Source organism: Rosa chinensis, chromosome 3 (genome assembly GCF_002994745.2).
Source record: "Rosa chinensis cultivar Old Blush chromosome 3, RchiOBHm-V2, whole genome shotgun sequence".
NCBI lineage: Eukaryota > Viridiplantae > Streptophyta > Magnoliopsida > Rosales > Rosaceae > Rosa > Rosa chinensis.
In genome coordinates this window covers 4475542-4681123 of record NC_037090.1, presented here as the reverse complement: position 1 = coordinate 4681123, position 205582 = coordinate 4475542, and the positions used below count along the sequence as shown (strand labels likewise).

Sequence of the window (205582 nt, the reverse complement as noted above, 5' to 3'; positions counted from 1 at the left end):
TTAAAACATATAGAGTGAATTGTCATACACAAACTAATACTGTAAATTGTAATTATTTTTTTTGGGTACAAATTACTGGAATTTTTAAGCTCAAGTAGATTTTAATTTTTTCGGACCAGAGAAAGAATAGAAAAGTTTCTCTGATAAAACAAAAAAATAAAAAGGTTCAATTATCGCTTCCACGTCGTTTTATAATTTGTCACGTGAGAAATAAAAGAGAATAGTAGAAGAAATAAAAGCAAAAACCACGCGCGACTCCAAGACTCTTATCACAGAGAGATCTGAAGGGAGCTCATAGCCAAAGAGGAAGACGAAGAAGAAAGAGAGAAAGCAAGATGATGTCCGGCAATTATACCAGCATTGATAACCAAAGCGTCTCGGGATCTGTTCCTGCTGTAAGTTTTCAATTTCACCTATATATATATATATATATATATATATATATAAATATAATCTTTACATGATCTGGTTCATCAATCTTGGCTGATTTTGCAGGCGGTTCCAGATCCAGGCCACCTCACCGTCAAATTCCAAGGTCAATTTCCTCTTTCCGGTTTATCACTTTGTGTAGTTGCTTAGCTTTTGTTTGTGTTGCCGTGAAATTGAAGCAAAAGAAAACGAACTTGAAATTAGATATAGAACGAATCCGCTGGTTTTTGTTGCTGGATTGTGTTCGGGAGTCGTTCTTTTTTCTTAAATCTTCGGTTTGCAATTTGAATAATTGATTAGTGAAGCAAGTGGATAAGCATAATTGTGGATGTTGTATTGTTTGGCTATAGAAGTATGATGAGATGAGTTGAATGTATCTAGAGTCTAGCTTAGTTGCGAGGTTTTAAGTTTTCGGGTGTGAGATTCGATCATTTTCTGTTGGTATTAATGGTTTGGTGTAAATTTTGCAGATTCACACCTTCAGACATTTCCTCCATCTGAGGCACAAGGGAAGATCTCTAGTGGCGCTCGCCCTCCTCGCGATGCTGATGGTACACACAGTTTCTAATATTGTTTGTTGAATATGCAGTTGCTTTCGTATGCGACTTTCCTACATTGTTTCAGATTTTTATAGTTGTGTGAATGCAATTCAGTACCTAAAGGCTTTGAAAGTTAACTTTGTAGTACACAAAGGATAATAGGAATGGTTGAATTTCTTTGTCTGTTTTAGGAGTATGAATCTGAGTATGGATGATTATTTTGGTGAATTCAATCTATAGGTAGAATGAACTTTTGTTTATTTCATTATGCTCTATAAATGCTAGTAATTAGATGGATGCTAATAAGGGATGCCGAGGAATGGGAGGTTGGCGATGTTTGGTTTGGAACACTTTATCGAAGAAGATATCTATAGTAGCAGTTGTAACAGGGTGTGCTGTTGAGAGTCATCAAAACCATAGAATAGCCTAAAGATGTGATTTTAGTAATTTAAAACTGCTAATAAGTGGACTGATGAACTTAAACATTGTGGATGTTTGGAATAGAAAACTTAGAAGGTCTAATGTTGGTTTTGGAATAATGACTCAGCTCTCTCCGTGTTGGCATTCCCATTTTATATGGGTATTGCCATTCCTAGAGTTGTTCGACCATATGAGAAAGTTAACAATGCTATTTTTCAGGGGTTTTGAAACTTCCATCCCGACTTCTTTCCATAATTTTTTCCAGCATATTATAGGATGATTACTATAAATACAATACTGTGAATTTCATCTGCAGTGATGTTAAAGGCATGTAACTCTTGATGCAGACACATTTTCAAAACCTGTATCTGGTTCTGATGAACCCCAGCAGAGTGGTTGGCTACGTACTTTCAGTGTATCATCTTACAAGGCATATTTTGACGTTGACACTTCAGATGTTCTAGAGAGGATTAAAGACTCGCTCCTTCCATATAGTGGAGCTTTCAATGAAAAAACAACTAACAATCCAGATTTGTAAGTCTTCTTCGGTAACTTTACTGTAATGACCTGTCTATAATGTAGATCTTCGACATGCAGTATCAAGTTGTATGGAAATTCATACATCTCTTTGATATTTTCCCAGCCCTTGACAATTGATAATCCTAGATGAACATCACTTTTAATTTGAAAAGTTGTTGGAAAATGCGTAGCATTCTGCAGATGGCACTTGTTTATTCTAAAATTTTTCTACTGTTAATTTGGTAATATGCTTTTGCTTTCATACTATATCTCAATGGATATTTTATATGTTATTTTAGCTTTATATCAAAAGTTTTATATTCACCAAAAATTGTCTGCATGTGTCATCTGATCTCAACATCAAATGCTTTGTAGGTATGGACCTTTCTGGATATGTACCACCCTAATATTTGTTGCAGCTGCCATTGGCACCTTCGTGACATATGTAGCACACAAGGTCAAGAGTGAAGAGTGGGCATATGACATCAATGTAGTGCAATGGTCTGCTGGATTGTTCTATGGTTACGTCACTGTTGTTCCTCTTGTGCTGTATGTAATCCTTAAATACTTCTCGGCACCAGCAGGTCTCGTTCAGCTGTTTTGTCTGTATGGCTACTCCTTGTTTGTCTTTATACCAGCTTTGGTAAGTCCCTGGATGTATTTTTTCATTAAGCTTATTACCAGAAAGATGTGTCATAGAAAGGTCTGCATGTCCCAAAAGCTCATGCCAAGACCGAAGCTTTACACCATTAAATATGTAGATTTTGAAAACATGGGCCAAAATGCTCTTCATATTGAAATTTGTGTCAAAAAGTCATTAGTTTCTTAAGAATGTTGGAGAAGCTTACTAATGCCATTACTTCTAATAATTTTGGACATTAATGTCTCAGTTTAGACTAAATCATGGTATTGCCAATCTTTTGAGTTATTAAGAAGAGCCATTACTTTGTTAAGGGGTTGTACGATGAAAAATCTCAGATTTTGATGGTTGATAATAGCTAGCTGACATTGCTACTGTGTGTAATTGCAGTGTCTCTCTGTTGTGCCCTTGGAAATTTTCCGATGGGTAATTGCGGGCGTGGCTGGGATCATGTCTGCTACTTTTGTGGCCATAAACCTTCGCGCCCACATTGTTTCAGCAGGTGAAAGCTGGTTCTTCATTGTGGCTGGGATCTTTCTGTTGCAGTTGGCTCTGGCTGTCGTGCTAAAACTCTATTTGTTCACCGTCACAGTCTAGAGTACTATACAGTAAACTGTGCTTTCAGAAAAAGGCGTGAAAGAAATTGTAGATTAAAAAGTTACGATAATTTTTGGAACATTGGCTTGTTGTTACCGTTAGCAGAAATATTATTCATCAATTAAGCACATCTTGTATTCATTCTTTTCGGAAATACAAAATCATGTATTAGAGTATGTACTCTGCTTTATCGCCTTTTATGATTTGATCCAATTCAGTGGTCAATGTGACTTAGTTGAGAATTTTTGTTCCGCCATCAAAAACAACATCAATCATTCAATCCTACAAATAAAATTTACACACACTAGCACACCGGGATAAAATTAGGCGGCTACTACTTGAGCTACAGTTAAACTACAATTAAACTGTTCTTCATGAATCTCATTCATATGAAAGACCTCCTTGCTAATCAGTTGAAGTTGTTGTCCTCATAAAATTGATCTAGAAATTCATTACATTCAACGTGCAGTGGATCATCTGGAGTTGATGCAAAGAAGTCATATGAAGTAAACACAATATCATCAGCAGTGGCGAGATCCGGAACCAACTCAGGCCGATAAGCCTCATCACATGGCGTCCGACTACTGCTGCCTTGATGATGATCAATAGTAATGCTCCCACCTTGTTCCTCACAAGAAGTCTCTTCCTTTCTCGGCCTGTTTGCTCGAAGCTTTCTCCTTTGATCTAGATCTCTAATAAGCTTTCTCCTTTCATCTAGATCTTGTTCAAGATCATCAACAACTTCGTCCAACTTCCTCTTTCTCTGATTTTCATCCACACTCTCCTTCTTAGTTTCGCTACCGCGTGGTGGCCGTTTTGTAGGTTTTTTTCTCAAGGTGCAGAGTACAGTTACATCTTTCTTGTTCAACTCATACTCATGCATCAACCAAGCATTGTTTTGATCTGAAGAGCTTCCACCCTCGTATCGAAAGTCCCTCTTGAGTCCAATAACCTTACCCTCCTCAACAACCTTAACAAAATACTGGTTGCTCCAGGTACCCGTTCCCATCTTCCGATCAAAGCGCGTGCCATTAGGGCTCAACTTTTTGCGTTTGGTGAAGAAGAAGAGAGGCTCTCCGTCCTCCACGTGGGAATTGCCACCGTACTTGTCCCAAACAGTCCAAGGCTCCCATTTGCCATAGAAATCAGGACAATCGGAGACGTAAGGGGACTGAAACCCGTCGCCCATTGTAGCCTTGTTGCGGAGGTAGTAGCTGACGAGTTCGTTATCTGTAGGATGAAACCTAACTCCCACCGGAAAACCTTCCATGGCTGAAGTGAGATTGTCAGAAATCTTGGCCTAGCAATTTCGAGAATTAATTCTTGCCCTAGGAAATTTGTTTTGGTCGCGATTGAGCGTCTGATGTTTTACAAGAGTCTTTAGGAAAAGTACGAAATATGGGGAGAATGTGAACATGAGAGGGGAAATATATAGCTGTCATTCCTTATGTTGCAAGGAACTAGGATTTCCTATCTAGCTGTCATTCCTTATGTTGCAAGGAACTAGGATTTCCTATCCGGTGCGACGATTTACACTTCTATTATTACAATCAGATTATCAAACCCACATCTATACCTAAACCCTAAACCCTCAACATATCTGATACTCCCGCCGCAGATCTCACCTTCGCCGTTTCTCTCTCTCTTTCTCTCCCGTCTCTCCCCGCCACCAACAGAATTGTTGAAGGCGTCATCTAGGAAGCTTATCACTGCAACTAATTAAGTTGCGCTAGGTATCTACGACGGCAGCTGGAGGAGAGAATGTCGCGAGTTTGAAGCGGCAGTTAGTGCAACTGTTTGAAGTGTCCATTGGAACAATGGTGCCTGATGAGCTGAATGTGGAGCCGGTGGTTGTTCCTTCGGCTGTGAAATTCAGAGACTATCAATGTAACAATGCCATGGACATATGGTCTAAGATTGAGGGAAAGGGAACTGCATTCGAGAATCCTAATTCTGTTGGACAGGCCGTCATGGGAAATCTTCCTAAATCAGAAATAATAGAGTCGTGCACGGTAGCAGGGCCTGGGCACTTTGTTAATGTTGTGTTGTCGAAGAGTTGGATGGCTGAGAGCTTACAAAAGATGCTTATTGATGGGATCGAAACATGGCCACCACAGCTCCAGATCAAACGGGCTGTTGTAGACTTTTCGTCACCTAATATTGCCAAGGAAATGCACGTTGGCCATCTGCGATCTACAATTATTGGGGACACGCTAGCCCGGATCCTTGAGTTTTCCAAAGTTGAAGTTCTTCGGCTTAATCATGTTGGTGATCGAGTGGGGAACACAATTTGGCATGTTGATTCAATACCTTTTCGAAAAGTTTCCAAACGTGGATGATGTTAATGAAATGGAAATCGGTGATCTTCAGGAATTCTATAAGCAATCAAACAAGAGATTTGATGAGGATCCGGCCTTCAAGGAGAGAGCACAAGCTGCAGTGGTATCCCTTCAGGGTGGGACTCCCAAGTACAGTGAGGCATGGCTTCAAATCTGTGAAGTCAACCGTAGAGAGTTTCAAATGGTCTATGAACGCCTTGGAATTCAATTAGAGTAAAAGGGAGAAAGCTTTTATAACCCATATATTCCTGGGGTTTTAGAGAAGTTGACTGACCAAGGACTGATTGTGGAAAGCGAGGGTTCTTCAATGAGTGTTCTTCAATGTATTTTTTCTCAGGTCTTTGAGCCTCCGTGGTCGTTACGGACTCGTTGGCTTAATTGCTTGAGTCAAATGCGTAGTATGGACATTAGATGCTCCCATATTTATCGGGAGGGGAACACGGTTGCAGACTCTATGGCAAATCTGGGTTTGAGCTCTTCATCTTTAAAGTGGTTTGCTTCCCCGCCTCCAGTGATCTGGTTACCTTTGCATTTTGACACGGTCGGTCTTCCTTACCAGCGTGGTTAAGATGAGGCTCTGTTTGCGAACTTCTACTTGTTGTACATGGACTTTATTATCACAATGGTTGCTTGCTAGGTGTTGCAAGTCTCCCTTCATTGAACCTGGAAGGTGTTGCTCTGTTTTACGCAGTGGGTGGGGCTGCTTGCAAATCTCTCATTGATGGGTGCGATGATGTTTTCCTCAGCAGCTTTATTAATATTTTCATCTGTCCTTCCACTGTTGTCTCTTTTCCTTTTCCTTTTTCTTTTTGTTTGTTTAATCCTTAAATTGGTGGACTAGACAATAGTGGTGCTAGCTAGCTTGATCACGCGCGCAGAAGAACTTTTCCTTTGCCCGATGGTGGCCATGTGAATTTATGAAGCACAATAAAGCTAATGGTGACTTTGTCGGCTGCTGCTCTCGGTGTGGAGCATTGCTTTCCAATTTTATGGTGGTGTTCTGCTTTCCGCGTCCCCACAACATTGCTAGAAAACTCCTGCAGTTTTGTTTTTGTATGGCTTTCATTGCTGTACCTTTTCTCTTCTTTGTTTCATGGGCAGGAACCTTCTAGATAGTTCTGCTTACTTGTATCACTTTGCATGGTTCCATGTTTCCTTGCTGGCTTTTGGTCTAGCCCTCCAGCTGGGTTGTAATTTTTGTTCTTCTTCCAATTAAATGTTCGTGGGGGACAAAGTTCGTCCCCTTTTTAAAAAAAAAAAAAAAAAAAAAAAAAAAGAAAAAAAAAAAGTGGAAAGCGAGGGTGCTCGTGTAATCCATCTTGAGGGTTTTAACATCCCCCTTATTGTTGTGAAGAGCAATGGCAGTTATAATTATGCTTCCACTGATTTGGCAGCTCTTTGGTATCGACTTAAGAGGAGAAAGCTGAATGGATCATATATGTTACTGATGTTGGCCAGCAGCAACACTTTGATATGTTTTTCAAGGCAGCTACGCTTGCAGGTTGGCTTCCAATTGATGGCTCGTACCCGAAAGTTAGCCATGTTGGTTTTGGTGTTGTTCTTGGAGAAGATGGTAAACGATTACGGACTCGCTCTTCTGATGATGTGGTTCGATTGATTGATTTAATTGATGAAGCCAAGAGCCGAAGCAAAACAAGTCTTGTCGAGCGTGGTAAGAGTGAAGACTGGCTGAAGAGGAGCTTGAGCAAACTGCAGTGGCCGTTGGTTATGGCGCTGTGAAGTATATATGCTGATCTGAAGAACAACAGATTGTCCGATTACACCTTTGATTTCAATCAGTTACTAAATGTTAAGGGAAACACTGCTGTGAGTGCTGTCTACTTGCTATACATGCTTGCTCGGATCTGTTCAATCATAAGGAAATCTGGTAAAGACATTGACGAATTGAAAAAAAAGGGGGAAATTGTGTTGGGTCATGCCGGTGAGCGTAAATTGGCGCTTCACTTATTAAGGTTTCCTGAGACCGTGGAGGAGGCTTGCACGAATCTGTTGCCAAGTGTTTTATGTGAATACTTCTATAATCTATCAGAAAGTTCTATTCCAATTGCCAGGTTATTGGGTCGGCAGAGGAAACGAGCAGACTCTTGCTTTGTGAAGCAACAGGCGTACGTAGTCATGAGGAAATGCTTTCATCTTCTCGGAATTGAAGCAGTGTGCAAGATGTGATGTGTTCACCCAGTCGCAGTTGAGTTAATCACCAAAGATATAATGGTGTACGATAGTACGATACAATTCTACAATCTGCTTAAACATAGGAATTTTGAAGGATCCAATATTAGGATTCAATGTGAACTAGCAATCTCGCAAGTAAAGCAAATGTTATATCTCGAAGTTTGAAGTTTGGTTTGATTCTGAAAATTAACTATGACATTTTGAAGGTACCATGCTCTAGCTAATCATGGAACATCTTTATTAATTGAAGCAAGTATGGTGGGATATGTCTCCACCATTTCTCTTGTCGTTATATGAGAGTGATATTTTGGGTCTTCCACAATTTAGATTTCGTTGATTTATTTGTTTTACTTGTTTATTCTAGAGGTTTTGGTTAGGTCCCCCTCTATTGTCATTCGTATTTTTTTGGCTTAATAAATTAGAGTGTTAGAGAGGTTGTTCCTCTACTATCACTCATTACAAAAAAAAAAAAAAAAAAAAAAAAAAAAAAAAAAAGAAGACATAGGAATTTTGAACTCTTGTTATCCATTTTGCACTGTAAACAATGTGCAGATATCAATGAATGACTATTTGATTGGAAAAAAAAAAAACAACAACAACAACAACATCAACATGACAACATAGGATGCTCAAGGGGTTAATCCCAAAATGTTAATTGTTATTCATGGCATATAATTAAAGAAGTCTTTGCCTAAAATGGTAACCAAGAAATTATTCATCAATCAGTATGGTAATTCGTTTATATTTTGGTTATATTAAATTCAACACATGGATAGGCATATGTAACTTTTACATATCTATAACTTTAACACCACAAGGACTATGAATAATTTGTACCCTTAAAACTATTGCCCCTAGCCTCCTCCCTATATAGGAACCAAGGCCGAGACCGATGTGGGTCTGGCTCCTCGATCAGCAAGCTTTTCTCTCGTTACAATCACCATATATGATTCTCAAGCTATTCAAATACACCGCACTTAATCCTGATAAGTGGAGTTTTCTGTACTTTTAATTTTCTTTACACTCATGCATAAGATCTCTGATTTAGAAATCCGGTTTCTCCCAGTATTGCCAGTATTGATATTGGCTAAAAAAAAGTTCATCATGAATGTATAGTTCTATCAAATTAGTCTTTCATTTATCTTCTTTTCCTCCAAAAGTGCGTATTGTGAGGAAAATTACTTCAATAATTTGCGAGGGAGAGGGAGAGTGAGAGTAATATGAAGTGAAAGGAGCTTATATTTAATTAAACTCTTTAAATATACTTTTCTCTGGCTCATAACCTATTCGTGAAACATGCCTGTTTGTATGGGAATCAATACCTTAAACAGTAGTCGACGATACATTAACTAAGAGCTATTTGATAATTTGATAGTTCGATCCCTGGTCCGTACAAATAATAATATTGATCATGATGAATTCAGAGAAAGTTTTTCCTTGCTTTCCTCTACATATAATATAAGAGTATGAATAAGACAAATCTTATTATTGAGATTAGGAAAGAAGATACCATTAATGTGTGAGCCTCCATAGACTTTAGTCCAAAAGATGATACAATTTTTGCCTTGTTTTCCTCTACATAAGAATGAATTAAGACGATTCTTATTATTGAGATTAGGAAAGAAGATACCATTAATGTGTGAACTTCCATAGGCTTTAGTCCAAAAGATCATACAATTTTTGCCTTGTTTTCCTCTACATAAGAATGAATTAAGACAATTCTTGATTAGGAAAGAAGATACCATTAATATGGGAACTTCCATAGGCTTCAGTCCAAAAGATGATACAAAAGGCATACTGCAAGAAGCTTTAACCAAGCAAGACAAGATGAAGTTCAAACATAATTAACAAAAGAAATAGAAGAAACCTGCTTAATTATGCCCTAGCAACTATTCTTTTTTAAAGCTATTCTGGAGTTGGATGAACTTTTTAGATATTAAAAGTAATTAAGACAACCATCAAATTATAAACTTCACTCAGAGGATCGATATGACTATGACTAGGTGCAACAAGTACAAACACAATTAACAAAGTAAAGTTTCATGAAATCAACGTACAACAACAGTACAGCACACAGTTGAACACTTAAGAAAGTAAGAAACCATTCTGACATAATTAGATATTCCCCAGGTAATCAACAGTGTGTTGATCGTTAGGCAGCTGTGACACCCCTCCATCCGAGTAATCTACGAAGTTGAAGCTGTCATCGTCGCCGTGATATAACTGATCCTGAAATGGGATGGACTTGTAGTATACAGAATCATCTGAAATTGGTCCAATGAGTTCGTCTATAGTGACACCATCATCGTAATTATTGCCAAAGAGCTCTGGAAAATAATAATCCAAATAAAAATTATGATTATCAGGATAATCAATATTATTATCTTGATCATGATGATAGGGCAGCTGCGTACAACTGCTACGGCCTTGTTCGTCGTAACTCTCTTCCTTTCTTTCTTCCTCTTCGATCTTTATCAGTTCACGATCATCCTTTTGTTGCTTTTCCAGCTTTCTCTGTTGATGATCTTGATGATCAACAACGTCGTCCGACTTCATCCTCTTTCTCTTTTTGTCATTGACACTACTCTTCTTTGTACTTTCAATATCTCTCTGATCAGGTTGTAGTAGTGCTGGAGCTTTTCTTGGATTTTTTCTCAAAACGCAAATTACATAATCATCTTCCCCGTTCTTATCGAACTCACTCTCGTACTCGTGCATGAGCCATGCACCGTTTTGACCAGAATCACATCCCTTCTCGTAGCGAAAGTTCCTCATTGTCCCAATTTTGGTTTTACCGTCATCGGCAGCAAGAACCTCTTTCGAGTACTCTCCACTCCATGTACCGGAGCCTACCTTCCGAGCAAAGCGTTTGCCATTACTATTCTGTTTGATGCGCTTGGTGTAGAAGTAGAGGGGTTCTCCTTCCTCATATGTAGAACCCCCATACATGTCCCAAATAACCCACGGCTCTTTTTCACCATAAAAATCGTTACATTCATAGATTAAGCTGGAGTAACAACCCTTCTCATCGGCATCGGCCTTGTTGTGAAGGAAATAATCAACGAGTTCCAAGTCTGTAGGATGAAACCTCATGCCCTTCGGATACCTTTGCATTGTTGGCGCCATATTCATCACGTCAAAAAAGTACGTTGAAGCTTTATGTGTTGATCAATGGAGTTAGGAAAATCTTTGGACTTAATATTCAGGGAGAAGGGGTAATATATAGATTTTTTTTATGCTTGCAGTCCAAGCTTCTACTTTGCATAAAAGAGTTTGCTATTTTCCTAGTTCGTTACAAATTAGATTTTCTTTGACCGGATAGATTTTGGTTTTATTTTCTTTCCCTTTCTCTACCAGGAATAATTGGTTTGCGCGGGAATTTTGTTTTGATTTCTTTCCTTTCCTTTCAGGATTTTGATTGTATTCCACATAAATCATGGAAACAGGAAGACTTTGCCTTATTTAGAATCAATTAATTACCTTATAATTACCAGCTAATTAATAATTAACATCTGATTAATCTGAGGGTAAATCATGTTCAAAGTTATTGGCCTTACTTTGTCGCTAATCTGAGCATCTGTCAATTCTGATGAGTGCCTGCCCACTTCAGATAAACTGCTTTGAAGAACTATTTTTCATCTGTCATTATATATGATCGTTAACTTCTCGGATATAATCGTTACTTTCTTAGCAGTAGTATATGTATGCATAGATCGAATAATTCGAACTCTTATACAAAACAATTAGTCATATATTGGCGAGTGAATTAGAAACAGATTGAGATTAGAAAGGAAATTAGGGTTTAAGAGTTTGAGATATAGAAGAAGGCCGGTTAAGTGTAGGGAACAAGAGACTGGGATTAAGGAGGCAATTAATTAATAATAATAGGGTTTTTGTCTATTTACTCCATTTTGAGAGATTTTTTTCCCACTTACCCCATTAAGTTTTTTTAATTTTCTCTTACCCAAAACACTCTAAGGAGGTCTTCCCTAATACCCCATTAAGATTTTTTTTTGTTTTTAATTTTTTTTTTAATACCATTTTACCCTCACCCCTTTGAAACTGAGAGAGAGAGAGAGAGAGGGAGAAACCATAGGAGACTTTGCCAGAGCCCGGCCGCCGGAATCCTATCACCGGTGGCAGTAATCCGGTCAACTTTAGCCGGATTCCGGCCAACTTTTGCTGGATTCCGGTCACCTGCAGCCGAAATTCTGTCATCAGCCGCCGCCCACCAGATTTTGCTGAAAATCTCACCGGAAAGGTTTTTTTTGCCCCCAATAAACATCTATTGCCCCCCAATAGACTTTTATTGCCCCCCAATAGACGTCTATTGCCTCGATAGTATATTGCCCCCAATAGACGCCTATTGCCCCCAATAGACGACTATTGGGGGCAATAGAGGTTTATGAAACCTCACCGGAAATCTCTAAAGAGGTTATTGCAGATCTCATATGGGGTCGGAGAGGTTTATTGCCCTCTGAATAAACCTGTATTGCCCATTAATAGATGTCTATTGCCCCCTAATACCCATTTATTTCTTAAAATTAGACAAATAAAAATTTGATTAAAGAAAAAAATGAGCAGATTACATCAATTCAAAATGTATACTGCCCCTTAATAGACGTCTATTGCCTCTCAATAGACATTCAAAACTTTTTTTTCCCTCTTTTTCTGTCCCATTACTTAAAAAAAAAAAATTTGATCGGCCACCCAAAAAATGATCTGGGCACCCACCTATCTCTCTCACCTTCAACTGTAGCAACAGTCTGCAGGTTTGCTACCAAATTGATCGCAGCACCTTCAACTGCTCGAACCACTGGCCTGAACACCCGTTCCGACGAGATTGCAAGCGTAGTCGCCGACTTCAACGCCGGAGCCCAACACCGAAATAGTCGTTGATCTCTGGCCTGAGGTGGTGGTGATGCTGCTCGTCGATCAAAATGCCTCAGTCGGCTTTGCAGCGACTGGGATCAGACTACACCGGCTACGAAAAGGTTGAAACCAGCTCCAATGTGGCCAGGTCGGACTTCACCGATTGCGAAACCCACTCTAATGTCGCCGGCCTAATCCTTCACCGGAGAGAGAGTAACGATATCAGGAAGACCGAGGTCAGAGATGCAGTTGTTGACGACGAGTGCAGTAGAGGTCGACGGCGGTGAGAGAGAGTTGGTGACGACGCCATGGTGGCCGGCCCGACTTTGGTAGTAGGTAGAGTTGGCGTCGGGGCTTTGCAGGCCGGGGAGGGAGGGGGAAGAGAGAGAGAGAGAGAGAGAGCAGATCGGAGACTGAGAGAGAGAGAGTATTGGCGTCTCTCTGTGGGAGACATAATGGCAGTGGGTAATTTTTTAATTAGTTTGAGGGCAAAATGGTCATTTGAGCTTAAATTGTGTATCTGGAAACAAAAATCTGTTACTGGGGTAAGTGAGATAACTTTTGCTTATTTTGGTGTTTTGGGTCAAGCACCCAATAATAATATTAGGGAAGATAACCAAAGTTCAAGCAATAGTTTAGTTCATCAAATTATGACTGGCAATCTCTATATAACTATAGAACAACTAGGATAAAAGAATTCCTAATATATAGCTCTAATGAAAAACTCATTAATTGATAAAAAACATTAAGTCCAAAAAAAAAAATTTGATTGGTATCTCTTCAGCTGTGGCAGCTAGGTTTCGACCTATCTTCCATCATTGAATTACCTATCTAGGGTTTCATTAAGCCCTTCCTTCAGGTTCCTCTCCCCCAGCCCCTCTCTGAACTACTAATTGGTTTTTTTCCACTTTCAGCTTCTGCATCCCTATTACATAAGTAGGGATGTAAGAAAAATGGTAATGAAACTGTAGTTTTTAGGCCTTTAAACAATTGTCAACATTGATCAAAGTATTATAGTATTTTTTTTTTCCTATGATACTAGAAGTTGAAGTTCTTGATGATAGTAATTTTTCATTTTATATTGTTTGATGTAAAATATATACACACATGCTTGATAGAAAGATAGCGAGACAGACCTAAACACGAGTAATAAAGAAGCGAAGGACAAAGATGATTGCACTTAAGTTGAGGATGAGAGTGAGATTAAATTAACACTTAGTGTTTTTAAATAAACATGTTTTCTCTGGTTCATAACCTATTCATCAAACAGGCCTGTTTGTATGAGCACCAACACCTTATTAAAGCCTTTGTTAAGTTGATAGTTCTCTAAGGCCAAATTTGTACAAATCCTTTGTTAGATATCCCTAATATTTTCACGGGTTATGCAAGATTTAGAGAATACCCTATTGAATTCAGAGCAATTTTTGTCTTGTTTCCCTTCTACCGAAGACAAATCTTACATTGAGATTTAGGAAATTATGATACGTACATTGATATAGGAACTTCCATGAGCTAGTCCAAGAGAAGAAACAAAAGGCAAGAGATGTGTACTCCCAACAAGACAAATGCAATGTGTTATTACTTCAAACATAATTAACAGAATAAAGAATGATTAAGAAATAGAAAGCAGTGGTACTGTATCCTAGAGAATTGAATAGGATCACATGGACAGTAGCAAGTTAGATAGTTTAAAAAGCTTAATGAAGAAAGGGAAAACAGCCTAAAAATGAAGAGTCATAGCCAAGATCCTGAAATTGAGGCCTCTTTAGAAGACTATGTTAATTTGGTTTTGATCACTTTAAGTTTTATGGCACATTGTATATTTTTGGCTGGAACCACCTGAGACTAGCTAAGAGGGGACTGGTTGGTTTGAATGACCTGAAATTTTTTGAACCACCTTTCTTTCCCTAAGTGAATTAATTACTCTTTTCTAGTAACTTTGTGTTGCAATTACAAGATTTGAGATGTGACTGATTTTCGATTTGCACTGCTCGCTTGAATATGAGATAAATAAGCCATGGCCATGAAATATGATCGATTAGAAGTTTGGTCTTGTACAAAGGAATTTTCTCACAACACTCAAATCTAGGACCGGAAAAGTCTACTTCTCTTCTCTTCTCTCTCTCTCTCTCTCTCTCTCTCTCTGTTTTTTTTTTTTTTTTTTTTAGAGAAATGGCAAATAAGGCTGCCTCAAGCCTTGACCATTAATACTGAGAACAATGCACCCCAAAGTGGAAAAAAAAAAAGCAGTAGAATTGGTTAAAAGTATTATTAGCTCAGTTTTGATTTTGAAGAAGATGTCATGTTTAACGTCATTGCTTGGTAATTAAGAGAATTTAAGCAAATTCTTAAACAATGGGTTCAATGCTTGAGATGGTGTGAGACAGAAGCAGTCAACACAGCACCAAAGTCATTAGTTAAAGTCTCACTCCTATCATGGTTTATGGTGAGGAATCTGACCAATTATTTCCACCTTCACATATGCACACATATTCACACATAAACAAATAACTAATTCGCATCTGAAGTACTTCCTCCTCCCCTCCCTTTAAAAACCTGCCAACTTTCTCAACATGCTTAATCTCTCTCTCCTTCTCTCTCTTTCTCTCTCAACAAAAGAAACCCAAAAGTTTGATTTTTATATTCTCCATGCTTGCTTAAAGAGAAGTTAAGCAGAGACAAAAAGCAATACCTTTGGATTTGAAGAAGCCATGCTCATCATGTTCTGCCCAAAGAACCAGGCTATAGGCCTTCTGTTGATTATCTTGGCCATCTCAGGCTTTCACTATGAAGTTTCAGGAGCTAGATGGTTAAGCGAAAACTACGAAAAGGTGGAAGATAATTCAGTGAATGCTCAAGTTCTGATGAACAGCTTCAACTCAACTGGGGATGGAGGATTTTTCGCCACCAGTAACAGACAAGTGCCTTCTGCTCCTGACCCATTGCACAATAGGTAGGTTCAAAATCAACACAGAAGTTGTACATAAACTACCTATATAGCAAGAAAGATTGGATTATAGAAAAGAGTATGTCTTTGTTCTAGTTTTTTGAAGTTCTATTGTCACAAAATCAAGAAAGTTCAGACACTTCTTTGTATTAGGTTTATAGCTTATTTTGTAAGAAATATGCTTTTGGTGTAATGTGAGTTATATATCATCAAATTCAGCATATAGTCATTACATTCATTTTTTCTCCAATATGGGTTAACTGCAAAACTTCCCTCTTGTAATGTTTTCAGTATATCTTCATTAATGCTAAAGAAACCTTTTGATGCAGATTCTAGTGATAATGATGGTAAATTTGGGTGTTTAGTTCACAAATCAGTTCACAAATCTTTCAATATACTACGTTGAATACCCACAATGCCTTATATAATAAGCTTGCTTCTCTTTACTTTATTACTTGGTAGATCATTGAACACCCTTCTGCCATTGGAATAAACAACTCTAAATGAACGATGCATCCTCTTGCTGTACTATTGCTTCGGCTAAGGGTCGGTGGTTTTGATATTCAGTAGAGCAAAAATGTGGAAGCAACCATACAAATTAGCAGGTATAGAAGATTATAACAGCTGGGAGATGGAGATCCACACGTAATTATGGACAAAAAAGATTAATCATTGAATACTCTGAAGTCTGAATGATGCAACACTTTGAAATAGATGTGCTGTTCTTCAAAGTCGGTTATTCTTTTGACTTCGACAGGAGAAGGAAAATTTTCTGTAGATACAATACTTTCCAAGATTTAGTCATAAGATGCAAAATTTCCAAGTTGGGGGCTCAAAGGGTTGGAACCCCTTTGCTAAGTAAAAGATAGCTTGGAATCAGGTCATTCTTGCGCATTTGAAAAGTGACTCGAAAAAGAATTGACTTCTCATTTCAATAACAAGCTTAGTTTTTGTAACCCGAGTCCCCGGACCAAGTTGAAGAACGGCTTTTGAAACAGTTTCATGGTTGATGTGAATTGGGAACCAGCTTGATTGAGTTGAACGGGTTTTCTAGGCCTGCAGAAGCAAAAACAGACTACTTCAAAAGGGCACAATGCGATTGATGAATGAATAACAATTACCGTAGAATTTCACTCTGAAATCAATCTATTTCGAGGGACACAGAGCAGACATATAGATTCCAAAGTACTTGCCTTTAAACGACTTGAAAGTTTGAAAGTTGTGAAAATCAGCAGTAAAAGTGTGAAAATGACATGCACCAAGACTAAACAAAAAGTAAAATTCTAGGTTCATTACAACATCAACACGTTGAATGTGGTTTCACAATTTCTCAAACAATTCATTAGAATACTTGGCGTATGAGATATCATGAACTAATCTCACTGTTAATCTAGAAAATGATGAATTTAGGCCTTTGATTTCTTCCCTTTGACTTCAGGGGCTGGTTTGTTCTTGAAAGGTAGGAAGGACACTCCACCCATGAAGTTTCGCAAGACTTCTGGTACCTCAACACCATCTTCCTTTTGATAGTTCTCAAGAATGCAGCATATGGTTCTCTCAGTAGCTGTAAGAGTGGAGTTCAACAAGTGGACGTATTGCTTTGTCTGCTCATTGCTCTGCAATTACAAAAAATCACAACAAGTACCCAATCAGCACATAACACGGGCCTTCTCTAACATAGACTACAAATGACTCTTCCTAACAGAAGTACTCATCACACCTCTATTTTATCCAACTATTAAGAAGTGAACAGCTTAAGATGCAGTTTCACATTTTAACATGATCTACATTTTGGATACCTTCAGATGCCCAAAGAGGCCTATACCTTTGTTTGGTAGACAGACTTACCATTTGAGGAGATAGAAAAAAGCAGGTTAGTGCAATTTTCAGTACAGTTTACGTATAAACTACAAATTGATCTTTTACCCAATCAAAGTTCAGATTGCACATATAATCCTTGTCATGGCTATGTATATTGATTAATACGTAATTGAATGTCAATTCTCTCAGGACCTACCTTTTTCTGCCCAAATCGAATTTCTAATTTTCTTGATTGGTAGTCTGTACAGTTTGAACATGAGACGAGCTCCCTGTATGTCTGAGATGCAGGAAACCATCCTTCGAGATCATACTTCTTTGCTGCTGCATCATTCAAAGCACCAGAAACGATGGACACAACATGATAAGGGAGGTTGAGCTGAAAATGACAAAATTTCAAATGATTAGGTTTACAAATGACTGTATTAAACTGGAAATGTTCATCAACATCAATTGGATCACAAATAGCATCCAACTCTTTTTACAAGAAGTGAGGGTAGATGGTAATCAGCCCCTAAATTTTTAGTTATACATGTAACTGAACAGATGCATTTTTAACATTGCGCCCCCTAAATGTAGAATGAACCTAAGCTTGAAACAAGTCAATGCACCAACCATACCTCTCTGGGCTCAAACAAAATCTTCAAAAGAATGCAACAGTTAATAGAAAACTTTTCAGGAGAAAATATGATACCTGCTGATAAAAGTCTTCAGAGTTTTTGATCATTTCCTCGTGCATTTCCCAAGAGTCCTGGCCATTTGGGCTTGTCATACAGAACTGTTCAACTTTTTCAAACTGATGAACTCTGAAAATTCCCAAGGTATCTCGACCATGTGAACCAGCTTCCTTGCGGAAACACGATGAATATCCAGCATATCTGAGCAAAACAAAACCTTAAAATTAAATGAGAACCATTCTTTTATGACTAGAAATTCCAATGAGATGTTAAAACCTTATGGGCAGCTGTGTAGGATGAATCCAATCATCCACATGATATGCACAAAGTGGCTGTTCAGCTGTAGCAATCAGATATTTGTCATCACCCTCTCCGGTTACCTGTTAAACACCAATTAAATCAGTCATGCTCACCTTGGTATCAGGCAGAAAATCCAGAAAAAAAAAAGTGATTTGAGTGCTGGATTCAATTAAAATTAAAATAAATAAAAAAATCCACAGCACCAATCAATTCCAGCCCTTGACCAGTTAAACTTAAAAACAAAAGCTGCCTTATTAGGAATTGAGAAACTGAACTTCACAGATTCAGCAAGAGCCCAGTTCTTAAAGAAAATACGAAATACAAATCATAATTCTAGAAAACCTACATGGTCCCATGAAACAAGAAATATAGGCAACAGTAACCACCATTACCTTATACAGCTCCTCATCGAATTGTGCTAATTGAGCACACTTTGCCATAATATCTTTTCTCATAAAAAATGGAGTCTGCAATGCTGTGTATCCCCTTTTCTCAAGGAAATCAAGACCAAAATTTATCAGAGCTTGATTGAGGCGGACGCCAGCACCTTTCAAGTAGAAACCTCTACCTCCTGCTACTTCAGCACCTATATTTTGACATCAGGCAGGTTTAGAAAAGTTCAATCATCTATTTTTCAAAGATTGTTTGAATTGCAGATAACTGGATAAGAAAACAATACCTTTCTTCAAGTCAGCAATACCCAGAAGCTCAACAAGCTCAACGTGATTTTTGAGTTTTGGCTCCATCCGTTTCTCACCCCACGATCTAACCACAGCATTATTGGCCTACAACAGAAGAAAACATCCTATTTTAAAATAAGAATTATAAAGAGGCATAGTTTGAGCACAAGAAATGTACCAAGTCATTACCTCATCATCATGGATGGGAACGCTATCATGCACAAGGTTTCCAATGATTTCCAATTTTGAATTCAAAAGGTTTAAAGCCTCTCGAACTTCAACTTCTTTTTCTGCAGTCAACTTCTTGTTTTCGTCTGTGTCCTTAATCACCTCGGTTGCATCCTGACCTGACTATTATACCAAATTTTTTTGACACTCAGTTCCAAAAGTAACAAAATCAAACTTTGAACATTTGAACTTGCAAACTTAAAAAAAGTCGAGCATACTTCACTGGCACTAAAGAACCTATTTTGATAATCTGTACAAGCTCAAGGGAATGGACTAGCATAGGGGTTAAGTTTCCACACAAATCACACATACAAGTTCACACATTAACAAACACAATCATCTACGAATCCAAACCGCCACTGCAATTCCACTCAACCACACAGACCCTCACGAAGCAACTTCTCATCCATTTCCAAAACCAAATTTCTCATCTTCTAAAACAGTAACAGTACTATCTCAAAGTTTTCAAATTCTCATCATCAACAGGCCGAAAAAAGTTTCAACTAAACACACACAGGTCAAAGTATGACTGCTATTCTCTACACAGACACAGTCACAGTCCCAGACTTCATGATCTAAGTTCCTAAGGCCTCAAATTTTCCTAATCCAAGCTACTTGCTTTCAAATTGAAGAGAAAGAGATGAGAATACTCACGATCCTGAGCTGAGCAACTTTCTTGTTGATCTTGTTGAACTCTTTCCGGAGATTCTCGAGCTCGAATTGACCTGAAATTTTTCACCTTCAATTCTTAGTAGCTCAAAAAGTTCCAAACCAAATCGAAAAGCATAAAGATTTCACAGAGAAATAGAGAGAGAGAGGTTACGTTGACGCCATTCTTTATCGAGCAGGATGACCTCGTCGACGATCTCGACGCTTTTGAAACGACGCTTCTGAGATTCGCGGATGATTTGGGGGTTGTTGCCTTTCTCTTCTCTGAAAAGATTGATGTCCAACATTGCTTGATGCTTCTGATTCCTTGAAAAAGTTGAAGACTTTGCAGAGCAAAAACGCAGAGAATCAAAGTGAAGCAGAAGACTGGGTGCTGCCGATACTCCTAAACCCTATGTAGTGTTAAAGGGGAAGGAGAATCTGGGCCTCACTTTTGGGCCTAGGACCTACATTTGCTCGACCCGATTCGTGCTACTTGACCCGATTCACGCTTCTTTGCCATTACTGCAGCCTTCTCGTAATTTGGATTTACAGTATTACCCTAATCTAATTGAAGACTTGGGAATATTATGTTCCTCAATCGTATTAGGATAAGAATCTTTACATCAGAGTTGACAGTGGTGTTCACCTGGTCAATTGCTGACCAAAGAATTTATGCTCAACAACCCTTAGATTTACATCCAAGAGTGGAAAACAAAACACCTCAACTTAATAATAATTCTCTCTGCCCTTGGATTTACATCTAAGGGTGGTTTCGCAGAGTTGATTAAGTGGCCTTCTTTTATTAATTAGGAATATGTGTTTCCTAAGCCTATTAGGATAACAGGTTTATATATATAAGCAGTACGTGGTGGTGTAGGATTGAAGTCTTCGGTCTAGAAACAATGGGAGCCATTGAACATATTGTTAGAGCAAGGAATTTGAAAAGAAAACGAAGAAGAAGCTCGTTGGATGGAGATTTTTCAATTCTAAAGAATCCAATAAACACACACAGGCCGCTGAACTCTTCCATGAAGCTGCCCATCATTACAAACTCGCCAGAGCCTGGGATAAAGCTGGGTACACATTGGCAAAGTTGGCCTATTGTCATTTGAAGACTGATAGCAAAGAACAAGCCGCAAAAGCTTTTCTTGATGCTGCGGAGTGCCACAGTAAAACGTGCCTTGCTTACTTAGACAAGGGAGCAAATCTCCTTTGTGTAGCTGGATCACTAGATAAAGCTGGAGTATGTTATGAAGAAATTGCGGGGCTGAGCAGTCGTTCTATGGAGGTCTTTGATAATATTTGAATAATTTCATTTGTACTAGTTAATTGAGGCAATCTATTAGCCAAGCTGAAAAGTTTAGACATTATATTATTACAGAACAGATAATCGATCATAAGTTTAGCTCAGAAGTTCTCTTTTGAATGTTCTTCCACTTTTGTACCTCAATTTATGCAAAGGCAGATCACATAATCGATCAGGATCGAATGAAAATAAAATTGAACGATTATTTAAGCAGAAGTATCAAGACTTGGTGCTAGCTAGGTCAGGTAGTTGTTCATAGCTTACAACCCAAAGAGCAAGACCCTGTGCCCTTACAAAACCATGACTTGCATGTTCTGACTAACTTAACAAAACAAGCTGGAAATCATTGCCACAAGTCACACAACCATATGCATATATGACAAAAGTATAAACCTCGAAAGATGAGTGCTTCTGCTCAAACCTCAAAATATTGAAGTATGAATGCTCCTAAACCTACTTTGATAGCTCATGCTTTTATTTCTTCCTTTAAAAAATGTTATACCTAATTTTCAATTATTAAACAGCTTTACTTCATGCTTACCTTCTGCCATAGAAAAAAAGAATACTTCAATTCAGGATTAATTTGATGATTCTATTCATCCCACAATGAGGGTATATATACAAGTACAAATGAGTAGTCTAACTCTAATAGGAAACAAACTTTCCATAATTACAGGATATCCTAATTACATACAGATTTACAGCAATTCTACACTCCTCCTCAAGTTGGTGCATAGATGTCTATCATGCCCAACTTGTCAACCGAGCTGTCAAATACCTTCCTGGACACTCCTTTAGTAAGAACATCAGCTAATTGCTCATCAGAGTTTACAAATGGAAAACGAATAACCTTTCTGTCAATATTTTCTTTAATAAAATGACGTTCAACCTCCACATGCTTTGTTCTATCATGCTGAACTGGATTATGTGCAATCTCAATGGCAGCTGTATTATCACAATGCAAATCCATAGACTTTTTAAGCTTGTAACCTAGGTCTTTCAAGACATTACGAATCCACAACATTTCACAGACTCCATGTGCCATACCTCGGAACTCAGCTTCTACACTTGATCTGGCAACGACTTTCTGCTCTTTGCTACGCCAAGTGACAAGTTTCCCTCCAACAAAAGTGAAGTACCCAGATGTAGAACGTCTGTCAGTTTTACCACCAGCTCAATCTGCATCTGTGTACCCAACAACTTCCAATTCATCTTTTTTCTGAAACAATATCCCTTTACCTGGTGCCATCTTCAAGTACCTCAAAATATGAAAAACTGCATCCATATGCTCTTTACTAGGACAATGCATAAATTGACTAACAACACTCACAACATAAGCAATATCAGGTCTAGTATGAAGAGTGGAAGGCCTTCAAACAATCAGCCCAATTTTCTACAGAAGCAAAACCGGAAAACTGGACCTGTAAGAGGTCCAGCAGCATTTCCGGCCCAACCACATGGAAGAAAGCTCTGAAAATTTTTCAGGATGATCTACACTCATAGTGGAACATTTCATATGAAGAAGTCGAAGGCATATAATGAAGTCTTGTTGGAGAGATAATTGAAGGAATAAAGGGGCAGAAACTGACTTAAAACCAGCTCAATATTCACATGTTCATGTTTCCTACCCACATGAAGAAAGCTAGATGCTTTTCTCTTTTTCCTTGGATATATTTTTCTTCTACAATCTCTTTAATAGATCATCATCACTTCCATGTTGCTGCACCTTCATGCTTTGCTTTCATTTCATCATTTCTCTATCTTTTCCATATTTTACAAGTGAACTTAGATCCACTTTCATTATTTTTCTTCCACTCATCATTTCACTCTTCTTTTTCTTCCCTATATAAACACATTCTCCTCTCATTCTAAGACACACATTCACAACAAAAACATCTCTAAGATGATCTAAGTTCTCTCTAGAGCAAACCTCTCTAAGAGCAACTCCTCTCCTTTTCTTTCTCTTACCGGTGATCACACTCCTAGTCCTAGTCTTCTCAGAAGCCGACTTTCGGTGCCGCCAAACCCTCTGTCAACGTACTCCGGTCCTAGTCTCTTTGGGAGCCGATTGTAGTACCACGACCAAACACCAACACCAAGACACATTCACAACATCAAAACATCTCTAAGATGATCTAAGTTCTCTCTAGAGCAACCTCTCTAAGAGCAACTCCTCTCCTTCTCTTTCTCTTAGCGGTGATCACACTCCTAGTCCTAGTCTTCTCAGAAGTCGACTTTCAGTGCCACCAAACCCTCTGTCAACGTATTTCGGTCCTAGTCTCCTCGGGAGTCGACGGTAGTGCCGTGACCACAACGGTTACGGAACCAGCCAAGCGAGGGTAACGCCCTAGCAACCCAGCCAAGCTAAAGTCACGCTTTAGCAAGATCTCAATACTTCCCGGTGATTTCGCTCTGCTCAATCTGCAATATTGAGTATCGATTGTGTGAACAAGAAGAAGCTCAGCAAAAGTCCTCACCACGAGGCACAAAGAATCCCACGACGAGGTTGGTGCTCTCCTCGTCCACAATTGCTTGAAAGAAGTCAGGTCAAGGGACACCCCTGACGACCGTACCCAAACGGTACTGGCACACCCGCGCAAGAAAAGAGATTGTTGACCAGCTGCAACAAAACTGGAGCCAAACAAGGAGTGTGATCACAGCTAAGAGAAAGAGAAGGAGAGGAGTTGCTCTTAGAGAGGTTTGCTCTAGAGAGAACTTAGATAATCTTAGAGATGTTGTTGTTGTGAATGTGTGTTTGAGAATGAGAGGAGAAGATGTTTATATAGGGAAGAAAAAGAAGAGTGAAATGATGAGTGGAAGAAAAATAATGAAAGTGGAGTATGAAAGTGATTTGTAAAATATGGAAAAGATAGAGAAATGATGAAATGAAAGCAAATCATGAAGGTGCAGAAACATGGAAGTGATGATGATCTATTAAAGAGATTGTAGAAGAAAAATATATCCAAGGAAAAAGAGAAAAGCATCTAGCTTTCTTCATGTGGATAGGGAACATGAACATGTGAATATTGAGCTGGTTTTAGGTCAGTTTCTGCCCGTTTATTCCTTCAATTATTTCTCCAACAAGACTTCAGTATAAGCCTTCCACTTCTTCATATGAAATTATTCACCATGAGTGTAGATTACTGTGGTAAAATTTCAGAATTTATTTCCATGTGATTGGGCCAGAAATGCTGTTGGACCTCTTACAGGTCCAGTTTTCCAGTTTTGCTTCTGTAGAAAATTGGGCTGATTGTTTGAAAGCTTTCCACTTAAAACTAACTCTGGCACTCTTCATAAGAAATGATCCTTGGGATGTCTAGTATTAATCTGAAAAGTTTCAGCTCATTTCGATTTCATTTGGTTAGTCTGCCGCCCCTCCTTCCTTGTTTAGCTTGGTTTCTCCTAGCCGAAGTAGGAAAATGTGCTAAAGTTGACTTTTCATGCTTCCATAGTAGGCTTTATTTAGCCTCTAAATATATATTTCAAACTTGTCGACAATATATAGCTTGAGCCACTGACATTAGCTCAATTTCTCCAACACGTGCCTTGTCAGACCAAAATATTCATTTTGGGTCCAAACATTGCCCCCCCCAGACCTCGAAGTCAAAAGGTCTTCGTCTTGACTGAAGAGGTCTTGAATCAGCACTGCTCTTATAATGTCGTTGCTCCAAAGCCACTTGTATTGGCTTGACTAAAATTACTTGAACAGTGGTCTCCTCCCTCTTAATTATATATAATGAGCATACATATATTAATCGTCAGTCTTTCTTCGCGAACCATCATTTGCGAGGCCATGTAATTAAAACCACTTCGCTACCAACAATTCGTAACCTAGCTTTCTCCACTGCTAATACCATACTAGGCATATTAAATGCCTCTTGTATATGTGCCCAGACCAATACCAATGGCCTCTTAAGTATATTAGCAAGTTCCAGCCACTATTAGGCAAGAACACAATTTTTTGCATCCTCCGCGACGCACAAATTTGAAACTCTTTTTGTATTTTTATATATATATATTTTTTTAAAATAAGACATTGTGAATCAAGGTTTAGACATGCGGCCCAAGTATAGTCGTCTAGACACAAATTTTCTTTCAAATCCTTTGGGCAACCTCACTGAAATGGGCAGATGGGGGAGGGCGAACAAGAGAGGCATAATCCATTTTGGCATGAGCTACTCCCACATAGTGGTTTAGGCCCATTTGCACGCACTTCTGGATTCAAGAACCTGTCATGAACGTTGTCCCCTTTCTAGACACCATTTGACATAAGCTATACTTACTAAGATGAGAAAGGTCATAAGTGTGAAGACAGTTCAACAAGTGTTAATAAAAGCCTCCCTTAACCTTAAGGGACCTGAACTAGGCACCAATAAGGAGTTTAGGCCAATAGTAAAAAGAGACTTCACCTATTCCGTTATGATTCACAAATGACGAAAATAAAAATGAAAACTGAAAATTGACAGGAAATTTAAAAACAAAGAAAGAAGTTAGCAGCACTATATTTGGCTAACCTCCAGAAGGCCACGGGGGAGGCCATCTATGCTTCACTCCAAGATCCGATGTATCAAAATTTGTAGGGTAAAAATTCCTCCTATGAGAGCTTGTAGGAAAAGAATAAAGATACTTCTCGTTGAAGAATTTGGAGGAATTTGGCTCGTGAGAGGGGTATTCTTGCCCCCCAAGTATCTTTGTTGGTTGACAAGGCATGATCTTCAATTGCACTTTTGGAGATGAAGATGTTCCAAGATTGGCTTTGTCTCCAACTACCGCCAACTTCTCTTGATCAAAGGGATGATCATGGGTCATATCTTGCCCCCCATGCATCTGATCAGTAGCCACATATTTGGCTTGATCAGTGGAGAAATCAGATATTTGTTCAGAGACAATTGTATTGTCAGAAGAACAATCGTGTTGATGACCTTTTCCATGCACATCCTCTGTGTAAGGCTGTGACTCACCAGTGAGACCCTTAGTTTGATTGCCACCTATAGGCAAGTTAGTCTCAGAAATGACCTCTTCGCGAGCAGTTTTTTGACGTTCCAATTCGCCTTGCTGCGAATTAGCCAAGCTGGAACCTTCCTCGCGTAAGGTTGTGAACTCATATGTGATGCTCGCGGCATGTTGAGTGGTTTGTTTGTCGCTGCTCAAGAAAGGCTTATGGAATTGTTCTCTAGCTTCTCGAGCGTTCTGCTCAATTTGTTGGTCCCAATCGCGAAACCTCTGCTTTGTTTTTGCGATCAAACTAGCCATGTCCCTGACTTGCTTTTCTTTATGCCTCTCGATGTTGGCCATGATGATTGCGAGCTGTTCCTCCATGCTTGCCCCCTCTGGGATGGGAATAGGCATAAACTCATCATTAATGGCAGTATCGCCAGTGGTGGCAACATTGACCATCTATTCACTTTAGGAATAATTTCTTTTGGTAAAGATTTTCCCCTGGCATCTCAATGATGGCGAACAAATGCAAAAAGACTCTAGTATAGTCCCACTGGGCGTGCCAAAATATTTGTTTTGAAGCCCGGTGGTTGAATATGCTTCAAAAAAAAAAAATTCTAACCTTGTCCCACTGGGCGTGCCAAAATGTTTGGCTCTAATTTTGTTGCAGCTGGTCAACAGTCTCTTTTCTTACGTGGGCGTGCCAGCACCGTTCGGGTGCGGTCGTCGGGGGTGTCCCTTGACCTGACTTCTTTCAAGCAATTATGGACGAGGAGAGCACCAACCTCGTCTTGGGATTCTTTGTGCCTAGTGGTGAGGACTTTTGCTGAGCTTCTTCTTGTTCACACAATCGATACTCAATATTGCAGATTGAGCAGAGCGAAATCACCGGGAAGTATTGAGATCTTGCTAAAGCGTGACTTTTTCTTGGCTGGTTCTGTAACAGTTGTGGTCGCGGCACTACAGTCGGCTCCCGAGGAGACTAGGACCGAATTACGTTGACAGAGGGTTTGGTGGCACTGAAAGTGGGCTTCTAAGAAGACTAGGACTAGGAGTGTGATCACCGCTAAGAGAAAGAGAAGGATAGGAGTTGCTCTTAGAGAGGTTGCTCTAGAGAGAACTTAGATCATCTTAGAGATGTTTTGATGTTGTGAATGTCTCTTGGTGTTGGTGTTTGGTCGTGGTACTACAATCGGCTCCCGAGGAGACTAGGATCGAAGCACTTTGACAGAGGGTTTGGTGGCACTGAAAGTCGGCTTCTGAGAAGACTAGGACTAGGAGTGTGATCACCGCTAAGAGAAAGAGAAGGAGAGGAGTTGCTCTTAGAGAGGTTGCTCTAGAGAGAACTTAGATCATCTTAGAAATGTTGTTGTTGTGAATGTGTATGTGTCTTGGTGTTGGTGTTTGGTCGTGGTACTACAATCGCCTCCCAAGGAGACTAGGATCGAAGCACTTTGACAGAGGGTTTGGTGGCACTGAAAGTCGGCTTCTGAGAAGACTAGGACTAGGAGTGTGATCACCGCTAAGAGAAAGAGAAGGAGAGGAGTTGCTCTTAGAGAGGTTTGCTCTAGAGAGAACGATCATCTTAGAGATGTTGTTGTTGTGAATGTGTGTTTGAGAATGAGAGGAGAAGATGTTTATATAGGGAAGAAAAAGAAGAGTGAAATGATGAATGAAAGAAAAATTATGAAAGTGGAGTATGAAAGTGATTTGTAAAATATGGAAAAGATAGAGAAATGATGAAATGAAAGCAAAGCATGAAAGTGCAGAAACATGGAAGTGATGATGATCTATTAAAGAGATTGTAGAAGAAAAATATATCCAAGGAAAAAGAGAAAAGCATCTAGCTTTCTTCATGTGGGTAGGAAACATGAACATGTGAATATTGAGCTGGTTTTAGGTCAGTTTCTGTCCCTTTATTCCTTCAATTATTTCTCCAACAAGACTTCAGTATAAGCCTTCGACTTCTTCATATGAAATTATCCACCATGAGTGTAGATTACTATGGTAAAATTTTAGAATTTATTTCCATGTGGTTGGGCCGGAAATGCTGCTGGACCTCTTACAGGTCCAGTTTTCTAGTTTTGCTTCTGTAGAAAATTGGGCTGATTGTTTGAAAGCTTTCCACTTAAAACTAACTCTGGCACTCTTCATAAGAAATGATCCTTGGGATGTCTAGTATTAATCTGGAAAGTTTCAGCTCATTTTGATTTCATTTGGTTAGTCTGCCGCCCCTCCTTCCTTGTTTAGCTCGGTTTCTCCTAGCCGAAGTAGGAAAATGTGCTAAAGTTGACTTTTCATGCTTCCATAGTAGGCTTTATTTAGCCTCTAAATATATATTTCGAACTTGTCGACAATATATAGCTTGAGCCACTGACATTAGCTCAATTTCTCCAACACGTGCCTTGTCAGACCAAAATATTCATTTTGGGTCCAAACACTTGGTTGCAGCTTCTTGAGATAACTAAAGGATAGATGACTTAAACGGCGATGCCATAACCATACAACTTCCTTCACATTCTCTACCCCATTGATCTAATTAGCTTGTCCTAAAAGATACTTCTGTTTCTTTCCAGTCTCTGTCAGATCCAGATAGTATAATTTCCCTTTCTAACACCATAACCAATAATCCGTCGAGTCAGAATGTCCTGAAACACACAGAAAGATCGATAGAAGGTCACAATACATGCAAGAGCTAAAATAATTTGACCAACAGACAAGAGATTATAAGCTAGTGATGGAACAACTAAAGCAGATTCAAGGGTTAAGGTATCAGATAAAGCAATAGAACCTTCTCTGGTGACCGGAGTTGGAGTACCATCAGCAGTAGAGACAACGTCTTGATGGGAACGTCTAAGGTTTTTCACAAGACTTGGGTCATTGGTCATATGGTCAGATGCACCTGTATCAATTATTCATGTACTATTAAAAGTAACCTTACCCTTCATACCTGACTGCGCTACATTAGCGGAGCCATTGTCTAGGTAACTTCCTCTGTAGTAGCAATAGCGGCCTTGCCCAGATTCTTTTGCGGTTTCTTGGTGAAGTCCCACCAATCAGGGTAACCAATCAATTCATAGCACCGCTCCTTGCTATGACCTAATTCCTCACAGATAATGCACATTTTGTTTGCATTTGGATTTGGTTTACCTAGAGGACGGCGCGGAGAAGGTCCTGAGAAGCCTGGAGGAGGACCCTGTTTTGCGTTGAGCCATAACAAAAAATTCGGTAGTTACCGAATGCCCCATAGCCTGTTTGTTTGATTGCACCATTGAGGAATTCAGGATTTTCGCAGGATTGGATTTTCCAGGGTTTCAAGATGGATATGAATGTTTTGAAGAAAAAAAAAGACTTTTTTTTTTCTTTTTCGGAAAAAAGGTAGGTGATGGTGGTTTGAAATTCAGGATGGTTTGATTTCAACGGTGGTGGCGCGCAAAGGTTTGTGGTGTTCTTCGGGATTCAGGATTCAAAGGATGCAGCACAAGTTCAAAAGATTGAACCTGTTCTGATACCAAGTAGAAAAGAATACTTCAATTCAGGGTTAATTCGATGATTCTATTCATCCCACAATGAGGGTATATATACAAGTACAAAAGAGTAGTCTAACTCTAATAGGAAACAAACTTTCCATAATTACAGGATATCCTAATTAAATAAAATTCTAATTACATACAGATTTACAGCGATTCTATAGCTATCTCTTCTCAAGACAATAATGCTCTTCTTGCTCCTATTTCTGAGGCTCAAATTTTAAGGCTATTCAACAAATTGGCCCCTTAAAGTCCAAATGGCATTCGTGCTATCTTTTATCAAACTTATTAGCATGTTGTTAAGTAGCACGTTATTTATGTGGTTCATGATTTCTTTAATGACAAGATTTCTCTTGACCTTATAAATTACACTAATATTGCTCTTCTTTTTAACACTAAAATTACACTATATTTCTTTATAACAATACGATTTTGCCACTTTTCAATTCAAAAATCGTGTCAAATCGTTCTCAGTTCAATATGAATTACCATTCTGATTCTAGGCTATAATTAAAACACATAATAGTTATATAAAATAGATGATATGAAAAGCTGGCATTATCCTTGGGTAGAGGTCCTAATCCATAAGAGAAAAAAAAACACTCTCCTCTCTCTAGAAATCCTAGAGACTTTACGTCGCTCTAGTCGCCATACCTGTGTTAGTGCCTGTCAGGCTAAGCCTCGGCAATGGCAACGACTTCTAGCCTAGCCAACGCACATTGGGTGAGGCCAGACGGGTAAGTTGTTATTGAGGCTGTGTTCAGGCTTAGAGGAGGAGATTCAGAGATGTACCTATCCTCTCTCTCTTAGTTCAAAGGAGTAGCTGAGCCGTGGCTGCAGACTAGGATCGGAGTGGACTCAGGACTCTGCCGGTGCGTGGCGATGTCTGGGGACGGTCGGAATTCGGCGGGTCGTGTTCGATGGAATGGATCGCAGTGATCGGATTGCTGTTTTTGCTTTATCGCAGAGGTTCAGGATGTGGTTTGGTGTGGGATAGGGATGGTGTTCGGTGGTGATCCTCGTCAGGGGGGGGGGGCAGGTAGCAACGACGTCATTCTCTGTCCGACAACAGTGGTGGAGAAGGGGATGGAGGCGCGGCAAGGCTGGTCTAGGCCAGAAGGGCTGGGTACGGCCCACCTTCGGCTTCTTCCCTTCTGGGCTTGGGCACTGGCTGTGGGCCCATTATGGGCTGAAGTTTGGGTTGGGGTTCCTTTAGGCCCTAACTTATTAGTTAGTTTTCTCTTGTTTTTTCAATAATTCCGTATTGGGTTTTTTACACCAACAATGTTTGGACACTTTGAGGACTGACAATATGATACCCGATCTTACAAAGTTATCAATGTGATACTCGGACTCATTTTTTCTTATCAACATCGTACCTCGATCCATTTTCCATTTCGGTGTCGTTAATTCCAGCACGTCTAACGCACGTGAAGCACTAAATGAGGATAAAAAGACTGATTTGCCCTAATGGTAGGGTTATATATATGACATTTTAAATATATATATATATATATATATATATATATATATTTTACTCTCTTCACCTCTCGTCGATTTGGAGTTTCTGGTTTTCTTAGACAAATGTCAAAAACTGAAACTGTTAAAAATGAAGCGGAAGAGGAGGGCGAGGGCGATGTGGCCATGGTGTGTTTGAAGGTGACTTGAGATCTGGACACGTGTTGGCATCCAATTGGCGCTTAGACGACAGCACCGTCCTCTTCACGCTCAGCCTCCACACCATGGTGGTGCTTGTGCTCACGCTCGTGGGGCAGAATGTATTGGTCTCTCTGGTTGTTTCGGTTCACAGAACACTTGATTTCGATGAAGAGACTGTTGTTGAGATCACATACCAGAATTGCTCATCTTTTCTTTCCTTTCTTGTTAATTGAGTCTGGGTTCAAGAACATTAGAAAATTTGCTTCAAAATTTCTTTTTCTTTGCTGTCTGGTCTGGGTTCCAAAACATGAAAAATTGCTGGACTTTTTTTTTTTTTTTTTTTTTTTTTTTTTTTCTGGGTTCAAGAATATGAAAAACTATTGCTGGGATTTCTTCTTTTTTCTTTGTGATTTTTTGCTGGGTTCAAGAAGATGACCATGAACAATTGATCAGATTTTTTTTTTGCTGGGTTGAAGAACAATAAGGATTGTTGTAATTTTTTTTTTGGCCGTTTCAAGAATATGAACTTGAATGATTGTTGGGGGGGACAGAGAGCTGACAGCCGAAAGCAGAGAATAGAGGTATATGATTATAGAATAGAGAAATTCTTAGGTGGGGTTTCCCCACCCCACCACGTGTCTTTACGCACCCCCCCCACTTGTGCCCTACGCAAGATTCTCTATAGAATAATACAAACATATTGGGTCAATTCAATATCGCATACAAAAGTTTCAATCAGATCCGCTTTCATGAAAATATCTAAGAACGAAAAGGATTTGATTTACGTGAAAATTAACTGGATTGATTATGCAGATCTAGAATTCAGATGTGGTGAAAAAGAATTCAAAAGCCGGAAGAGGAAATACTGGAGAGAGCGAGAGAACCAGTTAGCATAGTGAATATCTAAATTCATTTAATTTGGCTTTGATATATATTCCTGAAGAATCCAAATCCAAATTCTAAAAGATGGAGAAGACCATAAACCCATTTATTATTTCATGGTCAGAGAAGTTTTGATGGGAATGATATAACGACGATTCGATCTAGTAATTTATGCGAGGGAGCCAGGGAATATGGGGAAGAACAAAGCTGAAGAACTTCTTCAGTTTTATTTTTATTTTTTATTTTATAGAGATTGGTGTAAGAAGATAAATTTGCCCTTAAAAATCAAGTCACATGTGTGACACATGATTATGGTTGACGGTACTGTGACGGAAAATGAACAGAGGTACAACGTTGATAAGAAAAAATGAGTCCTGGTATCACATTGATAACTTTGTAAGTTCAGGTATCATATTGTCAGTCCTCAAAGTGTCCAGACACTGTTGGTGCAAAAAACTCATTCCCTATTTTCAAGGACAGTCTAAGCACTTTTGTGTATCTAGTTCTAGCATTTAGTCTTGGTCTTATCGACTTAATTCTCAGTGTCTCTAGTTGTATATCAATTGAGGTCTCTAGGCGACTAGATTTACTAGGTAAAAGTTACGTTGGGAGGGCCGGATATTTCTAGCGCCTCCGGCGTAGTACCAAATGAGAACCCGCTATGTCTAGGTATTTGAATATTTGATTGTACAATGAGTAGGTCTATTTTTCTATGTACCCATGTGGGTACTACCACTATCTTCTTACCTGTTTAGATGGCAGCGGAAAGGTATGTAACGGCCTATTCTGGCTTATGATGAATACATTTTTTCCATTTCAAAAAAAAAAAAAAAATAGATGATATGAAAAGTGTACGAATTCGGTTTTGTATTCGCCCACCGACCTGGCCCCTTTGATGACCTCAAATTTGTCGTTTGCTACTCTGCCAAACAAAGTTCTGCATAAATACAACATACAACAACAGCTATGTGAAAACAACCAGATCAATTAGCTTATCTCGATTCTCGACCACATAACCCCAAATGTGCATGTTCACATCGAGTGCACTTCACAGTATATAATTATTGGAGCAGCTTCACAGTTCATTCGTACCTACTAGCCACACAAATCTAGTATAATCGATCGGCAGCAATGGCAGTTCCAAAGCTGAAGCTTATGATCAGCCTTGTATTCATTCAAGCCCTCATCACTTCAATCCAAGCTGCCCCATCAAAGTCAGTTATATTCAGAGAATACATAGGAGCTGAATTCAAGAGTGTCAAGTTTTCCGATGTCCCCATTAACCAAAATGTTGTGTTCCACTTCCTTCTCTCCTTTGCCATCGACTATGACACATCAGGTTCTTCACCCACCAATGGAAAATTCAACGTCTTTTGGGACACGGACAACCTCGGCGCCTCTCAAGTTTCAGACATCAAGAATGCACATTCAAATGTGAAAGTTGGCTTAAGCTTAGGAGGGGACAGTGTCAATAGTGCCTCTGCTTACTTTAACCCTTCCTCAGTTGATTCATGGGTTTCTAATGCTGTTTCTTCACTCACAAGTATCATCCAGCAGTACAATCTAGATGGGCTTGACATTGATTACGAGCACTTTAAATCTGATCCCAACACCTTTTCCGAGTGCATTGGAAGGCTTATAAAAACCCTCAAGGACAATGGTGTGATCAAGTTTGCTTCCATTGCTCCTTTTGATGACGATGACGTTCAGAGCCACTACTTGGCCTTGTGGAAGAACTACGGTCAGTTGATAGACTATGTGAACTTCCAGTTCTATGCATATGATCAGAGCACCACTGTGACTCAGTTCATCAATTATTTCAAGAAGCAAAGCTCAAATTACAATGGTGGGAAGGTCTTAGCGAGCTTTAGCACCGATGGGATGAGTGGTGGATTGTCCCCTGAAAATGGGTTCTTCACTGCCTGCCATATGCTCAAGAGTGAACAAAACCTTCATGGTATCTTTGTTTGGTCTGCTGATGATTCCAAGAAAAATGGTTTCCACTATGAAGAGCAATCCCAAGCTCTTTTGGCAACTCCACACTAGCATTGTGCACACACAATCACACTACCCCTGCTGCTATGTAGATGATTAAGATTCAGGACCTGGAATTGAGACCTTCCAGGGTATTGTATTAGTACCATGCATGTACTTTTATCCAGTAGTTATACATATTTCGGAATACTATGTTATGTTTAACTATAGGCATGCACTTTAAGCACTCAGTTCTGTTTTTAAGTGTTCAAGGCTTGAAATATTCTCTTCATATATGACACAACCATCAAAGGGACCAACTGTGAGCTATGAAGTTGTCCCAGTAAAATCAGAAAATGGTGATCACAGATTCTTTTTTGCAATAACTCGGTGAATTCTTTGCTTGTGCTATGGCTTTTTTACTATTCTTCTTAAATTACATTGAAAGGTAAGCAGCAGTTATTAGGATAAGAGGTTTATATAAGCAGGGGTGTAAGATTGAAGTCTTCATTCCGCAGAGCACCGAAACTTAATATGGTTGTCTGAGATGCATACTGTCATTTCAAGACTGATAGCCAAGAACAAGCCGCAGAAGCTTTTCTTGCTGCTGCACGGTGTCGCAACGAAAAGTGCCTTGCTTGCTTAGAGAAGGGAGCAAATCTCCTCTGTATAACTGGATCGCTTGAATCAACTGGAGTTTGTTACAAAGAAATTACGAGGCTGAACAGTTGTTCTGTGGAGGTCTTTGACAATATTTAAATAATTTCATTTGTAGTAGTCACTTGAGGCCATCTATTTGCCAAGCTCAAAAGTTTAAACATAATATTACTACGGAACAGATAATGGATCAAAAGTTTAGCTCAAAAGTTCCATTAAGGATTTTCATCTACCTTTGTTCGTCAATTCATGCAAACGTAGATCAGATAGTCGATCTAGATCAAAGGAAAATAAAAATTACTACAGAAGTATCAAGACTTGGTGCTAGCTGGATCAGTTAGTTGTTCATAGCTTACAGCACAAGAAGCAAGACCCTGTGCCCTTATAAAACCATGACTTGCATGTTCTGACTAACCGGAACAAACTGGAAATGGTTGCCACAAGTCACACAACCATGCATATATGACAAAAGTATAAACCTTGAAAGATGAATGCTTCTCCTCAAAATACAAGATTATATTCAAAATAAGCAAACAAACAATTAAACAGATCGAAAAGGGATTTGTTACACCGATGAGTACTTCATTCTAATATTTCTACTACTTGCTAACATTGAAGTCTGGCGTATCATCTGCAACTAATTCATGCTGCCTCTCTGTATAGCGTTGGTGGTTCAATCCAAACTCTGAGCATATGATCGCTGCGTGCCTCATAATGTATGCATGACTGGCGTATCAATGCATTGCTGCGGAGCTTACCAATACCGGACTTGATTGGATAGAAGTAAGATTTCCTGAAACCCTGATAATAGATACGATCAGCTAAATCCTTTATTTCACCATCAGCAGAATACAACAACGAGATGTCACCAAGAAATAACACTCTTTTACCCAAGCTAACCTGCTTCACCCATTTCATTTGCAACCAATCTAGCCTGTAAATGTGCCAAGGCTTATACCCCCGCTTCCAGTACACTAGAAACACCTCTCCATCAGACTCAACAACACTAGCTTCAAAAGCTGCTAGGTTTTGTAACTCCACTAAATCCATGTTTTCCGAAGTAATCAGCAAGCTCCAAATTTTGGTATTTGGGTTGAATGAACCTAGAATTCCACTTTTGAAGACACAGAAGAAGATACCCTTGACATGGAACACACCAATTACTATCTCCCTACTACGTCGATCTGTAAACTGTTTAGTCCACTTTCTATCACCATGGCGGCAAGTGCTAATCCTCATTCCCTCTTGATCCTCTCCAACATCATGCACCGCCAAAAACAAACAATCTTTGGATGTTAGATCAGAGGTACCACCAAACGTGGCTTTAATCCTAGAGCTAGTCAAATGGGGTAAATTGATAGCCGCCCAATCGTTGAAAGGATTGTAGAGGTAAATATTAGAGTCAAAACCAATGTTAGGTGAAATCTCTGCTACAAGCAACCAACCGTTCTTTCCTGCACCACAGACTTGTAGTTTGCCAAACCCAGGCAAACTTGACCGATCGATTTCATGACCAAGCTCATATGTAATGCAGCTAGATGGATCATGGAGGGTTATGGGATAATAATCATGCTTGCAATTGAAATTCAATGTCAGAACCCAAGGGAGTTTATCTATAGGCTTCACACCAGAAACTAGTCTCCAATTCTTGCAAACAACACGAAAATGAATCTGGTCCACATAACAAAGGCGTCCCATGATGCAAATCAATATGTCAAGGTTAAGATCAGACCATGGTGGTGGTTGTGGTGGTGGGATTTCTCTCTTGAGTTTCTTATTGGCAACTACAACTGACATTTTTTCTAGTTCAATTTCTACACAAAGAAGAGATATAGTGTCCCAATGTCCATTCCTGATTCCTGATTCCTGATTTTGGAGAGCTAAAACCCTAGTTCCTTCAAACGATAGAAGATGGAAAACATATAAATGTATATATGTATGTGCATAAACAACAAAGCTAGGGTTTGAATATACATTAAGGATCAAGAAATTGAAGAACATGTATAAGAAATCAAAGAACAGATAAAGAGGAGCATACCTTGGCAAAGTACAAAATGCCCTAGCAGTTAACAGTACCACCATCCATCATTTGCGCCGTCTGGTTTCAAGAGTTCATCCACCCATTTCTCTTTCCTACAAGTCATTTTATAGGGTGAAAAGTGGAAATGAGTCCTATTTGGTCTTTTTCATTTATTTTATTTGTTTTTCAATATTTTATAGAATCTCAAGACACTTTAGATAAACAAAAAAAAAAATCTCTTTTAAGGAAACTTCTAAACTATGTTAATATACCAATAAAAAAAAAAAAAAAAAAAAAAAAAAAAAAAAAAAAAAGTAAACTAGATTCGATTTGATATAGAGATAGTTTGACTCCATTTGTAGATCAGCTTGACGATATCAAATTAGTCTATCTCTATATCAAACTAATCTATCTCATAATCAAGTTGGTTTACTTGAGGTAACGCTACATTAATATATTATATTGTAGACGACTCCCACTTTTAAGGAGAAACAGTTTTAGACTTGCTTGTGCTCGTAGTATTCTTCAGATTACAAAAATGCTAAACAAAGCAGAACGAGCTGTCTATATAAGGCACAAGTTACATAACGCAATTAGTTCTTTTTGCAACAAGTATGCTTCCCAAAGTAACAGAAAACACTGCTTTTGACTGGCAATCACTTGACACCTCCTTTATGGTATGAACTTGTGATACAAAGTATAAATGGGAAAGTTGAGGAAATTCTTCCTCGTTTCAAAATTCTATTACTGGGTAGATGAATGCTCTCTTATTCACCCAGTATCAGACATACACAACTACACACAGGGATACAAACACTTCTACATCCAATGGCTATTATCCTACTGCTTCCAAAAAAATGAATGGCAACACTAAATACAAGAACTGGACCAGAACTAAACTGACCAGCTTGGCTGTTTTGTGGATCATCTAAAAGCCAAATTGAGATTTTTCTTCCTGATTGTGATCTTGAGAAGTCGCTACAACTTTTTCAGATTGATTGTCGTAATCATTTCAGTCCACAAAATATAACCCAAAATCCCTAATCCTGAGGTAACCAAAGGATTCAAGGCGAAACTTAGCCAAAGAGAATTTCCAAGTCCTTTTGATCATGACTTCCTTCAACATGTTTCTGTCCCATCAGCTTAAACTGAAGTGCGGCAACCGTGGGGGTTCACCACCAATTAAATTTATCCACAAGTTTGCGAGTGTCAATAAATAGTGTACCTCATTCCACGCCACCATTTTAATACCTGAAACACTCAACCAGACACATTAATTAGAAGAATAACCAATGGAAACTATCAAAAACTTAGGGGGACTATTAAGGATGGTGAAGATTTATTATGCAGCTAGCAAAACTTGTTTGTATGGCAAAGACTTGTTATGAAACATAAAATAATTTCTGTTACCTGGCACAGCTCCTGCAGTTAAAAGTGACAGCGAACATATAGCTTGTTGTCCACTCAAAAAATGGTTTTGGAGTGAAAATGTGTCGAGATGATTAATAGACGTTAAGGAATCCAATAATGCATTAACATTTCCGTCATATTTGAGATCATCAACATCTGAAATACTTCTGAGAGCTTCATCAAGTCCTGAACTTGACCATAGAGTAGAACACTCGTTTAGAAGACCAAACAAGCTAGAACAATCTGAGGACTGTAATAGAATCCAAGGGCTGTATAGTTTAATTGAGGCTCCAAGAACTAAAACTACCCGGTAAATTTCTCCCAGAGCAATGATATACTGCTTGCCTGTATTTCCACAATAATGGGATTAGACATTAAATTTGATAAGTAACATATACTAGGGATGACATCAAGAATTACATCAAGAATTATTTATGTAGTACCTCGAGGTTCAGATAGCATCTGCTTCTGAACATTCTTTTCTAATAATTGCATCCAAATTAAAGAGCCATGTTTCAGCTCTTCAGCACATATGGAGACCATTTGAGACCATGCAGCAATGTACCTAGATTGCTCCTCAGCTGATCTGAGTCTCAGAATCCTTAATATGGCTGCTGCATGTCTTAGAAGTTCAATTGCCGATATCAAATCCTTCTCTGCCTATTCAGAGCCAAAATACAAGTGGTGTCAAGCTAAGGCCACATAAATGTAAGAAAATTCAACCAGTTGAAAGTGGGAATTGCAAAATAAACTCTCATTTATTAATAAATAATAATCCTGTAATAGGTTTCCGATAGACAATGAAGAATTTTTGTGCATTTGTCTGTGCCTGTTTTTGTTTGTGAAGATTTTTTTAACCACGAAAGTCTTGATGGTTTTACATCTTCTCAATGCAAAGATACATACCAAGGACAATCTTTGTGACAATTGATATTCTGACTCAAGGACTTGGAACTTCAGTTCCTGCAGAGCTTTATGAAGTTCGTTAAGGCATTCATTTCTTGGCGAAGGATTCCCTGACTGGAACTGATCTAATCTCATGTTGTCTTGAGGCAGTTCATTATAAAGTTTCTACAACAAGACAAAACACAAATTTAATAAATAGTACCTTAGAAAGTCATAAACCCAACAAAACCATTCATTTAAAAACCAGGCACTGCATCATAAACTGACATCATCTAATGCCCATGTGAGTTCATATTTTCAAATGTTAAATAATTGCAACAAAGATGAACGAAGGAAATCATTCTTGACTCCCATATTTTATTAGTCCACAGATGTATGAAATCCACTGACATCAATTCCTGCTCATCACAGTTCATCCTATGGTGATTCTCAAGATGTTACAAAAGTAAGGTTACGTAACTCGAGAGACAAAAAGTAAAAGACTCCATATTATTCTCCCAGGAGCATCATTAATTCATTATATAAAATTACAAACCTACGAAAAACACTCATTCAGAAACTGAGTTAAGTTATCAGAGAGATCTATAGCAAATGCCCAGTAGTGTACGTTAATTGAGTTTATATGTAGTACAAAAGTAAGGTATAAACAGCCCAACCCATAATGAAAAACAGTAATAAAATCAAAAATGGCAATTTAAAGCTAACCTGGATTTCCTTATCCAGAGCCTCTGTTGCATCCTCACCAGAAAGAGAAGCACGACCTTGAGCTTTCTAACAAAATGCATATTTTAAATGTTAACACAGGTATAAACTTCACAGAAGAGAAGTCAAAGAAATTATACTGACCTTTTTCTGGTCAAGATGGTAGAGTGCAAGAAAATATGATTCATTCTTCAACTTGCAATACAATTCCACAAAGTCATCCAGCTGGATTTTAGTACAAGAATGTTTAAGTGAATCTTCAAGATTGGCAATAGAAGTTGGGTCTCGATCTTTTGAAACAGCATCCTTAAACTTCCAGGAGTCATCATCAGCATCATCACCAACAAAATCAGAGTCTAACACTGTCGTCACAGGATGCATAGTACTTTCAGTTTCTTTTGGCGTATGAAGTTTAGAAGTGTTCTGTTCCACTTGACTGTATAAGCTTGATATGAGATCAGTGATGGATACATTGGTAGCAGGGCTTTTGGCAGTATTTATCTGCTGGGAAGCAGCTGTCTGAGTAGAAATATCTTGATGGACTGAGGAATCATCAGTCTCTAGTTCTTCGCCTCCAAAAATGGACAAGGGTAAAGCTTGCCGATGATTATTCAATGTTACCTCACTGTGCTGTAGAATAAAACAGATAATCATTATTTTCTAGTCAAGTGAACATTACTCATAAACTTGGCTTCAACAACCAGATACACAATTCTCAATTTGCTAACAAGAACTGATGAGGGAAGAATGGATCTACAGCAAGGCAACAACATAGACCTAAGGATTCCTCATCCCTCCCCTCGGTGCAAAAAGAAACACATCATTCCAGTGTATAACATTACACTTGTTAGTAAACCACACTGGCCACATACCCTGATCTTGAAGTTAGCAAGAATTACCAACCACCAAGACAAAAGGCAGGCCGGTTAGTTCCACTGCACTATAAAAAAAGGACATGCTTTGGATTTATAGAGCATGAGACATTATGGTGGCTATACATCTGAGTTAAATCTTTCTCATGTTTCCAAATAAGTTAGCATCTACTATTCGAGATGATAAGAGAAACAAAAGTAAATATATGAAAATCAGAAAAACAGTTTCGTCAAAAAATTAAAAAAAACTGTAGTACCTGATTTTCTCCACCCATTGCTGATGGTTTTATATTGGTAGGAGAATTACTGGCAACCACCAACTCCCCCTAGAACAAGATGGAAAAGTATGAGTATTCACATCCTCTAATGTGACTTAAATATTTTGCATGTAAATCAAATCCAACCAAATCATCTACCTCAAGCTTAGATCCAGATTCTGAAAATGCATCCTTAAATTCCCAAAAGTTGTCTTCTGACTCAATATGGTTAGTATCTGGAGGAAAGCTCAATCCTGTTACTATGTCATCTTTCTTGCCACTGGAATAGGAATCTGAGATTACACCATCTTTATTGCCAGAATTTGGGATGAAAGGAAATGCAAAGCTACTTTCAGAAGACTGGTGAGAAATCCAATCCGACCCAGCAAAAAAATCATTACGAGGACCAGCACCAGCACCATCTAATGTATGCAATTCTACACCAGCAGGAGTAGCAGCCTTAGCATCTTCCTACAATCAAACCTTGAGCGCTATCAGATCTGCATGAACGTTTAAGTAGACCAGAGAACAAAACTACAAATTAAATCAAAGTAGCTCACCGACTTATGTTCTGATCCAGTTTCCGAAAATGCATCCTTGAATCCCCACACATTATCATCAACTCCGGAAGAATTGGATACAGTTGCAGCATTGCTCTGCTTGCTTTTCGAGTATGTTTCCGAGAAGAAATTATCTTGAATTACAGGGCGTGGCTTGAAGTCAAATGAAAAACCCCATTCACCATTTCCATGAGAAGTTCCATTAGATGCAACAGACACATTATTAAACTCATGAATACCAAACCCCCCAGAAAATCCAGTTCCTCCAGTATGTTCCTGCCATTTATAATTAACAGTCGAATTAGGTAATGTCAGACTCAGTGGAACAAATGACTAATGCACATTCCAACTCAAATGGACTTACAGAGTTGGCAAATACAAAATTGCACCATAACGAACAGAAAGCAATTACAATTGCTAACTGGTTCTAAATTTTGCAAGCAAATTGGACACTGGTGATGCACAAAAGCATTTATAAGAAAGTAATCTAACAACAAACAATACCCGCCTGTATTCCCCCGTTTACAAGTGTACTTGATTCTGCTACTTCCAAAATTCCTCGTTCCTGGGAACAATAGCAATGAAGCATAATAAATAAACAACAAAAAAAATGGCCAAGACCATAGCTTTTCCAATGCTCCACTTAGTGTCCAGAAAAACACATAAGCAAAACTCACAAATTGTTCCTAAAACCATTCTAACATTCACGTGATCATCAATCAAATGCAGATCATAACCAATCAAGATCAATCGAAAACGCGAAAAGGAACCACCTTTACCTTAGAATTCTCATTGCCAACCCGGTTCTCTGGTTCAGCAGCTTTGAATTCCCAACCATCATCATCGTCCTCGTCAAAATCCCCATTCCCTTCTTCCACATTCATCTTCAACACACTTGAATTCGAGCTCCCATTCAAATCTACACCTTCAAAAAATTTCAAACCATTCGAACTCAAATCACCACCATCCAGCTTCCCATTTTGGCTCGGAATCAAACCAGCAAGCTTCGAATCCACCCCATTCGACCTCAAATTCAACCCGCTCTTGCTAAAATCAATACCACCCGAACCAGAATCCCGATTCGAACCGTTCTGGACATACAAATTCGATATCAAATCATCAATCCCACCGCTACTCCCATTCAAATTCGATCCCTTTTTCCCAAATCCCTCATTCTCAGTCAAATCCTGATTCACCTGCTCGTCTCTCTCCTCTTCCCCAAACAACGACAACGGCAAAGCTCCCATCGGCTTCTTCCACTGCCTCGTCTTACTGACCCCTTCGGCCTTCGTCTCGGCCCGGATTGGATCCGACCCGGCTGACGTTAACGGCGCTGCTGCGGCGCCGTTAGTTACGTTGAAAAACCCGAACGGGTCGGGCGGTGTTTGGGCCGGGGCGGGCGCGAATCCGTTAACGACGGGGGTTTTGATCGGAGGCGCGGCGACGGTTACGAAATCGCCCCAATCGTCGTCGGAGGCGGCCGATTGTCGTTGGGTGGTGGTGGTGGGATTGGGATTGAAGGCGGCGGCGGCGGAGACGAAAGTGAAGTCTCCGAAGCCGTCGTCGTCGTCGTCCGCCATTGCTCTCTGCTTCTTCCCCTCGTGCTCGTAATGGCTTTTCTTCTTCTGTTCTGGGCGCGCAGGTAAAGGCCTTTTGGCGCACGTGCGAGTCTGACGTGGCTTTTGGGGGCCCAATTACAGCTAAGCATTAGCTAACCTTCAAATTTTGTTTCATATTTTTGTAGCACTATGGTATTGTAGCACCTTAAATGTGACACCTAATATGTGCTGGAGGTTAGTGGAGATCGTTTGGTAGAAATGTGATGTGATGTGGATCATAGTGGAGAAAGATAAGATGAGCCGATCTGGTGGATTGTGTCGTTGTGGATTTAGATGTAACGGTGAAAGATGATAAGACAGTTAAAAATTAAAATACTCGGTTCTATCCGTCGTTGGATTTAAATCCAATGACAGCCATGCATATCTGAGTACTGATTGATTGATTATTGAAGCATGATTTTGAGATGAAGAATGTGATAGAATGAAATTTCGCTAATAGTTGGTTTAGTAATATTGATTCACAAAACAGTTTTGATTTATCGATTTTCTGATTTGAATTTGATCGGATTAAGTTTTGCCGATTTGTGTTATTGTTTGGTTAACTTAATTGAAACTTGGAGATTTTGAACTTAATTAGTTTTGTCTTGTGCCTAGTCTCACGTGCCCATCATGTACTAATTTCTTATAACGCAATAACATTTAGTACGTTAACTATTTTTATTGAACGGCCAAATGATGAAGAGAATTTCGAATTCTAGCACTTTCTCACGAGAATACATGTTCTCTACCACTAAACCTATGAGTCATGCTAATTTTAAACTATCGTGTCAAAATGAGGAGGACTCGCATGCAAACTATCTGAATCATCTACAAGATTGTAATTAAGTTGTCAATTTATTATGATTAAGGATGCTTAAGAATCAAGCTTAACCCTTTTTGTTCTTCTCAAAGTCATTTTCACCCATTAAAGCCATCAAATATGGTCTAGTAAGGATGAAACATAAGTGACAATAGGGTGCACCGCATGATTCATCAATTACATCATAATCAATCCAAAAAAAAGTTCCACGCACATTCTTATTATGTATAAAATTTGAAGAGGAAAATTACATTATTCATATCAATACACAATATATTAGAGAGAGAAAACCAAGAACAATCCCAACAACAAAGCAACCATGTAGTGAACCATGCCAGTTGCAACCAAAGAAGCAGCAGCACCAGTAAAGCTCCCACTATGTGCGTCAGTGGTCAACACAACGATCATCCAATCATCCTTAGAACCAAGCCCAGCTCCTGTATACTTGGAATCATTCAGAAACTGAGCAAATTTGGTTTCAGTATAATTTTTACGCACCAGATCTGAGTCCAAATTGTGCACACAAACAGGCAAAATGATCCCATCAGTTGTGGTGCTGTTGTCTATGTCACACTTGGTTAAGGACTTGGTGAAGGAGGGGAACTGAGGACCATTTCCTGGTTTAATCTGGTATTCAGCTGCTCTAGAGCATAGCTCATCCTCTAGCTCATCCGAGATTTCGTCGGCTATACAATCGGCCTTTTCGTTCTCTGTGAAGGCTGTAAGGTTTAGGGATCCCCTGAAACTGTTGAGTTCCTCTAAAAGATCGTCTTCTTCTTCTGCAAAAAATTAAGAGTGAAAAGGAAGAACACACAAGGAGACTTTGGTGCTTGCTAGCATGTATAAAAATATCTCCACAGATTTCGAGTTTACATACTTATAAACATATAATGAATAACGATGATGGAAATAGTGAAGTACCATTACAATATACTGGAGAAGAATGGAGGAGGAAGGCGTGAACAAGCACAAAGGCAAACAATAAGCTCAGTTTTGAGAAGGCCATATGATTCAGTGTACTAGGCTTTGTGACAATGGAAGTTTATAAAAATACACAACGGTAAAAGGAATAAAGAGATGACTTGCAGTTTATTATTATCTTTTAGAGTTGGATAATTGTTCTTCATTCTTTGCTTTCTTTATTGGTTTCTTGGGTCTCAAGGTTGTCCAGGTTCCTATTCCTTTAATTTTGTTATATCTTCTAAAAGTAGAGAGAGAGAATGTCTAGCTGAAGTTCTACATTTTCTTTTTCTGTGTATAGTTTCTTTATTAATTCTGTAATTTAATTTTTGCTTAGCATCGTTAATCCTTGGTTATGATCGATGTACATTTGTGAATCCTTTTGGGCACAAGCATCAGAACCAAAAGCAAGAAACATGATGAGATATATAAAAGAAGTCATGGATTACATATATACAATCCAATCCAAATCCCATCTTCCAAATACACTAATTTACACAACTAGCTAGCAGAAATTAACAAAAGAGAAACCAAATGGGTACAACATAAGAAGTCGGAAAACAGTCACCAACAAGCCGATTTCAGCTAACCAAAATAAGCCACAACCCCAACATTAAGGAGACCAAGTAATGGACAGCGCCAACCGTCGAAACCAAAGAGTTTACTGCATTGGCAAAGCTTCCTGTTCGGGTACTTGTTGCCAAAACCACCACAGTCCAATCGTCCTCGGTACCAATTCCAACCCCAGTGAACCTCGAATCATTCAGAAATTTTGCGTAGCGCGGGGAGCTAGTGTAATTGGTAAGCACAAGAGTTGAGACTGCTTTGGGCACACAAACTGGCATTATGACCCCATCCACTGTGCTGTTCACATCTATTTTGCACTTGATCAAGTTACTGGGAAGACTGGGGAGTTCAGTTGATGATTTTGGTGAGATGTTGGCGCCATTGGTACGGCTGCTGCATGGTTGGTCCTGTATATCATCAGCAATTTCTTCTGCTAGGCAATCCGCTTTGTCGTGCTTGATGAGGTTCGGTAAGCTCAGTGATCGTCTGTAGCTGTTGATGCCTTGGAGAATATCATCTTCATTGGCTTCTGCCATATAAGTTAGGTAACTAAGATCAAGAACTAATGGAAACAATCATTTGAAATGCTACAAAATTAAACTTGGTTTAGAAATCACTACAACCATGCATATGGTTCAGTAACTGGACTGTAAATAGCCTAGGTTATCTATCAAACTGTGCAATGTTATCAACAGAATATTATACAAGCTTTATGTGAGGATAAAAAGTACGATCAATGAAGGTCCTTTATTGGAATATTAGGGGAATAGGAAACAATGACTCCCAATCCGAGCTTTCTAATATTTGCCATATTCACAAACCTGATCTTGTTTGCATTGCTGAGCCAAAGATTAAGTTCACCTCTATCTCAGCAGTTTTTTGGTCTTCTTTGAATTTGGATCTTGTTGCAACTAATGACTGTGGAGCGGCTCTTCCAAATCTTTGGCTGTTGAAGGGTTCTCATATTCCTAATCCGGCGATTATTTCCAACTCCGAACAGCAGGTTACAATACAGGTTCCTTTTGACAATGATCCCAGTCAACTTTCTTTTGTATATGCTTCTACCTCTTATATCAAACGCAGGGATTTATGGCAAGATCTTAATGCTCTTCGTCCTCAAACGTCTATCCCATGGATGGTAATCGGGGACTTCAACGCTGTGTTAGGCGCCCATGAAAAATCAGGAGGCCCATCTCCCTCTCGCCTCTCCTGTGCAGATTTTCAAAGTATGTCTGATACTTGTGATTTTGTTCATCTAGATACTTCCGGTTTGTTCTTTACTTGGTCAAATGGTTGGAGCACCCGTGGACATGTTGAGCTTCGTTTGGACAGATGTCTTTGTGATACCACTTGGTTTGAAGCTTGGCCTTTTACTAGTTGTGTTGCTCTTCCCCGCGTTGCTTCTGATCATTCTCCATTGATTTTCTCTGCTTCAAAACTCTCCCCAAGTGGTCCCAAGCCTTTCAAGTTTCAGTCTATGTGGTTGCAGCATCCAAATTTTCATGCAGTAGTGTCTAATTGTTGGAATTCCTTTCAACTTTGTGGCTGCCCAATGTTTGTTACTTTGCAGAAATTAAAGGCTTTGAAACATTGTTTGCGTGATTGGAACAAAGCGGTCTTCGGTAACGTCCATCAAAAGGTTGCTACTGCTCGTGAAAATTTAGTCAACATTCAACAAGATATCGCGACCCGTGGCATGACTGATCAAAGGTTTGAGGATGAGATTGCTGCAAAGTCTGCAGTCTTAGATGCTCTGAGGATGCAAGAAACTTATTGGAAAGATAGAGCTCGGGTTAAGTGGTTTACTGATGGGGATCGAAGTACATCTTTTTTCCATACTTATGCCAAGGTTCGTGCAGCCAAAAGTCAAATGTCTTCTATCCGTGTGGGGGAGAGGATACTTACTGACCCTTCAGACATTGCAGCACATACTGTGGCTTTTTATCAGAATCTCTATGATATTTCCTCCCCTTCTACAAATGTGGATGAGGTTTGTTCAGTTATTCCATCTCTTGTGACTGACGATGAAAATGTGGTGCTATCTGCAATTCCTACATCAGAGGAAATTAGAAGTGCAGTCTTTTCTATGGATGGTTCTAGTGCTCCTGGGCCTGATGGTTTTTCAGGGTCTTTTTATCAAGCTTGTTGGGATATTGTTGGTTCTGATGTGGTGGCATGTGTTCGTCAATTTTTTCTTCAAAACTGGATCCTCCCCAACATGAATTGCAATTTTTTAGTTCTCATTCCAAAAGTCCCAAATGCTCAGCTTATTACTCAGTTTCGCCCAATTGCCTTAGCCAATTTTCTCTTCAAGATTATTCCTAAGATTTTGGCTTCTCGCTTGGGGTCTATTGCTACACGTATAATTTCTCCTCAGCAATCAGCTTTTCTGCCTGGTAGGCGAATTAATCATTGTATTGGTATGGTTTCGGAATGCTTTAACTTATTGGACCGAAAGGCTTATGGTGGAAATGTGGGAATCAAAGTGGATATAGCAAAGGCGTTTGACACTCTAAACTGGGATTTTCTGCTCCGAGTTTTAAGTAATTTTGGGTTCTCTCCCACTTTCACTAGTTGGATCAGCTCTATTCTTCACTCAGCAAGACTATCTCTTTTAATCAATGGCTCTCCTCAAGGTTTCTTTACGTGTTCTCGTGGTGTTAGACAAGGAGATCCCCTTTCTCCACTTTTATTCTGTCTTGCTGAGGAGGCTCTTAGCCGGGGCCTTCACTTACTTCTACAAACCCGTCAATTGAGGCCAATATCTTTTCCCAGGAAATGCACTGCACCGTCTCATGTGTTATATGCAGATGACCTTATGGTGTTTTGTCGTGGGGACAAAAACTCTCTTAAACGGCTGCGTGGGTTTTTTGACCGTTATAGTGCAGCTTCAGGGCAATTCATTAATGCGGAAAAAAGCACTTTCTATCTTGGAGCTAGGTCTCGTCACAGGAAAGGTACAGTTCAACGTATATTGGGTTTTCATGCAGGGCGCCTACCTTTTATTTATCTGGGAGTTCCTATTTTTTGTGGAAAACCCCGCAGCTGCCATCTCCAAGTTATTGCCGATAGAGCTAAGTCAAGGTTAATGGGTTGGCAGGGGAGGCTTCTTTCTATGGCTGGACGCACTCAACTTGTGCAATCTGTTTTTCAAAGTATGCTTCTTCATAGCTTTTCAGTGTATCATTGGCCTGCATACCTTGTGAAGAAGTTATCTACATGGGCGCGTAATTTTATATGGTCTGGAAATATTGAGACTCGGAAAATTGTCACTGTTACTTGGACTCAAGTTTGTGCTCCGAAAAAAGAGGGCGGGGTGGGTATTCGTGACCTGGCAACTCTTAATTCGGCAGCTGTTTTAAGGTTTGCATGGAACTCTTTCACTTCTTTGAGCCAATGGGGTGATTATATGCGAACTCGTTATCCTATATTATCTAGTTCCAAAGTGAGCTACCGCAAATCCTCAATCTGGCCAGGTTTCCGCTCTATTGCTCTTCATATCACCCACAATTGTCGTTGGATTATTGGAGATGGTCGTTCAGTGTCATTTTGGAAAGATAAATGGCTTCAAGATCCAATTTTGGATATGTTGGGTTTTTTCGACTGGTCAGGATTCAGTGATCTACGTGTGGCTGATTTCATCTCTGATCATTCTTGGCAGTTTCCCTCCTTTTTCCTAGATACCTTTCCAGACTTGTACAGGAAAATTTCTGATATCTGTCTCCCTTTAGACACTGAACCTGATATGCTCATTTGGGAGTCTACAGCCTCTGGAGAGTTATCCTTCACTGATTCTTATAACTTGCTTAGACGACACTTTATTTTGAGAGACTGGGCTTCTACTATTTGGCATTCTTTCATTCCTCCACGATTTTCTTTCTTGGCTTGGAGGATTCTCTTAGATCGCTTGCCCACTGATGATCGGCTGAAAAGAGGTGGGATTCCGATTGTGTCCATCTGTCAATTATGCAACAGTTCGGCAGAGTCAGCTTTACACTTATTTTTACACTGCCCTTTCTCCCAACATCTTTGGGGATGGCTGGCAACTCAGTTTGGAACCTCATTTCCTGCTTATGACTCTCTGTTGGATTTTTGGGTTGGCTTTTGTCACAAGGGTTTTTCCCCTCAGCTTTATAATTTGTGGTTGGCAGCTGGTTTGCTTACTTTCATGGAAATTTGGAAGGCGCGAAATAGACTCAGGTTTGATAATCGTTCCCCTACTTTTTCTACACTGTGTTGTTCAATTATGGCATGGATTCGGCAATTCGGTTCTCTTGTTCCTGGTTACTATAAAGGCGTCCTGGATTCCCGCCTTCTCTCTTCCCTTGGGGTGTGCCCCAAGCCTCGTAAAGCGCCCAAGATTCAACGCGTCCTATGGCATCCCCCCCTCCCTCCTTGGGTTAAAGTTAACACTGATGGTCTGGCGAAAGGTAATCCTGGTCCTGCAGCTTGTGGAGGAGTTTTTCGCGATGCTTCTGGGGTTTATTTAGGGAGTTTTTGCCAACCTCTGGGTTGCAATTCTTCCTTTTATGCTGAACTTTATGCTGTTATTGTGTCTATTGAAGTTGCTTTCACTAGAGGTTGGACTACTCTGTGGTTGGAAAGTGATTCTACTAGTGTTTTAGCATCTCTCTCCTCCAACTCTTTCTCTCCTCCATGGGACTTGAGAGTTAGATGGCAAAACTGCTTGAAGAACATTCAGCAAATGCAATTTCGTAGAACTCATATTTTTAGGGAAGGGAATGCAGCTGCAGATAAGATGGCAAACTTAGGTGTTTCAAAACACTCTTTTACCTGGTATCCTAGCCCTCCTGCAGAGCTTCACAAGTACTTGCAGGCGGATTTTTTGGGACTCCCAAGTTATCGCTTCACAGGTTGCTGAGATGATTTGTTCGTCTGCCTTTCTTGCCCGCTCCTTCTCAGAGGCTTTTATTCCCAGGAGGTCGTGCGCAAAGTTAGCTTCATATGCATCTACATGCAGGCGCAACCACAATTCTGGCATATTTCGTGTGTCCAGTTTTCACTTTGTGGCTGGTTTTTTCTTTTTGTAGATTTGTTCATGAGGGGAAGTTTCCCTCTCTTTTATTTCGTTGTTAATTTTGCTTTATCTCTTGGACGATGTATTCTTCTTCTTTATTTTAATAAATTGAGTTGGGGGACGGGCGGTGGGTTCCCAGAGTGGGGCAGACCCTTCACCTTCGGGTTTGAGGGTGGGACTTGTGCCCTACATTGTCTGTCTCCGAGGAACTAATATCGCCTAATCCCTTTCTCCTTAAAAAAAAAAAAAAAAAAAAAAAAAAAAAAAAAAAAAAAAAAAAAAAAAAAAAAAATGTGAGTGCTGGTTTTCTTCCTTAATTAGGACATACATGGTACAATACAATCCATTTTTCCATGCATGTTATCTGCGAACCACAATCTAGTGAATCTCGAGTTCTGTTGACAGATTAAGTTCATCAACTGCACTATAATTTGGACAATAAACGAGCAATAATCCTTCGAGCATAGTTGCATGCTCATGCAATTAGATGTTCATGTACTAAATCCGAAAAGAGAAAAATGTGATTCAAATTCATGCAAGTAATACGTCTCCAATGAAGGATTATGCAAATTTACATGTACACTGATATGATACGAAATTTCTTTTACACATTCCTATTTCTGCATCTGAAATTATCACTATGTCTTCACAGAATATGTTGTGAACTTAAGATTAATCAACAAATTGGATTACAGACAAAGTAAGAGAGCACCAAGCTAGTAATCGATCGAGTACTACATACCATCATCACTGAGCACCAAAGGTGAAAGCAAGAGAGAGGCTTGAATAATCACAATGAAGAAGAAGCAAAGTTTGATAAGGGAGGCCATGGTTTCGATAAATAATGATACAAAGTGTTCACAGCAATCAAAGTTATGGAGACTAAAATGCTTTATCCTTCAGAGAAGGCACCAGAATGTCTGAAACAGAATGGAAGAGGTTTACAAGATAAGCACAAAGCTTATTTCATGAGGTTCTGGGGTTTGAGACTTTGGTTTGGATATGGATTGAAATTTTGCCTCTTTTCTGTAGCAAGTCAATGAAGCTTTCCAGGTGTTAGAGAGCTGGTTAATAATAAAATGCTTATATGGTGCCTAATTGACAAGTATCATTTTCTTGGCCACTTGGCATTGCACGTGTTCAACATGCAAAATGAAGTACATGCACCAAGATCCTCGAGCTTCTTTGAGCACAGCCAGCTCCTGTGTCTAGCACTCTAGCTAGCTATCTTTACTGTAAAGCCTAGGAAAGTTTTTTAATCATGTGGTTGTTCTGTTTGAGAGTGATGCTTAGGGTAAATAGAATATGTAAATCATAATTGAAGTGTATTATAGAAATAAGTAAGTGGAAGCCATCATTTTGATTAGTTCTCTCATCCAGAAGATGAATGAGTTAAAGGAATTGATATGGTTGCCAGAAATCTTAGCTTCATCTTCTATATTGCTTTCTTGGTTGGCAAGACACAAAACTATGTGCAGATTAGAGTTGCATATAAACAGAGAGGCATAGACTCGATACATAATTACAACACATGTACAACATTACATTATCAAAAAGATCTCACATTCATCCATTCTATGTAAGGTTTCTATTCAACCATGCATGCCAAATAGTTCAACTATAAGAACTAGAAAACTTTATGATCATGCTTTCGATCATTTTGTTCAAGTGAGTTTGTATAAGATCTTAAGTTGGAATTCATCTTGTTTACGCTTGTATTAGAACTGACTACCCAAAAAAAGAAAGCAGTATGACTTGATATGAAATAAAACTTTGAGAATGGTGTTTAACAGCATGATCAAGAATGTTTAAGACCATTCTAATCAAATACCGTGAATCATTTTCAGTGTTGGAAATTCTATCCTTATTAAGAACTCGAATCATTGATCACTACTCTAGACCAAACTCTGAGGCACAAGGCATGTCAACAAAACTGTCCAGTTCCACAGATGTGTACTCTGCATGCAAATTCAGGACACGAAGACCCTTCTTTATGCCACGTATTCCTCTACATGTCAAGCTACAAATCCCCTATATAATCCTTTCTGATTTGATCAAAACTTTGAACCACCTCAACATCCACATCTATATATGCTATCTGCTCGTTTTCTTTCCTCATCTAGAGCCTTAAACCCCAGGTCCTTATCAGCTTTCCTTTTGTGTACGTCCACCAAAAACCCACTTTGTCAAATCACACTCTCAAATACAGAAGAGTCCTCTAAGATTCTTTGCAACCATGGACTCTGATGGCAGGAAAATGCCTCCTCAAAAGCAAGAATCTCAGCCTGGAAAAGAACACGCCATGAACCCTAACCCTCAGTTCTCAAACCCAGATTACAAACCCTCTAACAAGCTTCAAGTATATGTCATACGTCATATGATTGATTATTCCTACTCAATCACTTAACTTATGTAAAATGCATGCTCTAGTGATTGTATGTACTAATATTTTATGAGTTTTGCAGGGAAAGGTGGCGATAGTGACCGGAGGAGACTCCGGTATAGGGCGGGCGGTAAGCCATTACTTTGCTCAGGAGGGTGCAACTGTGGCCTTCACTTATGTGAAGGGCCAGGAGGAAACGGATGCACGTGACACACTTGAAATGATCAAGAAGGTGAAAACTGCTGATGCCAAAGACCCTATTGCAATCGCAGCTGATCTCGGTTTCGATGAAAATTGCAGGAGGGTTGTGGAGGAGGTGGTGAAAGCGTACGGGCGCATTGATATTCTGGTTAACAATGCGGCTGAGCAGTACAAGACCAGCTCGGTGGAAGATATCGATGAGGCTCGTATTGGTGTTTAGGACCAACATCTTTGCTTACTTTTTCATGGCAAGGTAAAGTTTTAAGAGTTATAACATATTAAGGTGAAAATATGGAGGATGATCGATAATGGTTATGATGATGTGAAATTGTGAATTTCAGGCATGCTTTGAAGCACATGAAAGAAGGCAGCAATATAATTTGCACAACATGGGTTGTGGCCTACAAAGGAAATGAGAAGCTGCTTGATTATACAGCAACCAAGGGTGCGATTGTGGCATTCGTGAGAGGATTGGCACTTGAGCTAGTGAACAAAGGCATCCGGGTCAATGGTGTAGCTCCTGGACCAATATGGACCCCGTTGAGTCCGGCATCTTTTGATGAGGAGGAGACTGCAAAGTATGGCTCTGAAGTGCCAATGCAGCGACCTGGTCAGCCCTGTGAGGTTGCGCCTGCCTATGTCTTCCTTGCTTCCAATGCTTTCTCTTCTTACATAACCGGCCAAGTCATCCATCCTAATGGTAATGTTCTGGTACTGGTCTGTAGTGTACTCACATTTTCTTACTGTTATGTAATTTATTGGTAAACTTCTGGCAACTTTGATTTGGCAGGTGGGGTTATAGTAAGTTCTTGAGGGGCTTGTGAAGGAGTCTTCAGGCCGGTGGTCTCTGTAGTCGTAATATATTAGCTAGTCCTTTTTTGTTGCATGGCTCTTTTCTTGTAAGGCCCATAGCTATGTGGAAACTGAAGGTTCTTCTGTGTGCTCTTTTGTTGTAATGAAAAATGATTCTGCTGTACTAATCTATATAAAGTAAATATGTAATCCCGAGTTACCTTGCAATGTATATGCCAAAGGTAAAATTTGCAGTATATCTCTTGATTCAAACATATAGTCTACACTGATGACAACATCTCATCAATACGCTTAAGGGTGCCTTTTCCATGAAGCAGTAAATAACTAAATATGGATAAATGGGCAAGATGAATCGCCTCCAAATTTTTTATAGTATTTCATGGTATATGCGGACATGATCAACTGGCACGCCATTAGTTTTCCCTATTAATTTAAGCTAAGCAACGCCATTTCAAGGTTATTAATAATTTCTCAACAAGTTGGATCAGATGTCAGAGGCAAAATCAAGAAGCCTTTATCCAATTCAGACATTTTTCTGGCAATGCTAACAGTTGAGCAAGGTCTTCATGCATTACATAGTTTGTAGAAGAGATCAAGTCGATCTTGATCACGCGCGCATCAGGAAGTATAACTGCTTGGAAGTCACAGTGACTTTGAGTTATAGTTCGAGAGGAAAATAACTCGATCCTTATTAATAAAGGACAAGGAAAGGGACAATCCCTAATATTAGAGGATAAGGAAATTCAATCCTTCCTGACGAAGGAGTCAGTCAGTCTATACTATAAAAATATTCAGAGATCATACCTTGTTTTCCATTCCATCCTTAGTAATCACACAGCTCATAGCATTTCAGTACTCTCGATCTTTGCTCATCAAGACACTTTGTGATTTCATGGCTGTAACAACTGACCGGGATCTAAAAACAGACTCTGCTGACATTCTAGCAGCAGAGCAAAAGGAGGAGGAGGAGAAGCTGGCGCCAGTTAGTAATGTGGATCAACCTGCTGCTCTAACATCTGTCTCCAGTAGTATCGGCTCGGAAAAGATATCTCTGTTCATTGGACAGTTCCCTATCAGGATACCATCCTACTCAGAGGAAACCAAAACCAATGATCAAGAGAAGAACAATAATGTGGAGTTGGATTTGGAAAAGGATACTCAAGGAACTTTTATATGTAGTACTCTTCCTGTTGAGGAAATAAATAATATCATCAACACTGTCCTTGAGACCAATCAATTTGCAGATGTAATGAACATCAAGGGGATCCCACTAGTTTCCGAGGCAAATAGTACTGTTGACCAGGCAAAGAGCAATGATGATAAAAAATATGAAACAAGAGGAAATGAGGTTATTAGGGAGGAAGAGCAGGAAGAGTTAAATGCTGATGCAATTGTTCTTGGTACCACTACTACTACTGTGACTACTAGTGTTCCTCTTCAGGAAGGAAATAATATCAACTATGTCCCCGAGGCCAATCAATTTGCAGATTTGATGAACACAAAGGAAAGCCTAGTAGTTTCCGAGGCAAAGACTACTATGGACCAGGCAAAGAACAGTAATGATGCTGAAGATAAATTTGAAGTAAGGAAAAAGCTTACTAAGGCAAAGCAGTATGCGTCAAAAGCAGAAGCAACCAAGAAGACAGAAAACCAGGCACAGAAGCAGAAAGCCAAAGCCATAAGAATTGAAGGATATAATGAGTTTTCTCTTCTTGAAGAATTAGAAAATGAGCAGGAGCTGGACATAGAGGCCAAGAGAGTAGAGGAAGCTGCAACTACAACTGAAGAAAAACCTCATGAAAATGAGTTTGATGCGGGAAGTAGTTCTGAGAAGGAGCAAGACATAGAGGCCAAAAGAGTTAAAGAAGCTGCAACCATAGTGGCAGTTGCAACTGCAAGCACATCTGAAGAAAAAGCTCATAAAAGTGAGTCTGATGCCCATAGTGGGTCTGAGAAGGAGCAAGACGTAGAGGCCAAAAGAGTTGAGGAAGATGCAGCTGCCAAGAAGAAAAGAGAGAAGAGAAAAAGGAAGAAAAAAAGTAAGGCAGAGAAACTAAATGGAAGTTTCCCATCAGTTGGAGTTTTTTCTTTGGCATTGGTATGCCTTCTGATTTATAGTTTTCTATAGGTGAGTTGAAGCCACAGTGGCAATTGTTCATCATCATCTTAGGACAGCCATGTATTTTTTTTAATTTATTTTTTATTATTAATAAGAAGAGGGTAACATGATTACAGAAAATCATAGTTAGAAGAGCAGTTTAAAACTTTAAACAGTGGCTAGTTTTTCCTTGTTATATCTTTGTGGCTACGTGTTCATTGTAGAATTAACTGCTTGGCTTGTTCAAGTATGATTTGCATAACTAATCATTCCACTTCATAGTACTAATCTATATAAAGTAAATATGTCAACCCGAGTTGCTTTACATTTTATGCCAAAGGTAAAATTTGCAATATCTCTCTCTTGATTCGAACATATGGTCTGATGACAACAGAAATAGTCATCTCAATACGCTTAAGGGTGCCTTTTCCATTTAAGCAGTAAATATGGATAATGGGCAAGATGAATCACCTACAAAATATCTAATCTTTATTTCCATGGTTTTACATGGTAATACATGTGGACATGATCAACTGGCATGCCCCATCTTTTCCCTATTCAAGCTAAGCAATGCTAGTTGCTAGGTCTTAAGTTGGATCAAATATCATAGGCAAAATTTTGTACCACGTACATTCCGTCTTTTAGACCAGCATACTGGGGAAAAGACGCAGAACTTCCAGCACACCAATGGAAGCTCAATATGTACCAAGAGTTGATAATCAAGAAGCTTGATCTTCATCCTTCATACATTTTTCTAGCAAGGCCAAAACAGTTGAGCAAGGTCTTCACGCATTACATAGTTGAGTAGGAAAGACTTGGAGCTTTTAGTGGAACCTCTTAACTTATGTTGCAGAATCTGGACTGCACAAGCAGAATCTGGACTGCACAAACTCTTTTTGATATAATTTCCCAGAAATCTCAAGTTTGGATCCCAAATGTTCAACTTTGATATGGCAAGATAACAAAACCATTGCAGATAAGAGCTGGCACATAGCCTTATGTTATCATTTTGTTCTGCGAACTTCAAAATGTTATACAACACAACACTATCAAAAGGAACTCATCCATTCCATCAATTCGGTGTAAGCTTTTTTCTAATCAACTAAATCGAGTTGTCTTAACTAAAACACTTGATCAAGTTTTATTTCTGTTTAGTTCTGTCAGTAAAGGTTGGTCTAAGAGTTGCATTAGCTTAATTGGGTATATATTACTACTTCATTTCTGACAGTGTTGTAGAACACTTCATTAAAAAACCAAAATTTAGAAATAGCACCGAGCCATTTCTATTTTAAGAAACTGCAAATTTGGAATTTTCTAATTCAGGATCACTCTAGAAGTTCTCACTATGAGCCTCATGGCCATGTAAAGAAATATAGAAAATGTCAACTTCCACAGGTGTATTCTGCATGCAAATGTCAGGACACGAAGGCACTTCTCCCAGCCACGTTTTCCTCCACTCGTCTATTTCACAATCTCTATCTGTACGAGACACTTGGTTTCGATCAAATCTTTGAATCAACACAACCTATCCATTTCATATATATATATATATATATATATATATATGTGTGTGTGTGTGTGTGTGTGCTGTGATCTGCTTGTTCGGTTTCCTCGTCAAGGCCTTAACAACCACATCTTAATTATCAGCTTTTTCTTTGTAGCACCAAATCAACACAGAAGATCTGACAGTCCTTTACAACAATGGCTTCTGGTGGCAATCAGAAATTTCCTCCTCAAAAGCAAGAATCTCAACCTGGAAAAGAGCATGTCATGAACCCTAACCCTCAGTACTCAAACCCGGATTACAAACCCTCCAATAAGCTCCAAGTATATATCACATACACGATATTACTGATTATTCAATATTTCATTGCTAGAAGGCATGTTCTAGTGATCAGGTATGCTAAAGCTTGAGTTTTGCAGGGGAAGGTAGCACTAGTGACAGGTGGAGACTCCGGGATAGGGCGAGCGGTGTGCCATTGCTTTGCTCAGGAGGGTGCAACAGTGGCCTTCACCTTTGTGAAGGGTCAGGAGGACCAGGATGCACACGACACGCTTGAAATGATCAAGAAGGTGAAAACTCCTGATTCCAAGGATCCAATGGCAGTTGCAGCTGATCTTGGTTTTGATGAGAATTGCAAGAAGGTCGTAGAGGAGGTGACAAAAGCATATGGATGCATTGATATTCTGGTTAACAATGCAGCAGAGCAGTACAAGAACAGCTCGGTGGCAGAGATTGATGAGTCTCGTCTTGAAAGGGTGTTCAGAACCAATATCTTTTCTTACTTTTTTGTGACAAGGTAAGTTAATAGATAGCATACAAACCACAAACATGGACAATCTGTGATGATTATGATCTGAAATTGTGAATGTCAGGCATGCTTTGAAGCACATGAAAAAAGGCAGCAGCATAATTTGCTCAACATCAGTTAATGCATACAAGGGAAACCAGAAGCTGCTTGATTATACAGCAACAAAGGGAGCCATTGTGGCATTTGTAAGAGGATTGTCACTTGAGCTAGTGAACGAAGGCATCCGTGTCAATGGTGTAGCTCCTGGACCAATATGGACCCCACTGATTCCAGCATCTTTCGATGAGGAGGAAACTGCAAACTTTGGCTCTGAAGTGCCAATGCAGCGAGCCGGGCAGCCCTGTGAGGTTGCGCCATCCTATGTCTTCCTTGCTTCCAATGCTTTCTCTTCTTATATAAGCGGCCAAGTGATCCATCCTAATGGTAATGTTCTACTACTATAGTGCACTTACAGTTGCTTGCTGTTATGTTATTTTCTGATAACTTTTGGCAATTTTTGATTGCACAGGCGGGGTTGTAGTAAATTCGTGATGGGTTTGTGAAGGAGCCTTCTGGCTGGTGGTCTTTCATATCCTAATGTATTAGCTACTGCTGTTTTCTTTTAGGCTAAGAGATATGTATAGAGACTAATGGTTGGTTTCTGTGTGATATGATGTGTCTAGCTCTGTCTGAGCTCCTTTTATATGTCAAGAGCGTCTGTAGGTTAAGTAATATGCTGTGCTTACTGCTAATAAAATATGGGAAAGAACTGGGTTTATGCCAAAAGAAGCTTCTCTACTACAATGATTGTCCTATCTATGCATATAAGAGATATGATTGACAAGAATGAAGTGTGACATTTATTTCCACATATTTCATTTCAATCACTGATGAAACAAAAAGGCCGAGAGTGCATTTCAAAGAACTTGAAGATGAAATTAACTCGGATTCAAATGCAGAATACAACAAGCTAACTAATATACAGACAACACAGAGTGAATTGATTCTGTCAGTAAACAATTGAGCTTGGATCTTACTAATCACTTCAGGATGAACCACCAAAGCAAACTTGAACACCTTGTCCGCCAATGGCCGCTGTTACGCAATGGAATCCACACGACTCCAGTTCTGCAGTTACTTTATCAACAACTATTGCTGATAGCACTGATCATATGGTTAAGGGAAATACCACAGACTAACATCATAATTCAAGATAGTTAAAACGGTGCTGAATAATTTAAGCAAATTTTTTTTGTTAAGATGTTCAACCCCATTAAACAAAATTAGTATCATTCCTTCATGGTAAAAGCATATGAAAGAGAAAAGCTTGAGGAGCAAGGTAACTGAAATAAAAGGAATCATGAAAAGGATACAGGTTGGCAATAGTGTGAGAACACAACCTCCACCACCAGCTCCTGTCAACTTGGAAGCCAACTTGTATTTGAGTGTAGTTCGAAGAACGGTTTCAATTGAAGCATGGCTGACCCCCATGCATTGGAGCAAACCCTGGTTCATTTCCATCAGCTCTTCTATTTTCGCCTCCTTCTCTGTTACAGAGATTTCATCAGGGGCCTCTGATTGGATGATGGTAGCCAATTCCCCGCTGATAGAATCAACTGCGTTAAACACAGAAGCCATAGCATCTGGATGATTTAATGTCCTCTCTGAAACACCAGCAACTAAGGCCTTTGTGTTCCTCCCAACATTTGTGTTAGTAATGAGCATTTTGAGTGGCATATTCGATTTGAGGCGTGTCAAATTGCCTGATCTAAATTTGATCATATTACCTGTTTCAGGAACAAATTAAGTCCCACAGAAAAGGAAGCTATATATTTCAAAGAAATCTCAACAGATGATGACATCTTTTCGCCTATTCCTTTATTTCATCAATTGGTCCCTAGTCCTTAATTAATTAGATGGTGTTCCCTTGTGCAAAATTATATTGTGCATACTTCCAATACTTCTTAAATTACTCCAGTCCCACCTGGATCATCTTAACTTTAATAATTCAATATAATTCAAAAAATGAACTTAACTGATTACGTCAGACATAATCAGTTTAGCATGAGAAATTCCATGACTCTTATCCCACTATATACTTTACTCCACTCCACATCCTACATGAAGTTTCTCTAGAAAATGTCCAAAAATGTGCAGCTTTTTGCAACAAGGACCTTAATGTGATGCTTTACAGGGATTTTAAGAAGGGACCCTTTTAAGAAACAGCGCAGGGAATCAGTACTTACACCCAAAGTACCAACCCATAGCAACATTATAGAAGAAAAGGAGATCCATGCATCTCACTACAACAAGACGACTATGACTCGATCAAACCCTTATACTTTCATTAATATTAACGTCACAGGCTACATAATACATAATACTAAGGATACTGAAGGTAAAGAGTTTTAGGATACATAATACCAAGGATACACAAGTGTTTAAGATTAATTGCACCATATCCCTAAAGATTTGAACCAAATTTCAAGGCGACTCCTGACATGTAGCTATTAGCTAAGAACACATAAATTAAAGTTTATATTATTCTCTCTTTGTTCCTATAAAGCAACTCAAGATGCAAAGTGGATCTAGCGGGAAGTTTCTAGGGCTCTAGCAAGCACCAATGAAGTAGTTCCATATTATTCATACCGGTTATGAACCTCTTCTGAAATGAAGGAAATATGGCTTGAACTGCATTGATAAAGTTCCCTACCCCAGTAGCTTTCTCTCATCTTAACATACTATGGCAAACTATTACCTGATTCATTCCAAGAACTATATAACTCAAGAATCCTAGACAAGAAAATAGGAAGACAAGAAGAAATGGCATTGTGAAGGTAGATTTTTCTGGGACAGGTAACATGATAACTTACCATATGTACTGACCGTGTTGTCAATTCCAGATGGCCTTCCATGGATGATTTTCTCACCTTCAAATGCCCATTTATTCAGTAAGTCAAGTTCGCTTTCGCCAAAATTTAACCACCCTTGGTGGCTGAAATCCAGACTCGCACAATCTGAGTAAGCAAGAAGAGCACCAGAGAATGCAACACAAAGTGCCGCAGATGAACCAAGACCTGAACCCAAAGGAAGTTCCGAACTGATAATAACTGTTGCAGGCTTAAATCTGACACATAAAGAGAGGAGAATCAGGAAATTAAGAAACATGAACAAATGGCCGAGAATTCAAAGTAGTCAGCTGTAGAAGCAAACCACAGTCCCATACCCTTGGATAGATGAATATAGCCAAAGAAAAGCCATGACTCCAGCAGCAATTCCTATTTTTGCCTCCGGAATGTTTAGTTCTTCAACTAAAATAGCAAGTGATTTGATCGCCTCCGCTGGACAAGAGGTAGGTGTTGATGGGTTGGGAACATCTATTCCGGATAGTGCTTCCTTAATCCTAACAACTGGCCACGAAAACTCTAATCCAATATCCTTGAGCTCCAGTCTAAGTAAACCATCATTATCTATGGACAACAGCAGAAGACTTCAGTTCAAAAGTTCAATCAGCAGGATGTTAGTGTTATATATTTTAATCCTGAAAACCTATATCCCTGAAAATTGTCACCATGTCTAACATCACTTAAACCCTGCAAATTAAACTAGGGTTCAATCCACAGAATAGATTTTCACAGAATCTCAAAGGGGCTTTCTTCAATTCATGATTACCTACAATACCAACAGCCAATCTCACAAAAAGGGGCAAACTTTGTGTTTGACATGGCACAGACACAAAGCTGAACAAAACCAATGAACCCACCAACAACAAAAGTTTCTTCGGATCATTGTAAATAAAACTCAAAAGAGTATAATCCAAATAACATGACAACCACAAACAGAACTTCAGCAAGAATGTTACATGTCATCTCAATCTTGAAAACCTATCCCTGAAGAGGATCAGACTTCTAATATCACTTCAACCCTTCAAATTCAACTTAGCAATAACGAATGCATTCATTCACAAATCAAAAGTGCATCCTTTAACTCATGCTTTCAAACAACACAAACACATCATCCAACCCCAGCTCACACAAAAGACTGAAACTTTTTGAGTTGACATAACACAATTATCCAACCTCAGCTAACAAAAAAGATTGAAACTTGTTGAGTTAACACAACACAATCACAAAGCTTTAGCAAAACCCATGAACAGAAACCGAAAGGGTATCTTCCAAAATAACTTTTTAACCAAAACCCAAATTCAAACCAAACCCAAATGCACAAAATCTAGATCAAAACGATCATATAACAAAAGAGAGATATAGCGTACCAGAATGAGCGGGAAAGCGAAGAGTTGCATAGGTACTAAGGTCAATGGAGGCAGCGACGGCCGTAGATCCATGAACCACAGCGTGTTCACCAGACAGTATGATCTTCCCAGGTGCTCTGGCTTTCACTTCCATTTTTTTGGGGCTCAAACTCAACTGAAACTCAATCTGGTTTTCAATCAAATTGAGTTTCTATGTTGTGCCTGAGCTTGGTGGTTTGGTTTTCTTTGACTCCAATGTGTGTGAGTTGTGTTAAATGAGTTGAATACGAGAATATATATATATAAGATCCATTCTTGTTGGAAAGGTCCTACTTATACTGCTGTGGAGTACTGAAAACTTTACTCGGTCTGATTCTCTGTTCTGTTTTTAATGCTTTTGACAGGCGGGCGGTGGCGCGTGGATGAACGGCTTCGTGTGACCAGGGTTTGGTAAGGTGATTGTGACCCTTTTTCTGCATCAATCGTTAATCACGTTGCTAAATGCTAATTAAGATGAGTCGGCCGTGGTGGCTTAGTTGCATAAATATGACGACTTAATATTTTCGCAGCGGAGATTACATATTCTTAAAGTATAGCTGAATTAAATGCGATAAATTAAAGTCATTTATTGATTATAAACGAATTTCAATTTTAATTTAGGTCGATCCAACCTAATATTTGAGAGATTTTTTCACATTGCTTGTGGGGAGTTCTAAACTTCTAAGGTGAAATCCATCATGGAATATGTCAATTCCAAGCAAAACAATGTGTAATGAATTCCAAGCAAAAAAAAAATGCAAGTGAGACATGAGATGCCGGCCTTTCCATGCATTGTGACTCTCTGGCTTTTCCTTTCTCTTTTCTAAAGTTAAAGAGAAAACTTTTTTTTTAATTGTTCGTTGGATCATATAATGCATTTACAAAGAAAGAGACGAGCCAAAAACAATCTGAGACTTTTTTTTTTGAAATGAGCAATCTGTGATTTCTAGGTTTGTGGCGTTGCTATTAGGGTTCTCTAACTTGCGATAAAAACGCTGTTGGTAAAAATTGATTAGATAATATTCACAATTTTTTTTTTATCAAAGAATGAATTTATTAACTAAATAACGACAGTATGGGAAAAATTGTTCTCCAAACGAGAACCCCCATAGAGCAAACAAACTAAATAACATGATTAACATGGAGAGTGTTTTGCACGAGTGCAAGTGGCGCTTGAGCTTTGTGTGTGTATTGCACCACTCACATCACATGGTCATAGCGGCAATAAGGACATATATCAAGCTGGTCAATATTGAACAAATCATTTGTTTACACACTAGTACCACAGTTGACAGTAGCACAGACTGCTTAGTTTGATTGTGAAGAAGAGCGCCCACTGTTCTTTACCTCACCAACCTTCTCGTTGACCATGGCCTGGCTCAGCACTTTGACCTTTTAGCAGTGGCTGTATTGTAATTTATACACCACAAGCAACAAGCTAAGAAACTTGACAATCAGGCTATATGTTTCGCTAGGTTTTTTTAGAGAAATGAGTAGCTGTTTGCTAGTAGCTTCTTGTTGAATTATAAACAAGGATGTCATTTCAAGCTTCCAACTTGTTCTTTGAGGGTGGCATAGAGAGTCTCCACAAGACTGAGCAGGAATCCATCTGAGCCGTGCTTTGCCAGCAAGGAAACCGACACCGGTAAGCCTTCGTACATGCCTAGTGGTATGACCACCTGTAAATGTGAGCAGAGAAATTGTAAGGTTTTCGAATGTACTTAATGCAGTTTGAGGAAGGAGAAGATTGGAATGTCTTGTACTCTTGCCTCATGCACACACTGAGAGAGAGGGTGGGGAAGGTAACATACCTGGCAGAATCCAGATACTACGGCAATGGACAAAAAACTAAAAGCCCTGTGGCGATATGCTTCAAGTGAAGTAGGATCCGTATGTAGTTTTGGTGGAAGCCCTGGAACTGTAGGAATTGCAAGGACACCAGTATCCTGAAGGGAAATCAAGCAACTTGGTAATTTCTTCCCTAATAACAAAGTTGTAATGAATAACACTCTGCAGTCTCTCTCTACTCTTACCAATCTGGAAATTGTGAAAATAAATTATATACTTTGGTGCTTAAGATAACAAGACCATGAAAATGATTCAGGAGAAATTACATTTAAAGTTGTTCTTGCAGAGCAACAATGTAGGTAATTTAAAATTGAAATGAGTCACAGTTCTTCAAAATGATTGCAATTAAATGGCTCCCTATCTGATTCGGATAGCATTTTCAGGAACACAAATTCATTCAACTTAAAGTAATGAAAGTGTTTCAGCAATGGTAAGAGAGGCTTGTATCTCATCTTCTCGAAAAACATGGCACTTCCAAGTTGCAACATTATTTTTCACAAAAGAAAACCAAATCAGTTAGCAGAATAGGGTACCATTCTGAACATTCGAGAGAATCTGATAAAAAAAAATTTCACGGTGCATAGGCAGGACATGTAGAACATGAAACAATATTCTATACACCAGTACTCAACTAAATGCACAGGGAACGTCTTTGATTCATGCACAAAAATTCATCAAGAATAGTACGAATTTGAATGCATAGTTCAATCTTGTCCCAACAGTAAGTTGTTGTGTGCAAAAGAGAGAGAATACCCCAAGAAGTTCAGTGAGAGCAGCACATAGTTCAGTCTTCACAGAGTGACAAATATCGATATTTTCATCTGTTGCCCTGACGGCTTCCCATACACGTTCATTTATCCGGTCCGCAGGACCTATATCAGGTCTGACTGTAATGATCCATTCACCATGGTTGTTCTTGAATTCATGCCTATCCTCCCAATGATAACCACAGATACATTGAATATCATTAATCTAGATCCAGAAATATCACAATGAAATTCAAGTCCATTAAATTATCAATACCTTTCGAGTGTTCGCATGGCACTTGATAGGGCTGCCAAGGATGGTATGTTATCCTCTTGACTTGTATTTCCTTTCTCAAAGAAACAGTTCAAACTTGGAACTTTGTCCTTCACAACATCCCCAAGGTTTGCATGCTTTAAAACATGACCTGCATTAGTAGGTGCACTAAGCTAGCTAGTGAACTTCTTTGCATTGATACATGTGTCTTTATCATATCTCTGCAACTGCAAGACAACCTATTGAAGAACTAATGGTAATATGATTTTCAGGTGATAAAATATCCAATAGATTCAAGCTAGATGGGAGAGTTGGTCTTATAGTACTGGAAATGTATGAATCAAGATGCATATAGCTACACCTCAAATAAATTAACAATCCAATTCGCTTACCCCCAAATAACTTCTCAACTGAGTGAACAAGTCCTTGTTTTACTCGATCACTTGGAATGCTTGAAAGCTGGAAACAGTCTTCAGCAATGATCAATTGAGCTGGTCTGACAGGATGTGCATCAGCAATTTGCAGTAATGCCCGTCCTACTCTCCTCAAAACCACAGGATCCCTAGCGAACCATCCTAGATAAGAAGTTGGTGTCAACGGCAGCCTATAAATATATAAGCTGTAACTTGACCATATACAGGTAATTGGCTTGCTTAATATATTGCAAAGGTATCAGTGAGATGCACAGATGAAATATGAAACAGGGAAACAGAATCAAAGAATGACTTTATCAAGATACTAAATTCAGAGAAGAAAAAAGATACTTTGTGCAAGATAGTTTGCAAATCAAAAAACTGTTAATTCCTTACCCACAGTATCAAAACTTTGTGCCAAAGGAACAACTCCAGAAGTAGAAATGACACCATGAGAAGGTCGGAACCCAAAAATTCCACAATATGAAGCAGGAACTCTTACACTTCCTCCGCTGTCAGTTCCTGAAAGAGTGAGATTCTTAAGTTTCAACATTGAGAGGCACAAAATTTCTAAAGAAAAAAAAACAACTTAATTACCTAAGGAAAAATCTGCAAGGCCTGCACTCACTACAACAGCAGAGCCACTAGAAGATCCTCCAGGAACCCTATCTGGTGCACATGGATTTACCGGTGTACCATAATGATTGTTCTCTCCATTTATACTGCCAACAATCATATATAAAATTTTAAGTGTCTTTTTAGTGAAGCTTCAAAACTAAGTGCCGTCAACTATTTAACGAACTACTACAAAAATAGACTAATAGATAATTTTGCCATTCCTTGAAACCAAAAAAGTAATCAAATTTAAAGCATATACAGGATAAAAAAGAAAGTTGATCTTCAATGTGCACTGACCTGTATGCCATTTCATCCATGATAGTTCTACCAATACATGTGGCACCTCCTTCTAAGATTGTAGAAACAGAAGGAGCTGTTGATTCAGCAGCTGGGTGAGTCCTTGCCCAATCAGGATTTCCAAATCCAGTCACATATCCAGCCATATCAAATCTGATTCCAAGTTGAAATTCAAGTGAGAAAAAGGTATTAGCTTTGCCCAGTTAACAAATGAACAGATTACCATCAAACCCAATAACCTGAAGTTCATCAATATAGTTTCACAATACAAAATAACTTCACACAAAGAACTTAATACCTAATTGATTTATTAGGTTTGTACAAACATGAGCACAATCAAGCAAGCATATACAAAATGATTTCTTGAAGAATAGAGTTACTAGTGACTCATCCCTGAATCTGAAGTTGACATATCAAGTACATGAGAAAAATATGATATGATAATACAAATTTGAAGCACTCACCAACAAAAGAGTAATATAGTGAGGAGTATGTAAGATGCTAGCTAATTGAACTACATATCTAGAAAGGGTACAACCATACAAGTGTATATAGTAGAGAGCAAGTGTGTCTCACATGTCTTTGACAGCAAAGGTGAGGCCACTCAAGGGAAGATCATGAGATGAAGAGCTTGATTGCAGAAGGAATTTCTCTGTGAAAGCTCCATAATCTGAGTCTTTCTCCATATGTGAGTGAGTGAGTGAGTGAGTGAGTGCCACTTCTGGTTAGTGGTTACACAATTCTGATCAAGGATGATGATATATCCTAATGAGATAGTTGAAATGACGAAATTCACCTCAAAATATCTAGTTGGTTGTTTTGCACTAATATTATTGAATTTTTGTGTTCAATATGGTAAGAAGGATTAAAACCAAGAAGTCAAATGAAGTATTAAATAGTTCAGAAATATGTCATAATTAGATGGACAATCACCAAAAACAATACACACACACATTTTTGAGGGGAAAAAAAAAAGATACTAGGAAAAATTATTGCGTGATCCAACCTTTAAATATATTGTACGTAGTCTAAATTAATGTGATTAGTCCACCATGTGGCATTCCGGAATGAGGGTGAAAATGGGCCGTAGCCAGCCCCCCACCTCCGTGACTGAGCTCCTTTATTTTTTCTTTCTTTCGCAATTTCATTTTATTTCCCGATAATAAACCTAAAACAATTAAACAAAATTAATCAGTTTGTATATATGGCATCTTCATATAATACAAAACTCAATTCAAAACAATCTAATTTAGAATTATTTTTCAAACAAAATTAAAAGATTTTCTTAATCTAATTTCGTTGAATGTATTTGTATAGTAATTACTAATTAAGAGCTAGCCCAAAACTACCATAGTCTAGTATATTTCCTTCTCTTTTTGCTCAAACAAGTCAACACCTTTTAATTAGGTTTATTAAATATAGTGGGAACAAATTTTTTTTGTAAGAACTATCAAACATTCCATACCAAATTTTTTTTTTTCAGTCAAAAAAAAAAAAGTTTTGTTTAATTTTGAATTGGATACACTATGATGTAGTATTTGGAAAAAAATATATATATATATATATATATGATGTAGTAATTTTGTTTTTTATGCATTTTTTGTTTTTCTATGCTTAGCCTAGTCTCGACCACAGCAGAGATCACAATACTTAACCCAGTCTTCCAGCTGGTGATTTCTGGTTTTCATGTCCTTATGTATTAGCTACTGCTGTTTTGTGAAAGGCTAAGAGTTGCATAATGTCGAGACTAATGGTTGATTTCTGTGTGATATGCTGTATCTAGCTCGGGTAGAGCTCCTTTTATATGTCAAGTGTCCCTAACTCCCTATGTTAAGTAATATGCTGTACTTAGGGCTAATAAAATATGGGAAAGAACTGGGTTTATGCCAAATGAAGCTTCTCTACTACAATGATTTTCCTATCTATGCATCCGAGATATGATTGACAAGAATGAACAGTGACATTTATTTCCACATATTTCAATTACTGTTGAAACAAAAAGGCCGAGAGTGCATTTCAAAGAAGGGGTTCAAATGCAGAATACAACAAGCTAACTTATATACAGGCAACAGAGTGAATTGTATTCTATCAATTAACAATTGAGCTTGGATCTTACTAATCACCTCAGGATGAACCACCAAAGCAAACTTGAACACCTTGTCCACCAATGGTCGCTGTTAAGCAATGGAATCCACACGACTCCAGTTCTGCAGTTACTTTATCAACAACTGTTGCTGATAGCACTGATCATATGGTTAAGGGAAATACTATAGACAACATCATAATTCAAGATGGTTAAAATCAAGGCATGAGTAAATGTGCTGAAGAATTTAGGCAAAAATTTATGTTAAGATAAAAGCACATGGAAGAGAAAAGATTGAGGAGCATGGTAACTGAAATAAAAGGAATCATGAAAAGGATACAGGTTTGCAATAGTGTGAGAACAGAACCTCCACCACGAGCTCCTGTCAACTTGAAAGCCAACTTGTATTTGAGTGTAGTTCGAAGAATGGATTCGATTGAAGCATGGCTGACCCCCATGCATTGGAGCAAACTTTGGTCCATTACCATCAGCTCTTCTATTTTCGCATCCTTCTTGGTTACAGAGATTTCATCAGGGGCCTCTAATTGGATGATGGTAGCCAATTCTGCGCTGATAGAATCAACTGCATTAAACACAGAAGCCATAGCATCTGGATGCCTTAATGTCCTCTCTGTAACACCAGCACCTTTGTGTTCCTCCCAACTTTTGTGTTAGTAATGAGCATTTTGAGTGGCATGTTTGATTTGAGGCGTGTCAAACTGCCTGATCTAAACTTGATCATATTCCCTGTTTCAGGAACAAAGTCCAGACAGATAAGGAAGCTAAATATCTCAACAGATGATAACATCTTTTCGCGTATTCCTTTATTCATCAACTGGTCTCTATTCCATGATTAATTAGATGGTGTTCCCTCATACAAAATAATATTGTGCATATTCCAATACTTCTTAAATTACTCCAGTCCCAACCTGCATCATCTTAACTTTAATGATTCAATAGTTCTACATTAGACATGATCAATTTAGTATGAGAAATTCCATGACTCCTATAGTGATATACTTTACTCTACTCCTCTCAACCTACTTGTAGATTATCTAAACAATGTCCAAAAAAGTGCAGCCTTTTGCAACAACGACCTAATCATCACGAATTTTAACCAATAGTATACTTGTATTAGGAAAAGGATCAGACTTGGAATCAGTATTTACACCCAAAGTAACAACCCATAGCAAAATAATAGAAGAAGAAAAGGAGGGCCAGGCATCTCAGTAGAACAAGAAGACTATGACTCTTGATAACTCTTGAGGGATCCGACTAAGACAGTGGCGTCTTACCGCACGTGGTGCAATCAAATCTTTATACTTTCATGAACAAAAACGTCTCAGCTTAGCGGGCTTACATATATAATACTAACGGTACTGAAGGGTGAAGAGTTTTAGGAGCAATGTGGTTGAGGTTAATTGCACTATATCCCTAAAGAGTAAATATTTGAACCTAATTACAAGGAGACGGCTGACAATTAGCTAAACATTTATAAATACAAGTTTATATAACTCTCTATTTGTTCGTACAAGGCAACTCAAGATGCAAAGCAGATCTAGTGGTTTCTAGGGCTCTAGCAAGCATTAATGAAGTAGTTCCATAATATTTATACAGGTTTTGAACCTCTTCCTGAATGAAGGAAATATTGCTTGAACTGCATTAATAAAGTTCCCTTCCCCAGTAGATTTTCTCATCTTAACATACTATGGCAAACTATTACCTGAATCATTCCAAGAACTATATAACTCAAGAATCCTAGACAAGAAGATTAGGAAAACAAGAAGAAATGTGACATTGTGAAGGTAGATTTGTCAGGGACAGGTCACATAATAACTTACCATATGTGCTGACTGAGTTGTCAATTCCAGATGGCTTTCCATGGATGATTTTTTCACCTTCAAATGCTCATTTATTGAGCAAGTCAAGTTCGCTTTCGCCCAAAATCTAACCGCCCTTGGTGGCTGAAATCCAGACTCACACAATCTGAGTAAGCAAGAAGAGCACCAGAGAATGCAACACAAAGTGCAGCAGATGACCCAAGACCTGAACCCAAAGGAAGTTCAAAACTGATAATAACTGACGCAGGCTTAAATCTGACAGGAGAACCAGAAATTAAGAAATATGAATAAATGGCTGAGAATCCAAAATAGTCAGCTGTAGAAGCAAACCAGAGTCCCATGCCCTTGGATAGATGAATATAGCCAAAGAAAAGCCAAGACTCTAGCAGCAATTCCGATTTTTGCCTCTGGAATATTTAGTTCTTCAATAGCAAGTGATTTGATCGCTTCCGCGGGACAAGAGGTAGGTGTTGATGGGTTGGAAACATCTATTCCGGATAGTGCTTCCTTAATCCTACCAACTGGCCACCAAAACTCTAATCCAATATCGTTGAGCTCCAGTCTAAGTAAACCATTATTATCTATGAATAAAAGCAGAAAACTTCAGTACAAAAGTCTAATCAGCAGGATGTTAATGTTATATGTTTCAATCCTGAAAACCTATATCCCTGAATATTTGTCACCACTTCTAATATCACTTAAACCCTGAAAATTTAACTACAATTCCCAGAATTGGTTTTCACAGAATCTCAAAAGGGCTTTCTTCACTTCATGATTCCCAACAATACCAATAGCCTATCTCACAAAAAGCGGCAAACTTTGTGTTTGACATGGCACAGTCACAAAGCTTGACAAAAACAATGAACCCACCAAGAACAAAAGTTTCTTCAAATCATTGTAAATAAAACTCAAAAGGGTATAATCCAAATGACATCACAACCACAAACAGAACTCAAAAGCTTCAGCAAGAATGTTACATGTCATCTCAATCTTGAAAATCTATCCCTGAAAATGATCAGACTTTTAAACCCATCAAATTCAACTTAGCATAATGAATGCATTCATTCACAAATCAACAGTGCATTCTTTAACTCATGCTTTCAAACAACACAAACACATCATCCAACCTCAGCTCACAAAAAAGATTAAAACTTTTTGAGTTGACATAACACAATCACAAAGCTTTAGCAAAACCCATTAACAGAAACCAAAAGGGTATCTTCCAAATAACATTTCAACCAAATCCAAACCAAACCCAAATGCACAAAATCTAGATTCAAACGATCATATAACAAAAACAAAGAATGCCCCAAAAGAGAGATAGAGCGTACCAGAATGAGCGAGAAAGCCAAGAGCGGCAGGCGGGCGGTGGCGCGTGGATCAACCGCGCTGTGTAACCTGGGCTTTGGTAAGGTGATTGTGACCGCTTTTCTGCTAATGTGGTACACAATGCTACATAGACATGTATTCCAATTGAATCGATTATAAACGTTGCTAAATGCTAATTAGGATGAGTCGGCTGTGGTGGCTTACTCGTATATATCCAACACCTTAATATTTCGTGTCTGAGATTCCAAGAATCTGTAAAAATAATTGGATAAATGTGGTACTCATTATGTGACTCAATGAGTAACAGATAATGCTAGTGCGTTACGAATTACGATGCAACATGTGCATGAATCGTTATGTCGTGTTTTAGTGTTTTACGACTAGAATATGAATTTAACTAGTGAATTTAATTGTATAAATTCGACAACTTAATATTTTACATATTCGAAACCACAAGCAACAAGCTAAGAACCTTGACTATCAGGCTATCTGGTTTCAATAGGTTTTTTACAGAAACGAGTGTTGTTGAATTATAAACAAGGATGCGATTTCAAGCTTTCAACTTGTTCTTTGAGAGTGGAATAGAGAGTCTCCACAAGACTCAGCAGGAATCCATCTGAGCCGTGCTTTGCCAGCAAGGAAACCGACACAGGTAGATCTTCACACATGCCTAGTGGTATGTTCACCTGTAAATGTGCACAGAGAAATTGTAAGGTTTTTTAATGTACTTGCTGTAGTTGAGAAAGGAGAAGATTGAAATGTCTTGTACACTCTTGCCTCATGCACAGACAATGAGAGAGGGTGGGGAAGCTAACATACCTGGCAGAATCCAGATACTCCGGCAATGGACAACAAGCTAAAAGCCCTGGCGCGAAATGTTTCAAGTGTAGCAGGATCCATTTGTATTTTTGGCGGAGGCCCTGGAACTGTAGGAATTGCAAGGACACCAGCATCCTGAAGGGAAATCAAGCAACTTGGTAATTTCTTCCCTAATAACAAAGTTGTAATGAACAACACTCTGTGGTCTCTCTCTACTCTAACCAATCTGGAAATTGTGAAAATAAAGTTATACTTTGGTGCTTGAGATACAAGACCATGAAAGTGATTCAGGAGAAATCACATTTAAAGTTGTTCTTCCAGGGCAACAATCTAGGAATTAATCCTAAATTGAAATGAGTCATGGCTCTTCAAAATGATAGCAAATGGCTCCCTATATGTTTTAGATAGCATCTTCAGGAACACAAACTCATTACTCAACTAAATGCACAGGGAACGTCTTTGATTCATGCACAAAATTCATCAAGAATAGTACAAATTTGAATGCATAGTTCAATCTTGTCCCAACAGTAAGTTGTTGTGTGCAAAAGAGAGTAAATACCCCAAGAAGTTCAGTAAGAGCAGCACATAGTTCGGACTTCACGGAGTGACAAACACCAATATTTTCATCTGCTGCCCTGACGGCTTCCCATACACGTTCTGATATCCCAGGACCTAAATCAGGTCTGACTGTAATGACCCATTCACCATGGTTGTTCTTGAATTCATGCCTATCCTCTCAATGATAACCACAGATACATTGAATTTCAGTAAATCTAGATCCAGAAATATCACAATGACATTCAAGTCCATTAAATTATCATCACCTTTGGAGTGTTCGCATGGCACTTGATAGGGCTGCTAAGGATGGTATGTTATCCTCTTGACGTGCATTTCCTTTATCGAAGAAACAGTTCAAACTTGGAACCTTGTCCTTCACGACATCCCCAAGGTTTGCTTTCTTTAAAACATGACCTGCATTAGAAGGTACAATAAGCTAGTGAACTTCTTTGCATTAGTACAAATGTGTCTTTATCATATCTCTGCAAGACGACCTATTGAAGAACTAATGGTAATGATTATTTTCAGGTGATAAAATATCCAATAGACGCAAGCTAGATGGTATATTTGGTCTTCTAGTACTGGAAATGTATGAATAAAGATGCATGTAGCCACCCCTCAAATAAATTCACAATCCAATTCGCTTACCCCCAAATAACTTCTCAACTGAGTGAACAAGTACTTGTTTTACTCGATCACTTGGAATGCTTGAAAGCTGGAAACAGTCTTCAGCAATGATCAACTGAGCTGGTCTGACAGGATGTGCATCAGGAATTTGCAGTAATGCCCGTCCTACTTTACTCAAAACCACAGGATCCCTAGCAAACCATCCTAGATATATAAGAAGTTGGTGTCAACGGCATATTATAGATATATAAGCTGTAACTTGACCATATAATGGTAATTGGCTTGTATAATATATTGCAAAGTTTCATGAGATGCATGGATGAAACGTGAAACAGGGAAACAGAATTAAAGAAGGACTTTATCAAGATAGTAAATTGAGAGATAGTCTGCAAACTAAAAAAACTGTTAATTCCATACCCACAGTATCAAAACTTTGTGCCATAGGAACGACTCCAGAAGTAGAAATGACACCATGAGAAGGTCGGAACCCAAAAATTCCACAATATGAAGCAGGAACTCTTACACTCCCTCCAGTGTCAGTTCCTGAAAGAGCGAGATTCTTAAGCTTCAACATTGAGATGAGAGGCACAAAATTTCAAAAATCATACAAGAAAAAACAACTTAATTACCTAAGGAAAAATCTGCAAGGTCTGCACCCACCACAACAGCAGAACCACTAGAAGATCCTCCAGGCACCCTATCTGGTGCACATGGATTTACCGGCGTACCATAATGTTTGTTCTCTCCATTTATACTGCCATCAATCATATATGAAATTTTAAGGGTCTTTTTAGTGAAGCTCCAAAACTAAGTGCCTTCAACCTTTAACGACCTACTACAAAAATAGACTAATAGTTATTTTGCCATTCCTTGAAACCAAAAAAGTAATCAAATTTAAAGCATACACAGGATAAAAAAGAAAGTTGATCTTCATTGTGCACTGACCTGTATGCCATTTCATCCATGACAGTTTTACCAATACATGTGGCGCCTCCTTTTAAGATTGTCGAAACAGAAGGAGCTGTCGATTCGGCAGCTGGGTGAGTCCTTGCCCAATCAGGATTTCCAAATCCAGTCACATATCCAGCCACATCAAATCTGATTCCAAGTAGATATTCAAGTGAGGAAAATGCATTAGCTTTGCCCAGTTAAACACATGAACAGATTGCCATCAAACCCAATACCCTGAAGTTCATCAATACAGTTTCACAATACAAATAAGTTCACAAAAAGAACTTAATACCTAGTTGATATATTAGGTTTGTACAGACATAAGCACAATCAAGCAAGCATATACAAAATGATTTTCTTCAAGAATAGAGTTACTAGTGACTCAGCCCAGAATCTGAAGTTGGCATATCAAGTACATGAGAAAAATATGATATGATAATACAAATTTGAAGCACTCACCATGACAAGAGTGAGGAGTATGTAAGATGCTATAGCTAATTGAACTACATATCTAGTAAGAGTATAACCATACAAAGTGTATATAGTAGAGAGCAAGTGTGTCTCACATGTCTTTGACAGCGAAGGTGAGGCCACTCAAGGGAAGATCATGAGATGAAGAGCTTGGTCGCAGAAGGAATTTCTCTGTGAAAGCTCCATAATCTGAGTCTTTCTCCATATGTGTGTGTGTGAGTGAGTGAACTCTGATCAAAGATGATGATATATCCAATGAGATAGTTGAAATCACGAAATTGACCTCAAAGTATTTAATTGGTTGTTTTGCATTAATTTTATTGAATTTTTGTGTTCAATTTGGTAAAGAAGGATTCAAAACCTATTAGAAGTAAATAGTTCGGAAATATATCTTAATAACCAAAAAGAAATGACGAGACATATTAGAAAAAATTATTGTATGATCGAAGTCATCGAATCATCCAATGTACTATAAGTAGTCTGGATTAATGTGATTAGTCACCATGTGAAATTCTGGAGTTGGAGTGAAAATACCTCAATAGACATGTAAATTGATCAGATTTTGATCTGGACCCACTCCAGATTTGTGGTTATTAGACGGGTTTGGATAAAAAAAATGTATCCGTTAATTATCTGAATCCGTTAACCCGTTTATTTAACAGATCAAATACAGATTTAGGTCGATCCGATCAATTAATAATCCGACCGGTTTTTGTAATAATAAAATATTATTTTTTATAAATATATTATTATTTTTTTTAAATATAAAATATAAAATATAAAATATAAAATATAAAGAATTTTTAATACAATTTTTTTGCTGAAATCTAAGGGACAGTCCACCACCACCCATGATTCAAGAAGTATTAAGAATTTTGATAACATAATTCTACTTTTAGTGAAAGTTTTCATGTTGTTTTAATATTTTATTAATATCTTATAATGTATAATGATATAAATTTAATATTAGTATTTAAAATTTTATAATATTTGAAATTATAAACTGATCGGATTAGCGGATCGGGTATCCATTAATCCGGCCGATACAGATTTGAATCGAGCTATCAATAATCTACCGGGTTAACGGAGTGGGTTTGGATCGAATTTTTTTTAAGTAAACAGATTTGGATTTAAGTCAATCCGATCCAAATCCGATCCATTTGCAAGTTTACACCTCAATGACCTCACATTCCTTTGTTTAATTTATTTATTTAATTTTTTGTAATTTCCTTTTATTTCCCGATAGTAAAAATTTGCCTAAAATAACCAAACAAAATTAATTAGGAAAATTCCCATCATCTAGTAAAAAAAAAACTATGATGTAGTGAATTTTGTTTTTGTTTTTCTATGCTTACCCTAGTCTCGACCACAGCAGATCAGAATACTAAACCTATATATAATTGGACCAAGATCCTCTCGATATTCCCCCCATTTTATTTTTGTGAGAAAATTGCCTCGACATTCTCCGCACTCGAAAATCTTCGCTTAGCTGAGCCGAATATCGAGGTGAACTCCGAGGCTTGCGCGCCGTCTTCGACAACTGGTGGTGAGCTCCCTCGTACCTCCTACTAGTGTGTGACACTCAGGAACTAGTCGCTCTCTGTAATTGTGTGTCTGAATCGGATTGGTTAGGTTTTGTCGAACTCGAGGTTTCTAATTGTGTGATTTTGCAAACACGGATTGATTAAAGTTTGGCTAACTAGTTCGTGATTCAATTTTGTAATTGTGTGAGTCTACAAACTCAGATTGATTAAGGTTTGTCAAACCAGTTTTTGATTCAAGTTTGTAATTGTGTGGTTTTACTATGATTGATATGCGATTCATTTCGGAGCAGGATATCAAAATGTGGTTCAAAAGCCGTGCTTTAAAACACAACATCCTGTCTAAAAGACAGGTAATTAGAAATCTAGTTTATTATTTCAGTTTCTTGACTTTAAGAAGTGTTTTTTTTTTTCTAATTAAAATATGAAATTCAGTGTTTTACAGGGGTATCATTGACTCCCAAGGAATATGCAGATACTTCAAAGGGCCTTCAACGCGAGAAAACTGCCAATAACTACTGTCAGTTTATGCTTGATTGATTGAAACCATATGTTTGCTTTGATAGAAACATATATATAGGAAATTTACAATCTTTTTTATATTCCTTTAGGTCCTGAGTGTGGAATCAGTCTGTTGGAATGTGCAATACGAAACCAGCAGACTGATATGATTGAGTTGTTGCTTAAGAATGGAGGTTTTTGTCCTTGCTCTATGCTTTTATTGTTTTCATTTTCATAGCTAGAAAATAATTAGAGTTTTCCATGATTCTACTGTTTTTCTTTTCAGCTGAAATTTTTCGAGATGATGACATTGGAAGAGGCATTGAGACAATGGATGCCTTAGTTAAGCTTGGTTATAAAGAAGTTGAAGGCGAGTTTCTGTACACTTCAAGCTCTATGGGGAGCTTCAACGTTTGGGCTACCTTTTCAGTCGAAAATCGTGGGATTGCTATATTTTATGGTGGCAAGAGTCGAATGAATGTCCAGGGCAAGGAACCAGATGTGTATTTCGCATGGGGCAAGGCTACTTTCAAACGGGAAGGATCTGTGTTACAGATCGAAGATGGATTGGAGAGTGAGTTAGAATAAATTTTGATTGTTCTGTTCTTCTATTACATACAGTTTGGTTATTTATTTATTTACCTTTTATAGCTTTCTTGCTGGAACCAGCAGAACCTCCATATTTGGGTAGCAAAGAGATATTTAACTGGTTTTGCAACCAGTTAAATGAGGTAATTCAATTTAAAACTCAGTAGTCTCACACTCCCAGTACACTTTAATTAGTTCTTTCGAACAATCTGAAGCTGTTGAACACTTTTACATTCAAATTTTGGTAGCTGAAAGTTCTTAGAGTCATGACTGAATGAAATTAACTGGTCAGGATGAGCTGATAATATCCTTATTAAATCTGGAAAAACATTTTCCTCTTAAAATTAATGTCATGGGTAATTTTGTTCCTTTTGGTACTACTACTCATGGTATTGAGAAGGTCATTTCTCATCACATTGACAAAGCCCTTGATGAATCAATTTGTTTTGTTATTAGAATATTCAGATGGTCTTTATGTCTCTTTAGATTGAGTGTATAGGCTGCAGGGGGCACTTTACTCAATGATACGTTTTGTGTGGGATTCGACTTGTGATATTTTATGCAACAATCTGTCTATCTGTGGGAAATTATTAAGTCCACTTTTGACTTGCTGCATTTTCACAATTCACCACCTGATAGTGCATCAGCATTCAGTGATAGAATCCGGTTGGAAAACATGACCTTTTGAAATCTAGGCAATTCAATTTAAAACTCAGTAGTCTCACACTCTCACTGCATTAATCGAAGTTTTGATTATACATTTTGGAAGCTGAAAGTTCTTTGGGTCATTTCTTTTGTAATTCTGAAAAAGATATTGGCTTTTAAAATTTGATAGTTGGATAGGCTTTATACCAATTTGGTGGGATGATGTATATTTAAAGTAACAATCTCAATCTGTTACAAATCATTGAATCTACTTTTATCATGGCAAAGTCATCAACATCTAATTACTGGGTGGGAAAATCTAGGTCGATTCTAAATACTCATCAGATGTGTTTTCTATGACCAATATTCGTATTAAAAACTATTTCCTAAACTGAAATTATATGAGTTTACATAACTCAAATTAGCAGAGCAAGATCAGGTGCAAATATCAACTGGGGATCTCTATTAGAAACTGATCATGGTGATTAGTCATTAGTGATACTGTTACACTTACAGAAAGGAATGGTGATTAGTGAGTTTTCACTAATAGAGAGTGGAATGGTGATTATATGCTTCTTATATGTCGTCTTTTGTTTGTTTGAATATTTCAGGCTATTGGTTTGGGTTCTGTGGTGGATGATGGCTTTGATCTCTCGGATATAGAGATGGCACTCAAAGCTTCACTGGACCATTTTGGACAGCCATCTTCACAGCCTTCATTGGTGATTAGTGACTTCTCACTAATAGAGAGAGGAATGGTGATTATAATCTTCTTACACGTCATCTTTTGTTTGTTTGAATGTTTCAGGCTATTGGTTTGGGTTCTGTGGTGGATGATGGCTTTGATCCCTCTGATATAGAGATGGCACTCAAAGCTTCATTGGACCATTTTGGACAGACATCTTTACAGCCTTCTGCACCACCTTTGCCCGAAGATGACTGCACCATTTGTTTTGGTCATAGAGTTGACACTGCCTTTGTTCCCTGCGGTCATCTTATTTGCTCACCATGTGCAGAAAAGATTCAGCATCAGAACATGCGGTGTCCCTTCTGCCGTGAGGTGGTGAAGAACTTTGCAATTCCTAGGATTTGATTGCGAAAGGAAGATAGCTTTTGATGGGAAGGTACCTTGGCTTTTCATTAGACATATTTGTAGCTGTTTCTTAAGTAGTTAAACCTAAGACCATGATCAATGTAAATACATCAGTTAAAGCTTAATTTGATCACATGGTATTATTACACTAAATAGGTGATTTAAGATCTGAGCAGCTGTGCATCGAATTACAAGTTTGAGTATGAATACTCATATGCAGACATTAAAAATTTAAATGCTATCAATCCTAGCCCCTGAGCTTCAATTCTCTCCAGAACCCTAAATTAAAGATCGTGTTCACATAATTCTATTATATATTGATTGTGTATCATAATTCTGAAAACCCTTTCACAGTGCGTAGTGCTTACTAGACTCTAGCATAATTGCTTTTGTTTGCACATAATTTGGGATGGAGAGCTTGAAATGTAATAGAACATTGTCATACATTTTCACTGTTAAGTAGGGGTGGTTTTGGCATTTGTCCATCATTTAAGTTTATGCTCCATACCATCATAGTAAGATTAGCCTCTCATTCATGCTCTTTTGGTTGAGCACGAGATGGATGCAGAACCCATTACTGTGCCTGTGTATCAGTTTTTTCTCTTCTTTTTCTTTGGCTTCTTCCCAGTGAATTGTGTTTGGCTAGCTAGTCTGAAAAGGTTTGCTCATTATAGTTGCATTGCTACGCTATTTTTCATTTTCTCACTACAGGATAGTTATTTCTGTTAATGGTTACTAGTTTGAAACAAATGGTCACCACCAAGGTTTACTGTTTTACTGATCAAGCATTTGAACACTTTGAACCGTCTGATACCCACTTAAAATGCTAGTCATTCCTGTCCTGACTCATATGAAAAAGCTTGAGACATGAGAGCATTTCACACTTCAGAAACGAATTTGAGAACCTTCCCTTCATTCCCTTTTTCCTATGCTTGGGTTTTGAGAAAGAAAACCAGCAGTGCCAAAACTTCCTTCTACTTAAAAGTTGGGATTTTTAATAGGTGATGATGGAAAGTGTGCAATATTTGGAGCAGACTAATCTCAGAAAAGCATGCAAGAGTTTGCATTCTTAGGGGTCTCCCTCCTTGCAGTCTTAAGAATTGGACCATGAGGAGCAATTTGAACAAGGGGGTTTCAGGTTTAGGACAACCCTAAAGGGGAAATTGCAACAACCCATGTCTCAAATGCAAGTGATAAGAATACGCTGTTCATCATTGTCTTTCTGGGATGGGAGGGTTCAGTATGGAACTCTTAAGGTCTTCGTTATGCATCCAGTACGCCTAATAGATTAAGATTTCCTAGGTTATGCAAAAAGCTTTTCTATTTTTATTGAGACAAGCTATGGTACCTACCATTATGAGAACAAAAATTTGAACAAAAATTTACAAGTATTTGAACCAAAATTACAACATTGAGAACAAAAGTTATCATATTCATTTACACTATTTACAATATTGAGAACAAAAATTACAACATTGACAACGAATTTGTTCAAAACTTGTAAAAGTGTCGTAAGAGGTGTAATTAGCATTATTAGAACAAAAGATTACACAAAGTATGACTCAAATTACAATTTTGAGAACAAAATTGTTCTCACTTTGTAAGTGTGGGTATGGGATACATACCAGCACACTAGAATTTCCCATTTTGATTTTATTTTATGGAATTTGAGTTATAACTATGATATACATCTTTGTGTTGAAATTTCATTTTGAATGCTCTAAAATGCGTGATACTCGAAATTAACCAGGGAAAGTTCCTGTTTCAGGTTCGAAGAAAGAAAGGAAATATTTGGGATAGATGGAAAAGAGAGACGAGGTGCAGATGGATCAAGCAGCATTTTGGAGGAAGCTGTATTTTGCTATTGATGATGATGAATTTGTTTGGTGTTGACTGTGGAGATTTACTGCATTTGGATTTTATTGAAATAGGTACTCTTCCAGATTAAAATGAGAGTTGGGTTTGAATTCCAACCCTCTTGATTGATGAGAGAGCGAGCATACGCTTCTAACTGGTTGTAGTATTTTGGTAGATTAAAGTTAGAATGCTACTAAGAAGCATGATGATTAGCACGGAAAATATGAGATGTATAAGAACCACAGCTATAATGTGACATGTATAAGAGCCACAGCTATAATATGACGTATATAAGAACCACAGCTATAAGCATTTCTTTCTTTTTTTGGAAATAAAGGTTGCTTAGTAGATCATTAAGATATGAGCTGGTTATTAACAATAGAAAGAAAAAATGTGCAGAACTGGAATGTTTTATTCCATTTCTTCACACTTGAATGCATATTGATTTGTTAATGTCAACAAGAACCCTGTTTTCTCACTTCCTCGCTTTCTCATTCTCAGTGAAAAAGTGCTTGCCTTGTTGTGTGCCTAGTACTTTTGTTAATTCTATTTTCATTCCCTCCTGTTTCTCTGCAATCAATTAATACATTCGGATTGTTTATTGCTGAACTGATATTGTAAGCGCTTTTCATCTTCTTGTGCTCTTGACTCTCTTCAAATCCAATGGGGGGTTTTATCGGTTGCCAAGGGAGATATTGGTATGAGTAAGGGGGAAAGCTTTTCCAATCTGGTTGGCATGGATATTGAATTACCGATTATGATGAATCTGGGAGAATTTTTTTTTTTTGGAAGGACTTTTAGAAGGAGGCATCATTTTAATTCTTCAACAAGTATGGCCTCATTAGTCACCAAATAAACTCGTACAATGACCCGTCGAAGAAGGGGAATGCAGAATGGCGATATGCTTCCGTCAAGTTTGGAAAGGTTACCCTCATTGGACCATGTTTTTGGGGCTGTTCTTTGAATGGTAAGGAGTATAATATGCTACTTAGGCATGCTTGGCTTCAAAACATGACATACTCAGCCAAACATCTATTGTTGGGGTAAACAAATTTAATTGCTAATTTGAATAAAACTAGATCTGATTCAGTACAAAACTACAAACTAGATGGTCCACTTTCCTAGCCAGGGTTTGATTTACATATACATTACCTAATGCAAACTAGGGTTGGACCCCGTAGTTCATTCTCATCGGTAAGATATTCTCTTCTCCACCCCATTGACACGAAATACTCACAAAAAAAAAAAAAAGATTGATGAAGATATATAAGAATTAGTACAAAAATTCAGCAATAAAAAGAGAATTGTTATAAAATGAAAGCAAAAGTGTTTCAGAAAAAGAGAGAGTTTGGACGCATGGAGATATGGTCTATCTATTCATCTCACCATGAGGGGGTTTATATAGGAGTACATGATGTATGCAAATGGACAACGTTTAATAGCAACGTCAATTACTCCTATTCACAATTCTATCAATCACTAATCTATAGTGAAAGGCATATATGACTCTCCATCTATTTACATGATATTAGCCATAACTATTTACAACACTCCCCCTTGGATATTTCATGTCAATAGTGTTGCCTAGGCTGAGCGCTTCTAAGTTGCCTCGTCAAAAAACCTTGCCAAGTAATAAAAACCCTGTGGGAGAAAAACAACCTTGGTCGAAGGAGAAAAAGAGCACAACGCGCGTGAATGTGGAGTAGTCGTATCACAACAGAGATATGTGAAGTCTTCTTATCAGCATCATATGTAGATAGTATGTCTACGAGAGGTATGCATTAGAGTTGCTACACCAAAACCTTGCCCGGTAAACCCAGTGGGAGAAAACCCGTGGTCGAAGGGAAAAGATGAGCAAATGCATATATGTCAAATCAAAGCATCTTCAGGATGCAGTAAGTGGGGTGACCATGCCAGAGATGTGCCTCGTCAAAACCTTGCCAGGTAACAAAACCCAGTGGGAAAAAATAACCCTGGACGAAGGACGAAAAGAGTACACGATGGTCAAGTGGGTATGCTTCAGGATACTCCCCCTGATTTCGACTCCCCCTGAAAATTACATGTTAGGTAATTCAGATAGTTTACGTAGACCAATACCTTGAACATGCTTCTGGAATGTAGACTTTGGTAGTGACTTGGTAAAGAGGTCTGCACGATTGCCTTCAGATCGAATCTGTTTGACTTCAATCTTCTGATGCTCTTGTTGCTGCTGATTGAAGAAGAACTTCGGTGCAATATGTTTGGTGTTGTCTCCTTTGATGAAACCCGTCTTCATTTGCTCAATACAAGCAGCATTATCTTCGTGGATAGTGGTTGGTTCATCAGTAGTGGAATACAGTCCACATGTGCTTCGAACATGCTTTGTGATGGCTCTCAACCATATACATTCACGTACTGCTTCGTGAAGAGCTAGAATCTCAGCATGATTCGAAGAGGTAGCAACAAGAGTCTGTTTTGTAGACCTCCAAGAAATTGCAGTATTCCCAATAGTAAAGACATAACCAGTTTGGGAACGCGCCTTGTGTGGGTCTGATAGATAGCCTGCATCAGCATATCCAACAAGGCGAGCATCATTCTGAGGATCAAGGGGGTTTGGTCCATTTCTTGATGCATAGGGATAGAATAAGCCCATATCGGTCGTACCTCTAAGGTAGCGAAAAATGTCTTTTATGCCATTCCAGTGGCGGCGTGTTGGCGCAGAGCTATATCTAGCTAACAAGTTCACAGAGAATGAAATGTCTGGTCTAGTGCATTGAGCCAAGTACAATAATGCGCCTATTGCACTTAGATATGGGACTTCTGGTGCCAATATCTCTTCGTTATCATCTGCAGGACGAAACGGATCTCTCTTAGGATCTAGACTTCGAACAACCATGGGAGTGCTTGAGGGCTTTACTTTATCCTCATTAAATCGTCTTAACATCTTCTGGATGTAGTTTGATTGATGAAGCAGAATGCCATCAGCACGGTGCTCGAGCTCCAGGCCAAGGCAGTAATTCGTTCTCCCAAGATCTTTCATCTCAAATTCAGACTTCAGGTGCTTTGCGGTTTCTTTGATCTCTTCAGGAGTACCAATCAGATTCATGTCATCGACATAGACCGCCACAATTGCAAATCCAGAACTTGTTTTCTTAATAAACACGCATGGGCATAGTTCATTGTTTACATATCCCATCCCGATCAAATATTCACTTAGACGGTTATACCACATCCATCCGGATTGTTTTAATCCATAAAGTGAACGCCTCAAACGAATGGAGAGCGTGTTCCGTGGTCTAGAACTATTTGCACCGGGTATCTTAAGTCCTTCAGGAACTTTCATGTATATCTCTGTATCAAGATCCCCATAGAGATAAGCTGTGACCACATCCATTAGCTGCATACTCAGTTTTTCGGAAACTACCAAACTGATAAGGTAGCGGAACGTTATGACGTCCATTACGGGAGAATATGTCTCCTCGTAATCAATCCCAGGGCGTTGAGAAAATCCTTGCGCCACTAGACGAGCCTTGTATCTCACAATCTCGTTTTTCTCATTACGCTTCCTTACAAATACCCATTTAAATCCTACAGGTTTAACATGGGGAGGTGTGGGGACTACAGGCCCAAACACCTTTCTCTTTGTCAAGGAATCTAATTCGACCTGGATTGCTTCTTTCCATTTTGGCCAGTCATCTCTACGTTGACATTCATCAACGGAGCGAGGTTCGATGTCATCGCTATTTATAATTTCAGTAGCTACTGCGAATACAAATATATCATCGATGATAATCTCATTCCGATTCCAGATCTCACTTAAGCATGCATAATTTACCGAGATTTCTCTATTCTCGGGAGTGGGTTCAGACGTTGGAGCGTCCCCCAACGTCGTCTCTTCTAGGACGGACCCATAATCCGGAATTGTCTCGTGAGATGGATCAGTTGAGATCGCGATGTCTAGTGGATTGGTTTGTGCCAGTTTTACCCTCTTCCGGGGATAAGAATCCTTCGAACCTAGTGGTCTTCCTCGCTTCTGGGCAGGGACATATGACTGGTTAGCCACCATGGTCGTACCTCGTCCATCTGGGGCGACGTGTCCTACAGGGACATCTATCCTTGCAGGCATATTTGCAGCAGGTATATGTGATCTCGTCACTTTAGCTAGATCAGAGAAAGCGTCTGGCATATTTTGGGCTACCCTCTGTAGATCTAGAATTCTCCGCACTTCATTATCACATTGTACGGTTCGGGGATCAAGATGAGACACAGTGGGGACATTCCACGTCAATTCACGTCGTTCATCAGGAACGATAAAGTTCTTATCTCCCCCTAACGGCGGGAAGACTGTCTCATCAAAGTGACAATCCGCAAATCTAGCGGTAAAGAGATCGCCTGTCAAGGGCTCTAAAAAGCGTATAATGGATGGGGATTCATAACCGACATATATGCCCATCCTTCGTTGAGGACCCATTTTTGTACGTTGTGGTGGCGCAATTGGCACGAAAACTGCACACCCAAATACGCGTAAGTGCGAAACATCAGGTTCGTACCCAGTAACCAATTGTAACGCGGAATAAGGTTGGGTGGCAATGGGCCTCAGTCGGACCAACATAGCTGCATGCAAAATTGCATAGCCCCACGCAGATACTGGAAGCTTGGTGCGCATTACCAAGGTCCGTGCGATCATTTGTAATCTTTTAATGAACGCTTCTGCGAGACCATTCTGGGTATGAACATAGGGAACTGGATGCTCAACATTAATCCCAAGGGACATGCAATAATCATCAAATGATTTTGATGTAAACTCTCCAGCATTATCAAGTCTTATAGACTTTATTGGATAATCCGGGTGGTGAGCCCTTAATTTAATAATCTGGGCAAGGAGTTTAGCAAACGCAGCATTTCTTGTGGACAATAACGTAACATGTGACCACCTTGTCGATGCATCAACCAAAACCATGAAATATTTAAATGGTCCGCATGGTGGTTGGATAGGTCCACATATATCCCCTTGTATCCTTTGTAGGAAAAGGTTGGAGTCTTTTTCAGTCTTTGCATATGATGGTCTTACATTTAATTTTCCCAATGAGCATGCTTGGCATAATGTGTTACTATACACAAGATCCTTATTGGTAAGTGGATGCCCATGTGATGAATTTAGGATACGGCGCATCATACTTTGACCTGGGTGTCCCAAACGGTCATGCCAAAGTAAGTAGTTGCTCGAATTGGTTAGCTTCTGGCTAGTTATGTGATTTGCCTCAATTGATCTTATGGTAGTCATGTAGAGACCACTCGAAAGGCATTTTAGCTTCTCCAATGTACGCTTCCGGCCGTACAAATTGGAGGTTATGCAAAGATATTCCACTCCTTTTTCCTCAGTGGTTTCAACGTGATAACCGTTGGCTCGAATATCCTTAAAACTCAATAACGTTCTTCTGGAACGTGGAGAATATAAGGCCTCATTAATGGTAAATTCAGTACCATTGGACAACATGAAATGGGCTTTGCCATGGCCCTCTATTAGGTTGGATTGACCTGATATAGTTGTCACAGAGGTATGAGTAGGCAATAAGTTTGCAAAATACTTCCTATCTCGGAGTATGGTGTGCGTAGTAGCACTATCAGCCAGACAACAAACTTCCCCACAAGACATGCCTATTCATAAATTTAATTCAATGGATCACATGTATGAAAATAAATAACTTTATTGAATTAAACATCCAAGCATAACCAACTTATAAAACCAATATCCCAAAAATCACCAAAGATAATCCAAAGGAAATATAAACCATTATTCATAACAATAATATAGATATGGCACAAGTGCCTATTATGTCCATGTTCTCTAGTTTTCAATCCTCGATGTACTCATTGGCTGCTTGGAAATCAGTAATCTCCAAGGTGGTATCCATAGGAACTGACCCTTCTACAAGGTTGGCCTCTCGAGTTCCGCGTCTGGCGTGATACTCTCCTATCTCTTCATTTGTTGCACGGCAGGTGCGAGACCAATGGTCAGTGCCTCCACATCTATAACATAGATTATGCTGATTCTGAGGGTGACGGGCCGGGCCAACATTCTCTCTAATTTGAGCTTGTTGGACCTGGGCATTTCTGTTTCCACCACGTGGGCCTTGTCCACGTCCTCCTCGACCCCTTGGGCGATTACCTCGGTGGTCACGGTCATATGGGGCATTTCTGGGCCCATTTCTCCTTCCATGTCTCGGACGTTCAGGCCTCATTCCCCTTCCACGACCCCGGTTTCTCCTTGCGCGATTATTTTCGCGATGGGCAATAGCATTTGCTTCAGGCAAAGGAACTGCTCTGGTACCGGTGGGCCTTGCTTGATCATTCCTCAAAAGTAGGTCGTTGTTCTTTTCAGCGAGCAACAGGACGGTGACCAATTCTGAGAATCTAGCAAAGTTTCTCTCCCTGTATTGTTGCTGCAGGACCATACAGGAAGGAGGGAAGGTGGAGAAAGTTTTCTCCAATAGATCAGCTTCTGTGAGCTCTTCTCCACAGAATTTTAGGAGTGACCGAATCCTACAGATTTCAGAGTTATACTCATTGACAGTCTTGAAATCCTGGAAACGTATGTTCTGCCAGTCGTGCCTTGCTTCTGGCAAGTAGATAGTCCTCTGATGGTTGAATCGCTCTTCTAGAGCCACCCACAGGGACCGTGGGTCCTCTTCAGCTAAATATTCCACCTTGAGTGCTTCCTCCATATGTTTCCTGATGAAAATCATAGCCCTTGCCTTCATATCTTCAGGGGCGATGTTGTCAGCATTAATCGTTGATCTCATCTTATTTGCAGTTAAATGGAGCTTGACATCCTGGGTCCATTTGAGGTAGTTCCTTCCGGAAACTTCCAAAGCAACAAAGTCAAGCTTGTTGAGATTTGACATTCTCTACAAGGATTCAAAGGATAATTGTTAGTGCTATGGGTAATAATTTCCACAAGCAATCAATAAGAACTTCAGGTTCTATAACATGGTATGAAAATTAGGATTTAAACATGTACATGTTGAATTAATGAATGAAACTTCAAGTTCCTTATACGACATTATCGAAATTACAGATTCGATATTCATGAAACGTTATTTCTCAACCCTTTTGGTAACTCCAATTAAATACGACCAGGTAAGAGTATGAGGTTTGGGTGGAGCGAGGCTCTCTTAAGTACACAGCCTCATTGTATCTTGCCTAGACATCGCATCGAATTGGGTGCGCCTACTTGGAAAGATTCATAACCTTTCAATGTTATCGAAACTACGGGTTCGATACGTGTGAACTTCTGGTTCAATATTTATGTATGATTTTTGGTTCAATATTTATGTGTGAACTTCTGGTTCATTAATTACCTGCATTCTATTCATATATATTCTAGTGCAAGGAAAATTTTTTTAAGCCACTAAAATATTTATATAATTAATATGAGCAAATAGATAAGCAAGTAACACCACAAAATCATTATAGTAATAAACGCAATATACGTTATTAAAATGAATAATGAAATAAGAAAGAATAAATTATGAATTGATTGTGGTAATGAGCATAAATTACTATAGTAATTGCTTTGGATAGAAATCAATCAAAATCAACGCACGGATTAATCAATCACCAATTAATTGGCCTCAAATCTGCTTCTGGCAGAATTAATACTAAATAATGTTAATACATACTAACTTTCCATAGTGGTATAGCGGATAACATGTTGAGTTGGCACCTATTTTTAGCTGGGTTCGAATCCTAGCAACTGCACAATCTGTTTTTTTTTTTCTTGTTGAATTACTACAGATATATAGTTTTACTACAGATATATAGTTGCAGTCCATAAATTTTTCACTTTTCTTTTCCAATCAAATAATCCCAAACACATGAACACCATAAATTTTTCTCTTTTCTTTTCCAATCAAACAATCCCAAACACATGAATAAATATATACAAATACGTATACCAAGTAAATAAATCATGTAGGATTTGCTAGGGTTCATGCATTTTGGTGATTTTTCATATTCAATCAATAGGCACAATAAGCAAGAAGAATGAATATAAAATTAGGTTTTGGAAAACATTACTTGAAGACGGATGGATGAATCTTCAGCTTATGTGTGCAGAACTGAGAAGGTTGTCTTTTCAGCCAATCCAAGAACTATTCGCCTCTTCTGAACAGCTCCCACTTCGAATGATGTACAGGTCTCAAAACAACTCCGGTAGAGCTGAAATTTGGAGGGCAGATAGAAGAGGCAGAGACGAACAACTTTGATGAAGGAAAGATTTTGATCTGAGGTCTAGATCAAGAGGTTTCGGGGCGTGCAAACAGGCTGCAGCAGGGGGGTTGTTTTTTTTTTTCTTTGGCTAGAGCTTGGGTGAGCTTCGTGCTGATAACGTGTTATAAAATGAAAGCAAAAGTGTTTCAGAAAAAGAGAGAGTTTGGACGCATGGAGATATGGTCTATCTATTCATCTCACCATGAGGGGGTTTATATAGGAGTACATGATGTATGCAAATGGACAACGTTTAATAGCAACGTCAATTACTCCTATTCACAATTCTATCAATCACTAATCTATAGTGAAAGGCATATATGACTCTCCATCTATTTACATGATATTAGCCATAACTATTTACAACAAGAATAACTTACTGATGAGAATGAACCAAGGGGTCAACAAAAGGTTGATTTGGGAGAATCTGGAATTAATGGAACGGAAAGGAGGGGAAGACGAAGAATTGGGAGGGAGGAAAGAGACGGCGTTTGTTCTACCTAGAAATTTTAAGTCAGCTAGAACATGCACTTGGTGGGATATTGAAATTTTAGAGCCTTTCTTGGAGCAAGCTGGTGTGGGAAGAAAAAAATCACACATGTTAGTTCAAGAATGGATGGTCGTATAAGTGACGTGGTGGGGATGCCCTATATAAGAATTTCTCTAGGATTGCTTCTTCACACGGCCACGTCTGCATTTAAGTTTACTTTTCAATTAAATCTACAAATAATTCAGAAATTCAAAAAAAATTATTGAAAAATGTTGTGAACTCGTGACATCTCTATTTTCCACTTCTGACCTCGAAAATAAAATTCAAGCAACTTTAAAACTTCATTCTAACATTCCACACGTACTAAGTGAGTTGAGAAGTTTTGGAAATGTCATATTCCAGATAAATTGTGGTCTACAATAAGCATTTTTATATGGATTTGCCGTGACTTGGCTAAACCACCAAATTTGCTCACCCAAGGAACAATTTTAATTAAGAGACTATGAGGAACAAATGCATCTCAACCACATGTATTAAATATAAAAGTAGAAATTATAACAACTTAAAACTATGCACTTATTTTTAGCTGTCAGATTCACTTGTCCCGTTCCTTAAAAATTGCATCTCTTAGTTGAGCCGGCCTTGCTAAACCACATGCAAAACCTAAATGTCCTTGCCAACTTTTTTTTTCTTTGCTTGCATGATAGAGTGCAAGAGCTGGAAATGAGACACACCGTTAACCCTAATCCCAGCCCAATTGGGAATTTTTTTGGAAAACATCTTTATGAATCAGTTTTCTTTTAAAATTTCTAAAGAAGATATAATTTTCTCTTTCAACGTGCCATTAAAAAATTTACTATATCTTTCCAAAAAAAAAAAAAATCCTTTGAAATCTCCATGAGATTTGCTTTCCACTATTTGTTGTTACAAACGTAAACCACATACAAGGAGTCCAAATCGCACAAGGATCCCAAATAAGACAAGGATTCCAAGCAAGACCCGGCAAAACCTTAACCCTAGTAGACCAAGGAGTGATGAGCACGACCCTATATATGCAAGCCCTACGCATAAACTGATCGATCGGGTAAATTTCCCTGCAATTGCACTATGTCAAACACCAATGATCGTTCGTGGTCCGATATGCCAATTGAAATCTTAACCTCAGTTGCTGAACGTCTCTCACCTACACCAATCACTGCTGATATCAATCTTTTTCACTTTGGTTCCGTCAGCAAAAATTGGAGACAATCTAGCTTTCGTGCAGGAGTTCGACGTCGTTCAAGTATGCCATGGCTAATTAACGGCGAATACGAGTTGTTTTGCAATGGAAACTTACCAGCATTGAAGTGTCAGTTCTCCGATTTCTGGTGCAAACAAATTTTATACTCCTATGCAGAAGTCTTACCGAAAAAATTGGAGAGAGACCCCACTGCACATGCTTCAAAAAATGGGTGGTTGCTTTTGTCGACGGATGAGTGTATTAATCCTATTTTGGCTCGTACCTCATTCTTTTTTTTTAATCCTTTTCGTGAGAAGATGGCGATCATCGAGTTACCTGAAAATTTGAATTTTACACTCAATCAGGAAATAGTAGCATCAACGTTCACAACAAATCCAACTTGTCCCAGTGATTGTCATATCTTTGTAGCGTGTGGTAGATCATCTAACCCACGAAAAATTTGCAGCATATATACTTGTAATCTGCAAGAGGGCAAATGGAAAGATCAGGATATACACTGTGACATGGAACTATTTGATGTGGCATATATGGACGGAGCTTTCTATTGCGTTTTTTCAGACGGGATTTCGATCGTATTGCATGTCTTCACATTTAGAAGACGGAGCTTTCTGTCGCGTCTTAAGAAAGCCATTGGACAAGCTGATGATGTTAAACAAAGTGAGCCATTCGTTATCTCCTCCTCCTCCTCTTCCTTAAGAAAGAAGGAGAATGATGATCTCTACTTAGTTGAGGCTGATGGGGATCTCTTATTAGCAATTTGTTCTCTTGATGACACTAGCAGTTATTGTCACATATTCCGGTTGGATCCGTCAAGTAAAAAATGGAATCGAATTAGAAACTTGCGAAATCGAGTAATGATTTTGTCTAGCGATGGTGTTGGATCGGTTGTAGTTCCTGCGGTGCGAGATGCTAAAGAATTTGCAAACACGATCTTTGTTTATCGAGACTCAAAGCATGAGCATTATATCTGCAAAAGTACTGAAGCCACTTGGATATTTGACAAAGTGCATCATTTAAATCCTCCTGAAGCAGGCAGTGCTCTCATTGAACCCCCTGACTTATGGCATTAGTCGATCAGCTAACCAATCCTAAAGAATTTGCTGCATATGTTATGCTCATCAATAATCGATGTAATCTATTTTTATTTTATTTTATTTTGTCTGATTACTAAGAATTAGTTATAGTTTATTCTCCAATTAAGTTGTAGGGTACGTTATTTTGAATTTCATGCCAAAGGTGGTTTTAAATTCTCTCATATACATTTTTGTAATAACTTTGTACAGACAACGTAGTGAATTGTATTCTATGCAGAATACAACAAGCTAACTAATATACAGACAACGGAGTGAATTGTATTCTATCTGTTAAAAATTGAGCTTGGATCTTACTAACCACCTCAGGATGAACCACCAAAGAAAACTTGAACACCTTGTCCACCAATGGCCGCTGTTAAGCAATGGAATCCACACGACTCCAGTTCTGCAGTTACTTTATCAACAACTGTTGCTGATAGCACTGATCATATGCTTAAGGGAAATACTATAGACAACATCATAATTCAAGATGGTTAAAATCAAGGCATGAGTAAATGTGCTGAAGAATTTAGGCAAACATTTATGTTAAGATAAAAGCACATGAAAGAGAAAAGATTGAGGAGCATGGTAACTGAAATAAAAGGAATCATGAAAACGATACAGGTTGGCAATAGTGTGAGAACAGAACCTCCACCACGAGCTCCTGTCAACTTGAAAGCCAACTTGTATTTGAGTGTAGTTCGAAGAATGGTTTCGATTGAAGCATGGCTGACCCCCATGCATTGGAGCAAACCTTGGTTCATTTCCATCAGCTCTTCTATTTTCGCATCCTTCTCGGTTACAGAGATTTCATCAGGGGCCTCTAATTGGATGATGGTAGCCAATTCTGCGCTGATAGAATCAACTGCATTAAACACAGAAGCCATAGCATCTGGATGCCTTAATGTCCTCTCTGTAACACCAGCAACTAAGGCCTCTGTGTTCCTTCCAACTTTTGTGTTAGTAATGAGCATTTTGAGTGGCATGTTTGATTTGAGGCGTGTCAAACTGCCTGATCTAAACTTGATCATATTCCCTCTTTCAGGAACAAAGTCCAGACAGATAAGGAAGCTAAATATCTCAAAAGATATCTCAACAGATGATAACATCTTTTCGCCTATTCCTTTATTCATCAACTGGTCTCTATTCCATGATTAATTAGATGGTGTTCCCTCATACAAAAAAGTATTGTGCATATTCCAATACTTCTTAAATTACTCCAGTCCCAATCTGCATCATCTTAACTTTAATGATTCAATAGTTCTACATTAGACATGATCAGTTTAGTATGAGAAATTCCATGACTCCTATAGTGATATACTTTACTCTACTCCTCTCATCCTACTTGTACTTTATCTAAACAATGTCCAAAAAAGTGCAGCCTTTAGCAACAACGACCTAATCATCACGAATTTTAACCAATAGTATACTTGTATTAGGAAAAGGATCAGACTTGGAATCAGTATTTACACCCAAAGTAACAACCCATAGCAAAATAATAGAAGAAGAGAAGGAGAGCCAGGCATCTCAGTAGAACAAGAAGATGTTGAGAATATTATGTAATTAGTTGAGAATATTATGTAATTAAGAATAGATTTCTTGTATCTTTAGGAAATCATGTACAGGAGGATTATGACTTTATCTGTATCCCTAGATTATAGGAATTCCTTGTTAATCAAGGTTGTATATCTGTATATATTAGTGATTATCAATAGAAGGGAAACCAATTCAGTCACAATCATAATTCTTTTATGGTATCAGAGCAGGCAACGTCCTGACTCTTCTTTCTTCTGCAAAATTCTTTTGCAGCCTTTATCCTTCTACGTTTTCCCTAACTCTTCATGGCTGGAGACGATATCTTTTCTGAAACTCCCAATGGTGGCAGCGGCACCAGCGGCACCTCTTCTGATGAATCTGCAAATCCGCTATTCCTCCATCATTCAGACCATCCCGGTCTCATCCTTCTCTCTAAGAAATTGACAGGAGACAATTACAACTCATGGTGTCGCACCATGAGGATCTCCTTAAGTGCAAAGAATAAGACCGGATTCATCACTGGTGCAATCAAAGAACCATCTGCAATCAAGAAACCAGAGGAGCATGCTCTATGGCAGCGATGCAACAACATGGTCTTGTCCTGGATTCTCAATTCTCTTGAACCAAACCTTGCTGATTCGGTCCTCTCCTGCACAACACCTCATGCAATTTGGGAAGACTTCAGGGAACGCTTCGCCTTGGGAAACGCCCCACGTTTCTTCCAAGTTCAAAGAGACATCTACAAGATTGAACAAGGCCAATTATCAATCGCTGCTTATTATACCAAGTTGAAAGCACTTTGGGATGAACTTGCCTCATACAATACAATGGAGAATTATACTTGTGGGGCATATAATGACCGCACCAAACTCATGCAATTCTTTATGGGCTTGAATGAATCGTATGCAGGTACTCGTGGTCAAATTTTGCTAATGAATCCATTACTTTCTGTGAGACAGGCCTATGCTTCAGTAACTCAGGAAGAGAAGCAGCGAGAACTTGGTGTTGCTGCCCTTGCTCCATCCAATGCAGCAGCAATGGCCATTCGTAACAATCCCAGGCCAGGATTGATACCTCGTTACAATCTTGGCAATCAAGGCAGCAGTTCTCGCAATCGCACTCCAATTCAATGCACCTATTGTAACAAATTTTATCATACTGAGGAGACTTGTCATAGGAAACATGGCTTTCCACCTGGTCATCGGCTCTATAAACGCAATCCACAACAAGGAAATCGACCTCCACCACACAATGATGCCTCTGCTAAACATGTTGATTGCACACCTTCATTTAAGGAGCTGCAAGTGACACTTCTCAACTTGACTGAAGATCAATACACTCAGGTTATTGCTGCATTGAATCCGAAGCCACCAACTCCTCAGGCTAATGCCGCTTCTGCTACAGAGTTTGCTTCAGGTTTGTCTATGGTGGATCCTAATCGATGGATAATCGATAGTGGAGCAACTCACCACATTATTAATGCACCACATCTTTTTACTAGCCACAAGAATGCGTCTTTTCCTTCTGTTTCTTTGCCTAGTGGAGCCAAGGCAAACATCACTATGAAAGGGTCAATTACTATTAATAATGCAGTTTTGCGGGATGTGCTTTGTGTTCCCTCATTCGATGTCAATTTGATGTCTGTTGGACGCACTATAGTAACCTTTTTCCCTTCTTAGTGTATTTTGCAAGATTTGGCTACGAGGATGATGATTGGTGTGGGTAAGCGATGTGGAAATTTATACTATCTTGTGGCGTTGTCTTCCTCCATTCCTACCACACATCCCTTTGTCGGTCACATCACCATACCATCTGATCTCTGGCATCGCCGCTTGGGACACCCTTCTCCTGCTTGTTTACAATTTCTAGCCAAGAATTCTCTTTCTTTTGATTTTGATTCTAGTCATAAATGTACTGTTTGTCCTTTAGCTAAACACACCCGCCAACCTTTTCCTTCTAGTTCAATAAAAACTTCTCGATGTTTTTCCCTTATTCATTGTGATATTTGGGGACGTCATAAGACGCCTTCTCTTAATGGTGCTCATTATTTTTTTACTATAGTGGATGATTTTTCTCGTTTTACATGGGTGATCTCATGCATCACAAAAGTGAGACGCAGCGTTTACTTCGACATTTTTTTGCCTATGTTAAAACTCAATTTAATACCCATGTTCAGCAATTTTGTTCTGATAATGGTGCTGAATTCCTTTCTTTACGCAACTTCTTTCAAGATCAAGGAGTCATTTTTCAGCATTCTTGCGTTTACACACCTCAACAAAATGGTGTTGTTGAGCGCAAGCACCGACACCTCCTAGAAGTTGCTCGAGCTCTTCGTTTTCAATCTCATTTGCTTCTTCAATTTTGGGGTGAATGTCTTCTCACCGCTGCCTACACCATTAATAGGCTGCCCACTCTTTTACTTCACCAGAAAACTCCTTTTGAGGTACTTTATCATACACCTCATGATTATTCTCGAATGCGTGTTTTTGGCTATATCACTTTTGCCATTTCTGTCACTCCTTCCTCAAAATTTTCTCCACGTGCTCATAAATGCATTTTCCTTGGGTATCTGATTGGTCAGAAAGCATATAAGTTATACAATCTTGAAACCAAAAAGATTTTTACAAATCGTGATGTTATTTTTTTGGAGGATACTTTCCATTTTCAATCCTCTTCTCAAGGGATTTCGTCATCTTCTCCTCCTTCCTTCTCACTTCCTGTTCCTATCCTTGATAGCACCACCTCACACCTACCACCTCCACCACCTCCAGCTCTAGAACCTGCGTCGCCCAGGATTGATATCTCATTGCAATCCCAATCCAAGATTGATACCTCGTCGCAATCCCCGCCCAGGATTGATACCTCGTTACAATCCTCCAGCTCCCCTCCTTCCTCTCCTCTTTTGTTTGACACAGATACTACTGTCCTCCACCCTATTGACCAACCTGTTGTTCCTCTCGACCAACCTGCCATTGAACCTCCTCCTTTGGCCGACCACGATCCTATCCTTGCTCCGCGACGCTCACAACGCCCACATGTTCCTAATGTCCGTCTCAAGGACTACGTCTGCTCGCAAGTGATTTTGCCTCCACACCCTTTGTCATCTCCTCTGCCGAATCCTCTCAAAGGTACATGCTATCCTCTATGCAATTTCATCTCCTATCAGCGTTATTCACCGCTGCACCGATCCTATGTTGCTGCTATTAGTAGGGATGAGGAGTCTACCTCTTATGCTCAAGCTGCTTCTGATCCTAAATGGAAAACCGCCATGGATGCTGAGCTTGCCGCTCTTGTTGCCAATAATACTTGGACTCTTGTTCCTCTTCCTCCTGGCAAACGTCCTATTGCATGTAGGTGGGTATACCGGATTAAACGTCAGGCAGATGGTTCTATTGAGCGTTATAAAGCTTGTCTGGTGGCCAAGGGTTTTACACAGGCTATAGGCATTGATTACCATGATACCTTTTCCCCAATTGCCAAGATGATTATTGTCCGTTGTGTTCTTGCTCTTGCAGCCTGTCAGGCTTGGTCCCTTCACCAACTTGACATTAATAATGCCTTTCTTAATGGGGATCTCCATAAAGAGTTGTACATGTCACCTTCTCCTGGTCTTCGGCGACAGGGGGAGAATTATGTTTGTCGCCTCAACAAGTCCTTGTATGGTTTGAAACAGGCATCACGACAATGGTTTGCTAAATTTACTGAGGCGATACTTTCTGCTGGATTCACTCAATCAAAGGCTGACTATTCTCTCTTCATTCAGAAGGTTGGTAATTCCTTACAGTATTGTTGATTTATGTTGATGATATTCTCATTACTGGGAATGATCTGGACTCTATTAAGGCTCTTAAACAGTTTCTACATACCCGCTTTAGAATTAAAGACTTGGGTGATCTTAAGTATTTCCTTGGGATTGAAATTGCTCGTTCAGGAAAAGGTATATATTTGTCCCAAAGGAAGTATGCATTGGAAATTATCAAGGATACCAGTTTTTTGGGTGCCAAACATGTTGAGTTTCCAATGGAAGAAACAAAATTGTCAAATAAGGGAGACTTGCTTAAGGATCCGGCAGCATATAGGCGTTTGGTTGGCTGCCTCATTTATCTCACCATCACCAGACCTGACATTACCTATTCAGTTCATGTTTTAAGCAGATTTTTGCATGAGCCACGTTTACATCATATGGCTGCAGCACTTCGGGTTGTCAGGTATTTAAAGTCATGTCCTGGTCAAGGTCTTCTTTTGCATAGTGAAAACGATTTAAGTTTGAGAGCTTTTTGTGATTCTGATTGGGCGGGTTGTCCCATTACTCGCCGTTCTACCACTGGCTATTGCGTGTTCCTGGGAAAATCTCTTATTTCATAGCGCACCAAAAGGCAGAAAATAGTATCTTTATCAAGTGCTGAAGCTGAATACAGAACTATGGCAGGTACATGTTGTGAGCTTACTTGGTTGCAAAACTTGTTTGCTGATTTGCACATACCTATTGCCAAACTTGCCATGTTATATTGTGATAATCAAGCAGCTTTACACATTGCTGCAAATCCAGTTTTTCATGAAAGAACTTGTCACATTGAGATGGACTGTCACTTCATTCGTGACAAGATAGTTGATGGGTCTGTTCGCACTAGGTTCGTTGGAACCTTACAGCAATTGGCAGATATTTTTACAAAAGTGTTGGGCAAAGAAAGGTTTAAGAATTTGTTGCACAAGTTGGGAGTTCTTGACATCCACTCTCCAACTTGAGGGGGAGTGTTGAGAATATTATGTAATTAGTTGAGAATATTATGTAATTAAGAATAGATTTCTAGTATCTTTAGAAAATCATGTACATGAGGATTATGACTTTATCTGTATCCCTAGATTATAAGAATTCCTTGTTGATCAAGGTTATATATCTGTATATATTGGTGATTATCAATAGAAAGAAAACCAATTCAGTCACAATCATAATTCTTTTAGAAGACTATGACTCTTGAGGGATCCGACTAAGACAGTGGCGTCTTACCGCACGTGGTGCAATCAAATCTTTATACTTCCATTAACAAAAATGTCTCAGCTTAGCGGGCCTACATATATAATACTATGGACATTATCTCTCTACTCTCATAATACTAACGGTACTGAAGGGTGAAGAGTTTTAGGAGCAATGTGGTTGAGGTTAATTGCACTATATCCCTAAAGAGTAAATATTTGTACCTAATTACAAGGAGACGGCTGACAATTAGCTAAACGTACATTTATAAATTCAAGTTTATTTAACTGGAAATTATTCTATGCACCGTCGGTGCAAGTGACCCAACCCTTATAAAATAATCTTAACCATTGATATTTATTATCAACTTTATTTTTAATAAATAAAAAGTGTATTTAATGCAATCTAACCATTTATTTGTGTTGGTGCAAGTGCACGGCGGTGCTCTGAATACTCCCCCACTATGGCAAACTATTACCTGAATCATTCCAAGAACTATATATATAACTCAAGAATCCTAGACAAGAAGATTAGGAAAACAAAAAGAAATGTGACATTGTGAAGGTAGATTCGTCAAGGACAGGTCACATAATAACTTACCATATGTGCTGACTGAGTTGTCAATTCCAGATGGCTTTCCATATGGATGATTTTTTCACCTTCAAATGCTCATTTATTGAGCAAGTCAAGTTCGCTTTCGCCCAAAATCTAACCACCCTTGGTGGCTGAAATCCAGACTCACACAATCTGCGTAAGCAAGAAGAGCACCAGAGAATGCAACACAAAGTGCAGCAGAATGTGCCCAAAAGATAGATAGAGCGTACCAGAATGTGCGGGAATGCCAAGAGTGGCAGGCTGGCGGTGGCGCGTGGATCAACCGCGCTGCGTAACCTGGGCTTTGGTAAGGTGATTGTGACCCTATAGTGTGGTACTCAATGCTACATGTCTGCTTGTATCAATCGTTAATAACGTTGCTAAAATGCTAATTAAGATGAGTCGGCTGTGGTGGCTTACTCGTATAAATTCGACACCTTAATATTCGTATTTTTTTTTTTGAGAATAAGTAACTTTATTTAAATGAAAACGATTTCAAAATATAGGGATGACCGACCGGTGTCCAGTAGTGGACAAAGAGTCCCCACTCACTTCCCTACTACTACCATGAGTTATGGGTCTATCATCAACGACAACATCCATGAGCCAAGAGGGCCCAACCCCTAACCAACTAACACGCCCATTTAATCGGGTTACAGACTTTGCAATCACATGAGCAGCACCATTCACACTTCTGGGAACATGAAAAATACCTTAAGTACCGACAGAACCCAATAGTACCCTGACCTTGTCAACCAAAACTCCCTCCGGAGCCAAACAATCGTCACTTCCATTTACCAATTGAACGGCCTCTAGGCAATCAGTTTCAACCTTTTCCGGCCTCCATCCATTCTCTACCATTACCTCCAGTCCCATTATTAATGCCTGCAACTCAGCTGCACATGGCTGAAGACGCCCATGCAACCGTTCCCCCACAGCAAACACCAACTCCCCATCGCCTCCTCTTATTAACGCACCCACCCCAATTTGTGACTCATTGTCAGTAACAGAAGCATCACAATTGAGTTTCAATCCCCCTGGAGATGGTGGAGTCCACCGAGCATTCTCAGGGGCAATAACCCCATTATTCCTCCCACCACTACCCTCTCTCTATTAGTCCACCGAGAATCGGTAAAAATAATTGGATAAATGTGAAAAATTAAAATTATTTGCTTGTCAATGAGTAACACAGATGATGCTAGTGCGCTACGATGTGCATCAATCGTTACATCATGTTTTACGACTAGAATATGAATTTAATTGTATAAATTCGACTATTTAATATTTTATATTCGAAACCACAAGCAACAAGCTAAGAACCATGACTATCAGGCTATCTGGTTTCAATAGGTTTTTTTACAAAAATGAGTAACTTCTTGTTGAATTATAAACAAGGATGCGATTTCAAGCTTTCAACTTGTTCTTTGAGAGTGGCATAGAGAGTCTCTACAAGACTCAGCAGGAATCCATCCGAGCCGTGCTTTGCCAGTAAGGAAACCGACACAGGTAGATCTTTGTACATGCCTAGTGGTATGTTCACCTGTAAATGTGCACAGAGAAATTGTAAGGTTTTTGAATGTACTTGCTGTAGTTGGGAAAGGAGAAGATTGGAATGTCTTGTACACTCTTGCTTCATGCACAGGCAATAAGAGAGGGTGGGGATCGGAATCTAACATACCTTGCAGAATCCAGATACTCCGGCAATGGACAACAAGCTAAAAGCCCTGGCGCGAAATGTTTCAAGTGTAGCAGGATCCATTTGTAGTTTTGGTGGAGGCCCTGGAACTGTAGGAATTGCAAGGACACCAGCATCCTGAAGGGAAATCAAGCAACTTGGTAATCTCTTCCCTAAAACAAAGTTGTAATGAACAACACTCTGTCGTCTCTCTCGACTCTAACCAATCTAGAAATTGTGAAAATAAAGTATATACTTTGGTGCTTGAGATACAAGACCATGAAAGTGATTCAGGAGAAATCACATTTAAAGTTGTTCTTCCAGGGCAACAATGTAGGAATCCTAAATTGAAATGAGTCCTGGCTGTTCAAAATAATTGAAAATGGCTCCCTATATGTTTTAGATAGCATCTTCAGGAACACGAACACAAACTCATTCAACTTAATGTAATGAAAGTGTTTCTGCAATGGTAAGAGAGGCTTGTATCTCATTCTTCTTGAGAAACATGGCTCTTCCAAGCTCCAACATCATTTTACACAAAAGAAAACCATGTAAAATGGGAATCATGAGTTAGAAGAATAGGGTACAAATATTCTGAACATTCGAGAAAATCTGATATAAAAAATGTCAATGTGCATAGGCAGGACATGTAGAACATGAAACAATATTCTATAATAACCGTTACTCAACTTAATGCACAAGGAACGTGAAGATCCTAGACAGGGTGAATAGACTCACAAAAATTAACTTTCTCTAGGATTGCAACTGGGTGATCAATCCTGAGAGTAGATATTGAATAGAATGTATTGAACAATCAAACAAACCAACTAAAGCAATAAAGAACACAGATTTTTGTTAACGCAGTAAACACCCTATCGAGGGAAAACATCTGCGTGACCTTTAACTCTTGAAAGACCAAACCAAATCACTAGTGAAAAACAGATTACAAGTCACAACACAAGGATTGTACTGACCGCGACAATCATTCCTGGACTGACTTGTTTACAACTCTGGGATTGCACTGACCGCGGCAATCCTATCTGGACAGACTCACTAGATGTTTTTCAAACTGTTCTCAATCCTGGAACAAACCAGTTTGACAAAATAGAAATACATAGAGAACGACTCCTTTACAATAAAGGGATTGAAAAGAACAACTATTTTCAATGCTGAGAAGAACCACAGAACTCCTATATATATAGGAGGAAGCAATCACCAAGATTCCTTCAGTTTGGTTGAAGTGTGGCCACGAGATGCAGAGGCACTGACTTCCCACTTCCTTCTTAGACAGCAAGGTCTTCATGATTACACTAAGCGGACAGCAAGGATTCCATAATAGGAAGATAAGAAAGTACAAGCAAGAGAGAGAGCCCATGCCGCGGTATCCTTCAGCATGCTGAAGAGGAACTGACACACTTACAGTTTAAGCATATTTCATGCTTTGTCAGATTATTCCAAAGCCATAGAATTAAACAATTTGGTACGTATTTGGTTGCACATGGGACTTTGGGTAGAGTTTTGTGTTTAGTTAAGAATGCCAACATTTTAATACTAACAATCTCTTCCTTGCTCGGATCCATCTCAAGGAGATATTACCTCTCCAAGATTTTCTTCCTCACTCGGATCCATCTTAATGGGATATTACCTCTCCAAGATTTTCTTCCTCACCCGGATTTGTCTCAATGGGATATTACCTCTCCTTGCCAATATTTTAATGCTTACAATCTCCCCCTTTGGCATTTCTAAACAAAACACTATTTTGCAACCAAAAGCTAGTCTCACACTTAGATAGCAGCTGCAAACCAAGCCTACCTGAAACAATTGCACAAGAAATACCAAGTGAAGCATGGGCAATTAAGGCACAAACGCACCCTAACACTTCTCCCCCTTTTTGTCTAGGAATGACAAAGGGAAAACGCTATCAACAGAAACAGAAAACATCCATTCAAGAGCACAAAATCTGCAGAAAAATGCAAAAGGCCAACTTGGATAACATTTTTTTGTTTTTTTTTTTTTGAACTAACAACCTTCAATTTTGAAGAACACAAGGAAAACTACATGTATCAATGAATACTCCCCCTCAATATATGCAGCGGAATTATTGAGAATTTCAAAATGCAAGCAAGCAAAAGATGAAGGACATAGTCAATCCCAGTTTTATCTTAACAAGCCAGGCAAAGAGCCACAGAGGATTGCAGACCACTTTTGAATTCCTCCAGATCCCACAGAGAAACTCAAGACAATTTGACAGTTCCTTTTTATAAACACGGCTCAAAGAGGACTTGTAGCATGTCATGATTCTTGAATTTTTGAGAACCTTGAGCTAAACCATCCAAGGGATAAGAATTGAAACACAAGAGATTACAAAGGAATGAGATGTAGTCCTATTTGATTTCATTGATCCTTATCACTCCTTTTTTTTATTTTTATTTTTATTTTTTAATTTAGCTCATAATCATTGGCTTTGTTAAGCTTGAGCTTTCGAAACCATATTTTTGACCCATGTAACAAGTCTTATGTCAATGGCTCTCAAACCAGTTGGTTTTAAGGCATTAAGTGTAACAAGGACACTCCTAAGGACATATCAACTCGAGTCAAAAAGAGGATATCTAACAAGAAAAATACCACCGGGGTGACCAAACCATTCCCTTTTCTTCCCAATCCTCATATCGTTCACCACGACCAAGGCCCGTTTACTTTGGGAATAGTCTGGCCAAGCTTCTCTAAAAATTTTCACAAAGAAGCATAAACTATAAACTACTCATCTCAAACCATCATAAAAACTGACCACAATATGACACCCCACAAGAGATTTAGGTGCAAGAGTTTAAAGGTAATAGACTTTTCAACCACAAGTAGAGCAGTGAACAATAGAAAGCTGATGCAAAGAGTCTTGAGAACCTTGAGTGACCAAGGAAGAAGGAAATTTGAACAAACTATCCTCTGATCTTAGATCAAGACTTGGTCAGTTCTTACCAGGATTGAAACTATGCACATTTTTTTTTTTCACATCCTACACTAAGTGCAGCATATACAAGATGTAACATACAGCCTACATATACGAGTGAGAATATTCAAACAGTAGAGCACACTCCAATAGACTTCCTAAGAGACTTAAAACGAAGGTTGTCTAGAGGTTTTGTAAACAAATCAGCCAATTGATTTTCAGTGGGAATGAATTCCAACTCAAGTATATTTGCATCAACAAGATCACGAATAAAATGATATCGAATATCAATATGTTTTGTGCGTGAGTGCTGAACAGGATTCTTAGAGATGTTAATGGCACTAGTGTTGTCACAAAAGATTGACAACTTACCTTGAGGGAAACCATAGTCGTTCAACATTTGTTTCATCCATAACATTTGGGTGCAACAACTACCAGCTGCAATGTACTCGGCTTCGGCAGTTGAGAGAGACACACAGTTTTGCTTCTTGCTATGCCATGAAACAAGATTGTTTCCCACAAAGAAACATCCACCCGAGGTGCTTCTTCGATCATCCACATTTCCTGCCCAATCCGAGTCAGTATAACCTGCAATCTCAACATTGGAATCAAAGGTGTACACAACCCCATAGTTAGAAGTTCCAGAAACATATCTAATGATGCGTTTAACAGCCTTTAGATGTGATTCCTTAGGATTAGCTTCATATCTAGCACAAACACCAACACTAAAAGAAATATCGGGTCTGCTAGCAGTAAGGTACAATAAGCTTCCTATCATGCTTCTATACAAGGTTTGATCAACACTAATTCCAGTCAAATCCACATCAAGTTTTGAACTAGTTCCCATGGGATTTCGGACAGCAGTAGCAGCATCCAAACCAAACTTTTTCACAAGGTCATTAGCATATTTGGTTTGAGAGATGTGGAGACCATTACTCCTTTGTTGGACTTGCAGACCAAGAAAATAATTTAATTTGCCACACAAACTCATTTCAAACTCATTTTTCATGATATTAGTGAATTCTTCAATCAATGAATCTGAAGTTGAACCAAAAACAATGTCATCCACGTAGACTTGAGCAAGAATTAAATGATGAGAAGTTCTTTTTACAAACAAAGTTTTGTCAATTGAACCTCTAACATAGCCTTTATCCAAAAGATGAGAGGAAAGTCTCTCATACCAAGCTCTAGGGGCTTGTTTCAGCCCATAGAGAGCTTTCTTAAGTCTATACACATGGTCGGGATGGATAAGATCTATGAATCCTGCAGGTTGTTCAACATACACTTCTTCTTGAAGAACACCATTTAAAAACGCACTTTTCACATCCATTTGATAAAGAATAAACCTCAAATGACATGCAATGGCAAAGAGAAGACGAACAGATTCAAGCCTTGCAACGGGGGCAAAGGTTTCATCAAAATCAAGACCTTCAACTTGAGAATACCCTTGAGCAACAAGCCTTGCTTTGTTGCGGGTAATCTGACCCTTTTCATCAGATTTGTTTTTGAAAATCCATTTTGTTCCAATGACATTTGAACAGTCCGGTCTAGGAACCAAAAACCACACATCATTTCTAGCAAATTGACTCAATTCATCTTGCATGGCATTTATCCAATTAACATCACACAAAGCCTCTTTAGCATTTTTAGGTTCTATAACAGAAACAAAACCATAAAATGTAATGATGCTAATATCTTCTTGATGCTTTGCAATGAAACATGAAAGAATAGAGAGATTGCTTACAACCCTTTTTGCTTGTCTCCTGGTTTTCAAACCATCATTCACATCACCAATGATGTTAGAAAGGGAATGATCCTTATGTACTTGCTGCTGTCCAGTTCTGTAAACTGGCTGGATTGCAGAGGTATCATCAATCTCCTCTGAAACTTCCTCATCTTCTTGGCATTCAGCAGCAACATCATCATCCTTTTCTCTCTCGAAAAGTACCTGATCAAAACTTATACAAGGAGTATGTGAGAGCACAATTGAGTCATCAATAGAGACATTAATGGTTTCCATCACAGAACAAGTTCTCTTGTTATAAACCCTATAAGCTCTACTATTCAATGAATAACCAAGAAAGACTCCTTTGTCACTTTTAGCATCAAATTTGGCAAGATATTCTCTATCCCTATAGATGTAACAAGGGCTACCAAACACTCTCAAATGGCTCACATTTGGTTTATTTCCTTTCAAAATCTCATAAGGAGTTTTTTCAGTTCCTGATCGAAAGATGACCCTATTGATGGTATAGCAAGCATTGCTAATTGCTTCTGCCCAAAAAGTATGAGCAAGACCAGCAGAGTTTAACATAACTCTTCCCATTTCAATTAAAACCCTGTTTTTCCTTTCCACAACACCATTTTGTTGCGGAGTTATGGGAGCTGAGAACTCATGCTTAATTCCCATATCATTACAAAACTCATCAAATAAAGCATTTTCAAATTCAGTTCCATGATCAGTTCTAAGTCTTACAATGCATTTATTTGAAGAGTATTGCTCATTTGAAATTATTTTGCTTAAGTTTTGAAAGTTGTCAAAAGCATCAGATTTTTCACACAAGAATTTCACCCAAGTGAACCTAGAAAAATCATCGACTAGAACAAGCATGTACTTCTTACCACCTAAGCTTTTAGTTTGAACAGGTCCAACCAGATCCATATGCATTAAATCTAAGGGTTGTGAAGTAGACACATAATTAGTGACCCTATGTGAAGAACGAGTTTGCTTACCAAGCTTGCAACCCTCACACATACCGGTTGGTTTCCCACTCAATTTGGGCAAACCTCTTACCCCTTCTTTGGTGGAGAGCTTCACCAAGTCTTGGAAGTTCACATGGCAGAGGCGTCTATGCCAAAGATTGAGAGTATCTTCAGTCGAGGAGGAACTAAGACAAATCTGAGAAGAGATAGAATCATTAGCATTAACACAATAACAATGATCTTTGGATCGTAGTCCACCCATGACACTCTTACCCTTACCATCAAGAACAAGACATCTCAGCTTATTGAATCTAACCTCTTCAAAATCATCACTCAATTGACTCACACTAATAAGATTAGCTTGGAGTCCTTCAACATACAACACATTTTTTAAATTTGGGATACCAGGAGCAGTTACAATCCCTTTTCCCACAACCTTTGCTTTCTTTCCGTCACCAAAAGTGACAGAACCATTGATAACCTCATCATAGAAAGATGAGAACCAGTTTTTATCACCTGTCATGTGCCTAGAGCACCCACTATCCAAATACCAAGTATCAACTCTTCTAGATGAAAGAGCAGTAAGAGCAACCAAGCATGTAGCAATGGAATCATTTTCTTCAACTTGTGAGAAAGAAAAAGAGGATATAAGACACATTTCAGAGGGTTCAGAATCAGCAGGGGTAAGTGGATGAAATGACTTATTTTTCTTTCTCCAAACAGTTTTTTCTTTTCTAGGGATTGCAACAAGTTTAGCAATCCTTCCAAAATCTTTCAAGGATCTTTCCAGAGATGACTGTAAAGAAAGAAGCAAAGAGTTTTCATGAGATCCAGTAGACTTTTGAGGACCCTTTTTGAGTCGAAGACACCTTGGTCTAATGTGTCCAGAGATACCACAATAGTGACAAATGGGAATGAATCTTTTGGATGACTTAGGAACAGTTTCTTTAGGCAACAATTTACTTTTCACGAAAATAGTTGGCGTTTTAGAGGAGCTTTCTCCAGAATGAAAACCAAGACCCCTTTTATCCCTATCAACTTTGCCCATTCCAATCATTTTGGAAACCTTATCAGATCCAATTGAAAATTTTGAAAATTTTTCTTGAGAATCATGTAAGGATTTTTCAAGAGAGATTTTTTCAGACGTTAGAGAATTAACTAACCTGATTTGAGCATTCAAGTTCTCTTGCAGAGTCTCTACTTGACTTACCAATGCATTTCTTTCAATTTCCCACTTCTTCTTGCAGGATTGAAACTTCTCTGCGATCCCTGTTTTTTCTTTTTCACAAACAGCAAGTTGATTATTCAATTCCTCAATCTTTCCAATCATTATTTTTGAGGCTTTGTACAGTTGCTCGAACTTGTTAGAGGCTACCTCCTCAGAGTGCTCATCATCATCAGATTCATCTGAGGACTCATTTTGAGTGGTAGCAACAAGGGCAACATCCTCCTCTTCATGGTCGGACTTAGTTTCCGATTCACTATCACTCCAAGAGGTTTTAAAAGCTCTATTTGATTGAGACTTAAGTTTTTTGCTTGCACAATCAGCAGCAAGATGACCATATCCTTGACATTCAAAACATTTTGGTTTTTCACCAAAAGACTTCTTTTGAAGAAACTTTGAGGACTTTGAGTATTTGTCATTTGAAACATCATCATTCTGATTTCTTTTGGAATAAGTAGAACTAGAAAAATTTCTAGAGCTAGAAGGGAGAGACCTTGCAGATTTAAGAAATTTTTTGAACTGTTTTGTGAGAAGAGCAAATTCTTCTAGATTAAAATCAGAAAGGTCTTCCTCTTTCTTCAAAGTGCTTAGAGCAATTGTTTTTTCTTTCTTACCCTTTCTCTTTTTAATTTGACTCAAAGGTTTTCAAATTTCCCACAAGCTCATCTAATGAGTATGAATCAAGATCTTGAGCTTCCTCAATGGCAATTTGCTTAGCCTCAAAACTAGGAGGAAGAGCTCGAAGAAACTTTTTCACAATTCTATGTTCTATAATAGGATCACCCAACCCATGACATTGATTGGTAACATTGATGAGGCGACTATGGAAGTCATCAACAGATTCATCCTCTCTTATAGTCATTTCTTCAAATTCGAGCACAAGGCTTTGAAGTTTTTGTGCTTTCACCTTTTTGTTACCCTCATGAGTGGTTTGAAGTAATTCCCAAGAAGCTTTAGCAGTTGGACAATTTGTAATTCTTTTTCTTTCCTTATCCGACAAGGCAGCGAAAAGGCTATAACGAGCTTTAGTATCACATTTGTGATCAGATTGCTCAGCAACAGTCCACTCACCTCTTGGTTTAGGAATAAGATTTGAAGTTTCAGCTTCCCTTTTAGTTGGTTCTATCCAACCTTTCTCTATAATGTTCCATAATTTATCCTCTTGAGATTGCAGGAAAGCCATCATCATTACTTTCCATTGAGAGTAATCTTTCCCATCAAAATATGGAGGAGAGTTAATGGAACTAGAGACTCTATCACGATCCATTCTAGGAGTCCAGAGGAACACACTAACACAGGTTAGCGACCCGCTCTGATACCAATTGAAGATCCTAGACAGGGTGAATAGACTCACAAAAATTAACTTTCTCTAAGATTGCAACTGGGTGATCAATCCTGAGAGTAGATATTGAATAGAATGTATTGAACAATCAAACAAACCAACTAAAGCAATAAAGAACACAGATTTTTGTTAACGCAGTAAACACCCTATCGAGGGAAAACATCTGCGTGGCCTTTAACTCTTGAAAGACCAAACCAAATCACTAGTGAAAAACAGATTACAAGTCACAACACAAGGATTGTACTGACCGCGACAATCATTCCTGGACTTACTTGTTTACAACTCTGGGATTGCACTGACCGCGGCAATCCTATCTGGACAGACTCACTAGATGTTTTTCAAACTGTTCTCAATCCTGGAACAAACCAGTTTGACAAAATAGAAATACATAGAGAACGACTCCTTTACAATAAAGGGATTGAAAAGAACAACTATTTTCAATGCTGAGAAGAACCACAGAACTCCTATATATATAGGAGGAAGCAATCACCAAGATTCCTTCAGTTTGGTTGAAGTGTGGCCACGAGATGCAGAGGCACTGACTTCCCACTTCCTTCTTAGACAGCAAGGTCTTCATGATTACACTGAGCGGACAGCAAGGATTCCATAATAGGAAGATAAGAAAGTACAAGCAAGAGAGAGAGCCCATGCCGCGGTATCCTTCAGCATGCTGAAGAGGAACTGACACACTTACAGTTTAAGCATATTTCATGCTTTGTCAGATTATTCCAAAGCCATAGAATTAAACAATTTGGTACGTATTTGGTTGCACATGGGACTTTGGGTAGAGTTTTGTGTTTAGTTAAGAATGCCAACATTTTAATACTAACAATCTCTTCCTTACTCGGATCCATCTCAAGGAGATATTACCTCTCCAAGATTTTCTTCCTCACTCGGATCCATCTTAATGGGATATTACCTCTCCAAGATTTTCTTCCTCACCCGGATTTGTCTCAATGGGATATTACCTCTCCTTGCCAATATTTTAATGCTTACAGAACGTCTTTGATTCATGCACAAAAATTCATCAAGAATGGTACAAATTTGAATGCATAGTTCAATCTTGTCCCAACAGTAAATTGTTGTGTGCAAAAGAGAGAATACCCCAAGAAGTTCAGTAAGCGCAGCACATAGTTCGGACTTCACGGAGTGATAAACACCGGTATTTTCATCTGCTGCCCTGACAGCTTCCCATACACGTTCTGATATCCCAGGACCTAAATCAGGTCTGACTGTAATGACCCATTCACCATGGTTGTTCTTGAATTCATGCCTATCCTCTCAATGATAACCACAGATACATTGAATTTCAGTAATCTATATCCAGAAATATCATAATGACATTCAAGTCCATGAAATTATCATCACCTTAGGAGTGTTCGCATGGTACTTGATAGGGCTGCTAAGGATGGTATGTTATCCTCGTGACTTGCCTTTCCTTTATCGAAGAAACAGTTCAAACTTGGAACCTTGTCCTTCACGACATCCCCAAGGTTTGCTTGCTTTAAAACTTGACCTGCATTAGAAGGTACAATAAGCTAGTGAACTTCTTTGCATTAATACAAATGTGTCTTTATCGTATCTCAGCAAGACGACCTATTGAAGAACTAATGGTAATGATTATTTTCAGGTGATAAAATATCCAATAGACGCAAGCTAGATGGTATATTTGGTCTTGTAGTACTGGAAATGTATGAATAAAGATGCATATAGCTACCCCTCAAATAAATTAACAATCCAATTCGCTTACCCCCAGATAACTTCTCAACTGAGTGAACAATTACTTGTTTTACTCGATCACTTGGAATGCTTGAAAGCTGGAAACAGTCTTCAGCAATGATCAACTGAGCTGGTCTGACAGGATGTGCATCGGCAATTTGCAGTAATACCCGTCCTACTCTACTCAAAACCACAGGATCCCTAGCTAGCAAACCATCCTAGATATATAAGAAGTTGGTGTCAACGGCATACTATAGATATATAAGCTGTAATTTGACCATATCTAGATATAAATTAACTTAGCACTTTTAAGTTAATTTAAGGGGCTGACTTTCGGTAAATGGTTGCAGACAGATAATTTTTCGATTATACATGCATGGATATGATGGATGTTTGTTTCAAAAGCATTACATCAACCAGGATTCAGGGGATTGGTATCCTTCAGTTGCTCTTTTTTTCATTTTATATTGCGTTTATGTTGTAGAAAACTTACTATTGTTACTTACTTCTTCGGTGTCTGCAGCTTTGTCTTATCAAGTGCTCGCAAGTATCTATTATACTGAACCAGGTGTCGTGCTGCTTGTCATATAACTTATGGATTCTGTTTGTTATTATTGTATTTCCCTGCAATCACTGTTAATTACCCGCATATGTAACTTCTTTTGTTTTCTTCAATCAGGTTTCTTAGATGACATTTTTGATGTATCACGGTATTGGAAGTCCTTTAAGTATCTTCAGCTAAACTGTTGGCTTCAAAGTTGGTTGAGAAGGGAAATCCAAGTTTGTAGTCCTTGTATGAGTTTTCTTTATTAGTGACTTGATTCATGTTTTGCCATCCTAGTTAGACATCAATTTGACATAGAATTAACTGAAGTATCAATCCTAATTTGATGGTTCAACCGTTCAACTGATGTGCTGGCTCTATTCTAGTTGTTGGTGTCATGTCTATAAGCACTTTATGTCTGCTTACTCTCACATCTCCGATTTGTCTAGGAAATGGACCAGTTCACTTGGTATACTTCTAAATAAATAGAAAATGCATATGATTTATCTTTACCTATGAAGGGCATAGCGGGAAAACCCTTTATAAATATAATAAACTTGCTTTTGTTGCTGCTTGTAGGAAGAAGATGTTGACATCATCATGCCCCACATACTTGGCGTGATTAAATCTCTCATGAGGTAAAATTTATAATCTTCTAATTCTCAGTTAACTGTTTATCGGCTTATGAACAGTACCGGCTCCAGCCGAGCCGAATTGTGAAATTACGGTTTTACTCTCCATTCTTTGATTAATTGCGGTTTGCCGTTTGGCCTGGGTATAAAACGCGGTGAGGTGATAGAAGTGATCCTTTTTCCCTTCCTTCATTCTTGGCTGATCTCTGCGTTTCTGTTGTTGATAGAGTGAAAGAGAGGGAGAGAATTGCAGAGAATAGGTGCCGTTGTCTCGCCTCTCCTTGGTTAGGAGAGCACAAGACTCCCCGCCGCCATACCGAAACCTAGGTTTCGTCTTACCGAGTCGCTCCGCAAGTTTCGGAGGCCCTCTCACCATCTCTTTCGCTTAATTCGTTAGTTTGTTACTGTAATTATCATGAGGAAAACTATTTATTAATATCTTATAATGTATAATGATATATTAATTCGTTAGTTTGTATATTTCCTTTTCTTTTTACTCAAACAAGTCAACACCTTTTAATTAATTAGGTTTATTAAATATAGTGGGAACAAATCTCTTTTTCTAACGACACATTTGAATTGGATACGGCATGACGTAGTATGGCCAACAAAACAAACAAACTCTCGATATTCCCCCCATTTTATTTTTGTGAGAAAATTGCCTCGACATTCTCCGCACTCGAAAATCTTCGCTGAGCTGAGCCGCATATCGAGGTGAACTCCCAGGCGTGCGCGCCGTCGTCGACAACTGGTGGTGAGCTCCCTCGTACCTCCTACTAGTGTGTGACACTCAGGAACTAGTCCAAGGCTCTCTGTAATTGTGTGTCTGAATCGGATTGGTTAGGTTTTGTCGAACTAGTTTATGATTCGAAGTTTCTAATTGTGTGATTTTGCAAACACGGATTGATTAAAGTTTGGCTAACTAGTTCATGATTCAATTTTGTAATTGTGTGAGTCTACAAACTCAGATTGATTAAGGTTTGTCAAACCAGTTTTTGATTCAAGTTTGTAATTGTGTGGTTTTACTATGATTGATATGCGATTCATTTCGGAGCAGGATATCAAAATGTGGTTCAAAAGCTGTGCTTTAAAACACAACATCGTGTCTAAAAGAAAGGTAGTTAGAAATCTAGTTTATTAGTTCAGTTTCTTGACTTTGGAGAATTTTTTTTTTTCTAATTAAAATATGAACTTCAGTGTTTTAGAGGGGCATCATTGACTCCAAAGGAATATGCAGATACTTCAAAGGGCCTTCAATGCGACAAAACTGCCAATAACTACTGTCAGTTTATGCTTGATTGATTGTAATCATATGTTTGCTTTGATAGAAACCTATATAGGATATTTACAATTTTTTCATATCCTTTAGGTCCTGAGTGTGGGTTCCGGCTGTTGGAGTGTGCAATAAGGAACCAGCACACCGATATGATTGAGTTGTTGCTTAAGAATGGAGGTTTTTATCCTTGCTCTATGCTTTTATTGTTTTCATTTTCATAGCTAGAAAATAATTAGAGTTTTCCATGATTCTACTGTTTTTCTTTTCAGCTGAAATTTTTCGAGATAATGACATTGGAAGAGGCATTGAGACAATGGACGCCTTAGTTAAGCTTGGTTATAAAGAAGTTGAAGGCGAGTTTTTGTACACTTCAAGCTCTGTGGGGAGATTCAACGTTTGGGCTACCTTTTCAGTCAAAAATCGTGGGATTGCTATATTTTATGGTGGCAAGAGTCGAATGAATGTCCAGGGCAAGGAACCAGATGTGTATTTCGCATGGGGCAAGGCTACTTTCAAGCAGGAAGGATCTGTGTTACGGATCAAAGATGGATTGGAGAGTTAGTTAGAATAAATTTTGATTGTTCTGTTTTCTGTTACATACAGTTTGGTTATATATTTATTTACCTTTTGTAGCTTCCTTGCTGGAACCAGCAGAACCTCCATATTTGGGTAGCAAAGAGATATTCTACTGGTTTTGCAACCAGTTAAATGAGGTAATTCAATTTAAAACTCAGTAGTCTCACACTCCCAGTACACTATAGTTAGTTCTTTTGAACAATCTGAAGCTGTTGAACACTTTTACATTTTAAAATTTTAGTAGCTGAAAGTTCTTAGAGTCATGACTCAATGAAATTAACTGATCAGGATGAGCTGATAATATCCTTATTAAATCTGGAAAAAGATTTTGGCTCTTAAAATTAATGTCATGGGTTATTTTGTTCCTTTTGGTACTACTACTCATGGTATTGAGAAGGTCATTTCTCATCACATTGACAAAGCCCTTGATGAATCAATTTGTTTTGTTATTAGAATATTCAGATGGTCTTTATGTCTCTTTAGATTGAGTGCATAGGCCGCAGGGGGCACTTTACTCAATGATACGTTTTGTGTGGGATTCGACTTATGATATTTTATGCAACAAGCTGTCTATCTGTGGGAAATTATTAAGTCCACTTTTGACTTGCTGCATTTTTCACGATTCACCACCTGATAGTGCATCAGCATTCAGTGATAGAATCCGGTTGGAAAACATAACCTTTTGAAATCTAGGCAATTCAATTTAAAACTCTATCAGTAGTCTCACACTCTCACTGCATTAATCAAAGTTTTGATTATACATTTTGGAATCTGAAAGTTCTTTGGGTCATTTCTTTTGTAATTCTGAAACAGATAAATTGGCTTTTAGAATTTGATAGTTAGATAGGCTTTATACCAATTTGGTGGGATGAACTATATTTAAAATAACAATCTCAATCTGTTAGAAATCATTGAATCTACTTTTATCATGGCAAAGTCATCAACATCTAATTACTGGGTGGGAAAATCTAGGTCGATTCTAAATACTCATCAGATGTGTTTTCTATGACCATTCGTATTAAAAACTATTTCAAAAACTGAAATTATATGAGTTTACATAACTCAAATTAGCAGAGCAAGATTAGGTGCAAATATCAACAGGGGATCTCTATTAGAAACTGATCATGGTGATTAGTCATTAGTGATACTGTTACACTTACAGAAAGGAATGGTGATTAGTGACTTTTCACTAATAGAGAGTGGAATGGTGATTATATGCTTCTTATATGTCGTCTTTTGTTTGTTTGAATATTTCAGGCTATTGGTTTGGGTTCTGTGGTGGATGATGGCTTTGATCTCTCGGATATAGAGATGGCACTCAAAGCTTCACTGGACCATTTTGGACAGCCATCTTCACAGCCTTCAATGGTGATTAGTGACTTCTCACTAATAGAAAGAGGAATGGTGATTATAATCTTCTTACACGCCATCTTTTGTTTGTTTGAATGTTTCAGGCTATTGGTTTGGGTTCTGTGGTGGATGATGGCTTTGATCCCTCTGATATAGAGATGGCACTCAAAGCTTCATTGGACCATTTTGGACAGACATCTTTACAGCCTTCTGCACCACCTTTGCCCGAAGATGACTGCACCATTTGTTTTGGTCATAGAGTTGACACTGCCTTTGTTCCCTGCGGTCATCTTATTTGCTCACCATGTGCAGAAAAGATTCAGCATCAGAACATGCGGTGTCCCTTCTGCCGTGAGGTGGTGAAGAACTTTGCAATTCCTAGGATTTGATTGCAAAAGGAAGATAGCTTTTGATGGGAAGGTACCTTGGCTTTTCATTAGACATATTTGTATCTGTTTCTTAATTAGTTAAACCTAAGACCACGATCAATGTAAATACATCAGTTAAAGCTTAATTTGATCACATGGTATTATTACACTAAATAGGTAATTTAAGAGCTGAGCAGCAGAACATCGAATTACAATTTTGAGTATGAATACTCATATGCAGACATTAAAAATTTAAATGCTATCAATCCTAGCCCCTGAGCTTCAATTCTCTTCAGAACCCTAAATTAAAGATCGTGTTCACATAATTCTATTATATATTGATTGTGTATCATAATTCTGAAAACCCTTTCACAGTGCGTAGTACTGCTTACTAGACTCTAGCATAATTGCTTTTGTTTGCACATAATTTGGGATGGAGAGCTTGAAATGTAATAGAACATTGTCATACATTTTCACTGTTAAGTAGGGGTGGTTTTGGCATTTGTCCATCATTTAAGTTTATGCTCCATACCATCATAGTAAGATTAGCCTCTCATTCATGCTCTTTTGGTTGAGCACGAGATGGATGCAGAACCCATTACTGTGCCTGTGTATCAGTTTTTTCTCTTCTTTTTCTTTGGCTTCTTCCCAGTGAATTGTGTTTGGCTAGCTAGTCTGAAAAGGTTTGCTCATTATAGTTGCATTGCTACGCTATTTTTCATTTTCTCACTACAGGATAGTTATTTCTGTTAATGGTTACTAGTTTGAAACAAATGGTCACCACTGTTGTAAAATGAAAGTGTTTCAGAAAATGGAGAGAGCTTTGCTTCAAAGAACTTGAGAGAGAGAGAGAGAGTTTAGATGCAGATAATAGGTGTAGTATTTTCTGTTTTTCTCTTCTTCCATGTATGAGAAATGGACTACATATATAGTGGAAGACAAGGAACATATAGTCTAAAGTCCTCCATAAAACAAGGGCCCTTAAAGTCCTCCCTAAAACATGGATCCCCTAAAACTAGGAAAGCATCTTCTAATATACAACAATTTACATGATATAGCCATAATAGTTTACAACACTCCCCCTTGGATATTTCATGTCAATAGTGTTGCCTAGGCTGTGCGCTTTTAAGTTGCCTCGTCAAAAACCTTGCCAAGTAATAAAAACCCTGTGGGAAAAAACAACCTTGGTCGAAGGAGAAAAAGAGCACAACGCGCATGAGTGTGGAGTAATAATATCACAGCTTCGGAGATAAGTGGAGTCTTCTTATTAACATCATAAGTAGGTAGTATGTCTACGAGAGGGATGCATTTAGAGTTGCTACACCAAAACCTTGCCCGGTAAACCCAGTGGGAAAAACCCGTGGTCGAAGGGAAAAGATGAGCAAATGCATATATGTTGAATCAAAACATCTTCAGGATGTAGTATAAGTGGGGCGACCATGCTAAAGATGTGCCTCGTTAAAACCTTGCCAGGTAATAAAACCCAGTGGGACAAAATAACCCTGGACGAAGGACAAAAGAGTACACGATGGTCAAGTGGGTATGCTTCTGGATACTCCCCTGATTCAACTCCCCCTGAAAATTACATGTTAGGTAATTTAGATACCTTGTACATGCTTTTGGAATGTAGACTTTGGTAGTGACTTAGTGAAGAGGTCTGCACGATTGTCTTCAGATTGAATCTACTTGACCTCAATCTTCTGATGCTCCTGTTGTTGCTTATTGAAGAAAAACTTTGGTGCAATATGTTTGGTCTTGTCTCCTTTGATGTAACCTGTCTTCATTTACTCGATGCAAGTAGCATTATCCTCGTGGGTAGTGGTTGGTTCATCAGTGGTGGAATGCAGTCCACATGTGCTTTGAACATGCTTTGTGATGGCTCTCAACCATATACATTCACGTATTGCGTCGTGAAGGGCTAGAATCTCAGCATGATTCGAAGAGTTAGCAACAAGGGTCTGTTTCATAGACCTCCAAGAAATTGCAGTATTCCCAATGGTAAAGACATAACCAGTTTGGGAACGCGCCTTGTGCGGGTCTGATAGATAGTCTGTATCAGCATATCCAACAAGGCTCATTCTAAGGATCAAATGGGTTTGATCAATTCCTTGATGCATAGGGATACTATAAGCCCATGTCCGCCGTACCTCTACGGTAGCGAAAAATGTCTTTTATGCCATTGCAGTGGTGGCGTGTTGGCGCAGAGCTATATCTAGCTAACAAGTTCACATCGAATGAGATGTCTTGTCTTGAGCATTAAGCCAAGTACAATAATGCGCCTATTGCACTTAGATATGGGACTTCTGGCACCAATATCTCTTCATTATCATATGCAGGACGATACGATTCTCTCTAGGCTTCAGACGACCATGGGTGTGCTTGCTTTTATCCTCATTAAAGCATCTTAACATCTTCTGGATGTAATTTGGACCAAAATTTCATCTGCACTGTGCTCGGGCTCCAGGTCGAGACAATAATTTGTTCTCCCAAGGCCTTTCACCTCAAATTCCAACTTCAGGTGCTTTGCAGTTTCCTTGATCTCTTCAGGAGTATCAATCAAATTCATGTCATTGACATAGACCGCTATAATTGCAAACCAGGAACTTGTTTCCTTAATAAACACGCATGGACATAGTTTATTATTCACATATCCCATCCCGATCAAATATTCACTTAGACGGTTATACCACCTCCGTCTACATTGGTTCAATCCATAAAGTGAACACCTCAAAACTAATGGAGAACACGTTCCGTGGTCTAGAACTATTTGCATTGGGTACCTTAAGTCCTTCAGGAACTTTCAGGTATATCTCTGTATTATGATCCCCCTAGAGATAAGTTATGACCACATTCATAAGCTGCATATTCAGTTTTTCGGAAACTACCAAACTGATAAGGTAGTGGAACGTTATGACGTCCATTATGGGAGAATACGCCTCCTCGTAATCAATCACAGGGCATTGAGAAAATTCTTGCGCTACTAGACGAGCTTTGTGTATCACAATCTCGTTTTTCTCATTACGCTTCCTTATAAATACCCATTTAAATTCTACAGGTTTAACATGGGAAGGTGTAGGAACAACAGGCCCAAAACACCTTTCTCTTTGTCAAGGAATCTAATTTGACCTGGATTGCTTATTTCCTTTTTGGCCAGTCGTCTTTTCATTGATATTGATCAACAAAGCAAGGTTCGAGATCATCGCATATTATAGTTTCGGTGGCCACCGCAAATACTAATATATCATCAATGATAATCTCATTCCAATTCCAAATCTCACAAAATTTACCAAGATTTCTCTATTCTTGGGAGTGGGTTCAAATGTTAGAGCGTCCCCCAACATCATCTCTTCTAGGACAGACCCATAATCCGGATTTACCTCATGAGATGAATAGGTTTGAGATTGCGATGTCAAGAGGATTCATTTGTGCCAAGTTTACCCTCTTCTAGGGATAAGAATCCTTCGAACCTAATGGTCTACCTCACTTCTGGGCAGGGACATATGACTGGTTAGCCGCCATGGTCGTACCTCATCCATCTGGGACGACACATCCTTCAGGGACGTCTATCCTTGCAGGCACATTTGTAGCAGGTATATATGATCTCGTCACTTTAGCTAGATCAGAGAAAGCATCTGGCATATTTTGGGCTATACTCTGTAGATCTATAATTCTCCGCACTTCATTATCATATTGTGCGGTTCGGGGATCAAGATGAGACATAGTGGGGACATTCCACGTCAATTCACGTCGGTCATCAGGAACGGTAACGTTCTTATCTCCCCCTAACGGCGGGAAGACTGTCTCATCAAAGTGACAATCCGCAAATCTAGCGGTAAAGAGATCGCCTGTCAAGGGCTCTAAAGAGCATATAATGGATGAGATTCATAATCGACATACACGCCCATCCTTTGTTGAGGACCCAATTTTGTACGTTGTGACGGCACAATTGGCACGCGGACTACATACTCAAATGCGCGTAAGTGCGAAACATCAGGTTCCTACCTAGTCACCAACTGTAATGCGGAGTAAGGTTGGTAGCAGTGGGCCTCAACGGGACCAACGTAGCTGCATGCAAGATTGCATAGCTCCATGCAGAATTTAGAAGCTTGGTGCGCATTACCAAGATTCTATCTGCGAGACCATCTTGGGTGTGAACATAGGGAACTAAATGTTCAGCATCAATCCCAAAGGATATGCAATAATCATCGAAATACTTCGATGTAAACTCTCCGGTATTATCAAGTCTTATGGACTTTATGGGATAATCCGAGTGTTGAGCCACAATTTCATGATCTGGGCGAGAGTTTAGCAAAAGCAGCATTTTCTTGTGGACAATAGTGTAACATGTGATCACTTTGTCGATACATCAACCAAAACCATGAAATATTTAAATGGTCTACATGGTGGTTGGATAGGTCCACAAATTTTCCTTGCATTCTGTGCAGAAAAATGGTGTGTATATATACTAGTCTTTGCACACGATGGTCTAGAGTTTAACATTCCTAACGAGCAAGTGTTACTAAACACAAGACCCTTATTCAGAAGGGGATGCCCGTGTGATAAGTTGAGGATGCGGTGCATCATACTTTGACCTGGGTGTCCCAAATGGTCATGCCATAGCAAGTAGTTGCTCGAATTGATTAGCTTCTGGCTAACAAATTTCAATTTCTCCAATATACGCTTCTGGCCGCACATTCAGAGGTTATGCAAAGATATTACACTCATTTTTCTCAGGGGTTTCAACGTGATAACCGTTGGTTCGAATATCCTTAATACTCAATAACGTTCTTCTGGAACATGGAGAATATAAGGTCTCATTAATGGTAAATTCAGTACCATTGGACAACATAAAGTGGGCTTTGCCATAGCCCTCTATCAGGTTGGATCGGCCTGATACGGTTGTCACAGAGGTATGCATAGACAATAAGTTTGAAACATATCCGATCTCGGAGTATGGTGTGCGTAATAGCACTGTTAGCCAAACAACAAACTTCCCCACTGAATATGCCTATTCATTTATTTAATTCAATGGATCACATGTATAAATAAATTTATTGAATTAAATATATTCGAACAAAACCACATTTAATCCAAAGTATCGAAAAACATAAATCACCAAAATCCGAAAATTGAAACATCATTCATTAGATATGGCACATGGGGCCAATCATACCCATGTCTTCGAGTTTCTAATCCTCGGTATGTATAGTACTTGCCTGAAAATCCATGATCTCTAGTGTGGTTTATATAGAAAATGACCCTTAATCAAAGTTGGTATTTCGAGTTCCGCGACTGGCGTAATACTCATCTACTGCTTCGGCTATCGCACAGCAGGTGCGGGACCAGTAGTCAATTCCTCCACATCGATGACAAAGATCATGCTAATTTTGGTGGCGACGAGCCAGACCAGTGTTCCTTTCAACTCAGGCTTGCTGAGTTAGGGCATCACAATTCTCACTACATGGGCCTTGGCCATGTGGAGCTGGATTACGTGCTCCTTGGCCTCTTGGGCCTTGGCCACCTGACTGACGGTCATGTGGGTTATTTTCCCTTCTGCCAATCATATCTTGCTTCAGGCAAGAAAGTGGTCATTTAATGGTTAAATCTCTCTTCCAGAGCGACCCAAAGAGTTTGTGCATCATCTTGATCGGATACTCAGTTTGGAGTGCTTTCTCTATATGTTTCTTTATGAAAATTATGGCACTCGCCTTAAAAGCCTCTCTGGCGACATTGTCAACAATGATTATTGATCTCATCTTCTTTGCAGTTAGATGAATTATCACATCTTGAGTCCACTTTAGATAGTTTCTTCCGGAAACCTCCAAAGCAACAAAGTCAAGTTTGTTGAGATTTGACATGTCTTACAGGAAATGAACAAATAATCTTAGTGCTTTGGGTAATATCGTCCATAAGCAACTAATAGGAATTTTAGGTTCTATACATGGTATGGAAAATCGGATTAAACACGTAAAATCTACTGGTTTTATCATGTGTGGTGAATTTATTAAGGAAACTTCAAGTTTCTTAAATGACATTATCGAAACTACAGGTTAGATATGTGTATGAACTACTGGTTCATTTATAACTTCTAGTTCATTAGGTACCTGCATTTTCTACACATATATTCTAGTGCGAAAATTTAGACAAGTAACGCAATAATATTAAATAGAGCAAATTGAAATAATATCTCACAAATTTGAATAAATGGAAATCACAAATCAATTGAGATATTAATTGCATGCTAGTAAAATAACATATTAATTATCACACAATTATGTGAATAAATGCTTCTGGCAATTAATTACACATATGAAATATGGTGAATTTATTACAATAGCCATAATGACATGGACGTTGTCTGAGTTCAAATCTCAGTAGAATCAAATCATTTTTCCTTTTATTTGGTTCTACTGGACCAAAGAAAGAGTGGGATTGATAATAAAGCCTACGTACGGGGCTTAGCTGCAAGCTCGTGACCCAGGCTTTCATGCACTAGTCAAATAGTGTGTGAGGCCTGTTGGGCTGCTCGGTCTTGCGGAAGGAAAATGGGCCTGCTGGGCTCAAGCTGGTCTGCCAAGGAATGAAAAGTTATTACTTAGTCCTTTCGGTAATTCCAATTGAATACGACCAGGTAAGAAGATGAGGTTTAGGTGGAGCGAGGCTCGCTTAAGTACACAGCCTCATTGAATCTTACCTAGACATCGCATCTAGTTGGATGAGCCTACTTGGAAAGGTTCATAATCTTTCAGTGTTGTCGAAACTACAGGTTCGATACATGTGAACTTCTGGTTCAACATTTATGTATGAACTTTTGGTTCAATGTTTATGTGTGAACTTCCGGTTCAATGTTTATGTGTGAACTTCCGGTTCGTTAAGTACCTGCATTCCGTACATATATATTCTAATGCAAAGAATTTAAGTGGGTAAAATATTTAAATTTAATATGAGCAGGTAACACCACAAAACATTATTATAATAAATAATGAAGGAAAAATGTATCATTATCACAAAGTCCAAACAAGTATATATAGATATTTGTCACAATATACATGAATTGATAGCTAAAATAAAAGCTATTGATTTTCCTCTTCCTTTTTTTTCAATCATGCCAATTATAATGCAAGAGAAGTAAGTGTCTCTCATAGAGGATTAAGTTAAACTAGATGCTTCAACAAAAGTCATAAATCGTGACTGCAGTTCCTACTGAACAACAGTCGAAAAGCGAACTGAAACACTAAGCAAAACTACCCAGAAAAATATGAAAATTTACAGAGATGCACTAAACATATAAGGGCTCCAGCATACAAAATTTGGTGAATTTTGGAGTTGAAATACTATTTTAAATAAATACTGGAACACAGAGATCAGAAGGTAAAATGAAACAGCAAAATAGGTTTTTTGTTTGGAAAAACCTACTTGGTTGTAGAGCTTGTAGAGTGATGTTGATTGAATGATGAACTGCCTCTTCTCTGCAACCCAAGAGTTATTCACCTCTTCTCTTGTCAATCTGCAATCCGAATCCTAGAGCTATTCGTGCTGATAACGTGTTGTAAAATGAAAGTGTTTCAGAAAATGGAGAGAGCTTTGCTTCAAAGAACTTGAGAGAGAGAGAGAGAGTTTAGATGCAGATAATAGGTGTAGTATTTTCTGTTTTTCTCTTCTTCCATGTATGAGAAATGGACTACATATATAGTGGAAGACAAGGAACATATAGCCTAAAGTCCTCCATAAAACAAGGACCCTTAAAGTCCTCCCTAAAACATGGATCCCCTAAAACTAGGAAAGCATCTTCTAATATACAACAATTTACATGATATAGCCATAATAGTTTACAACAACCACCAAGTTTTACTGTTTTACTGATCAAGCATTTGAACACTTTGAACCGTCTGATACCCACTTAAAATGCTAGTCATTCCTGTCCTGACTCATATGAAAAAGCTTGAGACATGAGAGCATTTCACACTTCAGAAACGAATTTGAGAACCTTCCCTTCATTCCCTTTTTCCTATGCTTGGGTTTTGAGAAAGAAAACCAGCAGTGCCAAAACTTCCTTCTACTTAAAAGTTGGGATTTTTAATAGGTGATGATGGAAAGTGTGCAATATTTGGAGCAGACTAATCTCAGAAAAGCATGCAAGAGTTTGCATTCTTAGGGGTCTCCCTCCTTGCAGTCTTAAGAATTGGACCATGAGGAGCAATTTGAACAAGGGGGTTTCAGGTTTAGGACAACCCTAAAGGGGAAATTGCAACAACCCATTTCTCAAATGCAAGTGATAAGAATACGCTGTTCATCATTGTCTTTCTGGGATGGGAGGGTTCAGTCTGGAACTCTTAAGGTCTTCGTTATGCATCCAGTACGCCTAATAGATTAAGATTTCCTAGGTTATGCAAAAAGCTTTTCTATTTTTATTTTATTTTCGGGAATTTGAGTTATAACTATGATATACATCTTTGTGTTGAAATTTCATTTTGAATGCTCTAAAATGCGTGATACTCGAAATTGACCAGGGAAAGTTCCTGTTTCAGGTTCGAAGAAAGAAAGGAAATATTTGGGATGGATGGAAAAGAGAGACGTTGTGCAGATGGATCAAGCAGCATTTTGGAGGAAGCTGTATTTTGCTATTGATGATGATGAATTTGTTTGGTGTTGACTGTGGAGATTTACTGCATTTGGATTTTATTGAAATAGGTACTCTTCCAGATTAAAATGAGAGTTGGGTTTGAATTCCAACCCTGTTGATTGATGAGAGAGCGAGCATACGCTTCTAACTGGTTGTAGTATTTTGGTAGATTAAAGTTAGAATGCTACTAAGAAGCATGATGATTAGCACGGAAAATATGACATGTATAAGAACCACAGCTATAATGTGACATGTATAAGAGCCACAGCTATAATATGACATATATAAGAACCACAGCTATAAGCATTTCTTTCTTTTTTTGGAAATAAAGGTTGCTTAGTAGATCATTAAGATATGAGCTGGTTATTAACAATAGAAAGAAAAAATGTGCAGAACTGGAATGTTTTATTCCATTTCTTCACACTTGAATGCATATTGATTTGTTAATGTCAACAAGAACCCTGTTTTCTCACTTCCTCGCTTTCTCATTCTCAGTGAAAAAGTGCTTGCCTTGTTGTGTGCCTAGTACTTTTGTTAATTCTATTTTCATTCCCTCCTGTTTCTCTGCAATCAATTAATACATTCGGATTGTTTATTGCTGAACTGATATTGTAAGCGCTTTTCATCTTCTTGTGCTCTTGACTCTCTTCAAATCCAATGGGGGGTTTTATCGGTTGCCAAGGGAGATATTGGTATGAGTAAGGGGGAAAGCTTTTCCAATCTGGTTGGCATGGATATTGAATTACCGATTATGATGAATCTGGGAGAATTTTTTTTTTTTTTTTTGAAGGACTTTTAGAAGGAGGCATCATTTTAATTCTTCAACGAGTATGGCCTCATTAGTCACCAAATAAACTCGTACAATGACCCGTCGAAGAAGGGGAATGCAGAATGGCGATATGCTTCCGTCAAGTTTGGAAAGGTTACCCTCATTGGACCATGTTTTTGGGGTTGTTCTTTGAATGGTAAGGAGTATAATATGCTACTTAGGCATGCTTGGCTTCAAAACATGACATACTCAGCCAAACATCTATTGTTGGGGTAAACAAATTTAATTGCTAATTTGATTAAAACTAGATCTGATTCAGTACAAAACTACAAACTAGATGGTCCACTTTCCTAGCCAGGGTTTGATTTACATATACATCACCTAATGCAAACTAGGGTTGGACCCCGTAGTTCATTCTCATCGGTAAGATATTCTCTTCTCCACCCCATTGACACGAAATACTCACCAAAAAAAAAAAAAAAAGATTGATGAAGATATATAAGAATTAGTACAAAAATTCAGCAATAAAAAGAGAATAACTTACCGATGAGAATGAACCAAGGGGTCAACAAAAGGTTGATTTGGGAGAATCTGGAAATGGAACGGAAAGGAGGGGAAGACAAAGAATTGGGAGGGAGGAAAGAGACGGTGTTTGTTCTACCTAGAAATTTTAAGTCAGCCAGAACACTTGGTGGGATATTGAAATTTTAATTGAAATTTTGGAGCCTTTCTCGCAGCAAGCTGGTGTGGGAAGAAAAAAATCACACATGTTAGTTCAGGAATGGATGGTCGTATAAGTGACGTGGTGGGGGTGCCCTATATAAGAATTTCTCTAGGATTGCTTCCTCACACAGCCACGTCTGCATTTAAGTTTACTTTTCAGTTAAATCTACAAATAATTCAGAAATTCAAAAAAAATATTGAAAAATGTTGTGAACTCGTGACATCACTATTTTCCACTTCTGACCTCGAAAATAAAATTCAAGCAACTTTAAAACTTCATTCTAACATTCCACACGTACTAAGTGAGTTGAGAAGTTTTGGAAATGTCATATTCCAGATAAATTGTGGTCTACAATAAGCATTTTTATATGGATTTGCCGTGACTTGGCTAAACCACCAAATTTGCTCACCCAAGGAACAGTTTTAAGAGACTATGAGGAACAAATGCATCTCAACCCCATGTATTAAATATAAAAGTAGAAATTATAACAACTTAAAACTATGCACTTATTTTTAGCTGTCAGATTCACTTGTCCCGTTCCTTAAAAATGCATCTCTTAGTTGAGCCGGCCTTGCTAAACCACATGCAAAACCTAAATGTCCTTGCCAACTTTTTTTTTTCTTTGCTTACATGATAGAGTGCAAGAGCTGGAAATGAGACACACCGTTAACCCTAATCCCAGCCCAATTGGGAAATTTTTTTGGAAAACATCTTTATGAATCAGTTTTTTTTTTAAATTTCTAAAGAAGATATAATTTTCTCTTTGAACGTGCCATTAAAAAATTTACTATATCTTTCCAAAAAAAAAAAAAAATCCTTTGAAATCTCCATGAGATTTGCTTTCCACTATTTGTTGTTACAAACGTAAACCACATACAAGGAGTCCAAATCGCACAAGGATCCCAAATCAGACAAGGATTCCAAGCAAGACCCGGCAAAACCTTAACCCTAGTAGACCAAGGAGTGATGAGCACGACCCTATATATGCAAGCCCTACGCATAAACTGATCGATCGGGTAAATTTCCCTGCAATTGCACTATGTCAAACACTAATGATCGTTCGTGGTCCGATATGCCAATTGAAATCTTAACCTCAGTTGCTGAACGTCTCTCACCTACACCAATCACTGCTGATATCAATCTTTTTCACTTTGGTTCCGTCAGCAAAACTTGGAGACAATCTAGCTTTCGTGCAGGAGTTCGACGTCGTTCAAGTATGCCATGGCTAATTAACGGCGAATACGAGTTGTTTTGCAATGGAAACTTACCAGCATTGAAGTGTCAGTTCTCCGATTTCTGGTGCAAACAAATTTTATACTCCTATGCAGAAGTCTTACCGAAAAAATTGGAGAGAGACCCCACTGCACATGCTTCAAAAAATGGCTGGTTGCTTTTGTCGACGGATGAGTGTATTAATCCTATTTTGGCAAGTACCTCATTCTTTTTTTTTAATCCTTTTCGTGAGAAGATGGCGATCATCGAGTTACCTGAAGATTTGTATTTTTCACTCAATTACGAAATAGTAGCATCAACGTTTACAACAAATCCAACTTGTCCCAATGATTGTCATATCTTTGTAGCGTGTGGTAGATCATCTAACCCACGAAAAATTTGCAGCATATATACTTGTAATCTGCAAGATGGCGAATGGAAAGATCAGGATATACACTGTGACATGGAACTATTTGATGTGGCATATATGGACGGAGCTTTCTATTGCGTTTTTTCAGACGGGATTTCGATCGTATTGCATGTCTTCACATTTAGAAGACGGAGCTTTCTGTCGCGTCTTAAGAAAGCCATTGGACAAGCTGATGATGTTAAACAAAGTGAGCCATTCGTTATCTCCTCCTCCTCCTCTTCCTTAAGAAAGAAGGAGAATGATGATCTCTACTTAGTTGAGGCTGATGGGGATCTCTTATTAGCAATTTGTTCTCTTGATGACACTAGCAGTTATTGTCACATATTCCGGTTGGATCCGTCACGTAAAAAATGGAATCGAATTAGAAACTTGCGAAATCGAGTAATGATTTTGTCTAGCGATGGTGTTGGATCGGTTGTAGTTCCTGCGGTGCGAGATGCTAAAGAATTTGCAAACACGATCTTTGTTTATCGAGACTCAAAGCATGAGCATTATATCTGCAAAAGTACTGAAGCCACTTGGATATTTGACAAAGTGCATCATTTAAATCCTCCTGAAGCAGGCAGTGCTCTCATTGAACCCCCTGACTTATGGCATTAGTCGATCAGCTAACCAATCCTAAAGAATTTGCTGCATATGTTATGCTCATCAATAATCGATGTAATCTATTTTTATTTTATTTTATTTTGTCTGATTACTAAGAATTAGTTATAGTTTATTCTCCAATTAAGTTGTAGGGTACGTTATTTTGAATTTCATGCCAAAGGTGGTTTTAAATTCTCTCATATACATTTTTGTAATAACTGTTAGGGTTTGAATCGAAAATGTGGGGTATTGTTGGAACTTGTGGGACTTAAGTCCCACATGGAAGAAGTTTTAAAGGCTAATGGCCTTTATAGGGAGTTTCCCATGAATAGAATTAAATGGGCAACAAGTCAAAGTGTGGGCTTCGGTGGGCTTTCCTATTGGGTTTCCATAGGAATATGGAGAAATATATATATATATATATATTAAGTCAAAGATGGGCCTTGGGCTCTTGGGCTCGGTTTGACTAAATCTGATTTTATTTTTGCTTAACTGTTCAATTTTTCGGATAAAATCCAACAGTTGCAATAGATGGAATCAAACAACGTCAAACAACTGCCGACGCAACTGTTCATCTTGGCTTTTATATAAGGACGACCTTCGGTCGTCATTATCGATCGATCGATCTTCTTCTTCCTCCCCCAAAAAGTTATTCTGAGAAACATAAAGTAGAATTCGTCAGGGTCAAGTTCTTGTGCAAGAACTTGTACCAGATAGTTGTATCCTCTAGATAGACGTCCGAAACTACAGCACAAGTAGGGGCGAATTTCTGTCTTAGGTCACTGCATCGCAGGCCTCTATCTGATCAAGTTAGTGATTCAATTTCGAATTAAAGATTATTTGATTTCAATCATTATTATTATATATTCAATTTTTGATTTAGATTATATATATATATACGGTTACTGTTCGTAAATACTGATTGGTTCTATCAATAACTTTGTACAGACAACGTAGTGAATTGTATTCTATGCAGAATACAACAAGCTAACTAATATACAGACAACGGAGTGAATTGTATTCTATCAGTTAAAAATTGAGCTTGGATCTTACTAATCACCTCAGGATGAACCACCCAAGAAAACTTGAACACCTTGTCCACCAATGGCCGCTGTTAAGCAATGGAATCCACACGACTCCAGTTCTGCAGTTACTTTATCAACAACTGTTGCTGATGGCACTGATCATATGGGAAATACTATAGACAACATCATAATTCAAGATGGTTAAAATCAAGGCATGAGTAAAATGTAGGCCTGGGCACGGTCCCAGACCGGCACCGGTTTTATAGGGACCGGGACCGGGACCGGCAGGCTTATTTCGGGCCGGTCTTGCAATTGCACAAAACAGGGACCAGGTTAAACCCGGACCGGCAATGGTATTACAGGGACCGGGACCGGAAATCTTACGTCGGGCCGGGACCTCAGTTGCAACTGATAGGGACCGTTATAAAACCGGACCGAGATAAACCCGGACAGGGACAAAACAGGCCCGTTTTCGGGTTTCCAGTTCCAATCAATCTTTGCAGCACTACTGCATTTTGCTGCTTGACTTGCTTCTGTTTAGAGAGTATAAAGAGTAATGCAATATGAACTAGCAACAAGGCTACAATGCTGAAAATAAAACCAATAAACCATTCTGTAATCTGCACTACCAACAAGGCTGCAAATAAAAGTATATAACCATCTTGCAAATAACAATCATTCAATCAACCATTCCGTAATCATTCAATCAACACAGTTCCACGGTAAGTTCACCAACACATACACATATTGTCTTAACAACATAACAAATTAAAAACCAAAACAATGTTCGACAAGACAACAAGTGAACAACCAAACTTCCATGCTGCCATGCTCAATGCTATGCAGCTGCTCCTCCAGTCCTCCCTCTTCAAATATCAATGAAAGAGTAAAACTATAAAAACACATCCATACACATTTCACTGATTTCAGTCCAGAACAGAATAGAATAAAAGAGTGGAAAAATGATGTTGATAATGGGATTAGAAAATTAAAAATTAAAAATATAGAACAGAACTTTTGGTACATACAAGTTCTCTCAAAATGCAGTAAAGGGTCAGAGTTGTAAAGGGAAGAAGAAGAAAAAAAAACAGATATAATTAAGAGAGGAAGGAAGAGAAACCCTCAGATTTTGGTACATACAAGTTCTCTCAAAATGCAGTTCTCCTGAAGCAAACATTGCAAATCTGTAGGGAAAAAATAAAAAAGATTCAAAATCAGTCCAAACTCTTCAAAGACACTAAATAAGGCAATATGGTATAAAAGAGATGCAGATAATGAGATAAAGAGAAAGACCTTTTACAAATTTGAGCTTGTAAGATACAATATGGCAAACTTCAGCTTCCTTTTTTTATAAAATTAATACTGATGCGGCTTGATCGCTGAAGCTAAAAGCAGTAACTGCGGGTCTTGACTTGGGTCAGCAGCTCCAACTTCCCTTCATTTGTGTTCAAAGTGATTCTCAAGTTCTGTTGAATGAAATCCAGAACGAGCAAGCTGAAAGTCATCTTAGCTCAAGCAAGCCCCTGAATAAGACAGAAAAACCACAAGCACATGTTAGCCTTCTTAAACAACAGATCTCAAACATAAAAAGTATTCATTCAATTTGAAACAAAGTCTTAATTTGTGGATAAACAAACGGAAAGTAAACCTGATATCTAGAATACATTCAACTATCTGGATCTGAATGATGGAAAAAGACTAGCGGGGCTTGCCACTGTATTCTTACATCAAACAGTTAATCATATCTAATCAGACATCTTGATATATATCCCGTTACAAATTTACAGTTTGTCAATTGTCATACATCTCCTAATGAATAACCTTACAGAGACAAAACATCACCCTGCCTGATAGTCACTGCCTCAACATCGTTGTATCAAAATTCAATTGCCTTTGGTCTGTATGAAGAGTGGGGTCCAAAAGACATCAATTATAGTAGATTGAGACAAACAATAATTTCGAAACAAAATGAGCATACCAGGTGCAAGCTGGGAGTGAGAATTAATTAGTTGATGGAAATAGGTAAACAATTTTGAATCGAAAATAGAAACTTGTTCGAGACTTACCAGCCTTGAGTGAATGGAGATGTTGATCAGGACTCCTTTCTGCACCTTTGCTGGACTTCAATTTGCTAGCCTCACCCTTTCTACTTTTCCTCGAAGAGCTCAAAGATCCTTCAACTGCACAAAATGAGAGTCAGCAAGAGAGAGTTAATTGCACAGAAGACAGAACTGATATTAGTGTCCGGACCCAGACCTATATGTTTTGCAATTACAAGAATTTGAGCAATTATAACTATATAAATCAAAGACGCAGACTTTACAAGAATGAGGAACGGGAAAAAGCTTACTCTGCGCTCGGCGTTGGCGATCTAGGGGTCCTGAAGCGAAGAGGAGCTAGCGAGCAGTAAGGAGAAGATCGTCAAGGCTAGGAGCAAGCTGAGAGGCCGTAAGTGAGGAAGAGTCTTCTGGAAGACCGATTTCTGGGAGATCGATTGTGAGGAACTGACTATGAAGTGCGAATTCTGGGAGAGACCGAGGGCTGAGGGCTGAGGGCTGAATGGGTCTGAGGGCTGAAGAAGTGTAGATCGATTTCTGATTTTCTGGGAGAGACCGAGAGAGACAGAGAGTTGGAGGCTTGGAGGCTTGGAGGCGGAATCGCTCTCTAGCTGAGGAAGCTCGGGTTTAGATTTTAGGTCTACTGACTAATCACATGTGGTCGTGTCCATAGTAACACAATATACTTCGGAAAACAAACGAATAATTGGACGACACATACACAAGCTCGGGTTTTTCGGTCCAGAAAACACTTTATATTCAAGAACCGGCACCGGACTGCCAAGTGAGTATAGGGACCGAACCGGCCCGAAAACACTAATATTCAAGAACCGGGACCGGACCGCCACGCTGAGTATAGGGACCGAACCGGCCCGAAAACACTTATTTTCAATCTAAAACCCAGACCGACCCGGCCGGTCCGGATCGGTCCCTTCTGGTCTTTCGGTTTTTCGGTCATTTATGCCCACCCCTAAGTAAATGTGCTGAAGAATTTAGGCAAACATTTATGTTAAGATAAAAGCACATGAAAGAGAAAAGATTGAGGAGTATGGTAACTGAAATAAAAGGAATCATGGAAACGATACAGGTTGGCAATAGTGTGAGAACAGAACCTCCACCACGAGCTCCTGTCAACTTGAAAGCCAACTTGTATTTGAGTGTAGTTCGAAGAATGGTTTCGATTGAAGCATGGCTGACCCCCATGCATTGGAGCAAACCTTGGTTCATTTCCATCAGCTCTTCTATTTTCGCATCCTTCTCGGTTACAGAGATTTCATCAGGGGCCTCTAATTAGATGATGGTAGCCAATTCTGCGTTGATAGAATCAACTGCATTAAACACAGAAGCCATAGCATCTGGATGCCTTAATGTCCTCTCTGTAACACCAGCAACTAAGGCCTCTGTGTTCCTCCCAACTTTTGTGTTAGTAATGAGCATTTTGAGTGGCATGTTTGATTTGAGGCGTGTCAAACTTCCTGATCTAAACTTGATCATATTCCCTCTTTCAGGAACAAAGTCCAGACAGATAAGGAAGCTAAATATCTCAAAAGATATCTCAACAGATGATAACATCTTTTCGCCTATTCCTTTATTCATCAACTGGTCTCTATTCCATGATTAATTAGATGGTGTTCCCTCATACAAAAAAGTATTGTGCATATTCCAATACTTCTTAAATTACTCCAGTCCCAATCTGCATCATCTTAACTTTAATGATTCAATAGTTCTACATTAGACATGATCAGTTTAGTATGAGAAATTCCATGACTCCTATAGTGATATATGTTGGTAAATATGTTGGTCTAATTGCTATATTTATAAGAAAATCAAGAAACATTTATGCAGATAAATCTAACCAAAATAAAACCGATAAAAGTTAGAAAAACCTTAAATAATATGGTCGAGTCTAGAACTTGGTTCTATGTCCTTAAGACGAAATTGCCTCCTCATCGGTGCTTCAAGGTTTTAATGGCAAACGTCTCCCAGGATACAACGACCTTCTTCTTGTGGTAGTAGCACTCCAAACTTCAAGAACAGCGAACTAAGATTGTGTATGAACTCTCTCTAGAGAAAACTCAATTGGTTTTCAAGACATTAGAAATACTCATATGTAGAGGGAGAGGAGGAAAGATGAATTCTAGAAGTTATTTTTAGAATATGGTGTAGCAAGTGTTTTATAGATGTAAAGTGACTTTTGAAGGAGATATGACTTTTCACCAAAAGTTATCTTTTGTGATCAGTCATGATTTCTCATAGTTTAGTCATTTACAAATATTCAACTTCACACATTTTCACTAATTATTCATCCACAAATTATGGAAAATAAATAACTTAATATTAAATTTTCCAACAATATACTTTACTCTACTCCTCTCATCCTACTTGTACTTTATCTAAACAATGTCCAAAAAAGTGCAGCCTTTAGCAACAACGACCTAATCATCACGAATTTTAACCAATAGTATACTTGTATTAGGAAAAGGATCAGACTTGGAATCAGTATTTACACCCAAAGTAACAACCCATAGCAAAATAATAGAAGAAGAAAAGGAGAGCCAGGCATCTCAGTAGAACAAGAAGATGTTGAGAATATTATGTAATTAAGAATAGATTTCTTGTATCTTTAGGAAATCATGTACAGGAGGATTATGGCTTTATCTGTATCCCTAGATTATAGGAATTCCTTGTTGATCAAGGTTGTATATCTGTATATATTAGTGATTATCAATAGAAGGGAAACCAATTCAGTCACAATCATAATTCTTTTATGGTATCAGAGCAGGCAACGTCCTGACTCTTCTTTCTTCTGCAAAATTCTTTTGCAGCCTTTATCCTTCTACGTTTTCCCTAACTCTTCATGGCTAGAGACGATATCTTTTCTGAAACTCCCAATGGTGGTAGCAGCACCAGCGGCACATCCTCTGATGAATCTGCAAATCCGCTATTCCTCCATCATTCAGACCATCCCGGTCTCATCCTTCTCTCTAAGAAATTGACAGGAGACAATTACAACTCATGGTGTCGCGCCATGAGGATCTCCTTGAGTGCAAAGAATAAGACCGGATTCATCACTGGTGCAATCAAAGAACCATCTGCAATCAAGAAACCAGAGGAGCATGCTCTATGGCAGCGATGCAACGACATGGTCTTGTCCTGGATTCTCAATTCTCTTGAACCAGACCTTGCTGATTCGGTCCTCTCCTGCACAACACCTCATGCAATTTGGGAAGACCTCAGGGAATGCTTCGCCTTGGGAAACGCCCCACTTATCTTCCAGGTTCAAAGAGACATCTACAAGATTGAACAAGGCCAATTGTCAATCGCTGCTTATTATACCAAGTTGAAAGCACTTTGGGATGAACTTGCCTCATATAATACAGTGGAGAATTGTACTTGTGGGGCATAGAATGACCGCACCAAACTCATGCAATTCCTTATGGGCTTGAATGAATCGTATGCAGGTACTCGTGGTCAAATTTTGCTAATGAATCCATTACCTTTTGTGAGACAGGCCTATGCTTTAGTAACTCAGGAAGAGAAGCAGCGAGAACTTGGTGTTGCTGCCCTTGCTCCATCCAATGCAGCAGCAATGGCCATTCGTAACAATCCTAAACCAGGATTGATACCTCGTTACAATCTTGTCAATCAAGGCAGCAGTTCTCGCAATCGTACTCCAGTTCAATGCACCTATTGTAACAAATTTTATCATACTGAGGAGACTTGTCATAGGAAACATGGCTTTCCACCTGGTCATCGGCTCTATAAACGCAATCCACAACAAGGAAATCGACCTCCACCACACAATGATGCCTCTGCTAAACATGTTGATTGCACACCTTCATTTAAGGAGCTGCGAGTGACACTTCCCAACCTGACTGAAGATCAATACACTCAGGTTATTGCTGCATTGAATCCGAAGCCACCAACTCCTCAGGCTAATGCCGCTTTTGCTACAGAGTTTGCTTCAGGTTTGTCTATGGTGAATCCTAATCGATGGATAATCGATAGTGGAGCAACTCACCACATTATTAATGCACCACATCTTTTTACTAGCCACAAGAATGCATCTTTTCCTTCTATTTCTTTGCCTAGTGGAGCCAAGGAAAACATCACTATGAAAGGGTTAATTACTATTAATAATGCAGTTTTGCGGGATGTGCTTTGTGTTCCCTCATTTGATGTCAATTTGATGTCTGTTGGACGCACTATAGATGATTTGCACTGTTCAGTAACTTTTTTCCCTTCTTGGTGTATTTTGCAAGATTTGGCTACGAGGATGATGATTGGTGTGGGTAAGCGACGTGGAAATTTATACTATCTTGTGGCGTTGTCTTCCTCCATTCCTACCACACATCCCTTTGTCGGTCACATCACCATACCATTTGATCTCTGGCATCGCCGCTTGGGACACCCTTCTCCTGCTCGTTTACAATTTCTAGCCAAGAATTCTCTTTCTTTTGATTTTGATTCTAGTCATAAATGTACGGTTTGTTCTTTAGCTAAACACACCCGCCAACCTTTTCCTTCTAGTTCAATAAAAACTTCTCGATGTTTTTCCCTTATTCATTGAGATATTTGGGGACGTCATAAGACGCCTTCTCTTAATGGTGCTCATTATTTTTTTACTATAGTGGATGATTTTTCTCGTTTTACATGGGTGATCTCATGCATCACAAAAGTGAGACGCAGCGTTTACTTCGACATTTTTTTGCCTATGTTAAAACTCAATTTAATACCCATGTTTAGCAATTTTGTTCCGATAATGGTGCTGAATTCATTTCTTTACGCAACTTCTTTCAAGATCAAGGAGTCATTTTTCAGCATTCTTGCGTTTACACAGCTCAACAAAATGGTGTTGTTGAGCGCAAGCACCGACACCTCCTAGAAGTTGCTCGAGCTCTTTGTTTTCAATCTCATTTGCCTCTTCAATTTTGGGGTGAATGTCTTCTCACCGCTGCCTACACCATTAATAGGATGCCCACTCTTTTACTTCACCAGAAAACTCCTTTTGAGGTACTTTATCATACACCTCCTGATTATTCTCGAATGCGTGTTTTTGGCTGTATCGCTTTTGCCACTTCTGTCACTCTTTCCTCAAAATTTTCTCCACGTGCTCATAAATGCATTTTCCTTGGGTATCTGATTGGTCAGAAAGCATATAAGTTATATAATCTTGAAACCAAAAAGATTTTTACACCTACCACCTTCTCACTTCCTTCTCACTTCCTGTTCCTATCCTTGATAACACCACCTCACACCTACCACCTCCACCACCTCCAGCTCTAGAACATGCGTCACCCAGGATTGATACCTCGTTGCAATCCCAGCCCAGGATTGATACCTCGTCGCAATCCCCGCCCAAGATTATACCTCGTCGCAATCCCCGCCCAGGATTGATACCTCGTTACAATCCTCCAGCTCCCCTCCTTCCTCTCCTCTTTTGTTAGACACGGATACTACTGTCCTCCACCCTATTGACCAACCTGTTGTTCCTCTCGACCAACCTGCCATTGAACCTCCTCCTTTGGCCGACCATGATCCTATCCTTGCTCTGCGACGCTCACAACGCCAACATGTTCCTAATGTCCGTCTCAAGGACTACGTCTGCTCGCAAGTGATTTTGCCTCCACACCCTTTGTTATCTCCTCTGCCGAATCCTCTCAAAGGTACACGCTATCCTCTATGCAATTTCATCTCCTATCAGCGTTATTCACCGCTGCACCGATCCTATGTTGCTGCTATTAGTAGGGATGAGGAGTTTACCTCTTATGCTCAAGCTGCTTTTGATCCTAAATGACAAACCACCATGGATGCTGAGCTTGCCGCTCTTGTTGCCAATAATACTTGGACTCTTGTTCCTCTTCCTCCTGGCAAACGCCCTATTGCATGTAGGTGGGTATACCAGATTAAACGTCAGGCAGATGGTTCTATTGAGCGTTATAAAGCTTGTCTGGTGTCCAAGGGTTTTACACAGGCTGCAAGCATTGATTACCATGATACCTTTTCCCCCACTGCCAAGATGATTACTGTCCGTTGTGTTCTTGCTCTTGCAGCCTGTCAGGCTTGGTCCCTTCACCAACTTGACATTAATAATGCCTTTCTTAATGGGGATCTCCATAAAGAGCTGTACATGTCACATCCTCCTGGTCTTCGGCGACAGGGGGAGAATTATGTTTGTCGCCTCAACAAGTCCTTGTATGGTTTGAAACAAGCATCACGACAATGGTTTGCTAAATTTACTGAGGCGATACTTTCTGCTGGATTCACTCAATCAAAGGCTGACTATTCTCTCTTCATTCAGAAGGTTGGTAATTCCTTACAGTATTGTTGATTTATGTTGATGATATTCTCATCACTAGGAATGATCTGGACTCTATTAAGGCTCTTAAACAGTTTCTACATACCCGCTTTAGAATTAAAGACTTGGGTGATCTTAAGTATTTCCTTGGGATTGAAATTGCTCGTTCAGGAAAAGGTATATATTTGTCCCAAAGGAAGTATGCATTGGAAATTATCAAGGATACCGGTTTTTTGGGTGCCAAACATGTTGAGTTTCCAATGGAAGAAACAAAATTGTCAAATAAGGGAGACTTGCTTAAGGATCCGGCAGCATATAGGCGTTTGGTTGGCCGCCTCATATATCTCACCATCACCAGACCTGACATTACCTATTCAGTTCATGTTTTAAGCATATTTATGCATGAGCCACGTTTACATCATATGGCTGCAGCACTTCGGGTTGTCAGGTATTTAAAGTCATGTCCTGGTCAAGGTCTTCTTTTGCATAGTGAAAACGATTTAAGTTTGAGAGCTTTTTGTGATTCTGATTGGGTGGGTTGTCCCATTACTCGCCGTTCTACCACTGGCTATTGTGTGTTCCTGGGAAAATCTCTTATTTCATAGCGCACCAAAAGGCAGAAAATAGTATCTTTATCAAGTGCTGAAGCTAAATACAGAGCTATGGCAGGTACATGTTGTGAGCTTACTTGGTTGCAAAACTTGTTTGCTGATTTGCACATACCTATTGCCAAACCTGCCATGTTATATTGTGATAAGCAAGTAGCTTTACACATTGCTGCAAATCCAGTTTTTCATGAAAGAACTTGTCATATTGAGATGGACTGTCACTTCATTCGTGACAAGATAGTTGATGGGTCTGTTCGCACTAGGTTCGTTGGAACCTTACAGCAATTGGCAGATATTTTTACAAAAGCGTTGGGCAAAGAAAGGTTTAAGAATTTGTTGCACAAGTTGGGAGTTCTTGGCATCTACTCTCCAACTTGAGGGGGAGTGTTGAGAATATTATGTAATTAAGAATAGATTTCTTGTATCTTTAGAAAATCATGTACATGAGGATTATGACTTTATCTGTATCCCTAGATTATAGGAATTCCTTGTTGATCAAGGTTGTATATCTGTATATATTGGTGATTATCAATAGAAAGAAAACCAATTCAGTCACAATCATAATTCTTTTAGAAGACTATGACTCTGGAGGGATCCGACTAAGACAGTGGCGTCTTACCGCACGTGGTGCAATCAAATCTTTATACTTCCATTAACAAAAACGTCTCAGCTTAGCGGGCCTACATATATAATACTAACGGTACTGAAGGGTGAAGAGTTTTAGGAGCAATGTGGTTGAGGTTAATTGCACTATATCCCTAAAGAGTAAAGATTTGAACCTAATTACAAGGAGACGGCTGACAATTAGCTAAACGTACATTTATAAATTCAAGTTTATTTAACTCTCTATTTTTCCTACAAGGCAACTCAAGATGCAAAGCGGATCTAGTGGTTTCTAGGGCTCTAGCAAGCATTAATGAAGTAGTTCCGTAATATTTATACAGGTTATGAACCTCTTCCTGAATGAAGGAAATATTGCTTGAACTGCATTAATAAAGTTCCCTTCCCCATTAGATTTTCTCATCTTAACATACTATGGCAAACTATTACCTGAATCATTCCAAGAACTATATAACTCAAGAATCCTAGACAAGAAGATTAGGAAAACAAAAAGAAATGTGACATTGTGAAGGTAGATTCGTCAAGGACAGGTCACATAATAACTTACCATATGTGCTGACTGAGTTGTCAATTCCAGATGGCTTTCCATATGGATGATTTTTTCACCTTCAAATGCTCATTTATTGAGCAAGTCAAGTTCGCTTTCGCCCAAAATTTAACCACCCTTGGTGGCTGAAATCCAGACTCACACAATCTGAGTAAGCAAGAAGAGCACCAGAGAATGCAACACAAAGTGCAGCAGAATGCGCCCAAAAGAGAGATAGAGCGTACCAGAATGTGCGGGAATGCCAAGAGTGGCAGGCTGGCGGTGGCGCGTGGATCAACCGCGCTGCGTAACCTGGGCTTTGGTAAGGTGATTGTGACCCTAAAGTGTGGTACTCAATGCTACATGTCTGCTTGTATCAATCGTTAATAACGTTGCTAAAATGCTAATTAAGATGAGTCAGCTGTGGTGGCTTACTCGTATAAATTCGACACCTTAGAGCAAATGCAGCGGAAGGGTGATTGACTGACCAATTGGAGAAAAGAGGAAGTTTGGATGATGCAGCGGAAGAAAATTGCCCGACCAATTGGAGGGGGCCACCTGGGGACCACTTGCCCGGGCAATCCCATGACTGAAAATTAGCAATCGAAATGCCCGACCGTTGGTGGTGGGCTCCATGGCACATGGGCTGCTGCCAGCAGACTTTTTTTTTTCCTTTCTGACCAATCATTTTTTTCAACGGTTATTTAATCTCAACCGTTGGATCAAAGATCCAACAGCTATAATTAATTTACAACGGTTAATTATTTTTCAACGGTAACTTAATTTTTTAACCTTAAAAAAATAATCTGAAATGTAATAAAAAATCATAAATTTATTTTTTAAAATTCTATAAATACCTACTTCCTTATCTTCATTTCTCACACCAAAATTTTCAACAATTTTACCTCTCCATCTTCTTCCTCCATCAATCATTTCTTTCAATTATCATCCAACAATGGGAGATTCGGGTACCAATTGGTCTACCGATGAGCAAATTCAATTATGCGATTCATGGGCGCGTAAGACCGTGTGCCCGATCACCGATAAACATATAACTTCCTCAAAGTTATGGGAAAAAGTTCATGCCGATTATGTGCAAAATTGGCAAGGTCCACCAACAAGCCGAACTCCTCAAGCTCTCCAATCTCAGTTTCGAACGTTGAAAAGAATTCTCAAAGATTGGCACAATGCACAAATGACTTCTCGTAATCGTATAATGAGCGGAACCAATAAAATGGACGAGGTATTGATTTTTCTCCCGATCCTATTTTGTTATATTATTATTATTATTTATGTTATATTATTATTATTATTTATGTTTTTAAGTTAAATTTGCCCCATACAAATGTTATATTGATTTTTCGGTTGATTTTTATTGCTTCATTATTCTTGTTTAGGAAAATCAAACTCACGATATCTTCATGAAAAAACATCCCAAGATGTTCGATAAATTTGAATGTTGGGAGAAAGTTAAGTATCACCCGTATTTTGTGGATCCACCATCTAATTCTCAACCACCGGCATCATATTCGACAACTAGTGTCTCCGAAAACGAGTCTCCAATTGACTTGGATGATGAAATAGTTTTGGAGACACCATCAAGCTCCATGCCGAGACCAATGGGACAAAAGAGAGCCAAGGAAGCAAAGAAGAAAGGAAAGAAGGCGCAAGATGCAGCAGAAAGTATGGCTCTTGCTATTCAAGCCATGGCAGAATCAATTCAAGCTTCTGTTGAGCTAGTGAAGAAAAGAAATGAAGAAATGGCTGCTCACACAAAGAAGGTATTTGAATTTGAAGAGGCGAAAGAAAATGCAAGAATTATGGCCATGGATACTAATTCCATGACACCACAATCAAAGGCTTGGTGGAAAAAGAAAAAGGGTGATATCGTAGCAAAAACAATGTCCGATGGTGGTAGCAGCGGTTGCTACATACCTCAATTCGACTAATTTTATTATGTAAGAGATAATAAAATGTTGTCTAGGAAGTCAAGTTTTATTTTTTAATTTTTTTTGTGTAATCTTAATTTTACTTATGTAATTTTAATTTTATGAAATAAAATTTTTATGCTTTGAATAAATTGATGAATGAACCTAACAATAATAAGAAGTATGTAACTCCAAATGACAATAGTTTTATTAATGTTAAACAAATTTTATTCTCAAACATAGATAAACATCGATTAAAAATACAAATAAAACCAAACATATCAGGAAAACACACAAACATAGAAAACATTGATTAAAATTACAAACCACCATTTATTCAAATCTAAATCCCAAATTGTGGTGGTTCATAGTCAGTTACCATCCATGTTCCAATTGTGCATCACCAAATCATCTTGCAGGCACTTGTGGAGATAGGCTGACTCTACCTGAAATTCACGATCCATGAATGCAGGAAGATTCTGTCCATCTCTCCCTACTGGTTCGAAAGGAATAGGTGCTCCAGAATCGGGATGCACAGGCCGGTCATAGACGGTTGCCATTGTTGGATTCATTAGATCAGCTTCTTGAGACTCCACAAATTCTTCCTCAACGAACTCATCATCCACAATCATGTTATGAAGAATGATACAACTTATCATAATGGCTCGAAGATCCTCCAATTTAAACAGTCTAGCACCGTGACGCAGTATGGCCCATCGAGATTGAAGGATACCAAAACACCTCTCCACATCTTTGCGATAAGCCTCTTGTTTTTTACAAAAGTGTTTCTCCTCTTCTGTTCTAGGGTTTGATATTGTTTTGACAAAAGTGGACCACCTCGGATATATTCCATCAGCAAGATAGTAACCATTGGTATACCTTTTGTTATTGACTTCAAACTCAACCAGAGGAGCAGTTCCACCTATGACACGCTCGAACACATTAGACGCACCCAGAACATTTAGGTCATTTTGAGCTCCAGGAGTTCCGAAGAAGGCGTGCCATATACGCGTGTCGTAAGACGCCACTGCTTCAAGAATAATAGTTGGTATGCCCTTTCGACCCTAGAAAGCTCCAGCCCAGCCGGTTGGGCAATTCTTCCACTCCCAATGCATGCAATCGATGCTCCCAATCATGCCTGGAAACCCACGGCGTTGTCCTCTGTTGAGAAGCCTATATAGATCAGCGGGATTTGGAGGACGAAGAAACCACCCACCATAAAGAAACTCGACCTGTCTACAAAATTTCTTGAGACATTCCAGCGCTGTAGAAGCCCCCATCCTAGTGATCTCATCACATTGATCTGCAGCTGCACCGTACGCAAGCATTCTCAGGGCACCTGTCATTTTTTGTTCAGGAAGCAGTCCCATTTTTCCAGTGGCATCTGCTTTTTGTCCCCAAAAACTATCGAAGTTGCATAGGTCTTCCATTATGCGTTGGAAGACATGTTTTTGCATTCTGTACCGCCTCCGAAAACCTGCTTCATCGTACACCGGACGTTCGACAAAGTAATCCTCCAGGAGAAAATGACCTCGAACTTCTCTATGTCTTTCGACATTTGGGGCACGACCAGGTCGTGAACCACGCCCTCTAGGTGCATCCGATAATTGATATTGCGCCACCATCGCAGCCGCTTGAGAGTTTGTTGCTTGAATCCGCTCGAGCTCTTCCATATTTTCACGTTCCCTGTCTAACAACCATTTGTTCAATTCTTCCATCGGAAAGAGGAGAAAAGAGATGTATGATAGATTTGGAAAGAGATGTAGGTGTAGAATGAGAGGAATGTGTGAGCTGAGAACGGAGTCTGAAGCTTATTTATTACCAATATTGAAAGATAAAAAGTTAGGATAAGTACACGTGTCACGTATGTATAGGTGGAAAATCTTATCACATATCCTAAATATATTTTCAGAAGATAACGATATCTGTAATTGACACGTGTCCAATGATGATTGGGCGATTATCTTATCAGAAATTATATATATTTTTTGTAAGATAAATGTATCTACAGTCGACACATGGCAAATGGAGATTGGTCGGTAATCTTATCAATTGTCATAGATAATTTTTTTTTATTTTTTATGATAATGATATCTATGTTTTTTTTTTTCAATCCTTTTTTATCGGGAACAATATTTATACTTGATATACAATTTTATTTGTTTTTAAAATTTATTCATTAATTTTTTATTACATTAACATTGGATGATTAATTTAATTGTTAATTAATTAGTTAATTAAATTATTAGTTTAATGAATTATTCAAATTTGAAGTGTGAATAGTGGATTGGCAGGCAAATTGCCTTTCACTGGTGCATTGTATAAGCTGGAGGCAATTGCTAATTTGAGATGAATAGTGAATTGGTAGTACCAATTCGATTGGCAAATTAGCAATTGCCCTTGGTTCATGGGTGCATTTGCTCTTAATATTCGTATGTTTTTTTTTTTTTTGAGAATAAGTAACTTTATTCAAATGAAAACGATTACAAAATATAGGGATGACCGACCGGTAGTGGACAAAGAGTCCCCACTCACTTCCCTACTACTACCATTAGTTATGGGTCTATCATCAACGACGACATCCATGAGCCAAGATGGCCCAACCTTTAACCAACTAACACGCCCATTTAATCGGGCTACAGACTTTGCAATCATATGAGCAGCACCATTTGCACTTCTGGGAACATGAAAAATCCCTTAAGTACCGACAGAACGGCAGAACCCAATAGTACCCTGACCTTGTCAACCAAAACTCCCTCCGGAGCCAAACAATCATCACTTCCATTTACCAATTGAACGGCCTCTAGGCAATCAGTTTCAACCTTTTCCGGCCTCCATCCATTCTCTACCATTACCTCCAGTCCCATTATTAATGCCTGCAACTCAGCTGCACATGGCTGAAGACGCCCATGCAACCGTTCCCCCACAGCAAACACCAACTCCCCATCGCCTCCTCTTATTAACGCACCCACCCCAATTTGTGACTCATTGTCAGTAACAGAAGCATCACAATTGAGTTTCAATCCCCCTGGAGATGGTGGAGTCCACCGAGCATTCTCAGGAGCAATAACCCCATTATTCCTCCCACCACTACCCTCTCTCTATTAGTCCACCGAGAATCGGTAAAAATAATTGGATAAATGTGAAAAATTAAAATTATTTGCTTGTCAATGAGTAACACAGATGATGCTAGTGCGCTACGATGTGCATCAATCGTTACATCATGTTTTCCGACTAGAATATGAATTTAATTGTATAAATTCGACTATTTAATATTTTATATTCGAAACCACAAGCAACAAGCTAAGAACCTTGACTATCAGGCTATCTGGTTTCAATAGGTTTTTTTACAAAAATGAGTAACTTCTTGTTGAATTATAAACAAGGATGCGATTTCAAGCTTTCAACTTGTTCTTTGAGAGTGGCATAGAGAGTCTCTACAAGACTCAGCAGGAATCCATCCGAGCCGTGCTTTGCCAGTAAGGAAACCGACACAGGTAGATCTTCGTACATGCCTAGTGGTATGTTCACCTGTAAATGTGCACAGAGAAATTGTAAGGTTTTTGAATGTACTTGCTGTAGTTGAGAAAGGTGAAGATTGGAATGTCTTGTACACTCTTGCTTCATGCACAGACAATGAGAGAGGGTGGGGATCAGAATCTAACATACCTGGCAGAATCCAGATACTCCGGCAGTGGACAACAAGCTAAAAGCCCTGGCGCGAAATGTTTCAAGTGTAGCAGGATCCATTTGTAGTTTTGGTGGAGGCCCTGGAACTGTAGGAATTGCAAGGACACCAGTATCCTGAAGGGAAATCAAGCAACTTGGTAATCTCTTCCCTAAAACAAAGTTGTAATGAACAACACTCTGTCGTCTCTCTCTACTCTAACCAATCTAGAAATTGTGAAAATAAAGTATATACTTTGGTACCATGAAAGTGATTCAGGAGAAATCACATTTAAAGTTGTTCTTCCAGGGCAACAATGTAGGAATCCTAAATTGAAATGAGTCCTGGCTGTTCAAAATAATTGAAAATGGCTCCCTATATGTTTTAGATAGCATCTTCAGGAACACGAACACAAACTCATTCAACTTAATGTAATGAAAGTGTTTCTGCAATGGTAAGAGAGGCTTGTATCTCATTCTTCTTGAGAAACATGGCTCTTCCAAGCTCCAACATCATTTTACACAAAAGAAAACCATGTAAAATGGGAATCATGAGTTAGAAGAATAGGGTACAAATATTCTGAACATTCGAGAAAATCTGATATAAAAAATGTCAATGTGCATAGGCAGGACATGTAGAACATGAAACAATATTCTATAATAACCGTTACTCAACTTAATGCACAAGGAACGTCTTTGATTCATGCACAAAAATTCATCAAGAATGGTACAAATTTGAATGCATAGTTCAATCTTGTCCCAACAGTAAATTGTTGTGTGCAAAAGAGAGAATACCCCAAGAAGTTCAGCAAGCGCAGCACATAGTTCGGACTTCACGGAGTGATAAACACCGGTATTTTCATCTGCTGCCCTGACAGCTTCCCATACACGTTCTGATATCCCAGGACCTAAATCAGGTCTGACTGTAATGACCCATTCACCATGGTTGTTCTTGAATTCATGCCTATCCTCCCAATGATAACCACAGATACATTGAATTTCAGTAAATCTAGATCCAGAAATATCACAATGACATTCAAGTCCATTAAATTATCATCACCTTTGGAGTGTTCGCATGGCACTTGATAGGGCTGCTAAGGATGGTATGTTATCCTCTTGACGTGCATTTCCTTTATCGAAGAAACAGTTCAAACTTGGAACCTTGTCCTTCACGACATCCCCAAGGTTTGCTTGCTTTAAAACATGACCTGCATTAGAAGGTACAATAAGCTAGTGAACTTCTTTGCATTAGTACAAATGTGTCTTTATCATATCTCTGCAAGACGACCTATTGAAGAACTAATGGTAATGATTATTTTCAGGTGATAAAATATCCAATAGACGCAAGCTAGATGGTATATTTGGTCTTCTAGTACTGGAAATGTATGAATAAAGATGCATGTAGCCACCCCTCAAATAAATTCACAATCCAATTCGCTTACCCCCAAATAACTTCTCAACTGAGTGAACAAGTACTTGTTTTACTCGATCACTTGGAATGCTTGAAAGCTGGAAACAGTCTTCAGCAATGATCAACTGAGCTGGTCTGACAGGATGTGCATCAGGAATTTGCAGTAATGCCCGTCCTACTTTACTCAAAACCACAGGATCCCTAGCAAACCATCCTAGATATATAAGAAGTTGGTGTCAACGGCATATTATAGATATATAAGCTGCAACTTGACCATATAATGGTGATTGGCTTGTATAATATATTGCAAAGTTTCATGAGATGCATGGATGAAACATGAAACAGGGAAACAGAATTAAAGAAGGACTTTATCAAGATAGTAAATTGAGAGATAGTCTGCAAACTAATAAACTGTTAATTCCATACCCACAGTATCAAAACTTTGTGCCATAGGAACGACTCCAGAAGTAGAAATGACACCATGAGAAGGTCGGAACCCAAAAATTCCACAATATGAAGCAGGAACTCTTACACTCCCTCCAGTGTCAGTTCCTGAAAGAGCGAGATTCTTAAGCTTCAACATTGAGATGAGAGGCACAAAATTTCAAAAATCATACAAGAAAAAACAACTTAATTACCTAAGGAAAAATGTGCAAGGTCTGCACCCACCACAATAGCAGAGCCACTAGAAGATCCTCCAGGCACCCTATCCGGTGCACATGGATTTACCGGCGTACCATAATGTTTGTTCTCTCCATTTATACTGCCATCAATCATATATGAAATTTTAAGGGTCTTTTTAGTGAAGCTCCAAAACTAAGTGCCTTCAACCTTTAACGACCTACTACGAAAATAGACTAATAGTTATTTTGCCATTCCTTGAAACCAAAAAAGCAATCAAATTTAAAGCATACACAGGATAAAAAAGAAAGTTGATCTTCATTGTGCACTGACCTGTATGCCATTTCATCCATGACAGTTTTACCAATACATGTGGCGCCTCCTTTTAAGATTGTCGAAACAGAAGGAGCTGTCGATTCGGCAGCTGGGTGAGTCCTTGCCCAATCAGGATTTCCAAATCCAGTCACATATCCAGCCACATCAAATCTGATTCCAAGTTGAAATTCAAGTGAGGAAAATGCATTAGCTTTGCCCAGTTAAACACATGAACAGATTGCCATCAAACCCAAATACCCAATACCCTGAAGTTCATCAATACAGTTTCACAATACAAATAAGTTCACAAAAAGAACTTAATACCTAGTTGATTTATTAGGTTTGTACAGACATAAGCACAATCAAGCAAGCATATACAAAATGATTTTCTTCAAGAATAGAGTTACTAACTTACTAGTGTCTCAGCCCAGAATCTGAAGTTGGCATATCAAGTACATGAGAAAAATATGATATGATAATACAAATTTGAAGCACTCACCATGATAAGAGTGATATGGTGAGGAGTATGTAAGATGCTAAAGCTAATTGAACTACATATCTAGTAAGAGTATAACCATACAAAGTGTATATAGTAGAGAGCAAGTGTGTCTCACATGTCTTTGACAGCGAAGGTGAGGCCACTCAAGGGAAGATCATGAGATGAAGAGCTTGGTCGCAGAAGGAATTTCTCTGTGAAAGCTCCATAATCTGAGTCTTTCTCCATTGTGTGTGAGTGAACTCTGATCAAGGATGATGATATATCCAATGAGATAGTTGAAATCACGAAACTGACCTCAAAGTATTTAATTGGTTGTTTTGCATTAATTTTATTGAATTTTTGTGTTCAATTTGGTAAAGAAGGATTAAAAACCTATAAGAAGTAAATAGTTCGGAAATATATCTTAACAACCAAAAAGAAATGACAAGACATATTAGAAAACATTATAAGTAGTCTGAATTAATGTGATTAGTCACCATGTGAGATTCTAGAGTTAGAGTGAAAATGGGCCGTAGGCCCCCACACTTCAATAGACATGTAAATTGATCAGATTTTGATTCGGACCTACTTCAGATATGTGGTTATTAGACAGGTTTGGATCAAAAATTTTGATTCGTTGATCCGTTAATGATCTGAATCAGTTAACTCGTTTATTTAACGAATTAAATACAGATTTAGGTCCATCCGATTCGTTAATTATCCGACCCGTTTTTGTAATAATAAAATATTATTTTAAAAAAATATAAAATATAAAGAATTTCTAATACAAATTTTTTCTGAAATCTAAGGGACAGTCCACCACCCAAGATTCCAAGAAGCATTAAGAATTTTGATAACGTAATTCTACTTTTGGTGATAGTTTTCATATTGTTTTTATATTAAATCTTATATTTTTTTTTGAAAGTATTTGATTTTATTAGATATCAAAGCCATGAAAAACAGGCCAGAGTCTAACAGAACTTACATAAGAAAGCCCAGGACAAACCAAATAACCTATCTAAGCCACTCTAAACTCATTAAGATCTAAGGGACGCTCGCTGAACAGCAAGCCTAAATTAAGCAAGAGTAGTCTCGCTCTCTAAGGAAGAAATATTCATCTAGTCCAATCTGCCAGTCACGCAGTTGTGGTACAAATATCAACTAGACACGTCTTAGGAAAGCTTTTAGAAATTACCCCTACTTCAAAAGGCTTGAGTCCAGAATGTCTAAAAGCCGAGAGACCTTAAGATAGCACTAGTCCCACCCCCTTAGGGTTGGAACCTGCACCATCTTCAGTCTCCTCAGTAGCCAACAACCTCGAAAACAGGTTGCTCCTTGGGCTATTCTTGAGGCACTGCAGCTTGTCTCCAAATTTGAGCCCTCCCCAATCAGGCCCAGTGATCAACATGAACGGCCCACTAAAAGCAGCCCCGAACCCAGCAGGCCCAGAAGCTATAACCAGCGGTCAACCCTAGTTCAAAACTAGGGTTTCCCGCCGATTTTTTGGGAGCCTCTTCTGACCCGCATACCGCTATCGCACTCGTCTCCAGCACCAGACCAGTTCCCGCCATCAGACGCGACCCAGCCACCTGCTGCGATACAGAAACCAGTCCCAGACCTTCTGTCGTCGCCAGCTGCAAGCCTGCATCACAGCCCAAGTCGCCTTCGTCCCTGCCAGACGCCACCACAGCTAGTGCCTCTGGTCGCTCAAATCTGACCTCGGCCACCCGACGTCGCCACGATGTAAAGGCTGATCATCTCGAAGACGGCAGGCCCCGACACCCACGCCTTTCTGACACGATCCACCACTCCACAACCAACAAAACACCCTCAGTCGAGAGTCGCCTCAACCGGGGCCTGATAGAACCTTTGTAGAGATCCCAACGCTGCTGCCTGAGAAACCATGGATGCTCCCAGTCTACGTCGCCATTGTCTCGCCTCTGCTTGGTTAGGAGAGCACAAGACTCCTCGCCGCCATACCGAAACCTAGGTTTCGTCTTACCGAGTCGCTCCACAAGTTTCAGAGGCCCTCTCACCATCTCTTTCGCTTAATTCGTTAGTTTGTTACTGTAATTATCATGAGGAAAACTATTTATTAATATCTTATAATGTATAATGATATATTAATTCGTTAGTTTGTATATTTCCTTTTCTTTTTACTCAAACAAGCCAACACCTTTTAATTAAGGGGAGTGAAATTTGCACCCCCAAATTTACAAACCACACCCCATTTTAATTTTTTAATAATATTTCTTTTGCCACTTCCTAAAACACCCCCCCTCTCTTCCAGACCACCACTAAGGTCCTCTCTCTCTCTCTCTTCTTCCCGATCTTCATGAGCTCAGAGTCGGACGCGGAAATCTGCAACCGGCAGAGAGGGCAGGTCTGCTGGGAGTGGAGCCACGCGTCGATGCACGATACGTGGAAGGCGTGATAGCAGAGAGGGAGTAGCCGGAGCTGGTTGTCGTGCTGGAACTTCGAGAGGCAGACGGCGCAGTCGGTGGCGACGACCGCAGTGGAGGAGTCTCGGCGGTGCTTGATGGCGGAGAAGGCGAAGACCGGGAGCGAGGCGACGGGATCGGCGGCCGTAGCGGATTCGGCAGGAGATACTCTATCGGGGGCGTCGTCGCCGGAAGAGGGAGTTCGGGTCGGATGTGAAGAGCGGGTCGGAGAATTCTTCAAGGAAGACGATGAGCTGGAGCTTGAGAGGGAATTCTCGCTTGTTGAGACAGGAGAGGGCTTGGTCGATGATGATTGGGTGCACGGAGGTCTAGCGGTGGCGGCGTGCACCGCCGTGCTGGAAATCGTAGATTAAGGACTCCCAGTCTTGGAGCGTGACTGGCTTCGACGACGGCGATAGGGACGGCGAGTACTGGCTTCGAATATTTGGTTTCTGTTTTGGGCTGTTTGGTTGCTTTTGGTGAACAGGGGGCCCTCTTGTCCGATGCGATTCTGAGCTCGGGGGATCGGTTTCGGAGGTTTCATTTCAAGAATCTTGATTTACAGGGTGATGTTTATGTTCATCTGGTTTTCCTTTTGTAGCTGATTAAAGTTTGAGTTTTTGTTAATTGGAGCTGGTTGGGGGTTCTTGGGTGTGGAAATTCATAATTTTGGGGGTTTAATATGGATGACCTGTTTGGCTTTTTTCGCTTTTCGTTAACGTTTGAAAGTCAATGTCAGTATACAGTAGTCTGTGAAATTGTATTAATCTCTATTTGGCTAGAAATTTCAGGTTCTGTATTCGAATTCAGGCACTGATAACAGATTTTAGAATGAAGTTTTCCGAGTGCTCTTGTATTTGAAACGAAATGAGTGGAAATTTGGAATTTGGAGTCTGGGATTTGGAAAAGTTAGAATTTCAGGTGGTGATTCAGAGAGGAGGGCTCACTACAGGAGGAGGAGGAAGAGAGAGGGGGGAGGGTGTTTTAGGAAGTGGCAAAAGAAATATTATTAAAAAATTAAAATGGGGTGTGGTTTGTAAATTTGGGGGTGCAAATTTCACCCCCCTTAATTAATTAGGTTTATTAAATATAGTGGGAACAAATCTCTTTTTCTAACGACACATTTGAATTGGATACGGCATGACGTAGTATGGCCAACAAAACAAACAAACTCTCGATATTCCCCCATTTTATTTTTGTGAGAAAATTGCCTCGACATTCTCCGCACTCGAAAATCTTCGCTGAGCTGAGCCGCATATCGAGGTGAACTCCCAGGCGTGCGCGCCGTCGTCGACAACTGGTGGTGAGCTCCCTCGTACCTCCTACTAGTGTGTGACACTCAGGAACTAGTCCAAGGCTCTCTGTAATTGTGTGTCTGAATCGGATTGGTTAGGTTTTGTCGAACTAGTTTATGATTCGAAGTTTCTAATTGTGTGATTTTGCAAACACGGATTGATTAAAGTTTGGCTAACTAGTTCATGATTCAATTTTGTAATTGTGTGAGTCTACAAACTCAGATTGATTAAGGTTTGTCAAACCAGTTTTTGATTCAAGTTTGTAATTGTGTGGTTTTACTATGATTGATATGCGATTCATTTCGGAGCAGGATATCAAAATGTGGTTCAAAAGCTGTGCTTTAAAACACAACATCGTGTCTAAAAGAAAGGTAGTTAGAAATCTAGTTTATTAGTTCAGTTTCTTGACTTTGGAGAATTTTTTTTTTTCTAATTAAAATATGAACTTCAGTGTTTTAGAGGGGCATCATTGACTCCAAAGGAATATGCAGATACTTCAAAGGGCCTTCAATGCGACAAAACTGCCAATAACTACTGTCAGTTTATGCTTGATTGATTGTAATCATATGTTTGCTTTGATAGAAACCTATATAGGATATTTACAATTTTTTTCATATCCTTTAGGTCCTGAGTGTGGGTTCCGGCTGTTGGAGTGTGCAATAAGGAACCAGCACACCGATATGATTGAGTTGTTGCTTAAGAATGGAGGTTTTTATCCTTGCTCTATGCTTTTATTGTTTTCATTTTCATAGCTAGAAAATAATTAGAGTTTTCCATGATTCTACTGTTTTTCTTTTCAGCTGAAATTTTTCGAGATAATGACATTGGAAGAGGCATTGAGACAATGGACGCCTTAGTTAAGCTTGGTTATAAAGAAGTTGAAGGCGAGTTTTTGTACACTTCAAGCTCTGTGGGGAGATTCAACGTTTGGGCTACCTTTTCAGTCAAAAATCGTGGGATTGCTATATTTTATGGTGGCAAGAGTCGAATGAATGTCCAGGGCAAGGAACCAGATGTGTATTTCGCATGGGGCAAGGCTACTTTCAAGCAGGAAGGATCTGTGTTACGGATCAAAGATGGATTGGAGAGTTAGTTAGAATAAATTTTGATTGTTCTGTTTTTCTGTTACATACAGTTTGGTTATATATTTATTTACCTTTTGTAGCTTCCTTGCTGGAACCAGCAGAACCTCCATATTTGGGTAGCAAAGAGATATTCTACTGGTTTTGCAACCAGTTAAATGAGGTAATTCAATTTAAAACTCAGTAGTCTCACACTCCCAGTACACTATAGTTAGTTCTTTTGAACAATCTGAAGCTGTTGAACACTTTTACATTTTAAAATTTTAGTAGCTGAAAGTTCTTAGAGTCATGACTCAATGAAATTAACTGATCAGGATGAGCTGATAATATCCTTATTAAATCTGGAAAAAGATTTTGGCTCTTAAAATTAATGTCATGGGTTATTTTGTTCCTTTTGGTACTACTACTCATGGTATTGAGAAGGTCATTTCTCATCACATTGACAAAGCCCTTGATGAATCAATTTGTTTTGTTATTAGAATATTCAGATGGTCTTTATGTCTCTTTAGATTGAGTGCATAGGCCGCAGGGGGCACTTTACTCAATGATACGTTTTGTGTGGGATTCGACTTGTGATGTTTTATGCAACAAGCTGTCTATCTGTGGGAAATTATTAAGTCCACTTTTGACTTGCTGCATTTTTCACGATTCACCACCTGATAGTGCATCAGCATTCAGTGATAGAATCCTGTTGGAAAACATAACCTTTTGAAATCTAGGCAATTCAATTTAAAACTCGATCAGTAGTCTCACACTCTCACTGCATTAATCAAAGTTTTGATTATACATTTTGGAATCTGAAAGTTTTTTGGGTCATTTCTTTTGTAATTCTGAAACAGATATTGGCTTTTAGAATTTGATAGTTAGATAGGCTTTATACCAATTTGGTGGGATGAAGTATATTTAAAGTAACAATCTCAATCTGTTAGAAATCATTGAATCTACTTTTATCATGGCAAAGTCATCAACATCTAATTACTGGGTGGGAAAATCTAGGTCGATTCTAAATACTCATCAGATGTGTTTTCTATGACCATTCGTATTAAAAACTATTTCAAAAACTGAAATTATATGAGTTTACATAACTCAAATTAGCAGAGCAAGATTAGGTGCAAATATCAACAGGGGATCTCTATTAGAAACTGATCATGGTGATTAGTCATTAGTGATACTGTTACACTTACAGAAAGGAATGGTGATTAGTGACTTTTCACTAATAGAGAGTGGAATGGTGATTATATGCTTCTTATATGTCGTCTTTTGTTTGTTTGAATATTTCAGGCTATTGGTTTGGGTTCTGTGGTGGATGATGGCTTTGATCTCTCGGATATAGAGATGGCACTCAAAGCTTCACTGGACCATTTTGGACAGCCATCTTCACAGCCTTCAATGGTGATTAGTGACTTCTCACTAATAGAGAGAGGAATGGTGATTATAATCTTCTTACATGTCATCTTTTGTTTGTTTGAATGTTTCAGGCTGTTGGTTTGGGTTCTGTGGTGGATGATGGGTTTGATCTCTCTGATATAGAGATGGCACTCAAAGCTTCATTGGACCATTTTGGACAGCCATCTTTACAGCCTTCTGCACCACCTTTGCCCGAAGATGCCTGCACCATCTGTTTTGATCATAGAGTTGACACTGCCTTTGTTCCTTGTGGTCATCTTATCTGCTCACCATGTGCAGAAAAGATTCAGCATCAGAACTTGCTGTGTCCCTTCTGCCATGAGGTGGTGGAGAACTTTGCAATTCCTAGGATTTGATTGCAAAAGGAAGATAGCTTTTGATGGGAAGGTACCTTGGCTTTTCATTAGACATATTTGTATCTGTTTCTTAAGTAGTTAAACCTAAGACCACGATCAATGTAAATACATCAGTTAAAGCTTAATTTGATCACATGGTATTATTACACTAAATAGGTAATTTAAGAGCTGAGCAGCAGATCATCGAATTACAATTTTGAGTATGAATACTCATATGCAGACATTAAAAATTTAAATGCTATCAATCGTAGCCCCTGAGCTTCAATTCTCTCCAGAACCCTAAATTAAAGATTGTGTTCACATAATGTTATTATATATTGATTGTGTGTCATAATTCTGAAAACCCTTTCACAGTGCGTAGTGCTTACTAGACTCTAGCATAATTGCTTTTGTTTGCACATAATTTGGGATGGAGTGCTTGAAATGTTATAGAACATTGTCATACATTTTCACTGTTAATTGGGGGTGGTTTTGGCATTTGTCCATCATTTAAGTTTATGCTCCATACCATCATAGTAAGACGCATTCATCCTCTTTTGGTTGAGCACAAGATTTTTGCAGAACCCATTACTGTATCAGTTTTTTCTCTTTTTTTTCTTTGGCTTCTTCCCAGTGAATTGTGTTTGGCTAGCTAGTCTGCAAAGGTTTGCTCATTATAGTTGTATTGCTATGCTATTTTTCATTTTCTCAGCCGCAAAGAGTTTGATGGAGACTATTTTGATCTGCATGCATCATACATATCAACACGTACAATTTGTCTTGTTACCTTCTTGGGTAAGGCTTTACGGGATAGTTATTTCTATTAATGGTTACTAGTTTGAAACAAATGGTCACCACCAAGTTTTACTGTTTTACTGATCAAGCATTTAAACACTTTGAACAGTCTGATACCCACTTAAAATGCTAGTCATTCCTGTCCTGACTCATATGAAAAAGCTTGAGAAATGAGAACATTTAACACTTCAGAAACGAATTTAAGAACCTTCCCTTCATTCCCTTTTTCCTATGCTTGGGTTTTGAGAAAGTAAACCAGCAGCGCCAAAATTTCCTTCTACTTAAAAGTTGGGATTTTTAATAGGTGATGATGGAAAGTGTGCGATATTTGGAGCAGACTGATCTCAGAAAAGCATGCAAGAGTTTGCATTCTTAGGGTCTCCCTCCTTGCAGTCTTAAGAATTGGACCATGTGGAGTGATTTGAACATGGGGGTTTGAGGTTTAGGACAACCCTAAAGGGGGAAATTGCAACAACTGTCTCAAATGCAAGTGATAAGAATACGCTGTTCATCATTGTCTTTCTGGGATGGGAGGGTTCAGTCTGCAACTCTTAAGGTCTTCGTTATGCATCCAGTACGCCTAATAGATTAAGAGTTCCTAGGTTATGCAAAAAGCTTTTCTATTTTTATTTTATTTTATGGAATTTGAGTTATAACTATGATATACATCTTTGTGTTGAAATTTTATTTTGAATGCTGTAAAATGTGTGTTACTCGAAATTGACTAGGGAAAGTTCCTGTTTCAGGTTTGAAGAAAGAAAGGAAATATTTGGGATGGATGGAAAAGAGAGACGAGGTGCAGATGGATCAAGCAGCAGTTTTTGAGGAAGCTGCATTTTGATATTGATGATGATGAATTTGTTTGGTGTTGACTATGGAGATTTACTGCATTTGGATTTTATTGAAATAGGTACTCTTCCAGATTAAAATGAGAGTTGGGTTTGAATTCCAACCCTTTTGATTGATGAGAGAGCGAGCATACGCTTCTAACTGGTTGTAGTATTTTGGTAGATTAAAGTTAGAATGCTACTAAGAAGCATGATGATAGCACGGAAAATATGACTTGTATAAGAACCACAGCTATAATGTGACATGTATAAGAGCCACAGCTATAATATGACATATATAAGAACCACAGCTATAAGCATTTCTTTCTTTTTTGGAAATAAAGGTTGATTAGTAGATCATTAAGATATGAGCTGGTTATTAACAATAGAAAGAAAAAATGTGCAGAACTGGAATGTTTTATTCCATTTCTTCACACTTGAATGTATATTGATTTGTTACTGTCAACAAGAAGCCTGTTTTCTCACTATCTCGCTTTCACATTCTTAGTGAAAAAGTGCTTGCCTTGTTGTGTGCCTAGTACCTTTTTTAATTCTATTTTCTTTCCCTCCTGTTTCTCTGCAATCAATTAACACATTCGGATTGTTTATTGCTGAACTGATATTGTATGCGCTTTTCATCTTCTTGTGCTCTTGACTCTCTTCAAATCCAATGGGGGTTTTATCGGATGCCAAGGGAGATATTGGTATGAGTAAGGGGGAGATTTCCAATCTGGTTGACATGGATATTGAATTACTGATTATGATGAATCTGGGAGAATTTTTTTTTTTTTTTTTTGGACTTTTAGAAGGAGGCATCATTTTAATTCTTCAACGAGTATGGCCTCATTAGTCACCAAATAAACTCGTACAATGACCCGTCGAAGAAGGGGAATGCAGAATGACGATATGCTTCCGTCGAGTTTGGAAAGGTTACCCTCATTGGACCATGTTTTTGGGGCGGTTCTATGAATGATAAGGAGTATAATATGCTACATAGGCATGCTCAGCTTCAAAACATGACATACTCAGCCAAACATCTATTGTTGGGGTAAACAAATTTAATTGCTAATTTGATTAAAACTAGATCTGATTCAGTACAAAACTACAAACTAGATGGTCCACTTTCCTAGCCAGGGTTTGATTTACATATACATCACCTAATGCGAACTCACTTGGAGTCAAATAATAAGCATCTTTATATGGGTTCGGCTTGACCTGGCTAAACCATCTGCAAATTCCCAAATTTGCTTGCAAAATTCAAAAACTTAATAAATTTGATATCTGTGTTAAACTACATGATGCAACAACTGAACACATCAACCACAAGATCACATCACATAACAACATATCAACAACAATTAAACCAGCTGCACAATATCCGCATATAATCTGCAGAATAGCTTTCCTAGTGGAACTAGGACTCCACCTGGATCAATGGCACTTTGAATCCCTGCATAACCAACTTGACCAATGTTAGACATCTTGAGCAACTGGAACGAGAATGAAAAGCAGCAAAACTGGAGCTAGAAGCCTTCTGTATATCAACACCAAAAGCTTCATAATGGGGCTGAACAATATGCAAAAACTGGTGATGAATACAGGGACTTTGCTCCCTATTTATATTGGCCAAAACTACGAGTTAGACTCATCCCATAAGGAGTCCAACACTGCTTCATGTTTATCTAGATAGGAGACTTAGAATTTATCACAAACACTTGATGTAATACAGGTTGATTACTAATGAGTTTCCTAGCTACTTCCATTGAAAGATATACACCTCAATAGATAACCAGAAATAGAGTTATATTCATGTACTTCTTGTTATCTACATAGGATTAAATCAACTGGTTTAATCTTAATGTGATTCAGATAATGTTAAGTCCACATATTCTAACAATCTGAACACTTTTGCTGATGATGATTTCGGTGCTTGTACATATACTCCTTACATTTTAAATCCACAAAAATAAAAACAAATACTTCGAGTGATCGTTGCTTGCGATCGAGAACCTTGAGACTACAACTTTGCTACTCTGCACTTGTACTAAGTGGTTTGAAAAGTTTCGAATAGTAAATCCAGACATATAATATATATAAACTCTGCATATTTTACAAACAGACATGCTTCTTTTGAAAATTGTAATGTTTTAAAAGTAGTTAAAATTATATTTTTCCACGATTTTTGTAGCAAATACGAGTATTTGAAAATTGAAACATGCATATTAAACAAAACAATCCACTCACATCAACAATGCAAACCGCCTTTAAAAAAATCAATTGTTAACCAAGCCTCTTGACACGAGTCTTCTAAAAATAATCATCTTATTTTCGTCAAACCTCCAAAATTAAAAGTAAGGCATTAGGCTGAATCTGTAGCTTTTCATGGATCTAAAAGCGGAGTTACGAATCAAAAAATATATTCAAAGCTAGGAATCAAAGCTAAAGATAGAAAAACATGAGAAAGAAAGTGAAGAACAAGAGAGAAACAATGCACGTGGGAAAATGGTGGGCTGAATACAAATTGAAAGGGAAAGATAAGATAACCAGTAGTTTAAAAGGGAAAAAGAACATATTGTTTAATGACACATGTCATACTAACAAATGGCCTCGCCACATTGTACCACGCGTCAAATAACAAATAATGTTGTGTCACCACATGAGACTGGTCCTATGAGTAACCACCTTATGACTTAAAATTTCAATATCCCAACAAGAGTTCTAGCTGACTTAAAATTTCTAGGTAGAACAAACGCCGTCTCTTTCCTCCCTCCCAATGGAACGGAAAGGAGGGGAAGATGATGAATTGGGAGGGAGGAAAGAGACGGCGTTTGTTCTACTTAGAAATTTTAAGTCAGCTAGAACTCTTGTTGGGATATTGAAATTTTGGAGCCTTTCTTGTAGCAAGCTTGTGTGGGGAAAAAAAAAAAAATCACACGTGTTAGTTCATGAATGGATGGTCGTATAAGTAACTTAGTAGGGGTGCCCTATCTAAGAATTTCTCTAGAATTGCTTCTTCACGCAGCCACTTCTGCATTTAAGTTTACTTTTCAATTAAATCTTCAAATAATTCATAAATTTAAAAAATTTACTAAAAAACGTTGCGAACTCGTGACATCTCTATTTTCCATGTCTGACCTCGAAAATAAAATTCAAGCAACTTTAAAACTTGATTCTAACATTCCACACGTACTAAGTGAATTGAGAAGTTTTGGAAATGTCATATTCCAGATAAATTGTGGTCTACAATAAGCATTTTTATATGGGTTTGCCATGACTTGGCTAAACCACCGGATTTGCTCACCCAAGGTACAGTTTTAGGGGACTGTGAGGAACAAATGCATCTCAACCACATGTATTAAGTATATATAAAAGAAGAAATTAAAACAACTTAATTAAAAGTGTGCACTTATTTCTAGCTGTCAGATTCACTTATCCCTCACAGTTCCTTAAAAATTGTCCCTTAGTTGAGCCGGCATTGCTAAACCACATGCAAAACCTAAATGTCCTAGCCTTGCCAAATGTTTTTTTCTTTGCTTACATGATGGAGCGCAAGAGCTGGAAATGAGACACACAGTTAACCCTAATCCTAGCCCAATTGGGATTTTTTTTTGGAAAACATCTTTATGAATGATTTTTCTTTTAAAATTTCTAAAGAATATATAATTTTCTCTTTCAACGCACCATTAAAAAATTTACTATATCTTTCCAAAAAAAAAAAAGTTTCCTATTGAAATCTCCATGAGATTTGCTTTCCACTATTTGTTGTTACAAATGTATACCACATACAAGGAGTCCAAATCGCACAAGGATCCCAAATCAGACGAGGATTCCAAGCAAGACCCGGCAAAACCTTAACCCTAGTAGACCAAGGAGTGATGAGCACGACCCTATATATGCAAGCCCTACGCATAAACTGATCGATCGGGTGAATTTCCCTGCAATTGCACTATGTCAAACACTAATGATCGCTCGTGGTCCGATATGCCAATTGAAATCTTAACCTCAGTTGCTGAACGTCTCTCACCTACACCAATCACTGCTGATATCAATCTTTTTCACTTTGGTTCCGTCTGCAAAACTTGGCGACAAGCTAGCTTTCGTGCAGGAGTTCGACGTCGTTCAAGTTTGCCATGGCTAATTAACGGCGAATACGGGTTGATTTGCAGAAACTTACCAGCATTGAAGTGTCAGTTCTCCGATTTCTGGTCCAAACAAATTTTATACTCCTATGCAGAAGTCTTACCGAAAAAATTGTGGAGAAACCCTACTGCACATGCTTCAAAAAATGGCTGGTTGCTTTTGTCGACGGATGAGTGTTTTATTCCTATTATGGCAAGAACCTCATTCTTTTTTTTTAATCCTTTTCGTGAGAAGATGGCGATCATCGAGTTACCTGAAAATTTGAATTTTACAGTCAATCAGGAAATAGTAGCATCAACGTTCACAACAAATCCAACTTGTCCCAATGATTGTCATATCTTTGTAGCGTGTGGTAGATCATCTAACCGAAAAATTTGCAGCATATATACTTGTAATCTGCAAGATGGCGAATGGAAAGATCAGGATATACACTGTGACATGGAACTATTTGATGTGGCATATATGGACGGAGCTTTCTATGGCGTTTTTTCAGACGGGATTTCAATAGTATTGCATGTCTTCACATTTAGAAGACGGAGCTTTCTATCGCGTCTTAAGAAAGCCATTGGACAAGCTGATGATGGTGAACAATGTGATCCATTCGTTATCTCCTCCTCCTCCTCTTCCTTAAGAAAGAAGGAGAATGATGATCTCTACTTAGTTGAGGCTGATGGGGATCTCTTATTAGCAATTTGTTCTATTGATGACACTCCCAGTTATTGTCACATATACCGGTTGGATCCGTCACGTAAAAAATGGAATCGAATTAGGAACTTGGGAAATCGAGTAATGATTTTGTCTTGCGATGGTGTTGGATCGTTTGTAGTTCCTGCAGTGCGAGATGCTAAAGAATTTGCAAATACGGTCTTTATTTATCGAGACTCAAGTAATGCTCATGCTATCTGCGAAAGTACTGAAGCCACTTGGATATTTGACAAAAAAATCCATCATGTAAATCCTTCTGAAGCAGGCACCACTCTCATTGAACCCCCTGACTTATGGCATTAGTCAGCTATCCAATCTTAAAGAATTTACTGCATATGTTATGCTCATCAATAATCGATGTAATCTATTTTTATTTTATTTCATTTTGTCTGATTACTAAGAATTAGTTATCGTATAAAGTTGCAGGTTTTTAAATTCTCTCATATACCATTCTCAAAAGAAAAAAAAATCTCTCAGATACATATTTGTAAAAACTACATCGTACACTATGTTACATGGTTAGTTACCTAATGACATGGCCGCAATATGTTTTTGTCTAATCCCTTGGTTGGAAACGCGGCATATCCCTTGTAATATCATGATATTTAGTTTTCACTGCGAGGAAAAAATAAATAGGGTTTCCTAGTTAACTACCACCTGATAATCAAATCTTGTGGAGATCCTTGAGATCAAAAATCAAAAATCAGAAAATTCTTCAACATCACCTTTTCACCGTTGCACCTAGCCCATGTTAGACTAGCCGCTGCTACCCACCTGCAAGCCGCTGCGCTGCACACTGCCCCTGCAGCCCTTACGCACCCATGTGCCGCCTACTGCCACTGCAGCATTCGCCGTACGCCTGCTGCCCCAGCAGCACAGCAGGACGCTCATACCTGTGCAGATCAGTCTGCTTGCAAGCCCCAAAACGTCTTGATAGGGACCTCAGATCAAAACTCTTCCTTCATCAAAGTTGTTCGTCTCTATCTCTTTTATTTGACCTCCGAATTTCAGCCTTATCGGAGTTGTCTTGTGACCTGTACTGATAATCATCAGCATTCCATCTCAAGTGGCCTTTTATACTGGAAATTACTTGCCTAACTAGGTCGTTAGTCTAGGTTGACCACAACCATTAAGGGACAAACACCTACCCATTTAAAATATTATATAAATATAACATATAATGATACCCCAGTTGTGTCCCTGAGCTGCAAACAAAATTAGTTTAACTGGACATATGTCCATTCCTTATTAATGCTGTGGTCAGCCTAGGCTAACTAGGTCTGGTTAGCCAAGTAACGTCCCTTTTATACCACAAAAATTTCAAACTCAATTCCATAAATATTTGTTATAATTTGATAAGTGTTGTAGAGAAATTGAATTTGAGAGGAAATCGCTGTGTATTCTTATTGATAATAGGGGTCTCTTTATATAGAGGATTACAATGTATAGAATCTCAATCATACAAGGAAAGTAATCGTACATTGAATAGAAATCTAGATCCTTTTAATTTAACCCTATTACCACTAGGTCAAGTAACCTAGAGTTTGGGCCAAACAAAAATTAGGGTTTACTTGAACACTCCCCCTTGTGTTGCCCAAACACGGTGCTTCTCTCGTTGTCTCGTTAAAAACCTTGCCGAGTAACAAAAACCCAGTGGGACAAAAGTAACCTTGGTTGAAGGGGAAAAAGAGCACAACACACCCTTCACGTTTTGAGGTGAACATGTAGACATCTCCCCCTAATGTCTGCGTCTCCCACTGATGACTACGATCATAGGAGTTCAGATAATTTCCGCAAGCCAATTCTTGCCACATGTTTCTCGAACGTGGATTTGGGCAATGACTTAATAAACAAGTCTGCCACATTATCCTCAAATCGAACCTAGTTCACTTTGGTATTTGAGGAGAGTTTGTTGTTGCTGATTATGCTTGGTGTTGTTGCTTTTGATGCAACCTTGCTTTATTTGTTCAAAACGAACAGCATTATCCTAAATGCTCGTAGGCTCATCTAGTGGTAGACTTCAAACCACAATTGTTCGAACTTGTGTGATTATGGATCCAATCCATAAACATTCACTAACCACTTCGTGAAGAGCAATAATCTCTACATGGTTCAAAGATATAGTGACGGTCTGTTCTGTAGACCTCCAAGATATCACGGTCTTTTCCCATGGTGAACACTTAACCAGTTTGGGAGCAACCTTTGTGTGGGTCAGAGAGGTACCCAGCATCAGCAAAACCTTCCAAAATACTTATATCGTTTTGGGATGGGGATAGAGAACGCAGGCCAGCGTTGGCAGCGTTTCTGGTGTGTGATGGGTCCGAATCCATGTTCTCTATGTAGGGATAGAACAAGCCCATATCAATCGTACATCTCAAGTACTGAAAAATATCTTTTACACCAATCAAAATGACTTCGCGTTGGCGCATAGCTATACCTTAGCTAACAAGTTCACTGCAAACGAGATGTCTGGTCCTGTGCATTGAGCTAAGTACAATAATGCGCCTATTGTACTCAAGTAAGACACTTCTGCCCCTAGCACATCTTTGTCATCATCCTTCAGACGAAGAGGGTCATTTTCAAGATCAAAACTACAGACGATCATAGGGGTGCTTGAAGGTTTGACCTTGTCAAAATGCCTAAGCATCTATCAACACGATGCTCAAGTTCCAAACTGAGACATAATCGTGTTCTCCCATAATCCTTCATCTCAAAATCGGATTTCAAGTGTTCAGTGGTTTCCCTTAACTCTTTAAGGGCTTCTAATGAAGATCATGTCTAACATGAACCGCGATGAAATCCGAAACTTGTTATGGAAACGCGTGGGCTTATCCCTTCCCAATCAAGTAGCCATTTTAGCGAGCGTTTCAACCTCTTTGTAAACGCTCTCCGTGGTCTAGAGCCACTTGACTTGGGTAAATGAAGTTCACTATGAACCTTCATGTATATTCCATATCTAGATCCCTATAAAGATACGTAGTGACCACATTTGTAAGCTGCATGTTCAGTTATGTGGAAACTACCAAACTGACAGGGTAGTGGAGTGCAATGACATCCATTACGAGAGAATAAGTCTCATCGTAGTCGATTTCAGGGCGTTTTATGAGAAGCCTTGCGCCATAAGGCGAGATTACCATCTTTTTTTTTCACTACGCTTTCTAATGAAGACCCATTAGTCAACAGATTTTATGTTAGGAGGTGTTTGCATCACTAGCTCGAAAACCTTCCTCTTCGTTAGAGAATCCATCTTAACCTGGATCACATCTTTCCATTTAGGCCAAATTTCTCTACGTTGGCATTCATTCATCAACGGAGCGTGGTTCGATATCATCTGACTCAACAAACTCATGAGCAACGAAATGCGCAACTACATCATCAATTATGATGGAGTTTCTGTCCCACGTCTCATGTATACTAGTGTAAGTTTCATAGAGCTCTATATTTTCGGGAATAGGTTCTAACGTTGAAGCGTCCCCCTCATAAGACGGATTTTGAGTCTTGATGATCAAAGGATTGGAATGTGCCAAGGTGTCCTTCGAACCTTCGGGCCTTCCATGCATCCTAGCTGGGGCCATGGCCTGTAACCCCATAGTGCCACTCTCTTTGGCATTGGCCTCATGCCTACCTCCGTGTAGGGTGGAGCTACGTCCTCTCGTAGGGACGTCCTTCCTTGCAAGCTTGTTTGCAGCATATTTGTGTGATCTCATCACTTTAACAGGGATCGAGATGAGACATAGTGGGGACAGGCCATGACAATTCATATCGTTCCTGCTGAACAACCGTGTTCTTATCCCCCCTATCAACTGGAAGACTGTCTCATCAAAGTGACAACCCCACAAATCTAGCGGTAATGAGATCATCTTGCAAGGGCATTAAGTGGCAGACGATTGTTGGAGTCTCAAATCCAACGTAGTTGCCCATTCGTCTGTAAGGACCCTTCGTAGAGAGCTGTGACAGCGCAATTGGCACATAAATGACTCACTCAAATATGCGTAAGTATGATACTTGTACCTAGTCACTAGCTATAACGCAGAGGTACATTGAGTGGCGGTTGGTCGAAGACGAATTAGCATAGCTGCATGCGATATTGCATCACCCCAAGCGGATATAAGGAGATTGGTGCGCATTACCAATGCCCGAACTATCATCGTAGTCGTTTTCGTAAGACTATTTGGGTGTATACATGGGAATATGATGTCCAACATCAGTACCATTGCAATATCCATTGAAAGTCTTTCGATGTAAACTCTCTAGCATAGTCAAATCCAATTGACTGAATAGGATGATCTAGGAAGTGAGCCTATTGTCATATGATATGTGCTAGAAGTGTAGCATAAACAGCATTTATAGGTGGACAATGGCACAACACGTGACCAACGTGTTTGTGTGTCAACCAACATCATGATTTAAGCGTTCGCAAGTTGGTTGAATCAATCCACAGAATCCCCATGGATTCTATGTAAAAACAGAATGAGTATGTTCATTTCCTTTGCATAGGACGGTCTTAGTCCTAATTTCTCTAAGGAACGGGACTTGTAAAACGAGCGAGAGGCTTTAGAAGTAACCAATGAGAATTTTGGTTGGGCCTGAGCTTCTGAAACGCTATTCGAAACAAGTTGGTGATTGCAGCATCACCTGGGGCACCATCACCATGACGGATGCCATCCATGGCGTCATGGATAGGGATTGAGCCAGCCCAAGGCTGGTGGTGGACGCAGACGGTGCCCTAGGCAGCTACGTCGGTCACACTTAGTCCAGAAATCAACTTTTGATTCATGCTTCGTTTCGCTCGAAAGAAATGATGTCCATGTGAAGTCTTTAGTAGACGGATCATCATTTCATGACTAGGATGATCTATCGTGTCGTGACAAAGCCAATATGTGTCTAAATCCAAGAGATCTTCTCTCGTAACTTTATTGGATTTAATAGCTCGAATAGTGACATAAAATCCACTAGAGAGACACATAAACTTCTCTAAGATGCGCCTTTATTCGAAATCATTAGAGGTATTGCAAAGGAACTCATTTCCGTTCTCTACATGCGTTTTCGCATGAAATCCGTCGGCTATTCATAGGTGTGATACGCCCTAGAAGCGTAGAGAGTTTCTGTGACAGTAATTAAGGTGTCATTTGGCAAGTGGAACTTGGGCTATTCCATGTCCTTGAATTAATACTAATGGCCTAGCCATCGTAGTCACAAAAGTCATATGCTCAGAATCAAAATGGAGTCATAAAGAACTCGAAATTTTATTCATAAGCCAAAGGAGTTACATCATTGTCTCTTTGACTAAACAAAATCTAATCCAAAATGATAGCTAATGCAAAACAATGGTAGTCGTCTAACTTCTTTCGGTAATTTCAAAATAAATGTGACCAGGTGAGTAGAGAGATGTCGGTGGAGCAAGGCTCGCTTAAGTACCACTAATCTCAGAACCTTCCTAGACATCACACTTACGTACTTTGAGTGAGCCTACTTTGAAGAAAAGCTAAACCATTGGCATTTACTACAAATATATATATGGCAATTGCCTATTACATCTCTTGGAAAAATAAAGACTTAAACAGAATTGGCGATCTATTGATCCCAACCAGATTTGAAATCTTCAACCCTTCACTCTAGATCATCTTCTTGATCTTCTTTTTCCATATAATGATCTTCTCTTACTTCACAATATGCTTTGTAGGTGGTGACAATTTCTTCACAAGCTCTACAAATGTGTGCCCAATGATCAGACACTCCATATCGAGAACATACATCTCTTTGCTCAAACTCCATTGATTGAGGCGCTTTGAAAGCGTCATTTAGATGGCTCTTAGTGTTGGTGGCGCCACCAACATGGCCAAAGGCGTTGCCTCCCTCTCTCTTTCCACGTTTACCTCTTCGGTTCCGTGTTCACCTATTTTGGCGATTAGCTTCCCAAGTAGATCGATTATATGGACCAGAACGTCCAAATGTATTCCTAAGATTAGAGTTTCGCTCTTGGCGCCCTCTCTTTGGGGTGCGACTATAATTGGATTCTGGAATATGCTCTGTTCCCACGGATCTCGAATTATAGTTCTTCACAAGGATGTTGTCATGCTTTTCAGCGACAGTCATAGCTCCAATGAGCTCATGAAACCTTGTGATTCGTGTTGCAGTAACATCGATTCGATAGTTCTTAGCAACCATCAATGCAGAGAAGGGGAAAGTAGAGAGAGTTTTCTCAATCAACATCGCATTTGTGATCTCTTTACCACTGTTGAGTCACAAATTACTTACGCAATTGTGCCCATAATTATGAAAATTGATTTGTCTTCCATGCTATTTTACCTTTTTTAATCCATTTCCTTTTATTTGTAGGAAACCTTGCATTGAGAATAAAATGACTATTTGAGGCTTCAAATGTGGAGATTTGAAGCTAGGGGAAGAAGACACGGAGATTGGAAGAAAATTGCAAATCGACTTTTCCGGCAAACTTTTCCGGCGAGCCGCCACTCATGGAGGGTCTTTTCTCTAGCAAAGGAGGACCATGGTGGTGAGAATCTCCCTTCACTTGAAATTCAAATATCTCCCTACACCTTGTCCTTTTATCACCTTACCAATTTGGGACCATTTGGGGGACAATGGTGTAAGAGCATCTCTTGCACACTTGGGGACCAAAGATGACACACCTAGCTGATCAAAAAGAGGCCAAAGACCAATTATTCAGAATTCTTGACTCCATTCAATCATCTTCATCCTATCCAAGATCCATTTTTCTCTCTAGAGAAGACACCACCATTTCCACCACAAAAAACCACCACCTCCACCTCTAAAACCTCCATTTCCACCACTACAACCTTCATTTCCTCCACCATTCAACACCACAACTCATCTTAGAGATCCCAAATTTCACTATTCTTACCAATATCAAGAGCTTGGAGCAAGGAGAAGGAGGTGACTACCACCACATCATGTTCTTGGAGACCCATCTCCACCACCTCCTCCGGCATCATCAATAGTCACCCTTTACTCTCTATCTCTTTATGTATTTGATGTTTAATAGAATGTTGAAGCTTGTGTATCTAGCTATGTGTGAGTAGTGAACTAGTTGGGGCTAGGGTTGAAAGCCCTAGCCAAACTTGCTTGGATTGATACAAATTCATGTTGTCATTCTCACATACTAAGTCAATAGTTGAATGCATTACTTAGACCTAATCAATTTGAGTTATGTGTTTGCCATGACATGAAGTTTTTCCTAGAGATTGATTACCTCTAGGCAAAAAGGGAGCATGAAAGCACACCATGTGTGCATGTGAGGGTAGTGAGCTAAAATCACCTAGAGATAGGATTGGTTTGCTTGCTTGGTTACCTAAACTCTAAGCTTTATGTATTTAGGGGAAAATGATTGAGACCTATCCGGTAATTGACTTTGTCTCTAGGTAGTTAGCTCTAGACTTATCCGGTTAGAGTTAATAAAATGAAAGGGGTTTAAGCTTAGTAGTCCTATCCGGATGCTAAGAGGGTAGTTGGACAATTAGCTTTGCATCATTCATATTCAATTGCTTTAATGCTTGCAAGGGAGGCAAAAGGTGAAACCCGATGCTCTAACTCCCATCCATTTGATAACAACTTGTTTTGTTTAGGTTAGTTTATATTACTTGCTTTCATTGTTTCAATTTGAATAGAAACCAATTTCAAAATCAAAATCAAATCTCTACACACCATCTTGCACATACTCACCATGAACTTTGGTTCACTTGTGAGCCTTTGTTTGTGATTGTATATTTGCATATTCTTCTAGTTTTTCCTTAGGTTTTCCCTAGCTAGGAAAAGATTTACCAATCCTCGTGGGTTCGACATCCTTATTTAATCCCCTATTCTATAACTTGTACCTCTTGCACTTGAGGGTGGTTTTAATGCTAACAACCACAAAATTCCATTAATGATTTAATGCGAAGTGCTTCCGATTTGTAGTCAAGAACTGATTTAAAATCACAGAAGCAGAGGCTATGCCATCTCACTTCTAGGTCAGGAAGCAGGGAGTCACGGACGTTGCCAAATCTATCTTCGAGTGAGACCCACAGCCTTCTGGGGTCTTCTTCATTCATACACTCGTACTGGAGCGAATCATCCATCTGACGAGTCATTAGGATGATGACTTTCGCCTTATTTGCCTCTAAGGCTGCTCTATTTGCTTCCAAAGCTTGAGCTTGCTCAACAGGTAGCACGTCCTGGCTAGGCTCGAGAATCTTATCCAAGATTCCATCAGCCTTGAGATGCTGGCGGATATCACGAACGCACCTGTGATATTCAGAGCCAGTTGTTCCCAATGGAGCAAAGTCCAATTTGTGTAGGTTACTCATCCTGAAAGAGAACAAGAAATTAGGGTTAGTTTAGGAGCGAAAAAGGCTACCACGAAAACAAATAAAATTTCTGAGTGTATTCGCTTCCAAGAAATTAAGAATTTCTTAGTGTAGTAGCTTCCAAGAAATTCGATTCCAAGAGGGGCTGGATTAGATCGAAACAATGATGTTTGCGGTCGATCATTTTATCTCAACAAACTCTAAATTTGGAGAACTTTACAAGCTCCAAACTTGGAGTGAGCACAAACCCCCACAGTTCGGCTTAATTTGGTCTCTCCTATGATAAAGAAAGGGGGGGTAGAAGAAGGGAGGTTGCAAGTCCCCGAAAAAGAAGAAAAATTAAATTTAAAAACTCTAAAAAAGGGGGAACGTTTAGTAAAAAATACCTCGAAATAAGTCGCCGGAGAATTTGACCGGAAATGCCCAGAAAAGTTGCCGGAAAATGGCCGGAAAAGTTGCCTGAAAAAGATTGACCGGCGTTGACCGGATGCTGACGTGGCAGTGGGGTCCGGTGCTGACGTGGCAGTGGCCTAGGCTTTGACTTCTTCCTTCTTCTTTTTTTTTGTTTTTTTGCTTTTTCTCTTCTTTTCTGCCGGACCATCAGGCGGCCAGTTTAGCAAGTTTTAGGCCGGTTTTTAGACTTTTTATTTCGATTCCTGAAACTTCAGATCAAGGGGCTTCTGCTACCAAAATTTGGAGGAAATTGGAGATCCGGAAGATGGTGAACCGGTGGAATATTTTCTACGAGTTGTATGGAGCTTCCGGTGGCCGGTTCGGTAGGTTTCCGGCCGCTTCTTGGGGTGGGGCAGCCTGTTCTAGACTCCTGGGATCGAGTTCTTCAAGGTGTGAGGTGGAGGCAGAAAAGGCTTCAAGGTTTTGTATTCGGATTCAAGGTTTTTAGCTTCTTGAATCAGGGTTTGGCTATTTGTTTCAGAGTTAGAGTTTCGTGCTGATAACGTGTTGTAGAGAAACTGAAATTGAGAGAAAATCGCTGTGTATTCTCATTGATAATAGGGGCCTCTTTATATAGATGATTACAATGTATAGAATCTCAATCAAACAAGGAAAGTAATCATACATTGAATAGGAATCTGGATCCATCTAATTTAACCCTATTACCACTAGGTCAAGTAACCTAAAGTTTGGGCCAAACACAAATTAGGGTTTACTTGAACAATAAGTAAATTATCATGATCTAAGTGCTCTCTTCTCTTTTTGTCCACATATCAATTTATAATTCGACAAAGCACCTCATATGACTTGTAAATAACTACTATTGCCATCTCTCCAAAGTGCTAGCTAACAGAATAGTGTATATGTATTTGTTCTTTGTTTCTTCTTGTTCGTCGTGTCAGGTCCGTGAGGACATAAAAAGCAAAATGGAGCAATCCGACTCATTCTTATAGTTGACGAGGGAATTGGGGATCACTATTTATCTATATTGATGTTTAAGCATCAAATGCAGGCCTCAAAGTAGGACAGACCAATAAAAGTACCCAAAAAAAAAAATAAGCATAGAAGGCACAAACCAACGAAAACGATAGGGATTTAGGCTTCAAATATTATGTTTCAAATTCCTTCACAAACACTGGTGCTCAGAGTGTTTAACGCTGAAACTGAATTGAAGCGACTTCCATACATACCAGGAAAATGGAACTTTCAATCACTGCTGTCAAAGTCATCAAAACTATGCAAGTAAGGGATAACAGGTCTGTGCTCGGCAATTTCTCCTTCTGCAGTGGCCTCAGTAGTTACTCCGCGAGCACTCCAACCTAAACGCTGAATGCACACAGCATCATATGCTTCAATGTTTAAACCTGAAGCAAGAAATAGTTCCACCTCATTCACAAATCGGTCAGTTCTTGCGGCTAGGAAAGGCCTTGCTGCATCGGAGATTGCCTCTTGAAATTCTCTTTGTTTTACTTCATATGTTATCGTCTGACATTTTTGCTTATGACTGAAAAGTAAAGGTTTGAGACACAGTGAGACTATAGAAAACTTGCAGGTTTTGAAGCCATGAAAAGTTAAACCCTTTTTTATATCTCCCCCAAAGAATTCATAAGGGAATTAAATTCCAAGCATCATTTTGTAACTTCTCATGATCAAATATATTGATTAACCATCCAAACAGTACACAATTTTACCTCATGAGAGATTTAATAACGCCAAATATGTGGTGCATGATGATGTCAACATCTTCTTCCTACAAGCAGCAACAAAAGCAAGTTTATTATATTTATAAAGGGTTTTCCTGCTATGCCCTTCATAGGTAAAGATAAATCATATGCATTTTCTATATATTTAGCAAGTATACCAAGTGAACTGGTCCATTTCCTAGACAAATCGGAGATGTGAGAGTATGCAGACATAAAATGCTTATAGACATGACACTAACAACTAGAATAGAGCCAGCACATCAGTTGAACCATCAAATTAGGATTTATACTTCAGTTAATTCTATAGCAAATTGATGTCTAACTAGGATGGCAAAACATGAATCAAGTCACTAATAAAGAAAACTCATACAAGGACTACAAACCTGCATAAGAGCTTGGATTTCCCTTCTCAACCAATTTTGAAGCCAGCAGTTTGGCTGAAGATACTTAAAGGACTTCCAATACCGTGATGCATCAAAAATGTCATCTAAGAAACCTGATTGAAGAAAACAAAAGAAGTTACATATGCAGGTAACAGTGATTGCCAGGAAATACAATAAGAACAAACATAATCCATAAGTTATATGACAAGCAGCACGACACCTGGTTCAGTATAATAGCACTGTAACCTATACTTGTGAGCACTTGATAAGACAAAGCTGCAGACACCATAAAAGTAAGTAACATTAGTAAGTTTTCTACAACATAAACGCAATATAAAATGCAAAAAGAGCAACTGAAGGATACCAATTCCCTGAATCCTGGTTGATGTAGTGCTTTTGAAACGAACATCCATCATATCCATGTATAATCGAAAAATTATCTGTCTGCAACCATCTACCGAAAGTCAGCACCTTAAATTAACTTAAAAGCGCTACTGGACACAGGGTTGCCAGTAATTTGTAGCAGCTTAAGGATCTTGTGAAACAGAATGTATGCCATATGAACACATTGACCTTGCACAAAGGACATTTTACGGAGGAAGACGGGTCAGACTGTTTGCTAGCAACAACTCTGGTCCATTGTAATATGCATTTGTAACAGAATTTATCTGCAACACAAAATTGATTGATTTGTAAGGCTCAATTCACCACCATCACAGATAAGTTTCAGTCTGTTCAGTCATACTACAAGTACTAGAAAACCCAATTCACAAAGCATTATATCTTTCAAACTACAGGAAACATAATGATGAATCGTATTGCATGCATAGTTTCAAAGCTGAACAACATGAATTCAACAGCTGATTATCAAGAATTCATCTTTTTCTTTGGCTTATTTGTAAATAAGAATCTTTCACCAAATTCTTCAAGAAACCCAATTCAAGAAACTTGAAAAAGGATCAAACATAAAACCGAGCAATGAAAATTCCAATTAGCAGATTGGGTTTTTCTCTTCCAAGTTTTTAAAACACCGAATAGAAACTGAGAGAGAGGGAGTGAGGAAACGTACGGAAACATTTGTCAAGATAAGAAAGTCGAAAGATGGGTGCGAGGCAGATGGGACAAGGATTCGAATCCTCTGATGATGGAGAAGCAGAAGAGCTGCACACATTCAACTCTTGCCCCTGCGCCATGTTCTGCTTTTCCAGCGCGGACAAGTTTTTATTCCTTTATATATAGGGAAAAATTCACCAACGGTGTCTGGACACTTAAGGGACTTTCAGAATGATACCTGAACTTACAAAGTTATCAATGTGATACCTGGACTCATTTTTTCGTATCAATGTCATACCTATGACCAATTTCCGTAACGGCTCCGTGACGGAAATTGGCCGTAGGTATCACATTGATACGAAAAAATGAGTCCAGGTATCACATTGATAACTTTGTAAGTTCAGGTATCATTCTGAAAGTCCCTAAGTGTCCAGACACCGTTGGTGAATTTTTCCCAATTTTGCACGTGAGTCACTTAATGAAGACAAAATGACCGATTTACCCTCAAATTTTTTTTTTTTCTTTATTCTTCTTTCTTCTTTCTTTCTTTCTTTCTTCTTTCTTTCTTTCTTTCTTCTTCTTCGTTTCTGGTTTCTTCTTCCCCTGATTTGAATCATCAAGATTCAAATCATCTTGCTCGTCCAATTCCCACTGCCGCTGCGTCTCAATCCACCTTCATGCACCACAGATGTTTCTGGTTCCCCCAACTTCAAATCCTATAGCAAATTGAAATTGTGCATTGAGGCTTCACCGCACACTCCGAGTTCATCCCTGCCGCCGTCGCCAATGACTTGACCACAACAACCTCCACCACCGCACAAAAACGTCATCCTCCGCTGCTTCTCGATTGGGTTTGGGGATAAGGACTGCTTCTTCCTCCACCGCTAGAGAAATCGTGGAGGCTCAAGGCCACATTCTAAGGGCCACCGGCCGGAAGGACAGCCACAGCAAGGTTTGCACCACCAAAGGCCCCAGGGATCGCAGCATCAAGCTCGTCGCCCACACCGCCATTCAATTCTACGACATGCAGGACCGGCTTGGATACGACCAGCCTAGCAAGGTCGTCGATTGGCCGCGCAGGACACGCAGAACGTGAGACTCAATTTCTCGATGGTGGAGGCTCCGAGTCCTTTGTTTACTAATCGGCGAGGCACAATGGTGGGTAGCAGCGGAGTGGCGAAGCTGGTGAATAAGAACAGCTCGAATTTTCTGCAGGTGAGGATAGTGTTGAGGCCGAAGTTGTTAATCTTTGTCTGCCTAAAATTGCGTCTGATCGAAGTTGGGCTAGAGGCCGAAGTTGTCGGCTAAACCGATGAAGTTGCAGGTGAGGATGGTGTGGAGGTAGTGTTGCATGTCGGGAAGAATGAGAGGATGGAGGGGTGTGATTGGAGCTGTGATTTGAGAGTGCAGGGCTGGCGGGGTCTGAGTTTCTGATCAATGGTGTATAAAAGGGGGTCGGAGGAGAGAACGAGAGTGGTGGTGGTCAAGTCATTGGCGGCGGCGGCGGGGATGAACTCGGAGTGAACGGTGAAGCCTCAATCCACAATTTCAATTTGCTATAGGATTTGAAGTTGGGGGAACCAGAAACATCTGTGGTGCATGAAGGTGGATTGAGACGCAGCGGCGGTGTTTGATCGGCGATCGGCGGTGGGAATCGGACGAGCAAGATGATTTGAATCTTGATGATTCAAATCAGGGGAAGAAGAAACCAGAAAAGAAGAAGAAGAAGAAAGAAAGTGTTTGTACCCACATTTGCATGGCCACTCGGACGTAGCTAATGTGCATAGTTATTGAATGATTTCTAGTTACAGTTTGCCACTCAACAAATAATTGGGCCGATTGCCAGAAATGTTGGCCGATGAATAATTGGACAATTCATCTGGTCTAAGACGAATCACATAAAAACTAGGCCGATAGAGGGTTTTGAAAGTTAGGCCATCGGTTATCGGCCGGTCCGTAGTCATTGATTTATTGTCTAAAAGCCCATTGGCCAATACTGTAATTGGTTTCCAATCCGAACTCAACTTAGAAAGATAATGGCCGATTGTCAGAGAGGCCGATAAGTGATAAAGATGAAATTTGATCAAGTAGTATTTTAATCGACTTGAAGTTCATGTCAGCCGATGAGGAGAGTTCAATCCAAGATAGCCGACTTCAAGATTAATTGCAGCCGTTGATGACGTCCATCAAAGCCAATCCGGATAGAGTCCAGCGTCAAGTCAGCCGACGATAAGTATTGAAGCCGAATCTAGATAGAGTCACTGAGCCAAGAGGAAGCCGAATTCCACTCAACTTCAAAGAGTGAAGAGATCAGTTCAAGTCACAAAGCAGCCGATATAAATAGAAACATCGACAGAAGACAACACACACAACTCTAGAAACTCAAGCCATCAAGCTTTTCTTATTTCGTTTTACCTTTTGCTTAGGTAGAATTTCCGTCTGTTACTTTAGTTTATTTGCTCTGCTAGTTACAATCTCAGTTACTTTATCTTTCTTGTAGCCTAGTATCGATTTCGAATTGTTCTCTTTGTTTTCTTTCAAACAATAGTTGATAATTTGCAGCCATTCCAGTTTTTAGTTTCGTTGTTATTATCTTTCATTTGCTCCTTATTGTCTTTATGCTTTACTTGTTTGATCGTGCTATTTAATGTTTGTAGTCTCATAGTAGCTATTACTCTTATATTTACTCATACTCTCACGACCACACCTAACTCACCCGACCTTCAGCCACCAAGTCCTTAATCTAGAGGCATCGAACGGCAGCCGAGAATAAGTTCCTTCCTCGACTAACAATTGCTCGACGAAGTCAGAACACGCGCACTTCATCTACTACATCTACAATTGCACACTTGGCCTTCTGGCCGTGTGCTGGCACGCTCCGCATCTATTCATCAAGAAGGACATTTGTTCCTTGATCCTTCGGCTGTATAGGCCGAGGTGATTTTCAGAGGCAACAGAAAGAAAGAAAGAAGAATAAAGAAAAAAAGAAAAGAAAAGAAAGAAAGAATTTGAGGGTAAATCGGTCATTTTGTCTTCATTAAGTGACTCACGTGCAAAATTGGGAAAAATTCACCAACGGTGTCTGGACACTTAGGGACTTTCAGAATGATACCTGAACTTACAAAGTTATCAATGTGATACCTGGACTCATTTTTTCGTATCAATGTGATACCTACGGCCAATTTCCGTCACGGAGCCGTTACGGAAATTGGTCATAGGTACGATGTTGATACGAAAAAATGAGTCCAGGTATCACATTGATAACTTTGTAAGTTCAGGTATCATTCTGAAAGTCCCCTAAGTGTCCAGACACCGTTGGTGAATTTTTCCCTTATATATATGTCGTGCTTCAGTAAAATTGCAAAACCGAAATACGTCGTATTAGAGTAAAATTAAAAATCGAAAATCGAACCGAGAAGGTTTTTTTGGTTTTTTTTTTAAAGAATTTAATTTTTTTTCTTTTACTTTTTGACTTTGAAAAATCATAAAAATAGAGATTTTGGTATTCCATCAATTAGAACACATTCTAAAACTCTAAAGACCATGTTTTACGATTAAAAACATATACATGTATAGCGTACGTTGAAAAATACTACTCTTCTGTGCGGTATGCACATTTAACTCCTATATAAGTTATCAAACTTTTGCTTAGTTTTCATGGAATGTTGGGAAAATTGTTTGCTTTCTTTTCTCATAGAAACGTTAGGACAATGAGTACGAGTTCCGTACTTCCAATCGTATCTCAAACACTTCCTTCGAGTTCTGAAAGTACGGAAGTAGGGATGCTCGAGAGTACGAGTTCTAGAACCAATGAAGAAGATATATCAAAAGTAGTGCAGAAGAATAATCTATATTCAATACATAGTTGCAAGTACTTGACATAGTTGTTTGAAACTTAGAATAGTTGTATAGTTCATATCAAGTATTTTTATTGTTTGGTCTTGGTGTATTTGTATATAGTCCATCAATAGAAAAAGAAATCTGTGGATTCATTTTTCAGAATCCTCTCTTCTGATAGTTTTGATTTCTTAGTCTTGCATCTGCTGATCTAGTATTGCATTTTGTTTGTGTATCACTCGTGGGAAATTGGGAACGCAGCATCTTATTTCTTTCTTTAGCAGCCATGGTAATTAGATGGAAGTGCATGAAAATATTTATCAGTCCACATTATGTCTGCATATAGTTTTCTATGTTCTTGATGTGGTCATTTTTTTGTTCACCAATCTGACTTCAATTCAATTGAACTATGTAATATTGGAGGTAATTAACAAATGAAGTCCTGAAGTCTTTCGTCTGGAATGCAAGTTTATAATAATGACCTTAATTAATACGAATCTAAATTTTGTTAGAAACTTATATATATATGGTCAACTTTCATCTAATTGTGATTAGTGATGTACCAGATTCCTTTTAACTGCACCCTTTTTTTTTGGTTACAAGGGGCCTAAAAGGCAAAAACAAAGACCAAAAGAAAAAAGTTAACTAGAAGACCTATATCATCAGGTCTAATCTTGGACTTTCCAACTCTAGCAACAGTCCATATAATCTAAATAAGCTTGCAAGGCATGAGAGGGAGGGTCTTCAAATTCAACAGTTCCTTATTTCAGAATTCAACACCCATATCATCTAACTACACCCCTTTTAACATATTTCAGAATTCTCCTAATGTAATAGCAACAAAAAAAAAACAGAACACCATGCTTTGGTATAAAACTATGAAATTAGAACACCATGCTTTTCGGTTAAAAGTTGCCACTTCATATGCAGTTGCAGCTATCTAAAACATTGTTTATCACAGCTTGAAAGACTGATTCACCTGATAAATTACAGACTTAAGGGGGTCACTCACATGGAAGCTGAAACTCAAAAACTAGCTATATGCATAGCTTACAATAGTTATAAGGAAAACTTGTAGAAGTCGTAGGCAGCACCCAATATAAGTATAAACCACTGTTTTCCTTTACTTTTAACACTTTTCCTTCCTCATTGTCACATACAGCCAGATATAGTTGATGAACTCTTTCTTTGATTTGAGTGTTAGCTCACCTTGTTCTTTAGTTGTTGGTCAGTCAATCTGAGCTTTTTCAAATTAGTGAAATTACCAAGAGTTGTTCCTGATTGGGTTCAACCAGCTTGGGATTGCGAGTCAACTTAAGGTGAGGAGAGAGTGGAATCATCTTTGATGGTCTTGCTCATTGTAGCTAAGGCAGAACCTGAGCCAAGTGCCCAAGTTTAAGGTCTGGGTTTGATGTTCAACTAGCATATATAGATATATCATGTCTACATCTCAAATATAATGACTAAAAGGTTTTCTTTTTGCCCTCACGTCAGAAAATATAATGACTAAAAGCTGCTTCTTAATAGTAGTCGATAATTAACACATAGAAAAGAACTATATAAGGAATGTTATGTCAATGCTGTCATACAACTTAATACCCTATATAGTACATCCTTTCAGTTGATTTTGAAGCTTTAATTTACACATGTGCAAATCATTAAGTTGCCCCCTTATTGTCTCAACATCTTTTGTCATCAAGTTTAGTTCCTTCTGGGAATTCATCCATCCCTTACCTAAACCTTTGTTGACTCTCACAACCGCCTGAGTCTTTGTTCTTCGGTAATTAGATCCAATAGCTGTCATCGACCTCATCATATTCACTTGTTCAAGAAGAATAAACCGTGCTGTAATCTTCACGGGCAACCGATCATTCTTTTTTACATGCTCACGAGCTTCTTCGGACAGTCTGTGATATTCCAAGGATCCACACAGAGTCATTCTTTCTTCTTCTGTTAAGCTAGGGTGTGCCTGTAAGAAACATTAATAAGATACTGAGTTTCTGAACTAAATGTCACGAGATACATTATCTCTAGAAACTAGAAGAAGAAATAGAACTACATACCTTGAGGTACATGTCAATGGCTCTATAGAGATTGCCGCCGCAAAAACGAGCATCTCTAGGCAATGCTTCTACAAGTGACTGGAAAATATTCATCTTAAGGTTCTCATCCCTTGCAACCAGTGTAAGATACCCATCCACCAACCTTCCAACAGCAAACATTTTTGGTGTGGGACTTTTTGAAACAATAGAAACATAAGCCATTACCACTCTTATAACAAGATTCACATCATAGACACTATCTTTATCTCCATAGTTCCTAACCAAGAGATCTAGAGGACGACATTGATCCAACATGAAAGCTATTCTTCTTTCAAGCAGATTCAGTAAATCAGAGTTTATTTTTGTCACGAACCCAATCTTCAGAAGGTGAAGTATAAAATTACAAGTAACTGATTTCTCCTCTGCAGGCAGTATCTTAATCAAGCACTCGGTTGTAACTCTTACGTATTGGCGGGTCATATGCTTGGGGGTCATACTTTCAAGTCCAGAGGAGATTCTTGAAAGCCATTTAACAGTCCAATGAGCCATACATGATCCAACAAGGTCTGCTCTCATCCCTTTACATTTTAGGGATTGAACCACTTCGATGAAATGATCTACTCGTAGGGATGAAACATCTTCAAACCACCAATTGTCAAGTGCATCTTCAACTTTCGACTTCCCTACACAATTTGGCAGAACCCTAAAGCACTGCATATCTTCATCTTCATGACTAAATGCCTTGAGGTTTGTGCAGGCCTTCCAAGCAATGGCTTCTGAGCTTCGTTTTGTGATTTTATAATCTTTTGCCCAGGAGGAAATGGATTCACAGCTTTTCAAAATCTGGAAAGTGTCTTTCCATGATGAAAATATCAAAAAGCTTAGAAATTCCTCAGTTTTGGACATGAGATTTCCTTCTTCAAAATCATCACTCATTTCCAAGAAATGTGCAGCACAATACAGTGGAGCGATATTGTCAGCTGCTAGATCAACCTTCCGGCCATAACAAAACTTGACTACTAACTCAAAAATTTTGTTTCCACCTGGAAGATTGTCTATGCGGATTTTGAGGCAGGTACCTCTCTCAACATTACTCGTCTTGAATACTAGTCTGTTCAAGTATCCACTTCTCATGACCATAGGGAGCTGAAGACCAAAAGACTATCAAGTTAAGTTTCAAAGAATCTGAACATAGTTATGTCAGACATCTAAGTTTGCTAACTAAAGAAATTTCCATCCAGTTTTTAAATCTAAATACCGATAGGATGTCTCAGACACTAGAGCTAAAGCATTAACAAAGATTCCAAATCCACATACTGCATCAAAACTTCAAAAACATTGTGGCAGCATTCAAAAGCTATTACTATAATCATCCAAGCACACGCTAGGTAAAATAGTTTACTGCAAATAAATTTTTCTTCACAAAGTTATCTGTATATCAAATTCATACACTAGCTACCTTAAAGATGGACTATTCTGGTTTATTCTTTATTTGTAAGAGTCATTTAGTTCAGTAGCATACCTTGTGCAAGTGAAAGCTGGAATCTCCAACTTGTATGATCAAATCATTTGCAACTTTCGCCCGTACAAACCTGCAAGAAGAAACGATCGATCTAGACTATAAGCGCACTAGAGGCATACAAGTAGGAACAAATAGAGGAGACAAAGCAGTACCAGTTCTGATTCCTTTTGTCTATAGTTTCGGCAACCATGCAGGAATTCACCAGACAAATGACACATTGGTTACATCCTCCACCAGGTACTAAACCCTGAACAAGTGGTTCTCTATCAACGATTTTCCTACCTGAAGTGTCAGGCTTGTAATTTCGAGAGAAGACAGACGGCTTAAACATTTCTCCTTCAGAAGTTTAGAGAATGAACAGAGGAAAAAGGAATAATTGTTCTTACAACAACTTTAGGCGATGCGGCACATGGCCAATCTGAACTTGGTTTTATAGTCTGAAGTGGTTTTGCCATTAAGAGGTTGTTACCTTTCGCTATCTTCTGTCATTTTAGGTGTAGGTGGTATAATGCATGTGGACTTAATGCAGCCAGGTGAGCCAACTCCATGACAACAATATGTGCTACAGTCTCATCCACTAGAGTCTAGAGAAACCCAGAAGCACCTCCTTCCCTATCATCATAATTCTGCCCCAATAGCCATCATCCTTTTAGCTCGATCTAAACTTAGGTTTACTTAACTAACATCTCCTTTTAGATATTTTAGTGCACTTTATGACTCGGAACAAAACAGCAGAAGCACTTTTCCAGATGAACTGTAAGAACGTCGAAATAAAAGCTTTTACCTTTTTACTATTAGTTTGGTGGGTAAAAAGTAATTTATTGCTTACAGACCCAGAAAAGAATAATGCTCTGACAAAATTACAAATCTTTCAAACAAAACGGTCACTTTTCTTCCTCTTCTTCTTCTTCTTAGAGCCACAGGCTCACAGAGCAGAGCCCAATTGTGCAATGCAGACCCTTCACTTCAAAACCCAATCCTTCATCCCAAAACCCTCTTCTTTCTTCACAAACCCCATTGCTAAAACCCACAATTCGCTTCAAAACACAGTCTTTGCACCAAGATCTCATCTTTTTAACTTGTCACTCTCACTCTCTCACCGAACCCAGACCCAGAAGCCGATTGTAAATTCAAGGAAGAAGAGATCGGCAAATGGGTCTTTGAAATTGCAGAGATTCTTGCTCCGATTGGTGCCCATTATCGCGTCGAACCTCAAGCTGTTGCCTCAGCCGTTGGATCTGGTTCTTGAAGAAATCGGCGGCGGAGGAGGTCTGGGTTTTTGGAAGGGTTTTGGGGGCGGAGGGTTTGATGGGTTCAGAAGCAAAAGGAAGAGGAAATTGCTGTTGCTGTTTTTGTTTTATGGGATTTTGGTGACTTGTGGTTTTGGGTTGTTGTCTGGGAGAGATTTGGAGAGCAATGTGCTTTGGTGTGGATTGGGTTTTGGAGCAATTGGGGTTGGTTTGGTTCATTGGTGGGAGAAGAGAGGTCTTTTTGGGTTTTTTGTTTGTGGTGTTTTGGTGGGTTCAGGGTTTAAGAGAAAGGAATTGGTGAATTGGGGATTGAAGATTAGGCCTATAATGGAGCATGTGACATTGAGAACAAGAAGAAGAAGAAAAAATGGAAGAAGAGCATTTTGAAAAAAAAGAAAAAAGTTTTGATCTTTTTTATACTATGAGATACATACAATTTTAATTCTTTTTTGCTTAGTTTCCTTGTTCAATTTGTTGACATGTATTCTTTGAGTGAAAGATTTCAGTTTGGACTTGGTTTTTGATTCTGTAGAAGCTCAAAGTTTGTTGCTTACTATATAACAGGGACCTTTGTATAAGTTTAAACCTTAGAGTCCATATATAAGCCTATAAGGTTTTGCATTTGAAAAGCAAAAGCTTCTGAATTCTAATTCATGAAGAAACACTACAACACCATTCTCTCCCTACTAGAAAAATGTAAAACCATGAGTGAATTGAAAGAGATACATGGGATGATGATCACTACCTCAGTTGATAAGAATGTAATCCCATTGAGTAGGCTTATTGATTTCTGTGCTAATTCTGAAGCTGGAGACATCAGCTATGCCAAGTCGGTTTTTCGCCGAATTCAGCAACCTAGTGTCTATATCTGGAACTCAATGATCAGAGGGTGCTCGAATAGCGAGAACCCAGTTGAGTCTTTGATAATGTATAGAGAAATGGTGCATAGGGGTTATGCTCCTGACCATTTTACATTTCCATTTGTGCTCAAAGGGTGTTCGATAATCGTTGATGTTGAAGTTGGGAAATGTGTTCATAACTGCATTGTGAAAACTGGGTTTGAGTTGAATGTGTATGCCTCTTCCGGTTTACTCAATATGTATGCTTGTTGTGCAGATATGGAATCTGCACAGAAGGTGTTTGATAAAATGCCTAAGTGGAATGTAGTTGCTTGGACTAGTCTGATTTCCGGGTTTGTTGGGAACAATCAAGCTAGTGAGGCTATAAAGGTGTTTAAGGACATGGAACTTTGTAATGTCGAGCCTAATGAGATTACGATGGTCAATGTCTTAGTTGCTTGTGCTCGAAGTAGGGATATCAATACTGGGAAGTGGGTTCACAGTCGTATTCGCCAACTTGGGTTTGATCCCTTTGGATCGAGTTTTGGTTTTAATGTGATTCTTGCGACTGCCATTGTAGATATGTATGCAAAATGTGGCAGCTTGAGAACAGCAAGGCATCTGTTTGACAAGATGCCTGACAGAAACTTGGTTGCCTGGAATTCCATGATCAGTGCCTACAATCAATATGGCCAGGGTGATAAAGCGATTGATCTCTTTTTTGATATGCGGATTGCTGGGTTTGTTCCGGACCAAGCTACCATTCTGGGTGTGATTGGTTCTTGTGCGCAGTTGGGGGCTTTGGCATTGGGACAAAGTCTTCATTCGTATGTAGCAAAAACTAGCATAGGCACAGATGCTTCTATTGGGACTGCTTTAGTGGACATGTATACGAAAAATGGAGATGCAGGCAGTGCGCAAAGAATTTTTGACAATATGCAGAAGAAAGATGTAATGGCGTGGACTAGTATGATTGTTGGTTTAGCTATGCATGGGCATGCCGTGGAAGCACTGCATACTTTTAGAAGAATGCAAGAGGATGCTAGTGTTATTCCAGACCAGATCACTTATATTGGGGTTTTATGCGCGTGTAGCCATGTTGGGCTTGTGGAGGAGGGTCAGAGACACTTTGGCTCAATGGTTGATGTTTATGGCATAAAACCAACTGCAGAGCATTACGGCTGCATGGTTGATCTTCTGAGTCGAGCAGGCCGGTTTGAAGAGGCGGTGAAACTACTGGAAGAAATGCCAATTCAACCCAATGTTGCTATATGGGGAGCTCTCTTAAATGGGTGTGAGATATATGAAAATGTAGATCTAGCTGACCAAGTTAGAAGATACATAACAGAGTTGGAGCCTCATATTAGTGGAGTTTTCGTCCTTCTTTCCAATATATATGCTAGGGCCGGAAGATGGCAAGAAGTAAAGCTGACTAGAGAATTGATGAAAGATAGGAGGATTGCCAAAAGTCTTGGATGTAGTTCAGTTGAAATGAAATTGTTAAGTTCATAATGCATCATCTTCGTCCAACAATCTTCAGATTGGTTTACCTCTGAGCAGTTCTAATCCAGGGTGTAAAGCTTGCAATCAATCTGAAGTTCAAGAATGTCATTCTGGACAGTGACTGCAAATAACTTGTTGATGCCCTCAACAACAATATCGAGGGAGGCAATTAGAAAATTTTACCCTCTCTTGTTTCATAGCCTGAACTGTGAGTTTGATCTAAGTGCAATGGAGATGGATATAGCTTGGATAGCTAAAGAAGCTAACTGTGCTGCAGCTGCCATAGCGAAGCTTGCAAGGAGGTTGGTGCTCAATGACCTGGGAAATGGCCCCCCAACCTCCATGGTTAATGTTTTAGTGAATGATGTGCTCCCATGCCCCCTGTTTATCATTATGCTGTGTATCAGCTTGGCAATAGCATTGATTTTAGTCGCAGTAGACGGTGCTAGGGTATTTGCATCTTTCTTATGATCAGGGGATTGCTTCCGATTATCACACTGGAAAAAATTGGTCCCACCAAAATGCCAACAAAAGGGTCTCAACATTAATGTTCATCATCAGCATGAGTTTTCACTACTAACTGTTCAATTCATATCGTTCATTTTCCTAGATTTCTTGTCTTTTGGGATGTGACATTCTACAGACTAGAAGTATACCGACACAATGTTGAGGTCTCCAGCTCCAGAATTTGCAAAAAACAGTAAAGCCTACATAACCATCTTATTATAATGATTTAATTGCATAAAATTTATTTTCTTTGAGACTGTTATGGTGGTGTTTCTTCCATGAATCATCTGCCCTGCAATACAAATAAAAGAGACTCCCTTATATAGGGTATAGCATAAATCATCCTACTATAAGATTCTGATTCTCATTCATTGTATATCCTATCTCTGTGTTCGTGTCGGAATTTGGACAGGGAGATATCTATGACTTTTCAAACCTTGTACACGTAAGCTGCGTTGAAAAGTCAAAGTGTCCACGAGGGATCCTGACTTTTCAACAACAACTAAATAAATCTCAGCCTCGACTTCCAACCCTCGTTACTCGAATGCCATGAGTCTTGGAACTGGAAGGTGACTCACTCTTATAGCTCGGTCATCACCCAAGCCTGCAATGTCATGGTCGACCAGCACTGCTCAGTTGGACTGTCAAAACCTCCCTCTACACGAGATTGCTCACAAATCACAAGGGCTTGATTTACTCAAATCAAGGAGCAAATCTCACCTAATTGGACAAGTGTCACAATCCCATAACCAGCATGGTCGTGAATGTGGGTTGAAGATGATGTGATTAGAAGAGACCACAAAATGGTGACATCTGTCACCCACTCTGCCACCCACTCGACCAAACCCATGCTGATGGCATGTCAGAAAAGGAGCTGACACCCTTATTTTCGGGGCCGAGCCCATACTCCCAATAGTGTACCTCAACCACCTCCAAGCCCTATAAAAAGGACTCTTTCTTCATTCGGGGTCTCTGGATCACTTTCCAAAAATACCAAAAACACTTCTCCTCCTTCTCACTTTCTAATTTGATCATCGGAGCCTGACAGGCCAGCACCACGTTGAATCGACCGCTCAACCCTATGGAGAGAAGATAAACCCCACATCCAAGATCCTACCCCACCCCGGATTTCAACGGAACCCTGTTGACTTGGTGCAAACGAAATTTTGCATCAACAAAATGGCGCCGTCTGTGGGAAGGCTGGACGCTTAGCACGTGTCTCCACCTTCTCACCCTCCACGGTTGAAATCCTTATTTTCCTTTTTCGTAGAGTCCATTTGCTTACTCACACTTGTTCTCTTTTTACCACGTCAAAGATGGTGACCTACGACTCGGAAACAGACCCAGAGTCTGATCACGACATTGAATACAAACACGAGCCGGAGTCGGACCAACAGACAGATTCCGAAGAGGAAGCCAGGGATGTTGGCCCAGAAACTCCCCACAAGAAGCTTGCACATCAAGCTCGAAAGTTCAAGAGAAAGATCCGTCGCACGAAGGCCATCAAAGACAAGCTCGGAGCCTTTGCCCGTGTCTTGAACGACGTTCAAGCACAGACAGCCCTGATCAACCAGAAGTGTGAAAGCCAGGCAGTCGCTAACAAGCGCTTGACGAGGCAGTTGGAGGAGGCTAACGAAGAACTTCTTGCGCAACAAGAAAGGACTCGACGTATCGAGAACAACTTCAACAGAAACAAGGATCATGAGAAATCCTCAGAATCTGAGGAAGGGCTGGATGGTGACGATGAGCGGACGAGTGAATCCGATGATAATGCAAACAGAGGCTAGGAAACGGCTGTTGGCGTATAGGGCTGCTCGTTCTCCATGGACAGCTGACCAGGAGATGACCGAGACTAGTGTTGACGCTCTAAGAGAACTGAGGTGGAACTATCAACTACCTGACTCTGTAGAGCTAAGATTGATTGAGGATGATGAGCTGCCTAGTAGTCCTCCAGATGGGTTTATTACTCTATACCCAGCCATGCTAGAATTAGGTATTAGGATACCATTCCAGCCCTCTGTGCATGGTTGGGTGAGTGAGCTTGGCATTGCTCCGGCTCAAATCAATCCTAACGGCTATAGAGTGATTATTGCTTTGATAGCTTTGTGGAATGATAAATTCAGTTGTGACCCACCAGTTGAAGTTCTTCGTTACCATTTGCGGCTTAAGAAGAACATATCAGCGACCAGGGATCCTATTGAGGGTTTTTATTGTATCGTCCCCCAACGTCCTGCCATTGTACTTGAGCTTCCATCCGTGGTTAGAACTTGGAGGAATAAGTGGTTTTATGTTAAGGGCTGGGCGTTCACTTCTAGTGGTGGAGTTCCAGCCCTCAACATTGTTACCCATTTTAAGGATGCAGGTTAGGTTAGTTATGGAGAATTTCTTATGTCTTTTATTTTTCGTACATATGTATCACGTCCTAAAACTTACAATTATTTGATCTTGCAGGGAAGTGGCGAAAATTGAATTCTCTCTCTAGGGTTATAAAGGAGAGATTCGAAACTTTGCTTGATCTTCCGAGGGAGGAGCGACTTTTCAAGACTATTGTCACAGAAGCGAACTTGGCGAGGCTTGGGATAGCAGCTCCAGCCAGAAGTAAGTCCCTGGTTTAATGACTCTTGGTCTCTGATTATACACCATATCTTAGTTGTTTTTTTTTTTGAATGCAGACATGACACTTGACAAGAATGATCCTGGACTTCGTGCAAGGATTCTCCAGCAACGTCAAGCCATAAAGGGGCCAATTGTGACCAGACCCTTGGTCCCTCCTAATGAAGACATGTCTTCACCTAAGCCCCCAAGTCCCAAGTCCCAAGCCCGACCACCCAGGCCTCCATCCCCCCTGGATTTAGGAGGGCAATGATCAGATCTCCCATTGATTCGTTTGAAAAAACCTCGGGAAAAAGAAGAATGGGTGAGGAGGTGCAGAGGAAGCAAGACCATCTGAAGAAGAAAATGAGGACGAGTGACGAGGTCGACAATCTTATGGAAGATGCCAAGAGGGAGACTCAGCAGTCCAAGGCTAGGCAGCGAGTTGACACTCCGGGTGCGCGCCACCGTCAAGTTGACTCAGCAGTCCCAAAATTTGCTAGTCTTAGTATCAACAAGCCCCATCATGTCCCCAACATAATTAGAAAGAAATTTTGGGACGTCAACTTGACGGTGGCGCGCACCCGAAGTGTCAACTCGCTGCCTAGCCTTGGACTGCTGAGTCTCCCTCTTGGCATCTTCCATAAGATTGTCGACCTCGTCACTCGTCCTCATTTTCTTCTTCAGATGGTCTTGCTTCCTCTGCACCTCCTCACCCATTCTTTTTTTTCCCGAGGTTTTTTCAAACGAATCAATGGGAGATCTGATCATTGCCCTCCTAAATCCAGGGGGATGGAGGCCTGGGTGGTCGGGCTCGAGACTTGGGACTTGGGGCTTAGGTGAAGACATGTCTTCATTAGGAGGGACCAAGGGTCTGGTCACAATTGGCCCCTTTATGGCTTGACGTTGCTGGAGAATCCTTGCACGAAGTCCAGGATCATTCTTGTCAAGTGTCATGTCTGCATTCAAAAAAAAAAACAACTAAGATATGGTGTATAATCAGAGACCAAGAGTCATTAAACCAGGGACTTACTTCTGGCTGGAGCTGCTATCCCAAGCCTCGCCAAGTTCGCTTCTGTGACAATAGTCTTGAAAAGTCGCTCCTCCCTCGGAAGATCAAGCAAAGTTTCGAATCTCTCCTTTATAACCCTAGAGAGAGAATTCAATTTTCACCACTTCCCTGCAAGATCAAATAATTGTAAGTTTTAGGACGTGATACATATGTACGAAAAATAAAAGACATAAGAAATTCTCCATAACTAACCTAACCTGCATCCTTAAAATGGGTAACAATGTTGAGGGCTGGAACTCCACCACTAGAAGTGAACGCCCAGCCCTTAACATAAAACCACTTATTCCTCCAAGTTCTAACCACGGATGGAAGCTCAAGTACAATGGCAGGACGTTGGGGGACGATACAATAAAAACCCTCAATAGGATCCCTGGTCGCTGATATGTTCTTCTTAAGCCGCAAATGGTAACGAAGAACTTCAACTGGTGGGTCACAACTGAATTTATCATTCCACAAAGCTATCAAAGCAATAATCACTCTATAGCCGTTAGGATTGATTTGAGCCGGAGCAATGCCAAGCTCACTCACCCAACCATGCACAGAGGGCTGGAATGGTATCCTAATACCTAATTCTAGCATGGCTGGGTATAGAGTAATAAACCCATCTGGAGGACTACTAGGCAGCTCATCATCCTCAATCAATCTTAGCTCTACAGAGTCAGGTAGTTGATAGTTCCACCTCAGTTCTCTTAGAGCGTCAACACTAGTCTCGGTCATCTCCTGGTCAGCTGTCCATGGAGAACGAGCAGCCCTATACGCCAACAGCCGTTTCCTAGCCTCTGTTTGCATTTTTCTACTCAACTTCGACCCGCCATAATAACTCTCCGCCTCGCTATTACTGCGCAATCGCCCAGATGAAGCGCCCCGGAGACTAGGCCCAGATGACATGCCAACCGAAGTCACTAGACGACGAGAATTCATTACTAAAGCTGTCGTCTCCACTTGTGGAATCCTCCATAAAAAAACGTAAGTCTTCGGGTTCCCTTTCCTTAAAAAAAAAAAAAGAAGGGGAAGCCATTAAGGAAGAGTATTCCTGAAACCTCCTCTATCCCGCCCTAAAACCCCAGACATGTATCACCAACATAAACCCGCAACCAACAGCTGAGTTAAAAAAAAAAAAAAAAAAAAAAACGTTCCTATCTCCAACTCACCAAAAGAAACCAACTGTCAGTTTCTCTCTAAGGGTTAAAGCTTCAAGCTTTCAAAACAAGTTTTACATGAATATGACTTTCACATATCCACAAATCCAAAGCAAAACAAGGAAATAAGAAAACGAAACAGAAACTAATACCTTAAAAAAGCTGGGGCACCGTAGAAATTCCGGCGAAAAGGAGGATGATATCGGCCTCTCTGGTATGATATCAGCACTTCCTATTCTTTCTCCTCCTAAAGATAACCACACCAGAGTCCTTCGTCCTTCTCAAAAAAGAAGAAGAAGAAAAGTGCTTTGATTCAAGAGAGAAGGCGAGAGGTGAGAAAGAGAGAATCAACAGATAAAGAAAGAACAAAAAACGTATACATGCAGGCCTATTTCATAATTAAGGCCTAGGCTAGTCAGAAGGTTGGAATCCTGGCCTTTAATTCCTATCATCACCCAGCATTAGATTGTGACAAGTGGCAATATCAACCTTCCCACTCAACCCACCATTTCGGCTGCCCAAACTGGTCTTATCAATCACATAAAAAGCATCTTTTCAAAATATACACAATCGAGCTTACACTTAAAATTTTGTTCTTTCAAGAAGCAACCTTCCAAACTCTGACCGTACGTCTCCAACCCCCACTTTCACACTTTCAAAACAACATATTTATATTTATGTTTGCATACTCCTGGCCCCACCCCAAGCCTATGGCACGTTATGATCATATGATGAAGCAAAGTAGCCATTATATGTCTGAGCATTGGGTATTCACATCTAATTTGACTATTTTGTAGATGTGAACGTGTGAACATGCCATATATGTATAGTTCACTATCTTTCCTAAAACAATCTCACTATTTAGACATACTTAGAAATTCGTAACTAAGTATGTATCATCTCAGATTGTTTCAAAACAAATAAATATATATATATATATATGTGTGTGTGTGTATGTATGTATATATCCTTAAAAAAAAATCCTCCTTTTGAAATTATGTCCGCTTAGCATATAAAGTATTATAATTTTAGAAAAATTTTCGCCCCGCAAAAATCAAGAGTTTGCAAAGCCACCCAAAAGAGCAAACCAAATCCCGTAAGGATTGATAAAGTTCCCCACCCAACATAAGACCCGGTTGGTTGAGGCACTGGGGGCTTGTTCGTGTCGGAATTTGGACAGGGAGATATCTATGACTTTTCAAACCTTGTACACGTAAGCTGCGTTGAAAAGTCAAAGTGTCCACGAGGGATCCTGACTTTTCAACAACAACTAAATAAATCTCAGCCTCGACTTCCAACCCTCGTTACTCGAATGCCATGAGTCTTGGAACTGGAAGGTGACTCACTCTTATAGCTCGGTCATCACCCAAGCCTGCAATGTCATGGTCGACCAGCACTGCTCAGTTGGACTGTCAAAACCTCCCTCTACACGAGATTGCTCACAAATCACAAGGGCTTGATTTACTCAAATCAAGGAGCAAATCTCACCTAATTGGACAAGTGTCACAATCCCAAAACCAGCATGGCCGTGAATGTGGGTTGAAGATGATGTGATTAGAAGAGACCACAAAATGGTGACATCTGTCACCCACTCTGCCACCCACTCGACCAAACCCATGCTGATGGCATGTCAGAAAAGGAGCTGACACCCTTATTTTCGGGGCCGAGCCCATACTCCCAATAGTGTACCTCAACCACCTCCAAGCCCTATAAAAAGAAGGACTCTTTCTTCATTCGGGGTCTCTGGATCACTTTCCAAAAATACCAAAAACACTTCTCCTCCTTCTCACTTTCTGATTTGATCATCGGAGCCTGACAGGCCAGCACTACGTTGAATCGACCGCTCAACCCTATGGAGAGAAGATAAACCCCACATCCAAGATCCTACCCCACCCCGGATTTCAACGGAACCCTGTTGACTTGGTGCAAACGAAATTTTGCATCAACACTCTGAGCATATATGGTACAGAAATAACAGTTTCAAGCTTAAGATCCGAATACAAAAACAAGCTGAAACTAAGAATTATCTGTTTTGGTTTATCTACACTAACCTAATTGCAATGTAGGACAACTAGTGCAGTCCCATGGGTTTCTACAGCAATGGATATGGAGTGGTCTATAATCCCCAAGTCTAGTCGGCTCCATACTTCTTTGCCTTTGCAGGAAGCTCTAGTAGTCAATGTTGTCCCAGGAAGTGCCCTGGCTAAGTCTGATTTTTGTGCGGTTATAGTAGTCTTCTTTGAGTTCAGATTAAATAAAGCAACATATATTTCTCCTGCAATAAGAATACGTCAAAATTGTTAATCAAGGAAAAGGAGAAAGAGGAAATGGTGAAAAACCGAAGATCAATATGGATAAGGATCATATCAAACGTTGTCTTCCAGTTGCAACCCAAGAGCGAAGTCCTTCAGATTTTATGTATGGAAACTGTAAATGCAACAAAATAAGATTTTAAATATGTTGCTATCATGATGGACAAAGTTCTATAAGTCACGGATTTTGTTTCCAACAGATATTTTTACACACCTCCTTATTATTTGAGCTAAAAGAATTGACCTCTAGCAAGGTAGGATTTGTTAGGATACTGTAAGTTGTATCATCAAGCTTTCTCAGATCTCCTCCAAACATGAGAGGAGACTTGGCCATGCACCACAAGGTCATCTGTGCAAATAAAACGAGTACTAGAGAGGTCAGATAGATTTGATCAACTAAGCTAACTGAAAATTAGGACCTAAATTGAGACTGGTGCTACATAAATACCATAGTTCTTTGCTCCTCTAATGTGAGGTTAGTTGTTCTGTGTGGACCTTCATTTGAACCTAATATTTTCACCATATCAAGAATTAAGTTTCATTCTCATCACATCCCTAAAATGTAGAACTTCAAACTACATAAAATGTCTAGGAATTTATGAAGTTGACAGGACATAAAACAAAAGGAATATGTACATGAATAGATATATTGGCATCAAATCAAGGGTATGAACACCTCCTTTAACTAACCCATATAAAATAAGAAAAGAGAATTCAATGAGCTCTATATGACCTGCATCACTAAGCCATCCCAGGGGAAGCATATCTAAGTCAGGCCACGAGCTGTTTGCTCCAATCATATTAGCAGCAGCAAAATCCCTGATTGGAATTGAGTAGAATATATAAGTAAATTTTATGTGGAAAGAATCAAATGTTTTAGTAAAAAGAAACTACAAGTTATTTCATCACCTGGCAACATCAAAACGGGCAACAACATCTTCCCAGTCATCCCAGTTATGCCCGTTTATACTGTACATGTTCACTACACCACTTACACTTTTGGCCATCATGGGTGTTGCTCCAATTCCAGGAGATACAGAATACAATATAGGTCTATCATTCCTCAAAAGCTGCAGGGCAAATATATATGCATTAGCTTATCAATTATATTTAAGAACAAGGATATCTTTTACTCAAATTACCAATGCATTAATCATGCAGCAAGCAGCGTACCCATGATGCATGATATATTTCATTCATATCCAAGTCATTACCAAACACGCAGTCCTGTTTCACTGATGCATTCATAAAACTATATCAAACAACGATAACAAAATAGTTAGTTTTACCAAGTTATGTTTAAGTAAAATCATGTAGTTGAGTCCACTTACAAAAATCAACTCCCCAATTGGCATACAGTTGATAGAGGTCTGCCAAGAAGAACCTTCCAGCTTGCAAGGTTGTATCCACACTCATGAAACCATTTTGCATCCGAGCACAAGTCCTCTCCTTGATCCCTATATCTTGTGCAGTCCAAATTTTTCCATTGAAATAATCATAAACATTCCCCTGGATAAAAGACACAAATGAGAATTCAAGCATGAGTATGACAGATCAATGCTTTTGCTAGCTAATACATGATATATTTGTGCTTAAAAGAATTGCATTACTATGATAATGTACGTAGTTACGTACCGAGAGAGGATCCAAGATATGGGTATTGGCTTTTACAGCTTGTGTGTTTATTCCTCTCATAACATTAATTCCAAACTTCAAACCCATTTTATGTACTCTGTCTGCCACTTCAGTAAACCCTTTCCCACCTCTGGAGCTAGGCCACCTATCTGGGTCAGGCATCGGTCTCCCCCATTCATCAATTACATCAACTCCGAGAGAGTCTACACTAGCACAGGTCACATTTCTCCTATACCACAGATGGTCCACAACTACATACTGCATTCAAGAAAGATGAAGTATGATTTATAGACAGTAAACATTCTGAGTTGTACTTATAAATCAATTAAAGCGAAATAAACAAAATATATAATCGTACTCTTGTAGTTCATTTTTTGTGGGCAACACAACGCACCTCATATCCATGAGGAAGTAACTTCTTGGAGATGATTTCAGCATTTTGCAAGAACTCTTCCTCTGTAATAGTCCAGCTGATTGCGTTATAGGAGTTCCAACCTCTGGGTGGGGTGCTAGCAAGTTCTTGTGACCATACCCTGAAATCAAATCATTTTTACAATGCCACTCACATAAGTACCTTGAGATGATCATCAAAGTAAATGTACTGATGAAAAACACATAAAAGGAGTACTACACCTCTACTGATTATTTGGACGTACATGCTCTATCGATTATTGGAAGAAGTCAAGAAACTAAAATTAATAGAAATGTCATGAAGGTTTCAAAACCAGAACGCATTATATCACAGCTATGTTACTCAAAAGCTTAAGCTTCATGAATGGATCAACAATGGATACCAAGCTTTCTATAGCACTCCCAATTACAAGAAAATTGAAGATAAAATTTTGTAAAATGGGTAGGTACTATACCTCTTCAAGCACTGCAACTACCCAAACTATGCAAATCGTGAGATGTCACATTCCAAAAGGCACCATCTCTTATACAAGGACGATATGCAACTAACAAGTTTGGAAGTAGAATATCATGGTGGTGACAGTGAAACAAATATTGGGTATTTTTGCCTTGTTGAGTTAAGGATCATTCTTATATTCAACACTCAATTACAAAGAAAAATGATAAATATGTTATGGAAAAGGTAGTAGAAAATGGAATTACCTCTGATTAAGAAGATCAACCCACCTTGATCCATCTTCATTGTGGCTAGAGTTTTGCCTTCACAAGATGGAAATCCATATATTAATGAATTGCACTTGTTAAATATCCTGGTCTAGTACTAGCAAAGTTAATCAGAGATGTATAAAAACCATAATTTAATCCTTTACTCGAAATTGGTTCTCTTCATGTGACTCGAAAGTTGAGGCCCCGAGCCGGTGAGGAAGAAACAGAGATAGCTGAATAGGAATCTGAAGATATTCATCACTGATCACTAAGACTACTAGAGCAAAGCTCCAAGTGAATGAAGTTTGGTGAAAGAATCAAAACAAAGGGTAAAGTAGATAAGGCTTAAAGAGTTAAAGCACTATCTCAACTCTAAAACCATTTGTTTGATTAGTATTTTGGTCTTCATATGGAATGCAGACTCTTCAAGATTTGCATTGATGTAATTCTAAGCAGATTAGAATTCCAGTCCTGGTTCATGTACCATAATTATATTTCTAAACTTCAGTGCATTCAAAATTGGTATTATTTAACAATGAGCGGTGAGTCTCAATTACACACAAACACAGAATCCCAATCAAACTTGTCTACAGCTGGTGTTGTAACGCTCTAGATGAGTAAGAGCATCATCAATTTTGTGAAATTTTGAGTTGGCAAAGGTGAGAAAAAAGCCTATGTTCTCAATAACAAAGATTCTCCTTTGAATTTGATGAGAAAGATTCTACGTACCTTCCTCTTGTTCCAGTTCTTAGTCTTCGTTTTCTCCATGTTATAGTCTCCATTGTTGGATTAAGCTACGCCTCAAACCCCCATACTTGCATTCCTCTCTTAAACCCCAAACCCACCAACACAACCCGAATCTATCTCTCTCTTCCTGACACCACTGAACCAAAGTAACCCAACTACTCAAAACCAAGCCACACAAAACCACATTGGTCTGGAGCCTGAACCCTCTTCCAAACAACAAGCCTAAATCACCAAAATCCCACATAAAAGATAAACCATTTTGGGTCTGTGTTTGATAGCAGAGTGAAAGTGAAGGTATAGAAATGGAGACTTTGGGTACAGAGATGGTGCTTTGTAGTGAAGAAAATGGATCAAGGAGACAGTTTGACCACATTGCAGTAGGCTATAGATTCCACCCCATCAAATAAAGCCAGAGTGAAAATGTTAGTGTTTGATGGTATGGAATCATAGCCTGCAGCACGGTGGTCAAATATCAGGTTTCCATCGTTCAGAGAGTCTGAGTTATTTGGTCTGTGAATTCACTGAATTGTGAATGATTGAAAGTTTTCAACCTCAACTTCTATCTGTACCAAAATTACTCATGACATGTGGCACCTATTTATTAGATTACTTTTTATGTGGCGTATGATTTGGAAAAGCTGAAAGGCTAGTTTTAACATTCATTCACACCGTACATAAACTCGATGGTATTTATCATTTTTCTTATCGATTCAGCTAAAGCATTTAGCTGTTAGTATTCCCAGGGATGATAAATCCATAAAAAGAGACCCTTTCAGACAAAATCAACAATGCAAATTTAAGGAGAAGTCTTTTATTATTTCATATTTGGTTGAGAGAACCTTCAACTTCAACAGAAAGATAAACTAACATACAACAACTTAACAAAGCCCTTAAGCACTAGTACTTTGGGCAATGCCAGGCATACCGTGAACAACATTAAACTACATCCTGTGTATCCTAACCCTAGCCTGTGGAGTCCACTTCAACCAAATTAGACCTCTCCGAGCTGAAAACTCTTGGATTATATCTTCTTCTTCACAATGCCCTCGAGAATCCCATCAGTCTCAAAAGAGCCAGTGAACTGCTGGAAATCAACTGGGCCAGGAAGGTGGAAGGAGATAGAGAAGTGACCTGCTGGGGCAAGATTCTGTGAGAGCATCTGAAAGACCATGGAGTTCTTGCACACTGTTTTCTCGCCTGTTGTAGTTGTTCCTTTAATTTTCACTTCTCCATCAGCCTCAATGGAACAACTAAAATCTGCATTCCAAAGTATCAATGAGGACATCGTCAATAATATCCAAGAAATGTTGATGAAGATGATACATAATTTTCACAACAAGCTGTCTCCAATTATGGAAAGCCAAAACAGAACTTTGTCTAACATGCCGATTTACATCATAACCAAAGCCAGCATTATTCTTTGGAATAAAGAATGCCAAATTAGGGAACATGGCTCCCTTCATATAATCAAGAAATGATCTTTTTTCTTTATCTTAAACATAAAAATGTCTTAGCAATAACAGCAATAATCATCAAGTAATTAAACTAGATGGTGCACGGTTACTCACTCTCATCTCTAGATACACCAGGCAGGGAGACACGAAATAAGTACGAGTCATCAGCTTCACCAATGTCAACCTTTCCTATTATGGGTCCCACCTGTCCCGTTGCAGCAACTCCAGTCAATACAACCCCTTTGGTGGTTTCCAAAATCTTATCCCGCTCTTCTCTTGTTGCGAGTGAAGGTAAAAGCACCATAGCCGGCTTCACTTTTTCTTGTTCACTGGACTTTCTGGTTGCTGATGGCTCTGTGGTTGGGGGAATATATGGCATGCTATTTAACGGTGCCACATTCAATATGGGTTTAGCAGGATCTATCTGATCTGGGTCATTACTTTGACTTGCCCTTCCAAACCTGCAAGAAGACCTCAACTTTATCACAACATGCAAATAGCTCAAGTAAAATAAAGTCTATACGGCATTGAAAAGAAAACTTTTGTTCTGCATAACACTTTTAAGAGAAGAGGATGATAAATTACTCACATACTGACACATACAACACAATCAACCTTAGTAAATTGTCGAAATGTATCAGCATTCATTTAACCTCAAGTGCAAATAAAACTTTGGCGAAAAAGTAAGAAGTTTAAAGAAGAAATTATCATTACAGTCCTGAACCCTAGAAACTCATACGTCTCTTTTTATCAGGAACATATCAATAGATAAGAATACATACAAAATCAAAAAGCAGTCTACATAAGATAAAGAAATCACTCAACCTACACAAGAAACTGAAACACGGAGAAATCAAGAGAAGCCAACAAGGAACTACAACATCAAGCAACTGAAAATAGAACGCTAATCTAGAAAGAAGAAATTTATGTTTACTTGGAATGCCATTACCTAAACAAGCTTTGCCATCCTCAATGTTGGTTTGGTACTGAAAGGAGGGTTATATTTAAAGGCATGTTCGAAAGGTAAATATTGTGGGCCTGATTTACATATGGCACACCTTGTTTTTATTGAGTGTGACAGATTCACTTTATTCAACCGACCTAAATGCAAACCGCGCACCTGGTTTTCTTAAAGAAAGCCACAGTCGTTACTCTTTTGGCAGGTATTATGCTTCTTTGACCTGATTTACTTAATGCACATCTTGTTTTCTGTTGGCGGCATTATATTTCTTCAACGAGGTTTACATACTGCGCACATTGTTTTCATTGAGAGTGTAACGAATGTTACTTCTCTTGGCAGTATTATATCTCTTCTACCACATTTATATACTGCACACATGGTTTCACATACAGTTCAAAGGTAATTCACCGTGCAGAGTTATATTTCTTCCATTCTTATATTCAAAACAATCTGGACTCGGCTTATATATGGAAGAAGATATTCTTTATAGGTAATCGTGTTTCTACCTTCATATATAGAGCATTAAAACTATGGGGTAGGTAATCTGCTATAGGTGGGATTCAAAAGATTGAAACTATGGAGATCAAAAACATACTGCACACCACATTCCTATTAGGAAGTACTGGAACTACATTATGATACATACCTTTTTTCCATATATGAGCCAAATTTAAGAAAAAACTGTACATTTATACTAAGTATTGCACCATCTTTCATTCTTGAAATCTAAGCTACCTGTCCTTCCTTGCTTATCAGATTAACAAAACGAATACTGTCCAAATGTTATAAGATCTCATAGAAAAGCGGATGGAAGAAAATTATATAATAAATAGGCCCATGATCAAGAACTAATCAAACTTCTGTCATCCAATTTCAGCAAAACGGTTTCATTAACCCAAAAACAGGAACTTTTATTTAAATAGCGCGGGAAATGGATATCGCGTGTCACTATCAAACAAAGATCCGAGTTTCAAATTGCATGACAAGTTGGAACCTTTGTCCATTTTCAAAAACACTGCTTCTCAAGACCGACAACCAACATCTCATAAAATCACCCGATCACCCATTAAATCACATTTGTCCAATCACGAGCCCTAACATTCCTCGGAAACATATTACTAGCACATATAAGCATAATTTCAAAACAAACAGTTTCCGAACTCTATCAGCCTAACAAAACCATGCTTGCTTACCATCAACACAACCCACATAATTCCCAAACCCAATAACACTTCAACCAAACAGATGTTTATCTTTTCTTAAACCTTTCAGCCATAATTCCACTAATATAGATTTTCATGAAAAAAAATTCTCTGCAGATAAACACAGGACCGGTTTCGTCCACCGCCATCAATTCCATGATCACAGAATCCCAATCACAAAGAGTACAGGAAATTCACACACATATACATAAACACAGCATCAATATGCAAACATAACAATCTATCTACAGCATCATAATACAAGAAAAAGATAACAAATTTATACAAAACAGACATCTGCATAGTGATTAAGCTACATGAAATTGCCAATATGGCTCTCAAAATTAGTCTACGAGTAAATTGAAAGCAGTTATGTAAAAGATTGCAACTTTATATAGTGTGCATTTTTGTATGCAAAGTGGTTAGAGTAAATGTGTGTGGATTTACCTGGGCGGGCCGGAAAAAGCCATCGGAGAGTGGTCGGAGATAGTCTGAAACGGCGTCGCCGCGAGGAGTTGCTCGGGCTTTGTGCGCTTGCTCTGGGTTGGTGTTGTAGTCACTGACACAGGAGCTGTGAATATAGTGGCGGAGGGAAAATGTTGAGGTGTGACTGAGGTGTACCTTAACTATCATGCGCTTGAGCCTCAGTTGGGCTAGGCCTGTCTTAAATATACTTGGACTTGTTCATTCTCGATTTGAGTTTAATCTTCGGTTAACTGTTAATTCTGTTGTTGTAAATGCTTTCAAAGTTCAATACATATAAAATATAAACAGGTAAAAAAAGTTAAAAAAAACACGAGTGAGAGAGCATTTCATTTCGATTATGATATCCCGAGTTCCACGCAGATACACGAGAGTCTTCTCCTTAATAAATTTTTAATTTTCAACTCCTGATACATATAGACCTTATTTTGACCTGTAATTTAATGTTTAGATTGATTTCTATTTTAGATCGGATAGTTATCTATTTTTGGATTTCTTTTTTTTTTTTTGTTGAATAAAGGGTTAGTGCGACTGCCCTCAACCTTGATTAATGAAACCGTCGAATACAAGGGGGGACATTGAGCCTAAACCCCTAATTATAACAACAACAACAACAACAACTAATATTATTCATGTCCTTTGTCAAAAAAAGGGATGTTATGCTAGCTTGACATTGGCTCCGGCAACAACAACAACAACAACAACTACTCTCGAGAACAAGCAAGAGTTCATCAACAATTGTCATGACAGTGTATCGGCGGGCAAGGATGGGACATGGTCTCATGGCTGCTCCCAAGGATTACTCCTCTACATTGTAGACTGCTATATATGTACTGAATATCTTTTGGTTAATCTGGAAGCAAAGAGTTCTAGTGCTAAAATGCCATAGTTGACTTGTAGACAGAGCAAGTATTGCAGATTACTTCTCTCTTTTATATTGTCACTCACCATTTAGTTCACTATGCATATATGTGTGCTGGAAAAGGTCTGAATATAAAGAGATTGTGCTCATTCTCCATTAATTTTAGCTTCATTTGCAGCAAAGTCGAATTAGTTCAGAGTTCAAATTAATTTCTTAGGCAACCGGTGATTATAATGATATAAGGGGAAAAATTGACAAGAGGAACTTTCTGAAACCAAAGATGCCTTATTGAACCTTTTGCGCGCACTAACATACATTCGTTTTCAGATTACAAAGAACTCCAAAACATTAGATGTATGTTGATACTGCAACTTTATTTTCAGATCCATCACGTATTCGCGTTCTGTGTTTGGATCCAATGCCCGGCTTTGGTTAAATCTGATCCCTAATTCCATGCTTGCTCGCAGAACCCAGCTATGGTTTCTATGGTCGCTACAACAAATATAAGAAAGATCATTAGGTACATATATTAATATAGCACTCAAATTGGAAGCCAAAATATTGTTGTCATTAATTAATCTACTATACTGAATCAACGACTGAACTTCTCGGATATTGAAAACGTAAAATTTGGAGAGATAACATTTCAAAGATAGAAAAGTCACTCTTATAAAAGCCAACAAAGTAATTAAACTCCACAATCAAATAATTCTAAGAAGAAATTTCTTTTATTTTTCTTAATCATATATACCTTGGTGTATGCAGGAGGGGAATTTTCCTGGTAAGTTTCACTAATCTAATGTATTTTTTTCAAACAGTACATATATCAGAAGATATACATCATCATCCTCATCGTCATCTTCATCACCTCCTGAAGCCAAGACCAAGAAAAATCAATGCACAAAAAGTAATAATTGGCCTTAGATATTTCTGATTTCTAGCTGTATGTGACAGGTAAGGATAACAATGGCTGTATTTATAGGCATATTTTAAGACAGTATGTTATGTCCACCATACATGTGGAAAGCATAGTGTCCTGAAATAAGCCTATAAGTACAGTCATTGTGTCATCCTTGCCTGTCACATACAGTTACTTATCAGAATTATCCAAGGCCAATTACCAGTTTGTGTGTTGATTTTTCTAGGTCATGGCTTCAGGAGGTGATGAAGATGACGAGGATGATGATGGATATCTCCTGATATAGGTGTTTGAAAGAACACATCGGATTGGTGTAATTACAGAATCACCTCGCGTCAAAACGCCTCCGCTATTCTTGAGGGAAGCAACTTCGTCCTCCTGCTTCTCTCGCCTGAAGAAATGACACTATAGGCGCCCTATAGCAGTCAGAGAATCCGCCGGGTTCGCCGCAGCCCTGCTTCACCAAAACTTGGGTTTCGAATTCTGATATCAAACATGGGGAATTTGATTTACTGTTAGAATCTGACAGAACTTTAGGATTCCTAATAAGTTGTTTCAAATCTATAATGTGTGTGAAAGTTAACATGCAACTGTGAAAACTGCTTTAGGTTTATTTATGAAGAGTAAAATTCACACTCCTCATTTTACAATTCACACTCCATGTTTATTTTTTCTGGTGATTTAAATATTTGTTTATAATAACTTAGTTTTGTCTTTTTATAGGAAATCAAAAAGAAAAACTGTAATTACTTTTGTGTGAGTTTCACTCTCCTTATTTATAAAGTGTTTTTTTAAGAGTAAATATCTCATTGCATTTGTAACCAAATATCTCAATGAGGGAGATTATATAATTTCCTTGTAAATAGTAATTGATTAATGAATTTTTTCGTAAAAATTAATTTTTTATTTTTACATCTAGGGCATGGACAAATACAGGGCCGGCCCCGGGAACTACTCATATATAAATAGAGTATTATTACGCTTATTTCTAAGAACTGGGATACTTGGTTCAAAAAAAGAACTGCTAAGCAAGGTGTTGAAAGATGCCCGGAGAAACTAGGTCTATGGTAAGCGGTGCAAAAAGAGGTAACCTACCCGCTAGGCGAGAGGGTGTTATTGCTGATAAGGTTGGAAAAGTTAATCCGAGTCCGCCGCTGTCGCAATGGGAATTGCGAAACAATTAGTAAAACATTAATGGGTAGAAGAGGAATGTTGTTGAATCTCTACCGTGCCAAGATGTTAACCTACCCCCTGACTATACAGAGATCATAGGTATAAATCTTTCAAGCATAGGTGTCCCGAGAGATGAGCAGCCTAGTATTCTTGAAAATATATTCCAGGTGGTGAGACGCCGTCGTGTGTTATTTGTTTGGAAGATTTTTCAGAAGAAGAATGCATTACTAGTATGCCCTGCGCACACCGTTATCATCAACAATGCATTGACTCCTGGCTGACAATCAATCCCGTGTCCCTTGTGCCGACACCCAATGCCATCAAAACCCTAACCCTAGCCCCAGTTATTCTGCTGCTCGATCATCCATCAAGAGGTGCTTTCTAGTACGTGAACCTGGCATCATCCAAGTTTTCTTTTATTTTGTGGGATATATCAGATCTGTAGTTTGAGATCATATTAAGTTAATTGCTCGATCAATCGATTGATACCCTAACAAAAACTGTGATTGGATTTGTTTATATATTTGCTGCTTTTGAATCCCCCCCCCCCCCCCCAATTAAAATGTTGTGATCATTAGTTTGATACATGTATCAAAAATATTAATTTGGTTGTATAAACACTGAAACTTAATCCTTGCATCAACTGCCCTTGATATAAAGTGATCGATCATATAGTATTGATATCACATGGTACTGCCGAGGGTGGACTGACTGTTAGTGAAGGTGGTAACTGAGGTCTAAAGGTATAGATCCGCTAAAGCTTGTGTTTCATTTACATGAGGCGCTAAAGTTTATAAACTTACCAGGAAAATTCCGACTGTACAAATCGTAGTTCAGTTCTGCAAGCATGAATGGAAGGGATTAGAATGAACCAAAGCCAGGCATTGGATCCAAAGAGAGAACGCTATGGATATGAAATTAATAAAGTCGTAGTATCAACATACATTGTGTTTTTAGAGTTCCTTGTAATCTGAAAATGCTTGTATGTTACTGCAAATGGTTCAATAAGGCATCTTTGGTTGCAGAAAAGTTACCCTTGTCAATTTTTTCCCTCATCTTTTTATTATAATCAAAGGTTGCATCAGAAATTAATTCAAACTCTGAACTGATTCAACTTTGCTGCAAAATGAACCAAAAATTTATGGAGTACGTGTGAGCACAATCTCTCTATATTCAGACTTTTTCCAGCACAGATCGATATATGAATAGTGTGAACTAAATGGTGAGTGACTACAAAAAAGAGAGAAGTAATGTGTATCATATGAGCATACAAAGAAAAAACTGTACATTTATACAAAGTATCAATTGGAATAATTGCACCATCTTTCATTCTTGAGGTTTATAGGGATATGAAACCCACAACTTTTCCTGTCCTTCACTTGCTTATTAGACTAACAACACCAATACCGTCCAACTGCTATAAGATTTCATAGAAAAGCAGATGAAAGAAAATTATATAGAATTAATAAATAGGCCCATGATAAAAAACTAATCAAACTTCTATAATCACATTTCAGCAAAACAGTTTCATTTATTCAAAAATGGGAGATTTGTTTTAAATAGCGCGGGAAATGGATATCGTGTGTCACTATCATATAAATAACCGAGATTCAGATTGCATGACAAGTAATTGGAACCTTTGTTCATTTTCAAAAACAGTGCTTCTCAAGAACAGCAACCAACATCTCATAAAATTCACACTGAATTCCAAAACCCGATCACCCATTAAAATCACAAAATGTGAAATCATGAGCCCTACCATTCCTAGAACCTTATAGGCATTATTTTCAAACAAAATTGGTACATTTAAAAAATAATAATAATAAATTGCTCTGCACATTAACACAGGACCGGTTTCGTCCACAGCCATCAATTCCATGGTCACAGAATCCCAATCACAAATAGTACAAGAAATTCACACACACACACACATATATAAATACAGCATCAATATACAAACATAACAATCTATTTACAGCGTCATAAATATATATATATATATATATATATATATATATATAAACACAGCATCAATATGCAAACATAACAATCTATTTACAGCATCATAATCCACAAATAAAAAAACAGATAACAAATCTAGACAAAACAGACATGTACATAGTGATTAAGCTACATGAAATTGCCGATCGATATGGCTCCCAAAATCAGTTTACGAGAAATTGAAAGCAGTTATGTAAAAGATTTCAACTGTACGTGGTGTGCATTTTTGTATGCAAAATGGTTACGAGTAAATGTGTGCGGATTTACCTAGGGGCGCTGGATAAAGCCATCGGAGAGTTGTCGGAGATGGTCTGAAACGGCGTCATGCTGCGAGGATTTCTCTGAGTAAGTGCATTTGCTTTGGGTTGGTGTTAGTCACTGTCAGAGGAGCCGTGAATATATAGGCAGAGAGAATATGTGGAGGTGTGACTGAGGTACAGCTTAACTATCATGAGATGGTCGGATTTTTTTGTACCACATTGTTCAAAGTAGATGTTAAACTCATTTTCAGCCGTTTGATTTGAGTTTAGTCTTCGGTTGATTCTTAATCCTATTGTTGTAGATGCGTTCAATGCGTATGTTGTACACTCAATAAGGTAGAAAAACTTGAGATTTTCTATGATAAGGAAGAATTTTTTTTATTATAATATTTCAATTAAGTTTCACACCACCATTGGTACATGAAATAATAAAGTTTTTAATTTTAAACTTTTGTTACATATAGAGCTTATTGTAGATTGTTTTCTATTTTAGATTGGATTATTATCTATTTAATGTTTGGGTTGTTTTTTATTTTAGATTGGATTATTATCTATTTTTGGATTAGATAGAAATGTCATGTTCTTTGTCAGAAACAGGGATTTGATGCTTAACCTTTGACACCGTCAACAACAACATCAACTAGGGTCTCAAGAACAAGCAAGACGTACTTCATCATCAATCGTCGTGACAATGTACTGGCGGGAAAGGATGGGACAAGATCTCATGGTTTCTCCCAAGGAGTAGTCCTCTACATTCTAGACTCTAATTATTCATTTCATCTGGATGCATTGAGTTCCAGTACTAAAATGTCATAGATGACTTGTAGACAGAACAAGAATTGCAGACTACTCCTCTCTTTGATGTTGTCACTCACCATTTAGTTCACTATGCATATATCTGTGCTGGAAAAGATCTGAATATAGAGAAATTGTGCTCATTCTCCATTAATTTTAGCTTCATTTGCAGCAAAGTCGAATTAGTTCAGAGTTCGAATTAATTTCTGATGCAATCTTTGATTATAATGAAAAATTAAGGGGAAAAAATTGAAAAGGGGAACTTTTCTGAAACCAAAGATGCCTTATTGAACTTTTTGCAATAACATACAATCTGAAAATGATT

General features: G+C 38.9%; 27 protein-coding genes, 2 long non-coding RNA genes and 3 pseudogenes across 51 annotated transcripts; 11 read left to right on the top strand and 21 right to left on the bottom strand.

Moving 5' to 3' along the window:
• Window positions 1–231: 231 nt before the first annotated feature.
• Window positions 232–3329, top strand: LOC112195363 (protein YIPF1 homolog). The gene is made up of 6 exons (XM_024335777.2): window positions 232–395; window positions 496–535; window positions 900–980; window positions 1736–1922; window positions 2283–2550; window positions 2938–3329. The coding sequence occupies exons 1-6, from the start codon at window positions 336–338 to the stop codon at window positions 3142–3144; spliced, it is 843 nt and encodes a 280-aa protein (XP_024191545.1). The 5' UTR covers window positions 232–335; the 3' UTR covers window positions 3145–3329.
• A 224-nt stretch (window positions 3330–3553) lies between these two features.
• On the bottom strand, window positions 3554–4414 carry LOC112193963 (NAC domain-containing protein 2). Its single transcript, XM_024334226.1, has one exon. It carries the CDS (start codon window positions 4412–4414, stop codon window positions 3554–3556), a length of 861 nt encoding a protein of 286 aa, XP_024189994.1.
• Window positions 4413–7795, top strand: LOC112193962 (annotated as a pseudogene).
• Window positions 7796–9791: 1996 nt separating this feature from the next.
• On the bottom strand, window positions 9792–10769 carry LOC112191609 (NAC transcription factor 29). The gene has a single exon (XM_024330987.2). The coding sequence runs from the start codon at window positions 10767–10769 to the stop codon at window positions 9792–9794; it is 978 nt and encodes a 325-aa protein (XP_024186755.2).
• Window positions 10770–16144: 5375 nt separating this feature from the next.
• LOC112193859 (serine--tRNA ligase) lies at window positions 16145–20250 on the bottom strand. Of its 2 annotated transcripts, XM_024334105.2 has the most exons (10): window positions 20022–20250; window positions 19853–19923; window positions 19160–19321; window positions 18970–19075; window positions 18683–18876; window positions 18267–18370; window positions 18008–18191; window positions 17513–17692; window positions 16921–17111; window positions 16145–16551 (listed from the first exon to the last, which is right to left on the bottom strand). In XM_024334105.2, the coding sequence occupies exons 1-10, from the start codon at window positions 20152–20154 to the stop codon at window positions 16422–16424; spliced, it is 1455 nt and encodes a 484-aa protein (XP_024189873.1). In that variant the 5' UTR covers window positions 20155–20250; the 3' UTR covers window positions 16145–16421. The 2 variants fall into 2 exon arrangements, with proteins under 2 accessions (XP_024189873.1, XP_024189874.1); XM_024334106.2 differs by lacking the exon at window positions 16145–16551 and having other exon boundaries at window positions 16670–17111; window positions 20022–20249.
• Window positions 20251–33197: 12947 nt separating this feature from the next.
• LOC112193394 (chitinase 2) lies at window positions 33198–34430 on the top strand. The gene has a single exon (XM_024333538.2). The coding sequence runs from the start codon at window positions 33296–33298 to the stop codon at window positions 34208–34210; it is 915 nt and encodes a 304-aa protein (XP_024189306.1). The 5' UTR covers window positions 33198–33295; the 3' UTR covers window positions 34211–34430.
• Window positions 34431–35120: 690 nt separating this feature from the next.
• On the bottom strand, window positions 35121–36988 carry LOC112193445 (F-box/kelch-repeat protein At1g57790). 2 transcript variants are annotated; one of them, XM_024333591.2, is made up of 2 exons: window positions 36834–36988; window positions 35121–36690 (listed from the first exon to the last, which is right to left on the bottom strand). In XM_024333591.2, exon 2 carries the CDS (start codon window positions 36590–36592, stop codon window positions 35438–35440), a length of 1155 nt encoding a protein of 384 aa, XP_024189359.1. In that variant the 5' UTR covers window positions 36593–36690; window positions 36834–36988; the 3' UTR covers window positions 35121–35437. The 2 variants fall into 2 exon arrangements, with proteins under 2 accessions (XP_024189359.1, XP_040372539.1); XM_040516605.1 differs by having other exon boundaries at window positions 35121–36683; window positions 36834–36936.
• Window positions 36989–37415: 427 nt separating this feature from the next.
• On the bottom strand, window positions 37416–43151 carry LOC112192173. Of its 3 annotated transcripts, XR_005808235.1 has the most exons (12): window positions 42302–43151; window positions 42031–42087; window positions 41523–41798; window positions 41122–41433; window positions 40963–41031; window positions 39978–40463; window positions 39837–39902; window positions 39132–39296; window positions 38669–38885; window positions 38533–38570; window positions 38226–38411; window positions 37416–38066 (listed from the first exon to the last, which is right to left on the bottom strand). XR_005808235.1 is itself a non-coding variant. In XM_024331759.2 (11 exons), the coding sequence occupies exons 1-11, from the start codon at window positions 43100–43102 to the stop codon at window positions 37954–37956; spliced, it is 2907 nt and encodes a 968-aa protein (XP_024187527.1). In that variant the 5' UTR covers window positions 43103–43151; the 3' UTR covers window positions 37416–37953. The 3 variants fall into 3 exon arrangements, 2 of the variants coding, with proteins under 2 accessions (XP_024187527.1, XP_024187528.1); XM_024331759.2 differs by having other exon boundaries at window positions 38226–38570; XM_024331760.2 differs by lacking the exon at window positions 42031–42087 and having other exon boundaries at window positions 38226–38570.
• Window positions 43152–44108: 957 nt separating this feature from the next.
• LOC112194778 (uncharacterized GPI-anchored protein At5g19250) lies at window positions 44109–45011 on the bottom strand. Its single transcript, XM_024335010.2, has 2 exons — window positions 44862–45011; window positions 44109–44719 (listed from the first exon to the last, which is right to left on the bottom strand). The coding sequence occupies exons 1-2, from the start codon at window positions 44944–44946 to the stop codon at window positions 44217–44219; spliced, it is 588 nt and encodes a 195-aa protein (XP_024190778.1). The 5' UTR covers window positions 44947–45011; the 3' UTR covers window positions 44109–44216.
• A 369-nt stretch (window positions 45012–45380) lies between these two features.
• LOC112191959 (uncharacterized GPI-anchored protein At5g19250) lies at window positions 45381–51412 on the bottom strand. Its single transcript, XM_024331463.2, has 2 exons — window positions 51248–51412; window positions 45381–45996 (listed from the first exon to the last, which is right to left on the bottom strand). Exons 1-2 carry the CDS (start codon window positions 51333–51335, stop codon window positions 45482–45484), a joined length of 603 nt encoding a protein of 200 aa, XP_024187231.1. The 5' UTR covers window positions 51336–51412; the 3' UTR covers window positions 45381–45481.
• A 1296-nt stretch (window positions 51413–52708) lies between these two features.
• Window positions 52709–54018, top strand: LOC121052072 (annotated as a pseudogene).
• Window positions 54019–57691: 3673 nt separating this feature from the next.
• On the top strand, window positions 57692–58962 carry LOC112192587 (glucose and ribitol dehydrogenase). The gene is made up of 4 exons (XM_040517098.1): window positions 57692–57827; window positions 57924–58300; window positions 58377–58735; window positions 58821–58962. Exons 1-4 carry the CDS (start codon window positions 57702–57704, stop codon window positions 58841–58843), a joined length of 885 nt encoding a protein of 294 aa, XP_040373032.1. The 5' UTR covers window positions 57692–57701; the 3' UTR covers window positions 58844–58962.
• A 166-nt stretch (window positions 58963–59128) lies between these two features.
• Window positions 59129–62902, bottom strand: LOC112192586 (mevalonate kinase). Its single transcript, XM_024332385.2, has 5 exons — window positions 62565–62902; window positions 61518–61761; window positions 61165–61418; window positions 59665–60078; window positions 59129–59455 (listed from the first exon to the last, which is right to left on the bottom strand). The coding sequence occupies exons 1-5, from the start codon at window positions 62695–62697 to the stop codon at window positions 59337–59339; spliced, it is 1164 nt and encodes a 387-aa protein (XP_024188153.1). The 5' UTR covers window positions 62698–62902; the 3' UTR covers window positions 59129–59336.
• A 774-nt stretch (window positions 62903–63676) lies between these two features.
• On the bottom strand, window positions 63677–67675 carry LOC112192585 (amidase 1). 2 transcript variants are annotated; one of them, XM_024332383.2, is made up of 9 exons: window positions 67355–67675; window positions 66779–66931; window positions 66461–66585; window positions 66260–66385; window positions 65843–66025; window positions 65454–65604; window positions 65184–65358; window positions 64394–64528; window positions 63677–64261 (listed from the first exon to the last, which is right to left on the bottom strand). In XM_024332383.2, exons 1-9 carry the CDS (start codon window positions 67462–67464, stop codon window positions 64121–64123), a joined length of 1299 nt encoding a protein of 432 aa, XP_024188151.1. In that variant the 5' UTR covers window positions 67465–67675; the 3' UTR covers window positions 63677–64120. The 2 variants fall into 2 exon arrangements, with proteins under 2 accessions (XP_024188151.1, XP_024188152.1); XM_024332384.2 differs by having other exon boundaries at window positions 65454–65601; window positions 67355–67520.
• Window positions 67676–67908: 233 nt separating this feature from the next.
• Window positions 67909–72296, bottom strand: LOC112193961 (annotated as a pseudogene).
• Window positions 72297–72432: 136 nt separating this feature from the next.
• LOC112192845 (amidase 1) lies at window positions 72433–75675 on the bottom strand. 3 transcript variants are annotated; one of them, XM_024332740.2, is made up of 9 exons: window positions 75553–75675; window positions 74981–75133; window positions 74665–74789; window positions 74453–74578; window positions 74057–74239; window positions 73675–73822; window positions 73410–73578; window positions 72851–72985; window positions 72433–72717 (listed from the first exon to the last, which is right to left on the bottom strand). In XM_024332740.2, exons 1-9 carry the CDS (start codon window positions 75660–75662, stop codon window positions 72562–72564), a joined length of 1305 nt encoding a protein of 434 aa, XP_024188508.1. In that variant the 5' UTR covers window positions 75663–75675; the 3' UTR covers window positions 72433–72561. The 3 variants fall into 3 exon arrangements, with proteins under 3 accessions (XP_024188508.1, XP_040371861.1, XP_024188509.1); XM_040515927.1 differs by lacking the exon at window positions 75553–75675 and having other exon boundaries at window positions 74665–74870; window positions 74981–75122; XM_024332741.2 differs by lacking the exon at window positions 75553–75675 and having other exon boundaries at window positions 74665–74867; window positions 74981–75121.
• Window positions 75676–76884: 1209 nt separating this feature from the next.
• LOC112192846 lies at window positions 76885–82020 on the top strand. 6 transcript variants are annotated; one of them, XR_005807873.1, is made up of 9 exons: window positions 76885–77003; window positions 77292–77351; window positions 77434–77518; window positions 77610–77693; window positions 77786–78073; window positions 78151–78230; window positions 79344–79490; window positions 79749–79856; window positions 81594–82020. XR_005807873.1 is itself a non-coding variant. In XM_040515929.1 (9 exons), the coding sequence occupies exons 3-9, from the start codon at window positions 77301–77303 to the stop codon at window positions 79823–79825; spliced, it is 984 nt and encodes a 327-aa protein (XP_040371863.1). In that variant the 5' UTR covers window positions 76908–77003; window positions 77090–77212; window positions 77292–77300; the 3' UTR covers window positions 79826–79843. The 6 variants fall into 6 exon arrangements, 5 of the variants coding, with proteins under 5 accessions (XP_040371864.1, XP_024188510.1, XP_040371865.1 ...); XM_040515929.1 differs by lacking the exon at window positions 81594–82020 and adding an exon at window positions 77090–77212 and having other exon boundaries at window positions 76908–77003; window positions 79344–79454; window positions 79541–79843; XM_040515928.1 differs by lacking the exon at window positions 81594–82020 and adding an exon at window positions 77090–77184 and having other exon boundaries at window positions 76909–77003; window positions 79344–79454; window positions 79541–79843.
• A 5496-nt stretch (window positions 82021–87516) lies between these two features.
• Window positions 87517–89746, bottom strand: LOC112193960. The gene is made up of 2 exons (XM_024334225.2): window positions 89741–89746; window positions 87517–88569 (listed from the first exon to the last, which is right to left on the bottom strand). Exon 2 carries the CDS (start codon window positions 88564–88566, stop codon window positions 87517–87519), a length of 1050 nt encoding a protein of 349 aa, XP_024189993.1. The 5' UTR covers window positions 88567–88569; window positions 89741–89746.
• A 3297-nt stretch (window positions 89747–93043) lies between these two features.
• Window positions 93044–94217, bottom strand: LOC112193959 (mevalonate kinase-like). The gene is made up of 2 exons (XM_040515934.1): window positions 93355–94217; window positions 93044–93174 (listed from the first exon to the last, which is right to left on the bottom strand). Exons 1-2 carry the CDS (start codon window positions 93863–93865, stop codon window positions 93056–93058), a joined length of 630 nt encoding a protein of 209 aa, XP_040371868.1. The 5' UTR covers window positions 93866–94217; the 3' UTR covers window positions 93044–93055.
• Window positions 94218–113277: 19060 nt separating this feature from the next.
• LOC112193957 (RING finger protein 141) lies at window positions 113278–125141 on the top strand. 2 transcript variants are annotated; one of them, XM_040515932.1, is made up of 9 exons: window positions 113278–113378; window positions 113682–113741; window positions 113822–113906; window positions 113994–114077; window positions 114170–114457; window positions 114534–114613; window positions 115734–115844; window positions 115931–116246; window positions 124723–125141. In XM_040515932.1, exons 2-8 carry the CDS (start codon window positions 113691–113693, stop codon window positions 116213–116215), a joined length of 984 nt encoding a protein of 327 aa, XP_040371866.1. In that variant the 5' UTR covers window positions 113278–113378; window positions 113682–113690; the 3' UTR covers window positions 116216–116246; window positions 124723–125141. The 2 variants fall into 2 exon arrangements, with proteins under 2 accessions (XP_040371866.1, XP_040371867.1); XM_040515933.1 differs by lacking the exons at window positions 113682–113741; window positions 113822–113906.
• LOC112193457 lies at window positions 122402–123838 on the bottom strand. The gene is made up of 3 exons (XR_002933910.2): window positions 123611–123838; window positions 122889–123073; window positions 122402–122764 (listed from the first exon to the last, which is right to left on the bottom strand). It is a non-coding gene; the product is annotated as an uncharacterized LOC112193457 (long non-coding RNA).
• Window positions 125142–131072: 5931 nt separating the features above from the next.
• On the bottom strand, window positions 131073–132072 carry LOC112194944. Of its 2 annotated transcripts, none has more exons than XR_002934214.2 (3): window positions 131913–132071; window positions 131629–131742; window positions 131073–131085 (listed from the first exon to the last, which is right to left on the bottom strand). It is a non-coding gene; the product is annotated as an uncharacterized LOC112194944 (long non-coding RNA). The 2 variants fall into 2 exon arrangements; XR_005808919.1 differs by lacking the exon at window positions 131073–131085 and adding an exon at window positions 131383–131460 and having other exon boundaries at window positions 131913–132072.
• An 8545-nt stretch (window positions 132073–140617) lies between these two features.
• Window positions 140618–141652, top strand: LOC121052112. The gene is made up of 2 exons (XM_040516127.1): window positions 140618–140915; window positions 141070–141652. The coding sequence occupies exons 1-2, from the start codon at window positions 140628–140630 to the stop codon at window positions 141619–141621; spliced, it is 840 nt and encodes a 279-aa protein (XP_040372061.1). The 5' UTR covers window positions 140618–140627; the 3' UTR covers window positions 141622–141652.
• A 319-nt stretch (window positions 141653–141971) lies between these two features.
• LOC112193955 lies at window positions 141972–143318 on the bottom strand. The gene is made up of 2 exons (XM_024334221.1): window positions 142739–143318; window positions 141972–142627 (listed from the first exon to the last, which is right to left on the bottom strand). Exons 1-2 carry the CDS (start codon window positions 143316–143318, stop codon window positions 141972–141974), a joined length of 1236 nt encoding a protein of 411 aa, XP_024189989.1.
• A 1503-nt stretch (window positions 143319–144821) lies between these two features.
• Window positions 144822–148357, bottom strand: LOC112193644 (amidase 1). Of its 3 annotated transcripts, XM_024333866.2 has the most exons (9): window positions 148228–148357; window positions 147632–147784; window positions 147316–147440; window positions 147104–147229; window positions 146709–146891; window positions 146327–146474; window positions 146062–146230; window positions 145270–145404; window positions 144822–145131 (listed from the first exon to the last, which is right to left on the bottom strand). In XM_024333866.2, exons 1-9 carry the CDS (start codon window positions 148335–148337, stop codon window positions 144976–144978), a joined length of 1305 nt encoding a protein of 434 aa, XP_024189634.1. In that variant the 5' UTR covers window positions 148338–148357; the 3' UTR covers window positions 144822–144975. The 3 variants fall into 3 exon arrangements, with proteins under 3 accessions (XP_024189634.1, XP_040372648.1, XP_040372647.1); XM_040516714.1 differs by lacking the exon at window positions 148228–148357 and having other exon boundaries at window positions 147316–147521; window positions 147632–147773; XM_040516713.1 differs by lacking the exon at window positions 148228–148357 and having other exon boundaries at window positions 147316–147518; window positions 147632–147772.
• Window positions 148358–151721: 3364 nt separating this feature from the next.
• LOC112194884 (E3 ubiquitin-protein ligase XIAP) lies at window positions 151722–156654 on the top strand. 5 transcript variants are annotated; one of them, XR_005808750.1, is made up of 10 exons: window positions 151735–151835; window positions 152139–152198; window positions 152279–152363; window positions 152452–152535; window positions 152628–152915; window positions 152993–153072; window positions 154191–154301; window positions 154388–154703; window positions 155364–155446; window positions 156193–156654. XR_005808750.1 is itself a non-coding variant. In XM_024335136.2 (9 exons), exons 2-8 carry the CDS (start codon window positions 152148–152150, stop codon window positions 154670–154672), a joined length of 984 nt encoding a protein of 327 aa, XP_024190904.1. In that variant the 5' UTR covers window positions 151735–151835; window positions 152139–152147; the 3' UTR covers window positions 154673–154703; window positions 156193–156654. The 5 variants fall into 5 exon arrangements, 3 of the variants coding, with proteins under 3 accessions (XP_040373025.1, XP_024190904.1, XP_040373024.1); XR_005808751.1 differs by having other exon boundaries at window positions 154191–154337; window positions 154596–154703; XM_024335136.2 differs by lacking the exon at window positions 155364–155446.
• A 14197-nt stretch (window positions 156655–170851) lies between these two features.
• Window positions 170852–173189, bottom strand: LOC112193864. The gene is made up of 7 exons (XM_024334113.2): window positions 173051–173189; window positions 172555–172649; window positions 172346–172425; window positions 172202–172257; window positions 171982–172094; window positions 171587–171645; window positions 170852–171399 (listed from the first exon to the last, which is right to left on the bottom strand). The coding sequence occupies exons 1-7, from the start codon at window positions 173172–173174 to the stop codon at window positions 171102–171104; spliced, it is 825 nt and encodes a 274-aa protein (XP_024189881.1). The 5' UTR covers window positions 173175–173189; the 3' UTR covers window positions 170852–171101.
• A 5172-nt stretch (window positions 173190–178361) lies between these two features.
• On the bottom strand, window positions 178362–180886 carry LOC112193766 (coleoptile phototropism protein 1). Its single transcript, XM_024333993.2, has 4 exons — window positions 180588–180886; window positions 180436–180505; window positions 178935–180059; window positions 178362–178840 (listed from the first exon to the last, which is right to left on the bottom strand). The coding sequence occupies exons 1-4, from the start codon at window positions 180764–180766 to the stop codon at window positions 178472–178474; spliced, it is 1743 nt and encodes a 580-aa protein (XP_024189761.1). The 5' UTR covers window positions 180767–180886; the 3' UTR covers window positions 178362–178471.
• A 217-nt stretch (window positions 180887–181103) lies between these two features.
• Window positions 181104–182194, top strand: LOC112193628. Its single transcript, XM_024333836.2, has one exon. The coding sequence runs from the start codon at window positions 181149–181151 to the stop codon at window positions 182070–182072; it is 924 nt and encodes a 307-aa protein (XP_024189604.2). The 5' UTR covers window positions 181104–181148; the 3' UTR covers window positions 182073–182194.
• A 121-nt stretch (window positions 182195–182315) lies between these two features.
• On the top strand, window positions 182316–184817 carry LOC112193627 (putative pentatricopeptide repeat-containing protein At3g05240). Its single transcript, XM_024333835.2, has one exon. The coding sequence runs from the start codon at window positions 182339–182341 to the stop codon at window positions 184034–184036; it is 1698 nt and encodes a 565-aa protein (XP_024189603.1). The 5' UTR covers window positions 182316–182338; the 3' UTR covers window positions 184037–184817.
• Window positions 184818–191094: 6277 nt separating this feature from the next.
• Window positions 191095–195656, bottom strand: LOC112195140 (alpha-galactosidase). 3 transcript variants are annotated; one of them, XM_040516901.1, is made up of 13 exons: window positions 195138–195656; window positions 194565–194647; window positions 194398–194454; window positions 193679–193817; window positions 193285–193542; window positions 192981–193158; window positions 192823–192884; window positions 192559–192719; window positions 192383–192468; window positions 192098–192156; window positions 191864–191998; window positions 191710–191764; window positions 191095–191612 (listed from the first exon to the last, which is right to left on the bottom strand). In XM_040516901.1, the coding sequence occupies exons 1-13, from the start codon at window positions 195180–195182 to the stop codon at window positions 191389–191391; spliced, it is 1542 nt and encodes a 513-aa protein (XP_040372835.1). In that variant the 5' UTR covers window positions 195183–195656; the 3' UTR covers window positions 191095–191388. The 3 variants fall into 3 exon arrangements, with proteins under 3 accessions (XP_040372835.1, XP_024191262.1, XP_040372836.1); XM_024335494.2 differs by lacking the exon at window positions 194565–194647 and having other exon boundaries at window positions 195130–195656; XM_040516902.1 differs by lacking the exon at window positions 194565–194647 and having other exon boundaries at window positions 194398–194457; window positions 195139–195656.
• A 280-nt stretch (window positions 195657–195936) lies between these two features.
• On the bottom strand, window positions 195937–199385 carry LOC112193092 (alpha-crystallin domain-containing protein 22.3). Its single transcript, XM_024333121.2, has 3 exons — window positions 199212–199385; window positions 196716–197062; window positions 195937–196404 (listed from the first exon to the last, which is right to left on the bottom strand). Exons 1-3 carry the CDS (start codon window positions 199232–199234, stop codon window positions 196169–196171), a joined length of 606 nt encoding a protein of 201 aa, XP_024188889.1. The 5' UTR covers window positions 199235–199385; the 3' UTR covers window positions 195937–196168.
• Window positions 199386–205582: the final 6197 nt, after the last annotated feature.

What these genes read in the sequence shown, in the direction of transcription:
- LOC112193859 (XM_024334105.2), bottom strand. Translation starts at nt 20,154, where the DNA reads ATGTTGGACATCAATCTTTTCAGAGAAGAGAAAGGCAACAACCCCCAA. An exon ending in TCGATGAGGAGCTGTATAAG is followed by an intron (nt 18,371 to 18,682) that starts GTAATGGTGGTT and finishes GGTGTTTAACAG; the next exon opens with GTAACCGGAGAGGGTGATGA. An exon ending in CTGAAGACTTTTATCAGCAG is followed by an intron (nt 17,693 to 18,007) that starts GTATCATATTTT and finishes TGTCATTTTCAG; the next exon opens with CTCAACCTCCCTTATCATGT.
- LOC112193963 (XM_024334226.1), bottom strand. Translation starts at nt 4,414, where the DNA reads ATGGAAGGTTTTCCGGTGGGAGTTAGGTTTCATCCTACAGATAACGAA.
- LOC112193627 (XM_024333835.2), top strand. Translation starts at nt 182,339, where the DNA reads ATGAAGAAACACTACAACACCATTCTCTCCCTACTAGAAAAATGTAAA.
- LOC112192585 (XM_024332383.2), bottom strand. Translation starts at nt 67,464, where the DNA reads ATGGAGAAAGACTCAGATTATGGAGCTTTCACAGAGAAATTCCTTCTG. An exon ending in ATGGATGAAATGGCATACAG is followed by an intron (nt 66,586 to 66,778) that starts GTCAGTGCACAT and finishes GATTGTTGGCAG; the next exon opens with TATAAATGGAGAGAACAATC. An exon ending in CTCTCACTGAACTTCTTGGG is followed by an intron (nt 64,529 to 65,183) that starts GTATTCTCTCTC and finishes ATTTCCCTTCAG; the next exon opens with GATACTGGTGTCCTTGCAAT.
- LOC112193955 (XM_024334221.1), bottom strand. Translation starts at nt 143,318, where the DNA reads ATGGAAGAATTGAACAAATGGTTGTTAGACAGGGAACGTGAAAATATG. An exon ending in ACAACGCCGTGGGTTTCCAG is followed by an intron (nt 142,628 to 142,738) that starts GCATGATTGGGA and finishes TTCTTGAAGCAG; the next exon opens with TGGCGTCTTACGACACGCGT.
- LOC121052112 (XM_040516127.1), top strand. Translation starts at nt 140,628, where the DNA reads ATGGGAGATTCGGGTACCAATTGGTCTACCGATGAGCAAATTCAATTA. An exon ending in GAACCAATAAAATGGACGAG is followed by an intron (nt 140,916 to 141,069) that starts GTATTGATTTTT and finishes ATTCTTGTTTAG; the next exon opens with GAAAATCAAACTCACGATAT.
- LOC112193959 (XM_040515934.1), bottom strand. Translation starts at nt 93,865, where the DNA reads ATGAATAAAGGAATAGGCGAAAAGATGTTATCATCTGTTGAGATATCT. An exon ending in TCTCACACTATTGCCAACCT is followed by an intron (nt 93,175 to 93,354) that starts GTATCGTTTTCA and finishes GCATATGATCAG; the next exon opens with TGCTATCAGCAACAGTTGTT.
- LOC112194778 (XM_024335010.2), bottom strand. Translation starts at nt 44,946, where the DNA reads ATGGCCTTCTCAAAACTGAGCTTATTGTTTGCCTTTGTGCTTGTTCAC. An exon ending in TTCTCCAGTATATTGTAATG is followed by an intron (nt 44,720 to 44,861) that starts GTACTTCACTAT and finishes AATTTTTTGCAG; the next exon opens with AAGAAGAAGACGATCTTTTA.
- LOC112194884 (XM_024335136.2), top strand. Translation starts at nt 152,148, where the DNA reads ATGTGGTTCAAAAGCTGTGCTTTAAAACACAACATCGTGTCTAAAAGA. An exon ending in CAAAACTGCCAATAACTACT is followed by an intron (nt 152,364 to 152,451) that starts GTCAGTTTATGC and finishes CATATCCTTTAG; the next exon opens with GTCCTGAGTGTGGGTTCCGG. An exon ending in TTTGCAACCAGTTAAATGAG is followed by an intron (nt 153,073 to 154,190) that starts GTAATTCAATTT and finishes TGAATATTTCAG; the next exon opens with GCTATTGGTTTGGGTTCTGT.
- LOC112192587 (XM_040517098.1), top strand. Translation starts at nt 57,702, where the DNA reads ATGGCTTCTGGTGGCAATCAGAAATTTCCTCCTCAAAAGCAAGAATCT. An exon ending in AACCCTCCAATAAGCTCCAA is followed by an intron (nt 57,828 to 57,923) that starts GTATATATCACA and finishes TGAGTTTTGCAG; the next exon opens with GGGAAGGTAGCACTAGTGAC. An exon ending in CCAAGTGATCCATCCTAATG is followed by an intron (nt 58,736 to 58,820) that starts GTAATGTTCTAC and finishes TTGATTGCACAG; the next exon opens with GCGGGGTTGTAGTAAATTCG.
- LOC112195140 (XM_040516901.1), bottom strand. Translation starts at nt 195,182, where the DNA reads ATGGAGACTATAACATGGAGAAAACGAAGACTAAGAACTGGAACA. An exon ending in ATATCTTGGATCCTCTCTCG is followed by an intron (nt 193,159 to 193,284) that starts GTACGTAACTAC and finishes TCTTTTATCCAG; the next exon opens with GGGAATGTTTATGATTATTT. An exon ending in TAGAGGAGCAAAGAACTATG is followed by an intron (nt 191,999 to 192,097) that starts GTATTTATGTAG and finishes TTATTTGCACAG; the next exon opens with ATGACCTTGTGGTGCATGGC.
- LOC112192846 (XM_024332742.2), top strand. Translation starts at nt 77,301, where the DNA reads ATGTGGTTCAAAAGCCGTGCTTTAAAACACAACATCCTGTCTAAAAGA. An exon ending in ACATCCTGTCTAAAAGACAG is followed by an intron (nt 77,352 to 77,433) that starts GTAATTAGAAAT and finishes TATGAAATTCAG; the next exon opens with TGTTTTACAGGGGTATCATT. An exon ending in GTTGTTGCTTAAGAATGGAG is followed by an intron (nt 77,694 to 77,785) that starts GTTTTTGTCCTT and finishes TTTTCTTTTCAG; the next exon opens with CTGAAATTTTTCGAGATGAT.
- LOC112191609 (XM_024330987.2), bottom strand. Translation starts at nt 10,769, where the DNA reads ATGAGGTTTCATCCTACAGACTTGGAACTCGTTGATTATTTCCTTCAC.
- LOC112195363 (XM_024335777.2), top strand. Translation starts at nt 336, where the DNA reads ATGATGTCCGGCAATTATACCAGCATTGATAACCAAAGCGTCTCGGGA. An exon ending in TCTCGGGATCTGTTCCTGCT is followed by an intron (nt 396 to 495) that starts GTAAGTTTTCAA and finishes CTGATTTTGCAG; the next exon opens with GCGGTTCCAGATCCAGGCCA. An exon ending in CCCTCCTCGCGATGCTGATG is followed by an intron (nt 981 to 1,735) that starts GTACACACAGTT and finishes CTCTTGATGCAG; the next exon opens with ACACATTTTCAAAACCTGTA.
- LOC112193864 (XM_024334113.2), bottom strand. Translation starts at nt 173,174, where the DNA reads ATGGCGCAGGGGCAAGAGTTGAATGTGTGCAGCTCTTCTGCTTCTCCA. An exon ending in GTGCTATTATACTGAACCAG is followed by an intron (nt 172,095 to 172,201) that starts GTGTCGTGCTGC and finishes TTCTTCAATCAG; the next exon opens with GTTTCTTAGATGACATTTTT. An exon ending in AAATCCAAGCTCTTATGCAG is followed by an intron (nt 171,646 to 171,981) that starts GTTTGTAGTCCT and finishes TGCTGCTTGTAG; the next exon opens with GAAGAAGATGTTGACATCAT.
- LOC112193445 (XM_040516605.1), bottom strand. Translation starts at nt 36,877, where the DNA reads ATGGTGGTACTGTTAACTGCTAGGGCATTTTGTACTTTGCCAAG. An exon ending in GCATTTTGTACTTTGCCAAG is followed by an intron (nt 36,684 to 36,833) that starts GTATGCTCCTCT and finishes TGAAGGAACTAG; the next exon opens with GGTTTTAGCTCTCCAAAATC.
- LOC112193644 (XM_024333866.2), bottom strand. Translation starts at nt 148,337, where the DNA reads ATGGAGAAAGACTCAGATTATGGAGCTTTCACAGAGAAATTCCTTCTG. An exon ending in AGTTGAGAAGTTATTTGGGG is followed by an intron (nt 146,475 to 146,708) that starts GTAAGCGAATTG and finishes CTTCTAATGCAG; the next exon opens with GTCATGTTTTAAAGCAAGCA. An exon ending in GCCATGCGAACACTCCAAAG is followed by an intron (nt 146,231 to 146,326) that starts GTGATGATAATT and finishes TTGGGAGGATAG; the next exon opens with GCATGAATTCAAGAACAACC.
- LOC112191959 (XM_024331463.2), bottom strand. Translation starts at nt 51,335, where the DNA reads ATGGCCTCCCTTATCAAACTTTGCTTCTTCTTCATTGTGATTATTCAA. An exon ending in TTTGGTGCTCAGTGATGATG is followed by an intron (nt 45,997 to 51,247) that starts GTATGTAGTACT and finishes CTTATATGGCAG; the next exon opens with AAGCCAATGAAGATGATATT.
- LOC112193394 (XM_024333538.2), top strand. Translation starts at nt 33,296, where the DNA reads ATGGCAGTTCCAAAGCTGAAGCTTATGATCAGCCTTGTATTCATTCAA.
- LOC112193766 (XM_024333993.2), bottom strand. Translation starts at nt 180,766, where the DNA reads ATGTTTAAGCCGTCTGTCTTCTCTCGAAATTACAAGCCTGACACTTCA. An exon ending in CCAGCTTTCACTTGCACAAG is followed by an intron (nt 180,060 to 180,435) that starts GTATGCTACTGA and finishes TTTGGTCTTCAG; the next exon opens with CTCCCTATGGTCATGAGAAG. An exon ending in CCATTGACATGTACCTCAAG is followed by an intron (nt 178,841 to 178,934) that starts GTATGTAGTTCT and finishes TGTTTCTTACAG; the next exon opens with GCACACCCTAGCTTAACAGA.
- LOC112192845 (XM_024332740.2), bottom strand. Translation starts at nt 75,662, where the DNA reads ATGGAGAAAGACTCAGATTATGGAGCTTTCACAGAGAAATTCCTTCTG. An exon ending in CCTTGCAGATTTTTCCTTAG is followed by an intron (nt 74,579 to 74,664) that starts GTAATTAAGTTG and finishes TCGCTCTTTCAG; the next exon opens with GAACTGACACTGGAGGGAGT. An exon ending in CTCTTACTGAACTTCTTGGG is followed by an intron (nt 72,986 to 73,409) that starts GTATTTACTCTC and finishes ATTTCCCTTCAG; the next exon opens with GATGCTGGTGTCCTTGCAAT.
- LOC112193092 (XM_024333121.2), bottom strand. Translation starts at nt 199,234, where the DNA reads ATGGCTTTTTCCGGCCCGCCCAG. An exon ending in GCTTTTTCCGGCCCGCCCAG is followed by an intron (nt 197,063 to 199,211) that starts GTAAATCCACAC and finishes GTCTTCTTGCAG; the next exon opens with GTTTGGAAGGGCAAGTCAAA. An exon ending in TGGTGTATCTAGAGATGAGA is followed by an intron (nt 196,405 to 196,715) that starts GTGAGTAACCGT and finishes TTTGGAATGCAG; the next exon opens with ATTTTAGTTGTTCCATTGAG.
- LOC112192173 (XM_024331759.2), bottom strand. Translation starts at nt 43,102, where the DNA reads ATGGCGGACGACGACGACGACGGCTTCGGAGACTTCACTTTCGTCTCC. An exon ending in TTGGCAATGAGAATTCTAAG is followed by an intron (nt 42,088 to 42,301) that starts GTAAAGGTGGTT and finishes TATTGTTCCCAG; the next exon opens with GAACGAGGAATTTTGGAAGT. An exon ending in GATGCTATCTGAACCTCGAG is followed by an intron (nt 38,571 to 38,668) that starts GTACTACATAAA and finishes GTGGAAATACAG; the next exon opens with GCAAGCAGTATATCATTGCT.
- LOC112192586 (XM_024332385.2), bottom strand. Translation starts at nt 62,697, where the DNA reads ATGGAAGTGAAAGCCAGAGCACCTGGGAAGATCATACTGTCTGGTGAA. An exon ending in CTATATTCATCTATCCAAGG is followed by an intron (nt 61,419 to 61,517) that starts GTATGGGACTGT and finishes TTTATGTGTCAG; the next exon opens with ATTTAAGCCTGCAACAGTTA. An exon ending in CAACACGGTCAGTACATATG is followed by an intron (nt 60,079 to 61,164) that starts GTAAGTTATCAT and finishes TTCCTGAAACAG; the next exon opens with GTAATATGATCAAATTTAGA.
- LOC112193957 (XM_040515932.1), top strand. Translation starts at nt 113,691, where the DNA reads ATGTGGTTCAAAAGCTGTGCTTTAAAACACAACATCGTGTCTAAAAGA. An exon ending in GTTGTTGCTTAAGAATGGAG is followed by an intron (nt 114,078 to 114,169) that starts GTTTTTATCCTT and finishes TTTTCTTTTCAG; the next exon opens with CTGAAATTTTTCGAGATAAT. An exon ending in CATCTTCACAGCCTTCAATG is followed by an intron (nt 115,845 to 115,930) that starts GTGATTAGTGAC and finishes TGAATGTTTCAG; the next exon opens with GCTATTGGTTTGGGTTCTGT.
- LOC112193960 (XM_024334225.2), bottom strand. Translation starts at nt 88,566, where the DNA reads ATGTCAAATCTCAACAAGCTTGACTTTGTTGCTTTGGAAGTTTCCGGA.
- LOC112193628 (XM_024333836.2), top strand. Translation starts at nt 181,149, where the DNA reads ATGACTCGGAACAAAACAGCAGAAGCACTTTTCCAGATGAACTGTAAG.